The 288358-nt window shown below is 42.3% G+C and overlaps 6 protein-coding genes and 1 pseudogene across 14 annotated transcripts; 3 read left to right on the top strand and 4 right to left on the bottom strand.

The window, feature by feature from the left end:
- Positions 1-25600: 25600 nt before the first annotated feature.
- Positions 25601-26918, top strand: LOC120064779 (methyltransferase-like protein 7A). Its single transcript, XM_039015383.1, has 2 exons — positions 25601-26110; positions 26682-26918. Exons 1-2 carry the CDS (start codon positions 25601-25603, stop codon positions 26916-26918), a joined length of 747 nt encoding a protein of 248 aa, XP_038871311.1.
- Positions 26919-34130: 7212 nt separating this feature from the next.
- On the bottom strand, positions 34131-74317 carry LOC120065283 (cyclic AMP-dependent transcription factor ATF-1-like). 5 transcript variants are annotated; one of them, XM_039016151.1, is made up of 8 exons: positions 74205-74316; positions 62039-62139; positions 44381-44479; positions 40620-40717; positions 40086-40225; positions 35837-36016; positions 35499-35643; positions 34131-35070 (listed from the first exon to the last, which is right to left on the bottom strand). In XM_039016151.1, exons 2-8 carry the CDS (start codon positions 62132-62134, stop codon positions 34926-34928), a joined length of 903 nt encoding a protein of 300 aa, XP_038872079.1. In that variant the 5' UTR covers positions 62135-62139; positions 74205-74316; the 3' UTR covers positions 34131-34925. The 5 variants fall into 5 exon arrangements, with proteins under 5 accessions (XP_038872079.1, XP_038872081.1, XP_038872078.1 ...); XM_039016149.1 differs by having other exon boundaries at positions 34926-35070; positions 44366-44479; positions 74205-74317; XM_039016153.1 differs by lacking the exon at positions 44381-44479 and having other exon boundaries at positions 74205-74315.
- A 7010-nt stretch (positions 74318-81327) lies between these two features.
- Positions 81328-163879, bottom strand: LOC120064778 (disco-interacting protein 2 homolog B-A-like). Its single transcript, XM_039015382.1, has 38 exons — positions 163795-163879; positions 117282-117353; positions 109736-109915; positions 107894-108019; positions 107352-107735; positions 107104-107253; positions 106156-106275; positions 105746-105943; positions 104469-104560; positions 103867-103977; positions 102041-102164; positions 100482-100591; positions 100304-100406; positions 100104-100168; positions 99902-99995; positions 99688-99807; positions 99323-99437; positions 98953-99092; positions 98332-98468; positions 98124-98204; positions 97892-98019; positions 95742-95856; positions 95272-95473; positions 95000-95112; positions 93385-93465; positions 93134-93257; positions 92878-92999; positions 92596-92707; positions 89674-89783; positions 89167-89297; positions 88913-89081; positions 88664-88834; positions 88144-88205; positions 87967-88024; positions 87787-87861; positions 87425-87599; positions 82051-82174; positions 81328-81873 (listed from the first exon to the last, which is right to left on the bottom strand). Exons 1-38 carry the CDS (start codon positions 163877-163879, stop codon positions 81621-81623), a joined length of 4932 nt encoding a protein of 1643 aa, XP_038871310.1. The 3' UTR covers positions 81328-81620.
- A 4110-nt stretch (positions 163880-167989) lies between these two features.
- Positions 167990-173791, bottom strand: LOC120064592 (cyclic AMP-dependent transcription factor ATF-7-like). 5 transcript variants are annotated; one of them, XM_039015184.1, is made up of 13 exons: positions 173738-173791; positions 172759-172820; positions 172527-172623; positions 171989-172116; positions 171731-171889; positions 171123-171283; positions 170947-171040; positions 170677-170796; positions 170258-170428; positions 169564-169623; positions 169195-169383; positions 168837-168942; positions 167990-168602 (listed from the first exon to the last, which is right to left on the bottom strand). In XM_039015184.1, exons 2-13 carry the CDS (start codon positions 172804-172806, stop codon positions 168370-168372), a joined length of 1566 nt encoding a protein of 521 aa, XP_038871112.1. In that variant the 5' UTR covers positions 172807-172820; positions 173738-173791; the 3' UTR covers positions 167990-168369. The 5 variants fall into 5 exon arrangements, with proteins under 5 accessions (XP_038871112.1, XP_038871115.1, XP_038871113.1 ...); XM_039015187.1 differs by having other exon boundaries at positions 171743-171889; XM_039015185.1 differs by lacking the exon at positions 173738-173791 and adding an exon at positions 173551-173731.
- A 3024-nt stretch (positions 173792-176815) lies between these two features.
- Positions 176816-213616, bottom strand: LOC120065282 (la-related protein 4-like). Its single transcript, XM_039016148.1, has 16 exons — positions 213286-213616; positions 197343-197484; positions 196809-196967; positions 194244-194319; positions 190825-190961; positions 188930-189033; positions 188510-188620; positions 187267-187320; positions 185197-185409; positions 184426-184532; positions 183027-183266; positions 182594-182645; positions 182323-182487; positions 181990-182117; positions 181674-181869; positions 176816-181486 (listed from the first exon to the last, which is right to left on the bottom strand). Exons 1-16 carry the CDS (start codon positions 213400-213402, stop codon positions 181103-181105), a joined length of 2385 nt encoding a protein of 794 aa, XP_038872076.1. The 5' UTR covers positions 213403-213616; the 3' UTR covers positions 176816-181102.
- A 1486-nt stretch (positions 213617-215102) lies between these two features.
- On the top strand, positions 215103-239124 carry LOC120064777 (annotated as a pseudogene).
- Positions 239125-239450: 326 nt separating this feature from the next.
- Positions 239451-261732, top strand: LOC120065281 (exportin-2-like). The gene is made up of 26 exons (XM_039016147.1): positions 239451-239502; positions 239710-239863; positions 240994-241084; positions 241228-241370; positions 241487-241588; positions 241792-241937; positions 242033-242123; positions 242287-242394; positions 242526-242618; positions 242704-242871; positions 242964-243093; positions 243225-243290; positions 243392-243594; positions 243692-243776; positions 243886-243947; positions 244076-244212; positions 244283-244386; positions 244626-244723; positions 244831-244981; positions 258523-258731; positions 258870-258967; positions 259073-259158; positions 259352-259433; positions 259694-259840; positions 259922-260153; positions 260956-261732. Exons 3-26 carry the CDS (start codon positions 241000-241002, stop codon positions 261043-261045), a joined length of 2916 nt encoding a protein of 971 aa, XP_038872075.1. The 5' UTR covers positions 239451-239502; positions 239710-239863; positions 240994-240999; the 3' UTR covers positions 261046-261732.
- Positions 261733-288358: the final 26626 nt, after the last annotated feature.

The raw sequence follows: 288358 nt of genomic DNA, 5'->3' as shown, positions 1-288358 counted from the left end.
ACTTTTAGTTCAAATTAGATGTCAGAACTAACAAAGAGACGAATTAAACATCTGATAGATTTATATTTCATTATGATGCTTATTAACAAGACGAATTGCTCGGTTGTGTCCTCGCTGTCGGTGTCTGTCTATTTGTCTGTCTGTTGCTCTCCCTAAGCCTGAGACAGGGTGAAATGTTCTATCTCTGTCAGAGAGGAAGCCGACAAAGCAAGGCATCCTGACTAGAGGATGTGCAACCATTAAGAACCTGAGCCAGACACTCTCTCTCTCCCACTATGATTCTTTCTCTCTCTGTCTCTCCTCTCTCTCTCTTGCTTTCTCAAAATGCATACAGATAAAGGCCACAGAAATCAGGGCTGCCATTGAGGTTTTCACAGAGAACTGTGACTTCAATCTACTTCAATCATTCATGGTGGCTCTGACGCTGTCTGGCTGGCCTGCTGATTACCTTGGTGACCCTACAGGGAGAAGAATGAATGGCCACCTCCAGCCCTCTGTTTCCTTGTACCTGTCTGTCTGCTGCATGGGCTCTTCCCTTGTCCCAGGTGACCTGTACTGCTTCTGGAAGGGGGGAGCTCTGTTAAATGTCTTTCTTTGGAATATCTGACTAACGTTCCAGGATACTTCCTCTTCTCTCTCTCTCTCTCTCTGAAAAACCTGACATTACATATCTTAATAAGATATTCCCTTTGTACCCACATTCTAACTTGGAAAAAGCAGGTACTATGGCACCAACATCTAAATATGGTCCCTTTGGAACTTTCTTCCACTTCTGTTCCATTGCAATGCTTCTCTAGAACGCTGGAGTTCAGGTGGTATGATGGATAACAAACATATATGACTTCAGTAGATTCTCAAAACACCACAGATCATTGCCATAACCTGGTCATGATGGATCTTCATTTTTCAGTATTGTTGACTTGTAATGTGTTAGTGTAAATGACAGTTGCTCTCTAATATATTTTCACCCTTGCACTTTACAATGGAGTGCAATGGAGGAGAACGTTCTGTTTTCTCTTGTCAAAACTGGTTGAATGGCTATTTTTACCCTGTAGGCACCTGCAACTTACTCATAGGTGAGAACGATTACACTGTAAATGAGAATCACCTGCCTCCTAACAGATTCATTTGAATTCTTCTGATTTCAGAATAATTTAGTCCAGGTTATTTTTGTGACTTTTAAGTGGAAATCTAGTTTTTTTCAAATATATTGCCATGGGTGTGATGTTATTTTTTTGTATAAACATGTAGGCTATTATCTGATCTGATATAGATACATTTTCAAGTATCATCGTCATGAACATTGCAGTGCATGTTATAGAGGTTAGCTACATTTCACGACTAATTAATGTGGCCAGGAATGAACGAAGGGCAAAGAAACCTTAAAAGCCCCCCCCATAAACCGCTGACACTGGAGATTGTACCACTAGGAAATTAAGTCGTCGTTTTAAGTAACCCGACCCTGGTGCAACCTCCAAGTCTCCTTCCACAAATGTTACATCAATTGATCTACGTTCAAGGTGATTCACAAACATTGATGCACCACAGGACATATGGGGACCTAATTTACTAATGATGGCATAGAGGCTTTCCTGGCTTTCCTATAGCGAATGTGTAGAGTTAATCAAGACTATTCATTCTGTCCTCATTTGGGCTGCAGGAAAATCAAGTCAATGTAATAGCCAACCACATTCCAAGAAGGATGGGACCTTGTGATGCAAAACATTTCATTCAAAAATTAAGGTTACTCACGTGTTCATTCAATCGCTGAGAGTGCATGCTGTTCCTAATTCCATCCCGGATATTCGAACCTAATAAGCATGCGTATTTACCAATAGCATAATTGTAACATCCGTTTAGATTTTGCTACAGACAGACGAGGGACAGACGAGGGATTAGTCCATTGTGAGAAGGATTGTTAATCGCATGAAACCGAACCTGAGATGGTAGAAAACTCCAGTGGCTTCTGGAAGCCGCCCCATTGGTCAAAAACTGGTTGAATCAACGTTGTTTCCACGTCATTTCAACCCAAAAAATATATGCGATTACTTTGAATCAACGTGGGGAAATGATTGAATTTGCAAAAAGTCATCAAAGTAAGGTCATTTCGTCTGTTTTTCACCAAACTTTTAACCTAGATCCAATGACAAGGAGACATGTTTTTTCACGTTGAATACACGTTAGTTGACAACTCAACCAAATGTAAATCAAAACTAGATGTTGAACTGACGTCTCCTTAGATCGCACTGCCTATCGCTGTCCGTTTCAGCACCACTGATGACAGGGTCCTCAAAGGAAGCGCTAGCTCGAGTCCTCTCTGCGTGTGTCCTCTATGCCAAGAAAAGAGACATCCAAACGCCCAACCAGCGGAGTAGCCTAGGCCTGTAATTTAACTATTTATCGCAACTGTTTCACTCCATTATTGAGAGGGGGGCTATAAGAAAGACGAAACTGAGGGCATCCGACATCGTGGAGAGTCTGGAGACAGATCTGAAGAGGGGCAGAGTGGAGATCTATTGAGGAGAGAAACGCAACTTGATAGAGGAGTCCGCACGAAATCAGACGAGGGTAGCAGCAGCACACCATATCCAGTGCGTCTACACATGAAGGCCTACATGCCAGTGGCACACAGAATTCAATAACTCCAAATTGCCCAATTTAGCATTGACTGGATAGGATACTGAATGAGAGCAATATGGACTGGAATAAATTATATACTCAAATATGAAGACAATATAGTCAATTAGTCTAGACTTCATGCCAATCCCATTGATTTGGATATAATCTGGCTCTTGCGCTTTCAGTGTTTTGGCATACGTCTATTAATGAACAGGGTAGCATCGTTAAACCCCAGCCAAAATGGAGGTCATCCAGAAAACTGCTCATGTTGCCCATGTCAGGACAATAATCGATTAATTTATAAGAGGATTTCCTCTCCCAACAATTGTCATTACAGGTTATCACTTGATAAAGCCCATAGCACATGTAAAACCGTTAACGAAAGTAAAATGCGCACCTTCTTGGCCTATATGTTATAAACTGGTAATAACTCTTCCACTGTATGGTCTATCAGTATGACTTTGTATTGTAGCTCATGCACTGTTTACACACGCGCGTGCCTTGTCCCCGGCATGCGGGCCAAAGCCTTTACTAAAATACTGCAGTATTGAGGATGCTTCTATGACAGAGGCACAAATCCATTTGAAAACATGCACTGCTCGTATAAATTCTAGGCTATGTCATTAATTTAACTGTTTTGCTCCAAAACAATCTCAGCTCCACCATTCGAAGTAAATGGTATAAATTGTTATAGATTGTCTTGATAATGGTTTTTGGTAAGCTCCCCAGATACCATTGACGACCGTATTGTATAGCACCACACCCGAAAAGGCTGCCTAGGTAAGCCATAAGGCTCCCAACATTAACAGGGAAGGGTTATAACACCATCGTGGACATTTGTTATCCACCTCTATTTGGGGATGGGGGCTGTAAAGAGATGAGGAGGGGGTGCCGCGGTCCCCCTTCAACTGTCAAACCTGAGGCATGCCTATCTCAAGCAATATAGCCTCAAAATGCAAGGGGAGGGGTGATGGAGTGGAGGTGGGGTGAGGTAACACTATCACAGTGAGGTAACACAACATGAGGTAACACTATCACAGTTACAGTTAAATTGTTTTACAAAGGATTAGGGTATCGAGAATAGAAGTTGACTCAAAGCTCATACCGCTACCTTATATGCCTGCATGTATGTCGATGTCAGCGCTAACATGCACTGAAGTTTGACGTGCTCCCACTTCCCCATCCCACCGTATGCGTATGTTTCACAATTTGACACATAGAATGTCATTCCGTTCAGAGGCAGGCCAACACCCCGATTTACCTGCTTAACACTCTCCACCACTTTTCGCAGTATAAGCTTATGTTTTTCAGCTAAGACTGTCATCCCTACATGTAATTGAGGTTTTCCATGCATATTTGCACAAGCTTTGGCAAGGAGCGCTATCCACAATATTCAGGATAAAGGATTCTGAGAGGGGGACCGCTCTGCGGCATTGGGGATGCAGGTTGTAGACAGGGAAGTAGCATGATCCATCCTCCACCAAAACCCCTCGGTACAAGACAACATAATATCTACTTACTTTTCCCGCATTAACAGAAATCCAGACAGCCGGCACTGAACTGAAGATGTCCAAAAGATTCGGGAGAAACTGCGGCTGACGCCATATTGTTGCTGCTATCTTCCTTCCCAGTGCGTGCGGGTACCCTGCATAATTGATGACTCTCAGCAAATTGTTAGGGAGTGTCGGTAAATGCCTTTGGTTTGAAAACGGCCCAGTGACTGCAGTATCGCAAGCAACATGATTGCACAAAATATAACAAAGTTATTCAATTAATAGTTAAGAAGACTATCATATAATGTGTTATCCAAAAGTTAAAATGGTTGATTTCTGGGTTTGTTTTAGTGGATGACAAAACTGTTTTTTTGTGACCAACTTTTTATAATATTTTTTTTGTTTTTGTGAGTGGTTCAGATCCCAGACAGGCAATAATATTCAAAAAGTACATATATATATATAGAAATGAAAAACATTTGTCCTGTCTGTCCCATGTCCCCTTTCCCTCCCCCTTCTCGGTAGGTGTGACCCATTTCTCATCTTATGTTTGTAAAATTGTTTGTTGGACCAAGGCACACATTAATAGAATCAGCCTGCATACATCGATATTCTATAGGCCTACAGATATTCAAAATACAATTGATAAATTCAAACATGATTACATTACATGAACTCATAATAAGCTTTTGACCTTTTCGACTGCTCCATTGAATGTATCTAATGTTGGTTCCTTTGCCCTGTTCACACGAGCTATGGAGAGCTCTAGTGAAAGAACTTCAAGGAAGTTTTGTTGCCATCGAGTTATACTGAGCTTATGTGGAGGCTTCCATCTGGTCACCAACATGATTTTTGCCGCAGTCAGTCCAGACAACCATGCTCGTTCCTGGGGTACTGTGAGACTCAGTGAAGAGTCATCTTCAACAATAATATATTGGGGAGATAGGGAATGGCAGCAACAACTATGTCCTTAAACTCAAGGTAGTGAAGTTACCATGGTTTTATCCTGAGAAACATAAAATAATATAATTTATTAGTCTACCTTTGTTGAAAAGTTCATAACCAGATGCCTATACTGTCATATGGCTGAAATGATGGCAACTGCCCAACTTTCCTTAGTCTATAATAACTAGCCATTCTGTTATCAACAGAGCAAATGTTATTAAATGAAACAATGAGAGTGAGGTGCTGTTGTATGCTAACTAATTGGAAGGGCAGGTAAAGCAGATGTCATATCTAAACCCAAGTTATGCCAGTAAACAGTCGCACAGGAAACAACAATTCAGCACCATGGGCAGCTACCGCGCACCTCAACACTCAACAAATATCTACTAGATGATGTCAAAATGACAGAAGCCATCATTTGCAATGAAAGGAAAGCGGCTCGCAGCGAAATAAGCAAGGCAGATGAGCTCTGTCGTTGAGCTCGGTGAACAGAGCATAGCAAACAATTCGAGAAAGCTGAAATGATTGGCAATATGGCAGTACATTGACCAATCAAGGCTTGCTATAGCTTCCAGACTGTGCTGGATTGGCTGTTGATACATTCCCTACTTAGCATGCTGTGGGCTTCCTGCTCAAATAAAAACACCCCCATGGCAATGGCTGGCAAGTCAACGGTTGAGTTCCTGCCTGACTACATTGCAGACACATGCCAGATCTTACAACGTCTGGATAGGTATTTAACACATCAGTCACCATATCATATGCTATAGCAATCTGATGCTCTACTGCACAGTCAATGACATGGCACGCAACCATTGATTGATGCAATGCATCACCTGCAGAGTAGTCGGGAAGGAACTCAACCAAGCTTTCATCCCTTCAATGGCTTTTGGTGAATTCCTGCCTGACTACATTGCAGAGTAGATGCATGCCAGATCTAACAACGCCTGGATAGATATTTAACATATTCTGTAAGCTAAACACATGGTATGACATAGCAATCTGATGCCCGACTGCACAGTCAATGATGTGGCATGCAACCATTGGTTCATGCAATGCAACTGGCAATAGCGGCAGTCAATGTTCGAGTTCCAGCCTGGGAGAGAGAGAGAGGGTGTGATCAAAATACACCATATGACTGTCGAGTTTCAGCCCGGAAGAGAGAGAGAGATGGTGTGATCATTTACACCATATGACTGTCGAGTTCCAGCCTGGGAGAGAGAGAGATGGTGTGATCATTTACACCATATGACTGTCGAGTTCCAGCCTGGGAGAGAGAGAGATGGTGTGATCATTTACACCATATGACTGTCGAGTTCCAGCCTGGGAGAGAGAGAGATGGTGTGATCAAAATACACCATATGACTGTCGAATTCCAGCCTGGGAGAGAGAGAGATGGTGTGATCAAAATACACCATATAAGTAGCCTGCTAATGTACCTTTCTGGACCTTGTGAACTGTCGAGAATAAACCCATAACTAATCCAAATGGTTGCATAATCAGGCCAAGGCTGTATGGTTATCCTTGTATATAGCTCAATTCTTGTGCATTTCATTTTAATCCACTTGTGTTAGTCATTTATTCTTATTTTTAAACTGCATTGTTGAGAAGGGTTCATAAGCAAGTATTTTGTGTGGACACCAGGAAGAGTAGCTGCTGCAATTGCCACAGCTAATGGGGATCCTAATAAAATACAAGAACAGACACATGTTTTTTGCCTACATCACTGCGGTTTTTGTAGAGTGCAGGAACCCACAGTTCTGCCATTTCATAATCTGTAAACCTTTTTTTCTTGCACTTTGACAGGTAAATATTTTTAGCCCTAATATTTAGCTAATGAGTGGCCTAATATCTAGATAATATTGAGCTTCTTCAGCTACACAACTCTAGCCTCTCTCTTCCAGCTATTCCTGTGATACAGACACAAGCTTCTCTATTCCTCTTCTTGTGAAATCCCAGGAAACGCTATAAGCTACAAAAGCTTTAGGAGATTTATTTTAATTTTTTATACTTGGCCTAATAGGCTTTTCATGGAGAGAAGCAGGCTTGCTCTTGCTAATTGCTGAAGGAAAAATAGGCCTAGGCTAAATGAACTGTCGGGAAAAGTTGCGGAGAGAGTGCATCACTGGCAAATGATGATAACATTGTTGCACTGATGTAGCCTATTAAATGGTTACACATGACAAAGGGTGATAAGCACAGTGAAAAAGAAGATTACTTTACAGTTAGCACTATGCATTCGGGCAGGTAGCGTTCTCCTGGCATCGCCAAACCCAGATTCGTCCTTCTGACTACCAGATGAGTAAGCTTGATTCATCACTCCAGAGAACGCGTTTCCACTGCTCCAGAGTCCAATGGTGGCAAACGTTACACAACTCCAGCCGATGCTTGGCATTGCATATAGTGATCTTAGGCTTGTGTGCGGTTGCTCGGCCATGGAAACCAATTACATGAGGCTCCTGACAGGTGCTGAAGTTGCTTCCAGAGACAGTTTGGAACTCTGTAGTGAGAATTGCAACTGAGGACAGACGATTTTTACGTGCTACGTGCTTCAGTACTCGACAGTCACGTTCTGTGAGCTTATTGGACCTACCACTTTGCAGCTGAGCTGTTGTTGCTCCAAAACGTTTCCACTTCACAATAGCAGCACTTACAGTTGACCGGTGCAGCTCTAGCAGGGCAGAAATTTGACACACTGACTTGTTGTAAAGGTGGCATCCTATGACCGTGCCACGTTGAAAGTCACTGAACTCTTCAGTAAGGCCATTCTTCTGCCAATGTTTGTCTATGGAGATTGCATGGCTCGATTTGATACACCTGTCAGCAACGATGTTGCTGAAATAGCATAATCCACTAATTTGAAGGGATGTCCACATACTTGTGTATAGTGTATATGGGCTGCATGATGTGACTACAGGCTATTAAAAACTCAGTCAAAACAGAAAATGTGTGTCAGTCTGTCTCTTGTGAAAACAGTGAACAACTTGTGAAAATTTCTGAATTATAAGAAGTATTATAACACCAAGTAGCAGCAGCAGAACGCGTTGCATTATGGACTGTGTCAACTACAATGAATCCTAAATACATGGATAGAAGCTGGAAGAACATAACATACCGTATCAATATGGCGATTATTTAAAACACTTATTATTATTACTGAGTTGGCACCCTCTCTCCACTGGGATTCTCTGCCTCTAACCCTATTACAGGGGCTGAGTCGCTGGCTTACTGGTGCTCTTTCATGCCGTCCCAATGAGGGGTGCGTCACTTGAGTGGGTTGAGTCACTGACGTGATCTTCCTGTCTGGGTTGGAGCCCCCCCTTGGTTTGTGCCGTGGCGGAGATCTTTGTGGGCTATACTCGGCCTTGTCTCAGGATTGTAAGTTGGTGGTTGAAGATATCCCTCTAGTGGTGCGGGGGCTGTGCTTTGGCAAAGTGGGTGGGGTTATATCCTTCCTGTTTGGCCCTGTCCGGGGGTATCATCGGATGGGGCCACAGTGTCTCCTGACCCCTCCTGTCTCAGCCTCCAGTATTTATGCTGCAGTAGTTTATGTGTCGGGGGGCTGGGGTCAGTTTGTTATATCTGGAGTACTTCTCCTGTCTTATCCGGTGTCCTGTGTGAATTTAAGTATGATCTCTCTAATTCTCTCCTTCTCTCTTTCTTTCTCTCTCTCGGAGGACCTGAGCCCTAGGACCATGCGTCAGGACTACCGGGCACGATGACTCCTTGCTGTCCCCAGTCCACCTGGCCTTGCTGCTGTTCCAGTTTCAACTGTTCTGCCTGCGGCTATGGAACCCTGACCTGTCCACCGGACGTGCTACCTGTCCCAGACCTGCTGTTTTCAACTCTCTAGAGACCGCAGGAGCGGTAGAGATACTCTTAATGATCGGCTATGAAAAGCCAACTGACATTTACTCCTGAGGTGCTGACTTGCTACACCCTCGATAACTTCTGTGATTATTATTATTTGACCATGCTGGTCATTTATGAACATTTGAACATCTTGGCCATGTTCTGTTATAATCTCCACCCGGCACAGCCAGAAGAGGACTGGCCACCCCTCATAGCCTGGTTCCTTTCTAGGTTTCTTCCTAGGTTTTGGCCTTTCTAGGGAGTTTTTCCTAGCCACCGTGCTTCTACACCTGCATTGCTTGCTGTTTGGTGCTTTAGGCTGGGTTTCTGTACAGCACTTTGAGATATTAGCTGATGTACGAAGGGCTATATAAAATAAATTTGATTTAGCTTGCGCTCTGTTCCTTACTTCATGCTGTACACGCTGTTCTCTCTTCAAGTGATCATACTGTATTTTCACCCTCAGACTATTCTCAGTTGAATCTTGTCTTTGCTAATATGTCAAATTAGGGGCAAGACAAAAAAGACATCATCCATATGCACTGGAATAGGGAATGGAGGCCACTTTCCTGCTGGTAGGGTAACATGGGGTAAGACGCCCAACCTAAGATCAATGTCTCATTGCATACACAAAAAATATAATTTTGGAGAAAAAATATTGTATGTGGATGATGGCCATGCTTAGAGAAACAAACTATAAAGGAAAATAAATGGACAAGGTTGACAGATTTTTAGGAAAGGGACATTTTGCCAAGCAATCGGTGTAAAATCCCCCCCACGGAGATTATGCCATTGTCACACCAGCCTTCGCTTTGGCTCCCCCTCCTGTCCAGCTCAGGCATTTGGAGTCGCCGTCCTTCTAGCTGCTGCCAAACTTGCTGCTGGCAAACACCCTTCACTCATCAACCCCGGACTTGTCTCATCATCATTATTATTTTTTTTAATTTACATTTTATTTTTGGTCATCTGTGAGAGTGTGATATGATTCCAGGTAATGTCTTCTGTTTAAAAAATAATAATAAATGAGAACCAGAACTTAATCTTAAATTATATCTAAATAAGTTCGGTGGTACTAAAGAGCCTGGATTCCATTGATGGTCACCATTTGTTTTTTAAAATTTAACTAGGTAAGTCAGTTAAGAACAAATTCATATTTTCAATGACAGCCTAGAAACAGTGGGTTAACTTCCTTTATCAGCAGCGTAACAACATATTTCTACATTGTCAGCTCAGGGATTTAATCTTGCAACCTTTTGATTACAAGACCAACACTCTAACCACTAGGCTACCTACCACCCCATTACACACACCTGGTTCCAATCCCCACTCTATCACTGTAGATATACTCCCTCTGTCACTTCAAAATCAAATCAAGTTTATTTTATATAGCCCTTCGTACATCAGCTAATATCTCGAAGTGCTGTACAGAAACCCAGCCTAAAACCCCAAACAGCAAGCAATGCAGGTGTAGAAGCACGGTGACAAAGACAAGCACACTTGTCTTTGTCGGTCATTGTAAATGTAGCTTGTTTTCCTGAGAGGAATCTTTCCGACTATTTCTTGAGTACTTTATTATTTTGCACTTTGGTTATCGTCCCGCTTTTATATATGGTGCTTTAATAATAAATTCAGTAGTTCTAAACCTTCAACTGCCTCCTGTCTACTCCTCTCTACACTTGTGACAGAATGACCGACCCAAGAGAACAGGAAGCAGCAGGACATACCGACCTCTCCGCTATAGGAGCTTTGCTCTTATACCACGACTCGTGCCTGCTGTATGCCAACTGCAGGCTACACCATCACCTTACCAACTTCCCGCAGTCGTTCCAGCCACCCCACCACCATCTACATCACCCGGTCCGATCAGCAACGTCCACCTGCCCCTCCGGGAGCAGTTTGATGGCACCCCAGCTCACTGTAGGGGGTTTCTCCTGCAGTGTGACCTCCACCTTGCCCGTCATGCCGGGACGGCCTCCGAGAGGGACAAGGTGGCCTTGGTGATCTCGATGCTGACAGGCCAGGCTCTGGAGTGGGTGTACACTGTCTGGGAAAGGGACGGTCCAGAAGTGCAGTCTTATGAGCGCTTCACCCAACTCTTCCGTGCCAGGTGGCCGTCCAGACCAAGCTGGCCTGTCGCGATGAGGACCTCACGCTGGACCAGCTCATTGCCATGGCCATCCGCCTGGATATTCTCCTGCGTGTCCCTCATCGCCCATCCCGGGGGTTCGGGTCTCTCCCAGGAACCTCCAGCGAGACTGAGCCCATGGAGGTGGGCATGATGCACCTTCCCTCAGAGGAACGGCAACGCCACCATCAACAGGGTCTCTGCTCCTACTGCGGGGAATCGGACAACCCCTGGAACACCTGTCACAGAAGGAGAACCAGGCGAGGAAGGGACAGGCAGAGGAGCGCACCTGTACCTTCCCAGATAGGCGTGGATGTGCCTTGCTCCTCTCTGCCACCTCCGTGGAAAATCCGGACCAGGCTACCCATGTCCCTATCCCGGAGGAATACAGGGACCTACAGGTGTTTTTTTTCAGAAGACTCGTGCCATGTGGCTGCCCCCTCATTGCCCATGGGACTGCACTATCGACCTACTGCCTGGTTCTACCCTCTAGCGGGGGCACATCTACCCTCTTTCGCATGCAGAGACCAAAGCCATGGAGGTATATTTCCAGGAGGCGCTGGCCCAAGGATTTCTCCGTCTGTCCACCTCTTCGGCCTCCTCCAGGTTATTTTTCATGAAGAAGAAAGACAGAGGTCTTTGCCCATGTATCGATTACCGGACACTGAATAAGGCAATGTCACGCCCTGGCCTTAGTATTCTTTGTTTTCTTAATTATTTTAGTTAGGTCAGGGTGTGACATGGGGAATGTATGTGTTTTTTGTAGTGTCTAGGGTGGTTGTAAGGTTTAGGGGGTTTATTAGAGTAGTTGGGTTTATGTTTAGTATAGAAGTCTAGCTGTGTCTATGGTTGAGTGTAGGTATCTAGGAAAGTCTATGGTTGCCTGAATTGGGTCTCAATTAGAGACAGCTGGTTATTGTTGTCTCTGATTGGGAGCCATATTTAAGGCAACCATAGGCTTTAGCTGTTTGTGGGGAATTGTCTATGTTGAAGTGTTTTGTGTCAGCACTTATGTTTGTATAGCTTCACGGTCGTCAGTTTGTTGTTTTGTTCGTTGCTCTTCTAAAAATAAAAGAAGATGTACTTTCCACGCGCTGCGCCTTGGTCCTCTCTCAGTCCCTTTGACGATCGTGACAGGCAATTGTTAAATTAAGATATCCTCTGCCTATCATAACCACTGTGATCGAACAGATGCACAGTGCTCAGTACTTTACCAAATTGGATTTACACAGGGCCTACAACTTGGTGCGCATCAGAGAGGGGGATGAATGGAAGACCGCCTTCAGCACCGGGCACTACGAATACAGGGTAATGCACTACGGCCTGACAAATGCACCCTCTGTGTTTCAATCCTTCATTAATGAGGTGTTTAGAGACATGTTGGGTCGCTGTGTAGTGGTGTACATAGACAACATCTTGGTGTACTCCACTACAAGCGAGCAACATATCTCATGTCAGATCCGTTTTGGAGAGGCTATGTGGGACCACTCCTTGTCTGGGCACACATAGCATCTGTGTCGGGGCACTCGGGTATAGCCCGTACTATCTATTGTCTCTCCGCTAAGTACTGGTCGCCCACCTTGGCCCAGAACGTCTGGGTTTACATCTCTTCCTGCTCCACCTGCGCACAGAGCAAGACATCGAGACACCTCCCCTATGGCAAACTCCACCCACTGCCGGTTCCACAATTACCCTGGTCCCATCTCTCCGTGAACTTTGTCACAGACCTTCCCCCCTCAGGGGGACACACCACCATCCTGGTCGTTGTGGACCGGTTTTCCAAAGCCTGTTGTTTGATTCCTCTGCCTGGTCTCCCTACGGCCATGCAGACGGGTCTGGCTTTCTACAAAGGACCTGCCCCTCCGCCTGCCCTGCCCGGAAAGTCCTGAGGAGTGCCAATGAGGTGACATACAGATTATAGCTCCCCGTCAATTAATGTATCTCACCCTCATTTCATGCATCTCTCCTCAGGGCTGGGGCAGCTGGTCCCTTGGCTAGTGCTGGACCCCACGACGCACCTCCCACTCCCTTGGATGACGAGGGGGCCCCGGCATACTCCGTCCGCAGCCTGTTGGACTCACAGCGTCGTGGGGGGTTTCTCCAGTCAACTGGGAGGGGTACGGTCCCGAAGAGTGATGGTGGGTTCCGGCGCCTGACGTCCTGGACCGTTCTCTCATTCGGGACTTCCACAGGCGTTGTCCCGACTGACCCAGACCACGTCTCTGGGGTTGTCCCCAAGGTTGGCGGTGCCCCGCTGCTCCTCGGGGGGGGGGGGGTACTGTCACACCAGCCTTCACTTTGGCTACCCCTCCTGTACAGCTCAGTCGTTTGGCGTCGCCGGCCTTCTAGTTGCTGCTGAACCTGCTGCTGGCAAGCGCCCTTCACTCATTAACCCCAGACTTGTCTCGTCATCATTACACACACCTGGTTCCAATTCCCACTCTATCACTGTAGATATATACTCCCTCTGTCATTTGTCTTTGTCGGTCGTTGTAAATGTTCCTTGTTTTCCTGAGAGGAATCTCTCCTACTATTTCCTGAGTACTTTATTATTTTGCACTTGGGGTTTATATATGGTGCTTTAATAAATTCAGTAGTTCTAAACCTGCAACTGCCTAACCCTATTTTTTACCTCACCTGCACTTATTCTCTTCTTTTAACTTCTCCTTACACTCCATTATGTGTAGTTAATCTAAACTCATTATCATTTGAATAAGGCAAGACTTTAAATCCCAGCAGTCTTTAAAATGAAATTCAAGAGCAAACAGTTTTCAATAGTGTGTAATATTTATGATTTATTTTACAAATTCATTGGAATGTAACTGATTAAATATTGATTAAACGCACGCACGCACGCACGCACGCACACACACAGCTCACGCCAGACTGTTTGCTTGTGGGATACGGATGGATAATTCTGGGTGCCGCTTTGTAAAACTAGTCTATGCCTGCCAACCGCCTTTCTTTTTTTTGGACATCCCATGATGTACAGTAAGTCCAAAAAGGTCTCTTTCCATTTTTGGGGGATATGATTCACCAGTCACATTCGAAAGAGCCAGTGAAGATTGTCCAAATGGCTGTCGCCTGGGGTTTTGACCTGCTTGTCTTGGTGGCGCCTCAGGGTTTTGGGTGTGGCACATTAAAGGCACGGGCAACTGCCTTAATGCCCTGCCCATTTTCAATAGCATTCAGAGCACAACGAAGCGCCTCTTCGCCATAGCCACCATAATCAGATATTTTCTTGTAAACTCATCTGAAAATAAAAAAATTAAGTATCTTAGGAACGGTGGGTAACTGGCCTCTAACCCTAACCTTAACTCCTATTCTGACTCTAATCTAACCCTAAACCCTATTTTGACCCTAACCCCTATCCTAATCCTAATCCTGACCCCTATTCTAGCTCTGACCCCAAATCCTAACCCTGTTACCTGGGGGCTAGCTAGCTATGCTAGCAGACATAATCTTATGCTAACTAGCTGACTAGAATTTATTTAACCTCTTTCTGCTAGTGAAGTTGCTAGTTAGCTAACTGGGCTAGCCACTGCCTAAATTACATCAGGTCGCTAATGGCCTGGTACTCAGGGCTGTATTGTCCCTCTAACAACTCTGACATCAATGCAAATATAATCACATCAAACACGTCTCATCAAAACAGTGTACTTTTAAAACTCACCTCACTGTGATTGATCAATCTGAAGAAATAAATTCAACAACAGGTTGAAACTGAGTGGAAAACATGGTGGTTATGGATGTTGTTTCAAAGCCTAACACAACGAAATGGACAGTGCTTTCTAAGGTGATGATGAATTCAAAACAACCATATGCATATTAGAGTTTATGAATAAGCATAGGCCTATATAGGAGCTCAAGCCCCAAAAATAAACGTGAAATAAAATAATGATTGTGCTGTTTTACAATAGCCTACATAGCCTACCACATAATACACATGGCAGAAAAACATACTGATTTAAGATATTTTTGGTACATAATTGATCAACCTAAATTAAGCAAATTCAGATTTAGCCTACAATTATAGTGAATTAGTATTTGATTTTGAATAGCCTAGTAATTAGGCATTTTTATTTAAGTGATAATGCCCGAGAAGCCTGTGTTTGGTGGATATATTGGCATGGGTGTTGTTAGGCAAACCGTGCCAATATATCCTCCAAACACCGGCTTCGAGGGAATTATTGTTTTTATGCAACGGGTTACCAACATATTCAAATAATGATTGTAACGATGACGCTGGGAGTCAGGAAGCAGGTGCAGGTGGGGGAGATCTTCGTGGGCTATACTCGGCCTTGTCTCAGGGTAGTACGTTTGTGGTTGAAGTAATCCCTCTAGTGGTGTGGGGGCTGTGCTTTGGCAAAGTGGGTGGGGTTATATCCTGCCTGTTTGGCCCTGTCTGGGGGTATCATCGGACGGGGCCACAGTGACTCCCAACCCCTCCTGTCTCAGTCTCCAGTATTTATGCTGCAATAGTTGATGTATCGGGGGCTAGGGTCAGTCTGTTATATCTGGAGTATTTCTCCTGTCTTATCCGGTGTCCTGTGTGAATTTAAGTATGCTGCATCTAATTCTCTCTCTTTTTCTTTCTCCTTCTCTCTCTCTTTCACTCTCTCTTTCTCCCGGAGGGCCTAAGCCCTAGGACCATGCCTCAGGACTACCTGGCCTGATGAATCCTTGCTGTCCCCAGACCACCTGGTCGTGCTGCTTCTCCAGTTTCAACTGTTCTGCCTGCGGCTATGGAACCCTGACCTGTTCACCGAACGTGCTACCTAGTCCCGGACCTGCTGTTTTGGACTCTCTCTCTACCGCACCTGCTGTCTCTAACTCTGAATGATCGGCTATGAAAAGCCAACTGACATTTACTCCTGAGGTGCTGACCTGTGGCACCCTCTACAACCACTGTGATTAGTATTATCTGACCGTGCTAGTCATCTTTGAACGTTTGAACATCTTGGCCATGTACTGTTATATTCTCCACCCGGCACAGCCAGAAGAGGACTGGCCACCCCTCAGAGCCTGGTTCCTCTCTAAGTTTCTTCCTAGGTTCCAACCTTTCTAGGGAGTTTTTCCTAGCCACCATGCTTCTACATCTGCATTGCTTGCTGTTTGGGGTTTTAGGCTGGGTTTCTGTACATCACTTTGTGACATCGGCTGATGTAAAAAGGGCTATACAAATACATGTTATTGAATTTGATTGATTGACCTACTTTTTATTTATTTTTACTATTTTCTACATTGGAGAATAATACTGAAGACATCAAAACTATGAACAAACACATATGGAATCATGTAGAAACAAAAAAAAACGTTAAACAAATCAAGATGCCAAGAGTGTGCAAAGCTGTCATCAAGGCAAAGGGTGGCTACTTTGAAGAATCTCAAATATAAAATACATTTTGATTTATTACACTTTTTGGTTACTACATGATTCCATATGTGTTATTTCATAGTTTTGATGTCTTCACTAATATTCTACAATGTATAAATTAGAAGAAAAAAATAAATACCCTTGAATGAGTAGGTGTGTCCTACCTTTAGACTTACTGTACTTCTTCCAGCACGTGCTCCAGCCGACTTGATATTACTTTGGGGTTGGATGAGAGCTTAACAGGGCAATATGGAATGATCTGGAGGATGCTGGGTTCTCTGAGATCAAACTGAGGCACATCGAGGCACCGATGATCAAACCACACATTGTGCGTGGTTATGCTGTCAAGTAAAGTCTGCGATACATTCTCTGGGTTTGGCCTATCTCAGCACACTGGCTGAGAAGTATTGTAAACACCTATTCATTGTAACGATGTTATTTTCTTAATGGCATTGCTTTTGTTGCTTACTTGTGCATAAAATGTAGTTTCACATCTTGACCTCTACATTGTCAATGTTTCTCACCTTATTAAAGTTTTCTGTACTGCATAAAAGAGGGTGTGTATACATCTGAAGCTAGCACCTCATAACCAAACTCTTAGGGCAACAAGCTGGATGTTCTTTAGGGAGAGTGGAAGCTCAGAATGCCAGTAGAAGAGGACCACTGCCATCTAGTGGATATAAACTCAATAATGAAAATCTCGCGAATATAATAAACTCACTAATATAAACTCACTAATGCCCTATGCACATAGTCATTGAACACTGGTCACTTAATGTTTACATACTGTTTATGTATCTTCTGCTGTAATACAATTTGTTTTGGGGGGGGTTATTGTGTGCTTGTTCACATTTACTGCATTGATTGATCGGAACTAGGAACATAAGCATTTCGCTACACCCGCCATAACACCTGATTTGATTTAATGGGCCATTTTTAAACAATGATAAGCAATGTACTTTGTGTGTATGACATGTACAGGACCACTACATTTTTCCTGGTCAGGAAATGATAAATCTTAGGGCCAAGAGTGGTTCTTGACCCCCTTATCAAACAAAAGCTCTGTGTCTTAGTCATGTTATGTATGATTAGTCTGGAGTTTTCTCCTGGCCCTATATTTGACAGCCTAGCCTACACTGTACAATCACTACAGTACATTACAATAGGCAATAATTACACTATTTGGATTATTTTACGTAAAGAAATCTCTTACTGAACTGCTGGGTGGCTGGTGCTGTTCTGCTGTGTTGATCTGGACAGTGGTAGTGATGAGCTGTCCGTGTCCACTGTCATTCCATGACAACTTTCAACGACTTATCAATCATTCTGCACCAGACCTGTGAAGTATTACCAACTTATCAAATAGAAAACATTGACTGGTTCTGTGCAATAGCAGGCAAGACAATGTTTGAGTCACAACTGGGATGTTGAGTTTTTTTGGTCACAGATGGAAATACAGATGGACACATCAAATACACATCATGGTAAAGTGTGGTAGGTGGCATCTTTTCTTCTTCTGAAAGTTTTTCCTCAGACCAATGTGTGAGTTTATGCAAACTAACAATCCAACACCAGGCTTACAGATACATTGTGGTTGGATATCTTTACATTTAAAATGTGTTTATAGGTTTATGTGATGATTACCTGATGTGTGTACACTGCTTCTAAACATTACAGTGACCATACTTTGGGTATCTGTACTTTACAATTTATATGTGCTCTGTGCTCTGGACACCATATGTGAACTGATTGCCCCCCATCTATCTTCAGAGGTCGTGCTGCTAGGCGATCTAAACTGGAACATGCTTAACACCCCAGCCATCCTACAATCTAAGCTTGATGCCCTCAATCTCACACAAATTATCAATGAGCCTTCCAGGTACCACCCCAAAGCTGTAAACACGGGCACCCTCATAGATATCATCCTAACCAACTTGCCCTCTAAATACACCTCTGCTGTTTTCAACCAAGATCTCAGCGATCACTGCCTCATTGCCTGCATCCGTAATGGGTCAGCGGTCAAACGACCTCCACTCATCACTGTCAAACGCTCCCTGAAACACTTCAGCGAGCAGGCCTTTCTAATCGACCTGGCCGGGGTATCCTGGAAGGATATTGATCTCATCCCGTCAGTAGAGGATGCCTGGTTATTTTTTAAGAATGCCTTCCTCACCATCTTAAATAAGCATGCCCCATTCAAGAAATGTAGAACCAGGAACAGATATAGCCCTTGGTTCTCTCCAGACCTGACTGTCCTTAACCAACACAAAAACATCCTATGGCGTTCTGCATTAGCATCGAACAGCCCCCGTGATATGCAACTTTTCAGGGAAGCTAGAAACCAATATACACAGGCAGTTAGAAAAGCCAAGGCTAGCTTTTTCAAGCAGAAATTTGCTTCCTGCAACACAAATTCAAAAAAGTTCTGGGACACTGTAAAGTCCATGGAGAATAAGAACACCACCTCCCAGCTGCCCACTGCACTGAAGATAGGAAACACTGTCACCACTGATAAATCCACAATAATTGAGAATTTCAATAAGCATTTTTCTACGGCTGGCCATGCTTTCCACCTGGCTACACCTACCCCGGTCAACAGCACTGCCCCCCCACAGCTACTCGCCCAAGCCTTCCCCATTTCTCCTTCGCCGAAATCCAGTCAGCTGATGTTCTGAAAGAGCTGCTAAATCTGGACCCCTACAAATCAGCCGGGCTAGATAATCTGGACCCTTTATTTCTAAAATTATCTGCTGAAATTGTTGCCACCCCTATTACTAGCCTGTTCAACCTCTCTTTCGTGTCGTCTGAGATTCCCAACGATTGGAAAGCAGCTGCGGTCATCCCCCTCTTCAAAGTGGGGGACACTCTTGACCCAAACTGCTACAGACCTATATCTATCCTACCCTGCCTTTCTAAGGTCTTTGAAAGCCAAGTCACCAAACAGATTACCGACCATTTTGAATCCCACTGTTACGAATCCCTTTGGCCCGACAATCTAGGGGGGATGGTAATGGGACCCGTAACACAACTCATGCAAATTATTATAGTGACAACGTAACAGTGAGAACAAAAATAACCACAGACAACTAAATTACTACCGTCAAACACTCAAGGTTTATTTAAAAACACACGGTAATGGGGGGAGCAGGAAAAGGGGCTGAGCGGGACCCAAGGAATGAAAGAATAATCCAAAAACACCCCTAAACTAGACTAGCCTACTTCACAAACAGCTAACTAACTAACCAAAAATACAGGGGGTGGTCCGCCCAGTTCTAACTAGTGTTTATATAACAAAGTTTACCTACGGGTAGTGTATGCCCAAGGGCGACTTGTCTGGTTACCCCCTTTTCCCACCATCAAACAAACACTCAAACACCATAACCAAAACAATACTCACAGGTGGGGACAAAGTGACATGTAGATGCAAAACACACAAGCGATCTACAGACAGAAGGCATTTACAAAAGAGATTGAGCTGGGGAGACAACAACTGACAGGGGTTTTAAACCAAGGGAAAGGGACTGTGATTGGGTAAGGGAAAAGGAGCAGGTGTCTTCCGATTAGCGACTGATTGATGACTGATTGGGGAATGATTATTGTCACCTGTGAGTAGGGGAGAAGGAGAGAAAAGAAATACACACAGGATACACACAGAACACTTGTATCCGTAACACCCACCATACCTTCTCCGCCATGCAATCTGGTTTCAGAGCTGGTCATGGGTGCACCTCAGGCACGCTCAAGGTCCTAAACGATATCTTAACCGCCATTGATAAGAAACAATACTGTGCAGCCGTATTCATTGACCTGGCCAAGGCTTTCGACTCTGTCAGTCACCACATCCTCATCGGCAGACTCGACAGCCTTGGTTTCTCAAATGATTGCCTTGCCTGGTTCACCAACTACTTCTCTGATAGAGTTCAGTGTGTCAAATCGGAGGGTCTGTTGTCCGGGCCTCTGGCAGTCTCTATGGGGGTGCCACAGGGTTCAATTCTTGGACCGACTCTCTTCTCTGTATACATCAATGATATCGTTCTTGCTGCTGGTGAGTCTCTGATCCACCTCTACACAGACGACACCATTCTGTATACTTCTGGCCCTTCTTTGGACACTGTGTTAACAACCCTCCAGGCGAGCTTCAATGCCATACAACTCTCCTTCCGTGGCCTCCAATTGCTCTTAAATACAAGTAAAACTAAATGCATGCTCTTCAACCGATCGGTGCCTGCACCTGCCCGCCTGTCCAACATCACTACTCTGGACGGCTCTGACTTAGAATATGTGGACAACTACAAATACCTAGGTGTCTGGTTAGACTGTAAACTCTCCTTCCAGACTCACATCAAACATCTCCAATCCAAAGTTAAATCTAGAATTGGGTTCCTATTCCGCAACAAAGCATCCTTCACTCATGCTGCCAAACATACCCTTGTAAAACTGACCATCCTACCAATCCTCGACTTCGGTGATGTCATTTACAAAATAGCCTCCAATACCCTACTCAATAAATTGGATGCAGTCTATCACAGTGCCATCCGTTTTGTCACCAAAGCCCCATATACTACCCACCACTGCGACCTGTACACTCTCGTTGGCTGGCCCTCGCTTCAAACTCGTCGCCAACCCACTGGCTCCAGGTCATCTACAAGACCCTGCTAGGTAAAGTCCCCCCTTATCTCAGCTTGCTGGTGACCATAGCAGCACCCACCTGTAGCACGCGCTCCAGCAGGTTTATCTCTCTGGTCACCCCCAAAACCAATTATTTATTTGGCCGCCTCTCCTTCCAGTTCTCTGCTGCCAATGACTGGAACGAACTACAAATATCTCTGAAACTGGAAACACTTATCTCCCTCACTTGCTTTAAGCACCAGCTGTCAGAGCAGCTCACAGATTACTGCACCTGTACATAGCCCATCTATAATTTAGCCCAAACAACTACCTCTTTCCCTACTGTATTTATTTATTTATTTATTTAGCTCCTTTTTTGTGGGGGGGCACACGAGGAGATTGGCGGTGTCAGGGTTTAGACCTGAGCCAACTCCCCGTGCTTACCGTGGGAAGCGTGTGACTGGTCAGGCACCGTGTTATGCGGTGATGCGCACGGTGTCTCCAGTGAGCATTCACAGGCCGGTGCGCTCTGTGCCAGCGCCCCGCATTTGCCGGGCGGAAGTGGGCATCCAGCCAGGACGGGTTGTGCCAGCTCTACGCTCGAGACCTCCAGTGCGCCTCCACGGCCCAGTGTATCCGGTGCCTGTTCCACGCACCAGGCTTCCAGTGCATCTCCCCAGTCCGGTGAGACCTGTTCCGGTTCCACGTACCAGGCCTCCAGTATGTCTCCCCAGCCTGGTAAGCCCTGTGGTAGCTCCACGCACCAGGCTTCCAGTACGTCTCCTCAGTCCGATGAGACCTCTTCCGGTTCCATGTACCAGGCCTCCAGTATGTCTCCCCAGCCTGGTAAGCCCTGTGGCAGCTCCACGCACCAGGCCTCCAGTACGTCTTCTCAGTCCGGTGAGACCTGTTCCGGCTCCACGTACACAGCCTCTCGGGATGATCCATGGCTCGAAGCCTCCAGTGATGATCCATGGCCCGGAGCCTGTAGTGATGATCCATGGGACGAAGCCTCCAGTGATAATCCATGGCACAAAGCCTCCAGTGATGATCCATGGCCCGGAGCCTGTAGTGATGATCCATGGTACGAAGCCTCCAGTGATAATCCATGGCACAAGCCTCCAGTGATGATCCATGGCCCGGAGCCTGTAGTGATGATCCATGGCACGAAGCCTCTAGTGATGATCCATGGCACGAAGCATCCAGTGATGATCCATGGCCCGGAGCCTGTAGTGATGATCCATGGCACGAAGCCTCCAGTGATGATCCATGACCCGGAGCCTCCAGTGATAATCCATGGCACGAAGCCTCCAGTGATGATCCATGGCCCGGAGCCTGTAGTGATGATCCATGGCACGAAGCATCCAGTGATGATCCATGGCCTGGAGCCTGTAGTGATGATCCATGATCCAACCACCTATTGTTTTTTTGGTGGAACATTTAAATTAAAGGAAAATGTACGCCTACCACGCTGCACCTTGATCTCATTCCGACGACGAACGTAACAGTTTCACAATTCCAGTGGGTCAAAAGTTTACATACACTAAGTTGACTGTGCCTTTAATAAACAGCTTGGGAAATTCCAGAAAATGATGTCATGGCTTTAGAAGCTTCTGCTAGGTTAATTGACATAATTTGAGTCAATTGGAGGTGTACCTGTGGATGCATTTCAAGGCCTACCTTCAAACTCTGTGCCTCTTTGCTTGACATCATGGGAAAATCAAAAGAAATCAGCCAAGACTTCAGAAAAATAACTGTAGACCTCACAAGTCTGATTCATCCTTGGGAGCAATTTCCAAACGCCTGAAGGTACCACGTTCATCTGTACAAACAATAGTATGCAAGTATAAACACCATGGGACCACGCAGCCATCATACCGCTCAGGAAGGAGACGCGTACTGTCTCCTAGAGATGAATGTACTTTGGTTCGAAAAGTGCAAATCAATCCCAGAACAAAAGCAAAGGACCTTGTGAAGATGCTGGAGGAAACAGGTACAAAAGTAAAAGTACAACAGTAACACGAGTTTTATATCGACTTAACCTGGAAGGCCACTCAGCAAGGAAGAAGCCACTGCTCCAAAACTGCCATAAAAAGCCAGACTATGTTTTGCAACTGCACATGGGGACAAAGATCGTACTTTTTGGAGAAATGTCCTCTGGTCTGATGAAACAAAAATAGAACTGTTTGGCCATAATGACCATCGTTATGTTTGGAGGAAAAAGGGGGAGGCTTGCAAACCAAAGAACACCATCCCAACCGTGAAGCACGGGGGTGGCAGCATCATGTTGTGGGGGTGCTTTGCTGCAGGAGGGACTGGTGCACTTCACAAAATATATGGTATCATGAGGAAGGGAAAATTATGTGGATATATTGAAGCAACATCTCAAGACATCAGTCAGGAAGTTAAACCTTGGTTGCAAATGGGTCTTCCAAATGGACAATGATCCCAAGCATACTTCCAAAGTTGTGGCAAAATGGCTTAAGTACAACAAAGTCAAGGTATTGGAGTGGCCATCACAAAGCCCTGACCTCAACCCTATAGAACATTTGTGGGCAGAACTGAAAAAGTGTGTGCGAGCAAGGAGGCCTAACAAACCTGACTCAGTTACACCAGCTCTGTCAGGAGGAATGGGCCAAAATTCACCTTATTACCTTCCCACCTTACTTATTGTGGGAAACTTGTGGAAGGCTACCCGAAACATTTGACCCAAGTTAAACAATTTAAAGGCAATGCTACCAAATACTAATTGAGTGTATGTAAACTTCTGACCCACTGGGAATGTGATGAAAGAAATAAAAGCTGAAATTAATCATTCTTTCTGCTATTTTTCTGACATTTCACATTCTTAAAATAAAGTGGGGATCTTAACTGACCTAAAACAGGGAATTTTTGCTCGAATTAAATGTCAGGAATTGTGAAAAACTGAGTTTAAATGTATTTGGCTAAGGTGTATGTAAACTTCCGACTTCAACTGTATGTCCTCCAGCCGATTTGGTACTACTTTCGGGATGGATGTGAGGTAGTCAGGGCGACATGGAAAGATCTGGAGGCTACTGGGTTCTCTGAGCTCAAACTGAGGCACCACTCAACTTCATGATCAAACCACATATTATGGGCCATGCTGTCAAGTAATGGCCTGTCCCAGCAATTGTTTGAACATTTTTGTCAACGCCTATGTATTCAGTGTGCATTTCTTGGGCATTGCTTTAGTTACTTACTTGTGCATAAAATGTAATTAAACTGGCTTAGAAAATAGCAATGGCATACATATACTGAACAGAAATATAAACGTAAGATGTAAAGTGTGTTCGATGTTTCATGAGCTGGAATAAAGTGAGCATTCCTCATTTGCTGAGATAATCCATCCACCTGACAGGTGTGGCATGTCAAGAAATGGATTAAGCAGCATGATCATTACACAGGTGCACCTTCTGCTGGGGACAATAAAAGGCCAATCTAAAATGTGCAGTTTTGTGTCACAACACAATGACACAGATGTCTCAAGTTTTGAGGGAGTGTGCAATATGCATGCTGACTGAAGGAATGTCCACCAGAGTTGTTGCCAGATAATTTGTTAATTTCTCTACCATAAGCCACCTCCAACATTGTTTTAGGGAATTTGGCAGTATGGCCAACTGGCCTCAAACCCGCAGACCGTGTGTAACCACACCAGTCCAGGACCTCCACATCTGGCTTTTTCACCTGCAGGATCATCTGAGACCAGCCACCCGGACAGCTGATGAAACTGTGGGTTTACGCAACAAATATTTTTCTGCGAAATCTGTCAGAAACCATCTTGGTGAAGCTCGTCATCCTCACCGGGGGTCTTGACCTGACTGCAGTTTGGTGACGTAACCGACTGCAGTGGGTAAAAGCTCACCTTCAATGGCCACTGGCACACTGGAGAAGTGTGCTCTTCACGGATGAATCCTGGTTTCAGCTACCAGGCAGACTGTGTATGGCATCGTGTGGGCGAGCGGTTTGCTGATGTCAACGTGACCCATGGTGGAATTGTGGTTATGGTATTGACAGGCATAAGCTATGGACAGCAAACACAAATGCATTTTATATTTTTGTTAAGTGTATTTTCATTTCCTTATGAACTGTAATTCAGTAAAATCTTTGAAACTGTTGCATGTTGCGTTTTATAGTTTTGTTCAGTGTATATGAAATGTACTTAGCAAATGTAATTTTTTCACATCTTTGCATCTATTTTCAATATTTTTCACCTAATAAAAGTTTTTGGGCTTATGGTTCATTGACATAACCTGTAAAACAACACCCTGTGAAACAGGTTCATAATATTTGCATTATACACTCACACCTACACGGATTGCTATAGAATGAGTGTCTAAATAAAAGCAGTTTTCAAACCTCTACAAAGCTATGATAAGACCAAAGTGCAAGAGGTTGTGATGCAATAACTCCATCATGAGGCAAGATGAAAAGCTACCAGATTAGCACCTTCCTCCTGACCCTCCCTGATCCCCGTATCACCTTTCTATGGGCTAAATCCTACCTCACCTAGCCTGCCTGCAGTGTGCTGCTTAAATTCACATGGGAGTTTTCACCGGGAAAATGACATATCTTATGAGGAACTTCTTGATGAACTTCTGCAAGCTAATTTGTTTGGCGATAACCTTACCTCTCCAACTAATGGAGTTTTTGGGCTTATATGGCATGTACAAGCGTTTGTTTCCGCTTCTTGCTTACAATATTACTTTTTCATACAACGACAAAATGCACGAAAACAAGAGGAACCTTTTCCGAGACTTGTGTAAATTCTGCAACACGGACGGTACACTTCGACTTCTGGAGATTGGCTGTGGTAGTGGGGCCAACTTCAAATACTACCCACACGGTTGCACGGTCATTTGCACAGACCCCAACCCTCACTTTGAGAAGTACCTGCAGATGAGTATGACAGCAAGCAACCACCTGAGCTATGAAAGCTTCATGGTTGCCTCAGGAGAGGACCTGATGGCAGTGCAAGATGAGTCAGTGGATGTTGTTGTCTGCACGCTTGTGCTGTGTTCTGTCAACAACGTGCCACAGGTACTGGATGAGGCAAGACGGATACTCCGAAAAGTGAGTTAATTATTTGAGCTAGTAGGTTATGTGTCAAGCTAGGGAGACGTAGCCTGGCCTATAGGCCTAATAAGAGTTATTGTTTAGTAAAATGATAACTGAGATCTACTGTACATTCCAGACTCCAATAGTGAATTGAGAGAGTTCTCTAACTTGCACCTTGTTGTCCTCGTGTTAAAAGTTAAGCCTGTAGCGATGTTAAGTCTTAGGTATTTTTAGACACAAAGCTTGTGACAAATCCCTTGTCTGTAAACAAGAGGTGTGTGAAACCCCCCCGACACAGTATAAACACCTTGCCTAACTAAGCAATGTAATTATATCGATGTAATCTACATTTTTACACATGTAGCCTTTCCACTATGTCTTACATTTGGGTTAAGCCAAGCACATTTGACCAAACATTCTATTTGATATCTGGTGATTGGGTGGGACTGGGATAGATAGTGATATGTACATTTTTGTCAAGTTTCCCATTGCATTTTCAGTCCCTAGATCAGACACCCAGCTACTTTTGATTGATTTGATGGTTTTGGGGAATGAGAATAGAATCTACACATTTGTTGTCCAACAGGGTGGTGCTCTGTACTTTCTGGAGCATGTAGAGTCAGAACCCTCCTCTTGGATATACTTCTTCCAGCACATGTTCCAGCCGATGTGGTACTACCTGGGGGATGGCTGCATGGTTACCAGGGCAACGTGGAGAGATTTGGAGGCTGCTGGGTTCTCAGAGATCCAGCTCCGACACATTGAGGCTCCGCGGGTCACTTTCATGATCAAACCGCACATCCTTGGATATGCCATCAAGTGAACGTTTCATTCAACTGTTAAAGTCAAACAGTTGAGTTTATCTACATATTTTATACTTTGACCAATAAATAACTTTTCTAAAAAGATTTGGGCAATATTATTAAGCAACTGTGAATTAAAGTCACTTCCTGCTATTCACAACTTATTTGCCATTCAGTTTAGGAATGAATGAAATTGACTATGTTGCAGTAACAACAGAGTAGCTATAACTGTATACTACTACTCTCTACTCAGCCCATGCAAGCAGTCAGTTTCTGTTTCTTTGGGTGCAGTTGTATGGACATGGCCGTCACAACACTGAAGAGTGAATCATAATTCCTTCGACCTTGGTGGCTTGAGGTCCCCAGTGGAGATTAGCTGTTGATTGTGTTTTTTATAGTGTTTTTAGCAGTCTCCTCTGTTGGAAGGTCTTGTCTTCTATAGCCAGTAGAAGATAGTGCTCCATTCTACTCTTTGTTTATGTACAGCTCTTCACTCCCATGTGAGGCCTCTGTCGATAATAGCATTTCCACCAATACAGCCATTCACTTCGCAGGTTTCCATTGACCCATGTTAATTCTTGTCAATAGGGGGGCGCTGTTTTCACTTTGGAAAAAATCGTGCCCAAATGAAACGGCCTCGTACTCTTTTCTAGATCATACAATATGCATATTATTATTACTATTGGATAGAAAACACTCAGAAGTTTCAAAAACTGTTTGAATTATGTCTGTGAGTAAAACGGAACTCATTTTGCAGCAAACTTCCATGCAGGAAGTGAAAAATCTGAAAATGAGGCTCTGTTTCAGGGCCTGCCTATTCAATTGCCTTATATTTATCGATATGCATGCACTTCATACGCCTTCCACTAGATGTCAACAGGCAGTGGAAGGTGGAATGGGGTGTCTAGCTTGATCTGAGGCCGAACAAGAGCTTTTGGAGTGGCAGGTCAGGAATTTTCTTAGTCTACCAAGGCGCGCCGCGGAGCTCGACATTGGCTTCTGAAAAGCGTTACGTATACACGGCGAATATCTCCGGCTCTGATTTTATTTGATACATGTGATAATAACATCATAAAGTAGGTTTTTTCAACCGAGTTTTATCAGTTTATTCAACGTTTATTGGGACTTTTGGAATGTTCCGTTCTTTGCGCCAAGAGTTGATGGGCATGTTCGCGCCACATGGCTAGCCAAGGTTGCTAATTCGACAGAAGAATTGGACATTCTAAAACCAAACAACGATTTATTCTGGACCAAGGACTCCTTGTACAACATTCTGATGGAAGCTCAACAAAAGTAAGAAAACATTTATGATGTTATTTCGTATTTCTGTGTAAAATGTTGAGTCCTATTCTCCGCCGTTTTGGTGAGCGCTGTCTCGCAATAACGCAAGCTGTATGTTATGGTAAAGTTATTTTAAAAAATCGAACACAGCGGTTGCATTAAGAACCAGTGTATCTTTCATTTGCCATACAACAAGTATTTTTATGTAAAGTTTATGATGAGTTCTTTGGTCAGATTAGGTGAGTGTCCAAAATATCTCCGGAGATTCTGGTGAATCGATGCTACGTATTCACAATGTATAATCAGGATTTGTAGCTCTAAATATGCACATTTTCGAACAAAACATAATTGTATTGTATAACATGATGTTATAAGACTGTCATCTGATGAATTTGTTCAAGGTTAGTGATTAATTTGATATCTTTTGCTGGTTTTTGCGAAAGCTACCTTTTGCGGTGAATAAATGCGTTTGTGTGTTTGGCTATTGTGGTAAGCTAATATAATTCTATATTGTGTTTTCGCTGTAAAACACTTAAAAAAACGGAAATATTGGCTGGATTCACAAGATGTTTATCTTTCATTTGCTGTACACCATGTATTTTTCATAAATGTTTTATGATGAGTATTTAGGTATTTCACGTTGCTCTCTGTAATTATTCTGGCTGCTTTGGTGATATTTTTGATGGTAGCTGCAATGTAAAACTATGATTTATACCTCAAATATGCACATTTTCGAACAAAACATAAATGTATTGTATAACATGTTATAAGACTGTCATCTGATGAAGTTGTTTCTTGGTTAGTGACTAATTTTATCTCTATTTTGTCGGTTTTGTGAAAGCTACCTATGCGGTAGAAACATGGTGAAAATATGCGGTTGAGTCTTTTGCTATTGTGGTTAGCTAATAGAAATACATATTGTGTTTTCGCTGTAAAACATTTTAAAAATCGGAAATGATGGCTGGATTCACAAGCTGTTTATCTTTCATTTGCTGTATTGGACTTGTGATTTCATGAAAATTATATTATATGATATCCCTGTCCCGTCAGGCTAGGCTATGCTAGTCAGCTTTTTTGATGAGGATGCTCCCGGATCCGGGATGGGTACCACTGAAAGGTTAATTCGACAAAATCAATGTCGCAAAAAAATCATTGCGACATGTGTAATGGAAACAACAGATACAAGAATGCCTGAATTGCTTCGCCTTCCTTTTCTGGTTGGCTGGTAAGTTTCACCATCCAATTATTTCAGATCTACAGGAGTGTAAGTTACGATGGTGCGGACCGTGGTGATATGTTGAATATGAAAAATGTGTCAATTATTGCATTCTATCCATGCTGTCTTTCGCGGGCTACCTGAGACATGAAACTTTGCCTTCAGAAAGTATTCACACCCCTTGACTTTTCCACGTTGTGTTGCGTTACAGAATTCATTTAAAATGGATTAAATTGAGATGTTTTCTCTCACTAGCCTACACACAATACCCCATAATGTCAAAGTAGAATTATGTTTTTCAAAATGTTTACAAATTCATAAAAAGGAAATGCTGAAATGTCTTGAGTCAATAAGTTTTCAACCCCTTTTGGCAAAGGGGCCTAAATAAGTTCAGGAGTAAAAATGTGGTTAACAAGTCACATAAGTTGCATGGACTCACTGTGTGCAATAATAGTGTTTAACATGATTTTTTAATGACTATCTCATCTCTGTACCCCACACATATAATTATCTGTAAGGTCCCTCAGTCGAGCAGTGAATATCAAACACAGATTCAACCACAAAGACCAGAGAGGTTTTCCAATGCCTTGCAAAGAAGTGCAACTATTGGTAGATGGGTAACAATTTTAAAGCAGACACTGAATATCCCTCTGAGCATGGTAAGTTATTAATTACACTTTGGGTGGTGTATCAACACACCCAGTCACTACAAAAATACAGGCGTCCTTCCTAACTCAGTTGCTGGAGAGGAAGGAAATGGCTCAGGGATTTCACCATGAGGCCAACAGTTACAAGAGAACACTGAGGATGGGTCAACTACATTGTAGTTACTACACAATACTAACCTAATTTACAGTGACAAGAAGGAAGCCTGTACAGAATAAAAATATTCCAAAACATGCATCCTGTTTGCAACAACGCACTAAAGTAATACTGCAAAAATGTGGCAAAGCAATTCACTTTTTGTCCTCAATACAAAGTGTTATGTTAGGGCCAAATCCATTACAACACATTACTGAGTACCACTCTCCATTTTTGTCAAGCATAGTGGTGGCTGCATCATGTCATGGGTATGCTTGTAATTGTTAACGACTGGGGAGTTTTTCAGGATAAAAAATGTACTGAATGGAGCTAAGCACAGGCAAAATCCTAAAGGGAAACCTGGTTCAGTCTGCTTTCCACCAGACACTGGGAGATGAATTCACCTGTCAGCAGGACAATAACCTAAAACAAAAGGCCACATCTACATTGGAGTTGCTTACCAAGAAGACAGTGAATGTTCTTGAGTCGCCAAGTTGGTTTCGACTTAAATCGACTTAATTCTATGGCAAGACCCAGTGGTGACCCGTCATTCAGACCCACCTGTTTATCAAAAAAAATAAATGTTTTTGTTGTTGCCTGTTTTGGATGTTATTTTGGCATTAATATATATGACACATATCAGTTTGTAAACAATGTCAAAAAAATAAATATAATTTAGTTTATAAAGCCGCATACAAACATGGTCTCTTTTTCCAAATCTTAGCTAGACAAGCAGTCATCATCATGAATCAAGTCGACTATCTACTGGCAAATCCTTTTCAATGATAGATAAAACGTATCCGTGCTCATCGGCCATTGGACATAAACATTACACAACAAGCTGGAAATCGTAAATTCAACGAGTGGTTTGTAAGGAATCAGTGGCTAACTGCAAGCGTTGCAAAGCAATCACAAGCCTTCTATTCGTGGAGAGGGTGTGTGGTTTAAGGGTCTTAAAAGGATAAACATTCACATGCAACACCATTGGCCAGAAAAGGTTGAATATATTGGCCATGCTGTCAATCCAGCATGACTTCTGCCGCGTTCAAAACAATTGGGAACTAGGAAATGTTAGACTTCAGTGAGTTCAAGACAGCTGGGAACTATGATTTTTTTTTTTATCCGACTGGGAAAATAAGTTTTGAACGGTCATTCAACTCGGAATTCCAAGTGGGGAACTCTGGCCTCTTTCTAGAGCTCCGACCTGAAGATCCCTGACGTCATGATTCAACCTTGTTTTTTTCCCCAAGTTCTCAGTTGTCTTGATAGCACCATAAATTCAGAGAACGACAGACTTTTATGACAAAGTTTGATGACAAAATTTGCTCACAAGAAGGACCACTGTGCCACCTTCCTGTTCAAGTGAGCACAGCACAACAAGGTGAGTCCAAAAATGTCTTGTATGCTACAGCATAAATGATGTAATATGCCAGGGAGATATGTATACTGTAGCTAAGAAAGTTATACTAAGTGTATGTTGTGTAGTAAGCTGTTAGTAGCCCATGTGCCTCACCCTAATAATTTGGTCCCTTTCCCCCTCATAACTTAGCCTACTATTCTGACTTGGTGGTGCACATGTTTCCTATAGCCTGTTTTAGAGATGTCATCGTCAAATATTGTAAGAGCTTTCATTGTCTGCATATATGCCCCCTTTATTTATCCTACGGTTCTGACTTAGTGTACAGGGAGAATACTGTAAGAACGGCCCATGTTCTGAATTCTGTCACTGTACATTTCAAAAGTGCTGAACAAATAGTTATATTGACTACGTCTGTTTTATCTCGCTCATTTACTTAATCAAAATGACAGATTACCTCTTATCCGCTCATCGTTCCCTAATGCCATAGTTTGTACATCTCAATTGTCAGTAGAAACCACATTGAAGCAAGTAAGCCTCATCAGCTATGTTTTTTTTTAAAGGTAGTAAATGAGGCTGAATTAACTGTTTCGCTGCCAGACAAGGCTCCACTGGTAGCCAGGTGTAGTGGCTGTAAGGGTTCACTCCATGGTGCTGAAAAGAAAGCTCTGCTGTTGCTACAGCTTTATGTAGGCCCTAACAGTTTGTGGGCACCATTTGTCACCATTATAGTGCAATTCATGTATTGTTTAGTGATGTGTAGTGGCTATGCATCTAAATATTATTATTTATTTATTTTTTAATTGGGGGGGGGGGGGGGGGGGGGATTGTTGTCTAGCAATGATCAACAACCAATTTGACAAGACAAAAATTTAATAAATGGGCAAATGTTGCACAATCCAGGTGTGGAAAGCTCTTGGAGACATACCCAGAAAGACTCAAAGCTGTAATCACTGCCAAAGGTGCTTCTACAAAGTATTGACTCAGGGGTGTGAATACTTATGTAAATGAGATATTTCTGTATTTCATTTTCAATAAATTAGCACAATTTATTTTTTCACTTTGTCATTATGGAGTATTGTGTGTAGATGGGCGACGGGAAAAAAATATATTTAATCCATTCAGGCTGTAACACAACAAAATGTGGGACAAGTCAAGGGGTATGCATACTTTCTGAAGGCACTGTAGGTGGGAAGGCATACAAGCTGCCACCAATTTATTAAAATGTATTAAAGCACAATTTGCCTAAATGGGTAATGGAAACACTTCAAACACTACATTTTTATTCAACACTGTAGGTTTCTTGCATAATTTTACCGACACAAAAAGATCCCACCATGTCAAACAAACAAATGATCTGTCAGCATTTATAAAATTGTACCGAAACTTCCTGTTTCAGCTGTCATATTTTTATTTTATAGGTATGACTAGTCACAGAACTGTGCCACGTTTCCATCTGCAGTTTTTATGCGAGTAAAGGCATACCATATTTAAAAAAAAATCATGACAGCTGTGATGGAAGCAGGAAGCGTCGGTATAATTATATAAATGCAAACAGAGAATTTGTTTCGTTACACATGGTAGGATCTTTTTGTCAGTAAAATGAATTGTGGTGGAAATGCCTTTATGCAGAAATATTGATACAACCATCATATCAAAGTAAACTTGGAGTCACACAATGATATGGCGTATGGTCCTCCCACTATGACTCGGGAAACCATGCAGGGTGGTGAAAGTGCAGTGATCTTGATGTGCCTTTCTAATATCGAGGGTCTTATTTTGGTGACGTGATGCTCGACTGCTTTTTGACGAATACAAATATTTTTGCTCTTATCCATAATCTCATCATGTAGACTAACCTACCTGCACTCTATCTGGGGCGGCAGGTAGCCTACTGGTTAGAGCGTTGAGCTGACAAGGTAAAAATCTGTCATTCTGCCCCTGAACAAGGTAGGCCGTCATTGTAAATAAGAATTTGTTCTTAACTGACTTGACTAGTTAAATTAAGGTTACATATCTGCCCACTTTTATTCGGTAAACCTAGCTAGACCACTAGAGGTCGTAGTATACCCATAACCTCAAACACTCTTCACTAAATGGAGCGACTGGACTAATTTCTCAGAAACTAAGTTTTTGGCTAAAATATCCCTTTATGACTGGTTTTGCAATAAAATGCACTTTCAATTGAACATACCTTTTTAGTCCAGGGGTGTATTCACTTGGAACCAATAGTGGAGGGACCTACCTGAATTTGTCCAATAGAAACACTTGTTATCATTGCAAAACAGAACATTTTGCAACTCTTGAGTAATGTATTAATTATACTGATTGTTTTTAAAACAGTCTGTTGCAAAAGAAACCGTTTACTCCAAACGGAAAACACTTCGCAACAAAAACAAGTGTTTCTATTGAACAAATTCAGGTAGGTCCCTCCCAGTTTCGTTCGCTTCCGTTTGGTTCTTAAATGGTAAACGGTTTCCGTTGCAAGACGTAATGAATACACCCCACCCAGGACTAAGCTCAGTGTCCAGGAAACAAGCCCATAAGAGTGATCCAAAAGAACATTTGGAAAACATTTGGAAAAATATTTATTTCCATTTACAGAATGAGTGACATTGCTTTCCCTTTTTTTATTTTATTTGCTCACCCCCCCACTGTCTCCAGAAATATAAAAATAAATATTACCCTGACATTGTGTGTTCTCCCTGATAGATTGTGTAAGGCTGAATTGGCTGTTACTAAGACAATCTTAAAGAATACCCCTTACAAGGGTAAGGAATGAGACTTATAACATTTCCTCATGGGGGAAAGAAAGGGGGGTGGGGTGAAAATAGCTGGTTCACATAAGACACATGAATCAAACCGTGAAGTCATGGAGGTCATCATACAATAAAAATTCAGCTGATAATTGTTTGATGTTAAAAACAGCAGATTGAGCCCCCAGTTACACTTTTTTTTAAACAAAAATTAGGAAAATAAAGGAGCAGATTCTGGCAAAGGGGGACACAATTGGAAATTGATTGTCAATGATTATGCTCACAATTCACACCTTCCATGTGCTCACAAAATATACACAAATAAACATTTAAGCATTAGTTATCCAATCTGTTAGCTCAATAAAAAGAGTTCTGATTAAAAACAGACCTCTTTCACACCCTTTCATTGTCTTTTATATGGAACACTTGCCATGGCCACCGCTCACGACGCGTTTGTTAAAACAAACAGTATAAAACACAAACTGAGGAGGATTACTTCAGGTCTGAAATTAAAGGTGTTCCCGGTTAACCCCGCGTTGTCCATGTGGCAGAACAGAGCCGCTCGCTGACGGTAAAAGTCCTGCTTGCTGGCCGGCTTCTCTTCTTGTCCTCCTGGTTATCCTGTTTTGACACGGTACAGGTCCTTTAACGTCTTGAGTTCCTCAATGAGAGTCTTGTTCTGGTTCTCCAGCATGGCCACACGGTTCTCCAGACACTTGACGTATTCCTTCTTCTTCCTGCGACACTCACGGGCCGCTTCCCTGCCCGGAAGAAACACAGAAAACTGCTTTAGAGGATTACATTTAAAGGGATACTGTTTTAGGTTTAGGTCGTCGTTCTAGTTACCCAGAGTCACATGAGCTCATGGATACCCTTTTTATGTCTCTGCGTGCCGTTTGTACATAATTGAAGTCAGCAAATTGTTAGCTTAGTGCAATTGCTGGAAGTCTCCAGGTACAGTAGCCAGCTCCTCTCAAAAGCAGGGAAATAGACCTAACTACTCCAAAGCTGGGTGGTTGGCCATTTATAGTCTTACAAAGCTATAGTACATAACAAGTAGAAAAACAACCTAAATCCTTTTACATTTTAACGTTCACACACACACACAAAGGAACCAACTGTGCACTGCCACAATACATCCTCGTACACACACAGACCCATCATACCACATCCTTATGCCCACACACACCTGTTCTTAGCGAGTCGGATCTCTCTCTTCATGGTGCGGTCGCCAGTCTTCTGCTCAGACATTCCTACAGGGGAAGTCATGACCACAGTCTGTTGCGCTGTGGGCGCCGTGCGGATCTGGTACGTCTGCATCTCTCCTCCTGCACCTGAGGGGGATGAGGCCAATCAAAACAATAGATGAGGGCATCTCCTCTTTATAAATCTCAACACATTACAATGGGGTCTGCAAGCATATTTACACACCTTCAGGGAGGCTTCAGTGACAACGAGAAAACTACTGGGTCATTCTCCTTATGGTATTGTCTCAAAGCTTACCGTGAGTCATGAAGCCATACTCACTCTGTACGACCACCTGGTTGCTGGGCACGAGTAGCTGCTGTCCGTCGGGCGTCTGGGCATAATGTAGGATGGTGGTGCCCTGCTGTTGGCCTGAGTTGGTCATGGTGAGAGTCTGTAAGCCCTGAAGGCTCTCTGACCCCGGGTTGGCCAGTTGAATGGTGCCGTTAGGGGCGATGGTAACTACAGACAAACAAACAGGAAATTAGGGCCGATGGTAACTACAGAAACACACAGGAAGTTAGGGTCAATAGTAACTACTAGTGATGGGTACCGATATGGAAAATCGATACCAGTTGCATTGTAAAGTGTTTTAGCCTGTATGGACATTGTTAGCAAAGTTCAACATTTCTACATGCTGTGTTGCATTATTCAAGTGTATTAGCTCCCTACTCATGCTGCACAGAAGTTACATGGAAACCGCAGATCGAAATGGCTTGCATTGAGCGGTAGCCCTGGATCTCACGGACACAGGCGTTTCTCTGCCGCCTGTGTGACTAGGTCGTGAAGTCTGACACCAATTTAAGCTGTGGTGACTCTCCAAGTCCTGGCTGAACCCTACATCACAGCCACAAACAAAGCACATGCCTGCAATCCTTACATTGTTGTGCAGCAGGGGAGGGTGGTTTCGTCACAGAAACAAAGAGATCTTCTGTTGAATCTGACAATTAATCTTGATGGTTGTACAGTCGTCTCAAATAAAACTGTGAAGGACCTCGGCGTTACTCTGGACCCTGATCTCTCTTTTGACAAACATATCAAGACTGTTTCAAGGACAGCTTTTTTCCATCTATGTAACATTGCAAAAATTAGAAACTTTCTGTCCAAAAATGATGCAGAAAAATGTATCCATGCTTTTGTCACTTCTAGGTTAGACTACTGCAATGCTCTACTTTCCGGCTACCCGGATAAAGCACTAAATAAACTTCAGAAGGTGCTAAACACGGCTGCTAGAATCCTGACTAGAACCAAAACATTTGATCATATTACTCCAGTGCTAGCCTCCCTACACTGGCTTCCTGTTAAGGCAAGGGCTGATTTCAAGGTTTTACTGCTGACCTACAAAGCATTACATGGGCTTGCTCCTACCTATCTTTCCGATTTGGTCCTGCCGTACATACCTACACGTACACTACGGTCACAAGACGCAGGCCTCCTAACTGTCCCTAGAATTTCTAAGCAAACAGCTGGAGGCAGGGCTTTCTCCTATAGAGCTCCATTTTTATGGAATGGTCTGCCTACCCATGTGAGAGACGCAGACTCGGTCTCAACCTTTAAGTCTTTATTGAAGACTCATCTCTTCAGTAGATCCTATGATTGAGTGTAGTCTGGCCCAGGAGTGTGAAGGTGAACCGAAAGGCACTGGAGTAACGGACCGCCCTTGCTGTCTCTTCCTGGCCGGTTCCCCTCTCTCCACTGGGATTCTCTGCCTCTAACCCTATTACAGGGGCTGAGTCACTGGCTTACTGGTGCTCTTCCATGCCTTCCCTAGGAGGGGTGCGTCACTTGAGTGGGTTGAGTCACTGACGTGATCTTCCTGTCTGGGTTGGCGCCCGCCCCCTTGGGTTGTGCCGTGGCGGAGATCTTTGTGGGCTATACTCGGCCTTGTCTCAGCATGGTAAGTTGGTGGTTGAAGATATCCCTCTAGTGGTGTGGGGGCTGTGCTTTGGCAAAGTGGGTGGGGTTACATCCTGCCTGTTTGGCCCTGTCCGGGGGTATCGTCGAATGGGGCCACAGTGTCTCCCGACCCCTCCTGTCTCAGCCTCTAGTATTTATGCTGCAGTAGTTTGTGTCGGGGGGCTAGGGGCAGTCTGTTATATCTGGAGTATTTCTCCTGTCTTATCCAGTGCCTTGTGTGAATTTAAGTATGCTCTCTCTCTCTCTTCCTCTCTCTCAGAGGACCTGAGCCCTAGGACCCTGCCTCAGGACTACCTGGCCTGATGACTCCTTGCTGTCCCCAGTACACCTGACCGTGCTGCTGTTCCAGTTTCAACTGTTCTGCCTGCGGCTATGGAACCCTGACCTGTTCACTGGACGTGCTACCTGTCCCAGACCTTCTGTTTTCAACTCTCTAGAAACAGCAGGAGCGGTAGAGATACTCTGAATGATCGGCTATGAAAAGCCAACTGACATTTACTCCTGAGGTGCTGACCTGTTGCACCCTCAACAACCACTGTGCTTATTATTTTAACCCTGCTGGTCATCTATGAACAATTGAACATCTTGGCCATGTTCTGTTATAATCTCCACCCGGCACAGCCAGAAGAGGACTGGCCACCCCTGATAGCCTGGTTCCTCTCTAGGTTTCTTCCTAGGTTCTGGCCTTTCTAGGGAGTTTTTCCTAGCCACCGTGCTTCTACACCTGCATTGCTTGCTGTTTGGGGTTTTAGGCTGGGTTTCTGTACAGCACTTTGAGATATCAGCTGATGTAAGGCTTTATAAATAAAATTGATTTGATTGAGAGTCCCATAGGGCGGCGCCTAATTGGCCCAGCGTCGTCCGGGTCTGGCCGGGGTAGGCCGTCATTGTGAATAAGAATTTGTTCTTAACTGACTTGCCTAGTTAAATAAAGGTTCAATAAAAAATATACACTACCGTTCAAAAGTCTGGGGTCACTTAGAAATGTCTTAACATTTTTTGCCCATTAAAATAACATCAAATTGATCAGAAATACAATGTAGACATTGTACAGTGTAGACATCAAGTGACGAGGCGACTCCGGGATGCTGGCCTTCTAGGCAGAGTTGCAAAGAGAAAGCCATATCTAAGACTGGCCAATAAAAATAAAAGATTAAGATGGGCAAAATAACACAGACACTGGACAGAGGAACACTGCCTAGAAGGCCAGCATCCCGGAGTCGCCTCGTCACTGTTGACGTTGAGACTGGTGTTTTGCTGGTACTATTTAATGAAGCTGCCAGTTGAGGACTTGTGAGGCGTCTGTTTCTCAAACTAGACATACTAATGTACTTGTCCTCTTGCTCAGTTGTGCACCAGGGCCTCCCACTCTTTCTATTCTGGTTAGAGCCAGTTTACACTGTTCTGTGAAGGGAGTAGTACACAGCGTTGTACGAGATCTTCAGTTTCTTGGCTATTTCGCACATGGAATAGCCTTCATTTCTCAAAACAAGAATAGACTGACGAGTTTCAGAAGAAAGTTCTTTGTTTCTGGTCATTTTGAGCCTGTAATCGAACCCACAAATGCTGATGCTCCAGATACTCAGCTAGTCTAAAGAAGGCCAGTTTTATTGCTTCTTTAATCAGCACAACAGTTTTCAACTGTGCTAACATAACTGCAAAAGGGTTTTCTAATGATCAATTAGCCTTTTAAAATGATAAACTTGGATTAGCTAACATAATGTGCCATTGGATCACAGGAGTGATGGTTGCTGATAATAGGCCTCTGTACGCCTATATAGATATTCCATCAAAAAATCTGCCGTTTCCAGCTACAATAGTCATTTACAACATTAACAATGTCTACAATGTAATTTTAATGGACAAAATGTGCTTTTCTTTCAAAAACAAGGACATTTCTAAGTGACCCCAAACTTTTGAACATTAGATGAAAGGTGAGTTTAGGAAGCCAAGCTAAAATATGCAAATTTTCTCTAACCCTAAACATACAAATATGTATTTTACAGTAATACAGAGGGTGACATCTTAGTCGTTTAATAATTTGATTATTCTATATTTAGAGAGCATATAAGTAATCAAGCCTTACAGTTTTGTTGAATAGGAAATCAAAATATTTCAAAGGTTTATGATATTTGTACTGTGTACTTGAGCTTGTGTCCAAAAGTGACTACGCCTCAGCAATTTATAACTATGTTTTATCAGAATGGTGAGATTTTAACCTTTCTAGGAGTATGCAGCATTACTAGTTATTTTTTATGGCCCTCTCATGATAATTACTTTAGGCCGTCATTGTAAATAAGAAATTGTTCTTAATTGACTTCCCTAGTTAAATAAAATACATGTAGATTACATTTTACATGACATTTAGTTACATTTGTCATTAAACAGAGGATTTCATCCATCGACATAAAAAGCCTACTCAATGTGTGTCGACTGTATGTGGCCTTGCTGTTGCCTTGGGAACACACATAATGAACACACCTCGGGAGCCATTTGGAGATGCTCTCTCTATGCTCTCTAATTCTAACAATATCCAAATGTATAATCTATTTATGATGACAGTGGTGCATTGGTAGGACGGTGTTTTAGTGCTATGTAGTAGGGCAACCCTTACTGTACTGGCCGCTGCTGGTCTGGTAGATTGTCTGGGTGTTGGGCACTGTCACTGTGGTCATGCCAGAGGAAGCAGGGTCATCATCCTCTCCCTCGTTCCGTGATGCCACCTCCTCAGCAGACAGCTCATTGAGGATCTTTCTACAGACCACCGGGAAGAAGCAGGAGATTACTCATCCATTAAAATATTACCATAAAGATTGGTAATTCTATTATATGTTTGTTGTTTTGGCAGGTGGTGGTAATTAACAAAAAACACTCTATGCTACAGAATCAAAAGAATGAGATTGGAACATTTTATGGAGAATAGGTGGCTCACTAGTAAACATCCAAAAGGTAACATCAATGTAGTATCATTGTTGGATTTCAGTTCACTACTTCTAAATTGAGATTGACTGTTTTTGCACATCATTATGGACACCATTTAACATCCCAGTCCAGCAGTGACCTTTGCAGTCTGCACACACTTCTTTTCACTATTACAAATGGGCAACTTCAGATGGTGTTTTGGACACAACAGTGCGGTGGCAGCTACCTGTAGGAGGGCCGTCTGGCCAGTATCTCTCTGGTCTTCTGGGCGGAGGCTCCACTGTCTGAGGAGTCCTGGGACTCGTCACTGTCTGAGCCCTGGCCCTGTGGAGGAGAGAAGAGGTACCAGGACATGATGGGTTACTCATCTACAATGTTTACTTAATACCTTAGATCAGAATGTGGGGGTTCTAGGGTGTACAAGATAGAGATACCCTCACATCAATCACACATTTACCAATCACACATTTACCATAGTAATACAGTAGGATAAAGGCTAACAGATTTAAGTTATGCTAGAAGAACAGGGGACACCTCACTGTTGTCCAAAGGCACTGTAGTGCAGGGTTAGTATTCATTAGGCATCTCAGAGATGGTGCTGATCTAGGATCAGGTTCCCCCTATCCATGTAGTCTTATTCATTATGATCTCAAAGCCAAAACTGATGCTTGATTAGCATTCCTACTCTGAGATGTTTGTGAACATGGGCCCAGGCCTAGTTCCTGGTTGTTGAGGAGCTGCTCTTACCTTTCCTTCCAGTTCTCTGCTGCCAATGACTGGAACAAATTGCAAAAATCACTGAGTCTTATATCTCCCTCTAACTTTCAGCATCAGCTGTCAGAGCAGCTTACCGATCACTGTACCTGTACACAGCCAAAATGTAAATAGCACGCCCAACTACCTCATCCCCATATTGTTACTTATCCTCTTGTTCTTTTGCACCCCAGTATCTCTACTTGCACATCATCATCTGCACATCTATCACTCCAGTGTTAATACTAAATTGTAATTATTCCGCCTCTATGGCCTACTTATTTGCCTTACCTCCCTACTCTTCTACATTTGCACACACTGTACATAGATGTTTCTATTGTGTTATTGACTGTACGTTTGTTTATGAGTAACTCGGTGTTGTTGTTTTTAAAATCGCACTGCTTTGCTTTATCTTGGCCAGGTCGCAGTTGTAAATGAGAACTTGTTCTCATTTGGCCTACCTGGTTAAATAAAAGGTGAAATATATATATATTTTTTAATAAAATAAAACAACCTCAGACCTGGGCAATTATTTTCCATGGAGGGCCACATTAGAATATAATTTTGCCATCGCGGGCCAGAATCATATTACAGGATTTACATAATGTAAATCTGTACATTTTTGAAGCCATCCTTGTTCAAGTACTGCACATCTAGATTTGAATATACTTTACAAGAGGGGTTTAATAAATGCATTCTACAGAAGATAATGGTATAGGAAACCTACAAAATAATAGCAAGAACCCCCTCTGCAGTTTAGAAAATGCTGTCATAATGCTGTGCTGATAAACATTTACAATACATGTTTAACATGTGTTGACAGATATCTACTATAAATCCCATCCAGATATGCTACTTTCTTTTCTAACATGCACAGAAAAACCACATCCATGTTCTCCTTTTGGTAGGTATTTTCATTATTAAACATGCAATGAACTACACGGAGGGAAAAGTACACTGTGCATTCAGCACCACGGACAGAACTCTTGTTAAAGGGTACCCACAAAAACACAAGAGAGAGAGCTCAACATTACATTTAAACTACTCAATCAATGTGAGGAGTGAAGTCTCTGATGGGTATTGACTAGAGCAGTGAAGTCAGGTATAGTTTCTGACGTCGCTATGCTCAGGATTGCTGAGAAATGAGTCAGTAAGAGATGATCTGTGCCTTGACTTGTTATATTTCATCACTGAAAATGTCTGTTCACATACGTAGGTTGACCCAAACATCTTCTGAGCATGACTCCTAATCTTTGGAAAGTTTTGTTCATCGAGATATGCATAGAACCTTGTCAGTGACATTGTTTTGAATAGTTCTCCAATCGCTGCATCAGACCGAAGATCGATAAGCTCAAGTTGCAGGTCAGTTGGAGCGTTATCCACATTGAAGGTGAAAGGAGAGGAAACCAACAGCATGTCATTTTCCAACACTTTGAAATCCTCAAAACAACGAGAACTCACCGTTCAAAGTACGCAGCAGCGATGTATACTTCTCCCGCTGGTCATCTGATAGGAAACAGACTAGTAGTGTCGGAAGGTGGGTGAGATTGTTGGTTTCTACTTGGCGGATCAGGAGGAGTAATTTTCCCTTGAAGGCTTTGACAAAGCTGTACACCTGATGTGCAAAAAGGCCCTTTCCTTGTAGTTTGGAATTCAGTTCATTCATGAAGGCCATGATGTCCACGGTGAAGGCAAAATCAGCCAACCATTCTTTATCTTGCAGTTGAGGGAAATCCACATATTTTCCATTTGCAACAACTCAGCAATCTCTGACTTCAGGTCCCACACCCTTTTAATCACCTTCCCCAAACTCAGCCATCTCACGTTTGTGTGGTAGTGTAACGTCCTGACCAGAGTTCTTATGTGTTTTGCTTGTTTAGTGTTGGTCAGGACGTGAGCTGGGTGGGAATTCTATGTTGTGTGTCTAGTTCGTCTGTTTCTGTGTCCAGCCTAATATTGTTCTCAATCAGAGGCAGCTGTCAATCGTTGTCCCTGATTGAGAATCATATATAGGTGGCTTGTTTTGTGTTGGGGATTGTGGGTGGTTGTTTCCTGTCTCTGTGTTTGTGTTCTGCACCAGATAGGACTGTCTCGGCTTTCACGTTTGTTATTTGTTAATGTTCATCGTCTTATTAAACATGTTGAACAATAACCGCGCTGCATTTTGGTCCTCTCCTTCATCCCAGGAAGAAAGCCGTTACAGGTAGGGGAGATCTGCACGACCCGACCTCTTCCAACAGTGAGATAAACTGCCTGTGGTTTAAAGATTTTGTACTTATGAAGAGTACCACTTTAGTGACTGTATCCACAACATGGCTCATTTTCAGAACACATTTACAGAGCACTTCCTGATGAATAATGCAATGCAGGAAAATCATTTTCTGATCTGGGTTCAACTCAGCTACTTGATCTTGTATCTTTTTCAAAAGGCCAATGTTTTTTCCTGTCAAGTTTGGGCACCCATCTGTGGTCACACTGGATAACATTTCATTACTCAGTCCCTGCTTTGCCACATACTTATTAACCTCCTCCAATAAATATTGTAGTTGTGCTCTTCATTGACTGCACTGAAGCAAGCTCCTCTGTAATTTCAAAGTCTGGGGTTATGTCTCGTAAGAATATCAACAACTGCGCCGTGTCACGTGCATCACTGCTCTCATCCAGGGCCAAGGAGAAATCCTTTACCTTGTCTTTCAACTGTTGTTCCATATTCTTTGCGATGTCCTCAACACGCCGTGCCACTGTTCGTCTTGAGAGTGAAACATTTTCAAACAGCTCTTTCTTGTCGGGGCAAAGTATTGCTGCAGAGTCAATTAAAAACATTCTTTAAATGAATTCGCCCTCAGCGAACGGCTTGCTATGTTTAGCAATTTTGTGGGAGAGTACACAGCTAGCTCTCGCAATTCCGTCATTTGCTGAATGCAGTTTTGTGAAAAGTCCTTGCGTGTTTTGCAACTGAGAATGCAATGCTTTTGATGCACTTGCCCTCTGCTCAGAAGACATATTCCTATATTTCACTGCATGCTTCGTCTGGAAGTGTCGTGTCGGGACAAGTTGTAGTCTTCAAGACAGAGATGCTCTCTTTGCACACTAAGCACACAGCTTTCCCCGATACCTCAATAAAGAAATATTTCGATGTCCACTCTTGCTGGAACACCCTACATTCATTGTCTACTTTCCTTTTCTTTTAAATCTTTGAAAAACTCAGGCCTGGCTAACCTGAACAGTCTGCACCTGTGGGGACTGGATGACCGACGACTGGATCACCCCCTGCACCTGGAACTGACCCCCAGGGAGCTGGACCACCGTCACAGGAGAGCCCCCCAGAGACATCTGCAAACACAGTCAGATTAGAGGGTGACAGGAGTAAATATTCCATCCTGTACTGTCCTGTGGATTTTGTTTCATTTCCTGTTAAAGGTAGACTCAGTGAGATGACGTAGATGCAAAGTTAACAACAGTAGTGGTTACACTTCCTAAACAAATGTAGTTACAGTTCATTCATTATGCTGGTCTGACTGGATCGTCACTTTCTATTTTCAAGGACCATCAATTTGTAATATACTGAACAAAACAATTCCAAATATTTTACTGAGTAACAGTTCATAAGGAAATCAGTCAAATTAAAAATTAATTGGGCCCTAATCTATGGATTTCACATGACTGGGATTAGAGATATGCATCTGTTGGTCACAGATACCATATAAAAAAGATAGGGGCGTGGATCAGAAAACCAGTCAATATCTGGTGACCACCATTTGCCTTATGCAGTGTGACACATATCCTTCGGACTGCATAGAGTGATCAGGCTGTTGATTGTGGCCTGTGGAATGTTGTCCCATTCCTCTGCAATGGTTGTGAGAAGTTGCTGAATATTAGCGGGAACTGGAACACGCGGTCGTACATGTCGCAGCAACAGCCTTCCGCCTCCACCGGGGGCTGCATAGGGCAACCTGTCATCAGCATCTGAGGAGCATTCCTCGGACACGAGGCCTACTCCAAACTATTCAATAAAATTCCTTATCATATTCCGTCTCGGTCATTCAGTTAAGCCTGTACTCGATTGAACTAAGAGCATTGAAGTGTGAGGCTCAAATTCTCTGCTGTGTTGGTTCCGTTGCTTTCACATTGTAGCAGCGTGAAACACACTCGTGCACCTGTGCAGATACTCTAACTGTGTCTGAGTGAAGTCTTGCTGCTCTCTCTGAGTCTACCTAGAGTCTCTGATCCATCAATACACACTGAAACCAGTGGAGGCTGCTGAGGGGAGGACGGCTCAAAATAATGTCTGGAATGGAGCGATATCAAACCATGTTTGATACCATTCCACTAATTACGCTCCATCTATTACCACGAGTCCCTCCCCAGTTAAGGTGCCACCAATCTCCTGTGACTGAAACAGATAGGACTCGGAATTACCAGGTACCTCACAATACAATATTATCATGATACTTAGCTGCCAATACGGTATGTATTGTGATTCTATATATACACAGATTGGATACTGTGAATTGATTATGATTCCAAGATGGCCAAGTGATATTGTGATTTAAAGTGACCAAGATGGCACTTCAGTAGATAAATGGACATTTTTCATACTCCTGACCAATTCTGCCATTTATTTTTATTCTGAACTTTTTTTGTATATAATGTCTCCGCCATCTCCTATGATGGCAGAGATATTATGTATTGCCCTCTGTTCTATTGGCCTCTGTTCTGGCGGCGAATGTGCAGTCACTGGAGAATAAACTGGACGAACTCCGTTTGAGACTATCCTATCAACGGAACCTGTATATTCTGTGTTTTCGCAGTCTTGGCTGAACAATGACATGGATAATATACAGTATATCTCGCAGATTTCTCCATTATTCATCTAGACCGGATGGCAGCCTTGGGTAAAACTAAAGGGGGAGGGGTGTGTCGCTTTGTTAACTTCTTTGGGGTACCCCCCCTTCTTCTCAATTTCCGCCTAAAGACATACCCTAATCTAACTGCCTGTAGCTCAGGCCCAGAAGCAAGGATATGCATATTCTTGGTATCATTTGAAAGGAAACACTCTGAATTTTGTGGAAATGTGAATTGAATGTAGGAGAATATAACACAATAGATCTGGTAGAAGAAAATACAAGGAAATAAACATACGTTTTCTGTTTTTTATTGTTGCTGAATCATCTTTCAAATGACCAAGAACAGCCAAACATACAGATAGGATGCTGTGGATGATTTGAATGAAGAACATAAGATGGCAACAATAGCTGAGCAAAGTTTTAGACAGATAACTTCAAAAATTAGCGCGCTACATGACATTGAGCATGAAGTCACCTAGGTGTCCCACACAAATGTACCCAAGTGGCCGAATTGGTACAGTGATACATTTTGAAGGAAAGAACTATATACAAAATACATAAATGCTATTCTAACACACCCCCCCCCCAAAAAAAAAAAATATATATATATATATATATATATATGAAAAAATAAAAAATAAACAAACAAATAACAAGGGTAACTATTTACACATTTTCTATTTACAATATTGTGAAGACCCTCAGTCTACACAATATTGTGCTGCTGGTGCCATGGCCCATAGCAGTCTCTTTCTGCTGTAAAGCAGAGGCTTACTGAACAGGTGGTGCAGGTGATGGGGCATTTCCTGTGACAAAGGGCACAACGACGTCTCCCTACTGTGCCCTTTTTGCCCTGAGGCACATTCATGCCTGCAGAGATGAATCTGGGCAGGTGAACACCACTGGTTGGAGCAGAAGGTGCTGCAGTGGACTTGCTGTAGCTAGCAAGCTCCTGGATGAGCAGCTCCCTGAAGGCTAGCTGTGAGATGGGGGGCTGTCTCTATCAATTTCCTCTATAATTTGGGTTAAATCTGTATACCTAGACTTTGTTTTAGCTTTTCCTGATTTATTCGCCATAATTTAAATATATAAACTTGCTGAAAATGCTATTGAATATGTACTGCTATGTGTAACACTCGTGGCTCGGTCAAGTAGGATTTGCAATGGCGAATGAACCTCTTTTACGCCAGCGTTTACGACAAAGGCTGGTCTTCAAACGTATAACCATTACATATTGCCGTTTACCTCAGCTCATTGGCTATCGTCCAAGCTAGATTTCAAGATGATCAGTGGTCATTGGGCCAAAATACAGTCAATCAACGATAGACCGGTCCTACCATTGGTGCGCAATGAGGTCATTGATTGGTGTCTTCAAATCGGTTTGTTTCGGCCAATACGTCCCGGGAAAAGAGCCATCATGTATGGTTGTGTTAGTAACAACCAGAGGATTGCAATGAAACCAACCATGACTGGATAAACGTTTGTTTAGTGTGTGTAATTACCACGAACGCGTCGTCTGAAGTTGAATGAGAAGGAAATCACGACGCAACCGGTTTACAAATGTTTCGTGTTAGGCTATAAAAATTTTATCAAACAAAACGAACATTCACTGTGTAGTTAGGACACTTGGCATTGCCACCAGAGGAAGATCTTCAATGGTAAGCGATTTATTTTATTGTTATTTCTGACTTTCGTGACGCTAATGCTTCGTTGGAAAATGCTAGTAATACTTGTGTGTGTGGGGCGCCGTCCTCAGAAAATCGCATGTTTGCTTTTGCAGTAAACCTTTTTGAAATCTGACACAGCGGCTGGATTAATAAGACGTTCATCTTTTAAATGATGTAAGATACATGTATTTACAAGAATGTTTAATACAACGAATGGTGTATTTAAAATGTTAGCTCTCTGCAGTTTCACCGGATGTTGGCCTGGTGGGACGTTAACTTCTCTAGGGTAGGTGAGATGCTAACAGCAACTGGTGCGTGATCTCCAATGTGAGAGATTCACTCATCATGCAGAGGGACAAGAGAGCCACGAGAAAACAAGTTTTGATCAGTCATGAAAATAAAGGTGCAGGTTTTTCACCATCCTGCTTACAAGTAAAAACTCAAACAGGAAGTACAAGTGATGCGCTCAATACGGAAGTGGTCCGATGAAGCAGATGCTAAGCTACAGGACTGTTTCACTAGCACAGACTGGAATATTTTCAGGGATTCCTTTGATAACATTGAGGACTTCACCACATCAGTCACCGGCTTCATTAATAAGTGCATCGACGACATCGTCCCCACAGTGACTGTATGTACATACCCCAACCAGAAGCCATGGATTACAGGCAACATCCGCACTGAGCTAAAGGCTAGAGCTGCTGCTTTCAAGGAGCGGGACTCTAATCCGGACGCTTATAAGAAATCCCACTACGACCTCCGATGAGCCATCACAGGCAAAGCATTAATACAGGACTATGATCGAATCATACTATCCCGCTCATCAGTCTGCAAGAACCCACCACATCCATCATCAATTACAAATGGAAAACCAGCTTAGACATGCCCAGTGAAGTGAGCCTACCAGACAAGCTAAATGTCTTCTATGCTCGCTTCAAAGCACACAACACTGAACCATGCATGAGAGGACGATGCGGCCGAGAGGCCAGATGGATTACCAGGACGCGTACTCAGAACATGCGCTGATCAGCTGGCAAGTGTCTTCACTGACATTTTCAACCTCTCCCTGACCCTCTCTGTAATACATACATGTTTCAAGTAGACCACCATAGGTTACCTTGGCGTTGTTGGGCACAGGGACTGTCTAAATGACTAGCCCCGTAGCACTCCCATCTGTAGCCATGAAATGCTTTGAAAAGCTGGTCATAACTCACATCAACACCATCATTCCAGACACCCTGGACATATTCCAATTGGAATACCGCCACAACAGATCCACAGATGACATAGGGCTGGGCAATATGACCAAAAATATCCTATCACATTCTTCAAATGTTTTATGTTTTTACGGTATGTTATGTTTTTTTGTAATATTTTTTAAAATAAATATGCTTAAAAAGTAGTTCATGACCGTAGGGTGGAACACAAATAAGTGATTTCAAATAGGGCTTTCTACATTCTTTGTTTAATACGGCTCAATCCAACAACAAAAAATATTTATACAAATAAAATATCAATTTCTGCACTTTTATCATTTCCACACTGGTGCCCCACAGAGATGCATAATATGGGCAAAAAATATAGGACTAGTTAATTGGAGAACTGTTGGAATCATGTAAATATAATTATTAATCTAATTCTATAGTTGGAAAATAGTGGGTAGCGGCTTAAATACATTTGACATGACTACGAATTAATAAGCCAGGGAGGACTTATTGACAGGTTAGGGAACCAAAGTGTTGGTCAGGGTTTCCAGGGGACCCTAATTAGATGTTACATCACATGTTGTTTTCTTACCTCTTGTAGCTAGCTAGCTAACACATTCATGCTTTGCCTATTCCTCTGATTTGGAAGATACCGTTGCACAAACATGCTTATCTAAGCCTACACAAGCACAGGTACAAGGCTGCATTAGCTAGCTAAGTTTGCTCTGACTTAGTTGGCTAGCTAGCTTACAAAATGTAGTAACTAGTGATCAGCATTAGCGGCTAACAATTTATTTTAGCTAAAACTTGCTAAAAAAAAAAACAAGTAGACAATAGTTTGCAGACAGTAAGAAACACAAACGAAGTGTAATTGTAGATGGCTTGTAGAAAGCAGCATCGATGTCACCAACATCTTTCTGCATCTGACCATGCAGACTGCAGAATGAACGGCAAGAACATGCTCTCTCCTTGAGTGACAGGGGGCAGGGCTTGGTGTGGGAAGCAGCAGGCTGCAGGAGGAGGGAGAAATACAACTCAAGTAGCAACCGGAGTAAACCATGAACAAGGACATTACATGCGCAGGAGTTACATATCACATTTAACAAAATAAACATTGAAATACTGTTATAGAAGGTAAAGTAAAAACCCAAACCGGTTCCTGCATCAATACTTGTATATAGTAAATTAAAAAGGTATACCGCCCAGTCCTAAGATGATGCAATCTCTATTGCACTCCACCTCCCGCCTGGATAACAAGAACACCTACAGTATGTGACAATGCTGTTCATTGACTACAGCTCAGCGTTCAACATCATAGTGCCCTTCAAGCGCATCACTAAGCTAAGGACCCTGGGACTGAACACCTCCCTCTGCAACTATACCCTGGACTTCCTGACAGGCCCCCCCTGGTGGTGAGGGTAGGCAACAACACATCCGCCATGCTGACCCTCAGGGGTACGTGCTTAGTCCCCTCCTGTACTGTTCACCCATGACTGCGTGGCCACACACAACTCCAAAACCATGATTAAGTTTGCTGACGACATGACAGTGGTAGGCCTGATCACAGACGATGAGAGCCTATAGGGAGGAGGTCAATGACCTGGCAGTGTGGTGCCAGGGCAACAACCTTTCCCTTAACTTTAGCAAGACAAAGGCACAAGGGAGTTTTTCCTAGCCACCATGCTTCTACATCTGCATTGTTGCTGTTTGGGCTTTTAGGCTGGGTTTCTGTATAGCACTTTGTGACATCGGCTGATGTAAAAAGGGCATTATAAATACATTTGACTGATTGATCATGGACTACAGGAAACAGAGTGCCGAGCACACCCCCATCCACATCGACGGGGCTGTAGTGGAGCGGGTTGTGAGCTTCAAGTGTCCACATCACCAAGGAATTAACATGGTCCAAGCACGACAACACAGTCGTGAATAAGGCATGACAACGCCTTTGTCCTCAGGAGGCTTATAAGATTTGGCATGGGCCCTCAGATCCTCAAAAAGCACTACAGCTGCACCATAGAGCATCTTGACTAGTTGCATCACCACTTGGTATGGCAACTGCTTGGCATCCGAATGTAAGACGCTACAGAGGGTAGTGCATAAGGCCCAGTACATCACTGGGGCCGAGCTTCCTGTCATCCAGGATCTCTATTCCAGGCGGTGTCAGAGGAAGGCCCTAAAAATGGTCAGACTCCAGCCACACAAGTCAGACTGTTTGCTCTGCTACCGAACGGCACGCAATACCGATGCAACAAGTCTGGAACCAACAGGACCCTGAACAGCTTCTACCCTAAAGCCATAAGACTGCTAAATAGTTAACCAAATAGCTACCTGGACTAACTCATCACATACACTGCTGCTAGTGCTTATTTTATATCCTGTTGCCTAGTCACCTATATGTGCACATCTACCTCAATTACCGCGTACCCCTGCAAATCAATTCGGTACCCCGTATATAAAATATATATAAAAAAAACACACAATTTCTATTATTATATTTGTTTTGTTTCACTTTGTCCTACATTGTTGGAGAATTTCACTGCACCCTGTAACTGAATCAGCAACCCTGTGCATGTGCCTATTAAACTCCCTAATCATTGTCTATTTATTCCTTGTGTTATTCTTTTTAGATTATTTCTCTCTGCATTAATGGGAAGGGCCCGTAAGTAAGCATTTCACTGTTAGTATATGCCTGTTGTTTATAAAGCATGTGACATTTTTTAAATTAGATGTTCCAAACATAATGCCCACATGTCAGCTGCAGAGGGACAAGAAAGACATGATACAAATAAATGAGAACAAGCTGTAGGATGAAAAATAGCCCACCAGAGGTTTGGCTGAGGTATAACCAACTAGCACTAGCTAAATAAATATATTTTTAAAATTATATAATAATTATATATATATATATATATATATATATATATATATATATATATATATATATATTCATTCACCTGGAGTCACAGTATCTACAGTGGTTTCTCCACTAAAAGTTGTGGTGTGGGATTTAGAGGTAATTTGTGATTTAGTACGGTACCCTGCGTCACCACTTCATTGCTCCAGACCAGCGCAAGGGGGAGTTAGAGCACTGATTATGCTTTTGGGTCCTACTGCGTCTCTAACTGACAATGAATAGGCGACAAAACCTAAAGAGAAACTGATAATTGTGCACGACTTCAGTATTACTTACTAAAAAGCTGTTGTTACAATAAGGTTATTTTATTTTGCTCTTACTGTAGGCCACTCCCAACCGGTCACGTTGTACAGCGCCTGAGTGGTGCAACAGTCTAAGACACTGCATAGCAGTGCAAGCTGTGTTGCTACAGATGCTGGTTCAATACCCGTGCCGGCCTTGACTGGGAGACCCATGAGATGACTGCCATTTTTTGGTTTCTCTCCCTCTAAAAATCTAAATAACTGGCTGTATTTACAAATTAGTGACAATGCCTCACCCCATGTTCAAGAATGGCCTTTTTCCCCCCCTCGCTCATTTTACATTATTTGAAAACGAAATCTCCGAAATATTGTTATTTTTTAAACAAATCGGTTATTATTCATTTTGAATTATATAAAAGCCTGTTGGATATTCTCACAGATATATTATTCACCCTGTTATTAGCAGGACAATATATATTGGTCATATTGGTGATGGCTCCCGAGTGGCGCACAATGGAACTGCCTTGCAGGTCTCCAGCTGTATCCACTGTAAGCGTGCGAGGTTCAAGGAACGAGGGCTGGGGACACGGGATGGGCCGCAGGGCCGCGCACAGAAGAACGACCTAGCCAATGGGGAAGGGAGGAGGATGAAAGGGGGTGGACCCCCACCCTGTCAACACTTTAAGAGGAAATGCACTAATAATGGAGCTGATTAGGGAAACGTTCCCACTGTTCTGTTCTTAATGCCAGTCTGCACGTTCAAACAAAAACAATGTAACTAATAATGGCATCTTTATGTTTCCGTTAATAAAATAATGATAAAAATACTTTAAAAATTCCGATGTTTATTTAGTTATGGATCCATCGCGAATTACTATGGGAATAAATATCACTGAATTACAGAAATATCCTCCCATCCTCCATATGTAATTATTGGCGGAGAGTCACATATTATTTGATATACTGTAGGCGACTTGAGTCTCACTAGTGTTGAGTAATGTGCTGTTAAAAGTGGTGTAGGTCTTATTTATTTAAAGAGCATATTGAAGTTAGAAGCAATAGGATTTGAAGCAATAGCCTACAACTATTTTAGCACTGTTTTGCAATGCTATGAGACAAGCATGGGGACTGGTCTTGATAAATCAATGAGATTTTATATTTTTCACTGAATCTCCGTTTGGGTACTGGTTAGACTAGAATTAGAAAATTTGTTTAGAAATGTATTGTATTGTATTTATTATGGATCCCCATTTGCTGCTGCCAAAGCAGCAGCTACTCTTCCTGGGGTCCAGCAAAATGAAGGCAGTTTATACAATTTTAAAACATTACAATACATTCACAGATTTCACAACAACACACTGTGTGCCCTCAGGCCCCTACTCCAGCACTACCACATATCTACAGTACTAAATCCATGTGTACGTATAGTGCATATGTTATTGTGTGTGTGTGTGTGTGTGTGTGTGTGTATGCATGTGTCTGTGCCAATGTTTGTGTTGCTTCACAGTCCCCGCTGTTCCAAGTGTTTTTTAAATTTGTTTTTAAAAATCTAATTTTACTGCTTGCATAGTTACTTGATGTGGAATAGAATTCCATGTAGTCATGGCTCTATGTAGTACTGTGTGCCTCCCATAGTCTGTTCTGGACTTGGGGATTGTGAAGAGACCTCTTGTGGCATGTCTTGTGGGGTATGCATGGGTGTCCGAGCTGTGTGCCAGTAGTTTAGACAGACAGCTCGGTGCATTCATCATGTCAATACCTCTCATTAATACAAGTAGTGATGAAGTCAATCTCTCCTCCACTTTCAGCCAGGAGAGATTGACATGCATATTATTAATATTAGCTCTCTGTGTACATCCAAGGGCCAGCCGTGCTGCCCTGTTCTGAGCCAATTGCAATTTCCCTAAGTCCTTTTTTGTGCCACCTGACCACACGACTGAACAGTAGTCAAGGTGCGACAAAACTAGGACCTGTAGGACCTGCCTTGTTGATAGTGTTGTTAAGAAGGCAGAGCATCGCTTTATTATAGACAGACTTCTTCCCATCTTAGCTACTACTGCATCAATATGTTTTGACCATGACAGTTTACAATCTAGGGTTACTCCAAGCAGTTAAGCCATCTCAAGTTGATCAATTTCCACATTATTTATTACAAGATTTAGTTGAGGTTTAGTGAGTGTTTTGTTCCAATACAATACTTTTAGTTTTAGAAATATTTAGGGCTAACTTATTCCTTGCCACCCACTCTGAAACTAACTGCAGCTCTTTGTTGAGTGTTGCAGTCATTTCAGTCGCTGTAGTAGCTGACGTTTATAGTGTTGAGTCATCCGCATACATAGACACTCTGGGTTTACTCAAAGTCAGTGGAATGTCATTAGTAAAAATTTTAAAAAGCAAGTGGCCTAAACAGCTACCCTGGGGAATTCCTAATTCAAACTATATTGTATTTGAGAGGCTTCCATTAAAGCACACCCTCTGTGTTCTGTTAGACAAGTAACTATTTATCCACATTATAGCAGCGGGTGTAAAGCCATAACACATACGTTTTTCCAGCAGCAGACTATGATCAATAATGTCAAAAGCTGCACTGAAGTCACAATCATTTTATCATCAATTTCTTTCAGCCAATTATCAGTAATTTGTGTAAGTGCTGTGCTTGTTGAGTGTCCTTCCCTATAAGCGTGCTGAAATTCTGTTAACTTCTCTAGGGTAGGGGGCAGCATTTACACGTTTGGATGAAAAGCATACCCAAATTCAACTGCCAGTTACTCATCCCCAGGAGATAAGATATGTATATTATTAGTAGATTTGGATAGAAAACACTCTGAAGTTTCTAAAACAGTTTGAATCATGTCTGTGAGTATAACAAAACTTATTTAGCAGGCGAAACCCCGAGGACAAACCATTCAGATTTTTTTTTTTTTGAGGTCACTGTCTTTTCAATGAGTTTATTGGGAAACCAGATTTAAGCGAATTGTTGCAGTTCCTACGGCTTCCAACAGTCCTGAGAAATAGGTTGAGGTTATTCCTTTGTGTAATGAAGAAATACGGCCATCTTGAAGTTGAGGCACTCCAGGTGTCCTGGACATGCACTTCAATCAAACAGAAGGCATGCTACATATCGTTTTAATCCTGTATTGAACACATATCATCCCGTCTTCAATTTTATCGATTATTAACATAAAAAATACCTAAAGTTGTATTACAAAAGTAGTTTGACATTTTTTGGCAAAGTTTACAGGTAACCTTTGAGATATTTTGTCATCACGTTTGAGCAAGTTGGAACCGGTGTTTTTCTGGATCAAACGAGCCAAATAAATTGACATTTTGTATATATATCGACGGAATTAATCGAACAAAAGGACCATTTGTGATGTTTATGGGACATATTGGAGTGCCAACAAGAGAAGCTCGTCAAAGGTAAGGCATGAATTATATTTTTATTTATGCGTTTTGTGTCGCGCCTGCTGGGTTGAAATGTTTTCTTTCTTTTGTTTACTATAAGAGCTATGCTCAGATAATAGCATCGTATGCTTTCGCTGAAAAGCCTATTTGAATTCTGACATGTTGGCTGGATTCACAACCAGTGTAGCTTTAATGGTATCTTTCATGTGTGATTTAATGAAAGTTTGATTTTATAGTAATTTTCATAGTAATTAATTTTAATTTGGCGCTCTGCATTTTCTCTGGCTTTTTGCCAAGTGATACAGTAGCGTCTTGCCTAAACTCAGATTTTTGGATATAAATACGAACTTGACCGAACAAAAAATACATGTATTGTGTAACATGAATTCCTATGAGTGTCATCTGATGAAGATCAAAGGTTAGTGATTCATTTTATCTCTATTTCTGCTTTTTGTTACTCCTCTCTTTGGCTGGAAAAATGGCTGTGTTTTCTGTGGCTACCTACTGACCTAACATAATCGTTTAGTGTGCTTTCGCCGTAAATCCTTTTTGAAATCAGACATGTCGGCTGGATTCACAACAAGTGTAGCTTTAATTTGGTGTCTTTCATGTGGGATTTCATGAAAGTTGGATTTTTATAGTAATATATTTGAATTTGGCGCTCTGCATTTTTACTGGCTTTTTGCCGGATTTATTTGTTTCATAGTATAGTTTATTTTTATTTAGTTTTGTCACATGATTTCTTAATTTGCAGTACGTTTGACAATCAGTTGTGCAGCCAGACTTCCTTCCCATTCGTTTTGCCTCATCCCTCTCAACCATACAATTTTTCCAATTCCTCATCAATCCAAGGGGATTTAACAGTTTTTAACAGTAATTTTCTTAATGGGTGTGTGCTTATTAGTAACTGGAATAAGTAGTTTCATAAATGCATCAAGTGCAGCGTCTGGTTGCTCCTCATTACACACCACAGACCAGCAAATATTCTTTACATCAACATATGAATCACTACAAAACTTCTTGTATGACCGCTTATATACTATATTAGGCCCATCCTTTGCGACTTTGGTTTTCATAGATATGGCTATTATATTGTGATCACTACATCCTATGGATTTTGGATGCTGCTTTAAAGCAAATATCTGCAGCATTAGTAAAGATGTGATCAATATATGTTGATGATTTAATTCCTGTGCTGTTTGTAACTACCCTGGTAGGTTGACTGACAACCGTATCCAGGTTGCAGGCACTAGTTAGTTTCAATCTTTTTCTTGAGTGGGCAGCTTGATGATAGCCAGTCAATATTTAAATCGCCCAGAAAATATACTTCTGTTGATATCACATATATTATCAAGCATTTCACACATATTATCCAGATACTGACTGTTAGCACTTGGTGGTCTATAGCAGCTTCCCACAAGAATGGGCTTTAGGCGAGGCAGATGAACCTTTAGCCATATTACTTCAACAGTATTTAACATTTCTACAGGAATGTGGTTCTGAATATAGACCGCAACACCGGTCTGTTACAAGCAAGTTATTGACTTCATGGACCTTGTTTCTTAGGCTACATATCCATGGCAATATGGGCAATTTTTAGCCCTTTCTGGGTTGCTTGATTGTTTTTAATGCTTTACTGGGAAGCTTATAAGAGGTGTTAATGTTGTTATTTACATTGGAGCTGATAGTGCAGGGTGAGCTGCATAAAGTGGTCTTCCTACTAGTGCACGCCACCTCAGTGCTAACAGTGTAACTCTGGTTTATAGGCTCATGATTACTGCTTACAATAGCTGTAGGATAAACAGATGTATTCGGTGCAATTAGGGGTACATAAATGTAATTACTTACATTGTGTTTGCCAATGCCCCTAAGATCATGTACATTTGATGCAGCATTATGACGACTCATTGTCACAATGGTAGGGATTAACTGAGCTGGTCTTGGATCCTTTACCAGTCATTGTTTCAAGATGATTTGGATGGACTCCGTCATTCCTGTAGAGTATCTTCCGTTTCCAGAAGGTGTCAATAAAAGTGACTCCAGCAGAGCTACAGTAGTATTTTAGCCAGATGTGTAATGCCAGCAGTCCGCTGAATCTTTCACACCCGAGGCCCAACAATGGTACTGGACCTGAAATTATTGGTCATTTTTTGGAGTCTTTTAATGTTAAAATCAGTTCTTTAAAATTCATTTTTCAAATGTTCCGAGCTAACCCTCCTGATGTCGTTTGACCCACACGGACTACGACAGTGTCAGCTCCCGGCATCGGTGGTAGAACAGTTGGAAGAAGCCTTATGTCCTGTACTCGTTCTCCTGGGTAGGACAGGGTTTTTGCCTTGGGGACCGAGATGTTTCTCACCATAGAGCTGCCTATGATGACAGGTAGTGATGCTGAATGGGCCGGTCTCTCAGGCAGCCTCACGGTCTGGTGAGGCTGGGAGCTCCGAGGATCTGAACACGAGGTAGAAGCCACCGAAAAGGGAGACAGAACCGATGACGAATGACACAGGTGCCTCCGGATCCGATGTTGATTGGAAAACCACCAAGGAAGAAGGCGCCGGAACCTCTGGATCCAGGGCGGCAAAGCTGTTTCTGGTCTGTGTCAGTTCCGGGCTCAACATCTCCATGGAGACCCCCGTTGCCAGAGGACGACTTCTACGACAAGTGACATACCTCCATGGCTGGTTGGTTGGGTCGAGAACAGCTCCGTTCTCTTGGGAAGGGGGAGACCCCTTCCCGGATGGAACCCTGCTGAGCACCGGCCAGTCATATGGAGAGCCGACACGGCTGCGAAACTTCCACCAGACCAGAGCGGCGTCCGGCTACTGGGGTGGAAGAAAAATAAAAAGTAGGTGGGCATAGGTTCCCCAGTAGCTTATGCAGATTTTCTACCTGCCTGCTAAGAGTAGCTATGTCACTCCTGTAGTCCTCCGCAAGCAAGCAGTTGCTACATTGAAAGTCAGCACTGTCCACATTTTCCCGGAACAAAGCAAAGTAAACACAGCTCCTGCAACGCTCTTAGTGTAACCTTTATTTAAGTAGGCAATTCAGTTTAGAACAAATTCTCATTTACAAGGAGAGCCTACTCCTTCCTCCCCGTCGGGGAATTGAACCTCTGGTCTCCTTCACGACAAGGAGACACTTTAGCTAAATAGCCCAGTACTGTACTCCCAACCGTCACGTTGTACAGCGCCATATTTTCAGTTCCATCCTATCGGAAACCCAGAGGGTTTTTAGTTTTTCTTGGAATAGAAACACCATAATATTTTCAAATGAATTGAGCAAAGTTTCTTAAAATCAGTCCCATATACTATGTTCTTACAAAAAAGGCTAAATTCTCTAGTACAGCCACTATCGAAGGCTATCAAATACTTCTCAAAGATGCCCTCTGGTGGTCAAACTAGCATTAATGGTACCAGTGGTTCACACTGATATAACGTGCCATAGAATTCTGCGGCACCATGCAAGCTCCGCCGCAGTACGCTGCAACTTTTAAAGGACGAAGCACTCTATACTGAACAAAAATATAAAGCGCAACATTTAACAATTTTACTGAGTTGAAGTTCATATAAGGAAATCAGTCAGTTTAAATAAATGAATTAGTCCCTAATCTATGTATTTCACGTCACTGGGCAGGGGAGCAGCCATGAGTGGGCCTGGGAGGGTGGCTTATGGTAGAGAAAGTAACATTCAAATCCATGGCAACAGCTCTGGTGGACATTCCTAGAATCAGCATGCCAATTGCACGCTCCCTCAAAACTGTGGTGTTGTGTGACAAAAGTGCACATTTTAAAGTGGCCTTTTATTGTCCCCAGCACAAGGTGCACCTGTGTAATGATCATGCTGTTTAATTAGTTTCTTGATATGCCACACCTGTCAGGTAGATGGATTATCTTGGCAAAGGAGAAATGCTCACTAACAGGGACGTAAACAAATGTGTACACAGAATTTGAGAGAAATAAGCTTTTTGTGCGTATGGAACATTTCTGGGATCTTTTATTTCAGCTCATTCATTTTTTTATTTAACAAGATAATGAAACATGGGACCAACACTTTACGTTTATATTTACTTTATATTTTTGTTCAGTATACAGTGCATTCGGAAAGTATTCAGATCCCTTCACTTTTTCCACATTATAGCCTTATTCTAAAATGGATTAAATAAAAATTCCTCAATCTACAAACAATACCCCATAATGACAAAGCGAAAACAGGTTTTTAGAAATGTTTGCAAATGTATTACAAATAAAAACAGAAATACTCAGACCCTTAACTATGAGATTCAAAATTGGTGATCATTCTTGAGATGTTTCTACAACTTGATTGGAGTCCACCTGTTGTAAATTCAATTGATTGGACATGGATTTGGAAAGGCACACACCTGTCTATATAAGGTCCCACAGTTGTCAGTGCATATCAGAGCAAAAACCAAGCAATGAGGTTGAAGGAATTGTCCATAAAGCACTAAATAAACTTCAGATAGTGCTAAATACGGCTGCTAGAATCCTGAATAGAACCAAAAAATGTGATCATATTACTCCAGTGCTAGCCTCCCTACACTGGCTTCCTGTTAAGCCAAGGGCTGATTTCAAGGTTTTACTGCTAACCTACAAAGCATTACATGGGCTTGCTCCTACCTATCTTTCCGATTTGGTCCTGCCGTACATACCTACACGTACGCTACGGTCACAAGACGCAGGCCTCCTAATTGTCCCTAAAATTTCTAAGCAAACAGCTGGAGGCAGGGCTTTCTCCTATAGAGCTCCATTTTTATGGAATGGTCTGCCTACCCATGTGAGAGACGCAGCCTCGGTCTCAACCTTTAAGTCTTTATTGAAGACTCATCTCTTCAGTGGGTCATATGATTGAGTGTAGTCTGGCCCAGGAGTGTGAAGGTGAACGGAAAGGCTCTGGAGCAACGAACCGCCCTTGCTGTCTCTGCCTGGCCGGTTCCCCTCTCTCCACTGGGATTCTCTGCCTCTAACCCTATTACAGGGGCTGAGTCACTGGCTTACTGGTGCTCTTTCATGCCGTCCCTAGGAGGGGTGCGTCACTTGAGTGGGTTGAGTCACTGACGTGATCTTCCTGTCTGGGTTGGCGCCCCCCCCCCCCCCCCCTTGGGTTGTGCCGTGGCGGAGATCTTTGTGGGCTATACTCGGCCTTGTCTCAGGATGGTAAGTTGGTGGTTGAAGATATCCCTCTAGTGGTGTGGGGCTGTGCTTTAGCAAAGTGGGTGGAGTTATATCCTTCCTGTTTGGCCCTGTCCGGGGGTATCATCGGATGGGGCCACAGTGTCTCCTGACCCCTCCGGTCTCAGCCTCCAGTATTTATGCTGCAGTAGTTTGTGTCGGGGGGCTAGGGTCAGTTTGTTATATCTGGAGTACTTCTCCTGTCTTATCCGGTGTCCTGTGTGAATTTAAGTATGCTCTCTCTAATTCTCTCCTTCTCTCTTTCTTTCTCTCTCTCCGAGGACCTGAGCCCTAGGACCATGCGTCAGGACTACCTGGCTTGATGACTCCTTGCTGTCCCCAGTCCACCTGGCCATGCTGCTGCTCCAGTTTCAACTGTTCTGCCTGCGGCTATGGAACTCTGACCTGTTCAACGGACGTGCTACCTGTCCCAGTCCTGCTGTTTTCAACTCTCTAGAGACAGCAGGAGTGGTAGAGATACTCTTAATGATCGGCTATGAAAAGCCAACTGACATTTACTCCTGAGGTGCTGACTTGCTGAACCCTCGACAACTACTGTGATGATTATTATTTGACCATGCTGGTAATTTATGAACAATTGAACATCTTGGCCATGTTCTGTTATAATCTCCACCCGGCACAGCCAGAAGAGGACTGGCCACCCCTCATAGCCTGGTTCCTCTCTAGGATTCTTCCTAGGTTCTGGCCTTTCTAGGGAGTTTTTCCTAGCCACCGTGCTTCTACACCTGCATTGCTTGCAGTTTGGGGTTTTAGGCTGGGTTTCTGTACAGCACTTTGAGATATCAGCTGATGTACGAAGGGCTATATAAATAAATTTGATTTAGCATCATACCCAAGAAGACTCGAGGCTGTAATCGCTGCCAAAGGTGCTTCAACAAAGTAATGAGTAAAGGGTCTGAATATTTATGCAAAAATGTATACATTTGCTACAATTTCTAAAAACCTGTTTTTGCTTTGTCGTTATGGGGTATTGTGTGTTGGTTGATGAGGGGGAAAAACTATTTAATCCATTTTAGAATAAGGCTGTACTGTAACAAAATGTGGGAAAAGTCAAGGGGTCTAAATACTTTAATGCACTGTATAGAAAATCAGCAGAAATAATATTGTGATACAATACTGTATTCCCCCTCCCATCACTAATATGTACCAGCACGCTAGTAAATAAGTGAGGAAAGGCAATGGTCAAAGGAAAATAGATAGACGAGGACCAATTCTCAATACCATGCTGATATTATTCACAGTATGGACCCTCTTCATGTTCTGACAATTGGCAGTAACTCCACACGGCCTGTATTGTGCTTTCCCGTCAGTGAACAGTGATCCCATTCCCATTCCTAAACCCCACTTCCAGAAAGACAGGGAGTCATTATTAACCTTCTGATATAAGACTGTTGGTTACCTGTTGGGGTATCTGTGAAATCTGGGAGGCTGTGATGGTGGTGGGGAAGGAGACAGTTTGTGTCTCAGTGCCATTGTTGTTCTGCACGTCTTCCATGGTCACTGCAGAGGCAGAGATACTGATACATAAAAATGTAAGAAAATCTCTATAATTTCTGGATATCAATTAAGTACTTACTGTGATTATTTTCAACTAAAATAGTACAAAATAAACAAATAGCATAGGTTTGGAACTCTTTCTTATTGGTATATCAAGTAATTTACAGCATGGTGATGTCACCGTGGAAGGCTAAACCCCCCCACAATACAGGCGGTCTTTTCAAACAGCCCCATACATTAAAAAGGACATTATCATTGTTTTCACAATTTTACAGTATTATTCTAACCTCCATGACACGGAACCCAAACCGGCTGCGCGCGCGCGTGCGCCATCGTGCGCTATCGTGCATAAATGTATTTTGCCCCCCCACACCAAATCACAACACGCAGGTTAAAATATCAAAACAAACTCTGAACCAATGACATTAATTTGGCGACAGGTCGAAAAGCATTAAACATGTATGGCAATTTAGCTAGTTAGCTTGCACTTGCTAACTAACGTTAATTTATCCTATTTAGCTAGCTTCCTGTTGCTAGCTAATTTGTCCTGGGATATAAACATTGAGTTGTTATTTTACCTGAAATGCACAAGGACCTCTACTCCGACAATTAATCCACACATTAAAACGGCCAACCGAATTGTTTCTAGTCATCTCTCCTCCTTCCAGGCTTTTTCATATTTGAATTTATATGGTGATCGCATCTAAACTTTCATTGTATTAGCACGACAACCGGCAACAAATTTGTCTTTCAATCACCCACGTGGGTATAACCAATGAGGAGATGGCATGTGGGTACCTGCTTCTATAAACCAATGAGGAGATTATTTTCAGCGTGATCTGCGTCAGAAATAGGAACGACTTCTATTTTAGCCCTTGGCGTCGCAGACGCTCGTTGGCGTGCGCGAGCAGTGTGGGTGCAATAATTGAATAACATAGATTTCTAAATTTATTTTGCGACGCTCGCTCATGCGACGTGTCCGGTCTGGTCAGCATGTTAGGAAACATATATGAAAATCCCATTGACTACACGGAACCTTTAACGACCACTAATTACTGAAACATTAAAATACAGAGACAACCGATATTACACACTAAGCATATTTGTTATGCCATATAACTAGGCTAGTCTGTCATTCAGTAATAAAAGGATTGATGTATGTACTAACTGGTCAAATGGTAAGATTTCCGCATGTAGCCAACTTTAATGATGGCTCACTGGTGTGTATGGGCACTGGACAGAACCCTCTTGCAAGTCTATTTTGTAAATAGAGGGATATGGTGGACTGACCGGACAGGCAGAGCATCTCCATGGAAACTGAGGATAGTCACCCCTCGCCCCTAAAAGAATATTGACTAGTTAGCTAACTATTTATCATAGTTTGAATTCCTATGCACACATACCAGGATATTTGTTTATATCCATTAAAAGGAAAAAAAGGATTGTGCCAGTCCGTTGTGAGTAATCGCAGTCCTGCTGTCCAGAAATTATTTTCTGTCATAGGAGGAGACGGTAGCGGCAACATTATGTACGAAATAAGTTAAAAAATAAGTTGCATGGGGGCCTCCCGGGTGGCGCAGTGGTCTAGGGCACTGCATCGCAGTGCTAGCTGCGCCACCAGAGTCTCTGGGTTCGCGCCCAGGCTCTGTCGCAGCCGGCCGCGACCGGGAGGTCCGTGGGGCGACGCACAATTGGCATAGCGTCGTCCGGGTTAGGGAGGGTTTGGCCGGTAGGGATATCCTTGTCTCATCGCGCTCCAGCGACTCCTGTGGCGGGCCGGGCGCAGTGCGCGCTAACCAAGGGGGCCAGGTACACGGTGTTTCCTCCGACACATTGGTGCGGCTGACTTCCGGGTTGGAGGCGCGCTGTGTTAAGAAGCAGTGCGGCTTGGTTGGGTTGTGCATCGGAGGACGCATGGCTTTCGACCTTCGTCTCTCCCAAGCCCGTACGGGAGTTGTAGCGATGAGACAAGATAGTAATTACTAGCGATTGGATACCATGAAAATTGGGGAGAAAAGGGGATAAAAAAATAAATAAAAAAAATAAAAATAAGTTGCAAAGAAACGAACACAAAAACAACAACAAGATTCAACAACTGAGACATAAACTGAACAAGTTCCACAGACATGTGACTAACAGAAATTGAATGTGTCCCTGAAGAAAGGGGGGGGGGGGGGGTCAAAATCAAAAGTAATAGTCAGTATCTGGTGTGGCCACCAGCTGCATTAAGTACTGCAGTGCATCTCCTCCTCATGGACTGCACCAGATTTGCCAGTTCTTGCTGTGAGATGTTACCCCACTCTTCCACCAAGGCACCTGCAAGTTCCCAATTCTGGGGGGGGAATGGCCCTAGCCCTCACCCTCCGATCCAACAGGTCCCAGACGTGCTAAATGGGATTGAGATCCGGGCTCTTCGCTGGACATGGCAGAACACTGACATTCCTGTCTTGCAGGAAATCACGCACAGAACGAGCAGTATAGCTGGTGGCATTGTCATGCTAGAGGGTCATGTCAGGATGAGCCTGCAAGAAGGGTACCACATGAGGGAGGAGGATGTCTTCCCTGTAACGGATAGCGTTGAGATTGCCTGCAATGACAACAAGCTCAGTCCGATGATGCTGTGACACACCGCCCCAGACCATGACGGACCCTCCACCTCCAAATCGATCCCGCTCCAGAGTACAGGCCTCAGTGTAACGCTCATTCCTTCGACGATAAACACAAATCCTACCATCACCCCTGGTGAGACAAAACTGCGACTCGTCAGTAGAGAACATTGTTTTGCCAGTCCTGTCTGGTCCAGCGACGATGGGTTGGTGCCCATAGGCAATTGTTGCCGGTGATGTCTGGTGAGGACCTGCCTTACAACAAGCCTTCAAGCCCTCAGTCCCGCCTCTCTCAGCCTATAGCGGACAGTCTGAGCACTGATGGAGGGATTGTGCGTTCCTGGTGCAACTCGGGTAGTTGTTGTTGCCATCCTGTACCTATCCCTCAGGTGTAATGTTCGGATGTACCGATCCTGTGCAGGTGTTGTTACACGTGGTCTGCCACTTCGAGGACAATCAGCTGCAAGGCCTGTCTCACTGTAGCGCTGTCTTAGGCGTCACACAGTACGGACATTGCAATTTATTGCCCTGGCCACATCTGCAGTCGTCATGCTTCCTTGCAGCATGCCTAAGGCATGTTCACGCAGATGAGCAGGGACCCTGGGCATCTTTCTTTTGGTGATTTTTCTAAGTTGGTAGAAAGGTCTATTTAGTGTCCTAAGTTTTCATAACTGACTTTAATTGCCTACCGTCTTTAAGCTGTTAGTGTCTTAACAACAGTTCCACAGGTGCATGTTCATTAACCTGTTATGGCTGCAAGGGGCAGTATTGAGTAGCCAGTTAAATCGTGCCCATTTCAAACGGCCTCGTACTCAATTCTTGCTCGTACAATATGCATATTATTATTACTATTGGATAGAAAACACTCTCTAGTTTCTAAAACCGTTTGAATTATTTCTCTGAGTGAAACAGAAGTCATTCTGCAGCACACTTCCTGACCAGGAAGTGGAATGTCAGAAATCGATGCTCTGTTCAACTTCATGCCTATACATGGGCGTGATACGTAAGAGTCTACATACACTTCATACACCTTCCCCTGGTTGTCAAGAGGCGGTGAGAGAAAATTTTTCGTGTTTATCTTGGTCTGAGGTGGAATTAAAGCTCTTTGTTTGACGTGACCGTCCATTTCCTGTTTCTGGAGCGCGCGAAAGAGGACATGAATTTGCCTTCTGTTTAGCTGTCGTTATGGACGACTAACATCTCCGTCTTAGATTTTATTTGATACATGTGACCATATCATCGTAACGTATGTTTTTTCAATATAGTTTAATCAGATTATTGCATTTTTTTCGGGAGTTTTGCCGTGTTCCGTTCTCTGACTTTGTTGACGTTGGAGTGATCTGTGCCACTTGGCAAGTGCCCATGCTAAATGAAGAGGGATATTTGCCGTTCCAGATCAAAACAACGACTGTTCTGGACAAAGGACACCTTGTCCAACATTCTGACGGAAGATCACCAAAAGTAAGAAACATTTTATGATGCTATTTCTAATATCTGTCGTGCATGTGAACTGGTCGTGGGCGCCCAAGTGTTTCTGGCTATTGTGGCTACGCTAATATAACGCTACATTTTGTTTTCGCTGTAAAACATTTAATAAATCGGAAATATTGTCTGGAATCACAAGATGCCTGTCTTTCAATTGCTGTACACTATGTATTTTTCAGAAATGTTTTATGATGAGTAATTAGGTATTTGACGTTGGTGTCTGTAAATATTATGGCTGCTTTCGGTGCAATTTCTGATTGTAGCTGAAATGTAAACTATGATTTATACCTGAAATATGCAAATTTTTGAACAAAACATATGCTATACAATAAATATGTTATCAGACTGTCATCTGATGAAGTTGTTTCTTGGTTAGTGGCTATTTATATCTTTATTTGGTCGAATTTGTGATAGCTACTGATGGAGTAAAAAACTGATGGAGTAAGAAAAGTGGTGTCTTTTGCTAACGTGGTTAGCTAATAGATTTACATATTGTGTCTTCCCTGTAAAACATTTTAAAAATCGGACATGTTGGCTTGATTCACAAGATGTGTACCTTTCATCTGGTGTCTTGGACTTGTTAATGTGTGAAAGTTAAATATTTTAAAAAAATATCTTTTGAATTTCGCGCCCTGCACTTGAGCTGGATGTTGTCATAAGTGTACCGGTGTCGGGCTGCACCCCAAACAGGTTAATTGTTTATGGTTCATTGAACAAGCATGGGGAACAGTGTTTTAACCCTTTACAATGAAGATCTGTGAAGTTATTTGGATTTTTACAAATTATCTTTGAAAGACAGGGTCCTGAAAAAGGGACAATTCTTTTTTTGCTGAGTTTATATGTTTAGTTTAAGCTGTCTAGGAACCCCTCGCCAACAGCCAATGAATTTGCAGGGCGCCAAATTCAATCAACAGAAATCTCATAATTCAAATGTCTCAAACATACAAGTATTAGATACCATTTTAAAGATACAATTCTCGTTAATCCAACCACAGTGTCCGATTTCAAAAAGGCTTTTCGGCGAAAGCAGAACATATCATTATGTTAGGTCAGCAACTAGTCACAGAAAGCATACAGCGATTTTCCAACCAAAGAGAGTAGTCACAAAAAGCAGAAATAGAGATAAAATTAATCACTAACCTTTGATATTCTTCATCAGATGACACTCCCGGGACAACATGTTACACAATACATGTATGTTTTGTTCGATCAAGTTCATATTTATATCCAAAAACCTCAGTTTACATTTGGCTTTGCCTCCAAAACATTCGCCCCCACTTCACAGTAGAAGCATTAAACAAGGTTCTAAAGACTGTTGACATCTAGTGGAAGCCTTAGGAAGTGCAATATGACCCCATAGACACTGTGCATTCGATAGGCCAAGAGTTGAAAAACTATAAACCTCAGATTTCCCACTTCCTGGTTGGATTTCTCTCAGGTTTTCGCCTGCCATATGCGTTCTGTTATACTCACAGACATCATTCAAACAGTTTTAGAAACTTCAGAGTGTTTTCTATCCAAAGCTACTAATAATATTCATATATTAGCAACTGGGACTGAGTAGCAGGCAGTTTACTCTGGGTACGCTTTTCATCCAAACGTGAAAATGCTGCCCCCTAGCCCAAACAGGTTAACGATTCCGACGTGAATGCTATACTGCACTCCTGGGAACAGGCCCAGATCCCAGTGATTTGCGAGAAGAGAAGGGGAGAAAAAGGGGCCAAAGGGCGGACTGCCTTCTGAGAATTCATAGGCGATCGAATAAACCCCCACTTCCATTCTGCTGGCAAACGTGCAATCTTTGGAAAATAAAATAGATGACCTACGCGGAAGATTAAACTACCAACGGGACATTCAAAACTGTAATATCTAATGCTTCACGGAGTCGTGGCTGAACGACGACACGATCAACACACAGCTGGCAGGTTATACGCTGTACCGGCAGGATACAATAGAGGTGTCTGTTAAGACAAGGTGCGGAAGACGATGTATTTTTGTAAATAACAGCTGCTGCACGATATCTAAGGAAGTCTCGAGCCATTGCTTGCCTGAGGTTTAGTATCCCATGATAAGCTGTAGACCACACTCTCTGCCTAGAGGGTTTTCATCTGTATTTTTAGTAGCTGTATACATACCACCACAGTCAGAGGCTGGCACTAAGAACAAATCAAATTTTATTTGTCACATACACATGGTTAGCAGATGTTAATGCGAGTGTAGCGAAATGCTTGTGCTTCTAGTTCCGACAATGCAGTAATAACCAACAAGTAATCTAACCTAACAATTCCACAACTACTACCTTATACACACAAGTGTAAAGGGATAAAGAATTTGTACATAAAGATATATGAATGAGTGATGGTACAGAACGGAATAGGCAAGATGCAGTAGATGGTATAGTGTACAGTCTATACATATGAGATGAGTAATGTAGGGTATGTAAACATTATATTAAGTGGCATTGTTTAAAGTGGCTAATGATACATTTTTACATAATTTCCATCAATTCCCATTATTAAAGTGGCTGGAGTTGAGTCAGTATGTTGGCAGCTCTCCCTCACCCTCTAATTGGCAAATCTGTCCATAATTCTATTCTCATGATTCCTGCTTACAAGCAAAAATTAAAGCATGAAGCACCAGAGACTCCATCAACAAGAAAGCAGTCAGACAAAGCAGATGCTGAGCTACAGGACTGTTTTGCTAGCACAGACTGGAATATGTTCCGGGATTCCTCTGATGGCATTGAGGAGCATACCATATCAGTCATTGGCTTCATCAATAAATGCATTAATGACGTCGTCCCCACAGTGACCATACGTACAGTTGAAGTCGTAAGTTTACATACACTTAGGTTGGAGTCATTAAAACTCGTTTTTCAACCACTCCACACATTTCTTGTTAACAAACTATAGTTTTGGCAAGTCGGTTAGGACATCTACTTTGTGCATGACACAATTAATTTTTCCAACAATTGTTTGCAGACAGATTATTTCACTTATAATTCACCGTATCACAATTCCAGTGGGTCAGAAGTTCACATACACTAAGTTGACTGTGCCTTTAAACAGCTTGGAAATCTCCAGAAAATGGCATGGCTTTAGAAGCTTCTGAAAGGCTAATTGACATAATGTGAGTCAATTGGAGGTGTACCTGTGGATGCATTTCAAGGCCTACCTTCAAACGCAGTGCCTCTTTGCTTGACATCATGGGAAAATCAAAAGAAAATCAGCCAAGACCTCAGAAAAACAATTGTAGACCTCCACAAGTCTGGTTCATCCTTGGAAGTAATTTCCAAACGCCTGAAGGTACCATTAACCATAAGGTTGCAAGATTGAAGGTGTAAAAATACACAGAAGGTGTAAAAAAAATTATCCGACTAGTCCAACGCTCTAACCACCTGCCTCACGAGGAGCCCACCTGTTACGCAAATGCAGTAAGAAGCCAAGGTAAGTTGCTAGCTAGTATGAAACTTATCTTATAAAAAACAATCAATCAATCAATCATAATAACTAGTTATAACTACACATGGTTGATGATATTACTAGTTTATCTAGCGTGTCCTGCATTGCATATAATCGATGCAGTGCGCATTCGCGAAAAAGGACTGTTGTTGCTCCAATGTGTACCTAACCATAAACATCAATGCCTTTCTTAAAATCAATACACAGAAGTATATATTTTTTAACCTGCATATTTAGCTAAAAGAAATCCAGGTTAGCAGGCAATATTAACCAGGTGAAATTGTGTCACTTCTCTTGCGTTCATTGCACGCAGAGTCAGGGTATATGCAACAGTTTGAGCCGCCTGGCTCATTGCGAACTAATTTGCCAGAATTTTACGTAATTATGACATAACATTGAAGGTTGTGCAATGTAACAGGAATATTTAGACTTATGGATGCCACCCGTTAGATAAAATACGGAACGGTTCCGTATTTCACTGAAAGAATAAACGTTTTGTTTTCGAAATGATGGTTTCCGGATTCAACCATATTAATGACTAAAGGCTCGTATTTCTGTGTGTTATTATGTTATAATTAAGACTATGATTTGATATTTGATAGAGCAGTCTGACTGAGCGATGGTAGGCAGCAGCAGGCTCGTAAGCATTCATTCAAACAGCACTTTCGTGCGTTTTGCCAGCAGCTCTTCACTGTGCTTCAAGCATTGAGCTGTTTATGACTTCAAGCCTATCAACTCCCGAGATTAGGCTGGTATAACCAATGTGAAATGGCTAGCTAGTTAGCGCGCTAATAGCGTTTCAAACGTCACTCGCTCTGAGACTTGGAGTAGTTGTTCCCCTTGCTCTGCATGGGTAACGCTGCTTCGAGGGTGGCTGTTGTCGATGTGTTCCTGGTTCGAGCCCAGGTAGGAGCGAGGAGAGGGACGGAAGCTATACTGTTACACTGGCAATACTAAAGTGCCTATAAGAACATCCAATAGTCAAAGGTATATGGAATACAAATGGTATAGAGAGAAATAGTCCTATAAATACTATATTAACTACAACCTAAAACCTCTTACCTTGGAATATTGAAGTCTCATGTTAAAAGGAACCACCAGCTTTCATATGTTCTAAACAAGGAACTTAAACGTTAGCTTTTTTACATGGCCCATATTGCACTTTTACTTTCTTCTCCAACACTTTGTTTTTGCATTATTTAAACCAAATTGAACATGTTTCATTATTTATTTGAGGCTAAATTTGATTTTTATTGATGTATTATATTAAGTTAAAATAAGTGTTCATTCAGTATTGTTGTAATTGTCATTATTACAAATAAATAAATATTTTTAAATCGGCATCTGCTTTTTTTGGTCCTCCAATAATCGGTATCGGCGTTGAAAAATCATAATTGGTCGACCACGGCCCAGTACATCACCAGGGTCAAGCTTCCTGCCATCCAGGACCTCTATACCAGGCGGTGTCAGAGGAAGGCCCTAAAAATTGTCAAAGACTACTGCCACTCTCGTCATAGACTGTTCTCTCTGCCACCGCACGGCAAGCGGTACTGGAGCGCCAAGTCTAGGTCCAAGAGGCTTCTAAACAGCTTCTACCCCCAAGCCATAAGACTCCTAAACATCTAATCAAATGGCTACCCAGACTACTTGCATTGCCCCTCCCCCTCTTTTACACCGCTGCTACTCTCTGTTGTTATCATCTATGCATAGTCACTTTAGTAACTCTACCTACATGTACCTCAACTAACTGGTGCCCCCGCACATTGACTCTGTACCGGTACTAGGGATGCACGATATATCGGTGAACATATTGGAATTGGCCAATATTAGCTAAACATGCTAACATCGGTATTGTCCGATGTCTAGTTTAACGCCGACGCGCATACCTATATAACGTAGGTACATGACGTTATGACGCCACGTAAAATTTTGAGCTACACGTGCAACAAAGCATTCCTAACCTAGCCCACAATGTCTGCTGTGTGGATCGAGCAGTCAACAAGTCGAGCAGTCATTTGAAAGAGTAAGAAAATTTCAGCGAGACAACTCAATGGCGAAATCCATTAAAGCCAAGATAATGGAATTCATTGCCCTTGACAATCAACCGTTCTCTGTCGTGGGTGATGTTGGCTTTGGCCGACTGGTCGAGCACCAGTATACACATTCAAGTGTGCTATTTTTTAGATGTTAACCTACCGGAGTTACAGTAATAACGTCACTGCCATTAGCTTCACGACATACATACTACGGAACACCGTTTGGGTCTTTGCGTGTCAAAAAAGATACAGTAGCACTGTGAAAGCTGTATAAAGTCTGCAAACAAGCAAACACCGGCCACGAACAATGTTTTTACAATACCACGTTGGTAATAAAGCATAATTTGTTCGAACGCAACTTCTGGGGTAGCTAGCTTTAGCTTGGTACCTAGCTAGCACCAATACAACCAGGCTGAAAACAATGACCAGAAGAAACTGCAGTCATTTTCATTATTCTTAGCAATGATTTAGGAATCCTTGTGAGTAAGTATTAGCTAGGTTGCCACTTGTTGTTCGCCTATTGAAATTGAACTTCAGTTCATGAAAATAAATAGCTAGCCAGCTACTTAACCCTGTTGCCCAAAACGAATGTTATAAGCAGCCAGCTAGCTTCATCTGGCTAGTGATGCTCGACCGGACCGGGTTATGTGGTGTGAAGCTAGCCACAATAAGGATTAGGCACAAGTGGAATTTACGATTTGCCTTCAAAATAAAAGTATGTTATTGACAGTGATGCAAATGAATACAAATAGTAGAATTATGCCATACTTTAATTGAAGGCTAACCACAAAGTACACTATTGTGGCTAATCCTTATTGTGCCTAGTATCACAGACGGGTCCGACCACCATTAATCAAATATGAACGGTCTTATAAATTAGGGTTATTTTAGATGATAACACCTAGCTATATAGTTAGCTAACTATAGCTACTGAAACAGATGTCGTTTTGCTATGTTTTTGGGGAAGAACATTGTTTGCATCCATGAGCTAGCTAACTTTTCTTTTTACATTTTATGGCGAGACAACTTTACCAGCATCATAGCATACGTATCTATGAATCGTGGAGACATATGAAATACAAGTGATAGTGTAATCAATGTGTAATAACTATGTAAAAAAATCATTAACGCGTTAAATTATTATGTGACGTGCAGTCATATTCTGGTCCTGATTGGTCAACTAGTGTTTCTTGACACATCAAAGTGTTATTTGACATGTATGTTTTTTGACACACAAAGACCCAAACGGCGTTCCATAGAAATCCAGGTTCAGAATAAAACTACTGAAAAAATGAACAATGAAACACCACAGCAAGTAAGTGAAATAAATGACTTTGGATTGTTTTACTGGTAATGGGGACATACGTAAATGCCAACAAAATACATTTTTGGTCAGTGTGTAACCTTTATTTAACGAGGCAAGTAGGTTAAGAACAAATTCTTATTTACCATGACGGCCAAACCCGGATGACGCTGGGCCAATTGTGCGCCACCCTATGGGGCTCCCAATCACGGACAAATGTGATACAGCCTGGATTCGAATCATGGACTGTAGTGACGCATCTTGCACTGACATGCAGTGCCGTAGACCGCTGCGTCCGTGTGTGTTAACTATTTAACTGTACTAGAATGCTTAAAAGTCACAAAAAATGTTAATATAGTTTATCTCTATCGGTCAAAAATGTCATATCGGTGCATCACTAACCGGTACCCCCCTGTATATAGTCTCGCTATTATTATTTTACTGCTGCTCTTTAATTACTTTACTTTTTTTTCGTATTCGTATATATTTTTTAACTGCATTGTTGGTTAGGGGCTAGTAAGTAAGCGTTTCATTGTAAGGTTTACACCGGTTGTATTCGACGCATGTGACTAATAGGCTTTGATTTTAAATTCAGTAACGTTACTAACTAGCTAGCTAAATTGCTGACAGCACTAAACCTAAAGACTAACTGTTGCAATGTTAGCTAAGTAGCTAAACATCACTAACTAGGTAACGTTACCGGAGCTAGCTAGCTACTTAACTGCAGCGTTGGCTAAAGACAAATTAGACAGTATACTCTAATTTGAATACGTTCGCTAGCAAACATTAACGATTGCTAGTTAGTCAATTTAGGCCGGGTAACGTGTCAGTCAGCAAACTACGTAACGTTAGTTGGCTTGCTAAACATTGCCGTTGGTGAATAAACCAGATTATATTCTTAATTTATCCAGGTCTCATATGCCTTGTAGCTAGCTAACTCGCACTGTATGTGCTTTTGGACAATGAGCGAATTTGTGTAATACCGAGTCACTGGCACGTAAGTACCCGCGTCAACAGACGTCAGCAATACCGCCACCTTCCCCTTCGACAACGACGAGGAGACGGAAAGGGAGCCGCCATTAACTTAATAGCAACAAAGCAAACCATTGCTCAATTTAAAGCTGAGTACATAGCTAATATATATGCAGGCGGTCAAGTCATTGAGAAGCTGCATTACCTTTCAAATCCTTCGTGGGCCTCAGCAATGGCGTTGATTATCTCAAAAGCTAGTATAAAACACCGGGGGGGGGGGGGGTAGTTGCTGGCTAATTGCTAAATAAAAGGGCGGTGCGACACCATTATTTTTTGTAATCGTTTTATTTTTTTGAAAGGAAGGAGGTTCCAGAAAGCACATATGACGTTATTGTTTCCTTTGAGGGCTGTGATTGGTGGAAACAGTAGTGCCAGAGCATGGAAAGTGTCAAATATAAACTTAATGTATTGACGTTAATCCTCTGTTTAAAATATAGCCCATTGAATATGAAATAAAGATTATTTTAACGCAAAAAAACTAAAAGAAACAAAGCAATACGAGATGATGCAAACAACTGTATCTCATGAGATAAATTAATCAGAAAGCTATGGTTTTAAAGCTGATCTTGTTAAAAAATGTATTTTTAAAAAGTGTAGTGAAAGGTCAAATCCATAAATATTACCCTACGAATCATTACCTGAAGAAACTCAAAAAAGACATTAACACTAACTGTACTTTTTGTGATGAGTGTCCAGAAACAGTTTTGCATTTATTTTGGCATTGTCTACATGTGAAGAAATGATAGCGAGATATTTGTAGATTTAAAATTGATAATATTTTTGATGACCTGTTTATTATGGGAGAATGTGCTGCTCGGTGTCCTTAACTATAATAAGGTTAACGAAAACCTATTTTAATGGAAAAATTGTATATTCATAAATGTAAATTCACTAATAAAAAAACACTTGTTTTCTATAAGGAGTTTGAGCAGTAAATTAAGATCATTCTACATTTTTTTTAATAAGAAAGCTGTAAAAACAGTCAATAGGTCTGTCTTTTAAGGCCTTTCCATAACCTGTAATTATTTGTACCCCCTAGCATATGTTGTTTGTTTGTATACCTCCTGTATGAGTGACTAGACTAGTATTCCTCCTGTATGACTAGTGTTTTGTGTATAAAATTAAAAATGATTAGTGTAGTGAAACAAGGGGAGAATCTCAATTGCATACTCCTCGTGTCCGCTCTCGTCTCCTCATTCTCAATACCCATTGGAAGAGAAGGTCAAAGCGGAGGGACCTCTGGCTTTCTCCTCCAATGGATTTTGAGGAGGCGAGGAGAGAGGACACGAGGAGTATGCAATTGAGATTCTCCCAAGGGGAGAATAGCCAGGGGTGTATTCATTAGTCGGATTCTGTTGCAAAACGTTTTGCAACAGAAACAGTTTACCATTTACTCTAGGAGCCAAACGGAAGTAGGGGTGCTCCAGCACACCCTGAAAAATATTTAAAGAAAATTGGGGGCACTGGGCCTTTAGTAGTCCTGTATTAGTGGACTGATATAGCCATCTGCAGCATGGGCAAAAATAACTATGAAAAACAGCCCCAGATCATTATTCCTCCTCCACCAAACTTTACAGTTGGCACTATGCATGGTAGCAGGTAGCGTTCTCCTGTCATCCGCCAAACCCAGATTTGTCAGTAGGACGGCCAGATGGTGAAGTGTGATTCATCACTCCAGAGAATGCGTTTCCACTGCTCCAGAGTCCAATGGCGGTGAGCTTTACACCACTCCAGCCGACGCTTGGCATTACGCATGGTGATCTTAGGCTTGTGTGCGGCTGCTCGGCCATGGAAACCCATTTCATGAAGTTCCTAATGAACAGTTCTAGGAGTGCTGACATTGCTTCCAGAGGCAGTTTGGAACTAGGTAGTGAGTGTTGCAACCGAGGACAGAACATTTTTACACACTACAACACTCGGCTGTCCCGTTCTGTGAGCTTGTTTGGCCTACCATTTCGCAGCTGAGCCGTTGTTGCGCCTAGACGTTTCCACTTTACAATAACAGCACTTACAGTTCTAGAAGGGCAGGAATTTGATGAACTGACTTGTTGGAAAGGTGGCCTTCTATTCCTATGACGGTGCCATGTTGAAAGTCACTGAGCTCTTCAGTGAAGGCCACTCTACTGGCAATGTTTGTCTATGGAGATTGCATGGCGTTGTGCTCAATTTTATACATTTGTCAGCAACGAGTGTGGCTGAAGTAGCCGAATCCATTAATTTGAAGGGGCGTCCACATACTTCTGTATATATATATATATATATATATAGTGTACCTGCAAATAGTGTTTTCTAGGTTATGATCAGTCCTTGACTTGGGCCAAAGTTCACAGGAACTGAGTACTGGCACCTTACATTTTGACTGCTTGAGTTCCGGAACTTCTAATAGAAAATTTGCTGGAAAAGAATGTAGTTCCAGCACCCAACTACAAAAATGAGTGCAGGCACCTATTTCAGTCAAAGTCAAACACTGGTTATGATAAGGTAAGAGTAGTACTAAGCTATTTGAGGTATTTCTTAGTTGTATTCTTCAAACACCAATGGGTATAATATTATTTCAATAGTTGAAATGATCAACAAAATGTTAGACAGAACCTTTAACAAATCTGGTCACCCACCCATAACCATGAGTAATGTCCTTGAACAATGCACCAAACATTCACTTGAAATCATTATTTGCTGCCAAATCTAAATGAGTGAAAATAATGGTGAAAGGGTAATACAATACAATATCAGCAAGTCTTTATTTCTAAAATATATCATATGAGCTAAATTACCCCAGACCACAACAACATCATGATTGGATCATCCACATCACATACCTGTTTTTAATTGACATTTTTTCTATTATTATTATTAACCAAATAATGTATATACACAGCATACCAGGAGTGCATACACAAAATATTGATTTAACTCAGATAAAGAGATGTGTGCAGTGCTATATGTACAATACCACTAGGCAAACTTAAGACCTCGTTCTTTGTATATTTATTACAAAATACATTTCCCCCAGCCTGTGTAAGAATTGGGGTTAAACTGCACGGCCATTGATTGCATAGTGTTAAAAACTATTTTGGAGAGAGCAGGAGCAGAGAGAAGAGGAAGCCCTTATTGACCTCCCTGTCATAGATGCATTGCAGCACTGAGTAACCCCCCTTTTACTCTTCTTAATGTTTGCAGTCTTAGCAGTAATGACATGCAAGTCCTGGGACAAATATCCGAAACATGGGGAGTATTATTCACAGACTGCACCAGGGGACCACCTAGTCCTTCCTTCCCTATTGTTCTTTGAAATGTCTCCCAAAAATCTGATGCCTAATTTTGCTTGAATCTGATGCCTAACGTTGCTTGAATCTGATGCCTAACTTTGCTTGAATCTGATGCCTAACTTTGCTTGAATCTGATGCCTAACGTTGCTTGGTTTCTGAGTCATGCAGACATTCAACGGTGAACTTTTAACGTACATTTAAAGGCAGGATATGGCACTATAACTTGTCACTGCTTTTGTTTTTCTGCATGGATAGGTTCAAATCATATGGCAACCATCTCATCTCTCTAAACATTGTAATTGAACAGCACAAGGGTGACAATTGTTTAACTCACACATCTCTGGTACAGTGCAGTACTGCAATTAGTTCAATCTTCACAGTGTTCTTATTCATACATTATGACAAAATAAAATGCATCTTCTTTTCAAGCTTTTAAGCAGTGTTGTTAAACATGACTGAATGTTAAATATAGACCAACCCCATTCACACTTCTCACATATTTAAGATATATACAATACCGTTCAAAGGTTTGGGGTCACTTAGAAATGTCCTTGTTTTCATTGAAAACATACATGAAATGAGTTGCAAAATGAATAGGAAATATAGTCAAGATGATAAATATTGATTTTTAATTTAAATAATAATTGTGTCCTTCAAACTTTGCTTTCGTCAAAGAATCCTCCATTTGCAGCAATTACAGCCTAGCAGACCTTTGGCATTCTAATTGTCAATATTTTTGAGGTAATCTGAAGAGATTTCACTCCATGCTTCCTGAAGCACCTCCCACAAGTTGGATTGGCTTGATGGGCACTTTTTACGTACCATACGGTCAAGCTGCTCGAAAAACAACTCAATAGGGTTGAGATCCGGTGACTGTGCTGGTCACTCCATTATTGACAGAATACCAGCTGACTGCTTCTTCCCTAAATAGTTCTTGCATAGTTTGGAGCTGTGCTTTGGGTCATTGTCCTGTTGTAGGAGGAAATTGGCTCCAATTAAGCGCCGTTCACAGGGTATGGCATGGCGTTGCAAAATGGAGTGATAGTCTTCCTTCTTCAAGATCCTTTTTACCCTGTACAAATCTCCCACTTTACCACCACCAAAGCACCCCCAGACTATCACATTGTCTCCACCATGCTTGACAGATGGCGTCAAGCCATCGTCCAGCATCTTTTCATTTTTTCTGCATCTCACAAATGTTCTTCTTTGTGATCCGAACACCTCAAACTTAGATTAGTCTGTCCATAACACTTTTTCCCCAATCCTCCTCTTTCCAGTGTCTGTGTTCTTTTGCCCATCTTAATCTTCTATTTTTATTTGCCAGTCTGAGATATGGCTTTTTCTTTGCAACTCTGCCTAGAAGGCCAGCATCCCGGAGTCGCCTCTTCACTGTTGACGTTGAGACTGGTGTTTTGCGGGTACTATTTAATGAAGCTGCCAGTTGACGACTAGACACTCTAATGTACTTGTCCTCTTGCTCAGTTGTGCACCAGGGCCTCCCACTCCTCTTTCTATTCTGGTTAGAGCTAGTTTGCACTGTTCTGTGAAGGGAGTAGTACACAGCATTGTACGAGATATTCAGTTTCTTGGCAATTTCTCGCATGGAATAGCCTTAATTTCTCAGAACAAGAATAGACTGACGAGATTCAGGCCATTTTGAGCCTGTAATCGAACCCACAAATGCTGATGCTCCAGTTACTCAACTAGTCTAAAGAAGGACAGTTTTATTGCTTCTTTAATCAGAACAACAGTTTTCAGCTGTGCTAACATAATTGCAAAAGGGTTTTCTGATGATCAATCAGCCTTTTAAAATAAAAAACTTGGATTAGCCTACACAACGTGCCATTGGAACACAGAAGTGATGGTTGCTGATAATGGACCTATGTACGCCTATGTAGATATTCCATTAAAAACCTGCCGTTTCCAGCTACAATAGTCATTTACAACATTACCAATGTCTACACTGTATTTCTGATCAATTTGATGTTATTTTAAATGGACAAAAAATGTGCTTTTCTTTCAAAAACAAGGACATTGCTAAGAGACCAAAAACTTTTGAACGGTAGTGTATATATAAAAAAAAATACTATTTACATGTTAGACAATGAAAATTAATAGTTCACCATGGACTCCTATACCACTGCAAGAAGAAAACCCTTTTTTTTGAGGAGCACATAACGGAAAGGAGCATAAAATATAGTAATAAATGTGAAAACTTCTAAAGATTAGAGTAAATGAGAAACCTTTTCCCAGAGTGCTACAAATTGTGTGTGGGGAGGAGAAGAACATAACAAAAGCTAAACTCGTGGCTGTTGTCCTCCTATTTCATCCACAGGACTGTGCCTATCTGTACTTGCTAATAAAATACTGACGTTTACAAAAGCAATTTAAGTTTACAGGGGGAAAAACAGGTTCTAGTGATTTAAAGTTGAATAGGACTCCATTTTCAAACCTGGCCACTATGACAGTGGCCAATGTTTGATTACATTAAATATTACAGTCCTATTATGCTAATTGGCGACATTTTCGTATGCAAAATGTTGCATTGCCATATTCTCTCGCTCACATTCTTAAATCACTCAGCCTAGGACAGTCACTGAAAAGTGCCCTGCATCTAATCCCATTTATCAGTGGTTCATAGAAAAAAAGTTAGAGCTTATTTTATTTTTACACAAAACAACAGCAATTTATATTGGTTTAATCATTCTCCCCAAGCTCATAACATCAAAGCAATCTCTGGTTGGGGGCAGTAGTTATCCCTGACCGTACAAATCCCTGACAACCTTATTCATGGTGGTGTTGTTTTCATGGTCCTTCGAGCCGGATGGGACCTGACCTGGGGAAACTCCTGACCTTATTAGCTAGTTCCTTTCTGCTAATCCCTAGAGAACTCTGATTCCTCAAAAAGTATTCCTCACAATTAATATGCTCCTTGAACACGAGGAATGTGCATAATTGGATCATGAAAAAATATAACATTTTTGGAGAAAGTGCAAGATTAGTGTTAAATTCTTATGTACAATATTCTTTCGCTACCATCTGCTCACAACTATGTTAGCTCTCCAGACAACCATCACGTGAGAGGGATGAGTTTAGTTTTTTTTCTCACATTTATGCACACATTTAAAAAAAATAATATCTATACAGTATATCGAAACTACAGAGGTCTTGATGGGTACAGTACAGTAAATGGCCTCTAGCTTCTACTCAAAACATCCCTTTGGATATCAATCAGGATTCTCACCCCAATAACACAAACAGTTATGAACTGGAAGAACAGCAATGGAGAAAAACAAAACTTGTATGGGCAAAGTTTTATAAGGCAGGAAGTAAACCTAATTCAAGAAAGGTGAGAATGTGTTCCATTTCATATTTTGCCTTTGTATAACTTCAAGCAATAAACCTGTGATGTAAGTACAGTACATGATGACAGAATAAATTAAATCAACAGCTGATGATTGGTCTCGCTAATATGTTCATTAGTGTTCTAACATGCCTTCACACATCCTTCATAACCCCCTGCCTCAAAGTGCACGGATAAGAGGTCATTACAGGGTGAAGCAAGCACCGGTGTGAGTTTCTGTGAATGTGTGGTGAATACAGTACAAATATGGCAATTTAGAATAAGTCAAAGATAAGAAAAAGAAAACAAGGACTGGGTAAGACCTGGAAAGCTTTGGGAGGAGAAACAGTTATAATGGATGCATTTTGTACACATCACTCAACCACAGAAAATTATGTCACCAGAGACAGGAACTCCTCATTCCTTGGCCCCTCACAATACCCCACAGATGATTGGATTGTGGAGGAGTGGGGAGAGTTAAGTTTGACTTCAGCACCTTAATACTCCTTGACACTCTGTGCAAATAGAGGGCCAGTCAGGCTGTTGAGGTGTTTGATTTGGCAGGAGGGTTGTAGGGGGTGTGGCGAGATTAGAGAGTTATCTTCCCGTCCAGTTCCAGTTGAACAGCTGTGTTTGGTGTAGACACACTCACTCTGTCCAGGTGGCATTTTTTTTTTTTTAACACAGTGTACGTCTCAAAACACAACAGAGTGCCCCCTTCAAATCCAACAGACCTGAAATGCAAAAGACCTAAGATCTGAACATCGTGCACCCCAAAAATAGCTGTGGTTTCCCCAAGGGTCAGTACAGTCAAGTTCAGCCAACCTCCTACTGCACCTTCTGGTACAATATGCATTGTCTGTCTGTGGAGTAGGTTGGTCCAAACCACTTTCTTCCACCAGCCGGAATCTCTTCCATCATACAATAACCAGCCCGTCCCCCTGGCCCTTCACATATTATAGGCCACATAGATGGGGTCCAGTTGATCAGCCAGGAAGGAGTCCCGGAGGTGCATGCGCTGTTTCTCCCCCCTGGAATTGATGGGTATGACCCCCGGGTCCACGATGACCACCACGCCCACGATGAGGTGGTGCTCCTCCAGCACCACATTGGTGACCAGGGGCACCAGGTCCAGGGCATCCTGCTCTGAGCCACTCAGTTCAGCCACCACCACCAGTAGGTTGGTCCATGTGAATACCGCACTGCATTGGGGACACAGAGCGAGAGGAGAGAAAGGGGTTATAATCAAATGTCAGACTAAGATACATGCGCACGTACAAGCACACGTACACGTACACGTACACCCACACACACAATTATGAAAACAGACAAACCAAATGGACAATAGTAAGGTATCCTGGGACCCCCCGTGTTCTGACCTCTCTGCAATGCTGCGGTGAGCCCGGGACACAGATGTCTCGATGTCGATAGGGTGGTAGCGCAGCCCCCTCAGCTCCAGAGTCTCATCCAGGGAACCCACCACAAACAGGGCGTCATGACGATCTGACCACAGATAGGGAGACAGACAAAGAGGGGCAAACAATATTGAATACTGGGAATGGTGGAATAGCTCATTTAGACCTCATCGGATCCCTATATCTCCCTTTTCATGTTATCTATTAGCATTAGCATCCATAGCAACACGTTACTCAATTCAGTGCTTCCTAGTTCCATGTTTCAAACAGTTATTTCAGTTATATTAAAACCAGGAAAATCTGGAGAGTCCCCTGCTGATTACAGACCCATAAGGTTAATAAATTGTGACAATAAAATAACCAAGCTTATAAGCAACAGAATGGCAAAAGTCTTACCAGACTTGATACATATCAAAAAAGGTTAATTAAAAAGACACTTACAAATACATGTTTCAGTTTTATACAATACGCAAAAAAACTAGATATAGATTTATCAATAATGTCTGTTGATGCCGAAAAGGCTTTCTACCGTCTTGAAAGACCTTTTCTATTAAAAACGTAGGAAGATTTAAACTTTCCAGCTGAAATAATAAATGTAATAAAAATATTATATAAATGTCCAAAACCAAAATATTCACAAATAATACATTATCTGATGAAATTGCATTATTAATGGGCACAAGACAGGGATGTCCTCTCTCCCACCTGTTTGCACTGGCAATTGAACCGCTTGCAGAAAGAATTAGACAGGACGCAAACGTAACAGGTATCAGTATTGGTAAACATTAATATAAACTAAACTTAAATATCCTGATATTCCTGACCAAAAAAAAACTAAATAAATGGCAATAGGAAAAATAAAAAGAATACTCATTATCTACAGCAATCCTTTAAGTGGACCATGAAAAATAAACATGTAGGATGCTTAAGTGACAACAAAAAACAAATATATAAATATAACTTAATCCCATTACTTAACAATTTGAAAGCATATCTATTAAATGGAACAAACTTCCCATTACTCTTACAGGTAGAATTAACCTCAGAATTGCATGTGTCACACCCAGATCTGTTTCACCTGTCTTTGTGCTTGTTTCCACCCCCTCCAGGTGTCGCCCATCTTCCTCATTATCCCCAGTGTATTTATACCCGTGTTCTCTGTCTGTTGCCAGTTCATTTTGTTTCGTCAAGCCTAACAGCGTTTTCCCCGTGCTCCTGTCTTTCTCTAGTTTTCCCGGTTTTGACCACTCTGCCTGCCCTGACCCTGAGCCTGCCTGCCGTTCTGTACCTTGTCACACCACCCTGGATTACTGACCTCTGCCGGCCCTTGACCTGTAGTTTGCCTGCCCCCCTGTTTTTGTAATAAACTTTTGTTACTTTAAAACTGTCTGCATCTGGATCTTCTCCTGAGTCTTGACAGGCATGGCTCCTAAAGTTTTTATATTTATTCTCAGTCATACCAATTACCCCACCAAAGACATTCTTTAAAAAGTATACTCGGTCATAACAGACTTCATATTGGCAAATAAAACTTGAAGATGTAAAACTTTCCTTTTCATTCTCTAAGTCTGACAGTAGTTTTAACCTTCCAGACTTGGAATTGTATCATCTCGCTACCCAAGGCATTTACTTGTGACATATAGTTAAATGCACAAAGGAGGAACAATGGGTACATAATGAAGATGCACATGCTCATCCCCAGAATCTTTTCACGTGTCTATTTTCAAAGGATAAAGCTTTGGACATTAACAACAATATGAAAGAAAATGAAACTGATTCTACAAGAACCAATATCACTCTGTAAAAACACAACCCTATGGAACAATCCTTGGATAGTGTTTCAGAATTCACCGATAACTTGGTCGCCATGGAAAACTTGGTAATAGGAAATACATTTATTTCCACGACAGAATTGAAAAGCAATTTTGGACTGACCAATGTAGATATTTTTAAATACATGCAACTTAAAAGTTTTGTATCACAAAATTTCTATTTGAAATCTTTTGAAAATCAGAGCAATCTTGAGGGAATCCTATTTGAGTCAGAAAAGGATATTCATAAACTCAGCAAAAAAAGAGACGTCCTCTCACTGTCAACTGCGTTTATTTTCAGCAAACTTAACGTGTAAATATTTGTATGAACATAACAAGATTCAACAACTGAGACATAAACTGAACAAGTTACACAGAAAGGCCTCTTTAGTGTCCTAAGTTTTCATAACTGTGACCTTAATTGCCTACCGTCTGTAAGCTGTTAGTGTCTAAATTTGCTTTAGGAGTAGTGCGTGACCCTAGGGTGGCAACACAAACTCAGCAAAAAAAGAAACATCCCTTTTTCAGGACCCTGTCTTTCAAAGATAATTCGTAAAAATCCAAATAACTTCAGATCTTCATTGTAAAGAGATTAAACACTGTTTCCCATGCTTGTTCAATGAACCATAAACAATTAATGAACATGCACCTGTGGAACGGTCGTTAAGACACTAACAGCTAACAGACGGTAGGCAATTAAGGTCACAGTTATGAAAACTTAGGACTCTAAAGAGGCCTTTCTACTGACTCTGAAAAACACCAAAAGAAAGATGCCCAGGGTCCCTGCTCATCTGCGGAACGTGCCTTAGGCATGCTGCAAGGAGGCATGACGACTGCAGATGTGGCCAGGGAAATTAATTGCAATGTCCGTACTGTGTGACGCCTAAGACAGCGCTACAGGGAGACAGGATGGACAGCTGATCGTCCTCGTAGTGGCAGACCACGTGTAACAACACCTGCACAGGATCGGTACATTCGAACAGCACACCTGCGGGATAGGTACAGGATGGCAACAACAACTGTCCGAGTTACACCAGGAACGCACAATCCCTCCATCAGTGCTCAGACTGTCCGCAATAGGCTGAGAGAGGCTGGACTGAGTGCTTGTAGGCCTGTTGTAAGGCAGGTCCTCACCAGACATCACCGGCAACAATGTCGCCTATGGGCACAAACCCACCATCGCTGGACCAGACAGGACTGGCAAAAAGTGCTTTTCACTGATGAGTCGCGGATGTGTCTCACCAGGGGTGATGGTCAGATTCGCGTTTATTGTCGAAGGAATGAGCGTTACACCGAGATCTGTACTCTGGAGCGGGATCGATTTGGAGGTGGAGGTTCCGTCATGGTCTGGGGCGGTGTGTCACAGCATCATCGGACTGAGCTTGTTGTCATTGCAGGCAATCTCAACGCTGTGCGTTACAGTGAAGACATCCTCCTCCCTCATGTGGTACCCTTCCTGCAGGCTCATCCTGACATGACCCTCCAGCATGACAATGCCACCAGCCATACTGCTCGTTCTGTGCGTGATTTCCTACAAGACAGGAATGTCAGTGTTCTGCCATGGCCAGCGAAGAGCCCAGATCTCAATCCCATTGAGCACGTCTGGGACCTGTTGGATCGGAGGGTGAGGGCTAGGGCCATTCCCCCCAGAAATGTCCGGGAACTTGCAGGTGCCTTGGTGGAAGAGTGGGGTAACATCTCACAGCAAGAACTGGCAAATCTGGTGCAGTCCATGAGGAGGAGATGCACTGCAGTACTTAATGCAGCTGGTGGCCACACCAGATACTGACAATTACTTTTGATTTTGACCCCCCCCCCCCCCCCCTTTCTTCAGGGACACATTCAATTTCTGTTAGTCACATGTCTGTGGAACTTGTTCAGTTTATGTCTCAGTTGTTGAATCTTGTTATGTTCATACACTTATTTACACATGTTAAGTTTGCTGAAAAGTTTATTTGGGACAAATTATTCACTAAACCCTAAACCTCAACTACGTCTCATAATGAAATATGTGGAAATTGATCAAGTTGAGGTGACTAAACTGCTTGGAGTTACCAAGGATTGTAAACTGTCATGGTCAAAACATATTGATACAACAGTAGCTAAAATGGGGAGAAGTCTGTACATAATAAAGCGCTACTCTGCATTCTTAACAACACTATCAACAAGGCAGGTCCTACAGGCCCTAGTTTTGTCACACCTAGACTACTGTTCAGTAGTGTGGTCAGGTGCCACAAAGAGGGACTTGGGAAAATTGTAGTTGGCTCAGAACAGGGCAGCACGGCTGGCTCTTAAAAGTACACGGAGAGCTAACATTAATGGCATGTATGTCAATCTCTCATGGCTCAAAGTGTTTTTTGTTTTTGTAAGAGGTGTTGACAAGCTGAATGTACCTAGCTGTCTGTTTAAAATACTAGCACACAGCTCGGACACTCATGCATACCCCACAAGACATGCCACCAGAGGTCTCTTCACAGTCCTCAAGTCCAGAACAGACTATAGGAGGCACACAGTACTACATAGAGCCATGACTATATGGAACTCTATTCCACATCAAGTAACTGATGCAAGCAGTAGAATCAGATTTAAAAATACACCTTATGGAACAGCGGGGACTGTGAAGAGACACAAACAAAAGGTACAGACACATGCATACGCAAGCATTATGATATTTTTGTATGGTGGTATTGAACATTTTGTGTTGTGGATATGTGGTGGTGTAGGGATGTTATATGATGTCCTGTTTTTTATGTAATGTGTTTTTTTTTTGTATTTTCTTAAAACTGAATTGTTGGTTAAGGGCTTAAAAAGTAAGCATTTGACTGTAAGGTCTACCTGTTGTATTCAGCGCATGTGACAAATAAAATGTGACAAATAAAATGTGATTTGATCCCTAATAAATATAAATGTCTGAAGTATAAAACTAACAATGACTCAATAATCCATGCCTTCTGTGAATGCTATTAAGTCCAAAAGTATTACAATGTACATTTACTTTTAATCCGTCTGTCTGTATATTTATAAGACATGGCTTATGAGGGTGCAGTGAGATACCTGATGGGTTGGACAATACTTTTCTCGTCAATCAACTTGAAAAACATATACTTTAAAACTGGAAAATCAACCAATCCTCCATCGTTAACACAATGGAAAGGTCAAACGCTTTATTATCTAAATGTTAAAAGTGTGTGGGCGATGAAGAGAAATAAAAAATGGTGCCTCTTGAGGCCATGTAGCAGAGAGTGATAGGTGCGCTGGAGATGGATGGGGGTGTGAGCAGGTGGGTCTGGGCAGGTGGGTCTGGGCAGGTGGGTCTGGGCAGGTGGGACTGGGCAGGTGGGTCTGGGCAGGGTGATGTTTGTGTGTTTGTATGCTGGCGTTTGTATGTGTGTGTTTTAGTATTGCAAAACAAAAAAAAACAGACAAAAAAAAAACACTAAATAAGAACAATAGCATCCATAGCCATCCCTTTTCATGTTAGCCATTAGCGTTAGCCTACATAGCCCTGACCAGGCCCAGCCACTGACCCCCAGCGGCATCCAGTAGCTCAGTCCTCTTGACGAAGCCCAGGTAGCCAGTCCTGGCCCACAGGGTCGTGGGATCTCCGAAGCTCAGCTTGGTGTTGAAGTGGTCGGCCTGCAGGCTCTCCTCTCCATAGATGGCATAGTAGCCACTGGCACTGTGAGGGCTGTTGATCCAGATCTGACAGAGAGCAGAGGAGGGGACAAGGTAGAATTAGGGATGGAATAGGAGAGTTATGTATGAGGAGAACTTGGTTATTGATAGGGCTAGGAGTTTTTCCTAATTATACCCTGCATATTTCCCATCCTTTTCTCTATCCCACATGTTGCCATTTTCACTCTAATATTAGCGTTCTATCTCCTCTCACCTCTCCTAGATGGGAATCTCCTAGAGGTCCCCTGGTCTCTGGGTTCACGATGATCACCCTGACTCCTGGTAAGATCTAAAGAGAGTGATACATGGTGAACAACAAACTCCCACAACAACACATCTTGTATCTGAGCACAAAGGGCATTTAATGTGTGTGGATTCATCAGGGGAGACTTACTTTGCCAGACTCCATCAGAGGGAGACTCTGAGGGGCTCCTCTCTCCACCAGCCTCACTCTGAGATAGAAAATGAAAGCACATTGTGATGGTGAACTCAATACTGTAAAAAATGTCTTCCTCAGCATCAAAGCTGCTCATACAGAAAACCATACCACTAGGGGTCTACATGTTCTCACCTGTCATGGCGGAGGGACTTCATGTCCACATACACAGTGGAGGGGTCCGGTCCAGTGGTGCCCTGAAAAACACAGAAAACCTGACTGAAAACTTGGATCAGTCCTTAATGAGACACACAGGAAGGTCCTGATGTACTAACTCACCTGGACTAAGGCAGACAACCCTCAGAGGCCTCTATTTACATGTATGTTATGTACAGTAAACAGAAGGCTCTAACCTCCAGTTCAGGTAGACACTGGTCAATGCATCAACCAACATGAGTCAAGGTTCAACCACAAATCATAGGAACATTTGCCATGGCCGTCAAAACATTTGTTTTCCTTTAGCCATTAATAAAAGTATATTTCCAAACAAATTATGCTTCCATCTTGTAGGCCGTCATTGTAAATAAGAATTGGTTCTTAACTGACTTTCGTAGTTAAATAAAGGTTCAATAAAAAATGAAATTCCCTGTTGCCTAGTACCTCCTCACAGAACTTGTTCTAGCTGGTGGAGTAACGGTTCTAACTGGTTGAGTACCTGCATGCAAATGGCAAGGTTGACCCTGGATCCGAAGGCTGTGCTGACAGCGCGGGGTGAGAGGCCCAGGTCTTTAAACAACTTGGAGAAGGACATGGTGAGGGCCAGACGAGGACGCTCCTCTGCTATCACCACACAGCTCCTCACACATGACAGGTTCAGCCCCCGCGCCTGGAGGGAAAAAGAGGGAGACGGTGAGTTAGCGTGTACATGTGTGTGTGTGAGAGCATGTGTGTGTATTATACTCACTTTGAGTATCTCTGTCTGCGTGCCTATCCCCTTGGTGCAGAGCTCCATGACAGAGTAGGAGCAGAAGGTGTCTCTGATGCGGTACTGGCTCAGGGTGCTCAGCCACAGGGGCAAACAGCTCTCCAACTCCAGAGGAGGGATTAGGATGGACTGGTGCCCTGAGTACACACTACACACAGGAAACAATAGAAGGTATGAGTTCAAAATGTTTGTATGAGAGAGAGATAAAGATACCCTGTGTGTGTGCGTGTGACCTTGCGAGGCACCACAGTACAAAGCCCAGGCCACAGTAAGGGTCTAGGCAGATGGCTATTTGGCGTGAAGAGTAGAGTTCACACTGCAGCTTGATGGAGCGACACAGAGCACTGACTGCCGCATGGGAGATCTGATGGACAGAAGCACACAACCAACCAATCACACACACACACACACACACACACACACACACACACACACACACACACACACACACACACACACACACACACACACACACACACACACACACACACACACACACACACACACACACACACACACACACACCACAAAGAAACAACCAATAAGAGAAGCAGAATCAACTGGTAAAGTCATGGTTATGGCTACCGCCATTGGCCCACTGTAAATCAGAGGAGCAAAATTAGCTGTTGGCTACTGACTTTGCCAATGGCAGGCCGCTCATGGTGCACCAAGTTTGCAAACTATCTGAGGCTGTTTTAGAGTATTGAGACCAATCCGTAGCCTCCTGTGGGTGACCTTACCTTGACCCCGGTGAGCATGCCCGTGGTGGACACACTGAAGTCCAGATAGGCGATCATCTCTGCCGTGGGGGGCTTATAGATCATTGGAGGTCTACGGCGAGGGAGGTCGTCTGGAAGAAGGGAACATGCACAACAAGGTTGAGTTTCTCTGGCTTAGATTCTATGGTCAGGTATGTACTGTATGTAAGACCCATGGCGGGGGTTCTCGAAGTGGGGTGCGGCGGTACTGCAGGGGGTCCGCAGCCAGATCTCAAAATAAATAAATATATATAGTATCAGCCAAAAGTTTGGACACACCTACTGTGTCAAGGTTATTGCTGTATTTTTACTATTTTCTACATTGTAGAATAATAGTGAATACAACAAAACTATGAAATAACACATTTGGAATCATGTAGTAACCAAAAAAGTGTTAAACAAATAAAAATATAAGTTGCCACCCTTTGCTTTGATGACAGCTTAACTAGGCAAGTCAGTTAAGAACAAATTCTTATTTACAATGACAGCCTACCCTGGCCAAACCCTAACAACGCTGGGCCAATTGTGCGCCACCTTATGAGACTCCCAATCGCGCCCAGTTGTGATACAGCCTGGAATCTAAACAGGGTCTGTAGTGACGCCTCTAGGACTGAGATGCAGTGCCTTAGACTGCTGCGCCACTCATGTGCCTGTCACTGAGGAGTGGCTTCTGTCTGGTCACTCTACCATGAAGGCCTGATTAGTGGAGGGCTACAGAGATGGTTGGAAGGTTCTGGAAGGTTCTCCCATCCCCACAGAGGAACTGTGGAGCTCTGTCAGAACAACCATCGGGTTCTTGGTCACCTCCCTGACGAAGGCCCTTCTCACCCAATTGCTCAGTTTGGCTGGGCGGCCAGCTGTAGGAAGACTGTGGGACCTTATATAGACAGGTGTGTGCCTTTCCAAATCATGTCCAATCAATTGAATTTACCACAGGTGGACTCCAATCAAGTTTTAGAAACATCTCAAGGATGATCAATGGAAACAGGATGGACCTGAGCTCAATTTCGAGTCTCATAGCAAAGGGTCTGAATACTTGTGTACTTGTACTTGTAATACTTTTGTCATTATGGGGTATTGTGTGTAGATTGATGAGGAAACAAATTCATGTAATCAATTTTAGAATAAGGCTGTAACATAGCAACATTTGGAAAAAGGGAAGGGGTCTTCTGCACTGTATATATTTTTTTAAACAAAAAGAAATAAAAAGGAATATTACTAGCAACAACAGATTAAACAAATGTTGGAAAAGGGATCCATGGAATAAGTTTAGAGGGTGTAATACAATGTGATATTATTTATCTAGAATTTATGTTTTTAACCCTGGGCAACATCGGCATAGGAGGCTCACAGGGATATTGGTATCCACAGCATTCCAATTCTATATTTTTCAACTCAATACTTATTGTAATACCCAAAATGATAGATTTAAAAAAACCAAATGCACTGTTATCTAAGCAAAGTTCACTTAGCCTCATAGCAAAATGTGTGGAATTGCAGGATATTAGCTTTCAAGGTATCTCTCAACCCCAAATTAATCCTTTGCCCAACCCCTTCAAATAAAAAAGATTAATTAAAATCAGTGGGTTGGGATATTGCTCATAAATATTAATTTTGGAGGTGGGTAGACATAGTTGTACCTGATCCCAACACTTTCTTACTAAAAGTCCACTGGCACGCTCTGATAAAACTGTATGCATCGCGAGCAAATACAACTCTGGACAGTTAGCTCACAGCGGTAAGGCGTGGAGTTTCTGACATCTATTGCAAATGAACTCAGATTGGTTTTGGGTACTGTATAAAAACCTACAACTACTACCAGGGTGACCCCTCTCACAGGTATGCTTTCACTTTTTAGAATTAGACGTGTGTGGGCACAGGATGAACATTGTAAATTAAGGATAAAAAAATAGAAAAAGACATCTGCCCCATGCGGGATTAGAACTCACAACCACTGAACTATGAGCCAACCAACTGTCTTAGCAGAATGTGCCACCAGTCAGAGTAGTTGGGAGAAACTACAACCAACTGACATGACTACCACTGTCATCTATTTCTTGTTATGATAGAGGTAGCTACGAATCTAAACGTATGAACCTCATAGCCTACATGTATTTTTTTTCTTCGTAAAAGCACATAGATGTGTATGAAATGGTAAGCAAAAACATTGAATTTGGTCATATGCTGAAATGTGCCTTACTGCCTTTAGAATTTTGTGTAATGTCAGTAGTCGAGTTAAGGAAGCATCATGCTAAATAGATTGTCACACTCCACTTATCAAGACCATTGCCAAATAAGTTACACTGTCACCTGCTTTTATAGTTAGCCTTGAGGTGGTACTAACCAGCTTATCGAGAAGAGAGTGTCTTTCATACTGAACGCCTCCCTTGATGACATAGAGGCACCTTCTCAAAGTGCCTCTACATCACCATTTCAATGGTAGAGTTGAATCGGGACAAAAAGAGCTAGATTTACTACTAAAAGACCAAAATATATAACTTTTGTTACGAACTGTCAAAATGAGGACTTGACATGTTTCACTATAACTAAGCCTAAAACATCTGATAACTTAAAAAAAAAAAGTTTTTGCCATGAAAGTTACTCTTTAAAGCAGCAACAACAAAAAATCTCTGTGCCCCATGACAAAATGTGTAGAATTGCAGGAAAGTAGCTTGAAAACTGCAAAAATTCTCTGATGTCAATAGGCTGCCCTTTAAAATGTTCCTTCCCAGGGCCTGAGAATTGTTTGTCTGGCCATGCACTGCTGAAGTCATAGTAAAACTCCTTGTATGCTATTTTTTATCTCATTCGAGTTGTGTTCTGATGAGGGTGTCCCTGATGAATTTGCTATCACAAAAGGGGTCCCCTGCGACACATTTTTTTAAAACCTCTGTTCTATGGTACCTGTGTCTATGATTGTCGGCCATGTTTTAATGTTCACAGTGGCAGCAGCCTCTTTGGAGCGCAGGATCCTCATGAGGTTCTGAGTGGTGAGGATACAGGCAGCTTTACTGACCTGGGGACAGACAGAGGCACCACAAACAACATGTTAGTTAGTAGAAAAATATGGTTCCAACTTCCTACCTTAGGAAGACCAAAATAATGACACCCAAACACCATGCTCATAAAATAGCACCCAACCTCATACACTCAGGTGATCAAAAGATAGCACACATACACACTTACGTCGATGATCATGCGGACAGTGGGCAGTGTGGCTGCCAGGTTCTGTGGGTGAGGAGGTCTGACAGTGACAGGAACACAGCCAGCATAGAGGCAGCCATAGAAAGAGGCTATCAGATCAATACCTAGAGTGAGAGACAGAACGAGAGAGTGACTATAACTGTAAGTCATCCTGAATGGGTATGACTATGCCAGTATCAGTGCCAGTATGACAGATGGACAAACAGAGACAGGTGGACGGACAGACGGAAGGACCCACCAGGAGGGTAGAGCAGCACCACGTTGTTCCCGGTGTTGACGCTGCCTTTCTCTGTGAGAGCCGCTGCAATCTTCTCCGCCCGCTTGTGCAGCTGCACACACGTTGCTGTGGATACAACTAGCCCCTGAAGCACAGGAGTTAGAGAGAGAGGGTAGGGGCAAGGGGTTTATTTACAACTGGGCCCAACTGTATATGGGGGGGTTCTGTTTATTGTATGTGTGAGAGTGAGTCTATAAGTGTGAGAGTGCTACCTTTGCATTGAGCAGCACATAGAGACAGTGGTCTGGATCAGTCTGTGCTCTCCACTGTAGAGCCTCGGATAGGAACTGGTGCTGAGGAGAGAAAAGAGGGTCAAAGTTCATTCCATAGCAATCATGTCAATATGGATATCAATTTTATATCAACAAGATTTTTTAAATTATAATAAATTGATATAAAGTTATGCCAAAATAACCACAAAGAAATATAATAGGAGTTTTATTTTGCTGATGGGAGGAACTCGATAGAACTTTAATTTCCTCAAGTTCATTCTCTTAAGTTAAGTCGAAGGTCATGAAGATGGTCAATACAGTCACTCTGCAGTAAATAACCCTGGAGCCAAAATGTCCTCCGTAAGCAGCTTTTCTACCAGGAGGAAGGAAACTGTCACTCCCATTGGCAAATCAACAAGCAAATGGACAATTTAGAACATGCAGCATTAGCCAAACTACTTCTTAAAATAATGAACTGATTTCAGTTGTAGCTAACAGCAATGATGGGGAGAGATCCATTGGGGAGAGAAAGCAAAGCACATAACGAGGAGATGTGAATGTCTGGAAGATGGCTTGCCAGGGACTTCCTCTGAGTCCACACAACTCTGCAGATCAGCAAGGCCTGTGTGTGTGTGTATTAACGGTCATCACATTTAAAAAAATAAAATAAATGCAACAGTTGGACAATGGATAAAGATATTCCACTTTTTTGAAATGTTTTAAATACATCAGATAGACTAAATTATAGCACATAAACATTTTAGTTCAAGGAGTTTGGTGGGAATTCAGGTATTCAACTTATTGTCAAATGTCACTTTTATTTCTTAGAATGCACTCATATATACATTTTATTTTTATATATGAGTGTGTGTACTATTTTGAACATTCAGAGGTGATGGAGGGCAATGGAAGGCATGGGGCATCAGGTGGCATTAAGAGGTACGCCGACAGACTGTCACCATAACTGTGCTGTGATCCAGAAAAATAACAGAAAACTGCGCAATACATTGGCACATGCAGATTCCGAGCATTACTTCTGACACCATGCAAGAGCTCACATCTTGCCAGAACTTGCATCCATAGAAAGATCTGTGTATGCAACTGAAGAATGGCTCCATTCACATTTGGAGCTTCACTGTACAGCACATTGCAGACAGAAGCAAAGGTAGGACCAGGGTGTTACAGAGTTAGAGGGGGCAGTAGCTCTTACCATGATAGTAGGCCACATACGGAGCTATATAGATCCAGAGAGATGGGTGCATTAGGACAGAGGAGAGGAGAGAATGCATCATGTTGCCCACATGGTTTACCAGCTATCTTGTCCTGTCCAACTAAATAGCTAGTAAACACTTATTGGACCACTGGTGGCAAAGAGGCCGCACACCACTGCAGGCAAGCCCATATTGGACCGCTGTTTGCAACCAATATGGTAGTATTATGCCGCTGGCAGCCCAACAGCATACTGACCGTGAGTCGGCATGCCATTGTTAGTAGTGTTGGCTACCACCAGGTTATTAGTGCCAGCTACCGCTATCGTCCCTACCCTGCTATGGGCCAGCGTGCATGTGGGTCCTTTCTAACTGGTGTGATGAGAGAGGTCCTGAGGTGGTCCTACCTTCCTGACCAGGTCCTGGTCCTCGATCATTCCCAGATCCCTGCCTGCTGCCTGGGCTATCCTCTTCCCTGCTACCAGGTTCCCCACCATGATGGAGGCTGGACCCACACCCACTAAAGAGAAAGAGAGAGAGAGAGAGAGAATATGTGAGAGAGAGAAAGATGCATATTTACAATCAGATAAACAGTCCCTAGCTCAAAAGACATGGTAACTGTAAGCCAAATCAATTGCCAAGTTTTGCTGTATGATCCCCTGAACTGAGCCTACTGTACCTGGCTGTTTCTGCCGTGGTTTGGGGAGGTTGGTGACACAGGTATGGGGGCACATGAGGATGTTACAGGGGTGCAGGTTGCCGTCCAGGAAGTTCTGCTTGGTCTCAAAGATGTGGATCCCTCCCAGGTGGGTCTTGGGTAACGTGTTGGCAGGCACCAGGGCTAGGCAGTACAGACCCACCTGGTGGATACTGTCAATGGCCTGGACAATGGACACACACACACACACACACACACACACACACACACACACACACACACACACACACACACACACACACACACACACACACACACACACACACACACACACACACACACACACACACACACACACACACACACACACACACACACACACACACACACACACCACTCCTCAGTCAGTCAACTTCCCTGTACATTGAAAACAGTGGTGTTTGTTTTGGAATGTACCAAGAAAAGAAAGAGTTTGTAGAGCTGTTAGCTACCTGCAGTACTCTGCTCATCCACTGGAAGCTGTCCTCCTCACTGGCATCTGGCCTCTGCTCTGCCACAATAACTATCCTCTCATCATAGAACACCGTCACAGAGAACACCGCAATCCTGACACACACACGCGGATTAGAATGTCTACTCTGCAATGATCCATAGTCACACACACACATATAGTTGAAGTCGGAAGTTTACATACACTTAGGTTGGAGTCATTAAAACTCGTTTTTCAACCACTCCACACATTTCTTGTTAACAAACTATAGTTTTGGCAAATCGGTTAGGAAATCTACTTTGTGCATGACACAAGTAATTTTTCCAACAATTGTTTACAGACAGATTATTTCACTTATAATTCACTGTATCACAATTCCAGTGGGTCAAATGTTTACATACACTAAGTTGACTGTGCCTTTAAAAAGCTTGGAAAATTCCAGAAAATTATGTCATGGCTTTAGAAGCTTCTGATAGGCTAATTGACATCATTTGAGTCAATTGGAGGTGTACCTGTGGATGTATTTCAAGGCCTACCTTCAAACTCAAAGTGCCTCTTTGCTTGACATCATGGGAAAATCAAAAGAAATCAGCCAAGACCTCAGAAAAAAACAATTGTAGACCTCCACAAGTCTGGTTCCTCATTGGGAGCAATTTCCAAACGCCTGAAGGTACCACGTTCATCTGTACAAACAATAGTATGCAAATATAAACACCATGGGACCATGCAGCCGTCATACCGCTTAGGAAGGAGACGTGTTCTGTCTCCTAAAGATGAACGTACTTTGGTGAGAAAAGTACAAATCTATCCCAGAACAACAGCAAAGGAGCTTGTGAAGATGCTGGAGGAAACAGGTACAAAAGTATCTATATCCACAGTAAAACGAGTCCTATATCGACATAACCTGAAAGGCAGCTCAGCAAGGAAGAAGCCACTGCTCCAAAACCCACATAAAAAAGACAGACTACGGTTTGCAACTGCACATGGGGACAAAGATCATAGTTTTTGGAGAAATGTCCTCTAGTCTGATGAAACAAAAATAAAACTGTTTGGCTATAATGACCATCGTTATGTCTGGAGAAAAAGGGGGACGCTTGCAAGCCGAAGAACACCATCTCAACCGTGAAGCACGGGGGTGGCAGTATCACGTTGTGGGGGTGCTTTGTGCAGGAGAGACTGGTGCACTTCACAAAATAGATGGCATCATGAGGTAAGAAAATCATGTGGATATATTGAAGCAACATCTAAAGACATCAGTCAGGAAGTTAAAGCTTGGTCGCAAATGGGTTTTCCAAATGGACAATGATCCCAAACATACTTCCAAAGTTGTGGCAAAATGGCTTAAGGACAACAAAGTCAAGGTATTGGAGTGGCCATCACAAAGCCCTGACCTCAATCCTATAGAAAATTTGTGGGCAGAACTGAAAAAATGTGTGCGAGCAAGGAGGCCTACAAACCTGACTCAGTTACACCAGCTCTGTCAGGAGGAATGGGCCAAAATTCACCCAACTTACAGTGGGAAGCTTGTGGAAGGCTACCCAAAATGCTTGACCCAAGTTAAACAATTTAAAGGCAATGCTACCAAATACTAATTGAGTGTGTGTAAACTTCTGACCCACTGGGAATGTGATGAAAGAAATAAAAGCTGAAATAAATAATTCTCTACTATTATTCTGACATTTCACATTCTTAAAATAAAGTGGTGATCTTAACTGACCTAGGAAAGGGAATTTTTACTAGGATTAAATGTCAGGAATTGTGAAATACTGAGTTTAAATGTATTTGGCTAAGGTGTATGTAAACTTCCGACTTCAACTGTATGCATTCATTACACATAAATACACATCCACACATAAAGCAGAGAACACCACAATTCCTACACACACAAAACCACTCTGAAGAAGACAATGCTCTGATCATTAGCTGATCGTTCCCAAACCATAGGAATCCCCACCCACTTTAAAATGGTGGAAGCCCTCAATGACAACGTCCACGCAAAAACAAGTTATTTCCCAGTAATTATCGCTATACATCTCTATGCTCAATCCCCACTACAATTGACTCACATCGAGCACGCACTGCACAGATCTCATCCAATGTTGATTCAAATACATGCTGACCCATGCGCACACACACACACACAGTAATCACCTTCCGCGATACACAGTCTTGACAGGCTCCACGGCGAGTGCTGTGGCCACCAAGTCATCAGCGTTGTGTCTCCTCCCACTCACCATCAGCAGGCCTTCGTTCTTCCCCACCACAAATATCAGACTGCCCTGTAGAAGGGTTAGACACAGCCGTCAATACAGACTGACACACAAACGCTCACAGATATGGACACACGCGCACGCGCACACACACACACAACATTCCTACTTACAGGTCCTACGAAGCCTAGGAGTCCAGATCTCACAAAGGGGATCTCTCCAATAGGAGCACCTAGAGTATTGACAGGAATCACCTATAGACAGACATGTTTCATTAAAATGTCTAATAAAATAAGTGTTGAACAGCATATTGGTGTGTCTGACCAGGTGTAAGATGTGCTGTAACACATAAGGGGAAATTGAATGGTTGTGGGTCCGTACCTCAAAGGTGTTCTTGGTGACTCCTGGTAGGCCATAGTACATGTTGCCTCCGGCACGAGAGTTCACCACAATCTCCCCTATCTCATCTGTCTTACACAGCTGAGGAGGCCCTTCAGGCTTCACTATACACATCAGAGCTGCAGACACAGAGACAGGCTTCACTATACACATCAGAGACACAGAGACAGGCTTCACTATACACATCAGAGCTGCAGACAGAGAAATGCTTCACTATACACATCAGAGACACAGAGACAGGCTTCACTATACACATCAGAGCTGCAGACAGAGACATGCTTCACTATACACATCAGAGCTGCAGACACAGAGACAGGCTTCACTATACACATCAGAGCTGCAGACACAGAGACAGGCTTCATTATACACAGAGATACAGAGACAGTCAGATGCACACAAAAATGCAGAAACCTATTTACACATAAAGAAACAAAATGGACATGCCGTGGAGGTGATTTGGAATCCCACTCTCGTGATGAGTGACTGTAGCCAGGCCTGAGGCTTCTAAGCCAGTTACACACATACAAATGGATTTCACTCCTGATATCTTTCCCCATTTCTCTCGCTCTTCTACACTGTGCACCCCCTATCCCCACTCCTCACCTCCAGGCATCACGTGACCCACGTCCTGCACGGTGAGGGCAGAGTTTTTGTCCTCCGCGTTGACCCTGATGACCCCGTGACTTAGACCCCCCATGGAGAGGATGGCCCTGGCTGGGAGGGGCATCCCCGGAACCCCCGGCCTGCACACAGAGGGGCACAGGACAGGGATTTTACAGAAGAATATACACATAGTGCCGAAAGACGATCCTTTTATCCATACATGCTTTCAATCATTGAAGGTGCAGTATGTAACTTTAATTTACTCCCATTTTTCCAGCGGCAAATCAGGACACTACAAACACATTTTGCCAATTAGCAAAACAAAACAAAAACTGTTACATTCGCCATGAAGACCCATCAGGTATCCTACCTGCGAATGGCCACCGTCATGGCCTCAGGGGAGGTGGCACAGGGACAAATGACCTCTGGCTTCAACCCGTGGATCTGGAACACGTTGAGGAAGGCATCACAGGATGACACCGACCCTAAGGGAGAGACACAGATAGAGACATCTCACAACACTGACCATTTTTAGAGGGTATCTATTCTAACCATACAGGGCTTTGTTTTTCACTTGCAATTGTCCTATTGCATGTGGGACGTTTGCTCTATGTCAGCCCCACTGACTGCCTGGAAGTTGCCATGCAGACCAGTTCCAAGCATGTCTGCCACCTGTAGTTCCAGTGTGGCTTCCAGAGACTACATTTCCCTGCATGGACTACATTTCACACTCACAGGGGTTGGCTCCATCAGCAACGATGAGCATGTGCAGTGATGCCAGACTGGTGTCCCTCTGTTCCCTGTGTGCCATCATGGCCCAGTGCAGGTCACGACACTTCACCAAGGCAACGCGCGCTACGAGGGAAGAGGAGGGACAAATGAGTACATTAACCTCACAGTGTTCTCATGGTCACACAGAGAGAGAGAGTTGTGGAGGTGGTGTAACTACCTTTGTGTATGTGGACCCTCTGAACCCAGGAGAGAGGGCAAGCCTTCATCACAGCGTAGGGCACACTGATGGTGTGGATCCTGTTCATTACACTCTGAAAGAACAACAAAATACAACTTATTAAATGGAAATACATATGATATGAAATCAGTTTACCTGTAACTATTATCCCCCCCATCGACAAACACCCACACACTCTCACCGTGAGAACTCCATGCCACAGGCCCATGTCCTTTTTAAAGTCCAGAACGTTCACTAATGTCTCACCTAAGAACAGAAACAGATAAGTCCCTATGAGAAGCATCCTTTAAACACTTGTTCCCTGTGTATCATCCTCATAAAGATGCCATAAACTTACTCTCACGATAGAGTATGCCTCTCTCATATAGAGTCGTTTCTCACCCTCACAGTAGTTGCAGGCCTGGGTCAGTGCTTGGCAATGGGTCAACATGGCCACCTTAGACACAGCCACACCCATCACTGTGCCCTCCTTACTAGCCTTGTACTAGAGGGAGAGAAAACACAATTATTTAGGATTAGATTAGGAGTACACACATATGCATGTGCACACACATTTCACCTCTATGTATGCAGGGTCAGTGTTCGCTGTAGGGATGTGGGGCTGCCAGTCCTTGCCAGGTTTGGTGAGGTACTTGGAATCTGTCACCACCCACTTTAGCCGAGGCCAGCCTATAAGAGACAGTCAATATCATACACCAGCCAATCAACTTCATTAAAAAGAGACTCGTAGCGAAAGAGGAAAGGTATCACATTTGGATCTCTAGAGACAATAGTTGTGTTTGAGATCGACCAGATTGCAGTCGCCGACTCGATGACGAAAACCACCTGGCTTCCTAAATAACTACTCATTATTATTTGTAGATCAGTCAGTTTACTTAGTCAGTCAGCTGTGACGGAGCAAGAGCTGACTGATCTACAAATAATAGGTCTCCTAACCTAGAATTCCTTGCCAACCGCATTATCTACCAAGAGAATTCTCTTCGATTATAATCACAGTCGTGTATATCCCCCCCAAGCAGATACCTCGACGGCCCTCAAGGAACTTAATTGGACTCTATGAAAACTGGAAACCACATATCTTGAGGCTGCATTTATTGTAGTTGGGGATTTTAACAAGGCTAATCTGAAAACAAGGCTCCCTAAATTTTATCAGCATATCGAATGCGCGACCCGGGCTGGCAAATTTCTGAATCATTGTTACTCTAACTTCCGCAACGCATACAAAGCCTTCCCTCGCCCTCCTTTCGGCAAATCTGACCACGACTCCATTTTGTTGCTCCCAGTCTATAGACAGAAACTAAAACAGGAAACGCCTATGCTCAGGTCTGTTCAACGTTGGTCCGACCAATCTGATTCCGCGCTTCAAGATTGCTTCGATCACGTGGACTGGGATATGTTCCGGATAGCGTCGAACAACAACATTGATGTATACGCTGATTCGGTGAGCGAGTTAATTAGCAAGTGCATCAGTGATGTTCACGCTTTCAGTTTCGCACGAATGCTGCCATCAATCCACGGTTTCTGGTTTGGGAATGTTTTAATCGTTGCTGTGGGTATAACGTCGCCGATGCACTTTCTAATGAACTCGCTCACCGAATCAGCGTATTCGTCAATGTTGTTGTTGGACGCAATGCGGAACATATCCCAATCCACGTGATCGAAGCAGTCTTGAAGCGTGGAATCAGATTGGTCGGACCAGCGTTGAACAGACCTGAGCGCGGGAGCTTCTTGTTTTAGTTTCTGTCTGTAGGCTGGAAGCAACAAAATGGAGTCGTGGTGAGCTTTTCCGAAAGGAGGGCGGGGGAGGGCCTTATATGCGTCGCGGAAGTTAGAATAACAATGATCCAGGGTTTTACCAGCCCTGGTAGCACAATCGATATGCTGATAGAATTTAGGGAGTCTTGTTTTCAGATTAGCCTTGTTAAAATCCCCAAATACCCCAGCTCCCGAGCTACAATGAATGCAGCCTTGTTAGATATTACTGCATGGTCAGAACTAGAAGCACAAGCATTTTGCTACACTCGCATTAATATCTGCTAACCATGTGTATGTGACCAATAAAATTTGATTTGACATTGATGCTCTGGAACACGGCCAGTAATAGAGGCAGCTCCTGACCTTTAAACTGTAGAATCTCTCCGGTGGGCATCTTGGGAAGTCCCTTCAGACAGATCTCACTGGTCAGGGCCAAACTCACACTACAGCTGCCCAGCAGGAAGCCCACCTGACTACTGCCTGCATCCTGGTGGCAGAACAACAATGAGAAATGGAGTCAATCACAGAGCAGATATACAGTGGCTTGCGAAAGTATTCACCCCCCTGGCATTTTTCCTATTTTGTTGCCTTACAACCTGGAATTAAAATAGATTTTTTGGGGGGTTTGTATCATTTGATTTACACAACATGCCTACCACTTTGAAGATGCAGAATATTGTTTTATTGTGAAACAAACAAGAAATAAGACAAAAAAACTGAAAACTTGAGCGTGCATAACTATTCATCCCCCCCAAAGTTAATATTTTTTAGAGACACCTTTTGCAGTAATTACAGCTGCAAGTCTCTTGGGGTATGTCTCTATAAGCTTGGCACATCTAGCCACTGGGATTTTTGCTCATTCGTCAAGGGAAAACTGCTCTAGCTCCTTCAAATTGGATGGGTTCATCTGGTGTACAGCAATCTTTAAGTCATACCACCGATTCTCAATTGGATTGAGGTCTGGGCTTTGACTAGGCCGTTCCAAGACATTTAAATGTTTCCCCTTAATAAACCATTTGAGTGTTGCTTTAGCAGTATGCTTAGGGTCAGTGTCCTGCTGGAAGGAGAACCTCCGTCCCAGTCTCAACTCTCTGGAAGATTGAAACAGGTTTCCCGCAAGAATTTCCTTGTATTTAGCGCCATCCTTCTTTCAATTCTGACCAGTTTCCCAGTCCCTGCCGATTAAAAACATCCCCAAAGCATGATGCTGCCACCACCATGCTTCACTGTGGGGATGCTGTTCTCGGGGTGATGAGAGGTGTTGGGTTTGCACCAGACATAGCGTTTTCCTTGATGGCCAAAAAGCTAAATTTTTGTCTCATCTGACCAGAGTACCTTCTTCCAAATGTTTGGGGAGTCTCCCACATGCCTTTTGGCAGACACCAAACGTGTTTGCTTATTTTTTTCTTTAAGCAATGGCTTTTTTCTGTCCACTCTTCCGTAAAGCCCAGCTATGTGGAGTGTACGGCTTAAAGTGGTTCTATGGACATATACTCCGATCTCCGCTGTGGAGCTTTGCAGCTCCTTCAGGGTTATCTTTTGTTGCCTCTCTGATTAATGCCCTCATTGCCTGGCCCGTGAGTTTTGGTGGGCGGCCCTCTCTTTGCAGGTTTGTTGTGGTGCCATATTCTTTCTAATTTTAATAATGGATTTAATGGTGCTCTGTGGATGTTCAAAGTTTCTGATATTTTTTTATAACCTAACACTGATCTGTACTTCTCCACAACTTTGTCCCTGACCTGTTTGGAGAGCTCCTTGGTCTTCATGGTGCCCCTTGCTTAGTGGCGTTGCAGACTCTGGGGCCTTTCAGAACAGGTGTATATATACTGAGATCATGTTACAGATCATGTGACACTTAGATTGCACACAGGTGGAATTTATTTAACTAATCATGTGACTTCTGAACGTAATTGGTTGCACCAGATCTTATTTAGGGGCTTCATAGCAAATACATATGCACGCACCACTTTTCCGTTTTTTGAAACAAGTATTTTTTTTTTTATTTCACTTCACCAATTTGGACTTTTTTTTGTATGTCCATTACATGAAATCCAAATAAAAATCAATTTAAATTACAGGTTGTAATGCAACAAAATAGGAAAAACGCCAAGGGGGATGAATACTTTTGCAAGGCACTGTAACAGCATGTCAATGTGAGTTTGAATAAGTTCCAATGGCATGTCCCTTACCTTGCGAGACAGAGGTACCTCTATAGGGACAGGGATGACCTCAGCCAGCAGGCAGCCATAGAAGGCCACCAAAAACATCCCAGGGTCACTGTTAGGGTACACTAGAGCCACCTACATGAAAAAAAAAAGAAAAAAAAAACTAAGTTGATGTATGGACCTTAAAGGTCCACTATGCAGAAATCGCTCCGCCATTTCCTGGTTGCTAAAATTCAAATAGTTCGCCTCATTTCAGTTTATGTGAAAAAACAAGCAAGTATTCTGTAGTGTAGAGAATCATTGTACCATCTAAACCATTATCAAATATATTTTCTATAAGCTAAAATATTGTATTTTCAGCTGTTTGAAGCTGGTGTACAAAACCGAAATTAAAAGATGAAAAACTTAAGCACGGGAAGCATAGAAATAGTGCCCGTAGAATATATCTACCGCTTCTTAGACATGTGCTCAATGAGAATGACAGATCTATAACAAAAATGTCTATGTGAATTTGGTCAGATTGCCCAAAAAGTTACATATTGCAGCTTTAATTTATGGGATTGTTTTGACGCTATATCATTACGACACAGAGGGAAGTAGAAGTAGTGTGAGTCGGTGTGTCTCACCCTGTCCCCAGGCTTGAGGACCTGCTCGTTCTTGGTCCCCAGTTTATTGAGGAGGGTGTAGGCCAGCTTCACACTGCGGCTCCACAGCTTTCCTGATGGAGGGAGAAGGGGAGGAGGGAGGAGGAGAGAGGAAAGAGGGAGGGCGGGCATCGTAAATAACAGTGGAAAACTCTGACAATCAATCTCATACTCCTCCTCTCATAACCCTCCATTACTTTGATTACTCTATCCACACCATGTCTACAGTATAGTACCAACAATAACCTGAAATAATATAAGAAATAAATGATCCAGGGACAGACCTTGAACCTCCCTATAGAGTAAGTAGAGTTATTTAAATGTAAGCAATCGTATTACCATGAGGGGGTTAAGACTGTGACGTACCGTACGTCAGTGTGTACAGGGGTTTGTGTGTGGACCAAGTTTCTTACCGTACGTCAGTGTGTACAGGGGTTTGTGTGTGGGCCAAGTTTCTTACCGTACGTCAGTGTGTACAGGGGTTTGTGTGTGGGCCAAGTTTCTTACCGTACGTCAGTGTGTACAGGGGTTTGTGTGTGGGCCAAGTTTCTTACCGTACGTCAGTGTGTACAGGGGTTTGTGTGTGGGCCAAGTTTCTTACCGTACGTCAGTGTGTACAGGGGTTTGTGTGTGGGCCAAGTTTCTTACCGTACGTCAGTGTGTACAGGGGTTTGTGTGTGGGCCAAGTTTCTTACCGTACGTCAGTGTGTACAGGGGTTTGTGTGTGGGCCAAGTTTCTTACCGTACGTCAGTGTGTACAGGGGTTTGTGTGTGGGCCAAGTTTCTTACCGTACGTCAGTGTGTACAGGGGTTTGTGTGTGGGCCAAGTTTCTTACCGTACGTCAGTGTGTACAGGGGTTTGTGTGTGGGCCAAGTTTCTTACCGTACGTCAGTGTGTACAGGGGTTTGTGTGTGGGCCAAGTTTCTTACCGTACGTCAGTGTGTACAGGGGTTTGTGTGTGGACCAAGTTTCTTACCGTACGTCAGTGTGTACAGGGGTTTGTGTGTGGGCCAAGTTTCTTACCGTACGTCAGTGTGTACAGGGGTTTGTGTGTGGGCCAAGTTTCTTACCGTACGTCAGTGTGTACAGGGGTTTGTGTGTGGGCCAAGTTTCTTACCGTACGTCAGTGTGTACAGGGGTTTGTGTGTGGGCCAAGTTTCTTACCGTACGTCAGTGTGTACAGGGGTTTGTGTGTGGGCCAAGTTTCTTACCGTACGTCAGTGTGTACAGGGGTTTGTGTGTGGGCCAAGTTTCTTACCGTACGTCAGTGTGTACAGGGGTTTGCCAGTGATGTCCAAGGCGGTGAGGGCGGGGCTCTTGCCCTGTGTGGCCCCCCAGCGAACCAGGGCAGCCTGGAGGGCAGGGGGCCAGTTACTGACCACCCCCAGGGGCTCCCCCTTCACTGGGATGATCTGATGTCCCTCTGGCCGCGGGGTGTTGGGGTCCGGCTGAGGCACTGGAGGAGGAGACGCGGGGAGCAGTATTAACCAGAGAGCACCTTTGAGGTTGGTACAGAGGGGTGGACATGAAAATATTGTAGGTGACATTGACAGAGATATAGTCTGATCCCAGATCTGTTTGTGCTGACTGGAGTTGGCAAGACTGCACTAACAGATCTGGGACCAGGCTAAGAGAGATCTACTGATTGAAGAATAAATGGTGACTCACCCTCTACAATTTCCTCCTGGTCGTCCATGAAGAACTCACTGAGGGGGGGCCTCTTGGGCCTCTTCAAGGTGTTGAGCAGCTGCTGAATCTTAGTGGACACCCTGCTGTTAACCGGGACACCTGGAGGGTGGGGGGTGGGTGGTCCGACAAACACTGTCAAACACACATACACACTCTCCCTGCCCCGATACACAAAGTCTTGATTTCACACACAACTCTGGCTTGCCTTATTTCGCCAGAACATTTCTCCACTCACAGTCTGCTAGTTTTTAATCCACATCATAATTTCCCACTGCAAGCTGGCCACTGGGGGTGGTCAATTCTTAAATTATTTTTAGAATGAAAGCCAGTAGACAAAGGGCTCCCTCTACACCAGGACTGGGAGGGTCAGAGTGAGGTAGAAGGGAATAGGAATCATTGGATTCATAACAGGAAAACACATGAGGATTCATCAGTTTCAGAGGATGGTTCTGGTTTCAGAGATCTACTATTCTCCCTAAAATCATACGGTACAGAGGGTAAGAACAAGTCACAAAGGCACAAACAGTACACAGACGTATATATTCTCATAGGGAATGTGTTACCTCTTCTGTTACCTATTGCCAGTCAAAACAACATGTGACAGGGTGGAAAAAGACCAGAAGAAAAGAAAGCAACATGGTTTGGTTAATGATATGGTGCCAGTCGGAAAGCAAAATGTTATTCAAGAAAAAATACTTATTACTTCAAAAAAGTTATTTTCAATGGAAATGCAAAATTGTATGAATCGACGAGGACACACACTCACAATCTCACACATACACACTTCCGTACTCCTACGTGACCCATCACACACACACACACACACACACACACACACACACACACACACACACACACACACACACACACACACACACACACACACACACACACACACAGTGACCTTAATAAAGATGCTATTCTTACCGTCGGCTGTCTCCATCATGCCGGAGCGACTCTGTCCGCGGCTCATCCCCCGGACCACGGGAGGGTTGTTGGGCCGGTCCACCTGAGAGAAGTCCCTGGCCTGGAGGGCCGCTGTTGTCACATCTGGGGGGGCACTGTTCTCTGAAGGGCCTGGGAGGAAGGCAGGGTGATTTTATCTGCTCAGTTTACCTAATATAGGGTGACAGGTCATGGCGTTCTAGTGTTGTGATCATGAGGACATATCTTACCGATGCGTGCGTGAGCCAGCATGTCAGCTATGACTGGATGATGTGGCTGTAGTTGTGGCTGGTACTGCGGCTGGTACTGGGGCTGATATTGGGGCTGATATTGGGGCTGATATTGGGGCTGATACTGGGGCTGATACTGGGGCTTGTACTGGGGCTGGGCTTGGGGCTGGGATGGTTGAGGCTGGGGCTTGCCCTCTCCATGGGACAGGGTGGAGGAGGCAGAGGAGGAGGTGGACGAGCCTTGGACAGAGTGGTTGATCCAGGAGTCAGGGCTCTGCAGACTGGGGGGCTGCAGCAGAGAGGGAGTGTCCAGAGCCTCCAAATCGGCTCCCACTGACGACTGCCTCAGCAGAGCACCCTCATTCTCTGAACCTGACGACGAGTCTGAGATAGGAGAAAGCGTAAGAGAGATGGAGAGAATTAGAAAGAGAGCGTGTGACATTAGGATTAAACTCTACAGTACTAACAATAAAGCTTACGTAGGCTGTTCCTGAGGAAATAGAAGCAGTCAGGCTGATTTGAGGGGGTCAGTCCTACGCTACCTGGTGGGGTACAGTTGATGACGGGCGACTGGACGTAGGTGGAGCGGCGTTTGGTGGGCATGGGCAGTGCCATCTTCTCCTCCTTGTGTTTGGCCAATGCAGCCTGCACCGTCTCTGTGTGGATATCTGAGGCAACAAGAGAGAGAGAGAGAGAGAGAGAGAGAGAGAGAGGAGAAGAAGGCAAGAGGAAGAAATGACCCTTTAGAATTTGGATGCTCAGATAGGGATGGAGAGGAAGAACTTGAACATGAGAACACCCACAGATAAAGTTGAGTTTTACAGATTTCTTCTGAAATCTAAGTGAAACTGCCAATGACGGAGACCTTTCAATAATCGTTATTCGATAGATATTGATGCATAAAGACAATCAGTGTTCTGTCAAAACAGTAAAAGCTGAAGTGACGTTTGACTTTTAACCATCAGAGGAGAAGAGACGCCAGTTAGGTCCTGCTGTAACAGGAAACCGCTGTTTGTGTGCTGGAGAGAGGGTCTATTACCATCCTCACCCATCCCTTACCTTTAGAAAGTATTCACAGCACACCCCTTGACGTTTTGGAATACTTATCGAATCAAAATATATTCATGTTTTATTTTCCATCGATTTTTTATAAATGTTCACATTTTTCTTTCACTTTGACATTACAGTGTATTTTGTGTACATCATTGACAAAAAATTGCAATTAAAATCATTTTTAATTGCACTTTGTAACAACAAAACGTGGAAAAAGTCAGGGGTGTGAATACTTTCTGAAGGCACTGTACATACACACATGCACGCACACACCACACACACAGGCACGCAGTCATGTACGCAAGCACGCACGCACCCACCCACCCACCCACCCAACCAACACCCACCCAACCAACACCCCCCCCCCCCCCCCCCCCCACACACACACACACACACACACACACACACACACACACAGAGAGAGAGAGGGAGGACTCGTGCAGAAGACACACTGGCACCCACAGATACATTTCTTCATGAGAGATACAATCAAAATACATAGCTACATGGAAGAGAATCTACATAAACCATCATCAAAAACAACACATTGCTTAACCAACACTATAGAATGTCACAAGATAACATTTGATTCTTCTAAATTTAGACTGCTATTCTGTTTCCATTCTTCCTGTATGCCCAATCATTCATCACCATAGAAACATGAGAGAATGACCATCACATATGTCTGAGAGGCCGAGAGGCGTCTCCGTGGATATAGGTGAGGTTGATGAACCTATATCCTATATCCACGTGTTAAAATGTTAACATTGTAAGGCGTCTCTCCTCCACCTCTCCGGCCCCACACGGCAACTAACAAATGAATAGCAGAGACTACACACATACACACTAGAAGCACCTCAGTCTAGCAACACACACACACTGGCTGCTACCTTCCACACACCCATGTAAATGCATATAGGCTACATACACGTGCACACAAGACAAGCCCTTCTGGATCTAAACATCAATAATATTGCTGACAGCTAATTCTACATCTCTCCATCCTCTTGCCCACACCCTCGCTGTCTTCCTTTCTCTGTACCTCACGCGCAAAGCAGTGCTGCCCTTTTATTGGTATTTGAGACAATTATGGGATTACGAGATTCTGCTTCAAAACTATATTACTGGTTATATTGATCGAAATTAAATCAAATACTGAGAGAATAGATCAAACCTAACATGAATGAAAAACTCAACATTATTGACTATGACTGGATTTCCTCAGGTGACTTTAAGTGTCTATTTAAAATGTAAACTTATTTAAAAAAATAAAAATAATAAAAAAATAAAAAAAATATTAAACTTATGTAAGGAGAGAAGTTGTTGCTCACCTGATCGGTAGCGGTCATCCCTGGTCCCTCCGCTGCGGTGCGGTCGTCGGGAGCGCCGATCATGGTAGCGAGAAGAGGAGCTGGGGGGAGGAGCCTGTGTGTGAGCGCTGACATGGGTGGAGCCAGAGGCGTTGCTAGGACCAGGAGCATGCGCGTCATAGGCAGGGGGGGGAGGTTCTACTGGGGAGCACAACAAAAATTAAGTAGATGATTAGGAGATCACAAGACAGTAAACAAAGTATATAGTATATAGAAGGTCATGTATCACAGATGTAGTACATGTATACAGATGTCCTTTCCATACAGAAAGGGCTCAGAACTAACAGAAAGGGCTCAGAACTCTCCACGCTTTCAGTTCTTCCCTTGACCCTTGACCTGACTAGGGCTGTGGCGGTCATGAAAATTTGTCAGCTGGTGATTGTCAAGCAAATAACTGTCGGTCTCACGGTAATTGACCGTTAATTAACATATTTAGCATCTCTGGGCTTCGACACACAGCCTACAAGCCACTGATGCAGACCTTTGAAACATTTCCATTTTGAAAAGTCTAATAAATCCATGTTATATAACCTACACCATCACAATACATCCATTATTTATTTTAGACTGGTCTAAAGATAAATGATATTTCAGAAGAACAGAATAGCATACTCTGAGTTGATTTAGGTTAGGCCCTAATCTGGCTATGCCATATGGCTGTGGGCTACACTAGTTAATTTAGCAGACAAGATTTGCTTAGAATTCCGTGGCATTATTTTATATTATTTTATAGTATGAAGAATACGATTGAACATAGCTGAATAAAACAGAAAGGATATTTTCTCCAAAACTATTTGAGGGAGTGCGTACATGCAGTTATTCTGTGTTGAGTGGTTAACAAAGAAGGTCCTCCTATATGTTTAAGTTAGAGTTATTTATGCAACTTTAGTTGTGATTAGGGTTGCAAAGGGTCGGAAACTTTCCGGTAATTTTCAGGGATTTTCACAGACATTTTCCATGGGAAGTTAAGCCCGGGAATTTGGGGAATTTTGCTTAAATTCATAAAAAAAGTTAGCTTATGACAGTGAAACTTTTTTGTGGGATACACATAAGGCAATTCTAGGTCTTGTGGCATATTTTGGTTAATCTATCCCCAATTCAATGCATGCACAGTGCATTCTTCCATCACATGTTCAGCTGATTCTCAAGATCTTGCACACTAATGAGATGCTATTGAGCCCACACTACTACACTGTCTGAGCCAAGGACTACATGCTTTCTGGTAAGTTTTGATTACAATACTGGGTGGGGTGAATATATTTTATATGACATAGATGATTTTTTGTTAACTTGTAAATAGTAGCCTACAGCAAAGTGTGTTTAAATCCTTTCTAACTTAACCATTTCTGCTAGTTAGATTTTGCTACCATGTGGGGTTTCGCTTGCTTGAGCCTGCTAACTGAGGAGTGTTTATTCACCTGTGTCCATATATATCTAATTTTAAAAAATGCCACGAAAATGCCACGGGCACTATCTGATGTGTGGAGACATTTCACTGCAGCTAATGTAGAAGGAAAAGCTGTGTATATTTGCAAATACTGTGCCAAATCATATGTGAAGAATGCAACAAAGATGCAGAAATATCTGGCCAAGTGCATAAAGTTCCCTCAGCACTCACAACCTCTGAGAAAAGTCCCTCTACTTCTATTCGAGGTGAAAATGATGAATCAGACACCTTATCGATAGCAACAGCTTATGGTCCTTATGAAAGTTTTTTTGACTCAATGGAGGAAAGTAGTCAGAGAAATGCTGATGAATGTCTTGCTCGAGCTGTGTATGCAACAACCACCTCTGATGCTCACAGGCAATGTGTATTGAAAGAGATTTCTGAATGTTCTTCGCCCAGCATACACCCCTCCAACCAGACATGCTTTATCTACTAATTTGCTGGATGCAGAGTTCAACAAGAGTTCAAGTGAAAGTCAAGCAAATCATAGAGAAAGCAGACTGTATTGCAATCATCTATGATGGGTGGTGGGTGGTTGAATGTTCGTGTGCAAGGAATAATTAACAACATCATCTCCATCCCTCAACCAGTATTCTGACATACCGGTCTCTACATTGCAGATGAGCTGAAGGCAGTCATCAACGACCTTGGACCACAGAAGATATTTGCACTGGTGACAGACAATGCTGCGAACAGGAAGGCTGCTTGGTCTAAAGTGGAGGAGTCCTACCCTCACATCACACCCATTGGCTGTGCTGCTCATGCATTGAATCATGGCACTGAAAACAATGGATACACTATACAAGAGAGCCAAGGAAATGGTTAGGTATATGAAGGGTCATCAAGTTATAGCAGCAATCTACCTCACCAAGCAAAGTGAGAAGAATAAGAGCGCCACATTGAAGCTGCCAGCAACACCCGTTGGGATGGTGTTGTCATCATGTTTGACAGTCTCCTGGAGGAGAAGGAGTCTCTCCAAGAAATGGCCATATCACAGTCTGACGATACGGACAGCCCCATCAAGAGGATCCTCCTGGATGATGTATTTTGGGAGAGAGTTGTAAGCAGCCTGAAACTCCTGAAACCTATAGCAGTAGCCATTGCACGGATTGAGGGAGACAATGCCATCCTGTCTGATGTTCAGACTCTGCTTGCAGATGTAAGAGAATAAATCCGTACTGCCCTGCCCACTTCACTGTTGATAAAAAAAAAATACATTAATAAGTGTGAAGAAGTCTGCCTGAAGCCCATAAAAGCCGCAGCGTACATGTTGGACACCAAGTATGCTGGCAAGAGCATCCTGTCTAGGGCAGAGATGAACAACGCCTGTGGTCTCATCACTACCGTGTCTCGCCACTTTGGCCTGGATGAGGGAAAGGTTCTTGGCAGTCTGGCGAAGTATACTTCCAAGCAAGGGCTTTGGGATGGAGATGCAATATGGCAGTAGTGCCAACATATCTCATCAGCCACCTGGTAGAAGGGACTTTGTGGATCTGAGGCACTTTCCCCTGTTGCCTCCATCATCCTCCAAATCCCAACAACATCAGCCGCCTCAGAGCACAACTGGTCCTTGTTTGGGAACATACACACCAAAGCACGCAACAGGCTGACCAATACAAGGGTTGAAGAATTGGTGGACATTCGTGCTAATTTGAGGCTTTTTGAGCCTAACAACGAGCCATCCTCAACAAGGTTGGAAAGTGACAGTGAAGATGAGGCCTCAGAGTCTGATGTTCAAGAGGTGGACATTGAAGAGGTCCAGGGAGAAGACTTGGAAGCCTGAGAGGAAGACAACCAAAGGTTTAGTTTCTAGACTATCATTTTACAGATTTTACGTTTTTGGGAGATGTGATGGATCATTGGGGATCATTCAATATTCCCTTTCTTTTGTTGTTCAGTGAAATCCTCCCATGTGAAGAGTGAACTTATTTAATTAAAGTTCAATTCGTAACTAAATTGTTTTTTACATTTCTATTGGAAGGATTTAATAATTTGCAATTATGTCTACTTATGATAAGGTAAAAGGTTTATGTTTCTGTCTCCATATGACATGGTAAATATATCCAATGCAAAAAAACATCTACATTTAAATGGTATTAATATTAATTCCCATATATTCCCGTTAATTCCCATATATTCCAGTTAATTCCCACGGAAAGTTTCCACCTCTTAATTATCCCCAAAATGTGCAACCCTAAAAAATGTGCAACCCTGTTGTGATACAAATGTTGGGCTATATGTTTTGATTTTGAATACATTCTAAGTCTGCATGATGCGACTCTAATGATGATTTGAAAAAAGTGGCATGAAAGGCATGAGCTCTGCTTTGTTTTTTTGCACAGGCTGTACACACTTCATCAGTCTCTCATTCACAGTTTGAACGGGAACTTCAAATCAAATCAAATGTTATTGGTCACATACACATATTTAGCAGATGCTATTGCGGGTCAGATGTTATGTGACGAAGTCAGTTAGTGATGCTATGTTACATCACAAGATAAAAAGAGTATTGCACACTCTCAAAAATAAATAATCCTATAATCTGATACAATCTTACAAAATGTCATTAGGTTCTACATGTGCTTTTACAACATACAATATTTTCATAAAATGTATAAATGTCACGATCGTCTTTCGGTGAGAGAGTGGACCAAGGCGCAGCGTGAAGTGAATACATCTTCTTTTATTTTAGCGAAGACGAAACGAAGAACACTGACAAACTATACAAAACAACAAACGACCGTGAAGCTACAAAACGAAAGTGCAGACACAAGCTACTAACGTTTAGACATAGACAATTACCCACAATAGCCTAATGCCTATGGCTGCCTTAAATATGGCTCCCAATCAGAGACAATGAATGACAGCTGTCTCTGATTGAGAACCATTCAGGCAACCATAGACATACCTAGACACCTACACTCAAACACATATACTCTACCAAAACCCCCTATACCATACAACCACCCAAGACGAGACAAATACAGACAAACATCCCCCCTGTCACACCCTGACCTAACCAAAATATTACAGAAAACAATGATAACTAAGGCCAGGGCGTGACAGTACCCACCCCCCCCCCCCCCCAAAGGTGCGGACTCCGGCCGCAAAACCTGACACAGAAGGGGAGGGTCCGGGTGGGCCTTCCTACGGCGGCGGCTCGGGTGCGGGACGTGGCCCCCACTCCACCATAGTTAATACCCGCTTTGGTGGCTCTGGCAGATCCTGGCTGACTGGCGGCTCTGGCAGATCCTGGCTGACTGGCGGCTCTGGCAGATCCTGGCTGGCTGGCGGCTCTGGCAGATCCTGGCGTATTGGCGGCTCTGGCAGATCCTGGCTGGCTGGCGGCTCTGGCAGATCCTGGCTGGCTGGCGGCTCTGGCAGATCCTGGCTGGCTGGCGGCTCTGGCAGATCCTGGCTGGCTGGCGGCTCTGGCAGATCCTGGCTGGCTGGCGGCTAAGGCTGGTCATGGCTGGCGGACGGCTCTGGCTGGTCATGGCTGGCGGACGGCTCTGGCTGGTCATGGCTGGCGGACGGCTCTGGCTGCTCCTGCCTGGCGGACGGCTCTGGCTGCTCCTGCCTGGCGGACGGCTCTGGCTGCTCCTGCCTGGCGGACGGCTCTGGCTGCTCCTGCCTGGCGGACGGCTCTGGCTGCTCCTGCCTGGCGGACGGCTCTGGCTGCTCCTGACTGGCGGACGGCTCTGGCTGCTCCTGACTGGCGGACGGCTCTGGCTGCTCCTGACTGGCGGACGGCTCTGGCTGCCCGGGACAGACGGGCGGCTCTGACGGCTCGGGACAGACGGGCGGCTCTGACGGCTCGGGACAGACGGGCGGCTCTGACGGCTCGGGACAGACGGGCGGCTCTGACGGCTCCGGACAGACGGGCAGCTCTGACGGCTCGGGACAGACGGGCAGCTCTGACGGCTCGGGACAGACGGATAGCGCAGGCGGCTCTGGGCAGACGGACAGCGCAGGCGGCACTGGGCAGACGGACAGTGCAGGCGGCACTGGGCAGACGGCAGACTCTGGCCGGCTGAGGCACACAGTAGGCCTGGTGCGTGGTACCGGAACTGGAGGTACCGGGCTAAGGACACGCACCTCAAGGCTAGTGCGGGGAGCAGCAACAGGACGCACAGGACTCTGGAGACGCACAGGAGGCTTGGTGCGTGGTGCCGGAACTGGTGGTACCGGGCTGGAGACACGCACCATAGGGTGAGTGCGTGGAGGAGGAACAGGGCTCTGGAGACACACTGGAAGCCTGGTGCGTGGTGTTGGCACTGGTGGTACTGGGCTGGGGCGGGGAGGTGGCGCCGGATATACCGGACCATGCAGGCGTACTGGCTCCCTTGAGCACTGAGCCTGCCCAACCTTACCTGGTTGTATGCTCCCCGTAGCCCGACCAGTGCGGGGAGGTGGAATAACCCGCACTGGGCTGTGTAGGCGAACCGGGGACACCATGCGTAAGGCTGGTGCCATGTATGCCGGCCCGAGGAGACGCACTGGAGACCAGACGCGTTGAGCCGGCTTCATGGCACCTGGCTCAATACTCAATCTAGCCCTGCCAGTGCGGGGAGGTGGAATAACCCGCACCGGGCTATGCACACGTACAGGAGACACCATGCGCTCTTCCGCATAACACGGTGTCTGCCCGTACTCTCGCACTCCACGGTAAGCATAGGGAGTTGGCGCAGGTCTCCTACCTGACTTCGCCACACTCCCTTGTAGCCTCCCCCCCAAGAAATATTTGGGTTTTACTAGCGGGCTTCCAGCCTTGCTTCCGTGCTGCCTCCTCATATCGCCTCCTCTCGGCTTTAGCTGCCTCCAGCTCTTCACGAGGGAGGCGATATTCTCCCGGTTGTGCCCAAGGTCCCTTACTTTCCAGTATCTCCTCCCAAGTCCAAGAATCCTGTATGCGCTGCTCCTGCTGCTGCTTAACACGCTGTTTGGTCCGAGTTTGGTGGGTAATTCTGTCACGATCGTCTTTCGGTGAGAGAGTGGACCAAGGCGCAGCGTGAAGTGAATACATCTTCTTTTATTTTAGCGAAGACGAAACGAAGAACACTGACAAACTATACAAAACAACCGTGAAGCTACAAAACGAAAGTGCAGACACAAGCTACTAACGTTTAGACATAGACAATTACCCACAATAGCCTAATGCCTATGGCTGCCTTAAATATGGCTCCCAATCAGAGACAATGAATGACAGCTGTCTCTGATTGAGAACCATTCAGGCAACCATAGACATACCTAGACACCTACACTCAAACACATATACTCTACCAAAACCCCCTATACCATACAACCACCCAGGATGAGACAAATACAGACAAACATCCACCCTGTCACACCCTGACCTAACCAAAATATTACAGAAAACAAAGATAACTAAGGCCAGGGCATGACAATAAAGATCTTTACAAAAGGGTTCCATCTAACCATAACAGAATATTATTTTCCTTTATTTAACTAGATGAGTCAGTTATGAACAAATTCTTATTTACAATGACGGCCTACCCCGGCCAAACCCGGACGAAGCTTGGCCAATTGTGCGCCGCCCTATGGGTCTCCCAATCACAGCCGGATGTGATACAGCCTGGATTCGAACCAGGGACTGTAGTGACACCTCTTTCACTGAGATGCAGTGCCTTAGACCGCTGAGCCACTCAGGAGCCCTATGTCATCAAGACATTGTAAACAAGGGAGCAGCTTTAGTCATTTCCGAGAATAGCTGATATTTGTATACAATCATTAGTGGGCTAAAGAGGGAAGTGGTGGCTGTCAGGAGAGGATAATGGTCTTTCTCTGAACTGGACTGGAGGAAAGTCTGGAAAGACTGGGGGTACCACTAAGAGGGAGCAGTGAGCACCAAACAGCTATGATTATGAACATCATGATGATTTTTGTAAATAAACTAAAACCAAACAAAACAAGTAGTTGGATATGGAAGGTATGTTCTCATAGGCCTAAGTGTCACATGGATCAAATTCTATAAGTAGGAAAAGGGAAAAGAGGGGAGATGTTGTATCCAGGATAAGAGGATAGGTCAATGTTTCTTACCTGGTGTTTGCATGAAGAAGGGAAGCAGAAGTTGAGTCTTTTTCTTCTCATATCCCTTCTGAGTGATGTCACCTGAGAAAGAAGAGAGTGATGTTTACTATTGTGTTCAAACAATCACAACATGCAACACACACACACACACACACACACACACAATACTAGTTCCACAGACAGTACACATACATACAGTTCCTTCAGAAAGAATTCACAGCCCTTGACTTATTCCACATTTTGTGGTGTTACAAAGTGTAATTAAAATGAATGGCATTGGAAAACCTCCCTGGTATTTGTCGTTGAATTTGTGCTTGAAATTCACTACTCGACTGAGGGACCTTACAGATAATTGTATGTGTGTGGTACAGAGATGAGGTAGTCATTAACAAATAATGTTAAACACCATTTTTTAAATTATATTTCACCTTTATTTAACCAGGTAGGCTAGTTGAGAACAAGTTCTCATTTGCAACTGCGACCTGGACAAGATAAAACAAAGCAGTTCGACACATACAACAACACAGAGTTATAAATGGAATAAACAAACATCCATCAATAATACAGTAGAAAAATCTATATACAGCATGTGCAAATGAGGTAGGATAAGAGAGGTAGGCAATAAATAGGCCATGGTGGCAAAGTAATTACAATATAGCAATTAAACACTGGAATGGTAGGATGTGAAGAAGATGAATGTGCAAGTTGAGATATTGGGGTGCAAAGAAGCTAGATACATAAATAAATAAATAAATAAAGTATGGGGATGAGGTAGATTGGATGTGCTATTTACAAATGGGCTAAATGGTACAGGTGCAGTGATCTGTGAGCTGCTCTGACAGCTGGTGCTTAAAGCTAGTGAGGGAGGTGAGAGTCTCCCGCTTCAGAGATTTTTGCAGTTCGTTCCAGTCATTGGCAGCAGAGAACTGGAAGAATTGGCTTTGGGGGTGACCAGTGAGATATACCTGCTGGAGCGCGTGCTACGGGTGGGTGCTGCTATGGTGACCATTGAGCTGAGATAAGGCGGGGCTTTACCTAGCAGAGACTTGTAGATGACCTGGAGCCAGTGGGTTTGGCGACGAGTATGAAGCGAGGGCCAGCCAACGAGATCATACAGGTCGCAGTGGTGGGTAGTATATGGGGCTTTGGTGACAAAACGGATGGCACTGCATCCAATTTGTTGAGTAGAGTGTTGGAGGCTATTTTGTAAATGACATCGCCGAAGTCGAGGATCGGTAGGATGGTCAGTTTTACGAGGGTATGTTTGGCAGCATGAGTGAAGGATGCTTTGTTGCAAAATAGGAAGCCGATTCTAGATGTAATTTTGGATTGGAGATGTTTAACTTGTTATGGGGCAGCATTTTCACGTTTGGATGAAAAGCGTGCCCAGAGTAAACTGCCTGCTACTTAGTCCCAGTTGCTAATATATGCATATAATTAGTATATGTGGATAGAAAACACTCTGAAAACTGTTTGAATGATGTCTGTGAGTATAACAGAACTCATATGGCAGGCAAAAACCTGAGAAAAAATCCAACCAGGAAGTGGGAAATCTGAGGTTGATCGTTTTTCAACTCATTCCCTATTGAAGATACAGTGGGATATGGGTCATGTTACACTTCCTATCGCTTCCACTAGATGTCAACAGTCTTTAGAACCTTGTCTGATGCTTCTACTGTGAAGTGGGGCCGAATGAGAGGGGAATGAGTCAGAGGTTTGTCAGAATGCTTTGCGCTCGTGACACTCGTTCACGTGAGAGCGAGCTCTGTTCCATAGCTTTTCTACAGACAAAGGAATTCTCCGGTTGGAACATTATTGAAGAATTATGTTAAAAACATCCTAAAGATTGATTCTATACTTCGTTTGACATGTTTCTACGGACTGTAATATGGCTTTTCGACTGAACTTTTGCCTGGACCTGCCCGCGCGTCGTGAGTTTAGATTGTGTACTGAACGCGCGAACAACAAGGAGGAATTTGGACATAAATGATGGACTTTATGGAACAAATCAAACATTTATTGTGGAACTGGGATTTCTGGGAGTACATTCTGACGAAGATCATCAAAGGTAAGTGAATATTTATAATGCTATTTCTGACTTATGTTGACTCCAACATGGCGGATATCTTCTTGGGTTGTGTTGGTCTCTGAGCGCCGTACTCAGATTATTGCATGGTTTGTTTTTTCCATAAAGTTTTTTTGAAATCTGACACAGCGGTTGCATTAAGGAGAAGTATATCTTTAAATCTGTGAATAACACTTGTATCTTTTATTAATGTTTATTATGAGTATTTCTGTGATTTGACGTGGCTCTGTGCAAATTCACGGGATGTTTTGGAGGCAAAGCCAAATGTAAACTGAGGTTTTGGGACATAAATATGAACTTGATCGAACAAAACATACATGTATTGTGTAACATGTTGTCCCGTGAGTGTCATCTGATGAAGAATATCAAAGGTTAGTGATTAATTTTATCAATATTTCTGCTTTTTGTGACTCCTCTCTTTGGTTGGAAAATCGCTGTATGCTTTCTGTGACTAGTTGCTGACCTAACATAATGATATGTTCTGCTTTCGCCGAAAAGCTTTTTTGAAATCGGACACTGTGGTTGGATTAACGAGAATTGTATCTTTAAAATGGTATCTAATACTTGTATGTGTGAGAAAGTTGAATTATGAGATTTCTGTTGATTGAATTTGGCGCTCTGCAATTTCATTGGCTGTTGGCGAGGGGTTCCCCAGTCCTAGACAGGTTAATGTGAGTCTGGAAGGAGAGTTTACAGTCTAACCAGACACCTAGGTATTTGTAGTTGTCCACATATTCTAAGTCAGAACCGTCCAGAGTAGTGATGCTGGACGGGCGGGCAGGTGCGGGCAGCAATCGGTTGAAGAGCATGCATTTAGTTTTACTTGCATTTAAGAGCAGTTGGAGGCCACAGAAGGAGAGTTGTATGGCATTGAAGCTCATCTGGAGGTTAGTTAACATGGTGTTCAACGAAGGGCCAGAGGTATACAGAATGGTGTCGTTTGCGTAGAGGTGGATCAAAGAATCATTAGCAGCGAGAGCGACATCATTGATGTATACAGAGAAGAGAGTCGGCCTGAGAATTGAACCCTGTGGCACCCCCATAGAGACTGCCAGAGGTCCGGACAACAGGCCCTCCGATTTTACATACTGAACTCTATCGGAGAAGTAGTTGGTGAACCAAGCGAGGCAATCATTTGAGAAACCAAGGATGTTGAGTCTGCCAATAAGAATGTTGTGATTGACAGAGTCGAAAGCCTTGGCCAGGTCGATGAATACGGCAGCACAGTAATGTCTCTTATCAATGGCGGTTAAGATATCGTTTAGGACCTTGAGCGTGGCTGAGGTGCACCCATGACCAGCTCTGAAACCAGATTGCACAGGGGAGAAGGTACGGTGAGATTCAAAATGGTCGGTAATCTGTTTGTTAACTTGGGTTTCAAAGACCTTAGAAAGGCAGGGTAGAATAGATATAGGTCTGTAGCAGTTTGGGTCAAGAGTGTCCCCCCCTTTGAAGAGGGGGATGACCGCAGCTGCTTTCCAATCTTTGGGAATCTCAGACGACACGAAAGAGAGGTTGAACAGGCTAGTAATAGGGGTTGCAATAATTTCAGCAGATAATTTTAGAAAGAGAGGGTCCAGATTGTCTAGCCCGGCAGATTTGTAGGGGTCCAGATTATTGCACACAGTGAGTCCATACAACGTATTATCTGACTTGTTAAGCACATTTTTACTCCTGAACATATTTAGGCTTGCCATGACAAAGGGGTTGAAGACATTTCAGATGTTAATTTTTGATTAATTTTCAAAACATAATTCCACTTTGACATTATGGGGTATTGTGTGTTTTTATCAATTTTAAATTCTGGCTGTAACACAAGAAAAGGTGGAAAAATTCAAGGGGTGTGAATACTTTCTGAAGGCACTGTAGGTTACTATGTGCACCAAACCGACAGTGGACAAATAGACTCATTTGAACAAAAATGAGCGTTTCATGACACAATTGTAACCACTTCTTTCCAAACAACAGTGTGTTCTTTATTTAAAATGCAATTGCTACACTGGAGAAACTGTGTGTCGGCTATGTGATCATTTTGTTCATACTGTAGCGCGCACACACACACACACACACACACACACACACACACACACACACACACACACACACACACACACACACACACACACACACACACACACACACACACACACACAGACACACACACACACGCTTAGTGGTTGTCTTTTCCTGTCTGAATTCTTCACATCTCAAAATCTGTTTGGGAAAAATATATACAATATTTATACTTTAAGGCACTTTGATGGCAGTTCTTTTCCCACTTTTTTTTACCCCGACTCTTATTCTCTGTGGATTACATAAAAATAATTCCAATTCAGATTTTATTATGTAAGAACATTTGTTCACCGTATTTTCAAATAGCACCTGACAAATCAGGCAAACCCATAAACCCTGGAATGGTGAAGGCAAACGGGGTAAGAAACATAATTGAACTGCCTGTAGTTGGATTCCCAATTCCCACATCAGACTTTAGCAACCCTGGTAATGACCCTCTATGCTCAACAAGGTGTGTGGTATTACCCATCTGTTTAAACACAGGCCTTTTATAAATCACTTCCATTTGAGAGAGAGGGGGGACAGAGATTAAGCAAATGAAAGGAGGAATGAAAAGGGGGAAAGGGAAGAACAACAGAGATGACCAGAAAACAGTGATAGATTAAAGTAGCTAGCTGCTAGTGATTAGCGGCAGTGGTCTGACGGAGAGAAGGACGGATGGAAAGACATGAGCTGGATGATGAGTGTTGGTGTCACTCCAGTGACAGGATGAGAGGAGGAAGTGGAGGGAAAGAGAGGACTAAATATGGAGACACATGGATGCCAATGTAGGATGGTATGAATCAGAGATATACACAGAGAGTGAGGGGGAGGACAGAAGAGGAGAAGAGAGGAGAGATAAGGGAGAGGAAGAAAATGGGGAAGGAGAATGATTGAAGGGAATTTAGGGGAGGAAAGGATGGGTACACAGAGGTGGATGAATGTAGAGGTGGGGTGATGGCAGGTTATAGTGAACATGTCTATTGTGTCTCAGTAAGCGCTCTACTTTCTCGTTCTCTTTTTCTCACTCTCTCTCTCTCTCTCTTCCCTCTTGCCTGACTGAGTTCTCTGCCTGAGAATCTGGCCTTGAAGCAGAGCAGACTCTCTGCCAACCGCCTCCGTAGGCACTGCTGCCACACACACACACACTCTCTCCCACGCATACACAATCCATCTGGAGTGCATTCACCTCTTTATCCCCCCTGTTGAACACAGATGATAAATATGCCCTCCCTCAAGCCCTCTGTTCTACCTCCTCCCCCACCTCCCTCCCTCCCCCTGTGAACAGCTGTTGAACGAACCCCTGACCACCCTGCAGAGTCTGAGATAACATTTCAATAATGTTTCGATAAAGGCTGAGGGTTTCCGTTGTTTTACGGTTAGTTGAGATTACAATTCAATAACACTTCGATAAGGGCTGAGGGTTTAGAGTGTCTGACGGTTCACGTAATCTGAACGGGTGATCTCTTTATCTGAGGCCAGAAATGAGATTCCTTCTGGGTAGTATCATCTCGAAGAGCTCTCAGCGGGCAGTGGACCTAAACCCAGATTACAGATTAGAAGCCTGGCTGAGGAAAAGGCAGGAAATGCCAAGGTGAGTTTTAGATGTTCCAGTGGTCTCCTTCTATAGGGACTCTAAAGGGATTACAGGGCTTCTCCCTGAACAGACACAGTCCATAATATACACATAGGGATTCAGTATACAAATACGTACTGTAGCCTACACAGAGACACAGTTCAATAGGTCTATTTTATTTAGATGCACATTGAAACAGAGTAAATTACCCAAATGTAGGTGTAACTGATGTGAAATGGCTAGCTAGTTTGCGGGGTGCGCGCTAATAGCATTTCAATCGGTGACGTCACTCGCTCTGAGACCTTGAAGTAGTTGTTCCCCTTGCTCTGCAAGGGCCGTGGCTTTTGTGGAGCAATGGGTAACGATGCTTCAAGGGTGGCTGTTGTCGATGTGTGCAGAGGGTCCCTGGTTCGAGCCCAGGTAGGGGCGAGGAGAGGGAAGGAAGCTATACTGTTACATAGGGATGCATCAACATGGACATTCTGGGACAGACAGTGGTACATGGTAACATGTTTCTACTTGATCACACAGCCAGTTCCTAAAGAAGAGCCAGCGTCACGGTTTCATGGTTTCCCCAGCAGCTAAAGCCACGTTGGTCTCGAGTCTCGAGTCCAGACAACACGACTGTTGAAGATTTAAGCTGGAATTCAACCGGAACTTCTAAATCAATATTGACGCAGTGTCTTTAAATCTAAACTACTTCTGTGAACACACACTTCTTATTCTGGAAGCATCTACCTGGTAGTAGGTTTTACAGTGGCCAAAACCATTCCAAAACCATCCATTCAGTTTCTATATAAATACAGCAATGCAGGTTTGATTGACGTCTAAAGCTTGGATTGAATCGGTACAGATATCCATCCAGGACATGCTACTGTGCTTTTCAAACACACCTTAGACAGCGCAGTAAGATAAAACATTATCTGCAACGATTGAATTCCAGCCCAGGTCTGTTGGTTTGCCTGGTGTATGATATCCCAACAGCTGCTGGTACCATTCTGGTCTCTCTCTATAGACAACACGGGTGTTGATGAAGACTTATGCTTCTTCTGCCTGGAGGGGGGGATTAGATGTTTTATTCTAGGGGGGAGAGATCAAAGCATCTCCCCCTCCTCACCCATACGCCCCCTCTTCACTCCCCCCTTCCACACACGACACACACACTTGAATTGCATTGAGACTGTTCACTCTGTCTGCATAGCAATTAGCTAGCTCCCTCCTCTGTCTCTCTGTCTCTTCCTTTTCCCATTGTACTGTATCTCACTGTTTCACGGCAACACTGAGACATATCTAAACATATGCTGGTTGATAATATACACTTATGACACAGAAACATACACACACATGGAAAAAACAGGGAGAGAGGATGAGGACGGGGATTCCCAGTCTATATCACTCACCATAATATACTGAACAAAAATATAAAGGCAACATGTAAAGTGTCGGTCCCATGTTTCATGAGCTGAAATAAAAGATCCCAGAAATGTTCCATGCACACAAAAAAGCATATCTCTCTCAAATTTGTTTACATCCCTGGTTGGTGAGCATTTCTCCTTTGCCAAGATAATACATCCAATTGACAGGTGTGGCATATCAAGGAGCTGTGCTGGGGACAATAAAAGGCCACTCTAAAATGTGCAGTTTGTCACCCAACACAATGCCACAGATGGCTCAAGTTTTGAGGGATTTCTGTCTGTAGTAAAGCCCTTTTGTGGGGAAAAACTCATTCTGATTGGCTGGGCCTGCGCCCCTGCCCGGCGATGTGAAATCCATAGATTAGGGCCTAATGAATTTATTTAAATTGACTGATTTCCTTCCATGAACTGTAACACAGTAAAATCTTTTAAATTATTGCATGTTGAATACATATTTTTGTTCAGTAAACTACATCCATTTGTTTTGAGTTTTGTTGGAAGAGAAGGATTGAGGTCTTGTAAACATTTAATTATAAATAGCATACCCATGTAGACACTAGACAACACTTTCACTGTATATTGACAACACACCCACATATAAAGAACTTCCATACAATTTCCTTTACAACTTAACTAGATCTAATAACATCAATGTACTATAAAGAGAGAGGAAGAATGTGCGATACAAAAGCAAGTATACCGGAAATCATGTCACAACAGACAGAGGCTTGATCTCACTGATATGACTGCAGACAAGTAATGATGAGTAGGAACCTGGACACAAGATGACATACAGTGCCTTTGGAAAGTATTCGGACCCCTTGACTTTTTCCACATTTTGTTACGTGACAGCCTCATACTAACATATATTAAATTGTTTTTTCCCCCCTCTTCAACCTACACAAAATACCCCATAATGACAAAGCAAAAAACAGGTTATTAGAAATTTTAGCAAATTTATAATAAAATAAAAAAAGCTAATAACACATTTACATAAGTATTCAGACCCTTTACTCAGTACTTTGTATAAGCACCTTTGGAAGAGATTGCAGCCGAGTCTTCTTGGGTGTTCTGCTATAAGATTGGCACACCTGTATTTGGGGAGTTTCTGCCATTCTTCTCTGCAGATCCTCTCAAGCTCTGTCAGGTTGGATGGGGAGTGTTGCTGCACAGCTATTTTCAGGTCTCTCCAGATATGTTCGATCGGGTTCATGTCCGGGCTCTGGCTGGACCACTTAAGGACATTCAGAGACTTGTCACAAAGCCACTACTGCGTTGTCTTGACTGTGTGCTTAGGTTCGTTGCCCTGTTGGAAGGTAAACCTTCGTCCCAGTTTGAGGTCCGGAGAGCTCTGGAGCAGGTTTTCATCAAGGATCTCTCTGTACTTTGCTCCATTCATCTTTTGCATCAATCCTGACTAGTCTCCCAGTCCCTGCCGCTGAAAAACATCCCCACAGCATGATGCTACTACCACCATGCTTCACCGTACCGATGGTGCCAGGTTTCCTCGAGATGTAACGCTTGGTTTTCAGGCCAATCTTGGATTCATCAGAGCACAGATTCTTGTTTTCATGGTCTGAGAGTCTTTAGGGGCCTTTTGGCAAACTCCAAGCGGGCTGTCATGGGCTGTCATGTGCCCAGGAGTGGCTTTACTGAGGAGTGGCTTCCGTCTGGCCACTCTACCATAAATTGGTGGAGTGCTGCAGAGATGGTTGTCCTTCTGGAAGGTTCTTCCATCTCCACAGAGGAACCCTGGAGCGGCCATCGGGTTCTTGGTCACCTCCCTGACCAAGGTCCTTCTCCCTCGATTGCTCAGTTTGGCCGGGCGGCCAGCTCTAGGAAGAGTCTTGGTGGTTCCAAACTTCTTCTGCTTAAGAATGATGGAGGAAACTGTGTTCTTGGGGACCTTCAATGCAGCAGACACTTCTTGCTACCCTTCCCCAGATCTGTGCCTTGACCAAATCCTGTCTCGGAACTCCACGAACAATTCCTTCGACCTCATGGCTTGGTTTTGCTCTGACATGCAATGTCATCTGTGGGACCTTATATAGACAGGTGTGTGCCTTTCCAAATCATGTCCAATAAATTGAATTTACCACAGGTGGACTCATAAAAAGTTGTAGAAACATCTCAAGGATGATCAATGGAAACAGGATGCACCTGAGCTCAATTTAGAGTCTCATAGCAAAGGGTCTGAGTACTTACAGTACCAGTCAAAGGTTTGGACACACCTACTCATTCAAGTGTTTTTCTTTATTTGTACAATTTTCTACATTGTAGAATAATAGTGAAGACATCAAAATTAGGAAATAACACATATGGAATCATGTAGTAACCAAAAAAGTGTTAAACAAATCAAAATACATCAAATGTTGGATATTCTTCAAAAGTAGCCACCCTTTGCCTTGATTACAGCTTTGCACACTCTTGGAATTGTCTCAACCAGCTTCATGAGGTAGTCACCTGGAATACATTTCAATTAACAGGTTTGCCTTGTTAAAAGTTCATTTGTGGAATTTCTTTCCTTCTTAATAACTTCTTATGGCTGCAGCCCGGCGTCGGTACACTTATGACAACAGCCACTTCAAGTGCAGGGCGCGAAATTCAAAATATATATTTTTTAAATATTTAACTTTCACACATTAACAAGTCCAATACAGCAAATGAAAGGTACACATCTTGTGAATCCAGCCAACATGTCCGATTTCTAAAATGTTTTACAGCGAAAACAGCACGTATATTTATGTTAGCTCACCACCAAATACAAAAAAGGACAGACATTTTTCACAGCACAGGTAGCATGCACAAAGCCAACCTAACTAACCAAGAACCAACCAAACTAACCAACAAACAACTTCATCAGATGACAGTCTTATAACATGTTATACAATAAATCTATGTTTTGTTCGAAAAATGTGCATATTTCAGGTATAAATCATAGTTTACATTGCAGCTACAATCAGAAATTGCACCGAAAGCAGCCATAATAATTACAGACACCAACGTCAAATACCTAATTACTCATCATAAAACATTTCTGAAAAATACATAGTGTACAGCAAATGAAAGACAGGCATCTTGTGATTCCAGCCAATATTTCCGATTTATTAAGTGTTTTACAGCGAAAACACAATATAGCGTTATATTAGCTTACCACAATAGCCAAAAATACAAGCCATTTCCCAGCAGTAAAAGTTAGCGATCGTGACAAACCAGTAAAAGATATATAATTTTTGACTAACCTTGATATTCTTCATCAGATGACAGTCCTATAACATCAGGTTATACATACACTTATGTTTTGTTCGAAAATGTGCATATTTAGAGCTGAAATCAGTGGTTATACAATGTGCTAACGTAGCTACTATTTCCCACAACGTCCGGATATTTTTCGGACACATTTTATGACACACATATTCTGACCAAATAGCTATTCATAAACATAACTAAAAAATACATGTTGTATAGGAAATGATAGATCCATTAGTTCTTAATGAAATCGCCGTGTTAGAATTCTAAAAAATAACTTCATTACGACATCCAGCTTCGGTATAGCTAGAGTACCCAAAACTTGGGCGCCGACGACTAGTTCACATCTACGACAGATATATGAAATAGCATCATAAAATGTTTCTTACTGTTGCTGATCTTCCATCAGAATGTTGGACAAGGGGTCCTTTGTCCAGAACAATCGTTGTTTGGATTTAGAACGTCCATTTTCCCTCTTGAATTAGCAAGCACACTAGCCAAGTGGCACGAATCTCTCCATCGTCAACAAAGTCAGAGAACGGAACACGGCAAAACTCCCGAAAAAATTTCAATAATCTGATTAAACTATATTGAAAAAACATACTTTACGATGATATGGTCACATGTATCAAATAAAATCAAAGCCGGAGATAGTAGTCGCCTATAACGGCAGCTAAACAGAAGGCAAATCCAGGTACCACCTCGCGCTCTCCAGAAAACCGGAAATGGGGGACACGTCATACAAAGAGCTTGTATTCCACTTCAGACCAAGATAAACACTAAATTTCTTCTCTCACCGCCTCTTGACATCCAGGGGAAGGTCTATGAAGTGCATGTATACTCATACGTATCATGCCCATTTATAGGCAGGAAGTAGAACAGAGCATCGATTTCAGACTTTCCACTTCCTGGTCAGGAAGTTTGTGCCAAATGAGTTCTGTTTGACTCACAGATATAATTCAAACGGTTTTAGAAACTAGAGAGTGTTTTCTATCCAATAGTAATAATAATATGCATATTGTACGAGCAAGAATTGAGTACGAGGCCGTTTGAAATGGGCACCTTTTATCTGGTTACTCAATACTGCCCCTGCAGCCCAAACAGGTTAATGCGTTTGAGCCAATCAGTTGTGTTGTGACAAGGTAGGGGTGGTATATGGAACATAGCCCTATTTGGTAAAAGACCGTCCATATTATGGCAAGAACAGCTCAAATAAGCAAAGAGAAACGATAGTTAATCATTACTTTAAGACATGAAGGTCAGTCCATCTGGAAAATTTCAAGAACTTTGAAAGTTTCTTCAAGTGCAGTCACAAAAACCATCAAGCGCTATGATGAAACTGGCTTTCATGAGGACCGCCACAAGAAAGGAAGATGCAGAGGACCTCTGCTGCAGAGGATAAGTTCCTTTCAGTTACCAGCCTCAGAAATTGCAGCCCAAATAAATGCTTCACAGAGTTCAAGTAACAGACACATCCCAACATCAACTCTTCAGAGAAGACTATGTGAATCAGGCCTTCATGGTCAAATTGCTGCAAAGAAACCACTACTAAAGGACACCAATATGAAGAAGAAACTTGCTAGGGCCAAGAAACAGGAGCAATGGACATTATACCGGTGGAAATCTGTCCATTGGTCTGATGAGTCCAAATTTTAGATTTTTGGTTCCAACCGCCTTGTCTTTGTAGGTGAACGGATGATCTCCGTATGTGTGGTTCCCACCGTGAAGAATGGAGGAGGTGGTGTGATGGTGTGGGGGTGATTTGCTGGTGACACTGTCTGTGATTTATTTAGAATTCAAGGCACACTTAACCAGCATGGCTACCACAGCATTCTGCAGCGATATGCCATCCCATCTGTTTCGTGCTTAGTTGGACTATCATTTGTTTTTCAACAAGAAAATGACCCAACACACACCTCCAGGCTGTGTAAGGGCTATTTGACCAAGAAGGAAAGTGATGGAGTGCTGCATTATATGACCTGGCCTCCACAATCACCCGACCTCAACTCAATTGAGATGGTTTGGGATGAGTTGGACCGCAGAGTGAAGGAAAAACAGCCAACAAGTGCTTAGCATATGTGGGAACTTGGAAAAGCATTCCAGGTGAAGCTGGTTGAGAGAATGCCAAGAGTGTGCAAAGCTGTCATCAAGGCATAGGGTGGCTACTTTGAAGAATCTCAAATATAAAATATATCTTGATATGTTTAACACTTTTTTGGTTACTACATGATTCCATATGCGTTATGTCATAGCTTTGATGTCTTCACTATTATTATACAGTGTAGAAAATAGTAAAACATAAAGAAAAACCCTTGAATGAGTAGGTGTGTCCAAACTTTTGACTGGTACCGTATGTAAATAAGGTACAGTTGAAGTCGGAAGTTTACATACACCTTAGCCAAATACATTTAAACGCAGTGTTTCACAATTCCTGACATTTAATCGTAGTAAAAATTCCCTGTCTTAGGTCAGTTAGGATCACCACTTTATTTTAAGAATGTGAAATGTCAGAATAATAGTAGAGAGAATGATTTATTTCAGCTTTAATTTCTTTCATCACATTCCCAGTGGGTCAGAAGTTTACATACACTCAATTAGTATTTGGTAGCATTGCTTTAAATTGTTTAACTTCGGTCAAACGTTTCGGGTAGCCTTCCACAAACTTCCCACAGTAAGTTGGGTGAATTTTGGCCCATTCCTCCTGACAGAGCTGGTGTAACTGAGTCAGGTTTGTAGACCTCCTTGCTCGCACACGTTTTTTCAGTTCTGCCCACAAATGTTCTATAGGATTGAGGTGAGGGCTTTGTGATGGCCACTCCAATACCTTGACTTTGTTGTCCTTAGGCCATTTTGCCACAACTTTGGAAGTATGCTTTAACTTTCTGACTGATGTCTTGAGATGTTGCTTCAATATATCCACATGATTTTCTTTCCTCATGATGCCATCTATTTTGTGAAGTGCACCAGTCCCTCCTGCAGCAAAGCACCCCCACAACATGATACTGCCACCACCGTGCTTCACGGTTGGGATGGTGTTCTTCGGCTTGCAAGCCTCCCCATTTTTCCTCCAGACATAACGATGGTCATTATTGCCAAACAGTTCTATTTTTGTTTCATCAGACCAGAGGACTTTTCTGCAAAAAGTACGATCTTGTCCCCACGTGCAATGGCAAACCTTAGTCTGGCTTTTTTATGTCGATTTTGGGGCAGTGGCTTCTTCCTTGCTGAGCGGCCATTCAGGTAATGTCGATATAGGACTCTGTTTACTGTGGATATAGATACTTTTTTACCTGTTTCCTCCAGCATCTTCACAAGCTCCTTTGCTGTTGTTCTGGGATTGATTTGCACTTTTCGCACCAAAGTATGTTTATCTTTAGAAGACAGAACGCGTCTCCTTCCTGAGCGGTATGACGGCTACGTGGTCCCATGGTGTTTATACTTCCTTACTATTGTTTGTACAGATGAACGTGGTACCTTCAGGCATTTGGAAATTGCTCCCAAAGATGAAGCAGACTTGTGGAGGTGTACAATTTTTTTTCTGAGGTCTTGGCTGATTTCTTTTGATTTTCCCATGATGTCAAGCAAAGAGGCACAGAGTTTGAAGGTAGGCCTTGAAATACATCCACGGGTACACCTGACTCAAATGATGTCAATTAGCCTATCAGAAGCTTCTAAAGCCATGACATCATTTTCTGGAATTTTCCAAGCTGTTTAAAGGCACAGTCAACTTAGTGTATGTAAGGGAAGTCCCCCCCCAATTGTACAAAATAACATGGCAACTTATTGGCACCGAGCGCAGCATATACACGATGGACAAGTACACTACTTCTGGCGGTGTTTCATCCAAAGTTGATGGCAAATGCCATATTGCAAATGAGCTGTGTAACACTCCAAAATTCCTATAGTGGGCGAGTTTGTTCTATCTAAATTTTTCATAGGCTTTATGTAACGCAAGTCAAGACCCAAGAGTAAAATTTTGAGATTTTGAAAGTTTTGGCAAAAACTTATCACCCCCTTAAAAAAGTGCTTTCTGGACCGTTTTTCGAAATTCTTTCGAGTTTTATGTCAATTACACATGTGTAAGAACTATATGAAAATACTTTTTTCAAATTTTATTAACATAATTTTTTTTGAAATTTTATTTGAACTTAAGGTATATGTTTTGTGCATTTGGAATGTGATTTCATAGGAAGTCAAAAGTCAAAAGTCAAAAATGTCAAAAATTTGGAAAAAACGTATCACCCCCTTTAAAAAAGTGCTTTCTGGACCGTTTTTTGAAATTCTTTCGAGTTTTATGTCAATTACACATGTGTAAGAACTGTATGAAAATACTTTAGTCACATTTATTATCATAATTTTTTATAAATGTTTACTTGTACTTAAGGAATATGTTTTGTGCATTTGGAATGTGATTTCATAGGAAGTCAAAAGTCAAAAATGTCAAAAATTTGGAAAAAACGTATCACCCCTTCATAGTCGAAAATAACATTTTTTTTTAAAAGGCCAAAATGAAGCATTTAAAACTGTATTGAAAATCGTGCGTGGTAACCCAAAACATGAAACAGAATATTTTTTGACTTTTTTTGAAAACCTCCATAAATCACTCAGGCCAGCACCCATTGATTTTTGCCCGTAGTATAGTGCTCCCAGAGCGGGTATGGAAGTCTGGATCCCCCCTAAAAGCATTTAAGGCTCTGTGTGTCTTTAAGCACCATACTTTTTCATTCCATCCTTGCTGTGTGTGTCTGTGTGTGTGTGTGTGAGCTTTTCTTTGACATCTGATTAGAGAAATGACTGATTTACACTTCATGAGGGTTGCCTAATCACACACTTAAAGTTTTGGAAAGATCTGACTTTTTTAACCCTTTGAAACAGCACCTATGACCCCATTTTAAGGCACTTCCGGTTGGCACAGGAAGCTATAAGTAAACACCTATCCTGATCGGGGTATGCTTTTACAGAATCCTGAGTTTTAAGTCTATACGTTAAGAACTGACTGATTTACACAGGGTTGAATGCACTATATATCACAAACTGCTGGTTGGGTAAAACACTTTTAGGGTGATTTTATCACTTCCGGTTGCTCCAGGAAGCTTAGAATCAACACAGGTAGACCTCATAGTGGCTTGATGGATTGTCATTGAAGACAGGTTCATAAGACATTCATAACCCACATAGGGTTTATTTAAAGAATGCACGTTACATTTGCATATGATTCAACAGTGAAAAACATCACATCATATTGCAAACATAACACACTGTTGAATCATATTGCAAACACACACTGTTACATTTGCAATATGATGTGTTGAATCATATTGCAAACATAACACACAGTGTTACATTTGTAATATGATGTGTTGAATCATATTGCAAACATAACACACAGTGTTACATTTGCAATATGATGTGTTGAATCATATTGCAAACATAACACACAGTGTTACATTTGTAATATGATGTGTTGAATCATATTGCAAACATAACACACAGTGTTACATTTGCAATATGATGTGTTGAATCATATTGCAAACATAACACACAGTGTTACATTTGTAATATGATGTGTTGAATCATATTGCAAACATAACACACAGTGTTACATTTGCAATATGATGTGTTGAATCATATTGCAAATGTAACGTGCATTCTTTAAATACTTTAGAAATACAAAATTGAACGTCCTGATGACCTCAGGATGGCCGGGCAGTGTTAGTGGTTCCTCTCCATCGCTCGTTGCGTGGTAATTTCATCATGTCGATTTTGGTGATGGTACCCCCCCCGTTGAAACATATTGCAAATGCACAAAAGTCAACTAGCAAGTCAGTGTCCATCAGTCAATTGGATATTGTCAGACACCAAACTGATACCATCTGACACTAAACTCACTTTTTCCAACTATAACATATTTCAGAGCAGGCCCAAAATTCACAGCGCCTTCCATTTAAACCAAAATAAAACAAATAATACGTAGTTATGTTCTAGCTGCGGGTCCAGTTCTCACATTATGTTTAGCCCTATGTGAGGCGACCTCGAATCCTAAGTTTCGGCTCGATAGGTCATTCGGTGCCCGAGCAATACCTTAATTGGTGCTGAAAATCCACTTTTTTCATTGCCTTGCTACGGGGTCCTTGAATGAGCAATCAAACAGGCTCGTTGGGGTCTGACTCTATGGGCCGAGCCGGTTTCAATGCACCTAGTCTTGAGACTCTGGGACTTTTCTAAATGTCGTCCGTTTCGTTGAGCTGAAAATGAATTGAAAACATAGCAAATACACGAGGCTGTTTATCGGTCTGAGAACCTTCTAGAGCCACATAACTCACCGTGCACAATCGACCTGAGGTCTAGAACAGGTTTGTAAAGTTTCAGAACTCTAAGTCTGACGGTTCTTTAAAAGTTGGAACAAAAGTAACTACTACAGGCACTGTCTGCCTCTTAGCCCCTCAGTGTGTCCCTCCATCATTTCTGTTTGGGTGTGTAAATTTTTCTTTGAAATCTGATGGGACTAATGACTGATTTACAGTTCAGGAGGGTTGCCTAATCACAATTATGAAGTTTTGGAAAGATTTGACATTTTTAACCCTTCAAAACAGCCCATTTGACACCAATTATGGCACTTCCGGTTGGCACAGGAAGCTGAAAGTAAAGACATATACTCACTGGAGTATGCTGTTACAGAATCCTGAGTTTTAAGTCTATATGTTAAAAATTGACTGATTTACATAGGGCTGAATGCACTATTTCTCTCAAATTGCAGGGTGCTTATTGCAAACACTTTTAGGGTGATTTTAACCACTTCCGGTTGCTCCAGGAAGCTTAGAATCGACACAGGTAGACCTCATGGTGGCCTAATGGACTGTCATCAAAGACAGGTTCATAAGACATTCATAACCCACATAGGCTTCAGGTTGAATTTAGGGGAGCAGTCAATGTATTCCTATGGGGCGAAATGTCATTGTAAACTGTTTGATGTAAACACCTTCTTTTAACTGTGAAGGGTTAATGCCACAAGCTCAAGGATAGGCTTGCACAGATCGGGAGGACCTTAAGAACATTCCTGAGGTGAAATTGTGTTTCTAACCTTAACGGTTCTCTCTCTGTCTCCCAAAAGCAAATGAAATTGACATTGAGGTCAAAAGGTCATTTGTGTCCGTTCTCTTGTAACGGTCGCTGCGCTCAGACCGAGTGAGCTACGGTCAAGCGGGGCATCTCGTTGAACTCGGCACGGCCTAGGGATAATAGGAATGCCATTGCCGGCTTTGTGTGTCTTTAAGCACCGTACTTTTTCACTCCATCATTGCTTTGTGTGTGTGTTTTTGTGTGAGAGAGAGCTTTCCTTTGACATCTGCTTAGAGAAATGACTGATTTACAGTTCATGAGGCTTGTCTAATCACACAAATGAAGTTTTGAAAAGTTCTGACCTTTTTAACCCTTCGAAACAGCACCATGACACCATTTTAAGGCACTTCCGGTTGGCACAGGAAGCTATAGGTAAACAGATATCTTGACTGGGGTATGCTGTTACAGAATCCTGAGTTTTAAGTCTATACGTTAAGAATTGACTGATCTACATAGGGTTGAATGCAGTGATTTTCAAAATTGCAAGTCATGTATATCTGGACACTTTTTAGGGTGATTTTAACCACTTCCGGTTGCTCCAGGTAGCTTAAAATCAACACAGGTAGACCTCATAGTAGCCTGATGGATTGTTATCAAAGACAGGTTCATAAGACATTCATAACCCACATAGGCTTCAGGTTGAATTTAGAGGAGCAGTCAATGTATTCCTATGGGGCGAAATGTCATTGTAAAATGTTTGATGTAAACGCCTTCTTTTAACTGTGAAGGGTTAATGCCACAAGGTCAAGGTTAGGCTTGCACAGATCGGGAGGACCTTAGGATTGTTCCTGAGGTGAAATTGTGCTTCTAACCTTAACGGTTCTCTCTCTGTCTCCCAAAAGCAAATGAAATTGACATTGAGGTCAAAAGGTCATTTGTGTCCGTTCTCTTGTAACGGTCGCTGCGCTCAGACCGAGCGAGCTACGGTCAAGCGGGGCATCCCGTTGAACTCGGCACGGCCTGGAGAATATGGCGATGTCATTTTAGTGGTGATTTCAGAATGCTATTTTGGTGCATTCATGGAAGGCGCTGTGAATTTTGGGCCTGCTCTGAAATATGTGATAGTTGGCTTCTAAAGGAGTTGTAAAAAGTGAGTTTGGAGTCAGATGGTATCAGTTTGGTGTCTGAAAATATCCAATTGACTGATGGACACTTGCTAGTTGACTTTTGTTGACACTTGCTAGTTGACTTGCTAGTCGACTTTTGTACATTTGCAATATGTTTCAACGCGGGGGTACCATCACCAAAATCGACATGATGAAATTTCACGCAACGAGCGTTGGAGAGGAACCACTATCACTGCCCGGCCATCCTGAGGTCATCAGGACGTTGACTTTTGTATTTCTAAAGTATTTAAAGAATGCACGTTACATTTGCAATATGATTCAACATCACATCATATTGCAAATCTAACGTGCATTTGCAATATGATGTGATGTTGAATCATATTGCAAATGTAACGTACATTCTCTTAAATACTTTAGAAATGCAAAAGTCAACGGTCTGATGACCTCAGGATGGCCGGGCAGTGATAGTGGTTCCTCTCCATCGCTCGTTTCGTGAAATTTCATCATGTCGCTTTTTCCTCATGGTACCTCCCCGTTGAAACATATTGCAAATGTACAAAAGTCAACGAGCAAGTCAGTGTCCATCAGTCAAATAGATATTTTCAGACACCAAACTGATACCATCTGACTCCAAACTCACTTTTTCCAACTCCTTTAGATGCCAACTATAACATATTTCAGAGCAGGCCCAAAATTCACAGCGCCTTCCATTTAAACCATAATAAAACAAATAATACGTAGTTATGTTCTAGCTGCGGGTCCAGTTCACACATTATGTTTAGCCCTATGTGAAGCGACCTCGAATCCCAAGTTTCGGCTCGATAGGTCATTCGGTGCCCGAGCAAAACCCTAATTGGTGCTGAAATTCCACTTTTTTCATTGCCTTGCTACGGGGTCCTTGAATGAGCAATCAAACAGGCTCGTTGGGGTCTGTCTCTATGGGCCGAGCCGGTTTCAACGCACCTAGTCTTGAGACTCTGGGACTTTTCTAAAGGTCGTCCGTTTCGTTGAGGTCAAAATGAATTGAAAACATGCCAAATACACGAGGCTTTTTATCGATCCGAGAACCTTCTAGAGTCATATAATTCACCGTGCACAATCGACCTGAGGTCTAGAACAGGTTTGTAAATTTTCAGAACTCTAGGTCTGACGGTTCTTTAAAAGTTGGAACAAAAGTAACTACTGCAGGCACTGTCTGCCTCTTAGCCCCTCAGTGTGTCCCTCCATCATTTCTGTGTCGGTGTGTATTTTTTTTTGTTGAAATCTGATGGGATCAAGAACTGATTTACAGTTCAGGAGGGTTGTCTATTCACATATATGAAGTTTTGGAAAGATTTGACATTTTTAACCCTTCGAAACAGCCCATTTGACACCAGTTATGGCACTTCCGGTTGTCACAGGAAGCTATAAATAAACACATATCATCACTGGAGTAGGCTGTTACAGAATCCTGAGTTTTAAGTCTGTATGTTAAAAATTGACTGATTTACATAGGGCTGAATGCACTATTTCTCTCAAACTGCAGGTTGGCTATGGCAAACACTTTTAGGGTGATTTAACCACTTCCGGTTGCTCCAGGAAGCTTAGAATCGACACAGGTAGACCTCATGGTGGCTTGATGGACTGACATCAAAGACAGGTTCATAAGACAATCATAACCCACATAGGCTTTAGGTTGAATTTAGAGGTGCAGTCAATGTATTCCAATGGGGAGACATTTCATTGTAAACTATTTGATGTAAACACCTTCTTTTAACTGTGAAGGGTTAATGCCACAAGGTCAGGGTTAGGCTTGCACAGATCGGGAGGACCTTAAGAACACTCCTGAGGTGAAATTGTGTTTCTAACCTTAACGGTTCTCTCTCTGTGTCCCAAAAGCAAATGAAATTGACATTGAGGTCAAAAGGTCATTTGTGTCCGTTCTCTTGTAACGGTCGCTGTGCTCAAACCGAGCGAGCTACGGTCAAGCGGGGCATCTCGTTGAACTCGGCACGGCCTAGAGATAATAGTAATGCCATTGTGGGCTTTGTGTGTCGTTAAGCACCGTACTTTTTTACTCCATCTTTCCTTTTTGTGTGTGTGTGATTGTGTGAGAGAGATTTTCTTTGACATCTGTTGGGAAAAATGACTGATTACAGTTCATGAGGGTTGTCTAATCACACAAGTGAAGTTTTGAAAAGATCTGACCTTTATTACCCTTCAAACCTGACCCTGTGGCACCATTTTAAGGTACTTCCAGTTGACATAGGAAGCTGAAATTGAACACATACCCTCCTTGGTGTAGGCTCTTATATAATATTGAGTTTTAAGTCTTTATGTTAAGAACTGACTTATTTAAAGAGGGTTAAATGAGTGTGTGTTATTTCATAAAATCATATAAAATCACAGGATTCTCGCAGAGCTTCGAGACCCACTTTAAAAATGTACGTCTGAACACACTGCAACTGGATCTGTGATTTTTTTGAAAAAAAAAATCCTCTTTGTGAACATCACCAAACGGTCAATGTACGATTTCTCTTAAATTACGATAGATAAATGGCTGGTTCTTTTTTTCCTGACACCGTATGCTTATGTACTTTGACATGAAGCGGTCAAATTAGCACCCTACTTGCGTTTTAACCCTTTAATCCCAGAAAAATGGCCATAACTCAAAAAGCGCCGAGGTCTCGACGCCATCTTGTTCGGGGCCAACTGCCCATTACTCCAAACCTACGCTCGCCGAGTTTCGTCTTCGAAATATTTTCAGTTTAGGAGAAAAGGCCGCGCTCGTTTGCCACGTGCTCGTGCGCCTGCAATATGATTTATTTTCCCTCTTGTGGGAATTTTCGAGAATGCAGAAAAAAGTCAAAAATTTGTCATTTTTATAAAACGGAAACCGAAATTCCGAAACGTTTTTTTGAGTGACTTCCTGAAAGAGCTCTCCGCCGCCCACGGCCCGACGCCGTCCGCGATTTTCTGCGACGTATTAAGACGTCAGGTAAGGGACCGTACATTTGCAATGGGACTTTCTTCACTAACCATACGGCTCCCGTCCCAGACTTCCCTTAAGGTATGTAAACTTCTGACCCACTGGGATTGTGATACAGTGAATTATAAGTGAAATAATCTGTCTGTAAACAATTGTTGGAAAAATTACTTGTGTCATGCACAAAGTAGATGTCCTAACTGACTTGCCAAAACTATAGTTTGTTAACAAGAAATTTGTGGAGTGGTTGAAAAACGAGTTTTAATGACTCCAACCTAACTGTATGTAAAACTTCCGACTTCAACTGTAACTGTTTTTTATTTTTAATATATTTGCAAAAAAGTCTAAAAACCTGTTTTCGCTTCATCATTATGGGGTATTGTGTGTAGATTGCTGTGGATAAAAAAATGTATATATCTATTTTAGAATAAGGCTGTAACGTAACAAAATGTGGAAAAAGCCAAAGGGTCTGAATACTTTTCGAAGCCACTGTATGGTCCTCCCACTCCCCCTCCACAGCACCCTACATGCACTGACGTGTGATCTGTGTAGTGATGGGAAGAAAAAAATCTATAGTTACATATTATTTTTGACGATATATCGTATCGTTTTGTCAATATCGGAATATAATTTTTGCGCTAGTTGGCTGAACCTGCATCAAAACCTGCATCCAGTATTTGTCCTTCACAGTTGTACTACATCTTCTTTTTAAATAGGGAGCCAATTTTTTTTTCAGCACATTATTTCCATGACTGATCAAAACTAGTTTTCTCATGGCTCTCTCTTGTCCTTCTGCAGCAGACATATGGTGAGCAATATGTTTGGAACATCGAATAGCAATAAAATCACAATATTGAATCGCAATATAGAATGGTAATAGATATCGTATCGGCACCTAAGTATCGTGAAAATATTGTATTGTGAGGTCTCTTGCAATTCCCAGCCCTTGTTTTGTGTGTGTATGTGTTCCACCACGCTATCTAAGGCTGATGGACACACTCCATAAGGTGATTAAAGAGACCATGTTCAAGATTACGATGTTTCATATAGTTCCAAGACGTAATAACTTTTAGGGTATCTTTCACCTGGATTAGGCTATAGTTGGTGGGCTAACTGTTTGGTATGTTGCACAACATCTGGTGGTGGGTCTGGGAGAGCTAAGGGAACATGTGTAGATCACAGCCAAACAGCCCTTCCCAAGGAGCCAGCATGTTTCTATCTGTGTAACAAACATCCTAGTAAAACCTCCTCTAGGGTTTTCCTACCAGCAGCCAACCAGCCCACTCCTGCCAAAAGATTCCCCCCCTCAACACACACACACACACACAGTATCGCCACCCATCTGTCTCACTAACTTACAGCTTCCCAGTGACAGCGTGTAGTTAGGCTAGCCTGTTTAGCAAGAACTTACTCCACTTTTCTAACTCAAACAAAACCCTGTTTTCAAGGAACTGTTAGCAGTTGAAGTTACTCTTCAATAACACAGACCCCAAAGCAAATCAGGGGGAGAAAAATAGGTTTATTCAAAGAGGACAAATCATAGATGTTATGTTGAGAGGTAGATTCATTCTCCCCTGTTCTCAGTGATTCTCTCCCCAGAACAAAGTGACAGGATGTAATTTATAACCCAACCATAGCCTATGGTTGAACAATTAGAATACCTTGCAATAAAACTGGGCCAATGGCCAAATAACAAGTATCCTGTTTCAGGCTCAATGTATAGACAAATTCCTCCCATGTCTCTGACCCATTGATCATTAATTCCCTATTACAGAAAAAACATTATCTCCATTGATCATTAATTCCCTATTACAGAAAAAACATTATTTCCATTGATTGTTAATTCACTCTTGACCTTTAGTCCTCTGCGTTGTGTATTTATCTTCGAAATATTCTTACAGAACCAACCAACCACATCCCTACTGATCCTTCCTACCATGTTCTATTCACCTCTACTCTGCCAAAAGATACCCCACACACATCACCCTCCACTGAGCCAACCACACCTCTGTCTGACCTCCTGCTCCTCAACCCTCTCTCCCAACAGGCCTCTGTCTGTCTGTCTGTCCTGACCCCTAGCCTGCTATGACTCACTCTCAACTGTGTTTTAAAGCTTTATTTTCCTCTCTCTCCCCTTACACACACTGGTTTCCTGTCTCTGAGGATGATGTCATGTTCTCCAGTGCTCAATCTTCTGTCCTTTGACATCGTTTCCTGTAGAGCTGTGAGAGCAGTCCTAACACAAGCACACACACACACACACACACACACACACACACACACACACACACACACACACACACACACACACACACACACACACACACACACACACACACACACACACACACACACACACACACACACACACACACACAAACACAACCTCAGGAGCAAACATAGGATATGCACAATTGCACAAAAAGTACTCATTGACAAAACACTACCCTCAGCAACAAAGAATCCTGAGCAAACACACAAAGACACACAAACAGCAATGCTTGACTCTCTGTTTTGATTCACCACTCCTTTTTCCATTGGGTTTCTGTCTCTAGAGGAAGTGCTGCCCTCAGTAACAGCAGCAGGGTGTGTCCACACAGGTAAAGACAGGTGACTCATGTTACACACTAATGACACACTGCTCCTGGGTGGGGAAAAAACATTCACACACGCACACACACACTGTCGGGAGTTCATGAACAAAGAAATGGTTTCATGCTGCCATTGACCTAACAGCAAGACAGTGTATACAGGGAAGCGGGAGCAGACTGACACTGCAGTAAAAAAGGTGAATTACCCCCTCTCCCCCTCCTTCCTCCCCCTCCACTCCTCCTCCTCTCTCCCTCCCTCCCTCCCTCAGTCAGTGGAAGACAACAGTGGTAGGCGAGGCCCAACTGACTCATAGCACCTGTGTTACAGAGGCTCCTGTCCTGCTCCTCTTACTTCAATACCTTATCACAATGACAGGCTGACACACTACACTACACCCACCCCGGTGCTCTGCTCTGTCATCACAAACACACTCACACACACACTCCAAGCCCAACGAACCTCCTTCACAGACGATATTACACACCGCACATGCACGCACACACACATATACACAGACACACACACACTACATACTGTTATTACTCATGCTTTTAAAACACAACCCACTAATGACTGGTTTTGGACAGGATGTCCAAAATAACTACCCTGTTACATCCTTAGGGAACCTGAGAGTGTGTCTTTTTCCTCCTCCCTCCTTCCCTCCCTTGCCTACATGGCTCAAATACATAGCAATGGGTGTGTGGAGTAGATAGAGAGTCTCCTTACTTCAGGCCTTTCCTGATCCAGATGCCGTTTTAGCTCTGTATTTCATAATAGTTTAGGTTGAGTTTGAGGGTGAGAAGAGCTCTTACGAGAACCCTTTCTCTCCCTGCTGTGATCATCATATGCTTCTTCTATAATAATAGATGTAAAAGCTTAGCAGTCCATTGGATTGTGTTACTGTGGTTTTGGCTGATAATGGGGCACATGGGCGTTGTAATCTTCTGAGTGTTTAAGCTTTCCAATAAAAACATACACATCCAAGATAGGGGGGGGGTCCACCGTGTCCATGGCAACACTGCAACCGTGGTGTCCAAGCCTCCCACCAACCCTTTTTCACCCCCGAGTGTTAGTGTGTGTGTGGTATGGGGTGATCATCAGTGTCCACACCTCAGGCAAGACTGTCTGACTATCATCGCCAATGGGCCAAGCCAGTGGTTGATCTGTGTGTCTGTCTGGGGAGGAGGGGGAGACAGGTCTCTTCATCCAAATATGTATCTATTTTTTATTATATGGGCCATACATGCAGCATTCTTCATGCCATGCACTGTATGAGACTGCTAATGCTAAGTCATGCTATAGGCCTACAACACTAAACTAATGCCATGTAGGCCTACAATTCACACTGTCAAGTACTGAAAAGACTGTATACTGTAAAGACTAATGGTGCGATACAAACATTAGCTAATGCTAACAGGCACAGTAGGCTTATTGATATGTGAGTCTAATGGATCTGCAGACTCACTCAGTGTACTGCGGCAGAATCCACTCAGCTCTGTTCAATAATTCAGAGTGCACCACAGTGACCTGGGCCCATGGCTAACGCTAACACTAACACTACTCTCTTATCTTTCTCTTTAATGGAAATATATCAGACAGCCACAGGAGGAGGACAAGATAATACATTGTACTACTGTAGTAATAAGTTAGTAGTAGGGCTAGTTAGTAAATTCGTAATACCGTATTCACAACATAACATCTACCACATGAAGTATAGCTAGTAGCATGGGAAGGGTCTGTCTGTGGGGCAAACAATGGTTGAGGTTGACCCTAAACTTGAATGTAGGCCTAGATTAGGATCAGGACTCTGAACTTGACAGTATACCTCCCTCTTGTCTTGACAGTGGATTGTAGGTTTGAGTCTAGTGTGAAAATGGAGACTGGAGTGGAGGAGCCAGTCTGTGTCAAATCAAATTGTATTTGTCACATGCACCGAATACAACAGGTTTAGACTTTACAGTGAAATGCTTATTTACGAGCCCTTTCCCATCAATGCAGAGTTAAAAAGTAAAATAAAAAAAGGAAATAGTAACACAATAAAATAACAATAACAAGGCGATATACAAAGAGTACAAGTACCGAGTCAATGTGCAGGGGTACAAGGTAGTTGAGGTAATATGTAGGAAGGGGTAAAAGTGACTAGGCAATCAGGATAGATAATAAACAGAGTAGCAGCAGCGTATGTGAAGAGTGTGAAAGAGTGTGGAAGTGTGTCTATGTGTGAGTGTCGTCAATATCCACGTGTGTGTGTTTTGTGTGTGTGAGTGTATGCAGTGTGTGAATGTGTCCAGTGAGTGTGCATACAGCCAGTGTAAGAGAGTCACTGCAAAAAAAGAGGGTCAAGCGGTGATGCAACCAGTCAAGATGCTCTCAATGGTGCAGTTCTAGAACTTTAGAATATTTTCAGCCTCCTGTGGGGGAAGAGGCATTGTTGTGCCCTCCTACAACTGTGTTGGTGTATTTGGACCATGATAGGTCCTAAGTGACGTGGACACCGAGGAACTTGAAGCTCTGTCGATGTGAATGGGGGCGTGCTCTGCCCTCTGTTTCCTGTAGTCAGCTCTTTTGTCTTGCTGACGTTGAGGGTGTGTGTGTGTGTGTGTGTGTGTGTATGTGTGCATGCATAGCAATGGAGAAAACGAAGCAGCTGCATCCCCACTTTCAAAATAGGGGTGCAAACGTATGTTTTTGCACTCCCACTTTTTTACCAGAAAAGTATCATCATCCATTAGGTATATAGTCATTTTCAAGGGTTAGTAATGTTTTGAAGTAGTCTATATTAAAATAGATATGTTAATTTTATATAATATATAATAATTAACAGATTGCATTGTGCACCCCATCCCCTCAAGATGAATGGTTTTTCCCACTGGAAAGTTTTGCTTCCCAAACCAAGCCATGCAGTTCTTCTGCCGACTGAAGTCAGCTTGCAGGAGCCTGGCCCGCCACAAGGAGTTGCTAGAGCACGATGGGACAAGGAAATCCCGGCCGGCCAAACACTCCCCTAACCCGGACGATGCTGGACCAATTGTGCGCAGCCTCATGGGTCTCCTGGTCATTGCCGGCTGTGACACAGCCTGGGATCGAACCCGGGTCTGTAGTGTCGCCTCAAGTACTGCGATGCAGTGCCTTAGACCACTGCGCCACTCGGGAGGCCGAGCTGCAGTTTTTGGAATAATTGCATCCAGTATATTTACCACTTGTTTTACTTTGCGAACCGCTAGTGCCATTTAGAATTGGTTAGCCTAGAGCTAGTCTATTACCCCCTAAACATAGACAGGTTCCACACACTGAAAATATGCATCAGCATTAGTTTGATAAAGACAAAGAGCATATTTTCATTAGAATCATTAAGCATAGGCCTACTCACCAAACAGATGGTGTGGCCGTAATTCATCCCCATGCAGTGTTCAATGTGGAATTGTTTATCCATATAGAAAATTCCAAAGAACAGGCAGAATAAACTCCATAATGACAAAGTGAAAACATGTTTTTAGAAATGTTTGCTAATTTATTGAAAATTAAATAAATAAATATCTCATTAACATAAGTATTCAAATCCCAGAGTCAATACTTTGTAGAAACACATTTGGCAGCTATTACTGGTGTGAATCTTTCTGGGTAAGTCTCTAAAAGCTTTCCACACCTGGATTGTGTAACATTTGACCATTATTATTCTCAAAATTGTTCAAGCTTTGTCAAGTTGGTTGTTGATTATTGCTAGACAAGTCTTTTCAAATCTTGCCATAGATTTTCAAGTAGATTTAAGTCAAAACTGTAACTTGAACACTCAGGAACATTCAGTGTCGTCTTGGTAAGCAACCACTGTAGATTTGGCCTTGTGTTTTAAATTATTGTCCTGCTGAAAGGTGAATTAATCTCCCAGTGTCTGGTGGAAAGCAGATTGAACTAGGTTTTCCTCTTGGATTTTGCCTATGCTTAGCGTTTCTTTTTTATCCTGAAGAACTCCCCAGTCCTTAACTATTACAAGCTTACCCATAACATGATGCAGCCACCACTATGCTTGAAAATATGGAGAGAGGTAAACAGTAATGTGTTGTATTGGATTTGCCCCAAAGATAACACTTTGTATTCAGGACAAAAAGTTAATTGCTTTGCCTTGTTGCAAATAGGATGCAAGTTTTGAAATATTTTTATTTTGTACAGTCTTCCTTCTTTTCACTCTGTCAATTACGTTAGTATTGTGTCGTAACTACAATGTTGATGATCCATCCTCAGTTTTTTCCTTTCACAACCATTAAACTTTTTTTAAGTCACCATTGACCTCATGGCGAAATCCCTGAGCGGTTTCCTTCCTCTCCGGCAACTGAGTTAGGAAGGACGCCTGTATCTTTGTAGTGACTGAGTGTATTGATACACCATTCAAGGTGTAATTAATAACTTCACCATGCTCAAAGGGGATATTCAATGTCTGTTCTTTATTTATTTATTTATTTATACCCATCTACCAATAGGTGCCCTTCTTTGTGAGGTATTGGAAAACATCAGTGGTCTTTATGGGCTGAATCTGTGTTGGAAATTCACTGCTTGACTGACCTTCCAGATAATTGTATGTGTGGGGTACAGAGATGAGGTAGTGAATTGTTAAGCAAATTTTTACTCCTGAACTTATTTAGGCTTGCATTAACAAAGGGATTGAATACTTATTGAATCAAGACATTTCAGCTTTTCATTTAAAAAAAAAGCTCTGACAAAGGCCGTGAGGCCGATACCTAAAGCTTATTAAAGAGCAGTGATGCTATCAAGAGCAGTGTGTGGGTTTCTTCTTTTCTCTCAGCTTTTCATTTTTAATCAAATTGGAAAACATTTCTAAAAACATTATGGGGTATTGTGTGTCTCAATTTAATCCATTTTAAATTCAGGCTGTAACACAACACAATTTGGAAAAAGTCAAGGGGTGTGAATACTTTCTGAAGGCACTGTAGGTGCGTATTGACTGTAATAAGGGCTCGGGAAATAAGAGGGACTTCTCTGCTAAATGAACAAAACAAGGCTGTGCCACTGCACAGCCATAGGCTTCTACAAGCATGCACACACTGCTGAGGTTACTGCTTTTCTAAAGATTGTGTTTACCGATATAATATAACCAGTTCATATTACGGTTTCAATAAATCTATCTTAAATGGCACTTGTTTTTTTATTGACTGGATATACATTGAGTATACAAGACATTAAGAACACCTCTTTCCATGACATAGACTGACCATGTGAATCCATGGGAAACTATGATCCATTACTTCTGCTAATTGTTAAATCCACCTCAATCAGTGTAGACGAAGGGGAGAAGACAAATAAATGAAGGATTTTTCAACCTTGAGACATGGATTGTGTATGTGTGCCATTCTGAGGGTGAACGGGCAAGACAAAAAATGTAAGTCCCTTTGAACAGGGTGTGGTAGTAGGTGCCAGGCGCGCCGGTTTGTGTCAAGAACTAAAACGCTGCTGGGTTTCACACTCACCGGTTTCCTGTGTGTATCAAGAATGGTCACCACCCAAAGGATATCCAGCCAACTTAACACAACTGTGGGAAGCGTTGGATTCAACATAGACCAGCATCCCTGTGAAACGCTTTTGACACCTTGTAGAGTCCATGCCCTGACAAATTGAGGCTGTTCTGAAGGCAAAAGAAAGGGGGTGCAACTCAATATTAGGAAGGTGCTCCTAATGTTTGGTATACTCAGTGTATATGGGGAGTTAGGATTTGTTCTCTGTAATGGTTATGATAAATTAGGCATTGTTACGCTCTATTAGCATATAGATAAATGCAAAGATATGTTCTTCTGGACGTGCTCCTGAAAATAGATGTTTTCATCCAAACACTCGAGTTCAATGTAAACTACGAAAAAATGTTGTGTTTTGTTGATATGTTGATATATTCCCCCTGTAAAGAAAGTGTAGAATTGCAGGAAATGGTTATAAAAATGTTTATTTAAATTTGTTTGCACCCCACTTTCAGACAAAGTCAGGCGCCCATGTGCATGTGTGTGCATGCGAGCGTGTGTATGCAATTCAACTAGAGAGCCTGCCTCACCCCTGTGGGCTTCCATAGACACATCTGAATTATTCACTCTCCTTACAGCCACAGAGCAAAAGCCTAGCACCCCGGGGAGGCCTGGGAACCATAGGAAACTACTCAGACACCCCACTAAGAGTGTGTGTGTGTGTGTGTGTGTATTTTTGTGTGTGCAGGCACACACACATCATTTGTGGCCTACTGTATTCACACACCAGAACAAAGAGATAAATAGTGTGTGTGTGTGTGTGTGTGTGTGTGTTTTATAGTGTTTCTGGGAGCGTGAGATGCATGCTATTAAGTAACAGAAATGCTTAATTTCCAAAACAGAGAACTCCTCTGGACATTTCAAACAGTTTTTCCACATTAGGTACCACACACTGAGTGTAGAGCTGTCCTTCCTTCTCCATTTGGTGTTTTTTGGCCTTTATATATGGCTGGAGATCAGTCCACAGCTCCTGTCACAGTTAATGAGCTTTTCAATGGATAGGCTAAAGCAGCTTCCTGCAGTGTGTGTCTGTTGCCAACACACTGAGGGCATTGACGCGGAAGCTACATTTACATTACATTCCACCGACGAGAGAGAGAGATGGATAGTGAAGGAGAGAGAGAGAGAGAGAGATGGATAGTGAAGGAGAGAGAGATGGATAGTGAAGGAGAGAGAGAGAGAGATGGATAGTGAAGGAGAGAGAGAGAGATGGATAGTGAAGGAGAGAGAGATGGATAGTGAAGGAGAGAGATAGATAGATAGATAGATAGATAGATAGATAGATAGATAGATAGATAGATAGATAGATAGATAGATAGATAGATAGATAAAATAGAGGTAGATGGAGAGAAAAAGAGAAAAAGAAAGAGAGAAAAAAAGAGAGAGAAAATGGGAGAGAGAAAAAGAGAGAGATCCCCAGCAGCAGTGCTGTCTCACTGTGACTCAGAGGGCTAAATGAGCCAGGCGTGTTGCCTCTTGATGCTCTGTGACCTAGATTGGGAGACTCAGGCACAGAGTGAGTGAGTAATCTCTCTCCTCTCCTCTCCTCTCCTCTCCTCTCCTCTCCTCTCCTCTCCTCTCCTCTCCTCTCCTCTCCTCTCCTCTCCTCTCCTCTCCTCTCCTCTCCTCTCCTCTCCTCTCCTCTCCTCTCCTCTCCTCTCCTCTCCTCTCAATTCAATGGGCTTTATTGGCATGGGAAACATATGTTAACATTGCCAAAGCAAGTGAGGTAGATATATACAAAAGTGAAATAAACAATACATTTTAACAGTAAACATTACACTCACAGAGGTTTCAAAAGAATACAGACATTACAAATGTCATATTATGTTTATATACAGTGTTGTAACAATGTACAAATGGTTGAAGTACAAAAGGGAAAATAAATAAGCATTTTTTGGGGTTGTATTTACAATGGTGTTTGTACTTCACTGGTTGACCTTTTCTTATGGCAACAGGTCACAAATCTTGCTGCAGTGATGGCACACTGTGGTATTTCACCCAGTAGATATGAGAGATTATCAAAATCGGATTTGTTTTCGAATTCTTTGTGGATCTGTGTAATCTGAGGGAAATATGTGTCTCTAATATGGTCATACATTGGGCAGGAGGTTAGGAAGTGCAGCTCAGTTTCCACCTCATTTTGAGGGCAGTGTGCACATAGCCTGTCTTCTCTTGAGAGCCAGGTCTGCCTACGTCAACCTTTCTTAATAGCAAGGCTATGCTCACTGAGTTTGTACATAGTCATAGATTTCCTTAAGTTTGGGTCTTTCCCTCTCTCTCCCGCTCTCCACTCAGCATGGAACAGGCTGCTGTGCTGAAAAACCTGCCTCTCCTCCCACAGCAACACAGACAGAACACACACAAACACATATACAGATGACTGGACAAACACACACTAGACACTAGAGTCCACACTGGGACAGAGACAGGGCCCAGAGCAAAGCCAAAGGGGAGTCATATCCACTCAGCTCTTATCAGAGCATTATACCACTTACACCATACTATAATACTAGTATACACACAGGCCTTGGAGACCAGGCAAGGGGACACCAAAACCAGGCAAAGGGGCACACATTGTCTGTGTGTGTGTGCGCACGCACACACACAGTTAATTTGAGAAGCTTAGAAACACACAAAGGATTGTGGTTGAGTGTTCTAAATTCCAGCCGAGCTCCCAGCTACCATGGCTTTGATCCTCTCAATGGCTCCCATTGTGTCCACAGTCACCGGGGTTAGAGCTAGGTGGAGGAGAACTTACACACACACACACACACAATGCACCACCACTACGGACACACACAATGCACCACACCTACTGATGCTAAAATATGCTGATGGTGCATATTTCCTGTATTTGTTGCCATGGCAGTCCTGTCTTTGGCACAGAGTGACAACAATGGGCTGATTATTAGAAATGTAAAGGATATGCATGAGAAACATTAAGAAGACTGCTACAACTCCATACAATGTAGTATTACTGACAATCCAATGAAATTGATTATGATGTGTTTTGGTGCATAATACTGATAAAGTACTCCCCAAAACATAGATAATAGAGAATAGGCTATGTGCTTACAGTACCAGCTTTGACATGAGAGGGGCAGACTGTTGGATGTTCAGTAGTGTTGTCCTCCCTTCACTGCTGTGACAGAGATGAGTGATGGCCACACTGGGGGTGTCGAGTTTCTATTGAGTCACTGTGCTGCTGAAGTCTTAACTGACTCTAGTTAACCACTAAAGCTACAGTTATACTACAACCACCAGCAGCCTGATGGAACTACAAACATGGCCACTCTGGTCCGGCCATCTGATCATGGCTCAGTGTGGTTGGAGTAATGAGACAGCATTCTCTCTGTGGTGAATCAATCAATGGATGTTGTGCTGCTGGAGCTCAAAATGGAGCCTGTGCGAGTGTCAGTGGACGAGCTGAGGACTACAAGGCTGAAGGGAAGGAGTAAACACCTCATACTGGAGGCAGAACACAACAGTTCCAGGTTATTTCAACACTCATCATTCAAAGTACTACATATGCTAATAAACATGTATCTAGGATACATTTTAATAAGGTAAAAACCTGTAAACAAAAATCCCATATTGTGTGGCTCACTCAATCAACCAGTGTATGCCACACAACGACACACTCTCAAACATTTCCAATTGATTTGCACACACAGCAGAAAAATAGTGACAGTCTGTGTATGCAGTACATCATAAAATCTGCCATGCTATTATTAATAGATAGATACTCTCTCTCCTAAACAGAGTATCACCCTTCCTTAACCTCATTAACCAAACTGTTAATTGATGTCTATTATTAACAAGGCCACACTGTCATGTAAAAGTGAGGTCACCCACCATATGTTACAGTGAACTAGGGCTCCTCCATCGCTCAGGCCTTTTCAGAAGTGCCCTGTGACATTCAAACAATCCAATCTAATTGATTTGATCGAGATTAAACAGATTTCACACATCTTATTGAGGGAGTTATTTTTATTTGCTTGTGGTTACCCCGGAGAGTATCCTGGAGTCACCTCTTCACTGTTGACGTTGAGACTGGTGTTTTGCGGGTACTATTTAATGAAGCAGCCAGTTGAGGACTTGTGAGGCGTCTGTTTCTCAAACTAGACACTCTAATGTACTTGTCCTCTTGCTCAGTTGTGCACCTGGGCCTCCCACTCCTCTTTATATTCTGGTTAGAGCCAGTTTCCGCTGTTCTGTGAAGGGAGTAGTACACAGCATTGTACAAGATCTTACATTTCTTGGCAATTTTTCACATGGAATAGCCTTCATTTCTCAGAACAAGAATAGACTGACAAGTTTCAGAAAAAAGGTGTTTGTTTCTGGCCATTTTGAGCCTGTAATCAAACTCACAAATGCTGATGCTCCAGATACTCAACTAGTCTAAAGGCCAGTTTTATTGCTTCTGTAATCAGAACAACAGTTTTCAGCTGTGCTAACATAATTACAAAAGGGTTTTCTAATGATCAATTAGCCTTTTAAAATGATAAACTTGGATTAGCTAACACAACGTGCCATTGGAACACAGGAGTGATGGCTGCTGATAATGGGCCTCTGTACTCCTATGTAGATATTCCATTCAAAATCATCCATTTCCAGCTACAATTTACAACATTAACAATGTCTACACTGTATTTCTGATCAATTTGATGTTGTTTTAATGGATAAAAAATTAGCTTTTCTTTAAAAAAAACAAGGATATTTCTAAGTGACCCCAAACTTTTGAACGGTAGTGTATATAACCTCCCAGTAATTTATTGGGTAAAAAAACACCAACGTTTCGGCATCACTGTGCCTTCTTCAGGGTCCCCAAACAATGATTCCCAAACAAAATTTACTGAGCTGTCACGATCGTCATGGGAAGAAGTGGACCAAAACGCAGCGTGGTACGTGTTCATTCTATTTATTTATTTAATGAACACCGACAACAACAAAACAAAATACGAACGTGACATTCTGCAGGGCAAAATAACAACCAATGCAAAAATAAGAACCCACAAATGAAAGAGGGAAAAAGGACTGCCTAAGTATGATTCCCAATCAGAGACAACGATAGACAGCTGCCTCTGATTGGGAACCACACTCGTCCAAAAACAAAGAAATAGAAAACATAGAAATAAAGAAACTAGAATGCTCACCCTCGTCAAACCCTGGCCTAACCAAAATAGAGAATAAAAACCTCTCTATGGCCAGGGCGTGACATGAGCCTTAGCAAATTGGACAAAAAACGATGGCTACAGTATACAGTGCATTTGGAAAGTATTCAGACCCCTAGTCTTTGCCACATTTTGTTACGTTACAGCCTTATTCTAAAATTGATTAAATCATTTTTTTCCTCATCAATCTTTATTTTATTTCACCTTTATTTAACCAGGTAAGCAAGTTGAGAACAATTTCTCATTTACAATTGCGACCTGGCCAAGATAAAGCAAAGCAGTTCGACACATGCAACAACACAGAGTTACACATGGAGTAAAACAAACATACAGTAGAAAAATAAGTCTATATACAATGTGAGCAAATGAGGTGAGATAAGGGAGGTAAAGGCAAAAAAAGGCCATGGTGGCGAAGTAAATACAATATAGCAAGTAAAACACTGGAATGGTAGATTTGCAGTGGAAGAATGTGCAAAGTAGAGATAGAAATAATGGGGTGCAAAGGAGCAAAATAAATAAATACAGTAGGGGGAGAGGTACAGTAGTTGTTTGGGCTAAATTATAGATGGGCTATGTACAGGTGCAGTAATCTGTGAGCTGCTCTGACAGCTGGTGCTTAAAGCTAGTGAGGGAGATAAGTGTTTCCAGTTTCAGAGATTTTTGTAGTTCGTTCCAGTCATTGGCAGCAGAGAACTGGAAGGAGAGGCAGCCAAAGGAAGAATTGGTTTTGGGGGTGACCAGAGAGATATACCTGCTGGAGCGCGTGCTACAGGTGGGTGCTGCTATGGTGACCAGCGAGCTGAGATAAGGGGGGACTTTACCTAGCATGGTCTTGTAGATGACCTGGAGCCAGTGGGTTTGGCGACGAATATGAAGCAAGAGCCAGCCAACGAGAGCATACAGGTCGCAGTGGTGGGTAGTATATGGGGCTTTGGTGACAAAATGGATGGCACTGTGATAGACTGCATCCAATTTATTGAGTAGGGTGTTGGAGGCTATTTTGTAAATGACATCGCCGAAGTCGAGGATCGGTAGGATGGTCAGTTTTCAAGGGTATGTTTGGCAGCATGAGTGAAGGATGCTTTGTTGCGAAATAGGAAGCCAATTCTAGATTTAACTTTGGATTGGAGATGTTTGATGTGAGTCTGGAAGGAGAGTTTACAGTCTAACCAGACACCTAGGTATTTGTAGTTGTCCACATATTCTAAGTCAGAACCGTCCAGAGTAGTGATGTTGGATGGGCGGGCAGGTGCAGGCAGCGATCGGTTGAAGAGCATGCATTTAGTTTTACTTGTATTTAAGAGCAATTGGAGGCCACGGAAGGAGAGTTGTATGGCATTGAAGCGAGTCTGGAGGGTTGTTAACACAGTGTTCAAAGAAGGGACAGAAGTATACAGAATGGTGTCGTCTGCGTAGAGGTGGATCAGAGACTCACCAGCAGCAAGAGCGACATCATTGATGTATACAGAGAAGAGAGTCGGTCCAAGAATTGAACCCTGTGGCACCCCCATAGAGACTGCCAGAGGCCTGGACAACAGGCCCTCCGATTTGACACTGAACTCTATCTACATACAATCTATCTACACACAATACCCCATAATGACATAGCAAAAATAGGTTTTTAGACATTTTTGCAAATGTATTAAAAATAAAAAACTGGAAAATCTCATTTCCATAAGTATTCAGACCCTTTACTCAGTACAGTGATCCCTCGCCACTTCGCGGTTCACTTATCGCGGATTCGCTATTTCGCGGATTTTCATAATGCATTTTTTTTTTTTTTTTGGTGCATTGTGCTCTGCATTCTGATTCGCTAAAAACTCACTCCCGCTTCTTGTATCAAAACATGCTACGAATTGTGCTATCATTTTGTCGTCTCGTGCAGTTATGTGTACGTACATAAAACAGCTTGGCAAAAAAAAATTTCGCTTAGCAACCATGGTGCGAATGGCCACTGAACTTAAGCGAGTAGCTGAGGAATGGGACCCTTTGATGAGCCGTTCATTACAGTTCTCCAACGTAATCGATGGTGGCATGTCGGTGTACAAGGATCTTTTTGCAAAGAAGAAAAAAGAGCGACAACAGCTGCCTATCACTATGTTCTTCTCCCGAACAAACACACCTGCACCGCGGGCTTCAGAAGAAGAGAACACTGCAGAGCGCAGTCAGGATGCAGCGGCCCAGTCTGAAGAGCAGTGAAACGGCCTACACGTGAGTCACTGTATTTGTATACATGTAATAGTTGCTAATTGTAAAAAAAAAAAAAAGTTTTCTATTTCGCGGATTTCACTTATCGCGGGTCATTTTCGGAACGTAACCCCCGCGATAAACGAGGGATTACTGTACTTCGTTGAAGCACCTTTGGCTGCGATTACAGCCTCAAGTCTTCTTGGGTATGACGCTACAAGCTTGGCACACCTGTATTTGGAGAGTTTCTACCATTCTTCTCTGCAGATCCTCTCAAGCTCTGTCAGGTTGGATGAAGAGCGTCGCTACACAGCTATTTTCAGGTGTTCGATCGTGTTGAAGAGGGAGTGTGTGTTTAGGGTCATTGTCCTGTTGGAAGGTGAACCTTCGCCCCAGCCTGAGCGATCTGGGGCAGGTTTTCATCAAGGATCTCTCTATACTTTTCTCCGTTCATCTTTCTCTCGATCCTGACTAGTCTCCCAGTCATGCCGCTGAAAAGCATCACCACACCATGATGCTGCCACCACCATGTTTCACCGTAGGGATGGTGCCAGGTTTCTCCAGACGGGTCCCTTAGCATTCAGGCCAAAGAGTTCAATCTTGGTTTCATCAGACCAGAGAATGTTGTTTCTCATGGTCTGAGAGTCCTTTAGGTGCCTTTTGGCAAACTTCAAGCTGGCTGTCATTGTGCCCGCTTCCATCTGGAAGGTTCTCCCATCTCCATGGATGGGAGTTCTTGGTCAGGACCTCCCTGACCAAGACCCTTCTCCACCGATTGCTCAGTTTAGCCGGGCGGCCAGCTCTAGGAAGTCTTGGTGGTTCCAAACTTCTTCAGAAATGCAGAAATTGTTTGGTACCCTTCCTCAGATCTGTGCTGCGACAAAATAGTGTCTCGAAGCTCTTTGGACAATTCCTTTGACCTCGTGGCTTGGTTTTTGCTCTGACATGCACTGTCAACTGTGGGACCTTATATAGACAGCTGTGTGCCTTTCCAAATCATGTCCAATCAATTGATTTGACCACAAGTGGAATCCAATCAAGTTGTAGAACCATTTGAAGGATGTACAATGGAAACAGCATGCACCTGAGAACAATTGAGTCTCATAGCAAATGTTCTGAATACTTATGTAAATAAGGTATTTCGCTTCTTGTTTTTTAAATATATTTGCTAAAATTCCTAAAAACCTGTTTTCGCGTTGTCATTATGGGGTATTGTGTGTATATTGATGAGGGAGAAAAATATTTAATGCATTTGAGAATAAAGATGTAACGTAACCAAATGTGGAAAAATTCAAGGGATCTGAATACTTTCCAAATGCACTGTATGTTGCCCTAAGAGTTGTGCAAAGTTGGTAGAATCTCAATTTAAAATATTCTCAGCTGAAAATGATTCACAACTGTGTACCTTTAGATAAAGGTGATTCCTCCAAGTATGAACTCAGGGGGTGGAGACTTATCCAATTCTGATATTTCAGTTTTAGTATTTTTTTATTTTCACTTTGAAAATGTGGAGTAGGTTGTGTAGATCTGCAGGAAAAAATAATTTAATCAATTTTCCAGTGATGAAGACGTGGATGTCTCATGGTATGGTGGGGTATGCAAAATAGGTACATTTTGAGCACCTATATCTCTTGAATGTGTTTGCATTCAGGTCCAAAAAGTCACTTTGTGAGCACTTCTACAATAGGCCAGGGGCGCGATTTTCACTGGAGACATGACCTCCCCACATTCTGAAAATGCATTTTTGTCTCCCTCAGTTTTATCATTGCACTGTGATACAAACAGCGGCACCGATGTGCTTTAGGAGCATGCTGACACCCCAGAGCGGTCGGGTAGGCTGTTTTAGGACCGGATGGACACCACAGCGTGTTGGACATGCTGTGTGAAGGGAAAGCTATTATTCTAGACCAGCACGGTGCTGCTGTCTCTGTGTGTTGCGCTTTTTCTCTGGGTTGTAATATCAAGCAGAGCAGAAACTGGTTACTCATTATTTGACTGATGTAGTTGGCAAGGTAACAGCTGTTTGACTTAACAGAAAAAAAGTATTTATCCCCATTGCTGAGCTAGTAGTGTAAATGACATGTAAAGTTAGCTAATGTTTCAGCCCCTCTTGACTTAAGTTCTGTCTGAAGAGAATGAAGCTAGCTAGCTAGTAGCTACCACAGCCAGTTCAGCACTAGCCTCTAGTTATCTGTCAGGTAGCAGCATCGAACAACTGTTGTGTGTATGGAAATGTTTTGTAGCCTTTTTGCCACGTATCAACAGAGGTAAATTAACTTGGCTAGTTTTCACCAGTTGATGTACCATTAGAGCTAGCCAAAAGTTGGCTAACGTTAGCTAGCTAGCTCACTAACTTTAGCCATTATTTTTGCCTCATTCACACGAGACCTAAATCAAATGAACCAGTGGCCAAACTATTGAAGACCGATATTCTGACGTTTTTTGACAGCACAATGTGAGTTTTTATTCGAGTCAGTATAGCGATGTGAAGATATTGATCTGTCAGTTTCCCTAGCTAATTCCCTACTTTTCACACTGACACGGTATAAATAGCTCTACAGTCTACACTGTCATGGTGCGGTCAGTACACAACACAATGGTCATCATGTCTAAGCAGGATCAAATGGTGACATGTGTCTCTGCAGGGTCAGACAGCCAGGGAAGACCAGTCTACAGAGCTCAGGTGAATTTTGCAGTATATGATAACAATCAGTGAATGGATACAAAGTTCCATCTTGAGTTGATGGGTAGTCTACAGTCTGGGATCTGAGAATAATGCTCATTTCAATTATTGAACCATTAATTCTATTCTTGGATAATATAATGTGTAAATGTACACCAAGGTAATTCTTTGTCATGCCTCACCTGAGCAGGATTAGATGGTTACAGGGGCCTCAGCACAGTCATGTAACCAGTGAAGACCAGCCTGTGATGATGCTGAGGTGAACTTTTTCAGACACAACACTTTATTCTCTCTGTGCAGCAAACACTGGACAAGCCAGAAGCTTAAAAGATTTAAACTATTTTAAAGCAGTCTGACAAACCTGTAAAGTTGATTTCCAAACTGTATCAAGGGTTGATAGAGGATTTTCCTGATGACAGACACTATTGATGATGATGAATGGATACAGATATGTCTGAATGCCCAGTCATGTTCATATAATCTCAGACATAAATTACTGCAGTTTAAGACCATCCATAGAAAATAGAACAGTGACATTTAATATGATGCACTCAGAAATGTACTTCCTCTGCTGGAGGTGTTAAACACAGAAAGGGACATATTTGCATATGTTATGATCCTGTGAAGGCTGGCTGAATTCTGGCAAAGAGTATTTTCTTTTATCTCAGCATGTCTACAGATTCTCCCTTCTCCATGTTTTTGTTTGCTTGGAAATTTTGATACTGGAGGCTTATCAGAAGAAACTGTGTAAGCTAGCATTTATAGCGTTTAAGAAATGCATTGCCATTCATTGGAAGGTTGGTTATCCTCCCACAATGTCACAATGGATGTCAGAAATGTCAAGTTATGCATCATTAGATTTGATTCATTTCAAGATTAAGGTTATACTTTAAAACTTTCATAAGGTCTGGGTGCCTTATATGGAATACTGTATGACAAAAGGGGTCTGTAATGAAAACATGAGATTTATTTAGTGGAGAAGTCGCAAACAGATAATTTTTTTAATGGCACACAAGACACCTTTCTGATTTGTGCCTGTCTCAGTGGACTAATCCATTGAGGAGGCAGTGGGGATGCCACGGTCCAAGAATAGGGGGATTGTGGAACAGATGGAAGAATAGGGGGATTGTGGCTCAGATGCACAAGGCAGGTCTCTCTCCAGAATGTGCTCTCTTTCGCCATTTTGTAGGTATTCATTGTTCATTGTGTGCATTGTTTGCTGTGTCTATCAAATTCCGATTACATATATCACCACTAGTAGCCTACATTTAGCATTAATTCCCATAATTTCTAATCTGCAATTTTTGTTTGGTTACCGTTATTTATATTAATGCATTCAATATATAATTATTACAGTCATTTACCATTCTCAATGTCGGAGTGGACATGTGTTTTGCAGAACTCACAACATATGTTACACTTGTGAGAAAGACATTTTTGTTAATTTCATTCCATTTACAAATTTTGTCAATTTATTAATCGTCTTTGGATTGAAACGCTCCTGTCAATGTTGAGTAAGGACGCGCACCTGATTACGCATCTAGATATACAGGAGAAGTATCTTATTCTCATATCACTAGTCTACCTGGCCTGTGCATAAATGTAGGCCTATAAATGTGCCCATTTGGGGATGTCTGATAGTATTTCTGATTGTCTTAACTCACCACCACTAATGAGCTGTGGAGCTTCTAAAAGTAATTGTTCTTTACCTCAAACAGCAAGTAAACAAAGTTTGTTTTCAGAATCAATTGACAGACAATAGTTCTTCCTTTCGATAACCACTTTGCATTAAAGGGAAAAATGTAATGCTCAGATCCAGTGGAAATGTCATACAAATACCTGATCACTTCTTATCCCTTGCACAAATAGCCTACAACTGTGTCCGTCCCGGAGCACAGGAAACTCTGAGGGACAAGAATATTTTATACAATGTTTCAAGTTTGCCAGCATGAGTTTCTGGGCGAACCAGTTGATAATTGATACAATGATTCAAGTTCATTGCAAACAGGCCATGCATAGACAATGTGATTCATAGGATATTTATTTTTAATCAGGATATTTTCTACCTGCAGGCTGCAATGTTTTTATCTGTTTTTTACTTTAAGATTTGTATAATTTTAATTTAGATTGTCTGTGGTTAATCTACATTCTATGATTTTGAGATACAAAGACTATTATACATTTTTAAAAACGGTTCCACAAAAATGTGCATATGAAAATCATAACTGGCACGCAGATTAGTAGATATGGTAAGATGAATTGACAGTCCAAATAGAAAAGATTGCCGACCACTGGTGTAGCCTATTACCGGCAACTTCAGTAGCGTAACACAGAATCTGCTAAGGCAAGCAGCGGGAAAAAGAGGGTTGGGAATAGTTTTTTTCTCTTTTGGTTAGGCTATCTTGATCTCTGGCTCCCTCGAGTAATTTGCATGTCTTAATTATTTAATCAAACAGCCTGCTTAAAGCATCAGACAAGTTCAGCACATATAGTTGATTTTATTAAAACACATAGGGTGTTTATATATTGAAAAATACACATTTAAAAATTTCAACCAATCAGTTGGTCTAAAGAAAAGACTACTCTTGGTTGACCAAGAGTATTTTTTGTCAGGGACAGCCCTAGTAGAATTGCAGAAAATGAGCTTAAGATGTCACCCCCACTTCTAAAACCAAAGTTGCACCCCTGCAATAGGCAAATATGTATGAAAGGTTGAGTTCAAATCAAAAGGGGTGATGTCAAAAAGTGATTGAATTCAAATGGATTTACCCTGTTCACACAGTGGGAGAGAGGGGAGTCAGGGAGAGAACTAACTGACTTCAGTCAGTCATTCACCAATGGTGTCTATTCTTCCCATACATACAGTACCAGTCAAAAGTTTGGACACACCTACTCATTCAAGAGTTTTTCTTTAATTATTTTTTTTACTATTTTCTACATTGTATAATAATAGTGAAGACATCAAAACTATGAAATAACACATATGGAATCATGTAGTAACCAAAAAAGTGTTAAAGAAATCAAAAAATATTTTATATATGAGATTCTTCTAAGTAGCCACCCTTTGATTTGATGACAGCTTTGCACACTCTTGGCATTCTCTCAACCAGTTTCACCCAGAATGCTTTTCCAACAGTCTTGAAGGAGTTCCCACATATGCTGAGTAATTGTTGGCTGCTTCCTTCATTCTGCGGTCCAACTCATCCCAAACCATCTCAATTGAGTTGAGGTCGGGTGATTGTGGAGGCCAGGTCATCTGATGCAGCACTCCATCACTCTCCTCATTTGGTCAAATAGCCCTTACACAGCCTGGAGATGTGTTGGGTCATTGCCCTGTTGAAAAACAAATGATAGTCCCACTAAGCGCAAATCAGATGGGATGGCGTATCGCTGCAAAATCCTGTGGTAGCCATGCTGGTTAAATCACAGTGTCACCAGTAAAGCACTCCCACACCTCCTCTTCCATGCTTCATGGTGGGAACTAAACATGCGGCAATCATCCGTTCACCTACTCTGCGTCTCACAAAGATACGGCGGTTGGAAACAAAAATCTTAAATTTGGATTCATCAGACCAAAAGACAGATTTCCACCGGTCTAATGTCCATTGCTTGTGTTTCTTGGCCCAAGCAAGTCTCTTCTTCTTATTGGTGTCCTTTAGAAGTGGTTTCTTTGCAGCAATTCAACCATGAAAACCTGATTCAAGCAGTCTCCTCTGAACAGTTGATGTTGAGAAGTGTCTGTTACTTGAACTTTGTGAAGCATTTACAGTTGAAGTCGGAAGTTTACATACACTTAGGTTGGAGTCATTAAAACTCGTTTTTCAACCACTCCACATATTTCTTGTTAAACTATAATTTTGGCAAGTCGGTTAGAACATCTAATTTGTGCATGACAAGTAATTTTTCCAACAATTGTTTACAGACAGATTATTTAACTTATAATTCACTGTATCACATTTCCAGTGGGTCAGAAGTACACATACACTAAGTTGACTGTGCCTTTAAACAACTTGGAAAATTCCATAAAATGATGTCATGGCTTTAGAAGCTTCTGATAGGCTAATTGACATAATTTGAGTCAATTGGAGGTGTACCTGTGGATGTATTTCAAGGCCTACCTTCAAACTCAGTGCCTCTTTGCTTGACATCTTGGGAAAATCAAAAGAAATCAGCCAAGACCTCAGAAAAAAACATTGTAGACCTCCACAAGTCTGGTTCATCCTTGGGAGCAATTTCCAAACGCCTGAAGGTACCACGTTCATCTGTACAAACAATAGTATGCAAGTATAAACATCATGGGACCACGCAGCCGTCATACCGCTCAGGAAGGAGACGTGTTCTGTCTCCTAGAGATGAACGTACTTCGGTGTGAAAAGGGCAAATCAATCCCAGAACAACAGCAAAGAACCTTGTGAAGATGCTGGAGGAAACAGGTACAAAAGTATCTATATCCACAGTAAAACGAGTCCTATATCGACATAACCTGAATGGCTGCTCAGCAAGGAAGCAGCCATTCAGGTTACTGCTCCAAAACCGCCATAAAAAAGCCAGACTACGGTTTGCAACTGCACATGGGGACAAAGATCGTAGTTTTTGGAGAAATGTCCTCTGGTCTGATGAAACAAAAATAGAACTGTTTGGCCATAATGACCATCGTTATGTTTGGGGGAAAAAGGGGGAGGCTTGCAAGCCGAAGAACACCATCCCAACCGTGAAGCACGGGGGTGGCAGCATCATGTTGTGTGGGTTCTTTGCTGCAGGAGAGACTGGTGCACTTCACAAAATAGATGGCATCATGAGGAAAGAAAATAATGTGGATATATTGAAGCAACATCTCAAGACATCAGTCAGGAAGTTAAAGCTTGGTCGCAAATGAGTCTTCCAAATGGACAATGACCCCAAGCATACTTCCAAAGTTGTGGCAAAATGGCTTAAGGACAACAAAGTCAGGTATTGGAGTGGCCATCACAAAGCCCTGACCTCAATTCTATAATAAATGTGTGGGCAGAAGTGAAAAAGTGTGTGCGAGCAAGGAGGCCTACAAACCTGACTCAGTTACACCAGCTCTGTCAGGAGGAATGGGCCAAAATTCACCCAACTTATTGTGGGAAGCTTATGGAAGGTTACCCAAAACGTTTGACCGAAGTTAAACAATTTAAAAGGCAATACTACCAAATACTAATTGAGTGTATGTAAACTTCTGACCCACTGGGAATGTGATGAAATAAATAAAAGCTGAAATAAATCATTCTCTCTACTATTATTCTGACATTTCACATTCTTAAAATAAAGTGGTGATCCTACCTGACCTAAGACAGTGAATTTTTACTAGGATTAAATGTCAGGAATAGTGAAAAACTGAGTTTAAATGTATTTGGCTAAGGTGTATGTAAACTTCCGACTTCAACTGTATTCGGGCTGCAAATTCTGAGGCTGGTAACTCTGGGTCTTCCTTTCCTTTGGCGGTCCTCATGAGAGCCAGTTTCATCATAGCACCTGATGGCTTTTGTGACTGCACTTTTCAGGGATGACTGACCTTCACGTCTTAAAGTAATAATGGACTGTCATTTCTCTTTGCTTATTTGAGCTGTTCTTGCCATAACATTGACTTAGTATTTTACCAAAAAGGGCTATCTTCTGTATACCACCCCTACCTTGTCACAGCACAACTGATTGGCTCAAACCCGTTTAAGGAAAGAAATTCCAGAAATTAATTTTTAACAAGGCACACTGTTAATTGAAATGCATTCCAGATGACTACCTCATGAAGCTGGTTGAGAGAACGCCAAGAGTGTGCAACGCTATCATCAAGGCAAAGGGTGGCTACTTTTGAAGAATCTCAAACATTTAATATTTATTTTTTTGTTTAACACTTTTTTGGTTACTACATGATTCCATGTGTGTTATTTCATAGTTTTGATGTATTCACTATTATTCTACAATATAGAAAATAGTACACATAAAGAAAAACCCTGGAATTAGTAGTGTCCAAACTTTTGACTGGTACTCTACATCCCCTCCAAAGCCGAAAATAACATTACTAATCTAACCCCGGGCACGTTGGAACCGCACCGCACAGAACCAGCAATACTGTGATTCACCAACTAAGTAGGAGACTTGCATAATACCATATTATTTCCTTTTCAGCATTGCCATTTGTCAAAACAAGGTGAAAGCTGCATTCCCACATAAACAAGAGAGTTTAGCAGTCTACCTTGTTGTAGTTCTATGGAACGTGTAGCGTCACTGCAGCAACACTATGATTTCAGAAACAAACATGTGAAGAGGGAGAGAGCTTTGACCTAATTTCTATGACAGGAAGAAAGCCTGTATGGTCTCCTTGATATTGCAATTAACATGAAGGCAGTTTATAGCCTAGCGACTAGAGAAAAATGCACTGACTGCAAAGCAAATTGGAAGATTGTTTTAACGTTGAGAGGTATACTTCTGGTGGTAAGTAATACATCCAGTCACGGGATATACTAGCATACAATTAATACTGTAGCCATATCAAAAGCCTCATCCAATAAGTAATATCTCTATATATTGTCATTACTCAACAACACTGACATTGCAGGCGAAAATAATAAAGACCAACACTTATTTTTTTTAGGGCACTAACCAGCTAATTAAATGAAAATTCTAATAAAGGAAGTCAGTGTTTTCATCCTCCCGGACAACAGAGCAGCGCGAGCGAGTCGTGCCTGCAGTTCTCGCCACTGACACCGGACGGGTGTTTGTTGATGTTTTTATCTGGGACACACTCATAGGAGCATTTACCAGGCACAACAACTCTTTAACTCGTTCTCTTTTCCCTGTCCCAAGCCCTTACCTTCAGACAGCTCCAAATCCAACTCCGCCAATTGGTCCCTGACCTCTTTTGGTAGTGCTGACATATCCACGCCTCGGCCCGCCATCGTTGCACGAATAATACGGAGTAGTATGTAACAATCAAGGAAAAGTGGTAACACGTTCCTGAGTCAACGAGAAAAGCAGATATCAAGATGTGGATTGTACTCCATCCTTGCGACTCCCTGACACCGCCATAACTGTGAGCGATGAACAACTCGCCAAAGGAATCTGTTACATGACCATGTATGATGTTAATTGTTGTGACTGGAGCATGAGATCAGTAGACGGTCTGCTCCCCCTGGCGTTACTGTGTGGCAACTGAATGTAGAAGAGCATTTTGTACACCACTGACTGAACACACAGGTAACTGCCAAAATAATGGAAACAGTTGGGGATGGGGGAAATGGGGGATACAACATATTTTGAAAGCAGGTGCTTCCACACAGGTATGGTTCCTCCGCTAATTAATAATTAACATACCATTATGCTTAGAGTCCTGTATAAAAATGCTAGGTAGGTCATGATTTTGGCTACCAAGGATGATGATGCCACCTCCATAAGAAATTACGTAATTTTATGTTTTGTTGATGGTGAGGGAAGTTTTCAATTGGGTTGAAATCTGGTGACTGAGATAGCCATGTCATGGTTTACATAGCCGTTCTGGCTCGTGGTGGGCCAGTGCCCTATTAAGACAATTTATGTTGGTGATTCCTTTATTTTGGCAGTTACCTTTAGATATGGCTACTGATTATGAAGCTATGGTCCATGATATCCGTCAGTCAGCTATTTCAATTTCATGACAAGATGAACATCCCAAGCTCACACAAATCATGGTGAAGTACACCATTTTAGCAGCTAATCCTAACTTCCACAGAAATTGAATTTTCAGTTAGTCATTCATCAATGTCAATGAGAGACTCAGTGAAAAATATACTTAGTGGAAGTTAGGATTCACCCCTCACGGTCTTTACAGTCACACACAGGGTCTCTTTCTCTGATTTTCAAACATATACAAAACATTAAGAACACCTGCTCTTTCCATGACATAGACTAACCAGTAGAAAGCTATGATCCCTTATTTATGTCACTTGTTAAATCCACTTCAATCAGTGTAGATGAAGAGGAGTCAGGCTAAATAAGGATTTTTAAGCCTTGAGACAATGTGTGCCATTGAGGGTGAATGGGCAAGACAAAAGGTTTAAGTGACTTTGAACAGGGTATGGTAGTAAGTGCCAGGACGGGCACGTGGTAATGGCTAGAGCGGTATAAATGGAAAGGTATCAACAATCACATGATTTCCATGTGTTTGATGCCATTCCATTCACTCTGTTCCAGAAATTATGAGTCGTTCTCCCCTCGGCAGCCTCCACTGGTACACACACACTTCGTTTTCCGTGTGTGTACTTAAGTACTCGGGCAACCAGTTTTTGGCACCTGTGGCTGAGCACCCTGAGCCAGTACCGCATCAGAGACACCTTCTGCTCCTACTCTGTCATGGAGCTATGCACCAAGGGGATAGGCACGCAGACAGATACTCAGCATGAAAATTATTAACCTGAAACCATTACATTATTTATTTTGCTGGAGATAGTTTATTAGTTGAGACTATACACAAGTTCATTTCACCCGCCTTAAGGTGGAATAATTTTTTGGGAAAACTCCCTCGACACATTCTTAGAGACAATCAATTTCCACAATAGTTTGTAGAGGTTACACTGTTGAAGACAGACATTTCCCTCCTCTTGACAGAACATGAGGGGACTGGTAACATGACAGGGTGGAGAAGCTACAGCAATAAAATGACTTTAATAGAACATTTAAAATATTGATATGTAAAAAAAAAAAAATTGACAAAAAGATGAGGAAATAAACAATATGGCATTCCTCAAAGCTAAATGACAGTGGTAAAAACATAAAAGGACATTCCTCACTGACATTTCATGCCATATTCAAATTAAGAGTCTTAGAAAAGTGATATTCCAATAGACAGTTTTTCAAATGGGGTAAAGCATCCAAGCCTTAGACATGATCTATAACTCAATATAGATGTTCCCTAATCCAGATTTGCATTCAAGAACGTCGTAGATTTATATTTCCTTTGATCACCTAGAATTTCAACCATTTTCATTGAATTAGAACAACCCATTCTACCACTGACTTCACTAAACACGCTTCGGGTAAAACGCAGGAACATTAATATTGAATATAAAAATATATTGTACTACTTTTTCCTTCAACTAACTTTAGCCTGGGTAAATTATTTATCTAATGAAGAGTTTGCTGATTATTACATAAAGTATAATCTAAAACCTAACCATTTCAAGTGTTACATTAGGACATTATCATTGTTTGCATCAGTCATTTGAAAAGCAGTATGTTAAAACCAGCGATAATATTAACAGACACCAGCACACAGACAGTGGTCTTCATCAGTGTCCTCTAATATCCATGCAGTCAATAAGGGGTTTCATACACATTGCCAGAAAGCAGAATTCCTACGAGGTCAAAAAAAAAGGCCAGACACCGACTGTATCCTTACTTTGGCTCACTCCATGACAAGAGGAAAAAAATATGCACACAATATTTCACGCGTATTCAGCCCTAAAGATGAAAAAATAATTTCCCAAGGATTAACAGCTGCATAAAGAAGATAAATATGTAAGGAACGATTTACACTGTAGACAGGGGAAAGAAGAATTGGAAATAGACAACAAAAACTACATTCTTTGATCGAGTGTGTGTATATGTCACAGGTGTGTGAGTACATACACTTCTATATACAGTTGAAGTCGGAAGTTTACATACACCTTAGCCAAATACATTTAAACTCAGTTTTTCACAATTCCTGACATTTAATTCTAGCAAAAATTCCCTGTTTTAGGTCAGTTAAGATCCCCACTTTATTTTAAGAATGTGAAATGTCAGAATAATAGCAGAGATAATTATTTCCATCAGCTTTTATTTCTTTCATCACGTTCCCAGTGGGTCAGAAGTTTACATACACTCAATTAGTATTTGGTAGCATTGCCTTTAAATTGTTTAACTTGGGTCAAATGTTTTGGGTAGCCTTCCACAAGCTTCCCACAGTAAATTGGGTGAATTTTGGCCCATTCCTCCTGACAGATCTGGTGTAACTGAGTCAGGTTTGTAGGCCTCCTTGCTTGCATACACTTTCTCAGTTCTGCCCACAAATTTTCTATAGGATTTGAGGTCAGGGCTTTGTGATGGCCACTCCAATACCTTGACTGTTGTCCTTAAGCCATTTTGCCACAACTTCTATTTTGTGAAGTGCACCAGTCCCTCCTGCAGCAAAACACCCCCAAAACATGATGCTGCCACCCCCATGCTTCACATTTGGGATGGTGTTCTTCAGCTTGCACCTCCACCTCCAAACATAACGATGGTCATTATGGCCAAACAGTTCTATTTTTGTTTCATCAGACCAGAGGACATTTCTCCAAAAAGTACGATCTTTGTCCCCATGTGCAGTTGCAAACCGTAGTCTGGCTTTTTTATGGTGGTTTTGGAGCAGTGGCCTCTTCCTTGCTGAGCGGCCTTTCAGGTTATGTCGTTTTACTGTGGATATAGATACTTTTGTACCGGTTTCCTCCAGCATCTTCACGAGGTCCTTTGCTGTGGTTCTGGGATTGATTTGCCCTTTTCACACCAAAGTACGTTAATTTCTAGGAGACAGAACGCGTCTCCTTCCTGAGCGGTATGACGGCTAAGGTGGTCCCATGGTGTTTATACTTGCATACTATTGTTTGTACAGATGAACGTGGTACCTTCAGCCGTTTGGAAATTACTCCAGAGGATGAACCAGACTTGTGGAGGTCCACAATTTATTTTCTGAGGTCTTGGCTAATTTCTTTTGATTTTCCCAAGATGTCAAGCAAAGAGGCACTGAGTTTGAAGGTAGGCCTTGAAATACATCCACGGGTACACCTCCAATTGACTCAAATTATGTCAATTAGCCTGTCAGAAGCTTCTAAAGCCATGAGATAATTTTCTGAAATTTTCCAAGCTGTTTAAAGGCACAGTCAACTTAGTGTATGTGAACTTCTGACCCACTGGAAATGTGATACAGTGAATTATAAATGAAATAATCTGTCTGTAAATTTTTTTGGGGAAAATTACTTGGGTCATGCACAAAGTAGATATCCTAACTGACTTCCCAAAACTATAGTTTGTTAACAAGACATTTTGGGAGTGGTTGAGAAACAAGTTAATGACTCCTACCTAAGTGTATGTAAACTTCCGACTTCAACTGTACAGTGACAGTGCATCCAAGCTAGGATCAATCAGAAAATGGGCCCAAGAGGCAGGACTACTGTTCAGTGATTATCATTGGCTGTGAGGCTATCAGTGTGTCCAATGTCATAGAGCATAGGATGGAGATAGATGGGGAGGGGAGTGAGAAGTACTATCAACAGGTGGAATTTCAGATTTCAAATCAGGTCCCTTTCTCTCTTTCAATCTCTTGCACACATCATTGTGCCAGTCCAGCCTCGTAAAGCCCAATGTAGAGTTCTTACTGGCTCCCTGCGCCTGCTCATCATCTGGGGGCGGGCTGCGGCTGTGTGGCCATGAGGACCCCTCCCTGCTGGGCCGCCCCCATGCCGGCCAGGACCGACATGGCTACTGCCTCAGCCGCGCGGACGCTCAGCCCGTTGACGGTGATGGCCCCAGGGCTGGGGGCAAGGGGCGAAGGCCCATGCTGGATAACCGGGGCTGGGGAGCCCATAGGCTCAGAGGGGGGGTCCCTGGAGTTCTCCTCTACTCCTGCAGCTACAGACAGAGAGAGAAACATTCACCCTTAAAGAGAGGTGAGAGGCAAGCAATAGATTAGATGGATGAGTTGGAGGTTGATCCTGGATTGATGGATCAGTAGGTAGATAGATAGATGTACAGGTTGATGGAAAGGGGACAGATATGAGAGCCTAAATTAACAATCAACCAGATGGAGTGAATGAAAGACTTGTGTGATTGATAGTTGATTCATGCATGGTTTGTCTTTATTACCTATGTAGGCAGACTTCTTCTGCATGGCAGTGACAGGGCAGTCTTTGTGGGCTAGCAGCAGCTGTTTCAGTTGGGTCACCTCGTTCCTCAGCAGACCCACTTCATTCTGATAGAAACAGAACACATCACACAAGACAATGTACACACAAAGTTGTTCTCAACCACTGACAAGCATACAATAAAACCACATGGGCAGGAGAATGATATTAGGGATCCTACCAGTATAATACAATCCCAGACGGGTTCATTGTTTTAAGTTTGCCTTTCTCTGCTGTTGTAATAGCCCAGTTACGGTCTATTGTAACTGACTGTAATAGACAGTCTAGGTCCAGTTACGGTTGTAGGGCGATAGACTCACGGTCAAAGAAACATTCATGGTAGCCAGGTCCTCTGCCTTCCTCTCCAGAGAGCCGACCCACACCTTGCGTTTCTGTCGGCAGCGAGAAGCCGCCGCCCTGTTCCTCTCCAGGAAGCGCTGCCTCCTCTCGTCTGGGTCAACCTCTGCACCCCGCCGCCTCCTACCACCCGTGGGCTGGGCTGGGGACACCTGGGGAAGACGGGAGGGGAAGGTGTTATACACTCTGGACTGGGTGTGTATGTATGAGAGAATGAGAAAGAATGCCAGAGTGCACAAGAGTGTGAGCTTGTGTGTGTGTGTGTGTGTGTGTGTGTGTAAAAGTGCATTTGCATGTGTATTTTAAAGTGTTTCCATGTATACGCCTCTCACCATCATGTCCTCTGAATGTAGACTATACCCAAATGGAGAGGAGGAGCCACTGCTGGTTTGCTGTGTGAGTATATGTAAATCATATAGGTATGAGAGTGTGCCTGTGCATATTTTAACTTAATGTTTGTGCACAAAAGTTTGGCAAATTACATGCAAGCGACATGAGATCTAAGAACTAGATCCGCAATTTTATATTCCATTTTGTTGGACTCGAGTGATACCTTTCCATGTGTGGGCTACACAGAAGTATCGCTTGAGCCCAAACAAATGGAATATAACGTTACGGATAAAGTTTGGAATGACAATTTCATGGGTACAACATCTAAAGACCTGCATCACTATACTGAGAGCATTGCAGTTCTAAAAAGGAAGTATTTGGGTGTTTTTGGAACCTTTATTGTTGTCCATATCTCTTATCAATATCTTTAGTTGCCAGCATATTTAATCTACAAAACATGTTTTGTAACAGCTTTTGGTTTGTTCAGTGTCCTTTCTAGTATTTTGATCATTTCTGGGGGTTCAGTCTGTCATTGCCACTAGCCCACTTTAGGCTTTTCAGAGGTGACTCCTCACATCAGTTCTAGTATAAACTCCCCTCTAGTGACTGGGCTGCAGCCCTAACAGAGTGTAACAACCAGGGAGAACAGAAGCATTTAGCAGATTCCACCTTACCCTTAGGTATTGTGTGTGTTACCTGTGGCTGTGCGGGAGAGGGGGTGTCAGAGTGCTGCGAGGGCTGCTGGCTCTGCTCATGTCTCTGGGGGACAGTGGGGCTGGAACCTGCCCCCCCTGGACCCTCTCCAGCCCCGTTTTGAGCCCCCGGGCCATGCTGCTGCTGTTGTTGGGTCAGCGCTGCCTTCAGCCTCTACAGAGAGTGGGAGGGATGGGGACAAACAAATGTCATACAGACATCAACAACCTGCCTTCCTAGGGTTGTAAATCTACTGGTAATTTACCAAAATGACCACAAGTTCCAGTAACTTTGGTAATAAACAGTTACCGTTAACATTGCCTCCCTTTAACTTCCACTACCACGGGTATGGGTAGGCCCACTGATATTTGTTTCTTAACTGTGTGTGTGTGTGTGTCCCTGCCGGTGCATGCGTCTCTCACCATCTTGGCCTCTGAGTGTAGACTATACCCAGATGGGGAGGAGGAGCCACTGCTGGTCCCACCAATCGGAGGGCCTGGAATCCCAGGGATGTTGGGCACCATATTAAACGGCCTCGCCAGCTACAAATTACACAGGAAGGGACAAAATAAGAGAAGACAAAATAACACCTACCAATGACCTGGCATTATCAAGACGTTCATTAGACATTACTACTTTCACTCACGATGCTGATGTAAAAAGGGCATTATAAATAAATGTGATTCACTCACAGATATGACTGAGGTCATATTTGGGCTGGGGAGGAGAGGGACCGTCTGTCCGTTGGGGAGATGCATTACCAGCGGGAAGGAACCTGTCGGAGAGCTGAGAACAGGAGATAGATTAGTATAAATTAAATAGACAGAGAGAACACAAACAAAGAGAGATCTTGGCAGATTAGACTCACCCCAGTTGTCTGTTGGAGGGCGGGGTTTGTGTGATGACAGAGGTTGGCGAGGGCAGAGTCGGGTGCAGGGGGTCGTAAACAAGGTGAATGGGAAGGGACCCTGGGCGTACGATAGTTGGCGTGGGGGCAGCGCTCACCACCGGCCGTGGAGGAGGAGTCTCCTGTCAACACAAATCACATCCAGTCAGACAGAAGCTGCGTTTGCACAGACAGCCCAATTCTGATCTTTCTTCCACTAATTGGTCTTTTGACCAATCACATCAGATCTTTCAAATCAGATCTTTTTCAGAGCTGAACTGATTGGTCAAAAGACCACTTAGTGGAAAAAAAGATCAGAATTGTTAACACAGCCTGAGAGAAACTCGGGTGGGAGTTGGACACTATAGGCCGCTGAGGTGAACCCACTAAGAGGCCCACTAAGTTTCAACTTTTTGCTGACATCTTTACTTGCCTCACAGCTAAGTGATTAATTTGCAGGCTCTCTTTGGCCACCACTGTTCCCTTCGCTCTCTCACCCAAATTACCATGCAAATTTGACAAGAGGAAAGCACATACAACGATTAATCTGTTCAACCATACACCCCGTTCACCTGGCCCCCAGGTTGTACCTTTCCTCTCACCATTGGCTCTTTGCTGCTGTCCGACATGCTGGAGGTGGAGTCAGGACTGCCTGGGGGGGAGGAGTCAACCTCCAGAGGCCCCTCATCCTCCTCTTTCACCCCAGAGGGGGTCTGTAGGGGTGGGGCTGGAAGCTGGGGGGCCGTGAGCTGTGTGGGGACCAACAACCAGACACACAACATTTATCAGTCGGTCAAACTACCAGTGTTTAAAAACCGAACCCATCATAGCCCCTCCACAATCCTCACCGGGTTTTTGTTCCTTTGGTCATCCTCATGGGCCTTCCGGAACTCCTGCTCGAAGGAGCTGGCCAGCTCGTTGAACAGACCCACCTCCTCACAGTTCTTCAGGAAGCGGGTGGGTGTGGGGGTCTGGTCTGGTGAGAGAGAGAGAGAGGGTAGAAATTGGCAACTTACTGATGTTGCACACCGCGTTCAGCCAATCAGGTGGCAGCAGTCTTGTTTACTCCTGTCTGCAACATCAGGAAGTAGCATTAGCCAGTCTAGCATGGTGGTAGAACCATTAAAGCGAGTTACAGAGGAAACCGATGCCTTTGCAGCCTGAATGGAGGATGTTTTATGGGGGACACGAGTGTATAGCCGGCTGGGCTGACTGCGTCGACACCGAGATGTAGTACGACATCAGGAAGAACTACGCCCTCTAGGGGTCTTGGTGCTAGTCCACACAGGGTGGTGTTTGTTTAATAGCTAGTCAAAAATATGTTCTATCATAGAATTGCTTTATACAGTATACTTGAGAAATGCTGGGAATGCTAAAGGCAAGCACCTGCAATGATGACGGAGTCAGTTCTGGCAGGACCAAATTTCAGGGTCATCTCATGCTTGTGTTTGTGGACTGATAGATGGTCTTCATTAGTAAATCTCTGTGTACAAAGATAACACAAGACACAGGTGATAGACATCAGATGGCTCCTGAAATCCAAGATATGTAAAGAGGTGAAAGAGTGGGGGGAAAAGAGAATGAGGGATGAAGAGAAAACGAGGGAAAGAGACCTTACCTGGCCACAGCCTGGGGCGGTGCACACAAAAGGTCGATCGTCCCCCATCTCACACAAAGAGCCTGCAATAAAGAGGTATGGGAAAGGAAGAGAATGGAAATGTGTTATTCTGTCTGCTTCTTACACCTAGGTAATGAAAAAAACGGGCTGTATTGGACAATAAATTAGGGTTAACAGATATATTCACATAAATAATGTTCATTACTTCCAATTAAAGTACTTTGTTTACATTACATAACACAAAGCCATGTATTGTTCTAGTATCAAACAAAGGTAGCTAATAATGGTGACACGTTAATTTTCTTGGTGCAAAAAGTTAAATACATAACGTTAACTACCTATCTAATAGTAAAATACGCCTACTGGTTAGCTGTCCTAGGTAAATTGCCTCCTTTCGGCTAACTGTCAACAAACAGCGCAGTCTCAGCACAGAAACTAGCTAACAGAAGCTGCTAGCAAGGTAACGAACTCGCTAGCTAGCCATCTTGCCCCTTCCTTGTTAGCTAACTAGCCATGGGCCAATGATTACAACATCACTTTGAGTTAACGTTAGCTAGCTAGTTAGCAAGATAATGTCAGACAGGATGAAGAACGGACCTCGCTATTCAATATCTGACAGGCCATTAGCATTATCACCAGATGGTTTGGTACAGCAGACCATCAGCCACCATTGGCATTCACGGCCGAGCTAATTTAAAGGGCTTCTTGCGGTCGCTGTTATTGCTAAACTAGTTATTAGATTTTTTTCAGCTAACTTGCTAACGCCTTGCCATAGAGAATAACGTTACTTACTGTACACAACACCCAGTCACACAGGCTAGCTAACGGGCTAGGGCACTGACACAATTTGAGGCGCGTCAAATAAGTATTTCAGAATGGGGAAGGTAAATGTGACAGACGGTCAATTGTTCCACGACAAAGTATTTTCGGTAACATCTTGATATCTGAACACGAGCAAGTCTAATGTTTACAAACTCACCCAACGTCCCTGGCTAGCTACCGCTCCGCTGCTGGATATCCGCTGCGGTGAAATAGCGCGAGAAGTGAAAATATTATTTTTCTTACGTAACAGGATGGTTGAAAAAATCGAATATTACAAACATGAGGCTTGAATGTGTCCTCTAATCCCCCCCCCCAAAAAACTGAGAGACCTGCAATTGTTTTTTCATGACACTTTCATCTAAATATAACATATTGTATGTTTGATGTAAGTGTAAGGTACACATCATGGTATATATGATGCCAGAATATTTTCAGATAAATCAAATGTCACATGCTTCGTAAACAATGGGTGCAGACCAACAGTAAAATGCTTACTTACGAGCCTTTCCCAAAAATTCAGAGAAAAAGACAAATAGAAAAATAACAAGGAATAAATACACAATGGGTAACAATAACATGGCCATATACAGTCATGGCCAAAAGTTGAGAATTACACATTATTTTCAACTAAGTTTGCTGCTTCAGTGTCATATTTTTTGTCAGATCTTACTACGGAATACTGAAGTATAATTACAAGCATTTCATATGTGTCAAAGGCTTTTATTGACAATTACATGAAGTTGATGCAAAGAGTCAATATTTGCAGTGTTGACCCTTCTTTTTCAAGACCTCTGCAATCCACCCTGGCATGCTGTCAATTAACTTCTGGGCCACATCCTGACTGATGGCAGCCCATTCTTGCATAATCAATGCTTGGAGTTTGTCAGAATTTGTGGGTTTTTGTTTGTCCACCTGCCTCTTGAGGATTGACCACAAGTTCTCAATGGGATTAAGGTCTGGGGAGTTTCCTGGCCATGGACCCAAAATATCGATGTTTTGTTCCCCGAGCCTCTTAGTTATCACTTTTGCCTTATGGCAAGGTGCTCCATCATGCTGGAAAAGGCATTGTTCGTCACCAAACTGTTCCTGGATGGTTGGGAGAAGTTGCTCTCGGAGGATGTGTTGGTACCATTCATTATTCATGGCTGTGTTCTTAGGCAAAATTGTGAGTGAGCCCACTCCCTTGGCTGAGAAGCAACCCCACACATGAATGGTCTCAAGATGCTTTACTGTTGGCATGACACAGGACTGATGGTAGCGCTCACCTTCTCTTCTCCGGACAAGCTTTTTTTCCTGGATGTCCCAAACAATTGGAAAGGGGATTCAGAGAAAATGACTTTACCCCAGTCCTCAGTAGTCCAATCCCTGTACCTTTTGCAGAATATCAGTCTGTCCCTGATGTTTTTCCTGGATAGAAGTGGCTTCTTTGCTGCCCTTCCTGACACCAGGCCATCCTCCAAAAGTCTTCGCCTCACTGTGCGTGCAGATGCACTCACACCTGCCTACTGCCATTCCTGAGCAAGCTCTGTACTGGTGGTGCCCCGATCCTGCAGCTGAATCAACTTCAGGAGACGGTCCTGGCGCTTGCTGGACTTTCTTGGGCACCCTGAAGCCTTCTTCACAACATTTGAACCGCTCTCCTTGAAGTTCTTGATGATCCGATAAATGGTTGATTCAGGTGCAATCTTACTGGCAGCAATATCCTTGCCTGTGAAGACCTTTTTGTGCAAAGCAATGATGATGGCACGTGTTTCCTTGCAGGAAACCATGGTTGACAGAGTAAGAACAATGATTCCAAGCACCACCCTCCTTTTGAAGCTTCCAGTTTGTTATTCGAACTCAATCAGCATGACAGTGATCTCCAGCCTTGTCAACACTCACACCTGTGTTAACGAGAGAATCAATGACATGTCAGCTGGTCCTTTTGTGGCAGTGCTGAAATGCAGTGGAAATGTTTTTTGGGATTCAGTTCATTTGCATGGCAAAGAGGGACTTTGCAATTAATCTGATCACTCTTCATAACATTCTGGAGTATATGCAAATTGCCATCGTACAAACTGAGGCAGCAGACTGTGAAAATTAATATTTGTGTCATTCTCAAAACTTTTGGCCACGACTGTACACGGGGTACCAGTACTGAGTCAATGTGCAGGGGTACTAGGTAACTGAGGTAGATATGTACATATAGGTAGGTTTAAAGTGACTAGGCAACAGGATAAACAGTAGCAGAGGCATATGTGAGTCAAAAGAGTTAGTGCAAAAAGGGCAATGCAGATAAATAGTCCAGATAGCTATCGGTTAACTATTGAGCAGTCTTATGGCTTGGGGGTAGAAGCTTTTCAGGGTCCTGTTGGTTCAAGGCTTGGTGCATAAGTGCCACTTGCGGTGTGGTAGCTGAGAGAACAGTATGACTTGGGTAGCTGGAGTCATTTAACATTTTTAGGGCCTTCCTCTGACACCGCCTGGTATAGGGGTCCTGGATGGCAGGAAGCTCGGCCCCAGCGATGTACAAGATACAAATACTATACATGGTATATAGAAGATAAACATAACTCACAATGTAATATTTTGAAAGCCACGCTGATGCCAGTACAAAACTGTTGGCGATACTTGATTTTGAGAGGTTAACATGATGGCACAGTGTAGTTGGAAATTTGGGACGCATAACAATCAAGATGGATATTTATGGAATGCACTCATGCAATGACAAAACAATTATATTGCCCCACTATATATTTTGATTCAATAAATACAATGCAGTGTTTATTCGCATACATATTCACGTTTGAAGTGATACAACATTCACCAAACAAGTGTGTATATGGTCCTGCTTCCACCACCCTTGGGCTTGCTTCTCACCTTTCTATAGGAGCTGTCATGTTATTGGAGCAGCGTATTCAATTATCAGCATTGTCATGTGAGACTCAAAACATGTGTACACACAAGGTCTACGAACAGCCTCCATATGACAGACCAAAGAATACTTATTTCTTAGAGGTTAGAGGACCTTGTATGCTTTCTGGTTGTTATAAGCTTTTGGAAAATCATGACTGATACAACACACAAAACACCACCACGGCCCATAATTCTGTATTTCACGTGAACAAGTTCAATGGGATTACGAACGCCACGCATTTCTGCCTTCCCACTAAACCTGCCCTGCTCAAAATTAAAGTGAATTTGTTACTTTTACTTTGCAGAGAAGGAAAAACGCAACACTGAGAAGGCACTAGAATTTTGGTTTGGCCTGAAACGTTTATTTGGACATGAAGAAAGGAGACTGTCAAAGTATAACTGGTGGACACACACACACTTTTAACACAGATGTCCGGGACAAGACCACAGAGCACCGCACACAAAACATTTAGAAATACAGACGGCAAAATCATTGCAAGCACAGGACCCAGAATCAGCATCTAAGGCAAAAATAAGAAATATTTGTACTTTATTATTCTTTTAAGTTTTTGTTCAGACATCTATTAAATAAGTAATTCAGTGTCTCACACCCCCCCACTCGTACGTTACCATGTCCCAGCTGCACTCCCTCCAACGCCTTTGTCCCAGCAGGGAAGTGCTACAAAAACTAATCAAAACAGTTAAAGAAAAATAAAACCCTATTCCTGTAATAATTTCAGCAAACCTGCTAAACACCTTTTCTTCAACGTAGACATCTAAAAATGATTTTACACCTTACAGGATTAAGAGATTATTTTCAAACAAAAGTTAGTGCATTTCATTCCACAACACCACTAGCTGCTCTTAGCTTAGCCATTAATGGATGTAAAAATATAAAATAAGAACATAGGCCCAGTGGTTAGATAGATAACATGTTACTGCACTGCTAGCACCCAGGCAGTGCACTGAATTCTCACTTCAACCAAGTCACAAATCAGATAGTTTTGGAAATACACACACATTTTGTGAGAAAAAAACCCACTAAATGCACTGAAAGAAAAAGGTACATCAGAGTACATAAAAAAACTAAAGTCAAACTGCAGAACTCTTTCAAAACATTTACTCAAATCTAAATGTGCTTACTAATAGAAAAAACGAAAGAAAACCCGACTAAAGATTAGCCTTCTAGGCGCAAAATCTGTACAAGAACATTCAGACCACCTACACAAGTGGCCTTCCCTCAAATAGGACTACATTAATAAAGCATAACTGGCCAATCAAGAGAGACAGGGAGCATTATCAATTAACTGACAGCTTTTCCATCCAACAGTAGGAGGGATACGAGTTCTCCACATCCCACCCAGAAACAGTTGTGTTGGCGCAAGTTCCCAAGGTTGTCTTTTTGCCTGCTTGACTTTGGTCTGGATCATAGAGATCGATCACAGTGTTGTATCTGTGCCAATGAGGCCATCTCCATTTAAAGTAGTCAATTTTCTTCTTCTGATAAAGGAAAAAAGTGTAAAGCTAAAATTGGCAACTTACCAGCTACAGTGTTGAAGTCTAGAAACAAATCTTGAGTAATTAATTTCTTGTGGCCACTAGTTGGTGGTCAATGCTCTGATCATTGGCTGCTCCCAATCCATAGGAATCCCCACCCAGTTGACTACTTTAAAATGGCAATGTCCATGCAAAAAACAGTTATTTCCACATAATGATCTCTATACATTTATGGTCTGGATAGTGTTCAATCCATTAATACACAAAGGCTGAATTATGAGTTTGTAAGCGCATATAAAAGGAACAGATATGAAGGTTGATGCTCCCCATGTCAAGTCAACTCTCCTAACATTACGCAAACTTCCATTTTGCAAACAATGGACATGTACGGAATTTAAAACAAATCGTGAGATATGCATTAAAATCTTCAATCAAAAAAAATCTAAGACAGTAAAAAGAAAATCCAAAAGTGAAATGTACAAGAAAAAAAAGTGCCTAAATCAAAATCCTATGATTTAGCCTGACACCAAAACCCTAATATCCGACAGTTGCTCTGCCCTCAATCCCATCCCAAAATAACATGACTCATCATTATCACCCTTCAGAATCTCTGCTCAATGAATCAACGGCAACATTGAAAAAGGATAACCCCAAAACGGACATGATCAGACTTCGACAGCATATCACGGACAAGAAAACAGCCCTCTCTCTGTACACGATAAGCACTAAACACCAACCAACACTACACCTGGAAGTCTCCACTGGCCACCCCTAATCTCATACTGGGACAGGTTCGGTACTCCGCATGTTATCAACTCAAATTGAGAAGTCAGAACACTAACCGGACTCTTGCTGGGGAAGAACTTTACCGACAAATCTTTTTTGATTTGCATTAAAAACGTAAAATTCCAGTGATCGCTGCCCAAAACCAGTAAGCTCCTTTATAGATTAATTCCTGATGCCAACAAATAAGAGAATGAGAACGTTTACTTGCCTTCAGAATTCATGCCATTTTAAAATGAGCAAGCTCGAATACATAGTACCAGAGACTAGTTTCATGCTTGGGATCCCATTACTACTCTATAAAATACCATATTCTACATGATACAAGATCTACCAAAATGCCATGGCAGACTACTCTGGAACATGTTGCACAGATATGATGGCATGTTGAAATACCAGATAGCTGGGGTGGAAGGGTTTCTATTTGATGATAAAGACTACCTGTTCCATCAAGACATAAATAGGAAGGTATATGTTAACGCCGGTATCCTGCATTTGACCACATAGGTACAATTAATTGTACATATTAATACAACAGGTTAAACTTTTATGCAAGACACAAATAATTAAAACTGCTCTTCTTAAAATGTCAATCAGCAGTTGAAACAAAGCGTTCTCCCTACCCTGTTACAGTAAAAAGCTGAGGGATGGGGTTGGAGAAATGTAACAGCTCAAATTCATAGACTGAGCTATGGATGCAAGGACTAACCATCTAGCATAAAAATTACAGTTATAACCATGTTTTGAGGCTATATAGACTTAGTCTGCATTTACGTTGTTCACAAACATTGGAGTAAAACAGGCTTATATATTTTGGGTTCTGATGGAGTATGACAGTGGAACAAAGCTTTGATACTTGAAGAATCAATTCGTACATAAATTAATAATAGGTCCAATAATGAATGTAGCAACTGCAGATTGCCCCTTTAAAAAGGCTACGTATAAAATGGTCAAATTCATGGTAACGGTGTACGTGTCAGGTGTCTACGATGCGAGTGCTGACTGCCTCAACTACCAAACACCTTCACTAAGGGAAGACTCCACCCTTTCTCATGAGCTGTTACCCATGACAACACTTCCTGATCCACTCAAATCCCAACCCCTAAACAATGGATTGGTGGGTCATGTTCATAACACTGTAGCAAACCATTAAAAAAAAACATTTTGCAATGAAAAACAAAAGCAAGCAGTTCTTATAGGAAAACTTCTGAGAGTACCTTGCCGTGTCACTCAGTTTTGCACCTACTGAACTTGACCCTGGATGGAGAGATTATGCACTAATGGTTGGCGCAATCACCAACCAAAGCATATTTTAACTAAACAGGATTGGCAAACAGTTGGGACCAACACTCATTCAAACATTTAACCGTATGTTTCAAAGTAATAGGAAATGGAGTGGAAAATATAACAATTCAGTGACCGACAGCCCGACTATCCAAACTTTTCCCCACATTTGCACGGTATCCAAGCACCATTATTGTAAAGGTTTTAATGTCCTACTCAAGCAAGGGTATACCAAAAGTTTCCATCAACCGTGAAAATAAATTCATTGATTCTAATAAATTCATATTTCCCCATTGATTCTGAACACAAAATAATTCCTGACTCATAGCTGACAGGCATCCAAGACTGTTTCTTCACCTAAAAGAAAGTGCAGCTTGACAGGCTTCCCAACTCCCTCCATCTCTCAGAACAGTTCAAAACAGGCACTTCTCTAAAACCATGTGGCCCTCTCGCTTCCAACCTTCATAAAAACACATTTTATGAACTATCCTTAGCCCTTCGCCAAAAGAATCACTTGCCAACCCCTTCAACAACAAAATGCATCATATGTATCAACTCATAACGATGTCATATTGGTGGATGTCCACATCTTTTGCTGTGTCGCATATTAACTAGATTTGCTAACAGCTCTTTTCTTTTCCTTTTTTCCTTTGCAACTACCAGTATTCTGGTGATACAAGGCATTACTGTACATTTGTCCCCCGTCCCCCACTGACACAGAAATCAAATTAACATAGATTTAGCAGTGGAGGGCCCAGCCTTCAAGCTAACCAAGGTGAGGCAGCATGTAAGCATCTCTCGCTATTCTTTCAGACAAGTCCTTCAGTTTGTGATTTGTAACACTTGTGTCGGCCCCCTCTTAAAACGATTACCGCTTGCAGTCTTTCCCAAACAAAGGTCAGCGGATGTCTGACCGAGCTTCAGGGGGGTCTTTAAGATTAAGAACGCGACTGTGTTCTTTCATCCAATAATATATATATATATATATTTATCTCTTTACATATATACACACGTATATAGATTTGTGTTTGTTTTCCTGTTAGTCTGTTGGTTGTTGTTTAAACTACTTTGGTGACCGGGGGGGAATGTTCTGTTCCTTCCCGCTCCGTCTGGCCCAGCCCTGGGGGGAGATGCGGCGGCTCATGGATGCACCTCTCTGCTGATCCCGGTACTTTGGGCCCATCCCTCCGGATCGGGCAGGGCCAATGACCCCACAGTATGAGCCAAGGGGATCAAGGTGGGGCTGGCCTTCTCCAGGCCGCTCGGGTTTCTCAGGCCTATCCCCATCGCTGCTGGAGGAGGCGGCGGGCTCGTCGGCCTTGTTGACCCGCAGTTCCCGCAGGGGTTGGCTGGCCGAGGAGGTGGGAGGGTTTGGGGAGGTGCTTGGCGCTGGGGGTTGGGTGGCTGGCCGCTTGCACATCTCAGCATAGCTCAGTTTCCTTGACTCCTGGTTGGATGGATGAATAGATGGATAGACAAATAGAGAATAGGGGAGGAGAGAAAATAGACATAGGATGACTAGGGCCTGACATCTCTTCATTGATCTCTTTTTAACCAGATATGTTAACTGACAACATTCTATCCAATGCATTATGTATCCAGTGAAATCCACCAGGCAGTGAGTGAAGTCTTACCGGTGCAGGTGTGGTAGTGGCGGGGACTGGTGTTGCCGTGGAGATAGACTGACTGTGGGTGGGCGTAGGGGTGGGTTTGGTAGCAGTGCCGGGCTGTGAGGGGGTTGGCAGAGAAGAGGGTGGTGTGGGGGGTGGAGCCATCTCCTTTTGGACATGAGGCTCAGGCTTCTCCACTTTCTTCACCGGATGAGCAGCACTGCACAGACAGGAGAGGAAAAGGTTACCAATAAGGTTCATTTCCAACAGTGAAATCATGTTGGATCATCAAAATCCCTACAGCACATCTTTGCAGCCGTAAGCCAGAGGTAAACCATACCTTGGAACAGGGGGCTCCACGACAAGAGGGGTGGGGGGTTTGTGGGCCGGCACGAGCTGACTGGGAGCACTCACAGTCTCTTTTTGGGCACTAGCAGGAGGGGCCACAGACTCCTTATTCACATCAGGCTGAAAATAAGAGAACTGGACATAGTTGACTTAAGAGGGGTGAAAGACATGACATTTGGCTGAGAGACTAACTACAGTGTAAGAGGAATGTAAGAGTTGGGATTAAGTGACGGATCAGACAAAACAAGACCTAGTTATTATAGACCACTTCTTCCTGTCACATCAAGTGGTCAGGAGGGAAACTACTAATGGGGTTTTTCCTCACCTTGTCGCTGGTCATCTTGAGGCCTCGAACCACATCAGACATGCGAGTCTCTAGCACGGGCTCTCCCTGCGTGCTGACCACACACCCCGGCAATGGAGGGAAGTTGGAGGTCGCTAGGTCAAACTTGGGCTGTGGAACCTTTATCTCGCTCAGAGGGATGGGCCTCTGAACACCAAAACACAGAAGACACACATTTGACCATGTGGGTGAGATAGGGGGTATAAACCACACTAAACATGGGATAGAGGAAATTAAATGGCAGAAAACTGACCGTGATCCTCTCGTCCTCTCTCTTCCTCCGCATCCCTCTGTAGCTGCCTCTCCTACAACAGATAAACATGTTACACACAGCATAGAGATGATCATAAGCAAACATGTAATTGTTTCTGTTGGGAAGGCTTTGGATGGCCAAGACAGACCAGTTTGAACCCTCAGATCTCATAATCTTACCGCTCATCGGGTCAAGTGTAGAGACTAGTGACTTTGGGGGGGGGGGGGGGTAGATGGATGGAGAGAGAGAGCGGAGTGAAAGAAAGGAAAACCCAAAAGTCTTTATCACTTAGCTTGAAGCACCTCTATGCGCATTGATTTGTCATCACTGGGTCAAAGCCATTTGATAAAGCCCAACAGGGACATGATCACATTTCATGTATGAGCAGGTTGTGGGGTGTGTGGATGTATGAAGGGGCTCTGTGCAGACTGACCTGCCCCTGCCAGCAATGCCCAGGTCTCCATTGGGCATCCCCTCCGCAGCCAGTGGCAGGGTGTCCCTGAGGGTGGGGGGCACAGGGCCATGCTCGGGGGTACTGCCCAGGGGAGCCCCTGCCGTCCGGGGAGGAAGAGCGCTGGAGGGGCCCGACAGGCCATCCACCAGGGGGGATACGGGGGTAACAGAGGGAGAAGGGGTCTCGTCACATGGCCGGGGCTGGCTCTTCGCGTGGTTCCTGAGGAAAGGAAGATCAGTCAGTCAGTCATATCAACTTAACGAACTCAATCGCTCAAGCATAAATGCCATCTATCGTTCAGTCTAAAGATATGATCACAAAACAACTAGGAGGGGTTCCAGTATGATTCATGCAGAGGATGAGGAGGACAGGACATTAAACATTAAGATGGTAAATGGAGGGGATTGTAAATATGCTCCTGTATAGAATACTAAGGGAATGGTTTTGGTTTGCTCAGCACAAGCTGATGGTAATGAACTTGCTGGATCCCATATTCAAACAACAAATGTAAATTGAATATATATATTTTATTATTTGACTTTTAGTGTATTGTTGTGAATTGTTAGATACTACTACACTGTTGGAGCTAGGAACACAACCATTTCACTACACCAGCAATATCATCTGCATGTGACCAATAAAATTTGATTTGATCATAGCGTCATTTGTCAGTTACGCTAGCCATCTAAAATATCAGTTGAGGGTTGCCATTCACCACAGTTCCCAAGGACACCCCACTGTAGCATTACATAGATGGTTTAAAAATCGGCATTAACGTCGTAGCTTGCTAACGTGTATGTTTTAGAATGAGACTGGATGAAATGAAGGTAGCATTAATTGATGACATGATTGATATCTGATCATTTATACCTGAAGGCATTGATTACATTCTTTCTAGAATAGAGGGGGACACTGTGGGACAGAGGGGGAGTAAGAGACAACCAGTTATTTACATCAGAGCCCAAAAAAACAAAAAATGGTCTTGCTTTGTTGATGAACATAAATACCATATGTGCACTAAATTACAGTGTGACCAATTACAACAACCATCCTGGTGCTTGTCAAACTGGCTTTTTTAAACAGAATCTAATGTTGCAAGGCTGTGGATGAATTCACTGGACCACTTTGGACGGCCAAATAAGACATTTGAACCCTCAGATCTCATAATCTTAACGCTCATCGGGTCAAGTGTAGAGACTAGTGACTTTGGGGGGGATAGATAGAGATAGAGGAGAAAGAAAGGAAAACCCAAAAGTCTTCATCACTTAGCTTGAAGCACCTCTATGCGCATCAATATGTCACCATTGGGTCAAAGCCATCTAATAAAGCCTTCTGATGGAGCCGGATGGGGGTTCTTGCCCTGAGAGAAAACACGTACCGGTTTCTGTTGAAGGGCGGTCGTCCGAGGCCCAAGGGACTGGTGCCAGTCTTGTAGTTCCCAGGGGTGCTGAAGCCGTTCACAAAGCCACTGTTGGGGAACGGGGCCTGGAGGAAAAGCAGAAAACAAAATGGCCGCCAGTCAAATCACCTCAGTTTTCTATGACACAGCTCTTACAAGATTAGCTGATCCTGACAGTGATACATTACTAAATGTCATGCCCCCTCTGACCCCAGAGCGCAATGTGAAGGATGTGTGTTACAGCTGACGCAAGGTAAATTCATATGGGTCTGAACAGGACATGTTGAGGATGACGTCCACCATTCCTAAATCACCTACCCAGATCATCAGATCTCATAATCTTATCGCTCACTGGTGTCGACTGTGGAAATATAACACATTGGGGAGAAGGGTAAAATAAGGGGAAGGAGAGCGAAAGGAGGATTTGAGGGCATATATGAACCCAGAGTGGTTTGTCTCCCAGCCTGAACCCCCTCTATGTGCATGGTTATGTCATCATTAGGTTCAGAGGTTTGTATTTATAGGAGCAATTTGCAGAAAAAATAATAATTTGAATCATGTTTTGTTTAGAATGGTCATACAATTACATCTGAAACTTGAGTACCTACAGGTACACCCAACACTTCTGTACCCATGACAACCAACACACACTCTGGAATGGGGTTGGTCCTCCTAGGAATGAACAACAGTACTTCTAACCAAATCTAATTCAATACGAGTTACAACAGGAAACAATCATGCGGGCCTCACCAGCGGGGTCTGGAAGTAAGGGGCAGGCGATGGGTTCCAGGTGGGGGGCACCAGGGGGTAGAGTGGGTACTGCTGCTGGGGGCTGAACACCTGCTGCATGTAGAGGTGTGTTGAGTTGTACTGGGACTGGCCCTGCTGGCTGTACACACTGGAGTTCGGTACACTACGGTAGCCATTCTTCGCAAAGAATGTGTTGATGGCCTTGATACGAGCCTGGACAGAGCAAGAGAGCGACAGGAAGATGTGTAAAGGACTGGAAATGGAGATTATGAACGCGACATGTTAACACAATGCACAGTAGAATAAACAAATTGATATTACATAGCCACACATCGTCTCCCCACACTGCCATTCACAGAGAGAAGAGGCCATGCTCCTTGTTCCCCTCAGATCTCATAATCTCACGGTCATTAGGTCAGTCACACTGTGCTGACGGAGGGAGGGAGATGACGATGAAGAGGGAGGATGAAAAAGGGAGGGAAAGTTAGAGGAGGAGAGGGTAGCGATTTAGAGATGAAGAGAGCCCTCCACAGCCACAGTGCTCCTGGGTCCTTCCAAGCGCGATACTGATCATCACCGGGGGTACCGCTTTTTCCAGCCTTAAACATCATGCAAGTCAAATCATAGTTCTGGACTTTGAGGCATTAAGCTACTCGATTTAGCACACCAATCAAATTCACATTGTTAGCAATCTTAATGATAACCATTTGAAATTCAGCCTGAATGTGTTATGCCAGATACATTTAACGACAATACTGGCAATCATCAACTACTGCTAAAGAAGAGTGGTTGAATGAAATGTGGACAATGTCATAACATCTTGAATGGGGGAGATGACTGGCGATTGAGTTCAGACCAGTTTAGAACAGAACGAGACAGAGAGACTGCTGGCTGGACTTACTCTTTCCTTATCAGACGCTTATGTAGGCACAAACGCAAGGTGACCTTGCTGTAGTGCAGCCACAGCTCAGCCACGTGCTCCCAACAAGACAGCCACCCCCTTTACAAGTCACTGACCTGACCGCATAACAGCTGACTCCAAAATAGTCTGACTGAGGTAGTCCACACAGCGCTGCTTCCCCCCCACTCCTATCATCTGATCTCAGAGTTATACAGTTGACTAATGTTAAGCATTGCCTCCCCCTTGACCAAACGAAATCTAAACGTATGGAGCAATTTCAGTCTCAACAGAATTATTTTTATTTTATTTGTAATGCACACATTGAATCATAGAATTCATAAACAGAACTTTTATTTCATGATTTGAAACTGAATTGAGTGAACCCCGTCAGCTATATTGGTGCCGTGATGTCTGAGTATGAGGTCAAAGGTGGGTGAAATGTAACCAATGTCCTCTCTCTTTTGATGAGTAACCTTGCTGGAGACTTGTTAGCTTCCTGTACTCATCCCTATGGGCTTTAGTTAAGTTGGCTAACAGAGTCTTGTACTGTGCAGGAGACCTGGTTCACACCCAGTCAGTCACAAGAGCAAGATTTATTAGGGAGTGGAAACGCTATCCTTAAGGTCTATGACAGGGCTACTCAACTAAATTGTAATGGGGGCCAAATTGCTGTTTTTTGTCACACTCCCTTCTAATGTGTCCATAGAGGGGAACAGAACGACCATGTTCCAGAGAGTCGTAGCTGTCAGGAATGGGGTCATAATGGCATATAACCCAAACGCTAGAATAAATTCATTGGAAGAAAATTAATGATTCATGCCAAATAGCAAAACTGAATATGAAACTTTGGTCAATTTGAAATTATAGTTTGTAAACTTTATACACAGACAATGAATGCAATATTAACCATATTGAAACGAAATATATAAATATTGAATTAAAAATATTCAATGACATTTACATTGAATTTTAAAACTGAATGCAATATTCATTAAATTCAGTTTCAAATCATGAAATACAAGTTAAACTTATGAACTCAATTTGTGCATTACAAAAATATTCAACAACTTCAGAAATATTGAATTCAAATACATTTTCTGTTGGCACTGAAATCACTTAATAGAAAAGCAGCATGTCTCACATGAGAAAGGAACAGTACATGTACTCACCATGATGGGTTTTCCCTGAAACGTTTTCACTTCTTCCCTTAGATATCTGTGGGCCTGAGGAAGAGAGAAAAAACTAAGTACTGTGAGAGAGCTGGACAATCCCCTTTCACATGTAGTAAGAGATATGATTACATGTCTAAATAGCTTTTATTTTATATACAACTTGCAGACATAGCAGCAGCAGCATCAACCCCACAAACAGAACAGAGCCTCCAAGTAACAACGAACCAGGGGCCTGCCAGTTCATTTGTCTTTGAACCAATCAAATCAGATCTTTTTCCAGAGCTGATCTAGTTGGTGAAAAAATATCAGAATGGGCTACCTGTGTAAACGCAGCTTTTGACTATGCTGGTAAACTATACTGAACAAAAATAAACATGGAACAATTTCAAAGATTTTACTGAGTTACAGTTCATAAGGAAAATCAGTCAATTGAAATAAATTCATTAGGCCCTAAACTACAGATTTCCCATGACTGGGCAGGGGCGCAGCCATGCGTGGAACTCACCCACTGGGGAGCCAGGCCCAGCCAATCAAAATCAGTTTTATTACAGACAGAAATATTAGTTTCATCAGCTGTCCGGGTGACCTGTTTCAGATGATCCTACAGGTGAAGAAACCGGATGTGGAAGTCCTGAGCTGGTGTGGCTACACGTGGTCTGCAGTTACAAGGCCAGTTGGACGTACTGGCAAATTCTCTAAAACGACGTAGGAGGCAGCTTATGGTAGAGAAATGAACATTCAATTCTCTGGCAAGAGCACTAGGGGACATTCCTGCAGTCAGCATGTCAATTCCACACTCCCTCAAAACATGAGACATGTGGCATTGTGTTGGGTGCCAAAACTGCACATTTTAGAGTGGCCTTTTACTGTCCCCAGCACAAGGTACACCTGTGTAATGACCATGCTGTTTAATCAGTTTCTTGATGAGCCACACCCGTCAGGTGGATAGATTATCTTGGCAAAGGAGAAATGCATACTAACAGGGATGTAAACAAATTTGAGACGAATAAGCTTTAAGTGCGTAAGGAAAATGTCTGAGACCAACACTTTACACGTGGCATTTATATTTTTGTTCAGTATAGATCAATCAACAGAACTGTGTTGGTTTGATTGGCCTAACAAATAGGAAATTACATTTATACAATATCAGAAGACACAAATAGCAAAAAACATGCGCAGTGAACTTTGAATAAGGACATTTTCACTGACTGTCTACAGAGTGTGGAATGTGCAACGCTACCTGCTGTGCATCGGTGTCCGACTTGAATGTGATGTACCAGTTGTTGTTGGCCGCAAATTCAACACTAATCACCTTGGGACAGTTTTCATTCTTAAAGAGGGCCTCCACTTCCTGAGGAAAGAGAGAGAAGATGAGGGTGTTAGAACTCTATAAGAAAGGTTCTACAACAAAATAAATCATATTCTTCACATGTAATGAGCAAATGGCTACACCAACGTTTCCCAAACTCGGTCCTAGTGACCCCAAGGGGTGCATTTTTAGTTTTTTTGCCCAAGTACTACACAGATTATTCAAATAATCAAAGCTTGATGATTACTTGGTTATTTGAATCAGCTGTGTAGTGCTAGGGCAGTGGGCTACATAGAAGGTAAACAGGAAAAACCGTTCAAACACAAAAAAGCTCATTCTAAATTTTGTTACCTCTACAGGTGTGGTCTCTGGCACCTCCCTCAGAATGATGATGCAGCGCTTGTGATTGGGCCGAACCTTTTCCCCCATCTCGTCAACTTGCACCACGGGCGAGGCTGAAACCACACACACAAAAAGATATCAACATTACATGAAATTTACTAGCGCCTTTTCAAATAATGACTCAGCGAGGATTATTTGCTCTCATTTGAGTGAGTTTGCTCCCAAAGCCAGGTTCATGGCATACCTACCCCAAAGTGCTTGAAAAACCTCACTCAACTTTAACATGGATCATGTTTCTCACCTACTTAATGCTGCTCCCATTACTACTATGACAGTGCATTCAGAAAGTATCCACACCCCTCGACTTTTCCCACATTTTGTTGTGTTACAGCCTGAATTTAAAATTGATGAAATTTAGATTGTAGGCCAGTGACACACACACACACACCTCTGTACCCCACATACAATGATCTGCAAGATCCCTCAGTCGAGTAGTGAATTTCAAGCACAAATTCAACCAAAAGACCAGGGAGGTTTTTAAATGCCTCACAAAAGGGCACCCATTGATGGGGGGGGGGGGAGAAAGAAAAAAGCAGACATTGAATATCCCTTTGAGCATGGTGAAGTTATAAATTATGCTTTGGATGGCGTATCAATACACCCAGCCACTAAAGATACAGGCGTCCTTCCTAACTCAGTTACCGGAGAGGAGGGAAACCGTTCAAGGATTTCACCAAGAAGGCAATGATGAATAGGATGGATCAACAACATTCTAGTTACTCCACAATACTAACCTAAATGACAGAGTGAAAAGGAGGAAGCCTGTACAGAATAGAAATATTACAAAACATGTATCCTATTTGCAACAAGGAACTAAAGTAAAAGTGCAAAAAACAATCCATAGAAATGAACTTTGTCCTGAATACAAAGCGTTATGTTTGGGGTAAACCCAACACGTCACTGAGTACCATATTTTCAAGCATGTTGGTGGCGTTACCGTGTCATGGGTATGCTTTTTACCGGCAAGGACTAGGGAGTTGTTTTTTTTGGGGGGGTGGAAAACAAAAACAGAATAGAGCTAGGCACAGGGAATATCCTAGCGAAAAACCTGGTTAAGTCTGCTTTCTAACAGACACTGGGAAACAAATACACCTTTCAGCAGGCCAATAACCTAAAACATAAGGCCAAATATACACTGTAGTTGCTTACCAAGACAACGATGAATGTTCCTGTGGCCTAGTTAGTTTTGACTTAAATCTATGGGAAGATTTGAAAATGGCTGTCTAGCAATGATCGACAACCAACTTGACAGAGCTCGAAGAATTTTTCGAAGAATGTGCAAATATTGTACAATCCAGTTGTGCAAAGCTCTTAGAGACTTACACAGAAAGACTCACAGCTGTAATCACTGCCAAAAGGTGATTCTAACATGTGTTGACTGAGGGGTGTGAATACCTATGTAAATTACACATTTCATTTTTAATAGATGTGAAAAAAAATTGTCATTATAGGGTATTGGATAGATGGGTGAGAAATCTATTTAATCCATTTGGAATTCAGGCTGTAACAAAAATGTGGAATAAGTCCTTTGTCATTTTGAAGGGACTAATAAGTATATTGTTTTAAGTTTAACTACCACAATCCTTCTCGATACTATTACTAATTAATCTTACGATGCAGTTCTAGCCACTACTAATCTCGTTCCAAGCCATGTGTCAACACAACATCTGGTATGAGGCTACAACTTGTGCTAAGCGATTTTAGCTTGGGTAGAAATCCTGCAACCTGAGCTTGTTTCTGACCAGTCATGTAGCAGGCTACAGTACAAGCCTGTCCAGGGAGGCTATTTCCACAGTTCTCCCCACTCCTACAGGGTCAAAGGTGAGGTGGGTTTTTGTTCATACCTCGTAGTACCTCCAGGATGAGGTCCATGTCGGTAGTGAGGACCTTGATGCCCTCCATGCTGGCGATGGTCCAGATGGGGACAAAGTGATCACTATCCATCTGGGACATCAGGTACAGATCCTTGGACAGATTCTCTCTGAAGACAGAACAGTGCATGAGAAACCAACAAGCCAAGTTTGTTACATGCTATGGGGAGCTAAGATACATTTGTGCCCCGATTCTTGAAGCTGGGCGTAAGACACATTTTACTACTCCACAGGAGAGGCATTTGAAAGTGAAACCTTTTATCCCCATCTAAATGCATATATTTTTTGAACATGTGAACTTTCATGTGCCTGAATAAAAACTAGAGGTCGACCGATTATGATTTTTCAACGCCGATACCGATTAATCGGCCGATTTATAAAAAATAGTACATATATATATATATATATATATATCATACACACACACATTTTTGTAATAATGACAATTGCAACAATACTGAATGAACAATGAACACTTATTTTAACTTAATATAATACATAAATACACACACACAGCTCTGAAGTGACAATGATACTGAAGAGTCTGCTTAGGAGACAAATACTCTCAACTGTTTGAATAAAAATAGAGTTTAAGTTACCTGTGATGAATGTTGAAAACAAAAACTGTCATTTCTATATGCAGGAAATCCTATTTTAATAATGGGCATGGTAAGAATTGACGACCAAAGTACGAGTCATAATTCCCATGACACCTTCTAGCAAAATCTGAAAAGCAGTTCCTTCATTTATTCCATAGGATATTTTTAGATTCACTTAAAATAAGGTCTGTGTTTCGTGTAGGCTTACATCACCGTGCAAATTTTATAACTGTGTAGATATCCATAGGACAAGGTAACTCTGATCAATATTGGCTAAATATAAGCGAAGATCATTTTTTTTGTAGAGTGGATTTATGAAAATATGTTGACAAACGTTACCTTATCCTAGTGAGATTTACACGGGTATCAAAACGTCGAGGCGGTTTAAGCCTGCACGAAACACAGACCTTATTTGAAGTAGATCAAGACATTCTCTATGGAAGACATGAACTGTAAAATAACGAAGGAACCCCTTTCAAATGCAGCCGCAAGTTATTACAGGAATTATAACGCGTCGACTATTTCTCTCTAAACCATATACCTTTGACTAATCCGGAAACCATCACCTCGAAAACAAAACGTTTATTCCGTTCCGTATTTTATCTAAAGGGTGGCATCCATGAGTCTAAATATTCTTGTTACATTGCACAACCTTCAATGTTGTCATAATTACGTAAAATTCTGGCAAATTAGTTCGCAAAGAGCCAGGCGGCCCAAACTGTTGCATATACCCTGACTCTGCGTGCAATGAACGCAAGAGAAATGACACAATTTCACCTGGTTAATATTGCCTGTAACCTGGATTTATTTTAGCTAAATATGCAGGTTTAAAAATATATACTTGTGTATTGATTTTAAGAAAGGCATTGATGTTTATGGTTAAGTACACATTGGAGCAATGACAGTCATTGATTGATTGTTTTTTATAAGATAAGTTTAATGCTAGCTAGCAACTTACTGCATTCACTAACAGGCAGGCTCCTCGTGGAGTGCAATGTAATCAGGTGTTAGAGCATTGGACTAGTTAACTGTAAGGTTGCAAGATTGGATCCCCCGAGCTGGCAAGGTTAAAAATCTGTCCTTCTGCCCCTGAACAAGGCAGAACGTTCCTAGGCCGTCATTGAAAATAAGAATGTGTTCTTAACTGACTTGCCTAGTTAAATAAAGATGAAATAAAGGTGTAAAAAAAATAAAGAATAAAATAATAGGCAAATCGGCACCCAAAAATACCGATTTCCGATTGTTATGAAAACTTGAAATCGGCCTCTAATTAAAACCTCTAAAACCCCTCGTAAATTGTGAATATAAAAACGTGAATCAGAAATCTGTTTAGTCATGGAGAAAATCCAGAATCTTGCATAGCCATGATTGGTTGAGATAATGAGGGGACTGGGACATTCATGAGTCTGTTCTGTCACTCAAGGCTTCTGTCAAATGGCAGGCCCTGCTACCACTGATATTTGAACGAGCCATAGATCATTAGATTTACCTATATTAACATCATGGACAACATGCAAAGTGTAGCTACAGCTTTCAATAACAGTGTTGTCCTGAATACAACTGCTGGTATCGACACAGTGCTGTCTTCTGTGGCAAAAGCAGTCTGGTTGAAGTAGAGTGGGAAGGATTATTTTGAAAATATTTTAGTCTGCTGTGAATCATCATAATCCATACACAAGCATCTACAGTTAAAATGTCAAGCTAGCTACATGTGCATACGATATTGGCTCAACTGTATCAAAAGGTTGTATTCATTGCAAGCTATTGTTAGCTAGCTAGCCTCCCAGTTGCATACAGGTAACATTACAGCCAGCTTGCTAGCTGAGCTGGCCAGTTGATTTCTGCTGTTAATGTTGATTGCTGATGTGCTAAGCCATGCATGATGCTAATCTTCGTCATACAGTGCATTCGGAAAGTATTCAGACCCCTTAACTTTTTCCACTTTGTTAAGTTACAGCCTTATTTTAAAATAAATTATTTCCCCCCCCCAATCTACACACAATACCCCATAATAACAAAGCAAAAAGCCCTTTTCTCCTAAATGAGATTATACATTTAGCAACTTCTTAAGCAGAATTACTTACCCATGTTGTCTTCCACAACTATAGTTTTTGACATACAATTTTTAAGGTCCGATTCTACTTTTATCCAATGTTAAAAAATAACATTTACAATTTGGGAACATGAGACCAAAAGGGTGGTATACATTCATGTTCCCATGTTTCTTTTCCTTGTTCCCCTCAGATCTCAATCATTAGGTCAGTCACACTGTACTGATGGAGAGGAAAGAAGGAGAGTTGGAAGCGGTGTAGAGGGAGTAGGAAAGTTAAAGGGTGAAGCGATTTATAGAGAGATGAAGAGGAGAATCCTCCAGTCACAGTGCTCCTGGTTCCTTCCAAGCGCGATACTGATCATCCCCGGGAGTACAGCTTTTGTTCAAATCTAAGGTCTGCTTGATTCATTACATAAACTATCACACAACATGTAGAATTACTTAGGTCAGTGAGAGACATTGCAATTCCGACTGCAGGTAGCCTAGTGGTTCGAACATTGGGCCAGTAACCGAAAGGTGGCTAGATCGAATCCCCGAGCTGACAAGGTAAAATTCTGTCATTCTGCCCCTGAACAAAGGCAGTTAACCCACTGTTCGTAGGCAGTCATTGTAAATAAGAATGTTATTAACTGACTTGCCTAAAGTCAGTTAAGGTTAAAAATGTTTTTTTTTTAAAAATAAAACATGAAGTTATAACAACCATCTAAAAACAGGCTCTTCAATAGCAGTTCACTACTTACCTTGAGAAGCAGAACTCTAGCTGTTTCTTAAGAGACTCTCTCAGGCTCTCTTCAGAGAGAGGCTGCTGTTCCTCCACTGCACAAACACACAATTTCATATCAAAATTAATGTTTGGCTATAGGCCGCAAAGCTACAAGTTTTATTCCTTGTGCATAACAACTGTTACCAAAGCCATACATCTCTGATCGTTACCATTGGTAATCATTATTAAATGAATTCAGGCAACACTAAATGACGATACTTCATGAAAGGCAAAACTAAGAAAATGTAGTTTAACTTAGTTTTATTTGTCACATGCACAGGTACAGTGAAATGCTTCACTTACCAACACTGCACTATTCAACATTAAAATAATATAACTAATAATACAATTAAAGAGAGGAAGCTAGATACAGGGTCATTGCCAGTAGAAAATTCACAATGTGCAGGGATACTGGAGTATTTGAAGTAGATATGTACATGTAGGCAGGAATTAAGAAAAAGTGACTGGTAGCAGGATAAATAATAATAATGGTAAACAGTTTGGCAGCAGCTAAGTGGTGTGAGTTTCAGTGCAAGAATGTCAGCGTAGGTGTGAAAGCAAATATACATGTAAACAGTGCTGAAAAGTGACTGGTAGCAGGACACACATACACACATTCAAAAGTTTGGGGTCACTTAGAAATGTCCTTGTTTTTGAAAGAAAAGCAAATTTTTTGTCCATTAAAATAACAGCAAATTGCTCAGAAACACAGTGTAGACATTGTTATTGTTGTAAATGACTATAGTAGCTGAAAACGGCAAATTTTTTATCCAATATCTACATAGGCCCATTATCAGCAACCATCACTCCTGTTCCAATGGCACATTGTGTTTGCGAATCCAAGTTCATCATTTCAAAAGGCTAATTGATCATTAGAAAACCCTTTTGCAATTATGTTAGCACAGCTGAAAACTGTTGTTCTGATTAAAGAAGCAATTAAAACTGGCCTTCTCGGCAGAGTTGCAAAGAAAAAGACATATCGCAGACTGGCCAATAAAAATAAAATATTAAGATGGGCAAAAGAACACAGACACAGGACAGAAGAAATCTGCCTAGAAGGCCAGCATCCCGGAGTCACCTCGTCACTGTTGACGTTGAGACTGGTGTTTTGCGGGTACTATTTAATGAAGCTGCCAGTTGAGGACTTGTGAGGCGTCTGTTTCTTAAACTAGACATTCTAATGTACTTGTCCTCTTGCTCAGTTGTGCACCGGGGCCTCCCACTCCTCTTTCTATTCTGGTTAGAGCCAGTTTGCGCTGTTCTGTGAAGGGAGTAGTACACAGCGTTGTATGAGATCTTCAGTTTCTTGGCAATTGCTCGCATGGAATAGCCTTCATTTCTCAGAACAAGAATAGACTGACGAGTTTCAGAAGAAAGTTTTGTTTCTGGACATTCTGAGCCTGTAATTGAACTCACAAATGCTGATGCTCCAGACACTCAACTAGTCTAAAGAAGGCCAGTTTTATTGTTTCTTTAAAATCAGCACAAGTTTTCAGCTGTGCTAACATAACTGCAAAATTATTTTCTAATGATCAATTAGCCTTTTAAAATGATAAACTTTGATGAGCTAACACAACCTGCCATTGGAACAGGAGTGATGGTTGCTGATAATGGGCCTCTGTACGACTATGTAAATATACCATTAAAAAAATCTGCCGTTATCAAGCTACAATAGTCATTTACAACATTAACAATGTCTACACTATGTTATTGTAATGGACAAAAAAATAAATAATTGCTTTTCTTTCTAAAACAAGGAAATTTCTAAGTGACCCCAAACATTTGAACGATAGTGTGTGTGTGTACGGTAATAAATGGTACAATATCCATTGAGTTTTTTCTGCATAGAAAAGTCTTGGGTGGTCTAAGTGGTCTAAAAGTCTAAGTGTTTTTTCAGACCGCCTACATACAAAATAAAATCTCACTCCCACACACTACATGACCAACAGTATGTGGACACCTGCTCGTCGAACATCTCATTTCAAAATCATGGGCATTAATACGGAGTTGGTCCCCCCCTTTGATGCTATAACAGCCTCCACTCTTCTGGGAAGCTTATCCATTAGATGTTGGAACATTTCTGCGGGGACTGACTTCCATTCTGCCACAAGAGCATTAGTGAAGTCGGGCAATGATGTTGGACGATTAGGACTGGCTCGCAGTCGGCATTCCAATTCGTCCCAAAAGTGTTCGGTGAGGTTGTCAGGGAGGGAGTCAGGGAGAATCTAACATTTAAGAAATTATGTATTCAGGAGTATTTTTGTCATGGCATGGGGCACCCATTGATTCTGTTATTATGTTTGAGTCACTCAGATAACATAAACCATGGCAAAATGTGTAGAATTGCAGGAAATTAGCTTTAAAACAGCAAAAATGTGCCACTGCGGCCAACAGGAAGGCCACGCCCACCACTTAAGCCCCAGTTTGATCCCCCCAAAATTAAAAACATTACATGTAGCCAATTCCCTTCAACAGCAGATCAGAGCATGCCATGTCAAAAGCTTCTGACCCAGAGGGAGCTGACCTGAGGACTGCTACTGACCTGCTGACTCAGTCACAGAGTCATAGAGGGGGTACCCCAGCTCAGGGGGATCCATGCCGTTCAGTACACCCTCTGTGGGTAAACTGGCACTACTGTCCGAGGGGTCTGAGTACTCCGTGCCGTACCCCTTATCCTCAGTAGGGGGAGCCTCTGAATAACCTGGGAGGAAGATGGTAGAATCATGTGGTAGATAAGAGTCTGACAGGGAAAAGAGACACTGTCAAGGTTGAACCAGGGAGGCTATGTAGTCCACAGACTAATAACAGTGATTTATTTATTTTCTGTCCCTCCACAGATCAGGGTTAGGATGATCTCAGGCCTGGAATAACAGTCCTCCTAAAAAGGTCCACTGTGCACTCAACTCAGCTAATCAAGTGCCCTAAAACCACATGCTTAACATGTAGAATTTCTAAGAAAATGTGCATCAATGCCATTTAAAACACAAAGCGAAGATCTTATCTAGGTCTGTGATGAAGATCTAGTTAGGCCTGTGTGCGCATGTAGGGATATAAAAACATTGGGATTGGCATTTACCCTCAGAGACATCAGCAGAAGTGGGGGTAGTCTCTAGCCAGTGGGTGCCCTCCGTGCCTTCCTCTGGGACTTGGCTCTGGGGCACAGGGATCTCCTGCCAGACTTTGGCGTTGGGGTTTAGCCCTGCTCCCTTTGTGGTGACCTGTGTGACAAAATACAGAAACACCTTTAGGCTACTGTAGGTTTCTGTCAAATGCTTATTTAGAGATCATGGATTCAGATTCCAATGTTGCTGCATTTTCAAACATCCAATGCTGTCAAATACATTATCATATACCATTAACATCAATCAACCCTAGACTGAACAAGTCTATTTGGAGAGCGATATGTTATGAATGCTGCTTAACAGGCTAATGTTCAATGCCCTCCATCAGATTTTCATTATCATTAACAGCCATGTTTGAAATGGAAACACCTCAATGAATCAGCCATGAATGCGAGGAGGCATGCTGAAATGTAATTCTAGACCAGTGCATATTTGCTGAGATTCAAATTACACCTTTCACCTTGAATTGAAAGTCACAGACACCAATGCAAAGCACAAGAAAGCCCATATCAAATATTTGCACGTTACAACATTCACCTCTAATTGAAATGCCGCCATTGTGTAATATAGTGCGTGGCAAAGATGTGGCAATTATACACATTTGTTTAAAACATAACAGGCTAAATATTACATTACCACGATACATAGTTTTTGTGGAGTTAAATGGCTGGGATGCATTTGTTTTCCAGCTAATGGATGGACTTGAGGGAGTACACTGTGATAAATTGTACATACTGTAGCTTCAACCCGCCATATGCAACTACTTGATGTTTAAAATAGTCAAGCCTTTCTAACGACTAATCAGATTAGGTAGCATCAACTACTCAGTGGTCACTACACTGACTGGAGACCTGGGCATCTAAACATGTCTGGCTAAACTCCACACCTAGTTAGATACAATAGGAAAAGTTAAACTGACAACTATGTTTGTTCATTTACATGGTACACACGTGTTGTAACTAGGCTAAGAAATAAACATTTTAATTCATTAACATATCGGTGACTGATATGTGAATTTAAGGAGGCGTTATATCACATGTCCCACCAGCCAGAACTACACACACGTTCTTGCCCTTTAGCTCTAGATTGTAAAAACAGGACATGTAGCCAACTAGCCAACTAATTTAAAAAAAAAAGTTTTTGCTTTGCATGCTCACCAATGAACGAAAGCATATTCCCCGATTGCAACTATTGATTAACGTCATTATTACAGCGCTATTGACACGCATGCAACGGTCCCGGTGGCTTCCTAAAGCGCCATAAAATGTTGTCCATAAACCGAACTTTAGACTAAAATGTATAGCTAATAGTACAGACCAAGCATACCTCAACAAATAACAACATTGTCTTCCTCCCAATGTTGTACTGACTCGCTAGCTACCCGATTCAATGGATGTAGCCAGCTAATTTACGGTTTTGGTCACTTTTAAGAAGAGAAATGTAAAATGGATGGAACTCGATAACACCGTACAATTCACAAGAGGACAGCATGCTACAGGGAAGGAGCTCTGAGGCCTCAACCGATTGCTCATTGGTTATCGTACTCCATTAGACTCCGCCTCTCCCACGTCGTCACATGTTCAGACACACTTCTGTGCATCGCCTCTCATTCACACATTTTCCCCCACCGACACAACGTCAAAGACATTATCGCAATTGGTCGAAGCGTCGCGTCAATCAAAACCCTCGTTCAACTCTTCCGGTACGAAAAGCCTTCCCTCTGCGGATAGTACGACAAAAGAGAGCACATGGCGACAGGCATACAGGCCGCTCCAGCATCATGCATACGCTGCACACTTGTAAACCGAAGAACATAAAATAGAAATCATTGCAGATCATGCGGAAATAACATCAGAACCTATTTGACAGCTTTACCTCGGACATAAATAGTATCGGTTATCAAAACACGAGGGGGAGGGTTGAACGGAATCTGGGGTGTATTTATTAGTCGGATTCTGTTGCAAAACGTTTTGCAATGGAAACAGTTTATTCCAGGAACCAAACGGGGGACCTAACTGAATTTGTCCAATAAAAATTGTACGAGTTTTTGTTGCCGTATCTGACTAATGAACACACCCCTGATCTGAGTGGGGACCACCATCTGCGAGCCACAGTTCTTAGCCCACGGAACTGAAGCCTAAGCATTAGCTCGGAGAGCCAACAAGTCTGAAGGTCTCAGGCAAGGTTACTCATCACAGGAATGTGGTTCACTGAACCACCTGTCACACTACACCCCCATTTGATATCTTTGCAGTCACTGTACCACTGTGACCAACTGGGTTTTTGAACCTGGATCTCCTGCAAGATTGTTAGCTCAGGGAGACAAAACAAGTCTTTAGATCACAGGCAAGGTTACTCATCACATGAGTGCAGTTCACCGAATCACCTCCATTACACACATGCAATAGTCATCAAAATTGTTCCGGTTTGAAAACAATTGTAATAAATGCAACAGTTGGGAAATGGATGAAGATACTGCAAACTTAAAATCCATCAGATATTGACTGAATTATTTTACTAGTTCAGGGATTTGGGTAGGAATTCAGTTATTCCAACATCCGATTGAACCTAATTTTTCTTAAAATCCACTCATATATACATTTTCTAATGGTATCATGTCATTTAATTTGTGTTAAAATAAAATGTGTCTAAATACAATTGATTCATTTGCATACATGATAACATTTACATAAAGGGGTGGGACAGGGCTACAACCACCAAAAATGTGCTCGCCTAGCTGCACTCACCTGCTCTGTCTAGACTGCCTCATTTTACTGTTATCACGGTCTGTTGCATAATTCAACAACTGTGTCAATAGCAGGATACACTCGGATTAAATAGATTACACCCATCTCTATATTATTTGTGAGATCAGACATAATATCTGGGTGTAAATTTTCAGACGTTGCTTCGTTTCAACACATCTAATGTGTAAGCATTTCAACTGTATTAAATAACTTTTTTTCCAATTACAAAAAAAATGAACACCCAACAAAATAAAGTTATTTTCCCTTTCTTGTGATGTAAGTGTCGAGACGATGCGTTAAATCCCATAATGGCTGCTTTAGCTACTGCTGGCTAGCATGAGGAGGAAAACAGCTGGTCACTTAACTAGCAGTCGTTAAATAATGTCGGTGCAACAGTTGGGATAATGGGACAATTTGTAGAACACACATCCCTGGATCAGGTACGTTTTCTTCCGAGCCAGGCTCCTTAGTTTTCGTTCCTTTTAAGAAACGTTTTGCAACAGAATCTGGCAGAATGAATACACCCCAATTGGAGGGACGTTCAAGTCAATTTTTCCCAGTAGTATGTGGTAAATTCCCACTTAGTTACGAAACGCAGCATCAGTTTGAGATACTAATGTTTGCTAGCCATTTTAGCAAGAATCTAATTAAATTAGCTTCTTGGTTTTAACCAAAGACCTTTGCTTTGGTTACACCAGCATTTTATTGGATGAAATGTAGCTAGGTACATGGAATGACTATGGCTGATAAATAATATCAGCCAGGTCAAGTATTTGCTAGGAGGAATTTTGATTGTTGCGAGTCTTAATAGCGGATAAAGCTAGACAGTGACAGAGGACAGCAACAGTCCGGTCTGAAACGCTGTGGGGACAGTTTGGGTGGCGCCGACAGATGGTCGCTTCGCGTTCTTAGGAAACAATGCAGTATTTCATTTTTTTATGTATTATTTCTTACATTGTTACCCCAGGAAATCTTAAGTCTTATTACATACAGCAGGGAAGAACTATTATGAGCAACATCAACTTACCAACATTACGACCAGGAATACAACTTTCCCGAAGAGGATCCTCTGTTTGGCCTACCACCCAGGACAATGGATCGGATCCTAGTAGCTGACCCAAAACAAATGCGCCGCAGAAGGGGCAGACGGAGTGGCCGCCTGGTCAGGCTCCGTAGACGTGCACATCGCTCACGAGTATACTACTCGCCAATGTCCAGTCTTTTCACAGCAAGGTAGACGAAATTCGAGCAAGGGTTGCCTTCCAGAGAGACATCAGAGATTGTAACATTCTCTGTTTCACGTAAACATGGCTCACTCGAGATACGTTAGTCGGAAGAGCCACCCGGTTCCTACACGCATCGCGCCAACAGAAACAAACATCTCTCTGGTAAGAAGAAGGGCGTGGGTGTATGCTTTATGATTAACGATCTGTGGTGTAATGATAACATACAGGAACTCAAGTCCTTTTGTTCACCTGACCTAGAAGTCCTTACAATCAAATGCCGACCAAATTATCTCCCAAGAGAATCCTCTTCAATTATAGTCACAGCCGTGTATATCCCCCCCATGCAGATACCTTGACGGCCCTCAAGGAACTTCACTGGACTCTATGTAAACTGGAAACCACATATCCTGAGACTGCATTTATTGTAGCTGGGGATTTTAACAAAGCTAAATCTGAAAACAAGGCTCCCTAAATTTTATCAGCATATCAAATGCGTGACTCAAGCTGTCAGCATTCTGGATCATTGTTACTCTAACTTCCGCGACGCATACAAAGCCCTCCCTCGCCCTCCTTTCGGGAAAATATAACCACGACTCCATTTTGTTGCTCCCAGCCTATAGACAGAAACTAAAACAGTTAACGCCCGTGCTCAGGTCTGTTCAACGCTGGTCCGACCAATCGGAATCCACGCTTCAAGATTGCTTCGATCACGTGGACTGGGATGTTCCGGATAGCGTTGAACAACAACATTCATGTATACGCTGACTCGGTGAGCGAGTTTATTAGCAAGTATTAAAACCTTCCCAACCAGAAACCGTGGATTGATGGCAGCATTCGGGATAAAACTGAAAGCGCGAACCATTGCTTTTAATCATGGCAAGGTGACCGGAAACATGACCGAATACAAACAGTGTAGCTATTCCCTCCGCAAGGCAATCAAACAAGCTAAGTATCAGTATAGAGATAAAGTAGAGTCGCAATTCAACGGCTCAAACACAAGACGTATGTGGCAGGGTCTACAGGAAATCAGACTACAAAAAGAAAACCAGCCCCGTCGCAGACACCGAGATCTTGCTCACAGACAAATTAAACAGCTTCTTTGCTCGCTTTGAGGACAATACAGTGCCACTGATACGGCCCGCAACCAAAACCTGTGGGCTCTCCTTCACTGTGGCCAACGTGAGTAAAACATTTAAATGTGTTAAACCTCACAAGGCTGCCGGCCCAGGGGGCATCCCTAGCCACGTCCTCAGAGCATGTGCAGACCAGCTGGCTGGCTGATGTTTACGGACATATTCAATCAATCCCTATCCCAGTCTGCTGTGCCCACATGCTTCAAGAGGGCCACCATTGTTCTTGTTCCCAAGAACTAAAGTAACGGAGCTAAACGACTACCGCCCTGTAGCACTCACTTCTGTTATCATGAAGTGCTTTGAGAGACTAGTCAAGGACCATATCACCTCCACCCTACCTGATACCCTAGACCCACACCAATTTGCTTACCGCTCCAATAGGTCCACAGACGACGCAATCGCAATCACACTGCACATTGCCCTAACCCATCTGGACAAGAGGAATACCTATGTAAGAATGCTGGTAATTGACTACAGCTCAGCATTTAACAACATAGTACCCTTCAAACTCGGAATTAAGCTCAAGAGCCTGGGTCTCGACTAGAGGTCAACCGATTATGATTTCAACGCCGATGCCGATTATTGGAGGACCCAAAAAAAGCCGATACCGATTAAATCGGCCGATTTTTATTTATTTGTAATAATGACAATTACAACAATACTGAATGAACACTTATTTTAACTTAATATAATACATCAATAAAATCAATTTAGCCTCAAATAATGAAACATGTTCAATTTGGTTTAAATAATGCAAAAACAAAGTGTTGGAGAAGAAGGTAAAAGTGCAATATGTGCCATGTAAGAAAGCTAACGTTTAAGTTCCTTGCTCAGAACATGAGAACATATGAAAGCTGGTGGTTCCTTTTAACATGAGTCTTCAATATTCCCAGGTAAGAAGTTTTAGGTTGTAGTTATTATAGGAATTATAGGACTATTTCTCTCTATACGATTTGTATTTCATATACCTTTGACTATTGGATGTTCTTATAGGCACTTTAGTATTGCCAGTGTAACAGTATAGCTTCCATCCCTCTCCTCGCTCCTACCTGGGCTCGAACCAGGAACACAACGACAACAGCCACCCTCGAAGCAGCGTTACCAATGCAGAGCAAGGGGAACAACTACTCCAAGTCTCAGAGCGAGTGACGTTTGAAACGCTATTAGCGCGCACCCCGCTAACTAGCTAGCCATTTCACATCGGTTACACTAGCCTAATCTCGGAAGTTGATAGGCTTGAATTCATAAACAGCAGAGCTGCTGGCAAAACGCAGGAAAGTGCTGTTTGAATGAATGCTTACGAGCCTGCTGCTGCCTACCACTGCTCTATCAAATCATAGACTTAGTTATAACATAATAACATACCTTAAGGGAAGTGTGAGACGGGAGCCGTATGGTCGGTGAAGAAAGTCCCATTGCAAATGTACGGTCCCTTACCTGACGTCGTCGCAGAAAATCGCGGACGGCGTCGGGCCGTGGGCGGCGGAGAGCTCTTTCAGGAAGTCACCCAAAAAAACGTCTCGGACTTTCGGTTTCCGTTTTATAAAAATGACAAATTTTTGACTTTTTTCCGCATTCTCGAAAATTCCCACAAGGGGGAAAATAAATCATATTGCAAGCGCACGAGCACGTGGCAAACGAGCGCGGCCTTTTCTCCTAAACTGAAAATATTTCGAAGACGAAACTCGGCGAGCGTAGGTTTGGAGTAATGGGCAGTTGGCCCCGAACAAGATGGCGTCGAGACCTCGGCGCTTTTTGAGTTATGGCCATTTTTCTGGGATTAAAGGGTTAAAACGCAAGTAGGGTGCTAATTTGACCGCTTCATGTCAAAGTACATAAGCATACGGTGTCAGGAAAAAAAGAACCAGCCATTTATCTATCGTAATTTAAGAGAAATCGTACATTGACCGTTTGGTGATGTTCACAAAAAGTAATTTTTTTTCCAAAAAATTCACAGATCCAGTTGCAGTTTGTTCAGACGAACATTTTTAAAGTGGGTCTCGAAGCTCTGCGAGAATCCTGTGATTTTATGTGATTTTATGAAATAACACACTCATTTAACCCTCTTTAAATAAGTCAGTTCTTAACATAAAGACTTAAAACTCAATATTATATAAGAGCCTACCCCAAGGAGGGTATGTGTTCACTTTCAGCTTCCTATGTCAACTGGAAGTACCTTAAATGGAGCCATAGGGTCAGGTTTGAAGGGTAATAAAGGTCAGATCTTTTCAAAACTTCACTTGTGTGATTAGACAACCCTCATGAACTGTAATCAGTCATTTCTCCCAACAGATGTCAAAGAAAAGCTCTCTCACACAAACACACACACACAAAAAGGAAGGATGGAGTGAAAAAGTACGGTGCTTAAAGACACACAAAGCCTGCAATGGCATTACTATTATCTCCAGGCCGTGCCGAGTTCAACGAGATGCCCCGCTTGACCGTAGCTCGCTCGGTCTGAGCGCAGCGACCGTTACAAGAAGACGGACACGAATGACCCTTTGACCTCAATATCAATTTTATTTGCTTTTGGGAGACAGAGAGAGAACCGTTAAGGTTAGAAGCACAATTTCACCTCAGGAACAATCCTAAGGTCCTCCCGATCTGTGCAAGCCTAACCTTGACCTTGTGGCATTAACCCTTCACAGTTAAAAGAAGGTGTTTACATCAAACAGTTTACAATGACATGTCTCCCCATTGGAATACATTGACTGCACCTCTAAATTCAACCTGAAGCCTATGTGGGTTATGAATGTCTTATGAACCTGTCTTTGATGTCAGTCCATCAGGCCACCATGAGGTCTACCTGTGTCGATTCTAAGCTTCCTGGAGCAACCGGAAGTGGTTAAATCACCCTAAAAGTGTTTTACCCAACCAGCAGTTTGTGATATATAGTGCATTCAACCCTGTGTAAATCAGTCAGTTCTTAACGTATAGACTTAAAACTCAGGATTCTGTAAAAGCATACCCCGATCAGGATAGGTATTTACTTATAGCTTCCTGTCCCAACCGGAAGTGCCTTAAAATGGGGTCATAGGTGCTGTTTCAAAGGGTTAAAAAGGTCAGATCTTTCCAAAACTTTAAGTGTGTGATTAGGCAACCCTCATGAAGTGTAAATCAGTCATTTCTCTAAACAGATGTCAAAGAAAAGCTCACACACACACACAGAGACACACACAGCAAGGATGGAATGAAAAAGTATGGTGCTTAAAGACACACAGAGTCTTAAATGCTTTTAGGGGGGATCCAGACTTCCATACCCGCTCTGGGAGCACTATACTACGGGCAAAAATCAATGGGTGCTGGCCTGAGTGATTTATGGAGGTTTTCAAAAAAAGTCAAAAAATATTCAATGTTTCATGTTTTGGGTTACCAGGCGTCATTTTTCAAAACGGTTTTAAATGCTTTTAGGTGTCATCCAGACGTCCATGCCCGATATGGGAGCACTATACTACGGCCCCAAATCAATGGGTGCTGGCCTGAGTGATTTATGGAGGTTTTCAAAAAAAGTAAAAAAAATATTCTGTTTCATGTTTTGGGTTACCACGCACGATTTTCAATACAGCTTTAAATGCTTCATTTTGGCCTTTAATTTTTTTTGTTATTTTCCACTATGAAGGGGGTGATACGTTTTTTCCAAATTTTTGACATTTTTGACTTTTGACTTTTGACTTCCTATGAAATCACATTCCAAATGCACAAAACATATTTCTTAAGTACAAATAAAAATTTCAAAAAAATTATGTTAATAAAATTTGACAAAAGTACTTTCATACAGTTCTTACACATGTGTAATTGACATAAAACTCGAAAGAATTTCGAAAAACGGTCCAGAAAGCACTTTTTTAAGGGGGTGATAAGTTTTTGCCAAAACTTTCAAAATCTCAAAATTTTACTCTTGGGTCTTGACTTGCGTTACAAAAGGCCTATGAAAAATTTAGATAGAACACCCTCGCCCACTATAGGAATTTTGGAGTGTTACACAGCTCATTTGCAGCATGGCATTTGCCATCAACTTTGGATGAAACACCGCCAGAAATAGTGTATTTGTCCATCGTGTATATGCTGCGCTCGGTGCCAATAACTTGCCATGTTATTTTGTACAATTGGGGGGGACTTCCCTTACACACAGAAATACGAGCCTTAGGTCATTAACATGGTCGAATCCGGAAACTATCATCTTGAAAACAAGACGTTTATTCTTTCAGTGAAATACGGAACCGTTCCGTATTTTATCTAACGGTTGGCATCCATAAGTCTAAATATTCCTGTTACATTGCACAACCTTCAATGTTATGTCATAATTACGTAAAATTCTGGCAAATTAGGCGGCCCAAACTGTTGCATATACCCTGACACTGCGTGCAATGAACGCAAGAGAAGTGACACAATTTCACCTGGTTAATATTGCCTGCTAACCTGGATTTATTTTAGCTAAATATGCAGGTTTAAAAATATATATACTTCTGTGTATTGATTTTAAGAAAGGCATTGATGTTTATGGTTAGGTACACGTTGGAGCAACGACAGTCCTTTTTGCGAATGCGCACTGCATCAATTATATACAACGCAGGACACGCTAGATAAACTAGTAATATCATCAACCATGTGTAGTTATAACTAGTGATTATGATTGATTGTTTTTTATAAGATAAGTTTCATGCTAGCTAGCAACTTACCTTGGCTTCTTACTGCATTCGCGTAACAGGCGGGCTCCTCGTGAGGCAGGTGGTTAGAGCGTTGGACTAGTTAACCGTAAGGTTGCAAGATTGAATCCCTGAGCTGACAAGGTAAAAATCTGTCGTTCTGCCCCTGAACAAGGCAGTTAACCCATCGTTCCTAGGCCATCATTGAAAATAAGAATGTGTTCTTAACTGACTTGCCTAGTTAAATAAAGGTGTACATTTTTTTAAAGAATAATAATAATAATAATAATAATAATTCGGCAAAATCGCCGTCCAATTATTGATTTCCGATTGTTATGAAAACTTGAAATCGGCCCTAAGGAATCGGCCATTCCGATTAATCGGTCGACCTCTAATATATATACCCTGATGAGTCTTCTGCTAGATTTGTACATTTGTTACATTGGAGCAGCGCACAAAGCGAGCAATGTTGATACATTGTATCATTTCATCCCCTGAAACCAATAGAGTACCCTTTGCAAGTTCACTGTCATGCAGCCTTAGTGTCAGAGGGAAAATGGAGCACCGGTTCGCGACAGGCATGCTTGCAGCTTTACAGCAAAGATAACATTGTTTCTAGCCTAAACGTTTTTTGTTTATCCTATATTACAAGAGATGCCTTTCTATCGAGATTCGCACAAATTTTATATAATTTCACAAACCATGTTGCAGGCCGTTTTAAATTCATCCTGGGGTTCTAGCTAACAACCTGGTTATTTTGACAGTAGGTTTAGGCAAATTTGATTGGCACAGGAAAGTGTCTGCTACTCATGAGATTCAAAAAGGGAAGATTCATTTAGGCCTAATGTAAGCCTAAACTATATAAAAAAATCGCTTCATAATTTTTGGGTGCTTAACCTTTTAAAAAGTTAGGAGCAGTGTGTGTAACGGTTTCATGCAGTATTTACCCCTTACATGAAGACCAGACCGGACAGGTCGCGTGCGCGAGCATTGCAAAAGACTAACTGTTTTGTCGGTTGTCGTGGTAATACTATGAAAGTGTAGATGCCAATCACCATATAAGTTCAAAGATGAAAAAGCCTGGAAGGAGGAGAGATGACTAGAAACGATTCGGTTGACCGTTTTGTGTGTGGATAATTGTCGGAGTAGAAGACCTTGTGCATATCAGGTAAAATAACAACTCAATGTTTATATCCCAGGACAAATTAGCTAGCAACAGCAAGCTAGCTAAATAGGACAAATTAGCTAGCAAGTGCAAGCTAACTAGCTAAATTGCCATACATGTTTAATGCTTTTCAACCTGTCCCCAAATTAATGTCATTGGTTCAGAGTTTGTTTTGATATTTTAACCTGCGTGTCGTGATCGCGTTTGGTGTAGGGGGACAAAATTTATTTATGCACGATGGCGCACGCGCGCAGCCGGTTTGAGTTCCGTGTTACTGACACAATGACATGCAAATCAACATTCATGTATATCACAGGAGGTTGGTGGCACCTTAATTGGGGAGGACGGGCTCGTGGTAATGGCTGGAGCGGAATATGTGGAACGTTATCCAACAGTTATGTGTTTGATGTAGGGAGGCAAATTGTTAGTCAGTTTTACTGCCGACTAACTGACGCTCATCAACAAAACGTCAAAAGAATTATAATACTAACAGTAAAATTACGTGACCAACAGAAAATACGTTCAGAGATCTGTATATAATGACAAGATGCTTTGGACAAAGATAAGCCCATAGAAACGCATTGGACTTATTTTGGACAGATTTTGGCGAGAGACAAACCTCTCAAAAGGCTATAATTGAACATGTAACTCGTGTAATGAAGCAGCTAATTAAATGTGATTTTCAAACATTTGCCCAAAAGCAATTTGCAGAAAAAACAGTTCTAAACTGAGCACCTAATGCGAGCAGTTCCATGTAACACTGTTCAAAACTTAGAGGGGCAAATGAGAGTCACGCTTTACTAGTGTACTATGAAAAATAAAAATAGCTCCTTATTAATTCTGGCCACCAAAGTTAACATGAGATTGCATTTAGAATTATTTGTTGCGCAATGACTGGGTTTACAAAAGCAGGTTTCACTCCAGTAGCCTACAGGCTTTTTGAGGAGCTACTCTTGCGCTGTCTGACAGGTGGTAGACTACTCCGCGCCTCAAACTAGGCTCTGTATGCTGTGTGCGTTTGATAAATAAAATGCATGACAACTAAATAAAAACAGACACGCGCCATTTTCATTCCACAAAATTATGCAAATTAACCTTTGGACCAATAAGCATGACCGGTCAAATGTATTTTCGGTGGCTAACAGATTAACGGTTAACCGTTAACATCCCTAGTTTGATTATTATGAGCCTCTACTGATGTACATTACTTCCATTCCTCCAGCCAAATAACAGGTAGGCTAGGCCTTGGCAAATAGAATGACTGACTGCTTTTCTCCTATGCAGTATTCTATTATACGCGAATCAGTGGAGAGTTAATGTGTTGTATTGAGTAAGTCTGAATTTCAGTGACAGGTTTTTGGAGAATGTTTACAAAATGCGAACAAGCATCCAGGCTGACGGGGCAAACAGGATGGTAGGCCACAATTTTTCACCATGGTATTGCAATACTAATCGGTATTGTGATACTTGGCCTGGTATCGTATAATTTGTAAAATGTTGGTATCGTGATAAGCCTAGTGTCTGGTGTGACCACCATTTGCCTCATGCAGTGCAACATCTCCTTCGCATAGAGTTGATCAGGCTATTGGTTGTGGAGTGTTGTTCCACTCTTCAATGGCTGTGCAAAGTTGTTGGATATTGGCAGGAACTGGAACACACTGCTGTACACGTCGATCCAGAGCATCCCAAACATGCTCAATGGGTGAGATGTCTGTTGAGTATGCAGGCCATGGAAGAACTGGAATATTTTCAGCTTCCAGGAATTGTGTACAGATCCTTGCGACATTAGCGTGCTAAAACATGAGGTGATGGCAACGGATTAATGGCACGACAATAGGCTTCAGGATCTCGTCACAGTATCTCTGTGCATTGAAATTGCCATCGATAAAATTCAATTGTGTTTGTTGTCCGTAGCTTCTGCCTGCCCATGCCATTGCCCCATGGTGGGGTTGTCTGTTCACAATGTTGACATCAGCAAACCACTCGCCCACACAACGCCATACATGCCGTCTGCCCAGTACAGTTGAAACCGGGATTCATCTGTGCAGACAACACTTCTCCAGCATGCCAGTGGCCATCGAAGGTGAGCATTTGTCCACTGAAGTCGGTTACAGCGCCGAAATGCATTCAGGTCAAGTCCCTGGTGAGGACAACGAGCTGAGATGAGCTTCCTGAGACGGTTTCTGACAGTTTGTGCAGAAAGTCTACAGTTGTGATTAACCACATTTTCATCAGCTGTCTGGGTGGCTTGTCTCAGACGATCCCGCAGGTAAAGAGGCTGATCGTGGAGGTCCTGGGCTGTTGTGGTTTCACATGGTCTGCGAATGTGAGGCTGTTTGGACGTAATGCAAAATTCTCTAAAACAACATTGGAGGCGGCTTATGGTAAAGAAATTAACATTCAATTATCTGGCAACAGCTCTGGTGAACACTCCTGAAGTCAGCATGCCAATTGCACACTTCCTCAAAACATCTATGGCGTTGTGTTGTGTGACAAAACTGCACATTTTAAGAGTGGCCTTTTATTGTCCCCAGCACAATGTGCACCTGTGTAACATTCATGCTGTTTAATCAGCTTCTTGATATTTAATCAGCTTCTTGATATGCCATACCTGTCAGGTGGATGGTTGATCTTGGCATGTAAGTAAAATTGTGCACAACATTTTAGATGAATAAGCTTTTAGTGCATATGGAACATTTCTGGGATATTTTATTTCAGCTCATGAAACCAACACTTTACATGTTGCTTTTATATATTTTTGTTCCGTGTAGTAAGATTGGATTTTAGTGATGCACCGACAGGAAATTTGGGGCCGATACCGATATCCCATATTTTCCTTGCCAAAAAAACTGATACAGACAACAGATATTTAAAATTTTAGCAGCCTTTTAAGCATTCTAGTACAGTTAAATAGTTGAAACACACACACTGACCAAAAAGTTATTTTGTTGGCATTTACGTATGTCCCCATTACCAGTAAAACATAACCAAAACCTATTTCTTTCACTTACTTGCTGTGCTGTTGTTCAGTCGTTTCATTCTCAACCAGGATTCCATCATAGATGTCAAGCAGTGAAGTTTCAGCTGTCTGTGGCCTCTTCTGACGTGGGTCCTCTTCCTCGGTGCGCACTGTCACTGTGACCGTTTCCATCTTGTCCAGCTGTGTCTAACATTTCACGTAAACCCTATTTCTTGTCTGCATCGAAGTAGCGGCCCTTGTACCTAGCATCGAGCATGGTGGCGACACAGTAAAGAGGCTCTGAGAGAATGCCTCCGAATCGCTTGTTCACAGCCTCTAGTAGGGTACTTTTGCAAGTATTAATCCCACGGTCTGTGTCTGCAGTTTTGTTGAGCAGGATTTTCAATGCCATGACAAAGGGTATCGCGTCTGCTGCAGACCCAGTTGATGAGCTTATTTCTCGAGTCAGTTGTTTGAACGGAGCTAGGATTGTGTTCATGTTTCAAACATTTTCTCAAATGCCATTGAAATGGCAGCAGCGGTATGAGAACCAGCACATTCTGGAGCATGTAATAGAGCTTTCCTCAGTACGAAATCCTCTTAGACCCACTGTGCTGTCATACTCTGCATGCTCATGGGGCTGACATCACTGGTCCAAATGTCAGTCGTGAAGCCCATAGCAAGTAGCTCATGGATGTGCGTTTCAACAATACTGTAATTCCGGTAGGGCAACATCTGAAAAATAGCACCTACTTGGAAGTGTGTACCGGGGCTCGAGATGCTCAACCAGTCAGCGTAAGCCAACATCCTCCACGACAGAGAACGTTTGATTGGCAAGGGCAATGAATTCCATTATCTTGGCGTTAATAGATTTCGGCTTTGAGTTGAATCGCAGATCATTTTTTTACTCATTCAATTGACTGTTCGACTTGAACTTCTTTAGTTGTTGGAAGTATGCGCTTAGTTTTTTTCTGCTTTTGTTCTAAGTAGTCGCTGAACTTCTGGGGGTGATGCACTTATAAATGAGTAATCAGGTTTGTGGTATTTAAAGATTTCACTTTCTCCCCTCCTCGGGAAATAATAGCAGCACAAACGTTGCATATGGCCTTTTTGTTATCTTCCTTTGAAACTTCAAAATAGATCCACACAGCAGACATTGTGGGATAGGTTAAGAATGTGGTGTTGCACGTGTAGCGCTGTATTTTTTGTGGCGTCATTACGTCATCTATCTACATTTAAAGGTATGCACGTAAGCTTTGACATTGGTTTTGCACATCGGCGTTAAACTAGACATTGGGCCGATGCCGATATTTTTACCTACTATCGGCAGATTCCGACATTCTTACCGATATTTTGTGCATCCCTATTGTATTTCTTGCGTTTACAGCCATGGTGATGCACTGCACGGACGGAGCGAAAATCACAGAATATGTGTTAGTTGCAGCAGCAGAGAAATATGAGTGTGAGCGTTTAGTGGGACTGGTGTAGGATCCTTTAGGGCCAAGTATTGGAATGGGATAGTGTATAGGCGCAGGGCAAGATGGTGCAATTTAAGTTTCCCCTTTATTTTTGTGTTTGTCACAATGTGGCATGCACATTCCGAACTGAAGAAAGGCAGCAATACGCCAAAAAAGCGTCTAGTCTGCCGGAAATTCACATGAAGAATTAATTCATACAGATACTCGTTACAAAACTATATAGCTAACGTTAACTTAGTTGGCTAACGTACGCGAGCTAACATCGTTAGCTAGCTATTTTACGTTGGTTAACTATTAGTCGACCTGGCTTGCTAACGTTAGTTTGTCGACAGATGTTCGTTAACGTAGTCTTAATGCGTACTTACAGGCCAGACTAACACCGAAGTAGCACGCGGAAGAACCAGTCTATACAGTCAACGGGTGGATTGCAGTAACTTTAGCTAACTAGGTTGCAACATTACGATTACATTAGTTTCATGGGGGCCTGCCCTTGGGAGATTCGAGGAGGAGGGAGTGCTAATTTATCCCAGGGCCCAAACTCACCATGCCGCCTTGATCCTTGTCGGTTTTCGATGTTATCTCCCCTTTTTCACGTTTGTCCAATGCTGTCTTGACCCTCTCCTTCTGCTGCGGCGACGACGGGCAATGCTCCGAACTCATCGGCCGCCCCCGACTAGCCACTCTCCCCCGTCCCCCACTCCGACTAAACCTTACCACGTAAAACCAAGCTCACGCTATTCAACTTGGTTTGATGTATAACTAAGTGCAATCAATGGAGCAATTGTCACAATAAAAAGGAAACAGAATAGCCAATCGTGTAGTATCTTAATTTTCGATTACAAACCAAATCGTTGACATAGCCGCACGACGAAGCTTATGCTAGGCGCCACACTCCCGTCATACAACGCGACCAGGAGTGTATTCATTAGTCGGATTATGTTACAAAACGTTTTGCATCGAAAACAAGAGTTTCTATTTCAACAATTCCAGGTAGGTCCCACCACGTTTAGTTCCGTTTGCTTCCGTTAGGTTTGTTACCGTTTACTTGAGGAACCAATCGTTTTTCAACGAAATCGGACGAATGAATACACCCCTGTTACTGCCTCCCTCCCTGGTAACAGTGCTACAGTCCCGGCGCCGCATAGCAACGAGAGTGGCACTCTTTCCGCATAGCGACAGCGCGAGCAGAAAAACAAATGTATGGAATGTTTTTTTTTAAATATATATATGGATGTTTCAAAACAGCAGTCAATTTGACTAGGGAAAAAACAAGAAAATTCTTCCAGATAGTCTGTTTACAAACTTAAATTATCATATGTGGCTGTGTTCTACAATATTTAATTTAGTCTTTTCCTTGAAATAATCACTGATCTGGCATAAGTGACAGTGACAAGTGGAAACACTGCTTTCGGTGATTTCTTTAAGTTAGGGAAATAACAATTTTGTATACAAACACATATATAATTATACACATCATCGGGAAAGAATGATTCATATATTAAACAGGGACGATTTTTAGGAACAACAACGTCAGGAAGAACAGCGCCCGTTAGCGGTCTATCGAGGCTAGGCAAAGGCTTGGTACAAACCTCAGGTCCAAACAGCATGAGGGACATAAACAAAATCAATCTGTGGCGTGCATATGGTTTTATCACAACAATACTACGCTGATGTCTAGATGTTGAACAGGTATCATATTCTCTGTGATGTTCGTCCGACATCTGAAGACCAGAGGTAGGATACAAAGGTGTTGGGAATCATCTATATACAAAAAGCAGAGCATATATAGAAGCAGAGCATAACCTATAGCAGAATGGAATGTTTTGCTCATTCATTTATTGAAAGTTTGGTGCCAACTTAGTTTTCTCTCATGCATTTTCCAGCAAGTGATCAATACATTTTAGACCATGCAAGAAAGAAAACAAAGTATGCTTTCGCTTTCTAGTTTCCATTGCCATTAGCCTACACTGATGATAGACAACATTTTATTTTCTTTAAAGAAAAATAGTAATTTATGCAATTATGGATGTTGTATACACAACTGGCAACAGCTAGCAATAATTAGAAAGTTACTTTTGGGGATACACTGTCAAAATTAAAGAACAAACCCCTCTCTTGAGTTTCTCTGTCCATGTCTTGAGCCCAGGGGATGTGCGTCTCTGAGTAGGAGTGCTGATCTAGTATCAGGTTCCCCTGTCCATGTCATTTTAATCATTGTGGTCTAAAATAATTAAAATAGTCCAAATAAAAGCTTTTAGATTGTGGTCTAAAAGAATTCGAATAAATCACATTTGAATCAATCTAATATTTTATTTTGAAGTTTATAACGGAAGTGATCGAATGCGTCCTTACTGGTGCTACGTTCACACACATTTTATTTTTCTAAATGATCAGCTTTCTCGAATGGTTTGCATTCTCTTCTACAGAGTATAATTAGTAAGAGACTCAAGGTAAGATCTTGCAGGTTTAAACGATGAGTATTCACCCAACCGTGTGGTTAAATATTTAGTACTTATTCACATCTTTCTCTTTGTGTGTCAGGGAGATGATGGGTAGCGTTAGCTAGCTAACGTTAGCTTGCCGTAAATGATGCTGAGGCTAGCCAGGTAGCTAATATTCAACCAGCAAGATGTACGTACCATTGTTGTCTGTAAAGAAACTGCTGCAACAACGTCTCTGTCATCTCGCAACAAAAGAGAAACAAGAATGTTATCATCTGCCATTAGTGTTAATGGGGACACAGGCAATTCTGAATAAAATGCCCAAATTAGGCTACAGCTGCTCTATCCCAGACAGCTGTCAAATCAGCACCCAACTGCACTCCTCATCTCAGACAGTGAGGAGTAATTACAATTGATCACTGAACAGGGCCTTCATGCTATTCTAGGTAATGGCATCGAAGCATGATTAGAGCCCTTTTGATGAGAATGTTAATACAATATCTCACAATATTTGTAACATTGTACCTAAATTGACTTAATATGCTGTTGTTATTTTTTCCTTTTTCATCTTTCCAGGTATTGGACTCATCATGGGCTCAAAAAGGAGAAGGGCTACGTCCCCCTCTAGTAGTGTCAGTGGGAGGGACTTTGAGGATGGACAGCCGTCATCCTCAGCATCTTCAGTAGGTTGGAAAAGGAGAAGAACCTCTAACATTCACACTGTTGATCCAGTAAATTCAGTTAAAAGCCTTTTTTGTGTAGAAAACATTGCTTTCCAATACAAATATAGTACTCAACTTTTGTGGTAATGCCTTTGGATAATGTCTTAACCCAAATTGAATTATTGAATTTTGACTCTAAATCCGCAGGCACAAGTCAAATCGATGTGTAGTTTTTGAATAAGTGTTCATAAACATTGTTGTTGCCTGTATTGTTTTGTGTTCATCTACTATGTTTTGCCTCCAGATTGCAGTATGCCATGAACTGTACAACACTATCAGAGATTATAACGATGACCAGGGAAGGATGTTATGTGAGCTGTTCATGAGAGCACCCAAGAGACGGTACAGAGGATGGTTAACATAGAATGGGTACCAAAGAAATCTCCATTACTAAGAACATAAGCCTCATTAAATTCACTTATCTATTGTGCTTTCCTTGAAGGAATCAACCGGATTACTGCCACATTGTGACACATCCCATTGACATGATGAAGATCCAGCAGAAGCTGAAGATGGAGGAGTACGATGATGTGGACCAGATAACGTCTGACTTTCAGCTCTTATTCAACAATGCAAAGGCATACTACAAGGTAATATATCCCTGCCTGTAATAACAAACACATTCACTTACTGGACTCTTTAGGGGAGAGAAGTAATGTTTACAAGGCAATGTTTTGTATGAAGGAGTTTTCCTAATAAAGGCCCTGTCTAAGGCTTAAAACCTGGAATTAACCAAATGAAAGGGAGTGTGTTGAATGTCTGTAGCCAGACTCCAGAGTGCAGAGCAGCCTATAAGCTGTGGGACCTCTACCTGCGCACCGAGAATGAGTTTGTCCAGCGGGGGGATTATGATGACGATGATGAGGACGGGGACTGACACATGCACATTTGTGGCCTGCTGGAGGTCATTTTGCAGGGCTCTAGCAGTGCTCTTCCTGCTCAAAGGCGGAGGTAGCGGTCCTGCTGCTGGGTTGTTGCCCTCCTACGGCCTCCTCCACGTCTCCTGATGTACTGGCCTGTCTCCTGGTAGCGCCTCCATGCTCTGGTTACTACGCTGACAGACACAGCAAACCTTCTTGCCACAGCTCGCATTGATGTGCCATCCTGGATGAGCTGCACTACCTGAGCCACTTGTGTGGGTTGTAGACTCCGTCTCATGCTACCACTAGAGTGAGAGCACCGCCAGCATTCAAAAGTGACCAAAACATCAGCCAGGAAGCATAGGAACTGAGAAGTGGTCTGTGGTCACCACCTGCAGAATCACTCCTTTATTGGGGGTGTCTTGCTAATTGCCTATAATTTCCACCTTTTGTCTATTCCATTTGCACAACAGCATGTGAAATTTATTTTCAATCAGTGTTGCTTCCTAAGTGGACAGTTTGATTTCACAGAAGTGTGATTGACTTGGAGTTACATTGTGTTGTTTAAGTGTTCCCTTTATCTTTTTGAGCAGTGTATTATAGCGATCAGTCCTTTTTGGAGCCCAGATAATTTATTTATAAATCCCATCATTGGATGGCTCGGTAGTTGGGTTTCCCAAAAGACTCCATGTTGTAAATATAGAAAAAATGAGTTGTCTGGTAACGTGTATGTATCTTTCAAATCTTGGAATGTTCTCGAACCAATACTGTCCGTGATATCGGTAAGGATACGAATTCCACATTTGGACCATTTGGGGGGGAGGGGATTCAAAAGTCTGCCCTCAAGATCACAAGGCATTATTATGAAATATTAGAGTATGGGCATGCCATTTTGATTCCCAGTTACATTGGTTTTCGATTTTGTGCCAAATAGAAATTATGTGTAGAAACAGTTTTGATTGTTGATTTTTTTTTTTTTTTATGTTTTCCCCCTCAGCAATACCCAGACTATTATGCCATAGTAAAGGACCCAATAGATCTGAAAATCATTGCCCAGAAGTGACTGAATGTACTGTAAGTGGTGTGCATACAATAAATCACTGGTCAATTTTTTTCTTAGATGAGCCTCTACAGAAGTGTCAGCGCCATGGCAAAAGACATAGATCTCCTGGCCAAGAATGCCAAAACATACAATGACCCTGGGTCACAGGTTTTTAAGGTATGCTGTACTACAACTCAGAATTATGTCAGAATTCTGATGTCAGTTTTGTTTGCTTCTTCACTCTTTCTTATTTATTTAAGGATGCCAACACCATCAGAAATATTTTTTCACAGAGAAAGACAGAAATTGAGCATGCTGAGCCCATCAAATCCAGCATTCACATCAAGTAAGCAATACCATAGAACAGAAAGTAGAATTTCTGAGCAAACAACATGCAATATTTACAAGGATTTTCCATGAATTAAACGTGTGTGTCAGGAACAGAAGGTCAACCCAGGGAGACCAGCTCTCAGCTATTACCATGGCTCTTCAGTATGGGATTGAGGACAATGGCATTCTGGCTGGTACGTCTCATTGGTCTGTTAGCTGTTGTGGCTCTGCATTATCAACCTGGTAAAAAATAAGGAACATATAAGAACAGAAGGGACATTGCAGTGCTAAGTATACTAATATATGAGGGTTTGTCAGAAGACTTCAGACTTCATCTGTCTGATTCGATTGTCTCATTGCCCAGGGTCTGTCCACTATGACGAGGGGGAGTCGGAGGCAGAGAGCATCCACCACAGCATGGACATGAGTACCCCCATCTTCCAGCTGTACGAGGCTATGTGGGGCGGAAGGAACAGCCAGGGACAGCTTATCTCCGAGCCTTTCCTCCAGCTGCCCTCCAGGAAGGACTACCCAGACTACTACCAGCAGATCAGCCAGCCCATCTCCCTGCAACAGATTAGGTAGGCCAAACAGTGGAAGGACAGTATCTCTGCTCAATAAATGGCAGATTTGAAAAGTTGTTCCACAAAAAAGGGTTATTTGAAACAAATTCATGCAAGTGTGATTTATGTAATCTGGGCTCCAAGATGGTCCATTTAATAGTCTATGTCAAGTTTTATTCAGGCCTAATCATTTTCCTAAATCAGCTGCTGTATGTTTTGTTGTGGCGTAACATGGCGTGAGCTGTACAGTGTATTTCTATCCCATCCCTTCCCAAATACGAGAACCCTTAATTCCCCACACACAGGAACAAAATGAAGAACAACGAGTATGAGAGTGTTGAGCAGCTAGACGCAGACATCACTCTGATGTTTGAGAATGCCAAGCGCTACAATGTGCCTCACTCCTCCATCTATAAGCGCATGCTGAAACTAAACCACATTCAGCAGGTCAGTGGGTGCATGAGCTGCCAATGCTGAAACTCAAGTTCAAACCCAAGCTCTGCTGTAGTTGTCTATCCATATCTGTATGACTGTAAAGTATCCTATGCTAATTATTGTGTGTAACATTACTGAAGTATTTAATTTACAATGAGATGATACTGCTGCTTAGGTAATCTGGTCTCTGTGGTGTTAAACATTGATTAGGTCTGCCTCACTGTCCTCTGTACCAGTAGTGTCTTGGGCAGTCTTCACTATGTTCTGTACTCAGTTGCAATCAATTGTTTTGTGGATAGTTGTGTGTTCTACTTATAAATAGACTGAAGATGAAATATTGGAGCTGCCGAACCATGATGGCTTGTAGGTTTGGGAGGGCACTACTTTTGTGCAAGTGGAGAAATGTTGAAGAGAGAGATAATGAGATGGGGAGAGTAAGAGGTGCCAGTTTGTATTCATGAACGTGTGGGAGGAAGATAAGCTAGTTGATATTGATGTGTATGTGTCTTTTCCTAGCTGAAGAGAAAGGAGCTATTGAGGAGGGTGAACGACAGCATGGACGGGGACAGCATGCTCTCTTCTACAATGGCTGATACTGGCAGCACTAAGAGAAAGAGGTATGCAATTCTCATTTCACCTACTCCGCACACTACAGAATCAGCCGGCACACAATTCACACAAATACCAGGATACTTCTGCAAAAAAGTTCCTGTACTTTTGGTTTATAAGATGCTTGTTTTGTGCATGATGAAATTATGAATGGCCAACATATTATGGCATTGTTTTTTATTGATCCTTGAAGATAATGTTTCCTTCTTTTAACTAACCCACACCCCTGTGACCTCTAGCCATAAGAAGAACACAAAGAAGAACCAGATGAAGGTCCTGTACGCCACAGTGACAGAGGCCCGGGAGATGAGCACTGGCCGGAAGCTCTGTGAGCTCTTCATGGTCAAGCTTTCCATAAAAGGACTACCCGGACTACTACAAGATCATCCTAGAGCCCATGGACCCGAAGACCATCGATCACAACATCCGCTCTGAGAAGTACATGACGGAGGGCGCTCTGTTGGAAGACATGAAGCTCATGTTCCGCAATGCACGCCACTACAACGAGGAGGGCTCACAGGTGATGGGCCAATCAGAGATGAGACTCAGGGCAGTGTGAAGCGTGCATACTAGATTATTTGGCAGTAATTTAGCAGCAATGTACTAATGTCTTTTAATCATGATTTATAAGATAGACACTACATTCCCATAATGTCAGCAGAATGTAGTGCAGCAATTACACTATATATGCAAAAGTATGTGGACACCCCTTCAAATTAGTGGATTCGGCTATTTCAGCCACACCAGTTGCTGACAGGTGTATAAAATTGAGCACACAGCCATGCTATCTCCATAGAAAAACATTGTCAGTAGAATGGCCTTACTGAAGTGCTCAGTAACTTTCAATGTGGCACCATCATAGGATGCCACCATTCCAACAAGTCAGTTCGTCAAATTTCTGCCCTGCTAAAGCTGCCCCGGCAACTGTAAGTGCTGTTATTGTGAAGTGGAAATGTCTAGGAGCAACAACTGCTCAGCCGTGAAGTGGTAGGCCACACAAGCTCACAGAACGGGACCGCCGAGTGCTGAAGCGCATAGCGCATAAAAATTGTCTGTTCTCGGTTGCAACACTCACTATCGAGTTCCGAATTGTCTCTGGAAGAAATGTCAGCACAATAACTGTTAGTCGGGAGCTTTAATAATTGGTTTTCCATGGCCGAGCAGCCGCACACAAGCCTAAGATCACCATGCGCAATGCCAAGCGTCGGCTGCAGTAGTGAAAAGCTTGCCGCCATTGGACTCTGGAGTGATAAATCGCGCTTCACCATCTGGCAGTTCGACGGACAAATCTGGGTTTGGCAGATGCCAAGAAAACGCTACCTGCCCAAATGCATAGTGCCAAGTGTAATGTTTGGATGAGGAATAATGGTCTGGGGCTGTTTTTCATGGTTCGGGCTAGGCCCCTTAGTTCCAGTGAAGGGAAATCTTAACACTACAGCATACAATGAAATTCTAGACGATTCTGTGCGTCCAACTTTGTGGCAACAGTTTGGGGAAGGCCCTTCCCTATTTCAGCTTGACAGTGGCTCCGTGCACAAAGCGAGGTCAATACAGAAATGGTTTGTCAAGATTGGTGTGGAAGAACTTGACCAACTCCGTATTAATGCCCATGATTTGTGTTCCGGCGCCGCCTCGCTTCGTTCCTAGGAAACTATGCAGTATTTTGTTTTTTTATGTGTTATTCCTTACATTGGTACCCCAGGTAATCTTAGGTTTCATTACATACAGTCGGGAGGAACTACTGAATATAAGAGCAACGTCAACTCACCATCATTACAACCAGGAATATGACTCTCCCAAAGCGGATCCTGTGTTTTGCCTTCCACCCAATACAATGGATCTGATCCCAGCCGGTGACCCTAAACAACGACGCCGTAAAAGGGGCAAACGAAGCGGTCTCCTGGTCAGGCTTCGGAGACGGGCACATCGCGCTCCACTCCCTAGCATACTACTCGCCAATGTCCAGTCTCTTGACAATAAGGTTGATGAAATCCGAGCAAGGGTAACATTCCAGAGAGACATCAGGGATTGTAACGTTCTTTGCTTCACGGAAACATGGCTCACTCGAGAGACGCTAACGGAGTCGGTGCAGCCAGCTGGTTTCTTCACGCATCGCGCCGACAGAAACAAACATCTTTCTGGTAAGAAGAGGGGCGGGGGTGTATGCCTTATGATCAACGAAACGTGGTGTGATCATAACAACATACAGGAACTCAAGTCATTCTGTTCACCAGATTTAGAATTCCTCACAATCAAATGTCGACCGCATTATCTACCAAGGGAATTCTCTTCGATTATAATCACAGCCGTATATATTCCCCCCCAAGCAGACACATCGATGGCCCTGAACGAACTTTATCTGACTCTTTGTAAACTGGAAACCACACACCCTGAGGCTGCATTCTTCGTAGCTGGGGATTTTAACAAGGCTAATCTGAAAACAAAACTCCCTAAATTCTATCAGCATATCGATTGTGCTACCAGGGCTGGTAAAACCTTGGACCATTGTTATACTAACTTCCGCGACGCATATAAGGCCCTCCCCCGCCCCCCTTTCGGAAAAGCTGACCACGACTCCATTTTGTTGCTTCCAGCCTACAAACAGAAACTAAAACAGCAAGCTCCCGCGCTCAGGTCTGTTCAACGCTGGTCCAACCAATCTGATTCCACGCTTCAAGACTGCTTCGATCACGTGGATTGGGATATGTTCCGCATTGCGTCCAACAACTACATTGACGAATACGCTGATTCGGTGAGCGAGTTCATTAGAAAGTGCATTGACGATGTCGTACCCACAGCAACGATTAAAACATTCCCAAACCAGAAACCGTGGATTGATGGCAGCATTCGCGTGAAACTGAAAGCGCGAACCACTGCTTTTAACCAGGGCAAGGTGACCGGAAACATGACCGAATACAAACAGTGTAGCTATTCCCTCCGCAAGGCAATCAAACAAGCTAAGTCCCAGTATAGAGACAAAGTAGAGTCGCAATTCAACAGCTCAGACACAAGAGGTATGTGGCAGGGTCTACAGTCAATCACGGATTACAAAAAGAAAACCAGCCCCGTCGCGGACCAGGATATCTTGCTCCCAGACAGACTAAATCACTTTTTTGCTCGCTTTGAGGACAATACAGTGCCACTGACACGGCCCGCTACCAAAACCTGCGGGCTCTCCTTCACTGCAGCCGAGGTGAGTAAAACATTTAAACGTGTTAACCCTCGCAAGGCTGCAGGCCCAGACGGCATTCCCAGCCGCGTCCTCAGAGCATGCGCAGACCAGCTGGCTGGTGTGTTTAAGGACATATTCAATCAATCCTTATCCCAGACTGCTGTTCCCACATGCTTCAAGAGGGCCACCATTGTTCCTGTTCCCAAGAAAGCTAAGGTAACTCAGCTAAACGACTACCGCCCCGTAGCACTCACTTCCGTCATCATGAAGTGCTTTGAGAGACTAGTCAAGGACCATATCACCTCCACCCTACCTGACACCCTAGACCCACTCCAATTTGCTTACCGACCCAATAGGTCCACAGACGACGCAATCGCAACCACACTGCACTAACCCATCTGGACAAGAGGAATACCTATGTGAGAATGCTGTTCATCGACTACAGCTCAGCATTTAACACCATAGTACCCTCCAAACTCGTCATCAAGCTCGAGACCCTGGGTCTCGACCCCGCCCTGTGCAACTGGGTCCTGGACTTCCTGACGGGCCGCCCCCAGGTGGTGAGGGTAGGTAACAACATCTCCACCCCGCTGATCCTCAACACTGGGGCCCCACAACGGTGCGTTCTGAGCCCTCTCCTGTACTCCCTGTTCACCCACGACTGTGTGGCCATGCATGCCTCCAACTCAATCATCAAGTTTGCGGACGACACTACAGTGGTAGGCTTGATTACCAACAACGACGAGACGGCCTACAGGGAGGAGGTGAGGGCCCTCGGAGTGTGGTGTCAGGAAAATAACCTCACACTCAACGTCAACAAAACAAAGGAGATGATTGTGGACTTCAGGAAACAGCAGAGGGAGCACCCCCCTATCCACATCGACGGGTCAGTAGTGGAGAAGGTGGAAAGTTTTAAGTTCCTCGGTGTACACATCACGGACAAACTGAAATTGTCCACCCACACAGACAGCGTTGTGAAGAAGGCGCAGCAGCGCCTCTTCAACCTCAGTAGGCTGAAGAAATTCGGCTTGTCACCAAAAGCACTTCTACAGATGCACAATCGAGAGCATCCTGTCGGGCTGTATCATCGCCTGGTACGGCAACTGCTCCACCCACAACCGTAAGGCTCTCCAGAGGGTAGTGAGGTCTGCACAACGCATCACCGGGGGCAAACTACCTGCCCTCCAGGACACCTACACCACCCGATGTCACAGGAAGGCCATAAAGATCCTCAAGGACAACAACCACCCGAGCCACTGCCTGTTCACCCCGCTATCATCCAGAAGGCGAGGTCAGTACAGGTGCATCAAAGCAGGGACCGAGAGACTGAAAAACAGCTTCTATCTCAAGGCCATCAGACTGTTAAACAGCCACCACTAACATTTAGTGGCCGTTGCCAACATACTGACTCAACTCCAGCCACTTTAATAATGGGAATTGATGGAAATTATGTAAAAATGTATCACTAGCCACTTTAAACAATGCCACTTAATATAATGTTTACATACCCTACATTACTCATCTCATATGTATATGTATATACTGTACTGTATATCATCCACTGCATCTTGCCATCTTTATGTAATACATGTATCACTAGCCACTTTAAACTATGCCACTTTATGTTTACATACCCTACATTACTCATCTCATATGTATAGACTGTACACTATACCATCTACTGCATCTTGCCTATGCCGTTCTGTACCATCACTCATTCATATATCTTTATGTACATATTCTTTATCCCTTTACACTTGTGTGTATAAGGTAGTAGTTGTGGAATTGTTAGGTTAGATTACTTGTTGGTTATTACTGCATTGTCGGAACTAGAAGCACAAGCATTTCGCTACACTCGCATTAACATCTGCTAACCATGTGTATGTGACAAATCAAATTTGATTTGATTTGATTTTAGAATGAGATATTCGACAAACAGGTGTCCACATACATGCCGTGTATGTATTTTGCTCTAAATGCCCCTCAGTTTCACCACTGACTACTTGATGTTGATCCAGGTCTATAACTGTTAAGAGAATTATGTTCTCAGTGTTCATAAACCCAATTGAATTGATTACTCAGCCTGATACCCAGAATTTGTAGGAAACTGGTTGGAATGAATCAGGCGGAGGCCCAGCTACAATTGTCAGGAATGTTTATTTAGAGAGCTCTGCTTATCGTTTCCTGTACATTGGTCTATATACCTTACATTTCGTCATAAATGTCCCTCTCAGAAACAATGACAATATAGTTCACAAGTCTTCTTAATTTCCTACATTGCCTTTCACCTGTTATACAATCTACTACAAGCCCAAGGTCTCCCCTCCCTGGGTGGGGACAGAATGTCCTGAAAGGAACACAGTAGTACAGCTTGACTGTCGATAGCTACTCTTATCTCATACATTGTCTCACACTTGCACCCTGCTTACATACTAAAAAGGAACAAAAAGTCATTGTACTAGTTCTGACTAAAACTACACACATCAGATTTAGATTTATGATTCTAATAAATTTCATACAGTGACAGGGTAGAATTCTGTTAGTTATAGTTCTACACTAAATGTATACATCATTTAGTCATTATTCATAAAATTCATAACAATAACGATGCCAACATCCTGGAGAAAATCATGAAGGGCAAACAGAGGGATCTTATCCCAACGCCTGACGACGATGACATGACGTCACCAAAGTTGAAAATAAGTACGTTGCTGACGATCCAATTTGTTTTAAACTATTCAGATCCAGTATATGGATGTCATTCTAGTCTCGTCGTTTCACATTATCACTTTATCCCCAAATTGCTAATACACACACACCCTCTGTAAATCCAGGGAAGAGTGGCATTAAGTCCAAGTACCTGACCCCCCTGCAGCAGAAGCTGAACGAGCTGTACGAGGCGGTAAAGAACTTCACAGACAAGCGTGGCCTCCGCCTCAGCACCATCTTCCTGTGTCTGCCGTCGCGCGCCGAGCTGCCCAACTACTACATCGCCATTAAGAAGCCTGTGGACATAGACAAGGTCAAGAGCCACATGCTGACCAACAAGTACCAGGATGTAGACGCGCTGGTGGAGGACCTGGTGCTGATGTTCAACAACGCCTGCACCTACAACGAGCCCGAGTCTCTGATCTACCGTGATGCCCTGGTCTGATTTCTGTGCATTTAAGTTAGAAAGTCCTATGAAATTACCCTGGAATATGATCAAAGTATATTTGAAGTATATGTGATGTCACTCCAGGACGGACTCTGAGATCTTTGAGGATGCAGTTGAGCTGCAGCAGTTTGTTATCCGGGTCCGAGATGAGCTGTGTAAGAATGGCGAAATCCTACTCACCCCCGCCCTCAGTTACACCTCCAAACACCTGTCCAACGACGTGGAGAAGCAGAAGGAGAAACTGCCCAAGAAGATAAAGGAGGACAAGCTCAAGAGGGAGGAGGAGAAAAAAAGTTTGCACTCACTGACACGCTGAACCTAGCAACTTGTAGCAGGGCAGATAGATATACCTATTCCACCAATCAAAGCAGTGTCAACAATAGTTACCCAGTGGCACCAGTTATAGGGCTTTCAGTAATCATGTCACTTTTGACTGATTAACCAAGTTGAGTTGTGAACCCACAGAAGCTGAGAAGAGTGAGGACCCTGCCGGAGGGGCATGGCAGTCTGGTCTCCAGAGTACCTACAGCCAGGACTGCTGGTTCGATTCCAGGCTATATCACATCCGAACGTGATTGGGAGTCTCATAGGGCGGCGCACAATTGGCCCAGCGTCGTCCGGGTTTGTCCGGGGTAGGGCGTCATTCTAAATAAGAATTTGTTCTTAACTGACTTGCCTAGTTAAATTAATAAAGAACCTAGCTATAATCAAAAGATGGGCTACTATAAGTTCTCATAACAAAATACCTTTTCTTTACAGAGAGTAGTGAGACCGACAGTGGTGAGTCAGGCTGCAATGAAGGAAGCAAAGGAGAGATACGAAGAGAGGAAGCATTGAAGCAAGCAGGGAGAGAGGTTACTAGTACAGTGGTTACCAAACTTGGGGTCCTCGACCCAGGTTGGGTCTCCTAAAATGTAAATAGGGTACCCTGAGAGAGTCTTTAATCTTATCAAACACATTAATAACCTGTTTCTCTTCAAATGGGTATAGAATACAACATTGTAGAGTCAACTAAGGGCCTTTTACACTGTCAGAATTCACTTTCATGTCATTATGTGTTGGGACAGCCTGTGGGACCAAAAATGTTGCAAAATATATAGACAATTTAAATATAAAGACAATTTAATATTATTATGTACACTGAACAAAAATATAAGTGCAACATGCAACAAGTTACAGTTCATATAAGGAAATTAGTCAACATCATCAGTACTGACTTACCACTCTTATGTAGTAAATATGTAGTGAAACACATATTATTGAGTGGAACTGTTAAGGTAGTGATGAATAGTATGTTTATTTTTATGAGGTTGTGGCGATAAACTGCCATCTGTTGGTGACTAGAAACAATTGCATAATAGGAAATAGTACAAATTGATGGTCCTTGAAAATAAATATTAGTGCTTGAGAAAGTACTAGAAAGTCCTTAAATTTCACTTACCACTGTTTGTACAAACCCTGTAGTAGTGATGCTGCATTATTTTTGCATTTTGTTGTGGAAATGGTCTGACATTCAATCATTTATTTTGCTGTATATGTGTTCACTTTGACTGCTTCAAAATCACGCACACATGAAGAATCAATTGGTCTGTCCTTTTTTAATAGTACTGCTCTGTGTTCTTCGCATTCCAGGTGAGAAGTGGCTGTATGGCTGCTGGTTCTACAGGCCAAATTAAACATTCTATCTTGCTACACGCAAGTTCCTGGAGAAGGAGGTCTTCAAGAGCGACTACTTCAACCAGATTTCTGTCAGCAAGATACTGGGAAAAGGTGTTGTCATGTTTGTTAAGGTACTAAGCTATTTTCTATTTCCATGTTTCAGCTCTTTGTAATATGGTTGAAGCATGACACGTTTCAAGTGAATCATTGCATGATGTTATTGACCTTGGCTTTTGCTTTGTGACTGATTCCAGGACTACTTTAAGCTTCACCCAGAGGGCTTCAAGGCAGATGATGTGATGTGTATGTCTGAGTCTCGCTACTCAGCCAAGACCAAGTCCTTCAAGAAGATCAAGATGTGGATCATGCCCTTGAGCTCCGTTAGGTTTGTCCCTTGGGACATACTGTTGCCTGTAATCCGTGTTGCATCCATGTTCGCCCCTAAGCAAGATGAAGAGAAGCCTGCAGAGATACAAGAAGAGGGCAAAGCCGTGGACACTATTGTGGATAAGGTGAGTGGTTGGAAATCATGGCCAATAGGAATTTGATTAAATGTGATCCAACAGAGTGCAAACAAAGACAACCTGACTGCGTGTGTATGTGTAGGAGAGGGAGGATGTAACCCTGGACATGACCAATGGGGAGCCAGGCTGCCAGTACTATGAGCAGCTCTACTACAACGACACCTGGCTAAAAGTGGGAGACTGCGTCTATATTTGCTCACATGGACTAGTCTGCCACTGAGTGGGCAGGTAGGGTAAATACAACTCTACAGACACATTTCCCAGAATTTGATATTTCTTGAAATATAATTATTATTTATTTAGTGTATTTAAAATAAAGTAGGTTTTATTTTTGTTTAACAGGATTGAGAAGATGTGGAAGAGGGATGGAGCGGCCTACTTCTTTGGGCCCATCTTCATCCACACAGAGGAGACGGAACATGAGCCCACCAGGAAGTTCTACAAGAAGGAAGTGTTCCTTAGCAACCTGGAGGAGACTTGCCCCATGACCTGTATCATAGGTATTTTCTCTGCCCTTACATTGTGTCCCCTTTTGACAGACACTATTATAATGTTGATGCAATGCTATGTTATTTTCAAATGTTGATAAGAGAAACATTGAAGTTTAAGTCCATGGGTTGATTGTATTTCACCGAACATGTGCCATGCTTATATCCCTCTCTCTGTTCACTTGTTCCATAGGGAAGTGTGCAGTGTCCTCCTTCAAGGAGTACCTTTCGTGCCGACCCACTGAGGTGCCTGAGGAGGATGTTCTGCTGTGTGAGAATCACTACATCGAGAGTGACAAACAGATGAAGAAGTTCAAGGGAATGAAGCGCTTCTCCCTCTCTGGGAAGGTGGTGGAGGCCGAAATCTATTACTTCAGGTGAGTGGTTTGACCTTCACATGCCTCAAGATAATGTGCATAATCAGCAAAAGTAAGAAAAACATTCCACAACACAATAAAGCAGTATTGAGTGAACTTGGATGGGTGAGTTATGAGTCAGTCACAAACACTCCTTTTAGTTAAGGTAGAACAGAACACAACACCCAGGTGTAACTGCACCCAGTCTACTCCACGTGTCTTGTACAGGAAGCTGATCGTGCCCCAGAAGGAGCCATCCCCTCTGCTGGACGGGAAGATTGCGGTGCTGGAGGCCAAGTTTGCCGACATGACTGACGAAGAGTTGGAAGACCTGGGGGAGGATGATGGGGAGCTGGGAGACACCTCCATACCCCAGCTCCAGAGCCCTGTGGCAGGCAGCGACATGGACATGCCTTACACCCCTCCACAGGTCAGAGCACCAACATACACTGGGCAAATGTGTGGTTATGTTGTGAAGGTAAAGCTCTTTTACACTTCAAAAGGTCTTGGTAAGATCGTCGACCCCAATGGCCTCCCTAGTGGCGCAGTGGTCTAAGGCACCGCATCGCAGTGTTAGCTGTGCCACTAGAGATTCTACATTAAATGTAGATGTTTTAAGCATGGGATATATTTACCTTATCCTATGGAGACAGAAACATAAACCTTTTACCTTATCATAAGTAGACATAATTGCAAATTATTAAATCCTTCCAATAGAAATAAAAAACAATTTAATTATGAATTGAACTTTAATTAAATGAGTTGACTCTTCACATGGGATGATTTCACTGAACAACAAAAGAAAGGGAATATTAAATGATCCCCAATGATCCATCGCATCTCCGAAAAACCTTTTCAACATACATCTGTAAAATGATAGTCTAGAAACTAAAGCTTTGGTTGTCTTCCTCTCAGGCTTCCATGTCTTCTTCCTGGACCTCTTCAATGTCCACCTCTTGAACATCAGACTCTGAGGCCTCATCTTCACTGTCACTTTCCAACCTTGTTGAGGATGGCTCGTTGTCAGGTTCAAAAAGCCTCAAATTTGCCCAGATGGTCACCAATTTTTCAACCCTTGTATTGGTCAGCCTGTTGCGTGCTTTGGTGTGTGTGTTCCCAAACAAGGACCCGTTGTGCTCTGAGGTGGCTGATGTTGGTGGGATTTGGAGGAGGATGGAGGCAACAGGGGAAAGTGCCTCAGATCCACAAAGTCCCTTCTACCAGGTGGCTGATGAGATATGTTGGCACTACTGCCATATTGCATCTCCATCCCAAAGCCCTTGCTTGGAAGTGTACTTCGCCAGACTGCCAAGAACCTTGCCCTCATCCAGGCGAAGGTGGCAAGACATGGTAGTGATGACACCATAGGCCTTGTTGATCTCTGCCCCAGACAGGATGCTCTTGCCAGCATACTTGGGGTCCAACATGTACGCTGCGGCTTGTATGGGCTTCAAGCAGTATTCATCACGCTTTTTAATTTATTCTTTTGAAGCAACAGTGAAGTGGGCAGGGCAGTACGGATTTCTTCTCTTACATCTGCAAGCAGAGTCTGAACATCAGACAGGATGGCATTGTCTCCCTCAATCCGTGCAATGGCTACTGCTATAGGTTTCAGGAGTTTCAGGCTGCTTACCACTCTCTCCCAAAATACATAATCCAGGAGGATCCTCTTGATGGGGCTGTCCATATCGGCAGACTGTGATATGGCCATTTCTTGGAGAGACTCCTTCCCCTCCAGGTGACTATAAAACATGATGACAACACCCCCCCCAATGGGTGTTGCTGGGCAGCTTCAATGTGGTGCTCTTATTCTTCTCACTTTGCTTGGTGAGGTAGATTGCTGCTATAACTTGATGACCCTTCACATACCTAACCATTTCCTTGGCTCTCTTGTAGAGTGTATCCATTGTTTTCAGTGCCATGATGTCCTTGAGGAGCAGATTCAATGCATGAGCAGCACAGCCAATGGGTGTGATGTGAGGGTTGAACTCCTCCACTTTAGACCAAGCAGCCTTCATGTTCACAGTATTGTCTCTCACCAGTGCAAATACCTTCTGTGGTCCAAGGTCATTGATGACTGCCTTCAGCTCATCTGCAATGTAGAGACCGGTATATCTGTTGTTCCTTGTGTCTGGGCTCTTGTAGAATACTGGTTGAGGGGTGGAGATGATGTAGTTAATTATTCCTTGCCCACGAACATTCAACCACCCATCATAGATGGTTGCAATACAGTCTGCTTTCTCTATGATTTGCTTGACTTTCACTTGAACTCTGTTGAACTCTGCATCCAGCAAATGAGAAGATAAAGCATGTCTGGTTGAAGGGGTGTATGCTGGGCGAAGAACATTCAGAAATCTCTTCCAATACACATTGCCTGTGAGCATCAGAGGGGAACCAGTTGCATACACAGCTCGAGCAAGACATTCATCAGCATTTCTGACTACGTTCCTCCATTGAGTCAAAAAACCTTCTGATTCCAGGATGACCATAAGCTGTTGCTATCGATAAGGTGTCTGATTCATCATTTTTACCTCGAGTAGAAGTAGAGGGACTTTTGTCAGCGGTTGCTTGTTGTGAGCGCGGAGGGAACTTTATGCACTTGGGCAGATGATTCTGCATCTTTGTTGCATTCTTCACATATGATTTGGCACAGTATTTGCAAATGTACATAGCTTTTCCTTCTACATTAGCTACAGTGAAATGTCTCCACACATCAGATAGTGCCTGTGGCATTTTCCTGTAAAGATTAGAAAAAAAGGTGTAAAAAAAAAAACATGTACAAATAAATAGTTAAGCAGTTTGATTAAACAACTCCTTTGTAAGATAATTGTTTTAAAATTAAATATGTATGGACACAGGTGAATTAACACTCCTCAGTTAGCAGGCTCAAGCAAACAAAAACTAACTTGCAGAAATTGTTAATAAGTAAAAAATTATTTAAACACACTTTGCTGTAGGCTACTATTTACTAGTTAACAAAAAAATCATGTATGTCATATAAAATATATTCACCCCACCCAGTATTGTAATCAAAACTTACCAGAAAGCATGTAGTCCGTGCCTCAGACAGTGTAGTAGTGTGGGATCAGTAGCATCTCATTAGTGTGCAAGATCTTGAGAATCAGCTGTACATGTGATGGAAGAGTGCACTGCACATGTGATGGAATGCACTGTGCATCGCAGAGGGTTCCAATTCCATTGAATTGGGGATAGTTTAACCAAAATATGCCACAAGACCGAGAATTGCCATATGTGTATTCCACAAAAAAGGTTCACTGTTATAAGCTAAAAAAAAAATGAATTTAAGCAAAATTCCCCAAATTCCAGGGCTTAACTGTACCGGAAAGTTTCTGACCCTTTGCAACACTACCACTGATGCACGTATCTGTTGTGTTGCTATACCCTCCTCCTCCTCCCCAAAGGCATGATGGGTACATGAGGGGCTACCTGTAACATAAGCTGAGGTCCTGTAGTGACTAACCAGTCAACAGCCGTTCACACGGCCTGATACTCAGTCGCTGAGGGATTCATCAACAGGGTCATGCATTGCTAAATTATATTGTAACACTGGAAATACAATGTTTATGGAAACACAGTTTTCTGAAGTACCTGAACATTCAATGTAGATTGTTGCTGAGAGGCTGTAATAGCTCAAATTTGGTCTTTCTCTATATTAAATGGGCAGTTGTAAAGTCAGTATTTGACAACACAATCCAAGATGGCCAGCTGGAGCAGCATCCAGCTGCAGATTGTGCGCGCTGACGCTGCGTGGTCTGTGAACCTCAAAGCTCATGTGTCTCAGATGGTATTTTTGCTTCTCAAATGGTATGTGCGCACACAACATGTAGACGTTTTTTAGTCTTGTGTATAGCGTGAGCCAGTAGCTTTGTTCCAGGGCGTCATTGTGCTACGCACATACTTTTGTATATACAGTCGTGGTCAAAAGTTTTGAGAATGACACAAATATTAATTTTCACAAAGTCTGCTGCCTCAGTTTGTATGATGGCAATTTGCATATACTTCAGAATGTTATAAAGAGTGATCAGATGAATTGCAATTAATTGCAAAGTCCCTCTTTGTCATGCAAATGAACTGAATCCCAAAAAACATTTCCACTGCATTTCAGCCCTGCCACAAAAGGACCAGCTGACATCATGTCAGTGATTCTCTCGTTAACACAGGTGTGAGTGTTGACGAGGACAAGGCTGGAGATCACTCTGTCATGCTGATTGAGTTCGAATAACAGACTGGAAGCTTCAAAAGGAGGGTGGTGCTTGGAATCATTGTTCTTCCTCTGTCAACAATGGTTACCTGCAAGGAAACACGTGCTGTCATCATTGCTTTGCACAAAAAGGGCTTCACAGGCAAGGATATTGCTGCCAGTAAGATTGCACCTAAATCAACCATTTATTGGATCATCAAGAACTTCAAGGAGAGTGGTTGAATTGTTGTGAAGAATGCTTCAGGGCGCCCAAGAAAGTCCAGCAAGCGCCAGGACCGTCTCCTTGATTGTTGATTTATCTGCGGGATCGGGGCACCACCAGTACAGAGCTTGCTCAGGAATGGCAGCAGGCAGGTGTGAGTGCATCTGCACGCACAGTGAGGCGAAGACTTTTGGAGGATGGCCTGGTGTCAAGAAGGACAGCAAAGAAGCCACTTCTCTCCAGGAAAAACATCAGAGACAGACTGATATTCTGCAAAAGGTACAGGGATTGAACTGCTGAGGACTGGGGTAAAGTCATATTCTCTGATGAATCTCCTTTCCGATTGTTTGGGGCATCCGGAGAAGACAAGATTTGCACTACCATCAGTCCTGTGTCATGCCAACAGTAAAGCATCCTGAGACCATTCATGTGTGGGGTTCCTTCTCAGCCAAGGGAGTGGGCTCACTCACAATTTTGCCTAAGAACACAGCCATGAATAAAGAATGGTACCAACACATCCTCTGAGAGCAACTTCTCCCAACCATCCAGGAACAGTTTGGTGACGAACAATGCCTTTTCCAGCATGATGGAGCACCTTGCCATAAGGCAAAAGTGATAACTAAGTGGCTCGGGGAACAAAACATCAATATTTTGGGTCCATGGCCAGGAAACTCTCTAGACCTTAATCCCATTGAGAACTTGTGGTCAATCCTCAAGAGGCGGGTGGACAAACAAAAACCCACAAACTCAAAGCATTGATTATACAAGAATGGGCTGCTATCAGTCAGGATGTGGCCCAGAAGTTAATTGACAGCATGCCAGGGCGGATTGCAGAGGTCTTGAAAAAGAAGGGTCAACACTGCAAATATTGACTCTTTGCATCAACTTCATGTAATTGTCAATAAAAGCCTTTGACTCTTATGAAATGCTTGTAATTATACTTCAGTATTCCATAGTAACATCTGACAAAAATATCTAAAGACACTGAGACAGCAGACTTTGTGAAAATTAATATTTGTCTCATTCTCAAAACTTTTGGCCACGACTGTATAGTGTATGTGGACACCCCTTCAAATGAGTGGATTCGGCTATTTCGGCCACACCTGTTGCTGACAGGTGTATAAATCGAGCACACAGCCATGCAATTGTCATAGACAAACATTGGCAGTAGAATGGCCTTACTGAAGAGCTCAGTGACTTTCAACGTGGCACCGTCATAGGATGCCACCTTTCCAACAAGTCAGTTTGTCACATTTCTGCCCTGCTAGAGCTGCCCCGGGCAACTGTAAGTGCTGTTATTGTGAAGTGGAAACATCTAGGAGCAACATCGGCTCAGCCGCGAAGTGGTAGGCCACACAAGCTCACAGAACGGGACTGCAGCCTAAGATCACCATGCGCAATGCCAAGCGTAGGCAGGACTGGTGTAAAGCTCGCCGCCATTGGACTCTGGAGCAGTGGATACGCATTCTCTGGAGTGATGAATCACGCCTCACCATCTGGCAGATGGATGCCAGGAGAACGCTCACTGCCTGAATGCATTGTGTCAACTGTAATGTTTGGAGGAGGAGGAATAATGTTTTTTCATGGTTCTGGCTAGGCCCCTTAGTTGCAGGGAAGGGAAATCTTAACACGACAGCATACAATGACATTCTAGACGATTCTGTGTTTCCAACTTTATGGGAACAGTTTGGGGAAGGCTCTTTCCTGTATCAGCATGACTGTGCCATCGTGTACAAAGTGAGGTCCATACAGAAATGGTTTGTCGAGATCTGTGTGGAAGAACTTGACTGGCCTGCACAGAGCCCTGACCTCAACCCCATCCAACACCTTTGGGATGACTTGGAACGCCGACTGCGAGCCAGACCTAATCGTCCAACATCAGTGCCCAACCTCACTAATGCTCTTGTGGCTGAATGGAAGCAAGTCCCCGCAGCAATGTTCCAACATTTAGTGGATAGCCTTCCCAGAAGAGTGGGGGCTGTTATAGCAGCAAAGGGGAAACCAACTCCATATTAATGCCCATGATTTTGGAATGAGGTGTCCAATTACTTATGGTCATGTAGTGTACCATTCGGCGCACTAGCTCTGATCCACAGTGTTATGTTAACCACTTGCTTTTGCAGCTAGCTAGTACACAATAGCTAGGATAGCTAGGTAGTACACACTAGCTAACTAGTATCTATTTTATAATTCTTAATGTAATTTCACCACCTGTGCTGTTGGTTGCGGTTACCCACAATCCTCTCTGGCACCATTCAACATCCTGTCTTAGCTCGTATGTCTCACAGCGTCTGTGGCTTAAGGTTTCTGTTGCAGCCAGACCCTATTGGACAGCTGTGTCCTGGTGCACTCTGACTGTTTATGTTAATACCTTCACTGCAGGAGTCAACACACGGGTGCTCCTGGAGCCTACGGAATCCAGGTAATCTACACTTCTATACAATTTTATATTAGAAAAGCACAGACTGTAAATGCTTGTTATTCAATTACTCACATCTGTATTTGAGAATGAGTAAAGAGGCCCTTGACGTTGTTTTTTTTTTTAAATGATTGATCCCGGACAGCAGGCCCCACCACCCTACCCAAGACAGGGCCAGCCTGCCTTCCAGCAGCCCTCAACACCCTTATTTGTAGACCCTCCACCCAAGCCTAGGCGCCTGCTCCACTCAGAGGCATACCTGAAGTACATTGAGGGACTTTAATGCAGAGTCCTCCACCATCAGCACGTGGGACCATGGTCATCTGAATCAGTGTTAGTTTGGCAGCTGGGGTGAAAGAGGAGCGATTACGATAGAGGAAACCAAGTCTAGATTTAACTTTAGCCTGCAGCTTTGATATGTGCTGAGAGAAGGACAGTGCGCCGTCTAGCCATACTCCCAAGTACTTATATGCGGTGACTACCTCAAGCTCTAAACCCTCAGAGGTAGTAACCTGTGGGAGGAGGGGCATTCTTCTTACCTAACACCATGACCTTTGTTTTGGAGGTGTTCAGAACAAGGTTAAGGGTAGAGAAAGCACATACTCCTACCTGTCGTGTCTTTGACTATGCCAGATTAATTGCTATGACATGCTATTCTATGAAATAATTTCTACGTAATTAATATTACCTGATTGAACTAATCATGTAAATATTAATTAACTAGAGGGACACCACGAAATAATATTTATAGAGCTGTTATCTTTCGAATAAACTCTTAAAGATTTAGTAATAGTTTACATCCATAGCAGTCACCTTAATCGTCAGTTTATTCAGTCTCATCTGAAAGTTGTAAATCCTTGATTATCTGCAAGAATCCTGGCTAACAAGTTGAATCAGCAATACAAAATTGGGTTTAATTATTTATTTACTAAATACCTAACTAATCACACAGAAACACACATACACAATTAAATCACAACTTGATTACAAAGTGCCGTCATAAAGAAAACCGTCCCTAGCGGGCGGAATAGATATGACAGCTTGTTACACAAAGAAAAGGTGCGGGATTTTAGTGAAAGAGCGGGAGACTGGAACAGAGGCGAAGCTGTGCTATCGTAAATACAGTATCTTATGCATTCTAAATTACCGCCCATTTGAAAAGGAAAATGCAATAAATATTTACTCTGAGCTGCGCTTCAGTAGGTTGGTGGTAGATGGAAGACCGTATCGCCAACCCGAGTCCTCTGTCCTTTGAAGAATGTCTCTGGTGATCACTGGATACGTTGGAGTAACGTCGTGTGTAGTAGACGGGATACTCTGACTGTCCTTCCTAACCTACGTTTGTAGCAGCTGTTGCTAACTCAACGGCTAGGAGGTATCCCTTCTGTAGTGAATACGAGTTCAAAGTTCATACCATTCACAACCAAAGTCCATGCTGCTGTTGGCTTAGTTCTGTAGTTATTATCTGAACCATTCTGACACCGGATCGTCATCCTAGCGTACCCGGAACAGAAAGTTATATTCTTGTCAATGGCTTTTATAGTGGAGGGAGAGGGGTGTGTCTGAAAAGTTTATAACCCATGCCTCTTCACAGGGGCGGGCCACTGTGAGCAGAGGAAAACTTATGAAAGCCCAGATCTCTCATTTGGAAGCTAAAATTACATTTCACCTCTTCACAAATAATGTCATATTCAAACATTTGAATTAAACAACAATTCCATGTGAATCCGATACCTCTGACGTTTAGACTTTCCACAGTAGAGTTTATGTCATTCTATCATTGATGAGAATGTGTCAGAGGGCAACTGAACTGACATAATATACCTTAAGTACCACCGCATATGTTCAGTTGGTCGGATTACCAGAATATAGTTCATTTCCCCCCACTTCTGATGTTCCCAGAATCTCTATGTTAACCAAGGGGTTTTCTTATGTCACATCAGTTATAGTAGGGAGAGAGAAAAAGGGGGAAAGAGGTATTTATGACTGTCATAAACCTACCCCCAAACCAACGTCATGACATACCCATGCTAGATTATGGAGACGTAATTTATAGCTCGTCAAGTAAGGGTGCTCTCGAGCGGCTATATGTTCTTTACCATTCGGCAATCAGATTTGCCACCAACGCTCCTTATAGGACACATCACTGCACTCTATACTCCTCTGTAAACTGGTCATCTCTGTATACCCGTCGCAAGGCCCACTGCTTGATGCTTATTTATAAAAACCCTCTTAGGCCTCACTCCCCCCTCTCTGAGATATCTACTGCAGCCCTCATTCTCCACATACAACACCCATTGTGCCAGTCACATTCTGTTAAAGGTCCCCAAAGTGCACACATCCCTGGGTCGCTCCTCTTTTCAGTTCGCTGCATCTAGCGACTGGAACGAGCTGCAACGAACACTCAAACTCAATCATGGACACTCTTACCGACAGGTGTGGCTGCTTTGTATGATATATTGTTGTCTGTACCTTCTTGACCTTTGTGGTGTTGACTTTGCCCAATAATGTTTCTACCATGTTGTCATGTTGTGTTGCTACCATGCTGTGTTGTCATGTGATGCTGCCTTATGTTGTTGTCATAGGTCTCTCTTTATGTAGTGGTGTCTCTCTTGTTGTGATTTGTGTTTTGTCCTATATTGTATTTATTTTTTAAATCCCAGGCCCCCGTCCCCGCTGGAGGCCTTTTGCCTTTTTGGTAGGCCGTCATTGTAAATAAGTATTTGTTCTTAACTGACTTGCCTAGTTAAATAAATGTACTATTTCCTAATAACCTTGTGTATGTGGGCATGTTTCAGCAGCTTGAAAGAAAGATGTGCGACTGACCAAGGAGCAGGAGAGCCGGCTGCCGTCCCATTGGCTGAAGAGCAAGGGCGCCCATTCCACAATGGCAGATGCACTGTGCCGTCTGCAAGACCTGATGCGCGTGACACACTGAACATCCGCCAGACGTACAACCTGTAGGATATCTGAGCCACTGCTCCCTACACTGTCAGACAGGAAAGCGGTTTTAGGCTCATTAGAAAATGTGTAAATGTTGTTATGTTAATGTAAGCATTTGTTTGTAGAATGGTTAAATTAGCTTGCTTACTCTGTTCAAGCTGTTTTGTGTTTGCATTTTAATTGTTCTAACAAGTACATTATTGTATTAATGTTTCTCTGTGATGGATAAACGTTTTCATAAAAAATACAGAGAAGGGACTTGTTCTTGAATGCTAATTTAGTATCTGTGTGCTGCAATATGGAACATTCGAGTGGGCAGTGGGAACCCACTGAGTCTGGCGACTCGGCACCAGACAAGAGAAGGGGAACCAACATACATTGTTTTTTATTTAAGTTGTTCTATTAGGCTGGTTTAACCAATTCTGATATTTTTTCTCTAATTGGTCTTTGAACCAGTCAGATCAACGCGGAAAAGATCTTATGTGACTGGCGTACCCGTACCCGGAACAACAAAATACCAATTAGTGAGAGAAGATCCGAATTCAGCTGCCTGTCTAAATGCAGCCTTGGTCTTCCATGACCTGACTATGATGATCAAACCCGTAATGTACCTTGGGTAAATTATCACTGATCTACAAATGATGAGTAGGCTGGTTATTTATGATGGAAGGTGATTTGTAGATCAGGCAGTAGGCACGATCGAACAATCCCAATGACTAGGTGAACATACTTGATCAATCAATAATTGTGATCAATTCATTAGTCAATATTTTATATACAATCTCGTCCGAACACTCGCCCATGCCATTCCCTTCTTTTCAAGTGCGCAGGGGCTTGTCCAGCGTGGTTTTCCAAACTTGTTTGCGCACGCCCAGTGCACAGACCACCCAGTGGCTTGAGAATTTTGAAAGCCATTTCATCCGGCAGCAGCGAATAACAGCACAGACGCCGGCTGAGACAACAAAAAGCAAGAGAAGGTATGAGAGCTCTTTGTAATCTTGTCGCTCTATCAAATGATACATATGAATTTACATTGTTGGCTAGTTTGTAGAGATATATAAAACTGTCGTAGCCATTTCTAATTTGCCCATCGTGGATAATTTAGCTAGGTAAGAAGTTAAGTAATTAGCATTAGCAAGCTAGGTAGGTAAATGGCTAGCTAGTTACTTGCAGAATATTCATTCACAGATAGTACTATACCATGCATTAGGGGTTAGTGCCACTGCGTTGCGAGGACACTACAGAATAGGCTTAGTTTTTTTACAGGAAATTATTTCAGAACTAGCTAACGTTAACTAATTCGCCCAAATGTAACACGCACACCAGATACTAACGCGCAAGAAGACGTTCTAAGTTAGCCATGGCATGGCTGTCATTCAGGCTATTTTTGCTAGTACTGCTGGCCTACCAGACAGCCATGGCTAGTTTAGCATGCTTATAGTTAGCTAAGTAACTTAGCTAGCTACCAAACTAACTAACATGCTCAGTAATTCAGTAGCTACGTTTATATCCTCGAAACTAGTGTTGGATATTTTTATCCTACATTTCTAAACTAGTGAAACGTGGGTATTTTGAATGAGCACCATGCCAGAGTACAGTGCTAACATTGTTAGCTAGTGACTAACTGCAGCCTCCAAGTCCCGCCCCAAATTTACTGTGATTGGATACATTTTCTGACCTCTGGAAAATAACGAATTCCATTGGATCACAAAGATGATGCAAGGCCAGCCCGCTTAACTTAGTCAAAGTTATATTCAGCCAATCAATATCTATGCCTTCAAGTGTCGTCGTCATGTGGTGAAATATTAGTGGGTAGTTGTGAAGTTACTGCGCATGATTAGAAAGTGGGTAGCTGGAGACGCCACTGAATGACAATAAGCACCTCTATCGTTTTAAAAATTGAACGTTTCCTCATCAACTTGTAGTTAAGACAATCATTCACACCTGCACTGTTGGAGCTCGGCAGTTAAGTATTTCCCTGTACACTGCAACTACATCTGCGACCCTGTGAATGTGACTAAATAAAAAGTTGTATCTAATCAGCTAATAGTCAGCTAGTTGAGACCATCACTATTATGTCTAATGTAATGATTGACTTTCTTTCTAGGGCACCATGGAGCTGAATGATGGAAACCTTCAGACACTCACAGAATTTATGCGCAAAACTCTGGACCCGGATCCATCCGTCAGACGTCCAGGTATGGGAGCTCAGAGGAGAATGCATGTTCATTTAAAACACCCATCCACTGATCAGTCATGTTATGAACATGCATACTTTGGGCATTATTTTCATTTTCCCATTGCGTGACTGGAATGTTCTTATTTCCCTAATTTCTTCCAGCTGAAAAGTTTCTTGAGTCAGTTGAAGGGAACCAGAACTACCCGATATTGCTGCTTACATTATTGGAGAAATCTCAAGACAACGTGATCCGGGTGTGTGCAGCTGTCACCTTCAAAAACTACATCAAGAGAAACTGGCGCATAGTAAGTTAGTGGTTGCCTGAATATTTGAACAAATCGGAGTGTTATGAGTTGTGCAAGTATTGTTAGACCAACGTTGGCATGACAAGTCTTACTTTGTATCCTAATATCGCTTTCAGATTGAAGATGAACCAAACAAAATCTCAGATCCCGACCGAACCACTATCAAGGCCAACATTGTACATTTGATGTTGAGCAGCCCTGAACAGATTCAGAAACAGGTATGTCTGCAGAAGAGGCAAGACCTGTTACCTGCCTATCTATTGTACATAGTCAGTGTGCTGGTTTGAATTACTTTAATCGGGTTTTCTCGGAATCCATCTACATGAGTTCACGATACTTTAGGATAATCCTTTTACACAATAATAAGGGCCATTTCCATAGATGTATTAGTTTTACTCTAGTGTTTACTGTTCTTCTACAGTTGAGTGATGCCATCAGCATCATCGGCAGAGAGGACTTCCCTATGAAGTGGCCGGACCTCTTGACAGAGATGGTGACCCGCTTCCAGAGCGGAGACTTCCACATCATTAACGGAGTGCTCCGGACCGCACACTCACTTTTCAAGAGGTTAATCACCATGGGCATGACATGTGGTCCTCTAATGATAGGTGTCTTTGTGGTTAGTTTTTAAAGATGTTAACACTGATCTTCTGTTTTCCCAGGTATCGACACGAGTTTAAGTCGAATGAGCTGTGGCTGGAGATTAAACTGGTGTTAGACACGTTTGCGAGTCCACTGACTGAACTCTTCAAGGTTATTGTTTACAGAGTTAATCAACCCTAACAATTGAAATATTTTTCAAGTAAAAACAAGTTCTTGAAATTGGTACTGCCCATCGCTTGCTTTTAGTTTGTAGGACCTAAATTATTCAAGCATGGGAAGTCATTGTCTGCTATTCATGTATATTGTTTCTCAGGCCACCATTGAGCTGTGTCAGACCCATGCGACGGACATCAACGCTTTGAAGATCCTCTTCTCGTCCCTTACTCTGATTTCAAAGCTCTTCTACAGTCTCAACTTCCAGGTGCGTCCCCCACCTGCATCTTATCTGCTTTATGACCACAAGGACATTGCTGCATGTTGCTGAATTTTCATGTGCTTCTTTTCACTGGAGTGAAAGTAATCTCATTCTTCCAACTTTCACTGCCTTCACAGGACCTTCCTGAGTTTTTTGAGGACAACATGGAGACCTGGATGTCTAATTTCCATAACTTGTTGACCTTGGATAACAAGCTACTACAAACAGATGTGAGTGGACTTTCACTTGTAAAATGTTCAAGTTACTGCATCAGTTGATTCAACCTTTGATAACCTTGTCTTTTTCACCCAACAGGATGAAGAGGAGGCAGGTCTTCTGGAGCTGCTCAAATCTCAGATCTGTGACAACACTGCCCTTTACGCCCAGAAGTACGATGAAGAGTTCCAGCCTTACCTGCCTCGCTTTGTCACTGCTATCTGGAACCTGCTGGTCTCCGCTGGCCAGGAGGTCAAGTATGATCTGGTGAGGCTGCTGATGATACATTCATGTACCTTATCAATAGATAATGTGGACCACCTGCTAATACATTTGCTCCTTTTTGTTTTGTGATATAGCTTGTGAGCAATGCTATTCAGTTCCTGGCATCTGTGTGTGAAAGGCCCCACTACAAGCATCTTTTTGAGGACCAGAACACACTCACCAGCATCTGTGAGAAGGTCATTGTGCCTAACATGGAGTTCAGAAGTGAGTTGAGACTGAAATAGTGTCTTGTGCATGAATGGATACATGGGTATTTAATACATGTCATTGTACTTTAATGGCAGATATCTGCATAATGGGCTCTGGTACTGATGCATAGATTTATTTGGTTCCAGGTGCTGATGAGGAGGCCTTTGAGGATAACTCTGAAGAATACATCCGAAGAGATCTTGAAGGATCAGGTAATAACCCAAAAATGTGAACTCATCAATGAGACAAATTGAGCTGGAGTATTGTTTAAGCATATGGTTGTTGACCCCTCTGTTCTGTCTCCTCCCTGCAGACATAGACACTCGGCGCAGGGCTGCTTGTGACTTAGTGAGAGGCCTGTGTAAGTTCTTTGAGGGCCCGGTTACAGCCATCTTCTCTGGCTATGTGAACTCCATGCTGGGGGAGTATGCCAAGAACCCAGTGGTGAACTGGAAGCACAAAGACGCTGCCATCTACCTGGTCACATCTCTGGCCTCTAAAGCCCAGACAGCGAAAGTATGGTTATAATTCTTTTTGTGTTTGTGTAGCATTGCTTGGTTATAAACATGATTGCAGTAGACATTGAGTAATGTAAAATGTGTATCTTTTTAAGCATGGTATCACGCAGGCTAACGAGTTGGTGAACCTCACAGAATTCTTTGTGAACCACATTCTCACAGACCTCAATTCCCAAAACGGTACATATAAAGTTGAACGGATAAACAAATGATTAATGAATTCATTATCACAGCTGTGGATTGCTTTATCTGCACTTTTATCAAACATGCTTACTCTGTTCTATTCTAGTCAATGAGTTTCCAGTGTTGAAGGCTGATGCCATCAAATACGTCATGATCTTCAGGAGTCAGGTTTTGTTTTTATGTTTTTTTTCCTCTGAAAATTCACTGTCATGAGTTCAGCCTACTTAAAGGTTGAAATCAACACTTTGAGGGCCATGTGAATATCCAGTCCTCCTTTGTCCCCTCTTGTCTTCCAGTTGCCCAAAGAGCAGCTGCTGCAGGCTGTCCCTCTGCTTGTGGCCCACCTGCAGGCGGAGAGCACAGTGGAACACACCTACGCTGCCCACGCCCTGGAGAGACTCTTTACCATGAGGGGCCCCAACAACTCCACACTGTGAGTAGTTACTCAGCTACATTAAGTCTATAGTTGATTATCTTATCCAACACTACACAATGTGTTTCAGTATCACTCCTACAGAGATGGCCCCCTTCACGGAACAGCTGCTCAACAACCTGTTCAAAGCCCTGGCTCTGCCTGGCTCATCAGAGAACGAATATATCATGAAAGGTATGGAGTTTGAGGGTTAACTGCTCTGCTAATAACTTAAATAGCTTTAGTGATATGTCTAACTATCCTTGTGCGGCTAGGATAATTATTATCTATCCTAGGATAACTATCCTTTTGTGGTGACATGAGTTTGCGGACAACCTCATGTTACTTAAGCTTTTGTGGGCAATGTTTTTTTTGTTTTTTCAGAGTATACAATCCTTGTTTTCTACACTGACATCTCCTTCATTCTTTTCCAGCCATCATGCGCAGCTTTTCCCTCCTGCAGGAGACCATTGTTCCTTACATCCCTACACTGATTGGCCAGCTCACTCACAAGCTCCTCCTCGTTAGCAAGGTAGGTCACACCCTTGTCTGTGCTGCGGTAGATACATACACACATGAGCTGACTTACATTGTGTCCAAGTGGCAGCTGTATATACCGGTATCATGTGTTTCTTTCAGAACCCCAGCAAGCCTCACTTTAACCACTACCTGTTTGAATCCCTGTGCCTGTCTATCCGGATCACCTGCAAGGCCAACCCTACCACTGTGGGCAGCTTTGAGGAGGCCCTCTTCCCAGTCTTTACTGAGATCCTACAGAATGACGTACAAGGTATGTGGCTTTACCCTAGAAAGAAGCAGGTTACAGCAGTCCATGTTAAGCATAAGATTGCTTATCTTAGTAGGACAGGCCTAGGAAAGTGAGTGGAAGGTGAATGATTTTTATTTATTGGGATCTCCATTAGCCGACGACAATGGCGATAGCTAGTCTTATTAGGGTTCGACACATAACGAAAAAATACTTTTAAAAATGTACATTTAAAAACATTAACGTGTGCATCGATCAGTTACACATCTCAGTACATACACACAAGTAGGTCACATTTGGGAGAGGCGTTGTGCCTTGAGGTGTTGCTTTATTTGTTTTTTCAATCCATGTTTGGTAATTAAGTCTTTCTTTGCAGCACTTGACCATATGACTGGACAATAATCAAGATAAGATAAAACTAGAGCCTGCAAGACTTGCTTTGTGGAGTGTTGTGTCAAAAAAGCAGAGCGTCTCTTTATTACAGACAGACATCTCCCCATCTTTACAACCATTGAATCTAAATGTTTTGACCATGACCATTTACAATCTAAGATAACACCAAGTCATTTAGTCTCCTCAACTTGTTCAACAGCCACACCATGCATTACCAGATTCAGCTGAGGTCTAGAACTTAAGGAATGATTTGTACCAAATACAATACTCTTAGTTTTAGATGTTCAGGACCAGTTTATTACTGGCCACCCATTCGAAAACACACTGCAACTCTTTAAGGGTTTCAGTGACTTCATTAGCTGTGGTTGACTCATCAGAATACATGGACACACATGCCTTCTTTAATGCCAGCGGCAGGTCATTGGTAAAAATGGAAAAGAGTAGAGGGCCTAGAGAACTGCCCTACTGTACACCACACTTTACATGTTTGACATAAGAGAAGCTTCAATGAAATAAAACCCTCAGTTCTTTCGATAGATTGCCATATTGTGGATTCAGAGCAGAGGTTGAAAAGCCATAACGCATACTTTTTCTCTACCGGTTATGGTCAATAATATCAAAGGCTGCTCTGAAATCTAACAGTACAGCTATCAATTTCTTCCAACCAATTATCAGTCATTTGTGTCAGTGCAGTACATGTTGAGTGCCCTTCTCTATAAGCATGCTCAAAGTCGGTTGTTATTTTGTTTGCAGAGAAATAGCATTGTATTTGGTCAAACTACATTTTTTCCCTACAGTTTGCTAAGAGCTGGCAGGTCTGCTGTTAGAACCAGGTAAGGCCGCTTTGCCGCTCTTGTGTAGCAAAATTACTTTGGCTTCCCTCCAGGCCTGAGGACGAACACTTTCCTCTAGGCTCAGATTAAATATATGACAGATAGGAGTGGCTATAGTCAACTACTGTCCTCGGTACCACCTCTCCCACACTACATTGACAAAATTCAAACTTACAATGCTTTTCTTTAATTAGATTTTTTTGTGCGTGAGTATGATGGCTCACTGTTCCATTGTTGGCATTTCCTGCCTAAATTTGTCTACTTTGCCAATTAAATAATCCTTAAAATAATTGGCAACATCAAAAGGTTTTGATGAATAAGCCATCTGATTTGATGAAAGATGGAGTTGAATTTGTCTTTCTGCCCATAATTTAAAGTAAGTTTTTTCCCCCATTCTTTATGTCATTGATCTTGGCTATAATAAAGTTTTATTTTTGTTGCTTTTGGTCACATAATTTCTAAATTTGCAGTCAGATGTGTAGCCAGAATTATTAGCCACTTTTGCCATATCTCTTTCAACCATAGTTTTTCAATTCCTCATCAATCCATGGAGCAGTCAGTTTCTGAACAGGTGCATCTTTATCAATAATTGGAAGAAGCAATTTCATAAATTCATCAAGTGCAGTGTCCGGATAATCCTTATTAGACCAACATAAATACAGCTTTTAGAACAAATTTCTACATTATTAGTAATCACATGATTAATACATGTGGATGATCTTGTTCTTGCAGAGTTTGTAAACACCCTGGTAGGTTGATTTAATAACATGAACCAGATTACTGGCACTGGTTAGTGAGAAGCTTCCTCTTGAGTGGACAGCTTGATTAAATATTCAGGTCCCCAAGAAATGGACCTCTGTTTACATCACATACACTATCAAGCATTTCACTTGGTGGCCTATTGCAACACCACAAAAGGAAAATACTTTAGATGTGCCAGGTGAACCTGCAACCACAACACTGCAATAACACTTGACATAAGATATTCTCTAAGCGTTACAGGGATATGGCTCTGAGTGTATGTGTGTACATGCATATACAATGCATTGGAAAGTATTTAGACCCCTTCCCATTTCCCACATTTTGTTATGTTGCAGCCTTAAAACCTCTTATGGCTGCAGTCCCGATATCGGGACCAATATGACAACAGCCAGTCCAAGTGCAGGGCGCCAAATTCAAAAACCAGAAATCTCATAATTAAAATTCCTCAAACATACATGTGTCTTATATCATTTTAAAGGTAATCTTGTTGTTAATCCGACCAAAGTGTCCGATTTCAAATAGGCTTTTCAGCGAAAGCACTACAAACGATTGTTAGGTCACCACAAAACCAAAAATAATCACAGCCATTAAGCTAAATATAGCTTCACAAAAACCAGAATAGAGATAAAATGAATCACTAACCTTCGATTATTTTCATCAGATGACACTCATAGGACTTCATGTTACACAATACATGCATGTTTTGTTTGATTGTTTTATATAAATATGAATTTAATCTGAGGTGACTAGATTCACTAGTTGCAAAAACATCAAGTGACTTTGCATAGCCCATCGTTTCAACATGAATACTCATCATAAATATAGATGATAATACAAGTTATACGCATTGAATTATAGATATACCTCTCCTTAATGCAACCGCTATGTCAGATTTCAAAAAAACTTTACGGAAAAATAATTGCACGCTATAATCTGAGACGGCGCTCAAATTAGCATGTCACAGCTGCACAGATAGCGTCACTATAAACAATAAAATACATGATAAATATTCCATTACCTTTGTTGATTAGGATCAGAAAGCACACCAGGAATCCCAGGTCCATAATAAATGTTTGTTTTGTTCGAAAAAATCCGTTATTTATGTCCAAATGCCTTCTTTTGTTAGCGCGTCTGGTTTACATATCCAAATGCTAATTCTGGTCAGCGTTATATCGGACAAAACTTCAAAATGTGATATTACCGGTCGAAGAAACATTTCAAACTAAGTACTGAATCAATCATTAGGATGTTTTTAACATATAGCTTCAATAAAGTTCCAACCGGAGTATTTCTTGTCTGCGTGAGCAATGGAACGTCAGTGCCTTGCATGATCAGCGCATGGCTGCTTGATGGACACCTGACTGATTCTGCTCTCTCCCACAACATCATAGAAGTCTCATTGGAATTTCTATTGATTGCTGACATCTAGTGGAACCCCTAGGCAGTGCACAATCATTCATAACTCAAGGGGATTTCTTAAAGGACTGAATACAGACAAGCTCAGATTTCTGATTTCCTGTTTTGATTTCAACTCAGGATTTTGCCTGCCAATATGAGTTCTGTTAATCTCACAGACATAATTCAAACCGTTTTAGAAATTTTGGAGTGTTTTCTATCCAATACTAATAATAATATGCTTAATAATAGCTGACGTATGACGTAAAGGTAACGTAAGGGTAATGGCGGACTGAAGGGATTTATGTAGAGCACCTCAAGATAAAACATAATATTCGAAATATCTGCTAAATTAGACTAAAATATTAGCACTACATAATCTGGTGAGTGATAACCTTCAATCTGGACAATAACACAAAACAAATCCTAAAACTAGAGACATTTATCGACAAATATTACGAAAACAGGCAACAACCAAACATGACGGAGAGTAAGACAGGGGAACCGATTACAAAACGAAAACGTGACTCTTCTACAGACACTGATGATTTAATATTCTCACCACCGGGAATGGTAAAGGTCGAAACCGATCTGTTAAAATCAATAAATGACAAACTGGGTATACTTGAATTAGTTAGTAAGGATATAAAAGAGTTGAAGGCAAGCCTAGAGATGAGTGATGAAAAAGCTGCGACATTGGAGAAGCAAACACACGCGCTAAAAGGGACAGTCAATAAGATTGAAACTGAAATGAATGGAATTAAAAAGGAGAACACCGTTCTGAAGGAAACCTTACTAGACATACAAACTAGATCCATGAGAGAGAATTTGGTACTTACAGGTATCCAAGAAAAAGAAGAAGTTCCTGAATCTATAGTTAGAGAGTTCCTCCTTACAGCGCTTCAGATTCCACGCGAAGTTATCGACAAAATCCAACTTGAACGCGTTCACCGCTTCGGACAGAGAGGGCAGAGGTACGAACGCCCAATCGTTGCCAAATTTGCTTCATTTAAAGATAAAATAATGGTTAAAAGCCTGGGTAAAAGACTTGCTGGGACCAAAATTGGCATGAATGATCAGTTTCCGAAGGAAATTGCAGAACGGCGCAAAGTTCTGTATCCAATTTTCAAAGAAAATAGATTAAAAGCGAAACGAGTAGCTCTCGTCGTTGATAAACTATATATTGATAACCAGTTGTTCAGAGACACAAAGACTACTCCATGGTTATTTTAAAAATTACAAAGTTCTCATAGACGAGGGAAATAAACACAATTCAAGCCCGGTTACTGATTGTAACAATACAATAAAAAATATAGCTTTTCTATAAATCTTCACATATAACTAATTGAACACACAAGCACTAATTCAACATAGTGAAGATAAAAACTAAGTAAACAGAAGGCACAGTATGTGTGGATGGTATGGTTTGTGTTTATTTTTTATTTTATTTGTTATGTTTGGAAAGTTGAGTGAGTGAGTAATGAAATGGTTGCATATCCCAGAGCCAATGTATTGCTGTGAGCCGGGTATGAGAGGGCTTTCAATGTTGTTCAGATGATGGATATACTTTTATAATGAATTATACGTCTTATTTATTTATTGTCCTATCATGGAGAACTACATTTTTTATTTATTTTTTTATAAATTATATCTAATTATTTATTATCCTATTTTAATGGTACGGTCCATGGCACTATACCCTAGACACCCACCTGAATGACCCAGATACTAAGGAGAAGTCCCTAACTGTTTTATGTGCCCGCTGTAAGCGGTCTGTATGCAGCTAAAATGAGGTCAGAGACCAAGAGCAGCACTGCCCCCTCAAGATTCTGAGCCTGCTTGGCAGGGTTGGTCCTGCAAAGCCAAAGCCCCATAAAGGGAGAGCATAATATACAAGGAAATTCTCAAAGCTGCTAATGAGAACCTTGACGACCTTGTACCTAGCCGGTGGGGATTCCGGTGGGGTGCCCCCACCCAGGCAGTGGCAGTGCTGGCAACACTAGCTGCAGTAACCCATGGGGAGGGGGTCACACTCGGACATTCAGAGAGGGGGTATATTATTGTGGCCCTGGCGGCACAAAATCAAAGTCGGACTGCATGGAGATGCGTGGGGACATGGTCATGACGGGTGGCCGTATTGTGGGTGTTTCAGGAATAAGGTGTACATTTGACCTCCATTATCTAGGATATGACAATGGTAAATAAATCTCTCAATTTTTGCTAATTTTTTGTGCGGTCTTGCAGGCCTTCTCATGCAGCTGCAACTGCAAGTGCATTTGTAAATCATGACCCATCTTGAGTTGGGCTCTGGGATGGTGCAATTGTTGAGAAAGTGAGCTTATGGTTGTGTGGGGGTAAGGGCTGAGTGTGTGTGGGTGTATGTGTGTATCCCACAACTGTTGCGAAGGAAGAAGTAAAAGATGTTAGGGACAATAGAGGATGATCCACAGATATATATAATACAAATCGAGGTGAGGGCAATGGAAATGCATATGGTAATTGATCTTCAATTCGGTAAATGGCACTGTATGCTCTTTTCAAAGAATGGATCCCAGTCAGTTCAGGGCTATGGGATACAGGGGGTCGAGGGTGGTCTACCGGGCATTGGGATGACAAGCCATCTCGAGATGAGGCCTTTTAGCGGGTGGAATAGTAGGGACCAATTGGAGGTTTACTTAGTAGAAATGCAAATATCATGGTACAACTATATAGACACTCAATCATTATGTTACTTTTTAATAGTACGTTTACAAAAATATATTCTGATTAAAAGAATGAAAGGTGTGTCTCATTATGGTAAGTGGTGAAATAAGTATAGCCAGTTACAATTGTAATGGCTTAGCAGATAATAAGAAAAGACGATCAGTATTTACCTGGCTAAAAGAGAAGGATTATAATATCTATTGTTTACAGGAAACCCATTCAACAGTTTTAGATGAAGTTTTGTGGAAAAAGAACTGGGGGGGAAAAATATATTTCTCCCATGGGCAAAGAAATTCAAAAGGGGTGATGGTTTTAATTAACAATAATTTTGATCCAAATGTGCAAATTGTCCAAACAGATCCTCAAGGTAGATGGATTATTTTAAATATGTTATTGGACAATAAACAAATATGGCTTGTTAACCTATACGGTCCGAATAATGATGATCCAAGCTTCTTTGAAAATATATATAAGAATTTATCAACTCTACAAGCAACACTAGACTCTATTATTATAGTGGGAGATTTTAATACGGTCTTAAATACCTCTATAGACCGGAAAGGAAATCACACTACAAACTATCACCCTCAGGCACTTAAGGAAATCATGAATGTCATGGATATATTGGAATTAGTGGATATATGGAGACTTAAATACCCTGATTTAGTGAGATATACATGGCGGAGGCTGAATCAAGCTAGTCGTCTTGACTACTTTCTTATACCATTTTCTCTGGCACCAAAAGTTAAAAAAGTGTTGATAGGGGACAGAATGCGGTCGGATCATCACATAATTGGCATATATATTTCTCTTACAGAATTTCCACGTGGGCGAGGATATTGGAAATTTAATCAAAGTCTACTAGATGATAAATTGTTTAGAACTAGGACAGAAGATTTTATAACTGACTTTTTCAGACATAACATAGGTACAGCAGATCCCCTTATTGTATGGGACACTTTTAAATGTGCCTTTAGAGGCCATGCAATTCAGTACTCATCTATAAAACAAAGGGAATTTAGATCAAAAGAGTCCATATTAACAAAGGAAATTGAAGGACTAACAGTACAGTTAGATAGCAATAAAAACGGTACCATAGAGGCACAGAATAAGTTAGAGGAAAAACAAAAAGAAATGGAGGAACTTATTCAAGAAAGATCCAGTGTAATATATTATAAAAATAAAGCGAACTGGATGGAATATGGGGAAAAATGCACCAAATTCTTTTTCAATCTTCAATATAGAAATGCTACCAAAAAAAATGTATTAAAACTTGTTACAAATGATGGAGTCACGCATGATTCACCAAATGATATTTTGAAAGAGGAAGTAAAGTACTTTAAGAATATGTTTTCGTTTCAGGCTCCTCCATCTCCACTAACTGAAACTAATTGTATGGATTTTTTTCCTATTAATAATGTAAAATTAACATCTGTACAGAAAGACTCATGTGAAGGCCAAATTACAGAGGAGGAACTGCTTGATGCAATTGGGGCCTTTAAGGATGGGAAAACTCCAGGGCTGGATGGCATACCAGTGGAAGTATACAAAACTTTTTTTTATATACTCAAAGGACCATTATTAGCTTGTTTTAACCACTCCTATATAAATGGTAGATTATCAGACACGCAACAAGAAGGTCTGATATCGTTATTACTGAAACAGGACCCAAGTGGTATATATAAAGATCCAGTCCAATTAAAAAATTGGAGACCTCTTACACTTCAGTGTTGTGATGCAAAAATCCTAGCAAAATGCTTGGCGCATAGAATAAAAAAAGTTTTGTCAGATATTATTCATCCTAATCAGACAGGTTTTTTACATGGACGATACATTGGAGATAATATAAGGCAAGTACTGGAAACAATAGAACACTATGAAATATCGGGGACACCAGGTCTGGTTTTCATAGCTGATTTTGAAAAGGCTTTTGATAAAGTACGACTGGAGTTTATATATAAATGCCTAGAATATTTCAATTTTGGGGAATCTCTTATAAAATGGGTTAAAATTATGTATAGTAACCCTAGGTGTAAAATAGTAAATAATGGCTACATCTCAGAAAGTTTTAAACTATCTAGAGGAGTAAAACAAGGTTGTCCACTATCGGCATATCTATTTATTATTGCCATCGAAATGTTAGCTGTTAAAATTAGATCAAACATTAATATTAATGGATTAGAAATCCGTGGCTTAAAAACTAAGGTGTCATTGTACGCTGATGATTCATGTTTTCTTTTAAAACCACAACTAGAGTCTCTCCACGGCCTCATAGAGGATCTAGATACCTTTGCTATCCTCTCTGGATTAAAACCAAATTATGATAAATGTACCATATTACGTATTGGATCACTAAAAAATACACATTTTATATTGCCATGTAGTTTACCAATTAAATGGTCTGACGGAGATGTGGACATACTCGGTATAAAAATCCCAAAAGAAAGAAATGATCTCACTCCAATAAATTTTTATAGAAAGTTAGCAAAAATAGATAAGATCTTGCTACCATGGAAAGGAAAATACTTGTCTATTTGTGGAAAAATCACCCTGATTAACTCTTTAGTCATATCACAGTTTACCTATTTGCTTATGGTTTTGCCTACACCTAGTGACCTGCTTTTTAAATTATATGAACAAAAAATATTCCATTTTATTTGGAACGGCAAGCCAGATAAAATTAAAAGGGCCTATTTATATAACGAATATGAATTCGGAGGGCAGAAATTATTAAATATTAAAGCATTAGACCTCTCACTAAAGGCATCAGTCATACAAAAGTTATACTTAAATCCAAACTGGTTCTCTAGTAAATTGGTACGAATGTCTCATCCTATGTTCAAGAAGGGCCTTTTTCCCTTTATTCAGATTACACCTGCTCACTTTCGGTTGTTTGAAAAGGAAATAATCTCCAAAATATCCTTATTTTTTAAACAAGCCTTAGAAAGTTGGTTGCAATTTCAGTTTAATCCACCTGAAAGGACGGAACAAATAGTACAACAAATATTGTGGTTAAATTCAAATATAGTAATTGATAAAAAAACTGTATTTATCGAAGAAATGTTTAAAAAAGGTATAATTTTTGTGAATGATATCATAAATAGGACTGGTGGAGTTATGTCACACATGCAGCTAACACAGACATATGGAAATGTCTGCTCTACCCAAAATTACAACCAATTAATTGCAGCATTACCACAAAAATGGAAGAGGCAAGTAGAAGGGGAAAAAAGTAAGGAACTTGTATGTCGGCCCTGTATTAAAGAACATAAATGGTTAAAGAAAAGTGTGATAAATAAAAACATATACCAATTTCATTTAAGGACCAAAAAACTGACAGCTGTGCCATATAAATTGCAAAATAGTTGGGAAGAGATTTTCGATGTACCCATTCCATGGCACATGGTTTATGAATTGATACGCAAAACAACGCCGGATTCAAAACTTCGAATTTTTCAATTTAAATTACTGTACAAAATTCTTGCAACTAATAGAATGTTATATATATGGGGTATACAATCTTCCCAGCTCTGCAGATTCTGTTGTGAGGAGGCAGAGTCATTAGATCATTTATTTTGGTATTGTCCATATGTAGCTCGTTTTTGGTCACAGGTCCAGGAATGGTTGAAGAATTGCAACATTTGCGTAGAACTAACGCTACAGATAGCAATACTGGGGGATTTGAAAAGCCATAGTCAATCAATCAATAATATAATAATTATTTTAGCAAAAATGTTTATTTTTAATTTACAATCCGTGGAAGCTATGAGAATAGGAAGATTCAAATCTTTTGTGAAGCATCACAGCACAGTTGAAAAATATATGGCAAATAAAAATCCGAAATGGATGATGTTGGAAGATAGATGGGAAGGGTTGAGTGGAACTGAAGGGTGGGACTAATAACAAGATAAACAATGTAGGGCATACGGGATCTGTGAAATGTGTATAGGTGCGGAGCTTTTGTGAAATAGCACAGTTACAAGTGGAAATAAAATTGGATGGACAACAGAAATAGAGGAAGGACTAAGAACAAACAAGAGAGAACTATTATAAAGTAGTCTGTGTCTGTAAAATAGGTATAAGATGTATAAATTGAAGGTAAAAGCAGAAGTGTTTATTAGTTTACTCCAATTGGGGGAGCGGTGGTAGGGTTGCGGGGAATAATAATAAAGGTATATTCTTTAAAAAAGTATGTATGTCTATATAGGTATGTGTATGTATATATGTATGCATGCGTGTATGGATATATATATTTACCCAAAAAAATATGGGGGATTGGAAATGATGCAGACAATTACATTGGAAGCAACATTCTTTCCGCAATATTAAGCTGATCCACCCCAAAAAATAAAAAATAAAAATAAATAAATAAATAATATGCAAATATTAGGAACTATGACTGAGGAGCAGGCTGTTTGAAATGGGCACCTTTCATCCAAGCTACTCAATACTGCCCCTGCAGCCATAAAAAGTTAATCTAAAATTTATGGGGGGGAAATGTATTTAATCAATCTACACTACATTTTTAAATGTAAGTGGATAAAGAACAAATTCTTATTTACCGTAATGGCCTACCCCAGCCAAACCCGGATGACGCTGGGCCAACTGTGCGCCGCCCTATGGGACTCCCAATCACGGCCGGATGTGATACAGCCTGAAATCGAACCAGAGACTTGAGACACCTCTTGCGCCACTCGGGAGCCCTACCCCATAATGGCAAAGCGAAAACGGGTTATAAAATGAAAAACATAATTACTTGTTTTACATACAGTACCAGTCAAAAGTTTAGACACACACCTACTCATTCCAGGGTTTTTATTTTTACTATTTTCTACATTGTAGAATAATAGTGAAGACATCAAAACAAGGAAATAACACGCATGGAATCATGTAGTAACCAGAAGTGTTAAACAAATCAATTTATTTGAGATTCTTCAAAGTAGCCACCCTTTGCCTTGATGACAGCTTTGCACACTCTTGGGATTCTCTCAACCAGCTTCATGAGGTAGTCACCTGGAATGCATTTCAATTAACAGGTGTGCCTTGTTAAAAGTTAATTTGTGGAATTTCTTTCCTTAATGCGTTTGAGCCAGTCAGTTGTGTTGTGACAAGATAGCCCTATTTGGTATGAGACCAAGTCCATATTATGGCAAGAACAGCTCAAATGAGCAAAGAGAAACGACAGTCCATCATTACTTTAAGACATGAAGGTCAGTCAATCCATAAATGTCAAGAACTTTGAATGTTTCTTCAAGTGCAGTTGCAAAAACCAAGAGCAATGATGAAACTGTTTCTCATGAGGACAACTGCTGCAGAGGATGAGTTCAATCGTTACCAGCCTCAGAAATTGCAGCCCAAATAAATGTTTCACAGAGTTCAAGTAACAGACGCATCTCAACATCAACTGTTCAGAGAAGACTGTGTGAATCGGGCCTTCGTGTTCGAATTGCTGCAAAGAAACCACTACTAAAGGACACCAATAAGAAGAGACTTGCTTGGGCTAAGAAACACAGGCATCCAAATTTGAGATTTTTGGTTCCTACCACTGTGTCTTTGTGAGAAGCAGAGTAGGTGAACGGATCTCCACATGTGTGGTTCCCACCGTGAAGCGAGGAGGTGGTGTGGGGGTGCTTTGCTGGTAAAACTGACTTATTTAGAATTCAAGGCACACTTAACCAGCATGGCTACCACAGCATTCTGCAGCGATATGCCATCCCATGTGGTTTGTGCTTAGTGGAACTATAATTTGTTTTCCAACAGAACAATGACCCAACAGACCTCCAGGCTGTGTAAGGGCTATTTGACCAAGAAGGAGAGTGATGGAGTGGTGCATCAGATGACTTAGCCTCCACAATCACCTGACCTCAACCCAATTGAGATGGTTTTGGATGAGTTGGACCGCAGAGTGAAGGAAAAGCAGCCAACAAGTGCTCAGCATATGTGGAAACTTCTCAAGACTGGAAAAGCATTCCAGGTGATGCTGGTTGAGAGAGTGCAAAGCTCTCAAGGCAAAGGGTGGTTACTTTTTGAAGAATCTAAAATATATTTTGATTAGTTTAACACTTCTTTTTTTGTTACATGATTTACGTGTGTTTATAGTTATTCACTATTCTACAATGTGGAAAATTGTAACAAATATAGAACCCTGGAATGAGTAGGTGTGTCAACTTTTGACTGGTAATGTGTGTGTGCAATAGAAAATATACATTCAGCAGTCCATAAATCAGTTGCTATGGTGAAGCTACGAAACCATAGGCTTGGTGCTCTCATCCCTTCTCGGCCTTTGGGAGTGCGGGTGGACAATAACCCTGTCCTAGCCGATGTATGCAATGTCCCCACATTTTCTGGCAGCTTTCATGGCTGGGATAAGTTCTTTCCTTTTCTGGCACACAGTTTCAGGATAGTCCTTGTTGGGGAAGATTATACTGTACGTTCTTTTTAAATTTCTTGGCTCTTTCCAGAACAGGTACCTTGTCCTTGAACCTCAGGAACTTGACCAGTATCGGGCATGTCACCTGTGCCGGTGGTGGGTTTTCCAGTACTGTGGGCACGCTACACTTCAATCTTCCTGTGGTCCAGCTTCAGTTTCTCAGATCATTTCCCTCACTTTTTCATTACACTCCGTTTAGGTCTAGTGGAAATTCTGTAATTCCTTCCACCGCCATGTTCTGCCTTGATTGTCCCTCAAGAGAATCTGATTTCTCCGTTATCATGGGTTCACATACAGAACGAATGTCCTCTTTCAATATGTTGCTGTTATTTTGCCGTTCTCCTGTTTAAATTCATCGAACTGCTAACTGTTCTTCAGTACATGGACCTCTCTGGTCAGGTTAACCGTTCTGTTATTAGTTGACTCCACCAGTATTTGGACAAAACACTTGAAGCTATTTTCTTGTTGTAATAACTTGTAGAATTATTTTTGTTTGTTTTAACAATAGTCCCACCGGCTTTGGTCTTTGTCATGGTAGCAATGTAGGTTATGCTGTTACTCCTCACAGTTCCAGGCAGGGCAGGTCGCAGGGAAGCTTGAAAACAGCAACAAACAACCATTCCGGGACAGTTCGCGGTCCCAGCCACAATGGCTTACCACGTCGTGGGCCGCGTTCAAGCCCTCAAGAAAACCCTTCTAGCTTGATAGGCAGCTAGGCTAGCTGCTACACCAAACCGCTCCTCAGACCCGTCCTTGGTCGGCAGGATCACTGGACACATAGTGGTCCCAGCTACTGATGCCAACTGTTTTGCGGGATCCAAACTAAAAAGGTAGCTAGCTAGTAACAACTTTTTTAATGGACTTTCCAAAACAACAAACCAAGCTCTCCCTCGTTAAACAGGAAGTGGGGTGCTTCCAGGCTAAAACGAGCATTGACATCACCCCTTCTGAAGGGGTTGTGGAGCCATCCTCTGAACTGCATGTATGCAAGCTTGACAAACTACACATTGCCCTTCTTACATCAACCTTCCCCCCTTCTGTTGTTGCAGAGTTTGTGCCCTACGTGTTCCAGGTGATGTCTCTGCTTCTGGAGATCCACACCAGCTCCATCCCCAACTCCTACATGGCCCTGTTCCCCCACCTGCTGCAGCCCGTGCTTTGGGAACGCACTGGCAACATCCCCCCTCTGGTGCGCCTGCTTCAGGCCTACCTGGAGAAGGGGGCTGCCACCATAGCCAGCTCTGCTGCTGACAAAATAGTGAGTAACATCTGGGGGCATGTTGGTAAAAGGACTCTTACTGTACATAATATTCTGTAACCTACCAGTTTTAATTTAACTGAGGTGTGCAATTGGTTAGTTGTGATAATCTGCCGTTAAACTGCTCTCCCTGTACAGCCTGGTCTGCTAGGAGTCTTCCAGAAGCTCATAGCCTCCAAGGCCAATGACCACCAAGGTTTCTACCTGATGAACAGCATCATAGAGCACATGCCCACGTGAGTCGACCACCTCCACTTGTCTATCTGATAACTAAATTAAGGACCTTGTATGTAATTGACATGGCGGGTGTATTATGAGTTGTCTTGCTCGCTCTCTCTCAGGGAGTCCATTGTTCAGTACAGGAAACAGATCTTCATTCTACTCTTCCAGAGACTGCAGAGCTCCAAAACGACCAAGTTCATCAAGAGTGAGTACAGTTTAAAACTAATGTTGACGTTGTTTATTTTGAAGTACAATTGAAACTGCACACACATCCTCTTGGTCTTTGTCATGCTGGCATAACAAGTGTCTGGTTGTATTAGCCTAGTTTTAAAATGTACTTAGTGTGGCTCTGATCTCTCCTCAATGCTGCACATTTTCAAAGGTCCTCTTTTCCATAGGTTTCATGGTTTTTATCAATTTGTATGGTGTCAAGTATGGAGCCATTGCTCTGCAGGAGATTTTTGACAGCATACAGCCAAAGTAAGTGTCTCTTGTCAGATGAAATGAGACTGACATGTTTGATGTGTTTTCCATCATTGATATGTTCATTAGTGTAGCCTTAAAGCTGAGTGTGCAGATGATCTCCTTGCTGAACACAAGCCAGTCAGTTGCCCCTTTTGGTTTTAAAGGCCAACCATGTCATATGTGAAAGGATAAGCCTGGAAGTTTAATCATAGTCCGTAATTATTCTGATAGGCATGCGCAAAGGTATTCTCAGTGCTTGGTCTTCTCTCTTGTAGGATGTTTGGCATGGTGCTGGAGAAGATAGTCATTCCAGAGGTGCAGAAGGTGTCTGGCCCAGTGGAGAAGAAGATCTGTGCCGTGGGCATCACCAAGATCCTCACTGAGTGCCCGGCAATGATGGACACCGAGTACACCAAACTCTGGTGCGAAACGGTCCTGAAGTATTATCACACTTTTCAGTGTTTCTAGTAAATTAATGGTCTGCTAAATTGTTTACTCTTTAGGACCCCCCTGCTCCAGGCCCTGATTGGTCTGTTTGAGCTGCCAGAGGATGACAGCATCCCTGACGATGAGCACTTCATTGACATTGAGGACACGGCCGGTTACCAGACGGCTTTCTCCCAGCTGGCCTTTGCTGGGAAGAAGGAGCACGACCCCATCGGCGACGCTGTCAGCAACCCCAAGATCCTGCTAGCTCAGTCCCTCCACAAGCTCTCCACTGCCTGTCCTGGACGGGTAAGTTTTTATATATTACAATACATGAATACTAGGCTATGTTTAGAGGCATTGGGGCTCTTGGCTAAATCACTCCTTATAGCAGGAACATCTATACAGCAAGTCTACAAGAGATGGCACATCCACCTTGCGTTCTAATCTTCTACTCGCTTCATATGAGTCAGTCGTTCAGTTTTAAGCAGAGTTCAAAACAAAATGGTATAAGTTAAACACCAGCTCCGTGGCCTTGTGGTTAGTGTCTGCTCTGGGATTGGAAGGTGTGGGGTTCGATACCCAGTCAAGTCATACCAAATACTACAAAAAATGAAGGATATGTTTTGGGGGTGATATTCTGCGACACATTAGTGTTCTGTCAAAGGTGTGTGCTTATACAATAAGCTGCCTCACGCTATAGATACAGGAGATGGGCTCCTGTCCTATGGTCCTTTATGTCTCGGACAATGCTTACTTATAAAAGTAAAGCCCCAGCCGACTGAGCCAGCCACTCAGTGGAGTGCCTAAGGTGCTCTAGTGCAGCATAGACGGTGTGCGGCCCCAGGAAAGCAGTGAGTGTACAACATTTTGGCTCCTAGATTGCCAATGACTGAATGTTCTATTTTTGTAACTATTTAGTATGTTTAGAGGTGAAAGGTAGACACGAGAGTGCTGAAAGAGCAGTGGGTCTGATTCGAACACATGCTGGCAGCGGTACATTGTACATGCTTAGACTGCAAATAGTTGTTTATTTTGTGTAGTGTATATAGATGCTTACATTTTAGTCATTGACAGATGAGTAACTCTCTCCTGTTCTCCCCAATGGCAGGTCCTCTCTATGTTGAGCACCAGCCTGAATGCTGAGGCCCTCCAGTACCTGCAGGGTTATCTCCAGGCTGCATCTGTACAGCTGGTGTGAAGACCCTACAGCTTCCACTCTGACGCGTAATGGAGACCATGACACTGCACAATGACTGGGCACTCGCCAGGACTGAGTGGACAGAAGACTGACTGATCGACTTTACTCATGGTGGATACTTGGACAATGGGTCAACATTTTCATCTATGAATTGGGATTTTTATGTTTTTTTTAAGTGTTAAAAGAAAATACATTTAATATGTTACCTTTAAAGAGCGCACCAGAATATTTTTGGGGGGCTCAGTCCCTAATTGGCTTCAAGTTGAGCAAGGCTGGCGTCACCAACACTCAGCTTTGTGAATATAATGCTTTGATATGACTGTTTCTGCTTATTTGTCATTTATAACAACGACCGGTCATTGTGAATTGACAGTATTCTAGAACAAGTATTGGCCCCAAAACATTATGCTTCAAGGGATACTTAGAGATTTGGCAATGATTTGCTCTATTTCAACGGAGTTTGATTTAACTAGTGGATACCATTTTTAGGTCTTTGGTCGGTATGAAGGAATTTAGAGGTAGTTTTGCAAACCAATGCTAACTAACCTTAGATATACCTGTAGACTTACTCTGGGGAAGTAGAGCAAGGGCCTCATTTACAAAATCCTGAGGTATCCCTTTAATATTTTTCTGCATGTAGCTAGTCATAGCATTGTCTTTTTTGATGTGAATAAAGAGGCACTTGTATAAAACCGGTGGTGTTTAGCACTTTCAGTGACAACTCCTGTCGATGTGACTAAGTCAAAACTGAGTTATGAACTGTCTCATTTAGAGGGATGACTGAAAAGCCTGAATGATTCCCAGTTGAACCGGTTTAATGATTTAAGTAAGCAGTATGCTTAACTTCATCTTTACTAGAGGCTGCTCACCTACTAGACCTGCGCTGGTTTCAAGTTTATTTTATATAGCCCTTCGTACATCAGCTAATATCTCGAAGTGCTGTACAGAAACCCAGCCTAAAACCCCAAACAGCTAGTAATGCAGGTGTAGAAGCACGGTGGCTAGGAAAAACTCCCTAGAAAGGCCAAAACCTAGGAAGAAACCTAGAGAGGAACCAGGCTATGAGGGGTGGCCAGTCCTCTTCTGGCTGTGCCGGGTGGAGATTATAACAGAACTATGCCAAGATGTTCAAAAATGTTCATAAGTGACAAGCATGGTCAAATAATAATCATGAGTAATTTTCAGTTGGCTTTTCATAGCCGATCATTAAGAGTTGAAAAACAACAGGTCTGGGACAGGTGGCGGTTCCATAACCGCAGGCAGAACAGTTGAAACTGGAATAGCAGCAAGGCCAGGCGGACTGGGGACAGCAAGGAGTCATGTCCGGTAGTCCTGACGTATGGTCCTAGGGCTCAGGTTCTCAGAGAGAGAAAGAAAGAGAGAACGAGAGAATTAGAGAGAGCATACTTAAATTCACACAGGACACTGGATAAGACAGGAGAAGTACTCCAGGTATAACCAACTGACCCTAGCCCCCCGACACAAACTACTGCAGCATAAATACTGGAGGCTGAGACAGGAGCGGTCAGGAGACACTGTGGCCCCATCCGAAGATACCCCCGGACAGGGCCAAACAGGAAGGATATAACCCCACCCACTTTGCCAAAGCACAGCCCCCGCACCACTAGAGGGATATCTTCAACCACCAACTTACAATCCTGAGACAAGGCCGAGTATAGCCCACAAAGATCTCCACCACAGCACAAACCAAGGGGGGGCGCCAACCCAGACAGGAAGATCACGTCAGTAACTCAACCCACTCAAGTGACGCACCCCTCCTAGGGACGGCATGAAAGAGCACCAGTAAGCCAGTGACTCAGCCCCTGTAATAGGGTTAGAGGCAGAGAATCCCAGTGGAGAGAGGGGAACCGGCCAGGCAGAGACAGCAAGGGCGGTTCGTTGCTCCAGAGCCTTTCCGTTCACCTTCACACTCCTGGGCCAGACTACACTCAATCATATGACCTACTGAAGAGATAAGTCTTCAGTAAAGAATTAAAGGTTGAGACCGAGTCTGCGTCTCTCACATGGGTAGGCAGACTGTTCCATAAAAATGGAGATCTATAGGAGAAAGCCCTGCCTCCCGCTGTTTGCTTAGAAATTCTAGGGACAATTAGGAGGCCTGCGTCTTGTGACCGTAGCGTACGTATTGGTATGTACGGCAGGACCAACTCGGAAAGATAGGTAGGAGCAAGCCCATGTAACGCTTTATAGGTTAACAGTAAAACCTTGAAATCAGCCCTTGCCTTAACAGGAAGCCAGTGTAGGGAAGCTAGCACTGGAGTAATATGATCAAATTTCTTGGTTCTAGTCAGGATTCTAGCAGCCGTATTTAGCACTAACTGAAGTTTATTTAGTGCTTTATCCGGGTAGCCGGAAAGTAGAGCATTGCAGTAGTCTAACCTAGAAGTAACAAATGCATGGATTAATTTTTCTGCATCATTTTTGGACAGAAAATTTCTGATTTTTGCAATGTTACGTAGATGGAAAAAAGCTGTCCTTGAAACAGTCTTGATATGTTCGTCAAAAGAGAGATCAGGGTCAAGAGTAACGCCGAGGTCCTTCACAGTTTTATTTGAGACGACTTTACAACCATCAAGATGAATTGTCAGATTTAACAGAAGATCTCTTTGTTTCTTGGGATCTAGAACAAGCATCTCTGTTTTGTCCGAGTTTAAAAGTAGAACGTTTTCAGCCATCCACTTCCTTATGTCTGAAACACAGGCTTCTAGCGAGGGCAATTTTGGGGCTTCACCATGTTTCATTGAAATGTACAGCTGTGTGTCATCCGCATAGCAGTGAAAGTTAACATTATGTTTTCGAATAACATCCCCAAGAGGTAAAATATATAGTGAAAACAATAGTGGTCCTAAAACGGAACCTTGAGGAACACCGAAATGTACAGTTGATTTGTCAGAGGACAAACCATTCACAGAGACAAACGGATATCTTTCCGACAGGTAAGATCTAAACCAGGCCAGAACTTGTCCGTGTAGACCAATTTGGGTTTCCAGTCTCTCCAAAAGAATGTGGTGATCGATGGTGTCAAAGGCAGCACTAAGGTCTAGTAGCACGAGGACAGATGCAGAGCCTCGGTCTGATGCCATTAAAAGGTCATTTACCACCTTCACAAGTGCAGTCTCAGTGCTATGATGGGGTCTAAAACCAGACTGAAGCATTTTGTATACATTGTTTGTCTTCAGAAAGGCAGTGAGTTGCTGCGCAACAGCTTTTTCTAAAATTTTTGAGAGGAATGGAAGATTCGATATAGGCCGATAGTTTTTTATATTTTCCGGGTCAAGGTTTGGCTTTTTCAAGAGAGGCTTTATCACTGCCACTTTTAGTGAGTTTGGTACACATCCGGTGGATAGAGAGCTGTTTATTATGTTCAACATAGGAGGGCCAAGCACAGGAAGCAGCTCTTTCAGTAGTTTAGTAGGAATAGGATCCAGTATGCAGCTTGAAGGTTTAGAGGCCATGATCATTTTCATCATTGTGTCAAGAGATATAGTACTAAAACACTTAAGTGTCTCTCCCGATCCCAGGCCCTGGCAGAGCTGTGCAGATCCAGGACAGCTAAGCCCTGGAGGAATACGCAGATTCAAAGAGGAGTCCGTAATTTGCTTTCTAATGGTCATGATCTTTTCCTCAAAGAAGTTCATGAATTTATTACTGCTTAAGTGAAAGCCATCCTCTCTTGGGGAATGCTGCTTTTTAGTTAGCTTTGCAACAGTATCAAAAAGAAATTTTGGATTGTTCTTATTTTCCTCGATTAAGTTGGAAAAGTAGGATGATCGAGCAGCAGTGAGGGCTCTTCGGTACTGCACGGTACTGTCTTTCCAAGCTAGTCGGAAGACTTCCAGTTTGGTGTGGCGCCATTTCCGTTCCAATTTCCTGGAAGCTTGCTTCAAAGCTCGGGTATTTTCTGTATACCAGGGAGCTAGTTTCTTATGACAAATGTTTTTCGTTTTTAGGGGTGCAACTGCATCTAGGGTATTGCGCAAGGTTAAATTGAGTTCCTCAGTTAAGTGGTTAACTGATTTTTGTCCTCTGACGTCCTTGGGTAGGCAGAAGGAGTCTGGAAGGGCATCAAGGAATTTTTGTGTTGTCTGAGAATTTATAGCACGACTTTTGATGCTCCTTGGTTGGGGTCTGAGCAGATTATTTGTTGCGATTGCAAACGTAATAAAATGGTGGTCCGATAGTCCAGGATTATGTGGAAAAACATTAAGATCTACAACATTTATTCCATGGGACAAAACTAGGTCCAGAGTATGACTGTGGCAGTGAGTAGGTCCAGAGACATGTTGGACAAAACCCACTGAGTCGATGATGGCTCCGAAAGACTTTTGGAGTGGGTCTGTGGACTTCTCCATATGAATATTAAAATCACCAAAAATTAGAATATGATCTGCTATGACTACAAGGTCTGATAGGAATAGCTATAAACAGTAGCTATAAAAAGTGATTGAGTAGGCTGCATAGATTTCATGACTAGAAGCTCAAAAGACGAAAACGTCATTTTTTTTTTTGTAAATTGAAATTTGCTATCGTAAATGTTAGCAACACCTCCGCCTTTGCGGGATGCACGGGGGATATGGTCACTAGTGTAACCAGGAGGTGAGGCCTCATTTAACACAGTAAATTCATCAGGCTTAAGCCATGTTTCAGTCAGGCCAATCACATCAAGATTATGATCAGTGATTAGTTCATTGACTATGACTGCCTTTGAAGTGAGGGATCTAACATTAAGTAACCCTATTTTGAGATGTGAGGTATCACGATCTCTTTCAATAATGGCAGGAATGGAGGAGGTCTTTATCCTAATAAGATTGCTAAGGCGAACACCGCCATGTTTAGTTTTGCCCAACCTAGGTCGAGGCACAGACACAGTCTCAATGGGTATGGCTGAGCTGACTACACTGACTGTGCTATTGGCAGACTCCACTAAGCTGGCAGGTTGGCTAACAGCCTGCTGCCTGGCCTGCACCCTATTTCATTGTGGAGCTAGAGGAGTTAGAGCCCTATCTATGTTGGTAGATAAGATGAGAGCACCCCTCCAGCTAGGATGGAGTCCGTCACTCCTCAGCAGGTCAGGCTTGGTCCTGTTTGTGGGTGAGTCCCAGAAAGAGGGCCAATTATCTACAAATTCTATCTTTTGGGAGGGGCAGAAAACAGTTTTCAACCAGCGATTGAGTTGTGAGAGACTGCTGTAGAGCTCGTCACTCCCCCTAACTGGGAGGGGGCCAGAGACAATTACTCGATGCCGACACATCTTTCTAGCTGATTTACACGCTGAAGCTATGTTGCACTTGGTGACCTCTGACTGTTTCATCCTAACATCGTTGGTGCCGACGTGGATAACAATATCTCTATACTCTCTACACTCGCCAGATTTAGCTTTAGCCAGCACCATCTTTAGATTAGCCTTAACGTCGGTAGCCCTGCCCCCTGGTAAACAGTGTATGATCGCTGGGTGATTCGTTTTAAGTCTAATACTGCGGGTAATGGAGTCGCCAATGACTAGGGTTTTCAATTTGTCAGAGCTAATGGTTGGAGCCTTCGGCGTCTCAGACCCCGTAGCGGGAGGAGTAGAGACAAGAGAAGACTCAGCCTCAGACTCCGACTCGCTACATAATGGGGAGAACCGGTTGAAAGTTTCTGTCGGCTGAATGAGCGACACTGGTTGAGCATTCCTACAGCATTTCCCTCCAGAAGCCATGAGAAAGTTGTCCGGCTGCGGGGACTGTGCGGGGGGGTTTATACTAACGTTACTATCTGTACTTACTGGTGGCACAGACGCTGTTTCTTCCTTTCCTACACTGAAATTACCCTTGCCTAACGATTGCGTCTGAAGCTGGGCTTGTAGCACAGCTATCCTCGCCGTAAGGCGATCGTTCTCCTGTATATTATGAGTACAGCGACTGCAATTAGAAGACATCGTGTTAATGTTACTACTTAGCTTCGGCTGTTGAAGGTGCTGACGAACCATGTCCAGATAAAGCGTCCGGAGTGAAAAAGTTGAATGAGGGAAAAAAGTTGCGATGGAAAAACTAAAAATATAAACGGTAATTAAAATAAAATAAATAAAACGTAAAGTTGTCAGCTAGCAAAGTAAAGTTGGCAGCAAAACGCACAGCAACAAAACGCACAAAACGCTGGTTCTGAGGCACTGTCCGACTCTGTCATACTCCCAGTACCTTGTGTCACAGAAACATCCCCACTTGTTCTCCTTTATTTTTTCCTGTGTCTAGTAGCAGTATGCCTGTCCTGAGCGTCCTCAAAAGGCTTTGTCTATTGCGCCAATACACAGCCCCATCTTCTGTCCTGACTGTATGTAACGGATGTGAAATGGCTAGCTAGTTAGCGGGTACGCGCTACTAGCGTTTCAATCAGTTACGTCACTTGCTTTGAAACCTAGAAGTAGTGTTGCACCTTGCTCTGCAAGGGCCGCGGCTTTTGTGGAGCGATGGGTAACGATGCTTCGTGGGTGTCAGTTGTTGATGTGTGCAGAGGGTCCCTGGTTCGCGCCCGGGTCGGGGCGAGGGGACGGTTTAAAGTTATACTGTTACATGTATATGACTGAGGCGCAACCACCTCCAATACAGTAGCCTTTCTATCCCATGAATCCAGACCCCGAATTCAAACCACATCCTGAGTTGCCAATGGTGACAACACATTAGCAGTTTTGTCATAGAGTTTTTGTCTTGCCTTCAATTGCAGGGCCCTATCCTGCACAGCTAATGGGCAGTCATTCAGGAAGAGAATAGGCAACCTGGAACGCAACTTGCATCCCATTAGGATTTCTGCAGGTGACCGTCCACATTCCAAGGGCGCTGCTCTGTAAGACAAGCCTGGGTATGGATCAGTCCCACTGCTACTTTTTTTCTTCTTTTTTTTACAATTAAGTCTTCACGATTTGCACACATTTTTTAAGCCTTTGTTACTTTTAGGATATAGCAGACTAGAAGTTGTCTGAACGAGGGGGGAAAAATCGAATGCAAAATGGGTCTTTGCGGTAGTGCTGGACAAGAGTGCAATTTCAGGGTAATTTGACAAGTAGTCAAGTCAACAAATAGTCCTTACCATTGCATTGAAACAAGTCGCCTCCAACCTTCTCCCAGGCTGTGGTGGGTACCACTCTCATAGGCATGGGCTCCTTAGATTGTCTATATTTAAATTTGAGGTGTGTCACAATTTCCCACCATTTGCTCAATGCCAGAATTTATATTAGGCCAATGAAGGGACTCTCTGGCCCTTCTGTTTCTCAGCTTCCAGATGTCCTTCATGCACTCTCTAGCATCTCCTGACGCATTGAATTACAGTACCAGTCAAAAGTTTGGACACCTGCTCATGCAAGGGTTTTTAATTTATTTTTACAATTTTCTACATTATATTATAATAGTGAAGACAAATATGAAATTACACATGGAATCGTGTAGTAACCAAAAAAGTGTTAGAGTCTAAAATATATTGACTTAAGTAGCCACCATTTGCCTTGACAGCTTTGTATACTCTCGACCAGCTTCACCTGGAATGCTTTTCCAAAAGTCTTGAAGTAGTTCCCACATATGCTAAGCAATTGTTGGCTGCTTTTCCTTCACTCTGTTGACCAACTCATCCCAAACCATCTCAATTGGGTTGAGGTCGGGTGATTGTGGGGGCCAGGTCATCTGATGCTCCTTGGTCAAATAGCCCTTACGGACTGGTGGTGTGTTTTGGGTCATTGTCCTGTTGAAAAACAAATAGTCCCAGTAAGTGCAAATCAGATGGGATGGCGTATCGCTGCAGAATGCTGTGGTAACCATGCTGGTTAAGTCTGCTTTGAATTCTAAATAAGTCACTGACAGTATCACCAGCAAAGCACCATAACACCATCACCTCCATGCTTCAGGGTGGGAACCACACATGCGGATCTGTTCACCTACTGTCTCACAAAGACATGGTGGTTGGAACCAATTTGGACTCATCAGACCAAAGGACAGATTTCCGCTGGTCTAATGTCCATTGCTCATGTTTCTTGGCCCAAGCAAGTCTCTTCTTATCGGTGTCCTTTTGTAGTGGTTTCTTTGCAGCAATTCAACCATGAAGGCCTGATTCATGCAGTCTCCTCTGAACAGTTGCTTTTGAGATGTCTGTTACTTGAACTCTGAGAAGCTTTTTTTTGGGCTGCACTTTCTGAGGCTGGTAACTAATGAACTTATACTCTGCAGCAGAGGTAACTCTGTGTCTTCCTTTCCAGTGGAGGTCCTCATGAGAGCCAGTTTCATCATAGCGCTTGATGATTTTTGCAACTGCACTTGAAACGTTCAAAGTTCTTGACATTTTTCTGATTGACTGAACATGTCTTGAAGTAATGACGGACTGTCGTTTCTCTTTGCTTATTTGAGCTGTTCCTGCCATAATATGGACGTTATTTTTCCAAATAGGGCTATCTTCTATATACCACCACTACCTTGTTACAACACAACTGCTTGGCTCAAACTCATTAAGAAGGAAAGAAATTCCACAAATTAACTTTTAACAAGGCACACCTGTTAATTGAAATGCATTCCAGATGACTACCTCATGAAGCTGGTTGAGAGAATGCCAAGTGTGCGAAGCTGTCATCAAGGTAAAGGGTGGCTACTTTGAAGAATCACAAATATAAAATATGTTTTGAATTGTGTAACACTTTTTTTTTTTTTTTTTTTGCATACTACATTATTTCATAATTTTGATGTCTTCACTATTGTTCTACAATGTAGAACATAGTAAACATAAAGAAAAACCCTTGAATGAGTAGTTCTAAAACTTTTGACTGACTGAGGCAGGCAGTGCGGCAGAAACGTGAGTTTCCTGGAGGAGGAAGTGTGTGATGTCAGCAGGGTCCCAGAGGATGGTGACTCGTGTGTGTCTGGTAGCCAGGCAGATGCCAGAGCAGTGATGTGGGAGGTATTCCCGTGTGGACTGAATCATTGTATGTCTGTGTGTGTTTGTAAGGTGGACATGCAGGGCAGTGGTGAAAGAATCGCAGGGTTGAATGCGTCTCTGGTGTCTGTCTTATGTAAACAGGAAATGAGATGGGAGATCTCCATGTCCTCACTGTCAGTTATTAGGAGTGAATGATGAGGTAACAGAGCCTGCTGATCCACTGCCATCCACTAATACAGCTATTCCCAAACTGAGGTACGCGCAATGCCGTTGGGGGTACCCCAAATAAAAATGTGATTCACATTTTCAAACAGTCATTTAGATTTTCTAGCAGGGCTATACATTTGGGTGATGTTTTTTTCTTGCCTGAGTAGCCTCGTTTCACTGCCAAAAATCAAATTAAACCATCTAGTGTTAAGCAAAATAACACAATGTCAAATACAGGTAGCCTAGTCAAACAATTAACATCCAATCACATTAACAGTTACTCTCTCGCTGGAAACCTTCACTCAAGGGCAAACATTTAGAAACGAAACATGCCAATTTAAAAAAAATAAGCCACGGAATTAAGACTACTTTCGAGTATTAAGACATGTATAAAAGCAACAGATACCATTAATAAGAAGGGGCTAAAAGCGTCTTATATGGTGAGCTACTGAATGGCTAGGACAGGCAAGCCCCATATTATTGTAGAGGACTTAATTCTTCCTGCTGCTGCGGATATGGCTGGGACAATACTGGGGGGGGGGAAAGGCCAAAAAAACTAAACAGACAGTGCCTTCATTAAACAACACTGTTTCACGACGCATAAGTGACATGGCAGGGCCTGGCACAGCTCTTGGTATATGTCCGTTACATTTATGGGTGGTCAATTAAGGAAGACATCCTCTTCTGCAAACCACTGGAAACCAGGACAACAGGAGAGGATATTTTTCTGATCTGAATCCAGGATTTACAGGGACTATTTGAGGAGTGTCCCTGTAATCCTAGATTCAGATCATTCAGGCCAGAAAAAATATCACCCAGATAGGCCAGTCATGTGAGAAACTCATCATCATGCAAGCGGTCAGACAAGTGAAAATGATGGTCAGTAAAGAAAACTTTAAGCTTGTCTCTCAATTCAAAAAAACATGTCAGTACTTTGCCCCCCAGGTTGTAAGGGTAGGTAATGACACATCCGCCACTCTGATCGTCAACACGGGGGCCCCTCAGGGGTGCGTGCTCAGTCCCCTCCTGTACTCCCTGTTCACTCATGACTGCACAACTCCAACACTGTCATTAAATTTGCTGATGACACAACAGTGGTAGGCCTGACCACCGACAATGACGAGTCAGCCTGTAGGGAGGAGGTCAGAGACCTGACCATGTGGTGCAAGGATAACAACCTCTCCCTCAGTGTGATCAAGAAAAAGGAGATGATTGTGAACTACAGGAAAAGGAGGACCGAGCACACCCCATTCTTATCGACGGAGCTGGTTGAGAGCTTCAAGTTCCTTGGTGTCCACATCAGCAACAAATGATCATGGTCCAAACACACCAAGACAGTCGTGAAGAGGGCACGACAAAGCCTATTCCCTCTCAGGAGACTGAAAAGATTTGGCATGGATTCTCAGATCCTCAAAAAGTTCTACAGCTGCACCATCGAGCATCCTGACTGTTTGCATCCCTGCCTGATATGGCAACTGCTCAGCCTCCAACCGCAAGGCACTACAGAGGGTAGTGTGTACGGCCCAGTACATCACTGGGGCCAAACTTCCTGCCATCCAGGACCTCTATTATACCAGGCCTTGTCAGAGGAAGGCCCTAAAAATTGTCAAAGACTCCAGTCACCCTAGTCATAGACTGTTCTCTCTGTTACCGCATGGCAAGCGGTACCCGGAGCACCAAATCTAGGTCCAAAAGGCTTCTTAACAGCTTCTACCCCCAAGCAATAAGACTTGAACAGCTAATCAAATGGCTACCCAGACTATTTGCATTGTCCCCCCCTGCCCCAATGATCATACAATTTGTCATGTAGTCTATGTTTTTGAAGAAAGAAACTCCCTCGGCTGCTCCACACCATAGGGCAGTGATCACTAACCGGACGATTGTGATTGACTGGTCGATCATCAAGGCATTCCTAGTTGATCACCAAACAGGCCTGCGCTACTTTTCTTTGTTATTTGTGTTGTGCTGTTCCAGGTTGGTGCACTTGATTCAGAAGCCCCGCACCCCGGGGAGGCAGAGTGTTGTCTGAAAAGACAATCTCCGCCTACCTGGCAGACCATCAGATAGATCCTCTCCTGTCTGGATTACTGCAGCTCGCTGTTGGCTGGGCTCCCCGCGTGTGCCATTTAAATAACTAAAAATCTAATCTAATCTAGGGGATGGTCATGTAATTTTTAATCGATTATATTTCTCAGTGTTTTAGAATTAGTTGCTTATTAGGTTATATATTCTTGGCACCTATTGGTAGATGGGTAGCAGAGAGATTGAATATCCCTTTCCCTTTACACTTGGATGGTGTATCAATACACCCACTCACTACAAAGATACAGGCGTCCTTCCTAACTCAGTTGCCGGAGAGGAATGGTGAATTTGTCTCCTAGTCTCTGTTGGCAAGCAGACTGAACCAGGTTTTCCTCTAGGATTTTGCCTGTGCTTATAGCTGTATTGCGTTTCTTTTTATCCTAAGACACTACTTAATCCCCTCTGATGACAAGCATACCCATAACATGATGCAGCCACCACTGAGTTAGGAAGGACGCCTGTATCTTTGTAGTGACTGGGTTTATTCATACACCATTTTAAACCTAATTAATAACTTCACCATGTTCAAAGGGATATTCAGCACCTGTTTTTTAATACATTTTTACACATCAAAATAAAGGTTAAATAAAATGTAGCAATCAGTGCCCTTTGTGAGGCATTGTTAAACCTCCCTGGTCTGTGTGGTTGAATCTGTGCATGAAATGCCCTACTCGATTGAGGGACCTTACAGATAAGTAAGTGTATGTGTGGGGTACAGAGATGCAGTAGTCATTCCAAAATCATATTAACCACCATTATTGAACACGGAATGAGTTCATGCAACTTTTTATGTGATTTGTTAAGCACATTTTTGCTACTGAACCTACTTAGGCTTGCCCTAACAAAGGGGTTGAATACTTATTCACTCAAGACATTTTAGCTCAACATTTTTTTATAAAAAAAAAAAAAATTCTGCAAACAAACATTTTCATTGTCATTATGGGGTATTGTGTGTAGATCAGTGACACAAAATGTCATTTTAATAAATGTTTAATGCAGGTGGTAACGCAACAAAATGTGGAAAAAGTAAGTGTTGTGTTTACAAAACATGAGCAAGAAGGGTCCTAGAGCTCTGATGCATTCTGCCAACAAGCTGGCCGGTAACATGTTAATATCCTGTTAACAAATAGTTAATACGTTGTTTTTTTCACTCCCAGTCCCAGGAGTTGTGTTGTTAGAAAAAGCTATTTGTTCATTCATGTCAATTAGCTAATGACCTGAGCCATGTCCAACTCCATTGGCAAAACTGTGTTGAGATAAGGAGGTACATTTTCTGTCATTGTCATGTCATTCAGTTCACTAGAGAACATCTGTGAATATGTTTAGAGTAGTAATACGTATGAATAGTTAGGTTAGAATACTCGATTCACAGGCATGACTGAAACTCAGATATTCCCAGGACAGGGGCTTTGCTTCATAAAATTATGAAAAAAAGAGTGAAGTCTGTAGAACTCCCTCATTGTTTTATGAGAGAGAGATTTGCTATCTAATGCAAACATCCTTCAGCTTTTAGATGTTCCTCACATTTGTAGCATAACTGGGCACTGTTTGAAATGCTTTGATAGATTTATGCACACACACAAGAACAGACAGATGCTGCTATTTAATTATTGTATTTTATTTAGTTTTCAGTCACTAAAGGTAGAACGTTGCTTCAGAACATTTGCTATTTACACAAAATGTACAGGTTCTGTGTGTCAAAATGTAGATAAACATGGATTTTTTTGTAAGGACGTATAGCGGATACTACCCTCTACATCAAAACCTTCAATGCAAATCTAAATTCCATTCCTAAAACCTTGATTTTGGACAAAATTACCTGAATGGATTATTACTACCAAGGACTATCAAGAAAAAACTTTTAACAAACCAAAATCTGCAGAGATTGTGCTCCTCATTGACAGAAATGGCAAATACATTCAAGAAAATAAACTTTCCCAAACACAAAGTGACTAAACTCTGCTGCTCAAACACAGTCAGCCAACTAACACCCCTATCAGATCACAAAGAATTTTATGAGAGAGAGATTTGCTATCTAATGCAAACTTCCTTCAGCTTTTAGATGTTCCTCACATTTGTAGTATAACTTGGCACAGTTTGAAATGCTTTGATAGATTTATGCACACACAAGAACAGACAGAGGCTGCTATTTAATTATTGTATTTTATTTAGTTTTCAGTCACTAAAGGGAGAACATTGCTTCAGAAAGAACAAAGAAATGTACAGGTTCTGTGTGTCACAGCTTGGTAGTGCTAGATGCACCAATGAACAGAACACCACAGAGACAAGAGCTGAGAAAGTCTACTGGTACAAACAAAGTATGAAACTTTACAAAACAAACAACCCCAGAGACGAAGGACAGCATCGAGGGCTGTGAGAGAGTGGAGGTGAGGATGAATTCCCTGAAAAAGGGGAATAATTCTGTTGAGCTTGTGGAGCATTAGCAGTTGGCTGCATCTGTTTGTATGGCAGTTTATGATAAAAGACAATGATGAATGTTAAATTGTGCTGTTACATATTTGCAACCTTGAGTAAAAATGTAATTAAAGAGTCTGTCTGGAGACAGTGTGTTTTGCTTTGGCCTCATAGAAGAGGCCTCATTTCAAATAGATATGTCTCATAGTGCAATATAGTGCATTTATAGAGTGCCTTCAGAAAGTTTTCACACCCCTTGACTTATTCTACTTTTTGTTGTGTTACAGCCTGAATTCAAAATTGATGAAAAATATTTGTTTTCATCCATCTACACACAATACCTCATAACGACAAAGTAAAAACATGTTTTCAGAAATGTTTGCAAATGTATTGAAAATGAAATACAGAAATATCTCATATACATAAGTATGCACACCCCTGAGTCAATACTTTGTAGAGCCACCTTTGGAATTGATTACAGCTCTGAGTCTTTCTGGGTAAGTCTCTAAGAGCTTTCCACACCTGGCTTGTGCAACATTTGCCTATTATTCTTTTTAAAAATTCTTCAAGCTCTGTCAAATTGGTTGTTGATCATTGCTAAACAACAATTTTCAGGTCGTGCCATAGATCTTCAAGGAGATTTAAGTGAAAACAAGTGTAACCCGTCAGCAACTCAGAAACATTCACTGTCTTCTTGGTAAGCAACTCCAGTGTAGATTTGGCCTTGTGTTTTAGGTTATTGTCCTGCTGAAATGTGAATTAATCTCCCAGTGTCTTGTGAAAAGCAGACTGAACCAGGTTTTCCTCAAGGACTTTTTCTATGCTTAGCTCTATTCTGTTGATTTTTTATCGTTATAAACTCCCCAGTCCTTAACAATTACAAGCATACCAATGACATGATGCAGCCACCGCTATGCTTGAAAATATGAAGAGTGGTACTCAGTAATGTGTTGTATTGGATTTTCCCCAAACATAACACTTTGTACTCAGGACAAAAAGTTAATTGCAGTATTACTTTAGTGCCTTGTTGCAAACAGGATGCATGTTTTCTTGAACAATTTTAATATGTACAGGTTTCCTTCTTTTCACTCTGTCATTTAGGTTAGTATTGTAGGGTAACTACAATGTTTTTGATCCATCCACAATGTTTCCTCCTATCACAGCCATTAAACTCAGTAAATGTTTTAGTTACCATTGGCCTCATGGTGAAATCCCTGAGCGGTTTCCTTCCTATCTGGCAACTGAGTTAGGAAGGACACCTGTATCTTTGTAGTGACTTGGTGTATTGATACACATTCCAAAGTGTTATTAATAACATCACCATCCTCAAAGGGATATTAAATGTCTGATAATTGTATGTGTGGGTTACAGAGATGAGGTAGTCAATCAAAAATTATGTTAAACATTAATTATTGCAAACAGGTCCATGCAACTTATGTGACTTATTAAGCACATGTTTACTCCTGAACTTATTTTGGCTTGTCATAACAAAGGGGTTGAATACTTATTGACTCAAGACATTTCAACTTTTAATATTTTTTTTTTTAATTAATTTGTTGAAAAGATAATTGAACAACATAATTCCACTTTGAAATTATGGGGTATTGTATGTAGGCCAGTAACAAAAACATCCCAATTTAATCAATTTTAAATTCAGGCTGTAACACAACAAAATGTGGAAAAAGTCAAGGGGTGTGAATACTTTCTGGAGGCATGGTAAGAAAAAATAAGCTTGGAAACAAAAACAAATAAGAGCCACTTATTATAAGAGCCACTTAAGTGAAAGAGACCCAGGAATCATGATCACTGTTATGTGTGGTTTGGAATCTGTGTTCAATTTGACTTTATCACGTGTGAATGAGCTCTGCTGTAGTATTGTATATGGAAATCCTTACTTTCAAGGACATTCAGAGGCTTGTTCCAAAGCCACTCCTGCATTGTCTTGGCTGTGTGCTTAGGGTTGTTGTCCTGATTTCGCTTTGTCATTATGGGTTATTGTGTGTAGGCCAGTAACAAAAACATCCCAATTTAATCAATTTTAAATTCAGGCTGTAACACAACAAAATGTGGAAAAAGTCAAGGGGTGTGAATACTTTCTGGAGGCATGGTAAGAAAAAATAAGCTTGGAAACAAAAACAAATAAGAGCCACTTATTATAAGAGCCACTTAAGTGAAAGAGACCCAGGAATCATGATCACTGTTATGTGTGGTTTGGAATCTGTGTTCAATTTGACTTTATCACGTGTGAATGAGCTCTGCTGTAGTATTGTATATGGAAATCCTTACTTTCAAGGACATTCAGAGGCTTGTTCCAAAGCCACTCCTGCATTGTCTTGGCTGTGTGCTTAGGGTTGTTGTCCTGATTTCGCTTTGTCATTATGGGTTATTGTGTGTAGATTGATGAGGATTTCTTTTAAATTTTTAATCCATTTTGGAATAAGGCTGTAACGTAACAAAATGTGGAAAAAGTCAAGGGGTCTGAATACTTTCCGAATGCACTGGATATTCTCCCATTTTCCCATCTCCAACTTTGTTACAACGTGTTTATGCATTGTTATACATCAATATCCATATCCTAGACTTAGAAGACTACTGAGACAGGAAAAATGAATAATTCATCCTCATAGATGTTTGAAGAATAAGGTTAATGAAATTACGAAGTTTGCAATGTTCAATGGACAAGATATAATGACAAAAATGCGATAAGAGAAAAATGTAGGCCTACCCTCTTTCCCCTACCTCTAAAATGCTACTGTTCCACGGAGGTGCGGTTCCTACAATGGAACCCCCTCATACCTAAACCTGGTCTGTTGTTTTCTTGTTAAAACCTGTTGATGATAGGGGGCGCTATTTACACTTTGGGGGAAAATCGTTCACAATTTAAACGGCCTCATACTCAATTCTTGCTCGTACAATATGCATATTATTATTACTATTGGATAGAAAACACTCTCTAGTTTCTAAAACCGTTTGAATTATTTCTCTGAGTGAAACAGAACTCATTCTGCAGCACATTTCCTGTCAAGGAGTGAGATTTCAGAAATCGAGGTCCCTGTTCTGGGTTCAGTTTATAAGTCCCCATGTAAGCCATCGGGCTACATGCACTGCACACGCCTTCCTCTAGATGTCAGTAAGCGGGGAGATTTTGAATGGAGTGGATTGCGCAATCTGGGACCTTTTATAAGACCGTGGAACGGAAGGACCGTCCTTTTCAACGGTGCGCTTGGCGCAAGGAGTCATCACAATGGCGTCCTGCAAACGCTTTCGTTTTAGTAGTTCTATATCTCCGGTCATGTTTTTATTCGTTATAGGTGTTAAAGACATCATAAGGTAGTTAATTTAAACCGACTTAGCAGTTTATAGCAGTTTATTGCGATTTTCTGGGATTTCTTTCTCATGCGTTTTCAAGAGTTGGACACCTCTCCAGTTGGTGGCTAACATTAGCAGCTATTTCGACCGGACAAGAGGACATCTTTCAACCCAAAGACGATTGTTCTGGAGAAAGGACACCTTGCCCAAGATTCTGATGGAAGCTCAACTAATAGTAAGCAGTCTTTATGCTGTTAATTCGTACTTATGTTGACAAATGTCAGATAATAATTCCGCCATGAATTATGGTGCGGTCTCGCTTTAGCGCACGCTGTATGCTTGAAGTAACGTTAATTTTAAAAATGTAACCCAGCGATTGCATTAAGAACTAATTTGTCTTTCAATTGCTGTCCAACCTGTATTTTTTAGTCAAGTTTTGGAATAGTTACTGATTAGAATAGGTGCCTTTTCAAAGTATTCTCCTGCCATTTTCTGGGCAGCTTTGCTACTTTTCTCATTGTATAACCACGATTTGTGGCGCTAAATATGCACATTTTCGAACAAACTCTATATGCATTGTGTAATATGATGTTATAGGACTGTCATCTGAAGAATTCTGAGAAGGTTAGTGAAAAAATTAATATATTTGGTGGTTTATACGTCATCGCTATGTTTGGCTTGAATCAATGCTATTGTGAGCTATTGTGATGTTTGCTATTGTGCTAAGCTAATATAACGCTATATTGTGTTTTCGCTGTAAAACACTTAGAACATCTGAAATATTGTCTGGATTCACAAGATCTGTGTCTTTCAATTGCTGTACGCTGTGTATTTTTAAGAAATGTTTTATGATGAGTAATTAGGTAATACACGTTGGTCTCTATAATTGCTCTGGCTGCTTCGGTGCTATTTTTGACGGTAGCTCTGATGGTAGCTGCAATGTAAAACTGATTTATACCTAAAATATGCACATTTTTCGAACAAAACATAGATTTATTGTGTAACATGTTATAAGACTGTCATCTGATGAAGTTGTTTCTTGGTTAGTTTGGTTGGTTCTTGGTTAGTTAGGTTGGCTTTGTGCATGCTACCTGTGCTGTGAAAAATGTCTGTCCTTCTTTGTATTTGGTGGTGAGCTAACATAAATATACGTGCTGTTTTCGCTGTAAGACATTTTAAAAATCGGACATGTTGACTGGATTCACAAGATGTGTATCTTTCATTTGCCGTATTGGACTTGTTAATGTGTGAAAGTTAAATATTTCTAAAAAATATTTTTTGAATTTCGTGCTCTGCCTTTTCAGTGGAATGTGGGAGGAGTTCCGCTAGCGGAACACAGGGGCTAGACAGGTTAATGCCAATTCCTTCCCTACCTTTCCTTGACACATTAATCTTTAAAAAGTTTAGTTTAAAAAAACTCTATGTCTCAAGCTGCCAAACCACAGGTGTAACTGAGCCTCGCTATTGGTGGCCTGATCTTTCCTCTGCCCTGCCCAGAATGGTGTTCATAAGAACCAGAGAAATGGACACATCCAAAAACCCTCCTCAAACCAACCATCATTTGCACGTTGTCATTCTACACAGAAAAGCTAAAGAGGTCAACCCTTTCAGTAGAAATACTTAAAAGGTATACACAAACACTGTTGTGTTTATTGTAGAACAGAAGAAAGGAACACACTCAAAATATCCCAGACAGGCATTAGCCCCTGACTCAGCACAGTAATCCTATTAACTAAATAGGCATCACATTTCCTTGAAAATGAAAGAATGAGCATCATAGTTGATAAACTATATTTAATGTAAGTCCTTATGGAAGTAATGCTGCTCCGGAGAGGCAGGGGGTAATGGTCTCTCTACCAGGTGTGGGTTCAGGAGTCAGGTGTCCTACAATGCTCTGTACTGCTTATTCAATTAGTTCACCTACAGACAAAATGGCCCAATGTTCCATTGTTAGGGATCAAATCATCTGAGACAAGTTCTGGGTATGTGTAAATGTAACGGATGTGAAATGGCTAGCTAGTTAGCGGGTACGCGCTAGTAGCGTTTCAATCAGTTACGTCACTTGCCCTGAAACCTATTAGTAGTGTTGCCCCTTGCTCTGCAAGGGCCGTGGCCTTTGTGGAGCGATGGGTAACGATGCTTCGTGGAGCAACCGTTGTTGATGTGTGCAGAAGGTCCCTGGTTCGCGCCCGGGTCGGGGCGAGGGGACGACGTAAAGTTACTACTGTTACATAAATGTACATGGCGAATAAAGGTGATTGTGATAGTAGACTGGTCATGGATATAGAGTGGCTGAACTATGGCCTCAGGTCCACAGGGATAGCCTACTACTCATTTCTATTCCATTGACACCACAGATCCACCCCACTAACCCAGCCAAGGTGACAATACACACTGCAACATCACTTTAGTATGGGGCGTCACGCCCATGCATGGCATTCCTTACTGTGCCATACAGAGTTAATTTTACAGTGTATTTCTTTTGCAGACTATGCTCTCATGTGTGATCGTGTTTGGCTCTGGTTATTCAAAAGCAGTAGTGTGTTTGTATTTTAGTTACTGGGTCTACATACTACGGCTGTCTGTGTGTTTAGTTGAGCCTGACTAGCTGTGAGTGTTTGTTGGCGATTCGTTGGCCTACATGCCTTTATGTGACACTTTTAGTATTTAAGATTCCTCTCCACTCATATAGGGCCGTTTGCCATGTCCGTGTAAGCCATTTTGTATTGGACTGCTTATCACCATGGAAACTGTGTTGTGATTGCAGTGAGTTGGAGTACGCATGTGTGCGCGACCCAGTTCTATGTGTTTATTTGCTGTCCACTTTATTAAATTGTCAAGTGAGCTCTATTAAACTGAGGCTACAGTGACAGGCTTTCCAGAGTGGATATGGGGAGGGAAACAAGTTTCTTAGCTACCAGCTAAAGCACAGAAATACATAGCCTATCTTTTCATGTAGAATGGCAAGCTGGATTCTTATTGTTACTTTTTATTATTACTTTTTATTTTAGCCTACTTGGTGAATATTTTCTTCTTCTTGAACTGCACTGTTGGTCAAGGGCTTGTAAGTAAGCATTTCACGATGAAGTCTACACTTGTTGTATTCTGCGCATGTGGCAAATAAAGTTTGATTTGATTTTGATTTGACATGTTGTCTGTATCAGATGCTACCTCTGGGATGTACTGGGATAGATTAAGTTTAGGTTGAACCCACATAACACATGGTACATGTGCCTATGAGTATGTGGTGTGGATTGCATGGGTATGAGCATGTGAGTGGCTCAGTGTTTGTCCTGTCTGTGTACTGCTGGCTTGCTTCTGAAGCTAAGCAGGGTTGATCCTGGTAGGTCCCTGGATGGGAGACCAGATGCTGCTGGAAGTGGTGTTGGAGGTCCAGTAGGATGCATCCCTTTCCTCTGGTCTAAAATAATAAATATATATATATCCCAATGCCCCAGGGGACATTGGCCTGTGTAGGGTGCCGTCTTTCGGATGGGATGTTAAACGGGTGTCCTGTCTCTCTGGTCAATAAAGATCCCATGGCACTTACCATAGGGGTGTTAACCCCGGTGTCCTGGCTAAATTCCCAATCTGGCCCTCATATCATCACGGTCACCTAATCATCCCCAGTTTACAATTTTCTCATTCATCTTCTCTCCCCTGTAACTATTCCCCAGGTCGTTGCTGTAAATGAGAATGTGTTCTCAGTCAACTTACCTGGTAAAATAAGGGTTAAATAAATACAAATGTAGCCAAATTATGCTTGTTGTGAAGTCATCCAATGAGATCATGATTCATTCATTGAAATTGTTATTCATCTATAAAATAAAACTTCCCTCTTCCTTCTCCATGTCCTTTCTTCTTGTGTGCTATCTCACTGTTTCCCCCCCTTCAGCATTCAACTCCTCCCTTCATATCTGCTGTGTTGGAGTTTGTCCTGGCTGAAAAATCTCTGACATTCTGTTGTTTTTAAACCATTGTTGTTTAAATTAATTCATAACATTGTCTGGGTCCATTATATGATTAATGATGCCCTGGCTTTAACAGGGCATTACATATTAGTGGTCTGTTTATAGCTCAGTCTCCCTTGTCTTTCTCCTGCCATCAGAAAGAAAAACTCTTTGTCTCCTGTACAAAGGTTTAAAGGACAAACATTTACAACAACTTGGAGACAGTAGCAACAACCTAAATTAATTATCTTGCAATATTCTCTGGTAAAGACAACCCCTCTAAAATCAAACTATGCATAGAAATGCAAAACTATGAGAATAGCATAATTCATTTTTCTAATATTCCATTATTTAGAAAATATCTTAAAAATATAAATGTACATATTCATTTTCATTTACCTTGTACAATAACTGTTATTTTTTAATGTTCTACTTGAATTATATGCTCTTGCATTATTCACCATCATAAAAAATGCAGAATTTAAAAATGGAAAATCAAAATGGATGCTGCCAACAGCATATCACGGGAAAATGTCATCCTGGCACATTTTTTGCGAAAAGGTACAATGTCACAGTAGCTAGATTGTAGTCAATTAAAACGATTGTTGACGTTTTTGTCAATACATTGTAGTCAATGGGATAAGATTAGTGTCACAGGGTTGAAGTTTTTTACAACACATTGCAGTCAATGGAAAAAGATGAGTGTCACAGGGCTAACATTTTTCTTGTTAATCTCATGTCTGTCTCTCTCACTTTCTACCTCCTCTTTATCCCCCCATTCTGTTCTCTCTCCCTCCCCCTTCTTTCACCCCTCCACCATCTCCCCTCTCTCCGCTTTCTTCCTCACTCTCCCCTTCTCTCTCTCTCCCTCCTCCCTCTCTATTCTCTCTCCCGCCTTTCCCTCCCTCCACCTCCTCTCATTTCTCTCTCCCTCTCCTTCCTCTCTCTCCCCTGTCCCTTCTTCCCCCTCTCCGTCCCTCCCCTCCCCTACCCTCACACTCCCACTTCTCTCTCTCCCTCCCTCCTCCCCCCTCCATTCTCTCTCTCTTCTCTCTCCCACCTCTGTCTGTTGACTCTCTCTCCCCCTCTCTTTCTCCCCTTCTCCTCTCCCTCCTCCCTTCCTCTTTCACCTTCTCCCTCTCTCTCTCCCCCTCTCTCAAATTTAGCTGTGACTCTTGATGATGATGTTCAAAATATTTATTGGTCTAATGTGATTAATAAGTGGCATCCAGACACTGTACTTGATGAATTTATGAAATTGCTTCTTCCAATTATTGATAAACATGCACCTGTTAAGAAACTGACAGCTCCATGTATTGACAAGGAATTGAAAACCTGTATAGTTGAAAAAGATGGAGCAAAAGGAGTGGCTAATAAGTCTGGCTTCACATATGACTGGCTGACTTACTGCAAACTGAGAAATTATGTGACTAAACTCAACAAAAATAAGAAGAAACTGTATTATGATGCCATGATCAATTATATAAATAATGATGGAAAAAAACATTGGAGTACTTTCAATTATATTATGGGCAGAAAATAAATGCATTGTAAGTTCGAATTTTGTTAAGTTAGTATGGGAGAGGTGGACAAATTATTGTTATTGCTCAAAAATGACAAACCTCCTGGCATTAACAACTTAGATGAAAAGCTACCGAGGATGGTAGCTGACTATGGCCACTCCTATCTGTCATATCTTTAATCTGAGCCTAGAAGAAAGTGTTTGTCCTCATGCCTGGAAGGAACCCAAATATATTCCGCTACTCAAGAGAGGTAAAGAGGACCTATTAGCTTGCTGTCAGCTCTTAGCAAACTGTTGGAAAAAATGGTGTTTGACCAAGTAAAATGCTATTTCTCTGCAAACAAAATAACAACAGACTTTCATTATGCTTATAGAGAAGGGCACTCAACATGTACTGCACTGACACTGATGATTGGTTGAAAGAAATTGATAAAAGAAGTTTATTTGAGTTTTATTGTTAGATTTCAGAGCAGCCTTTGATATTATTGACCATAACCTGTTGGCTTTTCAACCTCTGCCATATTGTGGATTCAGAGCAATCTATTGAAATAACTCAGAGGGTTTTATTTAATTGAAGCCTCTCTTATGTCAAACATGTAAAGTGTGGTGTACAGTAGGGCAGTTCTCTAGGCCCTCTACTCTTTTCTATTTTTACCAATGACCTGCCACTGGCATTAAAGAAGGCATGTGTGTCCATGTATGCTGATGATTCAACCATATCCGCATCAGCAACCACAGCTAATGAAGTCACTGAAACCGTTAACAAAGAGTTGCAGTCAGTTTTGGAATGGGTGGCCAGTAATAAAATGGCCCTGAACATCTCTAAAACTAAGAGCATTGTATTTGGTACAAATCATTCCCTACACTGTAGACCTGCAGTTCTAGACCTAAGTTCAAGTGCTGCAGGCTCAAATCAAATCAAATGTTATTTGTCACATGTGCCAAATACAACAGGTGTAGACCTTACAGTGAAATGCTTACTTACAAGCCCTTAAAGGGTTAATAAATTATGTTATAATAAACTGTAAGGTCTCCTCTTCAGGAGACCTCTCTGTGTGTTAAAACCTGTTTTGAGTGTTGTGACCTTCAGACACTATCAGAAGGCGTCTACATTCAGACTCCTCTTGTCTGGATCCCACCGTGGTTATCTGGTTTTCTGAGAACACAAGGCTGCCACAGACCTGATGAAACCAGCCACCTGTCAGAAGATGCTTACACTCGTTCACCTTGTCATGACCCTATACTTGTGATGAAAGGTCAAGTTTCGGTCAAACCCACTGAGTTTTTACTTGCTGATAAGATGGTTACTGCTGTCAGAGGGAGGTTAGATTTATTAAAATGTTGTTGCCAGGGAAAGTTACGTAAGGGGGATTGGAGGGGCTATACAAGTTACAGGATGTCTTAGACATTTTGCAGAACTTGGGGTGAACTATCATATACTGTTATACTGTACTCTGTATCAACTTCTGCCTACAATTGTATTACTAAAAGGAGTATTTTAATACTTAAACAAAGAGTCTTTGTTTCCTTTCCATTACTAATGTATGTTTGATAATTATATAGACCTGATCATTTGTTGAAGAAATTTACCAACAGTGCAGCTACAGTGCCGAGCTAACTCTAACCCTGACCCTAACCTTAACCCTCCCTTCATCTCTACATCTTGGCTCAACCCTTCTGCCGATGTCACTCACAAGCATATTAACTCTAGGTCAGGCTTCAAGTGAGGCCTACCTTTCTGCCATGTAGTTGGGGGAGGGGAAATGTATTAACCTAATCTCCAAAGTGAACCAGTTGATATCGGTAGGCCTAGGCTGCGAAACAGAGGTGATTGCAGTTGAGGATGAGGGAGAGAAGTAGCGGTCCCGGGGTTGTGAAGGTGGAGTGTCGGTCTGTGGAGGAGAAAGTGGCTCTGTTATGGAAAAAACACAAGCTGCGAGGCCATCCTGATTATAACAAAGTCTTCCTTCGATCAGCCAAGTCCCACACCGATCATCTTATAGAACTGAACTTCAAGATGCTGCTGAGGCAAATACCAGCAGGAAAGGACTATTTCGTCACGGGAAGCGCACAGGTCATGAAACAAGATCAACCAGAAGGACAATGCGGACAAGGACATGGGGTGGACAGACCTACTACATACTGAGGGGCTTCCCATCCCCTACAAGATTCAATTTCAATAGCGCATTGGAATGTTAACGGATGGACTACCTTGAACAATAAATTACGAATAACAATACTAAAATGTTTAAACTCAGACATTATCTCAATAAATGAAACGCATTTGCGTCGGCAATAAATTATTGATATTGAAGGGTATGTATGGTGTGGACCCAACATAAAACCAATGTGAAAGCCCCCAGGGGTTCTGGGGAAGTGGGAATATGTGTAAAGTCTGATATGATGAAAGCATATAAAATTGAAATTATCGATAAAGCCATAGAAGGAATTATTGGTTTGTGCTTTGAACATAGGGAGTCAGATGATTGTTTTGTTGTGTTTTCATGCTATTTGCCACCTGAGTAGTCCACATTTGATTTAGATGTGTGGTATGAAAAATGTTGTGATATGTTGTGATATGTTGTGACCAAAACGATATAAGAAAATTCCAATGGAAGTCAGGGAAGAGCAGGGGGGGGGGCTGAACTCTGATATTACACAGGTACCTAAGGAGTGGGAGAAGGGGTTTGCTAGCTTGTTCTCAGGTAACGAAGATGTGGCATATTTTGAGGAAGAATTTTATAAAGACATGTTCCCTGAAAACTAAAATGGAAAATACAATGTCAGAACTCTCGTTTTTAAATGATGAACTGTCTGTGGCAGAAGTTAAGAAGGTGATTGACATTGATGAACTGCCTAATGAGGTTTTAAAATCCCCTAAATTAATTCATGTCCTATATGATTTGCTCCGAATTTGTTTTGAGTACAGTATACTGCCATCCACTTGGTACAGGTCTATAGTGAATCCCATTCCCAAATCTTCGAAAAATTACACAAGAGTGCCACAAGAGGCATAAGTTTATAAAGTACGGTTTATACATTATATTCATCCATCCTCAACAATAGGCTAATTCGATTGTTGGAGGATCAAAACATTTTGGTGGAAGAACAAAATGTTTTTCGTAAATCCAGAGCCTGTATAGATCATATCTTCTTGGTCTGTACAATAATCAGAAATAGATCACACGAAGAGAAACCTACTTTTGCATATTTCATTGATTTCCAGAAAGCTTTTGATTTTGTAAATAGGGATCTTTTAGCCTATATTTGGTTAAAGACAGGGGTTGATGGGAAATTTTATCACACAATCCAGTCTCTTTGTGTGGGGTGCTAAGAGGTATTTTAAAAATGAACATGTCCATAACAGAGCAGCAAGTTACTTTTTAGGTGTCCACAAGTTTGCACCTATACTTGCAATAACTGGGGATATGGGCTGGGAACCCTGTGAGGTGAGATGGAAGGCATGTATGGTGAGACTATAGAATAGACTGTTGGATATGCCAACTGCCAGAATAGCTAGTAAAGTTGTTCAATGGGATCTTTCCATAGGGGGAGCCTGGGCAACTGAAATGTCTGACATTTTTCAAGAGTCTGACTGTGAACATCTGTACGAAAACAAAATTAAGGGAGACATAGATATGATTAAAAAACAACTGTTGACGCAATATATAAACAAATGGGTGGAGGAGATGAATTATAAACCCAAATTGAGAACCTTTTGTTTGATTAAGGGTAAATTCATGTGTGAGAGATAAATTATGTATAACCTACCTAAAAGCAAGAGATCGCTATGTGCACAGGTAAGATCAGGGATATTGCCTCTGCTTATTGAAACAGGTAAGATCAGGGATATTGCCTCTGCTTATTGAAACAGGTAAGATCAGGGATATTGCCTCTCCGTATTGAAACAGGTCGGTATTGTGGTGAAATGGAAGAGGAAAGACTATGTAACTATTGTGACTGCGAAGAAATAGAGAATGAAACTCATTTTATCCTCTATTGCCCTTTCTACCACGATATACGCTTGCTCTTATTCCAGAAAGCACACCAGATACACCCTGGCATTATGTGGCTGAGTGATGAGGAGAAATTGGAATGTTTTTTTGTCCATTGTGTATTTCCATTTGAAGAATATTTAAATAAAGCCTGGAATAAAATTAAATTAATTGTAAAAAAATATATATTTAGCTTCTATGTGGTTAATGTGTGTGTATATAGATTGTGTGTAGGCTTGTCTCCCATATGAATCTTCTCTTTGTGCCACACTGGGTTCAAGTGACTTCTGTTTCTTTTTTTTCTGTATTTATTTATATGTTATGTATGTATGTACATTTAAAGTCAGAAGTTTGCATACACTTAGGTTGGAGTCATTAAAACTTGTTTTTCAACCACTCCACAAAGTATAGGTTTGGCAAGTCGGTTAGGACATCGACTTTGTGCATGACACAAGTAATTTTTCCAACAATTGTTTACAGACAGATTATTTAACTTATAATTCACTGTATCACAATTCCAGTGAGTCAGAAGTTTACATACACTAAGTTGACTGTGACTAATACAGCTTGGAAAATTCCCCAAAATGATGTCATGACCTTAGAAGCTTCTGATAGGCTAATTGACATAATTTGAGTCAATTGGAAGTGTACCTGTGGATGTATTTCAAGGCCTACCTTCAAACTCAGTGCTTCTTTGCTTGATGGGAAAATCAAAAGATATTCAGCCAAGACCTCAGATATTTTTTTTCACAAGTCTGGTTAATCCTTGGGAGCAATTTCCAAACGCCTGAAGGAACCACGTTCGTCTGTACAAACAATAGTATGCAAGTATAAACACCATGGGACCACGCAGCCGTCATACCGCTCAGGAAGGAGACGCGTTCTATTTCCTAGAGATGGACGTACTTTGGTGCGAAAAGTGC

This window comes from Salvelinus namaycush, chromosome 20 (genome assembly GCF_016432855.1).
Source record: "Salvelinus namaycush isolate Seneca chromosome 20, SaNama_1.0, whole genome shotgun sequence".
NCBI classification, from domain to species: Eukaryota; Metazoa; Chordata; class Actinopteri; order Salmoniformes; family Salmonidae; genus Salvelinus; species Salvelinus namaycush.
The sequence above is the reverse complement of the archived record's forward strand: the minus strand, read 5'-3'. Positions and strand labels throughout refer to the sequence as shown.

Bases quoted from the DNA above. Each gene is read 5' to 3' on its own strand.
- LOC120064779 (XM_039015383.1), top strand. From the start codon at position 25,601: ATGACATATCTTATGAGGAACTTCTTGATGAACTTCTGCAAGCTAATT. The intron at 26,111-26,681 runs GTGAGTTAATTA...GTTGTCCAACAG, and splicing joins CAAGACGGATACTCCGAAAA to GGTGGTGCTCTGTACTTTCT.
- LOC120065283 (XM_039016149.1), bottom strand. From the start codon at position 62,134: ATGGAAGACGTGCAGAACAACAATGGCACTGAGACACAAACTGTCTCC. The intron at 44,480-62,038 runs GTAACCAACAGT...CTGTGTTTGCAG, and splicing joins TTTCACAGATACCCCAACAG to ATGTCTCTGGGGGGCTCTCC. The intron at 40,718-44,365 runs GTTAGCCAGGCC...TCTCCTCCACAG, and splicing joins CACAGGTGCAGACTGTTCAG to GGCCAGGGCTCAGACAGTGA.
- LOC120064778 (XM_039015382.1), bottom strand. From the start codon at position 163,879: ATGGCGGGCCGAGGCGTGGATATGTCAGCACTACCAAAAGAGGTCAGG. The intron at 107,736-107,893 runs GTAGCGTAGGAC...CTCCTATCTCAG, and splicing joins CATCAACTGTACCCCACCAG to ACTCGTCGTCAGGTTCAGAG. The intron at 102,165-103,866 runs GTAAGGGACATG...TTCTGCCACCAG, and splicing joins AGGTACCTCTGTCTCGCAAG to GATGCAGGCAGTAGTCAGGT.
- LOC120064592 (XM_039015184.1), bottom strand. From the start codon at position 172,806: ATGGGGGACGATCGACCTTTTGTGTGCACCGCCCCAGGCTGTGGCCAG. The intron at 171,284-171,730 runs GTACAACCTGGG...TTGTGTTGACAG, and splicing joins AGCCAATGGTGAGAGGAAAG to GAGACTCCTCCTCCACGGCC. The intron at 168,603-168,836 runs GTAATAAAGACA...CTCTGTCTGTAG, and splicing joins GAAGAAGTCTGCCTACATAG to CTGCAGGAGTAGAGGAGAAC.
- LOC120065282 (XM_039016148.1), bottom strand. From the start codon at position 213,402: ATGAGTTCGGAGCATTGCCCGTCGTCGCCGCAGCAGAAGGAGAGGGTC. The intron at 184,533-185,196 runs GTGAGGCCCGCA...CTTTTCCTCCAG, and splicing joins CTTACTTCCAGACCCCGCTG to GCCCCGTTCCCCAACAGTGG. The intron at 181,870-181,989 runs GTATGGTTTACC...CTGTCTGTGCAG, and splicing joins GTGGAGCCCCCTGTTCCAAG to TGCTGCTCATCCGGTGAAGA.
- LOC120065281 (XM_039016147.1), top strand. From the start codon at position 241,000: ATGGAGCTGAATGATGGAAACCTTCAGACACTCACAGAATTTATGCGC. The intron at 241,371-241,486 runs GTAAGTTAGTGG...TATCGCTTTCAG, and splicing joins TCAAGAGAAACTGGCGCATA to ATTGAAGATGAACCAAACAA. The intron at 242,124-242,286 runs GTTATTGTTTAC...ATTGTTTCTCAG, and splicing joins CACTGACTGAACTCTTCAAG to GCCACCATTGAGCTGTGTCA.